Here is a 279499-nt window from a genome sequence, read left to right as displayed (position 1 = left end):
GTGCTAAGTAGCTATCTACGGCTTGGAAATCCCAGCCCTGAGCAATTTTTGATAATTTAATCATGGAAAAAATTCAGGGCTGGGAAATCGCAGCCCTGCCGTTTAAAAGGGCTGGGAAATCCAAGGCAAACTGGGCTTGAAAATCCCAGCCCCGGCATGGGATATCCCCGTCGTAGCCCTGACTGCCATTGCTACATATGTATGTATATATGAGGATTTGATTGGGTTGTAGGAGTAAATATCACTTTAATAGTAAAATCTGAGATAAATAAAAAATGGAGTTCAGAATTTACAAAATGTTTACAAATACTTACAAACAAGCAAAAAATTGTACCTAATAAATGTGAAAATATGAATTTTAATGTGAATAATATGATTATTGGTGTTTGAAATAGTTACGAAGGTGATTTCCAATTTGCATTTTTACATTTTTCGGGTAAAAGTATATTTTTTATTTAATATTTTGTAAAGTCCGAACTCCATTTTTTGTTTAGTGCAGATTTTACTTTTAAAGTGCTATTTACTCCCACAACCCAATCAAATCTGTAGCAGTGGGAAAAATTTTGAAACTCTGAACTTCGGTAAGGATGGGCATGGAACTTAGCCCTAGTTCACTTTTTCTTATCTCGTCGAGTACTATGACATATCCAAAGGCCATCAAAATCGGCCACTGACAACTTCCGACTTGCTACTCCTGAGTGAACCTGCGTGGGGTCACCCTTCCTACTCATCTTTTACGAAATTCTCTTTGCTCGACCTACAAGCACTTTCCCTACCGCGTAATTCATTAGATATTTATGTGACACTTCATGCTTATAAATATTAGAAATGCTTAATATTGACATTTTGCTAAAGCGGAAATTTGACGTCAAATCAATATAAATAAAGAGGCATATTGAGGATCAGGGGAATATATGAGCAAGATTTTTGTACCTTAAACCTTACTTAAGATCCTGCATATTAAGAATTTTGAGAAAACAAGTGATTTAAACAAAACTAATTTTAAAAAAAGGCGTACGCAGTTTGATAGATATCTGATACATGTAGGTATGCATTTTTTGCTATTCAATTTTATACCTCCACGTGTAGAAGTTATACATGCCGCTAGGTAAAAATGTCCTCCCGAAATATAGTGTCAAGCTACTAGTATCAAATACTACTTACTAATACCACTCCAGCATATGTAGTCATATATAAATACCACTTGGTATTATTTAAATACTGGATTTCTAAGAGTTTAGGCAAAATCAAGCGCGGGGTATGTTTGAATTGATATTCAACTCTAGTTGTTGAACATCAAAGTACTCCAAATGGCAGAAAAGCATTATTGGATTTTATCATTCCGGGTTACATAATATTCAGGGTAGTTTGAATTTATAGTTCCGACCTCTCTGAGGAAAAATTTGGTTGCAATGTCTACCGACATTGAAATGTGTGTTGATATATAAAAATCTGTTAACCCTATAAGGAGGATGATTAACTACAAGAAATTGCATTAATTCGGGCACATTAAAAGTGTGTTGTGGTCATGGTGCGGGAGGAGGAATTCGCCAGTTCTCACAAAACTCGAAAAAACTGAAAGATTCCAAATTTAACGCTGCGTAATATAGGGAACTTTCCACATTTTCGGCAAGAAAATGTTAAAATTTAACATTTGGTTGGAATAGGAGAAATCCTCAAAATGATGACCGATTTCACTCCGCGGAGGGAAAAATGTGAAAATCAATGACCTTGCAGGAACGACAATTGTCCTCCTCCCGCACCATGACCACAGTTATTCAGGACTACTTTTGTCCTCCTCCAGAATTAAAACATTTCCAAGAAAACGACAATTGTCCTCCATCCGAATTAAAGGGTTAAATACCTAGGTACAATTAAATACAATTTTTCTCAGAGCACAACATGGCTGCTTTCGCTTTGGCCGAACTGGTGGACAATTCTCTCTCCGCAACTGCTAACAACATCGAGCGAAGAATCATAGAAATTCGATTTTATGAAAACGGGCCAAATTCGTCCGTAGTCGTGCTGGACAATGGATGCGGCATGAGCTCTGAAGAACTTCGTACCAGCTTGAAACATAAAGCCCCAAAGGAAACACGATTGGCAGACGAATTACATCCGGCCTCTCAACAAGACGCTACTATCCCAGACGATGAAACTTACCCCATGTACTTAACTTCCAAGCTAAATAAATTCGGCGCCGGCATGAAAAATGCAATTTTTTCTTTGGGAGGTGATACCACCATTATGACGAAGAGGGCGGAAAGTCAGATTGTTTCTGAAGTTTCATTCTCCAAAAGTAGTTTGGAACAGAAAGAATCCCAAAACCAGGATCCGTGGAAAGCGGACATATTAACAGGCAAAGTGGGCAAATTAAGAAGCAACACAACCTCTGGTATAATTAAGAAAATCGTTCGTCAGGAAGCAACTAAGCCTAACTTTACCCACATTGTCATCCAAAATTTAATGCAAGATGGAGAGGAGTCCTTCCTTGATTTTTTACAAAGGGTTAAGCCCAATGATACCAGCCGGGATCTTGTCACCAATCACGCGACAACTATTGAGCAACAACTAGCTCATATTTATCACTATTACGTCCATGGACCCGATGGAAATGTTGAATTCAAAGAGGACATCCAATCAAACTCGATGGTTGACATTGTTATCTCCCGATTCAACGCGAAAGGAACCAAAACGTCGTCCATCAATCTTCGCAAAGTTTGCTCGGATTTGGAAACACGTTTCGTTCGGACGGCATCTCCCGACCCGTACCGCTTTACAATTCAGTCTCCCCAGTCACACAAAGTGACAGGAATTATACGCTATCACCCTTTCGAGTACGACCATGAAACCCTCCCCTCGATCAACACTAGGGTAGCTGATGCCAATCGAGAGGATATTTCCAGAGAAAAATTGTTCAGCCTGTGGTGGAATGGACGACTTATTCCACAAACATTTTTGCCTGCTTCGAACTGGTGCAGTCCTACAGACGGGATGAAACATAGTGACAAACTTTACAAATCATACGGACGAATATCTGGCTCCCTCTTTCTTAATGGGGATAACTGCGAAATAAACGATAATAAACTCAACCTAGTAACAACATCTGGGTTGAAGGACTTACTCAATGAGAGCAAAAATGTTTCAAATCAGGATATTATATTTAAACGGATAAAACTCGCTGAGAATCAATATCGCGCAAAGCGTATTTCTAACGGGATCAAGACAAGTTTCGAGGAATGGTTAACAAAAAGCCGAAAGTTTGACATGGAGGTCAAATACTCGAAATTAATAAATGGTAAGGTTCTGACTAGGGACACTACCGAGGTGCTGGTCGAACCCAGGGTTCCCACATATACCAAAATATTCTTTGGTGAACTGAAAGAATTTCCGTGTAAAACTTACTTTTCGTCAAGTTATGACGATATTTGTGACGAGCGGTTGACCATCGAGTGCAATGAGGAGAGATCGACGCCGCTCATTCTCTCCGTTTGTTTAAAGTGCCCTGCTGATGAAAACAATCCATCTTCATAACCAAAAATCAAAATTTTCAAAAATTTTCAAAAATTGCACATTATTTCAAAGTTTTGAAAATTTTGAAATTTTGAAAAAATTTTGAAATTTTGAAAAAATTTTGAAATTTTGAAAAAATTTTGATATTTTGAAAAAATTTTGATATTTTGAAAGAAATTTTGAAAAGATTTTGATATTTTGAAAAAATTTTGATATTTTGAAAGAAATTTTGAAATTTTGAAAAAATTTTGAAATTTTGAAAAAATTTTGAAATTTTGAAAAAATTTTGAAATTTTGAAAAAAATTTGAAATTTTGAAAAAATTTTGAAATTTTGAAAAAAATTTGAAATTTTGAAGAAATTTTGAAATTTTGAAGAAATTTTGAAATTTTGAAAAAATTTGAAATATTGAAAGAATTTTGAAATTTTGAAAGAAATTTGAAATTTTGAGAAAATTTTGAAAGTTCGAGAAAATTTTGAAATTTTTAAAAAATATTGAAATTTTTTAGAAAATCTGGTGAAAAAAAATCAGTTTTTGAAAAAAATATTGGTGGGATTTTGAGGATGGATTTTTTCATCAGCAGGGCAGTGTAAGCAAACCGAGAGGATGAGCGGAGTCGATCTCTTCCCATTGCACTCGATGGTCAACCGCTCTTCACAAACATCGTCACAACTTGACGAAAAGTTAGTTTTACACGGAAATTCTTCCAGTTCACCAAAGAAATCTTGCATTGTGCATATTTTGGTATAGGTGGGAACCCTGGGTTCGACCGGCACCTCGGTAGGGTCCCTAGTGAGATATATAAACTTTTTCATATACTACTGTATACATAGGCATTTATATAAGGTAGGAGATTCTGATTCCCCCTATGATTTTTACTTTATGGCCGACCGCCCCGCCCTATGCCCTGGAGGGCTCTGGGCAGGGCGGCTTCAAAAAGCCCCAACCGCCATATGCTTTCTAAACTAAAAACATAAAGCCACTACCAACATAAAACTAGTCTATTATGAAAACGTAAACTAAATTAAGGAGGAAATCTCGCTTAAAACCATTGCAAATATAGTTTTACAAAAGAATAGCCCAGTCTCTGCCTGTCAGTCTTTCGTCTGTCCCGACCGCCGAAAATGTCGGGATGTCTGGCTGGATGTTGGGATGTCTGGAAGGTCAAGAAAGGCCAGAATTTCCACAATGCACAAAAACACCAGAATTTAAATTATACCAGACCTCTTGCAGCCCCACTTTTATATAATACTTACACTTGATTTTAAAAGCAGTCAATATATGTAAGTATTATAAAAGCAGGACTGCAAGAGGTCTGGAGTAATTATAATTCTGGTCTTTCGGGGCCATAGATGCGCGGATACTCAGTGTCGGACATCGAGTGTCGGACATAGTGCCAGTGTCACTGGGTGCCACTGGACAAAGTGTAAGTGTCTATCCCAATCGCGCATGTATGTATCAGGCTGAATTTATCGGCCTTCTGGACATTCCGCACATTCTGGACATCCGGTTCATTCTGGAAGGTCAAAATTTTTGACCTTCCAGTCTGGTGATTTTTGACTCAAAAATCACCAGACTGTCCGGAATCTCCAAAATCACCGGGATGTCCAGTTTGGACATCCAGTTCCTCCATTTACAAAATGGATCCCGTGTTCTACACGGGCTATAGCCTAGTATGTAGTTTTATATTAGAATATATCTAAATACCCTACGTACCCAACACCGATTACTCAGGTGCCCGCCCTGCTCTTCGTCCTAAGAAAGTATGCCCTGCCCGCCCTACGCCCTATACTTTTCATTTTATTGCCCCCCGCCCTGTCATGTGCCGTATAGGGAAGTGCGGGCAGGACGTTTCTTAGGGCATGCCCTGGACTCCGCTCAGCTCTGTTCACTATGAACACTAGGCATGTGTGACTTGAACCCAGCAACACCGTTATGGACATTCGATACATTTTTCAATCTAAACCTGAAATGTAGCACAATTTCTGTGTAAAAATGACCTTTGGTCAAACTATGACGATTTTAGTGTCCAGCTGCTTTATTGCTGCGGGGCACGGATGGGAGGACGCTTCCTCTTCACCAACTAAACGACTCATTCCGTCACACTGCTATATATTTAATTTTATTTATTTCTGCATATCAAAATGCCCTCTGTTTTAAGTCAATTAAATATTAAACCCGGCTTACTATTAGTCACTCTTTAACTTGCGTCTAAATCCCGCCGCTCGTCATACTAGACACACATAATAAGTCAACATAGCCAGTCAGGTTTCCATCCACGCTATTCTCACTTTTCATGTACGTGTCTAATTTTTAGATCGATTCAGTCTTCCCAAAGCCGGACCCGAATTCTGCTACCAATATAAAGTTGCCGAGTGGGGTGGGGTTAGATTAACTGTTGGAGACGCTGTAAAATTGAGTAACCTTAACTCAAACCCACTCGATAGCCTCGGAAGGATAAAATCATTCCATGTCCCCCATTTGAGTTGCCACTGGTCTGCCGAAGATAAAGAATATACGAGTAAACCACAACAGTCCGTGTTTGCTCCTATATCTTATTTTTCAATCGAACGCCTTCCCACCGCGTTTTATGTGCATGAGGGACAGTCTCCAATTGAAGTCGAATCAATGGCATTAATCGACAAAAGTGTAGCTCCTTCGCGAGCCGCAGATCAAATTAAGGCCAAAAATGATGAACTCCACCTCGATTTAAAAACTGTTTGTGATTTCGAACCCAAGTTGGAAAATGATTTTGAGATCTCGGCAAATGCTCGCATCTTTGGCCCGGTTGGATTTGACGTTGTCAAAAAAAGCGACGACACCTCGGTGAGAGGTTACTTCCCTTTTTATCATCCGAGGGGGAAAAGGATCATCCTCATTTCAATGATCCATAGACTAGGTTTGTATTTATTTTATGTTCCCCAGCTCAAGTGAAACTTAGTTAGTAAAAAAAACATACTTTAATAGACGACCAGCGCAAACGCCACCTGGTTTACGAAGGAGGGGAAGTTTGCAAATACGTGGGAAAGCTAAGACCCAGTGGATACCACTTCAAAGAACTGGGTTAGTCAGATGTTTTTAATTAGTCAATGAAATGCAGTGAATTTGACGACACTGCTTCCTAATCTTTCGCATTGACATATCACCGACATCAGCGAAGAAATGTGAAAATTGAAAATTTGTGAATTTTAATCTAAGAAACATCTATTTGACGTTATATCGAATTCATAATGTTTGAGATACATATGTGAAATTCATACTCTAATTAATTAACTATTTAAAGTTCACTAAATCCATCGGAACCAAACTTTTCATGCTTGTCGCCTGTAACCAATTCATTGCAGCGCTTTGATCCTTTGCCCTGGAAGGTTGATAATGAGCTTCTTACAAGGAAAACTACCGATGGTGTCCAACGAGTTAAGGGTTGAGAACTATACGAAAATGTGCACAGTACATTACTTTTGTCGTTGATTGAAATAATTTCCGTTTAAAATTCACTTTTCGTTAAGCTGTGACGATATTTGTGCCGAGCGGATGACCATCGAGCACAATGAGTTTCCAGTGGGGGGAGTTGAACTCCGCTCGTCCTCTCCCTTTGTTTAAATTGACCTTGTCAATGAAAACTTCATCTCGAGAATCAGACAATATTTTGATATCGTTCTTTTTTTATTTTTCTAAAAAATGACATTGTTTTTTCAAGTTTATCGAAATCGCATTCATTTTCTTCAGTTTTCAATTTTACATCATTAAAAAAATTCAAAATTTCAAAAACTTTCAAAAATTTCAAAAAATGAATAAAATTTCAAAAAAAAATTCAAATTACAAAAATTCATCAAAATTTCAAATATTTCAAAAATTTTTCAAAGTTTAAATTTTTAAATTTTTCAAAGTTTTTAAAAGTTTCATAGAAATTTCAAAATATCAGAATTTTTTTAAACTAAAAATATCATGGTTTGGAGTTTTTCATCAGCAAGAAAGTCAACAAAGGGAGAGGATGAGCGGAGTGTGACTGCCCCATTGGGAACACATTGTGCTGAATGGTCATCCGGTCGTCACAAATATCGTTACAACAAGACGGAAAGTGAATTTTACACGGAAATTCTTTCACTTCACGATAGAAGTCAGGTATTGTCCACATTTTGATATAGGTGTCGAGCCTTAACTCGTTGGACACCTCGGTAGGATTCCTTGTTAGTAGTTTAAGAATTATACAGGCCAACACAGAAGGCCCATATTTCAGAAAAAGTACCCAGGGAATTTATGCCAAAACCTACCAAGGGACGTTCCCGTGTGCCCTGTCCCTTCCCAAGTAGTGTTTGTATTACAATGCGAGTTTCCAATCTTTATGGGGTAGCATTACTACTCATTCTGAAAAAAAATTGTTCGGAAAAAAATTCCACGCAGGAATAATTGATCAGAAACTGCGCGCTGACGGGCGTTTTTTATTGTTTTTTTTCAGAATTTAATGCCACACAGTGTAAGTAAAAAATATGATAAGCAGATTTTTAACTGTTCACACAGCATAATGAAAAATGTTTCAGTCAGAATTCATATTTTTTTACTTATACAAACTCGCTGACCGTTCACAAGGAACCGCGATATCATGTAAACTTATGATATCACGGAATTCCTTGATATGAACATGTTCATACTAAAACTGTCTGATGAAGGAGTTTCAGTCTCGTCTATGCATTTCCGTCAGGGTTGCAGAAATCTCATCTCATTGAAAAAAAGCGAGATTTATGAGAAATATGAGATTCTTGAGAAATATTCTAACGCCATCTAGCGTAGTCGAAGAGAACATGAAATTTGCTCAATGGATGAAAGAACAAGCATCCGTCGTTTTTTAAGGTGGGAGCTGTGAGTAGGTCATCTCTATAAAAGAATCGGATGGAAAACTTTGTGTGTGTGTGTGTGTGCTTTTTTGAACCTGCCACACTCCTGTCTCACTTGCCCCAAATCAATGCTCTTCTTGAATGACGGGCTTAAACATTCTAGGGCCAATAATTGGCCCTTAAAGCCTAGTTTCTAATAAAGTTATCACGGGCACGGGATTTATTTATTAGCTTTTACAAGAAGTACAAAAATTACATCCTTCCCACTGTAAAATTCACTCTCACTCAATTGCTTAACTTAATCAGCTGCAGTATAACGACAGATAACTCCATCTTACTGATTAGATCCGAAATTTAGTAGAATCAAATACAGCGAGTTGAAGACAGGAAATTAAGTTATTTATAAAGTAAGAAATTTTTTTATTTTGTAATCTTGATATTTTTTTTTATTTCGCGCGTGTTTTCTTATTAAATTACAATATTTCTCATTTATCTCATATTTCCCATCTCAGACCTAATTGAGATGATTGATGTATAACTTTTTGTAACACATGGAAATTTTCCATATGTCGCAAAACCTTTTGTATGGGAGTCTCATATTGATACATATATTGGATATGTGGTGTTGCATTCCACATGGATGTCTACATACACCGACTTAAAAGTGGAACAAATTTGTCATGTATACGGCATAATAAGATTTCAATAATTAAAATATGATATCACGGTTTCAGTGTGACCAGATCGAATTTGTTTTTATTTTAAAATTTGCTTATTCTATTGTTTTTTCTGAGTCTCTCGTATTATAATATTTCAAAACATACTTGACAAAATTTTATCTGTTCAAAACATACCACGCTATTGGCAGACATACGAACAAATCGATGGTACTTATTAAGTATGCTGGGGGCTATTTTACTTAATCATTGTATATCTCTTTAGACGCCAAGTATGGGAAATGTGACCAAATTGGGAAATATATTCTCAGCTTTCGGTCTTACATTGTAACTTCCACCGGAACTTTGCCTACAACATCCACAGGCCTACGGAGAGCGTCCACGCCAGCGGCTGATTCCCCCTACGAAATTGAATGGGAGCAGCCACTGGATTCTAGGGGCAGAAAGATACTCAACGTTGATGGTGGGCAAATACGGATGCCATATTTAGAGTTCAATTTTTCCGTTATTGCCGGGCCGCCAGACAAGTTCGAGATGTACCAACTTAGTACGTCGTTTCAGATAGATTTGTGGTTGCAAAAGTTATCACGTTATTATAACAATATATTTAAATGAGACACCATGTATGTACCAGATAGTTTATACATCTAGTTATAACGTTTATACGTATGTATGTAGGTACCGAACACCTTACAATCGGGGTTAGATTCAAAATTAGTTTTACCTGTAAGGATGCCGGCGGAAATTGCATTACTGGAGAAAACCTGGAGGCTGCAGCAGCATTGTTGAAACCGAATATTACTTTCTTGATCAAGTAAAAATTGCATTTGTCTAAATTGACGTACTTGATAATCTAATCATTACATTTTATCGGGAACAAGTTGATTCTGAACTTCCTTTCACGTTTGGGGGGTTGTGTGTCGACGGAGATAAACTAGTTATTAAAGACGTAATCACGAAAGGACACCTTAACAACAACGAATTCAAGGTGATTACACTCGAGTATTTCACATAAATGGGCTTCATTAACTTGAGCCTATTATGGTACGTCTTGTGGATACTTGCTTGATTTTATATTGCTGATCTCCAAATGACCCAAGTTGAATCAATAAGCTCGGGTACTGAGAATTTGCTGAACTGTCGACATCATATGTTTGTAGGTACATGAATACAGACATGTATTGCCATCAGCAGACCCGAAGGGGTTCCCCTTAAATTTCTTGGATTGTGTGTACTTAATAAGTTCATAACCCATGTTATAATGTCTATGTATGTACCATATAGGGATTTATTTATGGGGAATAATGTGTGTGGTCTTAAGTGTGTTTTGACTATTTCCAAAATGTCTCATTCCCGCATTCCGTACGCTTACCCTACTATATTACTTATTTTTCTTCTGATCTATTTCTAGAATGGCAAACTTCAAATTAAATTTGCAATGGACACAGGTCACTCGAAATTTTGCTCACATAAAGTTCGTATCTATCCTGGGGTCCCCGTAAGAATTGAGTCTCTTCAACAATCTGTCCAAGTGGAGAACGGATCCAAGCCCAGTTTAATCTGCCGTGTCCTAGATTGTGGTAATAATATCATCTACGGCGACAAGAATAAACCAGTCTTGCTGGACTGTGACATTACTAGTATTAGTGGAGAACCCATTCTAAAGAGCAAAGTCCTCGCGACACAAGAGCATCCTCAGAAAATGGAGGACGGAATTTGTTTGCCGGAACTAAGAAATTCTTCCCCCGGATATTGGATTGAATTGAAGTGCCAAATTTCATACAGTACTCTAGACCCTGCCACTGTAACAATTCAAATGATACCAAGCACTGGCCCACAAGTCATTCACCTTTACTGGACAAGGGAACATAAGTCCGTTGAAGAACCAACAATAGAAATATATGACAAATCGTCAAGGGATGCAAAAATTGGGGAGCAACTAACATTCAGTTACAAAATATTCAATGGAATCGGAGAAGAAGTTAAATTCAATGCTGCAATACACAAAATGAAAGTTAGTTGGGCGAAGGACCTGGTTATTGACGAGAACATGCCGAAATACAAGGTCCCCGACCAGGTGATTCACGAGAAAGAATTTGTAACAGAATTGACACTTCTTAGCGACAAATATGGAGAAAAAATTAGGCATTCTTTTACCTTGACATCCCTTCCTGGGGAGCCTTCCAACCTGCATGTAAAGGTTGATGGAGCCCGTCCACGTGAAATCACGAAGGTCAAAATAGGTGAAAAACTACCGAACTTAATTGGTAAGATCACAGATGGCAACGGCAACATGATCAAAGCACTAAATATGGATCAACTAGAACGCGACTTGGACATTTCCGTCAATGAATTAAAAGTCATCTCGGACATTGCGTGCTTAAACAATACGGAAGGCTCGTTCGTAATAAGAAATGCAGTTATTCAGTCATATGAAAAGGATGCACGAGCTCATCCAAAACTTGGGAATATCGAATTGACTGTTACTTATAAAGAAGAATTTTCTTGTACGATTAAGCTAAACATCGTCCCTGGGCCCCCCGTGGGACTAGTTTTCATTCTAAATGGGCAGCAGCAAGATCAGAGGGGAACCTTCAGCACCCCAAATGGATCACAAATTATTACCTGCGCCCGATTGGTGGACGTGTTTGGGAATTTCACCAAACCTGAAACTCCTGTCAAAGTAAAATTAGATTTCTTACCAACGAATGGTTGGGTTGACCAAGGGCGGACATCTAATACCTTCATAATATCAGAGGATAACGACGGCAGAGCAGATTTCCACACAATTACAGCTGGGGTAAAACCACACATTAAGCCAAGACTGGATGGTAGCTGTAAGCTCAAGGATTGCACCGGAAAATGTTACGGGAGACCCCTAACTCTTAAGCTTGAAGCTGATTTTGATGGTAATCCGTTATCAGATATTTGCAAATTACACCTCACCTGTCGCTCAGATATACCGAGCCTATTGGTCCCAGATGATGTTGGAGGTCAGGGATCTTTTATCTATCAAAGTGGCTCAAATTTCGATCACTTAACGGTATCTTTGCAAGCAGAAGATGGTAGTATGTACAAGCAAGCGGAAGTAAATGCACTAACCCTATACCTAACTCCGGAGGGCGAAAACAGTCTAGAACAACGTGAGGTCATTGACATACCAGCTGCCAACGTGCATGAAGGCATCTACACTTTTGGCCAAGTCCCAACCAAGGCTGGACTTTATACCATAAAATTTATTTACCGCTGTGGAAGTGCAGAAATTACAGCAATATTTAAACAATTGCACGTCACCCCTGGTCCGGCTCATTCGCTCCTGCCACATTCCCCCTTGTCCAACTTGTCGGCATCAAACCATCCAGAAAATTGTGACCATCGAGTAATCTTTGGGAATCTGAAACTCGTAGTAAGAGATCAATATTGCAATCCTGTTTGGACAAACGAACATAACCACTCTGATGGAGGTGACGTCAGAATGGAATTTAGGGGCGCTTTACAACTAGAACATCTTGAAAACCATGTAAATTTTGTGTCCGGCTTACCAATCAAGAATGGATGCATACTTATTCCAAGATTATCACTTCTACCAAGCCTAACACTACCGAACGGGTCTCAGCAAACAATACACTTCATTGCAAGACTGATGGACCAGTCAGAATTTATTTTTCCCTTGGAGTTTACATTCTATAACGATGCCCATGGACTGCAAGCTGGGCGAAAATTGGCGAACGAAATTACTGTTTTGGACGAGCAGATAACAAGTAAGGAGGGAAAAGTTCAAGATTTGCAAAGACAGCTAACTGCAATTGCTAAAAATATAACGCCACTCGACGACGCAAAAAAAACCTTAGTTAAGCGTTTAAAGGTCCACGCACCGACTACAGATAGTTATTTTAAAGCATTGGAAACATCCCAAGGCATAACTCGACTTATAGCCAATGATTCAAGGAGGGAAAAGGATCTTGAAAGTAACAGAAAAAAGTGCAACATCCCATCAGGTCCTGCAAGTGATGAACCAGGAGTTTTAGGACCGATTGGGTTATTGGCGGAAATAAAACCCCAAAAGTTGGGTAAGGCATGTATACGTACTTATCCAGCATAACCGTGATTGCCTACTTCCAAGATAAAACTAGTCCATTCTCTGTGTTTCTGTGTGTCTGTTTGTCCACAGGTAACACATCCCTTGAATGTATTACAGAGCGAATGCATTCAAGGGTAGCACAAGCGAAAGAGTGTGGACTCCGCATCAACCAGTAATTTTTGTAATTTTCAAGATTTTCAAGTTTTTGATAACTTTCAAAATTTCCGATTTTTGCCAATAAAAATGAAATGTTTGAAATCCCAAAATTCATGACAAACCTCGAATTTGTTTGTAATATTGACAGTAATTTAACAAAATCTATGAATGATTTGTGAAAGCAGCGATCGCTTGTTAGGTAGAAGAATCGTAGGGTTTGTTTTTATCACGCTAAAAATGTTTGCTTATGTACATATTTGCGCTTGTATCTTTCTTCAAACTCAATTTGAAGATAATTGTCATGGTAAAAACTATATTTAGTTTAGCTCCGTTGATAGCAATCCGGAAGGATTTGAAACTTAACACTCGAAAAAGTCTAAGGTAGTCTAGTTTTACTTATTTATTTGCCACCGTGGGGCAACGAGAATATCTAGTGTAATGATACGTAGACCATCCATTGCACGTACCAATGATATCAAAACTGCGACGGAATATATGCGGTTATGTAACGCCGCACGAGGGCCTGCATGTCCCACCATCCTCACCCGGGATGGGCGACGTCTCTGTGGAGACGGAATAATTGGGGGTAAGTCGACCCAGGCACCTCCTCAAAATCGCTATACGTTCGGATTAGCCCCGACCAGTGAACTTATTCAGATTCGAGAACGGTTGAAAATCCTGCCTTCATTGAAGAAAGCGATGGAGGCTCTAGAGAATGCCGAAAGGGACGATACGCCACAGAAGCTGGCTCTAAACGAAGACCTGCTCAAACTGGAAACTGAGAATAAGGACCTCGAGAAAAAACGGGATGACTTGAAAAATGAGTTGGAACATTTGAAGGCTTATGGTAGTAGGGCGTTATCAACACAGCATGGGCCGACCATCTCGTCCAACCTGGTAACGAGATCAAGCCCAAGGAACGCAGGTGTGAGGAATGGGCAACCCCAGGCAAAAAGATTGAAGTACCAGTAACATGTAATTACTTGTACAAAATTAATTTTCATTATGTACAATTCTTTCACGAAGAGATACAGAGCTGTCTGTTAAATGCAGGAAAATATGAGAATGAAACTCATTGAATTTAGAATTGCCAATTGAACCAAGTACAGAAAAAAGTGATTTGTGGGCTGACCGGAATCGAACCGGCAACTTTTCGTTCACCAGACTACCGAGTTACCACTTTCCCCACAACGCCCTTAGAATAGCATTGCATCTTTTTCCTTTACTTGGGTGATGCATATTTTTAAACATGAATATCCCTCCTGTTTTTAAAAATATGCATCACCCAAGTACAGGAAAAAGATGCAATGCTATTCTAAGGGCGCTGTGGGGAAAGTGGTAACTCGGTAGTCTGGTGAACGAAAAGTTGCCGGTTCGATTCCGGTCAGCCAACAAATCACTTTTTTCGGTACTTGGTACAATTGGCAATTCTAAATTCAATGAGTTTCATTCTCATATTTTCCTATATTAATTCACTCATTACCGCAATTTTCAAATATCAATGTTTATATAAACACCAGCGGTTCCTCTTGTTAAATTTCGATACGATGCATAAAGGCAGGGTGAAGAGGATGAATATCCCTCCTGTTTTTAAAAATATGCATCACCCAAGTACAGGAAAAAGATGCAATGCTATTCTAAGGGCGTTGTGGGGAAAGTGGTAACTCGGTAGTCTGGTGAACGAAAAGTTGCCGGTTCGATTCCGGTCAGCCAACAAATCACTTTTTTCTGTACTTGGTTCAATTGGCAATTCTAAATTCAATGAGTTTCATTCTCATATTTTCCTATATTAATTCGCTCATTACCGCAATTTTCAAATGTCTGTTAAATGCATACATTTTAAGGTACTAGCTACGTTTGTGAGGCCATTCTCACCTTAACTTTCTGCAAGAATGCATTAGGCGAAAGATTGTACATATTGTAACCCGTCCCACTTGTGCATGATCAACACAAGTGAGACGGGTTCTCAACAACATTCCGGGATTTTCTCCTTTTTCTGCCATCTCTGGCATAATAATTGTACATTTTTCTCTCTTTTTTGGTGAACGTGGCCCATGCCTCGCTCTCCTTAAAAGATTCAGTCTAATCTCTCTATGGAGCAACATCTCCAATTTTCTAACTCTTAGGAAATATTATATTTTGTGGGTGAATATTATTTAATTGATTAAATAAATAATTTATAAAGATAACCCCCACACCAAGTGTTGCTCCACATAATTTGCACTAGCTGTTATCAACCGAAAAGAAAGGGATAATCATTTAAATCCAGGGATAGTGAGGATAAGGGAGTGATATTTGAACACTCTCATCATAAAATCTCCTCATATTACTGAGGCTGAGTTGAGTTTAGAGGCACTCCCCTTAATCTCAGTGTAGGTTTCGAAGGACGCGTCGATGAATATTTTTAGTATTTTGTACGTGTTCCTCATCGTTTTCTGATAAGGAATAATGCCATCAACTCAATGATTCAAATATTGTAAGGCCCTTTTCAAGGCCTGCGTTCCACCATGCACCATTTACAATTTTGCAAAGTCCAGTTAATGCCCTTAATCTTTGCGTAAAACGGTGCACTGGAGTGTTCCAAATTTTTTAAATTCCAAACCAGTGGCATCAGAAGACTCTACAAGGGTCCCTTGTGTAAGAAAAATTGCGGTTTTAAATTTTGGATTTTTCTCGACTGAGTACTAATTGGTTAATTCTGAGGTCTAAGATGACAAAGCATTATCATGAAAAAATAGTTTCGATGTGTCCTCACCAATTAGCATTAGCAATAAAACCCCCAGTGGTAGCTGCAAATAATGCTCAATACAGTACCTTAGATTCATCATTACCTTTGGATAGGTTTATCTCAAAAGTGAACTTACACCACAGCTCATAATGCCAACCACCATAACCATTACGGCAAACTTTCACTTTTCTCAATCGTGATTTTCTCCATGTGATTTCCTAACTTTGAATAGTAAATCATTCGGGTTTGTGGTTATTTTTGAGTGAGGAATATTTTCTTGTTCAGTTTAGTCACAGATTCATATTTTTAGTGTTACACGTGATCGCGATACAGCTTGAAGGATATGGACTTACTGATTGAGCTGTGACATTGTTTTTGCACTCAAATTATCGTCGGTTTTTACGTTTATGATTTAAAATCTTGATGAGAGTTATTTTTATTTTAAGGATGGATACATGATGCTTGTTTGCCCCTACGATTTGGGATGATAAGTTTTTATTTGTTATGCCACGGTTAACTGTTCGGGCGGACATCGGTTTTCGCAATTTTCGGGGGTTGTCGTTTTTTGTTGGTGGGAGGCCCAGTCCATTTGTTATATTCCTTTTTCCAATGGAATTATGTATTTTATGGACAGATGGAATAAAAATTATGATTCTACCACATTTTAATAACTGCAAAATTTTGTAGGGGGCATTTTAGCTTTGCAAACTACTTTTACCGCATGGAACACTTTGGGGTCAATTTTGTAACCCATGATCACATTGTTTTTAAATAAAAAATATGTCGACTACGTGGTCGAGTCCGGGCTTGTAAACAGTATCTAAATTTTCCGGAATCAATGATGGGTTATTGAGATACTGAGGCTGAGTTGAGTTTAGAGGCACTCCCATTTATCTCAGTGTAGGTTTCGAAGGACGCATCGACGAATATGTTTAGTATTTTTTACGTGTTCCCTATCGATTTCTGATAAGGAATAATGCCACCAACTCAATGATTAAAATATTTTAGGGCCCTTTCCATGGCCTGCTTTCCAGCAATCCTTACTCACAAGTTTGCAAAGTCCATTTTACGCGCTAACTCTTTTTTAACAAACGTCTACCGAGGTGTTCCAAATCCTTAAAAATTCTAACCAAGTTCATCAGGGAACTTAGCGAGGGTCTCTTGTGTAAGAATAATTGTGTTAAAGAATACTTTATTTGTTTCGGCTGAGTACTGACTCGTCAAACTTGTGGTCTAAGATGACGCAGCGTCATCATGAAAAAATAGTTTCGACGTGTCCTCACAAATTAACTTTAGCAATCATACCCCCATTTGTAGCTGCAAATACTTCTCAATAAAGTACTTTACATTTAACTTTAGCTTTCGTGGGATTCTTATAAATGGTCAACTTCCACGACAGCTCATAATGCCAACCACCATAATCCTTACAGTAAACTTTCACTTTTTGCAATCGCGAATTTCTCCATGCGATTTCCTGACTTTGAATAGTAAATTATTCGGGTTTGTGGCTACTTTTTAATGAGGAATATTTTCTGATTCTGTTTAGTCACAGATTCATATTTTTAGTGTTACGCGTGATCGCGTTACAGCTTGAAGGATATGGCCTTACTGATTGAGCTGTGACATGGTTTTTGCACCTAAATTATCGTCGGTTTTAAGGTCTATGATTTAAAATCTTGATGAGTAGTTATTTTTATTTTAAAGATGGATACATGATGCTTGTTTGCCCATACGATTTGGGTTGATAGGTTTTTATTTGTTATGCCACGGGTAACTGTTCGGGCGAACGTCGGTTTTCTCGATTTTCGGGGGTTGTCGTTTTTTGTTGGTGGGAGGCCCAGTTCATTTGTCATATTCCTTTTTCGAATGGAATTATGTATTTTAAGGACAGATGGAATAAAAATTGTGACTCCATCACATTTTAATTGCTGCAACATTTTGTTAGGGGACATTTTAGCCTTGCAAAGTGCTTTTACAGCATGGAACAGTTAGGGGACAATTTTGTAGCCCATGATCAATTTTTTTGTATGTAAAAAATATGTCAACTTGGTGGTCGAGTTCGGGCTTGTAAACGGTATCTAAATTTCCCAGAATCAATTATGGGTTATTGAGATATGTTGAAAAACATATCGTGCCTGTAAACTCAACTCAGCCTGTATGTCGAAAAACATATCGTGCCTCTAAACTAAACTCAGCCTGTACAACATAAAATTTAAACACTACCGTTACAATACCCATGTATATAAGTTACATTTTTTTCAGAGGTTGTACACTCTTAATAAAATCAATACCATTTTAATACCACGGCCGTATTATATGGTGACTCTACCGTTTTGGTATTGATATAATACCCTGCGGTATTATTATGAGTAATACTGCCGCGGTATTACTTTATTAATTTATAGTATTAAACAATGAACTTTCAGTATAAATCGTCTTGTAACTCTCGGTATTGATTATTAAATGTACAGTATTAAAACGTTAAAGCATGATAATACTGCCCGGTATTATAAATAATACTATAATTTGATGCCTTTATAATGAAAAATAATACTGCACGGTATTAAATCATTAATTGATGGTATAAAATGCATTGTACATAATCATATTTTATTTTCAATAAATTACAACTTTTAACAAATTTAAAATAAAAGTTACTGCTATAATAAATAAATAAAATTATTTATAACTATTACTACTTTACAGGACAAAGTTTCATGAAATATATATATATATATAACTTACAATTAAATATTACTACAAAAAATGTCTAGAAATTACAAATAATCCTGACAAATTACAATTTTGTTTAATCTCCATCGCATCATGTGTTACTAGATCTTTTACATTTATTACTCTGTACAAATTTTCAGTTACTCTAACCTTATAAGCAAATAAATGGCGATAAAAAAACTCAGTTTCCAGAACTTTGAGAATAAGCAGACATGAATTATCATTTTGAATCAGAAATTCAGAAATTATTCCAAACTTTGGAAATATTGTTCCCATTTCGAAACAAACCACAAAGTTGTGTTTATAATTGTAGCCATTGAACCAAATCTGATTTGTTGTCATCATTTCAGTTTTAATACAGATATCATGATCGTTTAAATAGTTTTTTAATGATTCTGCAATATCGAAGGAATCATCAAACTCAGACATAGTAGCTTTACAAATTTTGTCAGTCTTAATTCCATGATGGAAATCTAAATTTTTGAAAACATGCGAACTATATTGCTGATGCCTCATGGCAAGTGAAAAACAAATATTTTTAAAGTTTCTATTGTTATGGGCCAATTGAGCAAAATAATTGTGTTTTCCTTCAAACCGCATTGTCCATAGAGAAATTAAAGGGCCAGACATTTTAATTATAAATGGATAATGACACATAAAATGGTGTTTGGGTAGCAAATTTTGATCTGGAAATAGAAATTTAAAGAGCGAATGGTGTTTAATTATAAGCGATTTCAAGGTTAAAATTGATGACTCATTAAAAGATCGAAAAAATATAAAGCTCATGCATTCTAATAATTGCAAAATTAAATCCCAATATTTTAAATGGACTTCATCGACAATTAAATCTCCCAAAATCATTGGTAAAAACCTGATTAAACACCAAGCTTGCGCAGCTTTTTGACCGATTCTATTTCCAGTTCCATCTAATTTTATTGGACTTGGTTTATTTTTCGATTCTAAATATCCAAAATCAAAAGCGGAGATTCTGTTGTTGACTGTTTCAAGATTAAAACATCCCAAACTAATTAATTTTTTGAAAACTAATTTAATTTCATATGGCACGACTCCCTCCAAGAGATCATGCATTATGTCAGCTGTTGGAGAATCTAGAAAATGGTAAAATTGAAGCGAATTTAATTCACTCCAAAAGTTTCTGAATTTAAATGTAAACTATAATTGGTCAAATTTCGTATCGGCATATAATTATGGTCAAATTCATTTTGGATTTCAGCCTTTGAAATATAACAAATTCGACAGAAAAAATTAGAATTAAATGATTCTGTTAAACCAAGTAACGAATTTCCACCCAAATTATCGTGAACGACAGAACAAACTGTGCCTCGAAAAATATTTCCCCCAATTGAAATTCCTGTCGTTTCTAAAATCTTAATGTCAGGTAAAACATGTTTTAAAATTGACCCATAACCATATTTTTTTGCGTCTTCACTATAAAACAAAGCTAACAAATGAATTTGCGAAAGTTGAGAATTTATATAATCGGGCAAATTACGTAAAATAAAATAAAGCGCCCCAAGTTTGTGGATCCCTTTTTTAGATCCCAAAGGATTAACTGTTTCAAAGTCATCATAGAATAATTGTAACTGGATTGATTGTGGATATTTAGAAAAGAGTTTGTTATTTTTAAATGACTCAGAGTCACAGAATTTAAAAATTTGTCCATTGGGTTTTGAAATAGATTCGAAATATTGGTATAATTGTGGAATTTGGATTATTTTTTCAAGTGTTTTCAGCAGAGGTACGTACATAAACGTATCTTCCACGACTACTTGTTGTCTTTTTGCATCTTTAATTTTAGAGTCTATTCTGCTCCCTAAACTTATCTCAGTTGGTAAAATTAAATTATTTCTGCTCTGGTACAAGTTTTGCCTCTGATAGCTGGACTTAACTTTAACAAAACCAGATACTAATGAGCGTATTTGTATAGCAACCATGTCAAATTGTTCACCTAAAGTTTGTTTCCCTAATTTAGTAACTAAGTTAATAATTTCTACAAATACATATTCCATTTCTTTTACAATTACATCCATTACAGAGTTATTAACACCACTTGCAATTATAGAGGAACAGAAATTACCTAAAATTTCTGAAACTATTTTTATACCAGTATCAACGGAGATATTTTCAAAAGTTTTGGGATCCTCAAAGTCAATATTAATCTCTTGTTGAGCTTCACTAAAATTGGAACTATTTAAAGTTGGCTCAAAAAATAGATTTGGTATCTGGGAGCCTATTTCTAGAAACTTATCGTGTGACTTTACATGACGTAAAAATCCACTCCATGTCCCTAACGTTATATTACATGAACTAAAAGGGCAAATTAATTGAGGAAAATTACTGTGTCCATAATTATGTACAAATTTTAAATGAGTTTGAAACTCACTCGCCCTTAAAACTAATATCTGACAGACTGGGCAAGTAAACATTTTTTTAAATGAGATTATTAAAAATATTACTTAATTGAGTAAAAACACTTTTCACCTTTCCCGAAAGATCAGTACTGTCCACGTCAACCTTATAAATATAAACTTGAAGAAATTTCCATAGGCCTTGCAAGTTCTTGTCGTATTCTGCTCCGAAGACGTAGTGTGATTTGAAGAGGAGGTCAATTGCTTGTGCAGAATTCTTAGCGTCAATTGGCAGCAGTACTTTATCTACAACGAGATAAAAGGAAGAAAGTGTTTTCTTGTTTTCTCCAAGACACAAAAGGTTTGGTTGTCTCTTATCCTCGCTCCAAGTATCCAGGATGGATGGTAGAGGAGTTGCAGTCTGGAAAAAAAATGTTATTAAATTCATAACAACAATTTGAATAATTAAAATAGTTAGAATACATTTTAATTTAAAAGTCATTATGTACCTTATAAAATGAGATCAGCAAATTCTTTGCTTCATCAATTGTACACCGACTCCCTTTTCCTCTCCCTTGGGCAGCTGGGGGGATTAAATAAAGAAGAACGAAGAGTGCTGCTACTTCAGAGTCCCAATTATCTTTAAAATAAAACGAATTTTGATAAATTTCAAGGAAAACTTTGTTTTAAATAAACCAAATTTTTAAAAAATAGTATTTTGCAAACCAGACTCCTCTGTTAGAAATTTACATAAAGACGGGGATTGCTTTAAGTCTTTCACTTTCTCCAGCAGCTGTGAGGAAAATGACGGCCAAATTCTTGTAAAGTTTTCTTGTGATTCTCCTTGAAGAAGAGAAAATTCCAAGCGGATCTAACATAAATAAAAATTAATGTTTAACTCAAATAATTAAAAATACTGACAAATAATATTGATTTAATCGGATTATACTAAAAAGTCGCAGTCCGCAAATTTTGTATAAACCAGCAGGATTGATTGTGGATTGACTCGTCGTAAGTAATTTCTGTGCTCGAGGGTGTCTTGCGCCAGTTTAATTATTTCTGCGGATCCCGATTTTGCACTGCTGCCATTTAAACTCCTAACTAACTCGTCATATTGTCCGTTGTCAACGTTGTCATCCAGTTTTGCAGTTTTAGGTTTAGGTCCGCCAGTTCCAAGCTGTGTCTTCTTTGCCCTTAATTCCTTCTTTTTTTCAGTGGTTTTCAGTTTTTGGTGAATTGTCCTCAATCTCCGTTGGATTAGTCCTGACCGTCCAATTTCATCAAAAAGTATATCCTGCAATGCAATAAAAATTATTTAATTACGAAAATTAAATATGAATTAATTATTTATAAAAGTTATATGGTTTACCAAGCCTTCAGTTGACCCAGCGTATCGCCAACATGGAATATATTGAATAATTGCTGACGCCAAATTCTTTTGGTCAGAAGAACTTGGAGATTCACTAAAATTACAAAAAATACAAAAATCAAGTTTAAATATTTTATGGAGGAATTTTAAATACAAATAAATACTTCTTACCCTTTTAGCTCCACAAGTTTTGAAACAAATTCTTGCACAAGAATCACAGCTGACTTGTCATCGACAAACCCTTTTGTGTTGCAATCTGCTACAACTCTGCTAATTTCTTGATTATCATTAATTGAATTACCCAGCACCTAAAATAAATAATAAATAATAATATTTTAACTGTGGGTAACTAATAATTTTATTTTTACCTGATTAAAACCATCCTGTTGCAGCCGTTGAATTTTGTATGATGGTGAATGGGTGACTGAAAAGTAAATAAATATTTATGTACTTATATATTTAGACATTTAAGAATATAAATATACGATTAAAAAGCTCACACATTAACTCGGTACTTGAAGAGCTGTTCCTGTCGTCAGGATTCAAATTAATTGTTATCTGATGAGATTCTTCTCCACCCAACTTAAAGACTATATTTGGAATGTTTTCAATTTCTAATAAAATATGAAAAACATCCGAGTCAACCTCTGCCCCCTGATCATCTTCAAGTCGGATAATTACTTCGTTCCCTAAATCGAATTTCGTTCGCACTAGAAAAAATAATTAAGATTGTTGGTTAAAATATTGTTAAATATATGTAATATAAGTTATTAACATAAGTAAATCGTGTGTAAATTTAAAATTTTCTTTGAAGTAACAAAATCCTCAAAATTTCCGTCACTTGGAATTAATTTTTTTGATGTAAAAGAATTTGATACTCGAACTAATTTTGTGGAGCTCATGTTGACGAATTGCTGAGTTGAATGTGCCGGGTACGCGTGGGGTAACGGACAAACTTGAGTCATTAAAAACATGGTATAATTTCAATACTGGAAAAGTATTGATCAATACTTTACAGTATTAAATAAGTTTTAAACTCTACTGGTATTAATTTTTTAAATATCAGTATTATTTTAAAACTGCACATTAGTACTATAATAGTAATAACTGTTAATACTATTTGCTGGTATTGATATTTTTTAAGAATCAATACCCAGCTTCTTAGAGTGTAATAAATATCTATGTACCTATATATTACATATATTGTGAGAATGATCACATAATAACACAATATTTTAACAAAATATGTCAACCTACCCTAATATCTGTCCCTAATATTCCATATTGTCCGTAATATTGAAACATGAAAACTCTTATTAAGTGTGTCGTTAACAATTCTTATTAGAAAGCAAGTTTCAGATACCATACGCAATTAATAATCGCGTATGCTGTAATGCTCCTGAAAATTACATAATTAGTAATTATGTACACGCATACCTGCGTGTAATCGTGCTTTTGCAGCAGAGGGGAAAACACATTTTTCTCACATCTGGAAACATATTTACATGCATGGCTGACACGCAGGGTTGATAGAGAAAAAGGGGGGAAGGGGGGTAAGGGGGTTAGGTAGGGGGGGATATGGGGATCAGGAAAGGTAGCCCTTCCTTTCGTTGGCAGGCTGACTATATGATACGCTATGGGGGTCAGGAAGGCAAAAAGAAACGCTGTCTTTCCTATTGTTTTCCTTTTATCGCTAATTTCATTTTCAAAATTTTTTTGCAACAAAACAATGCATCAGTTTACAGCACTTGAAGTTCCTACGACATTTTCACATTGTATTAGTGAAAAGTATCGGTTCTCCAAATTTGGATTTAAAAGGATCTGATTTTATATCTCATGTGGGAAATGTACCGGGAGCCACGGGAACTACAAGAACGCCTAGTTTGTATAAGAATAGCCCAGTCTGTCTGGATGTCTGTCCGTCTATCTGGAATGCATGCCTTCAATGTATAAGCAAATTAGTGCATTGAAGGATGGCAGCAAGGGTTGTCGGGGCAAGTGTACGAAGCCATGCCAACCATGCTTTTCTTGAGGGTGGGCCTGAACGGTATGGTTGATCTGCAAACATCCTTCAACTCTGAAATAAATACTTACTGTGGTGTCTGGATATTTTCTTCTTCAAACCTGCTTTTACAACTCAAATATCATTTATATTAGGTAAAATATTAAAAACCGCAACATATATCAAGGAATTCGAAAAATGTTTAAGTTCGTTTTGCAGTTTCAACATGTCACGTGGTTTCAAGGGGTTAGGAAATGTCTTTGGGGCATACCCACATTATTTTCCAGTCATTTTCTACCAGTCTCACATTGACCCATCTCACTTCCACCCATATCGACACGTCACCCGCTTAATTTGAACGCCCTCGATTACATCTTTCGAACGACACCACATATGACCGAATTCATTGTTTGAATTTTGACCTACACATAAGGTTACCGGAAGGTCAGAGGTAAAAAATATTAAAGCCATTGAATTCCTGGTTAAATATCCCATTAAAATTATACCCCACATGACGAATAACCGCAAAAAACAGGTCGTGACCTCTTTGTGACCTTTGTACTCCATCTTTGAAATTGACCTGCCTTTTGACTTTAGGAACGTGTGGTAAAAATTTCAGGTTTAAATTCACAACCGTTCGGAAGTTATTGTTCTGAAGTTATTGCATACAAACGGACGGTCGGACAAGGAATTTGCATAAAGAGGTTTCACCCCTTAATAATCATGTACACAAATGTCAAGTAATGATATAATCCTCAAAATCCACCTAGGCATCAGTAAACGAAGCCACCCAGAGCCGAATTTTTAAATATGACGAAATTCCATCGAAAGTCGAGATGACGTCCTTTGGAATCGTGGTGCTAACCACACTTGTAACTCGAGGTTCACGAGCCGAGCCAGTTGGCTCCAAAATGTCGCGAGCCGAGCCACGAGCCGAGCCAGTTGGCTCCAAAATGTCGCGAGCCGAGCCACGAGCCGAGCCAATTGGCTCCAAAATGTCGCGAGCCGAGCCACGAGCCGAGCCAGTTGGCTCCAAAATGTCGCGAGCCGAGCCACGAGCCGAGCCAGTTGGCTCCAAAATGTCGCGAGCCGAGCCACGAGCCGAGCCAGTTGGCTCCAAAATGTCGCGAGCCGAGCCACGAGCCGAGCCAATTGGCTCCAAAATGTCGCGAGCCGAGCCACGAGCCGAGCCAGTTGGCTCCAAAATGTCGCGAGCCGAGCCACGAGCCGAGCCAGTTGGCTCCAAAATGTCGCGAGCCGAGCCACGAGCCGAGCCAGTTGGCTCCAAAATGTCGCGAGCCGAGCCAGGAGCCGAGCCATAAAACTCCAAAGTATCGCGAGCCACGAGCCGAGCCATAAAACCCCGAAGTATCGCGAGCCACGAGCCGAGCCAACAGACCCCAAAGTATCGCGAGCCACAAACCGATCCAACTCCAAATTGTGACGATACGAGGTGTCGGTCGCTGCGCGGTTCGTAGTCGCGATACATAGAATTTTTATGACCTCACAAATGTCGTAAAGCCTCCTTGAGTTAATTCAACCAATAAATATGTTGTCTTACGCGGAGCGGAAGTGTAAAAAATGTTTTACGTAAAAATACAAATTCATACTCCTGAGATCGTTCCTTATACAACCATTACCATTACCAAGTATAATTTATTCCAAAAATCAATGTTTCACACATTTATCAGATATATATTCTATTATATTCTATTATAGATAAACTTATTAATTATAATTTGCAATTAATAAATGTTCAAAATGAATAATAAAAAATTCAAGTATAAGTGAATAACGACCTAGGTCGTTGTTCACTTATGCGTAATAATAATAATTAATACGTTAATAATAATTAATACATAGATTGAAATGTTGTAGTGTAGGCCGAATAGGATATGATAATGGCATAACTTGTTATTTTTGGCTGTCTTGGCAGAAGCGTTGCGACGCTTGTTGATTTGTCGTCGGTGGTTCTGTCTCCTTCTTGCTTCGTCGTCTTCTCTGAGATTTTCTTTCGTACTTTGGGTGGACCATGGATCTGGACAACCCCATGCCGCGTGCCCCTTAACTTCTCTACAGTTGTGACATTTTATTTGCATGATTTTATCATAATATGCCTGGCCTTGAACGATTATCTTGAAAAGTGTGTCCCTCCAAGTCTCGATCGATTCTGGAACGCGCTTTCCCAGACGACCCCTTGACACGCTGACTCGAGCATCAATTTCCTGGGCGCTGGCTGGAGGGTTTTCTAATAATCCTTTTATCATTATTTCCGTGAACATACTTCGTGGAGCCTCATCAATTAGGGAGGCGTGGTGATTCCTCCAGTCATAAACGGTAGCAAATAGGTCACGATGAGCTCCACTGATGGATATTGCCTCCTTTCTGCTCAGATATTGAAGCCCTGTTTGATCGACTCTCTTGGCGTACTTCGAGTTTAGTTTCGACTTGGTAGCGTCAAATGCGGTGTTCAACATTGAACTTTCCATTGCTCCTCCCAGCTGCAAAGTATTGTACTTAATTAATTAACAGGTTTACTATATACATACATAGATATGTACATATACATGCACACATATATTGGTAGATTTGAATAACGACCTAGGTCGTTATTCAAATTCAATAAGCAGGGGAAGTTGAGTAAATGAGAAATTGAATACATGACTTTTGATGATGATGACGATTCTAAGAAGGATATGCACATCGTCCCTTGCATATCTTAGTAGCTTTTTGTACCCGACGTCATGGTCTGATCTAGGCCTGAAGTCCGCCACTTGTGCATCCTTATCGATGTCTACTTCAGGGTAAAATAAGTTGCATAATTTTTCAAAAGTCATTGGTTGACTTCCGGCAGCTTTTTCCCATTGGTGCTGCTCATCAGCAGTAGTAAACTTTGATCTGCTTCCGATGTAATTGTGGTACCATCTCTTTCTATTTTCGAATGGTACCGATCTTGTAACGGTGTCAAACAAAGAATTTTGAAGGACTAGCTGGAACAGGATCTGCACATCCAAGACATTTACAATGTTGATAAAGAAATCCCTCTTGAGCCAAATTATATCGTTATCTCCACCAAAAAGATATTTGACGGCGCTCGTATCTTCTAAATAATCTTTAAGCGAAGACTTTATCAACTCCACAACAGGAAACACGTCAATAATGTAGTCCACATCTTTTGTCCCAATTTGTATGATGACAGTCATCCCTACAGATGTTAGGCAGCATGTTAAAATATGACCAACAACCTAGGTTGTTGGTCATATTTTTAATGCTAAAAGTGATCTGCATTGCAGAATATTAAACTTAATGTTTGATACTTGATACATACCCAAAAAAGAGTGGTCATCGTTCCCTTCTAAATCAATGCTTATTTGAGTCTGCATACATAAGTGTGTCATCATTGACTGGAATGATGTATCATCATTGACTATTTTCATGTCATTTAAGTAAAGGGGAGGATAAACAGGTTCTGGGAAATTCCCTAACAAGTTTTCCGGAAATTTAGACTCTCTTATTTGTGCTGCTTTCGAGTTAGACGCCCACATGTCATCCTTCGAGCCTGGATAAATATTGTTTTCATTTCATAATCATAAATGGAATTGATTTATAAAGATGAATGGGTGTAGAGATAGAGAAATTATAAATTACTGGAAACCTAGGTTGTTGTTTCCAGTAATTTATTTATTGGTGTCATTATTGTTACCATTGTTGAGTTGTCGACGGTGCAGTAAAAAATAGCGATAAGATTCCTGTGGCCCTACATCTGCTTCTCCATATTTTTCGAACGCCTTCCTCTTCTTCTCCCAAAATGTAAGTTTCTGGAAGCGGTAGAATTGCACACATTTAAATATAGAATCAAATTTTAGTCAGCCTTTCTTAAATGTTATTAATTTAAAAAAAACCTTCTCGTTAGATGATTCTGCTGGCTGATGTTGAGATTGATGAGCGTTGAACGTCTCGAAGATGACATCCGTTAACTGCGATTGTGGAGGATTATTGGCCGATGCGAGCGTCCTAAGTTTTCTGTTTGCCCGTTGCCTTTGCCCTTTGCTCATGTTTACCTTACGCTTTAAATTAAATATTTTCAAGATTTTATTAATGTATTATTAATCATTATTACTACTCAGAAAATTAAATTTATTATAAAAAATCAAGAACAACAACCTAGGTTGTTGGTCTTGTAATTTTGTCTACTGAAAATTCTATTGTTTATTAAAAATTATATACAAATGATTTACTTACGTTAAATCCAAAATCGAAGGTGTCATACAAATCAACTTGACCATCACTTTCGTCATCATGATAACCGGCTGGGAGGAGTTGAGACATTTAAAGTCACAAAGTTAACGAACTTATTTGGGTGTGGTGGTATTGAATATTTTATCTGATGAGGTGATATAAACTACTTATCATCACAATACTGGTGTGGTACGTATGAGTGTATGTCAGTGAGAGGAGCGAGAGAAATGTTGTTGACAACTTGAAAATCAGCAGCCGACTGCGGCCGTAATACGCACACATACCGTACATATGTAATTCACATTGGAGAAAAAGCTGGAGTGTCTTGGAACTACTTGGATGTTCCAAGTTGGAATTGAGAAAAAAAAGGATTTCTCGGAAACGATATTTAATTTTAGAAATCCAACCACAAAACTCACTATGCAATGAATGAACGTGAGAGTTTAAAAGAATAATTAAGCATGTAGAAGTAGCAACTAGTAAGAAAAACTGTTTATTTATGTCCTATGTGAGTTATAAAAATAAGCGATGGTCATAAATAAATTCAATCCGAAAAAAAGTGTAAGCCAATAATGCATTCGACCAACAGCCTAGGCTGTTGGTCAAATAATAAAATGCGTACCAAACGATCGAGTCTATTTAACATTCAAAAATTCTCTATGAAGCAATAAATTTGCCAAATTTTTTACTGAAATTCTTGCTCTTCTGGCCCGAGCTATTGCACCAGCAATGGAATATATTCTTTCCATCCCAGCAGAGCTTGCAGGGAAGGCCAAGTGTTTTTTTGCAAGTTTAGCTAATATCGGAAAACGCCATTCGTTGTCCCTCCAATAATTAAGTGGATTTTGTGATGCTGGCGAATTAGATTCGTGAAGATAGATTTGGAGTTCGCTAATCTCAACTGGGGTTGATGCAGGAACCTCTCGTAAAACATCAAATAGTGACGTTTTGTCCTTGTCGCGTGAAGAAGACACTGCATCATCTACGTTGGAGTTGGTCGTCTGGTCTCCCGATTTTTCAGGGCCATCCTTTTTAACAGCATTAGTATAATTAATCTCTTCAACCTCAAAAAACAGGCTAATGACGTCCGTAGCAGTTTGTAACGATGGAACCTTCAATTGAGGGGTACCATTGTCGCCATCCGCCCCCGAGTTTGTCGACACTGTTAATATATTGTTATATAAATATTTAAATACTTATCAGCACAAATAATAACAACGACCTAGGTCATTGTTATAAAGGATTGCAATTTACTAACGTTTAAAGACGTTGAGCTTGATTCGAGGATCCAGAATAGAGGCAACAAGAACCTCGGATTTTTGAATGATTGGATTCATTCGATTTTGTAGCTGCTCAATCAATTGAATTTGCAAGGCTTTAAAATAAGTGACGGAAAGGTTTTGTAGTCCTGTAAAAATCACAATTAAAATAAATAATTAGTAGTGCATAATGTAAAATTTTGTAAAAATATTACTTCGATAGGCTTGCGTGGTAACAAGAACTACCAAATTCGCAGTTACTGAGCTCGAGTGCATTTCATCTGTAGCGTCTCCCATCGGTCTAAGTATAGTATACAACTCCTCAGCTTTCTTCAGATCTTCCATTGTGGGAGCCAATGGTGGAACCTTCTTCTTGTTTACAGTTGTGATTTTGGAAGGTCGAAATTCTACCGTGGCACGGTCAAGCACATTTCGTATTGCTTTGAAGAACTTATCCTTAAATAAATTAATAAGATTCTATGTACCCGCGGTTAGAAGTTGAGGAACGACGACCTAGGGCGTCGTTCATCCCGAAATATATCCGCAAAAACACTAATATTTATGTATGCATTTTTGTCCGTACCTGCTTGAAACGTTGAACCATATCCAAAGTCGCATTCCATCTCGTCTTGGCTGGAAATACAACATCAAGTTTAGTTTCAGTCCTCAGGTCATCGCTCCATCTTGTTGAGTTTTTGAAGAAAACCATCACACTTTTAATGTATGAAATGAAAGTTTTTGAATTCTCGTCGGTTTTTAAAGCACTGATGACGCCAAGCTGTAATGTATGGGCAATGCACCCCATATGATCCACAAACTCGGGTTTTGCTGGTTCCCCGAAGTCCTCGTCTGAGTTTAACAGCGAAATATCTTCGTCATCAACATCTTCATCATCCCCTATCTCTTCGTCGTCACTATCGTCTGTGGTGACTTCAAGGTCCTCTTCCTGCTGTTCAGAAACTTGTTCGTCAAGTTCATCTTCATCATACTCGTCCGTCATTTCGAAACATTTAATCATGTTTGATGCGTTATCAGTTACCACATATCCCCCCTACTCAAACAGATGTATTGAAATTAAACGGTTGAATTAGTGATGAATTGTTTCAACAACTTTCAACAAAAATTAAACAACAACCTAGGTTGTTGTTCACAATAATGACTCACCCATGCATTAGGAACTTTCAGCGACCTTAGACATTCCATAAATTCTTCTCGAATATATTCGGCCGTATGACGTTCTTTCAAAATTCGGAAGCCAATCAAACAACTTTTGTATTCCCAGTTGGCATTGATATAGTGAGCACAAATGCCCAAAACTCCTTCTCTTCGACGAGTTGACCATATATCCAGTGAAAAGTGACATGATCGTGGTTCAACTTTGGAGAGATTAGACTTAATAGCTGGAGATACCCTCAAAGAAATTATGTTTTGAAGTCGTTTTACGTATCCTTGCCTTGATTTAATACTTATCTTCGGATCCAGATTTTTAACGCATTTCTTAAATCCAATGCCATTTACAAAGTTCAGTGGTAATATGTCAAGTGACATCATGGTCAGCACGTTGTCATCAAACTCTTTCTGTTTTGGATGATCATTGGCGTAAGGCTCCTTCGAAGATACAAATTCTTGGAGAGACTGTTGAGTTTCCTTTTGTTTTTTGTGCACTGTTTCGTCGATGACCAAACCATGTTTTCGCTTGTAATATAATAAAGATTGTGATTATCAGCGTCGTTTTATACAATTATAATAGTACCCAATAACCCAATAACAACCTAGGTTGTTATTGGGTTTTCAGCTCTACATAGTAATTTCGCACATGCCAAGATTTCATGTTTAAATTTATAATTTTATTTTACCTTTAGATGCTTTCCCAAATTTGCGTAGGAGTTTAGCTGAAGATTCAACACTGTGCCACAAACTGTGCTTCCATCTATTAACTTAAATTCACATTGGACTTGAGTTTTTCCAATTCCTTTATTTGAGCTTGAATTTGATGTCTGAGAGTTAGCGTTGGTGTCTGACGCATCAGTATGGACAATTTCGGTCCTGTCTTCTTCGATGTTATCCTCTAAATTTAATAGTGTATGTGGAAGTAGCTTGAAGTATTTTCCAAACTTGCTTTTATTCAAAGGATCCGACGACGACGGGATTAGGCGACTTCGACTGCCTGCCTTAGTCATAAGTACTTCGAACGCTGATGTCGAACTCGCCGAAGAACTCCGTAGTTTTTGGTTATCCTTACTACTGATGTCTCTGTTATCCTCCATTTCTAACAGTGGTTTGTTAACTAATCTATCTTTAACTCAGTCTAACTGACAGGAGGATGGACTCGGATGGAGGGTAGAATGTAGAAATGAAATCAGTCGAAGGAGAGCAGACACTTCAACATTTGTCTCCAGCGCAATACTTAATTAAAATTGGGTGATGTGAGAATATTGGAGCAAGAGGGGGAATAAACTTGAAACAACAACCTAGGTTGTTGTTTTTGCATAAATTGCCTTGCTGTGCAGCTGAGCTGAAGTAACTCACACCAACTCATCATTTCAACAACAATTTTACCAATTATCTTATCCCCGCTGCAAACATCGCCAACCCAGGTTTGTCACAACAGAGACATACGATTACCAATTTTTCCAGTTACCTCCCAGGTAAAATTTTCCATCAACCATTCACTTTATTTATATTGTTCTGGTTTACTTGAACTAAACTACTTATTATTTTAATTCCAATATGTAACTAAAGTCGACTTTATTTTTCAGCCCATCAACTAAAAAGTTACAAATGGATTTCTCTGATTTCTACGATAATGCATTTGACGAAGACTGCCCCTTCCTACATAATATACGAAGGAACTTTATTTTACTAATGAAGGATGAATCCAACGTAAATCCACAAGAATACATTGCAGTATTGCACAGATTCAGGAGATTTGTAACGATGCTTATCGGATCTCGTACAGATTTACCAACAATCATTAAAGAAAACTATGTTATCGCATTGCATGAAGTAGTAATGTTCCTGCAAAGATTATCAACTAAATTCGAAAACTACAAATCTGCAGGGAACGAGGAATAAATTTACAGATTATAAACTTCAACGATTAACTACCTAGGTAGTTAATCGTTTCTCCCTGGTGTATTGCATGCATCCCACGATTTCTACGAACACATAATTACTTTGTTATCTTGTGAATGTAGAGTATTACTTACTAAATTTATTTATTTATCCAATCAATAAACATCTTTAACTTGTACGTAGTACTTAGTAGTGTAGTTCAATGAATTGACTAAGTGAATCAACTTGTATTTTATTTATATTATTAACAATATTAACAAGTCAATTGAGAATCCAATAAGAATTTGACAACAGTAATAAAATACGGAAAATTCCGCAATTGTACCAGGAGATATATATGTAGAGATGTAATGCGTAAAACTTGTACAAGTTATACAAATAATATATATTAAGATTCTTTCAATTCAACTGACCCGCAAGCGTAGCCGAGCCACGAGCCACGAGCCGAGCCACGAGCCGAGCCACGAGCCGAGCCACGAGCCGAGCCACGAGCCGAGCCACGAGCCACGAGCCGAGCCACGAGCCACGAGCCGAGCCACGAGCCACGAGCCGAGCCACGAGCCACGAGCCGAGCCACGAGCCGATTCAACATTCTCAAAAGTATCGCGAGCCGATCCACGAGCCGATCCAACATTCTCAAAACTATCGCGAGCCGATCCACGAGCCGATCCAACATTCTCAAAACTATCGCGAGCCGATCCACGAGCCGATCCAACATTCTCAAAACTATCGCGAGCCGATCCACGAGCCGATCCAACATTCTCAAAACTATCGCGAGCCGATCCACGAGCCGATCCAACATTCTCAAAACTATCACGAGCCGAGCCACGAGCCGATCCAAGGGCTGAATCGGCTCGGCTCGGCTCGATTTTTGCGATCCATTTTGGATCGCGATCCACAAAGTTACAAGTGTGGTGCTAACCAGGATTTTGGGAAACTGGGCGAGGCAAAAGTATCATTGATTCGTAGGACTGGTCCTGGCATCATTTTTTGGGCTTTTGCGATTTTTTATTAGGGAATAAATGTTTGTGCATGGCCCTGGTGGACATTTGCACTTTGAATCTATTGTAATTCAAGCTGAGGGAACTAATTGGACACTTCCATCTGATATAAATTGTACGACTCGGTACATATGTAACTACGTTAAATTTTTATATACGTTGAGATATTTTGCTTTTTGAAAATATAAATTGGATAAACTTCCGTATCAGAGGAAGGCGAGGGAACGACTAAGCTGGCGATGATGATACGGAGCAAAAATATCATCCGTGTATTCCGCTGCACAAGTTCCCTATGAAAACCCAATGGTAATATGAGACTACTTATCTCCAACGGGATTTGAGATCTGTAACCCAGAAATCTCTCGGAGATTATATTAGCCGATTTTACAGTCAGGTGTTTTGACAATATTAGTGCCGTTTAAATGGTATTATTCCAAAGTTTTTTATTCCAGTGAATTTTGTTCATATTATTGTCGATTTATGTACTGTCTTAAATATTTAGTTAAATCCAATTGTGCCCTGAGAATTAATTGGAATTTTATACTCTATCTTCCCATTCTAAAAATTTCCCACAGCGTTTACAGCCTGCCCAGCTAAATCCCAGAATTTCTACAGACTTCGTTCTTCCTGGGACCTGACATACTACCCTGTCTTTTAACCCCTCTCACACCAAAAGTTTAAAGTTATAGCAGCATTTTTTTCTCGTAAAACAATTCTAATTTTGTAAACTGTTTTTTAGTACTTACCCGCACCTGATCCTGTGTGGGATTATAGAGATACAGCGATCCTACGTTATCATTATGGAAAATCCAGCTGGAAAATAATCTTCTCACCGTCCGCTGCCCTCACATTTTCAAATAGGTTTCAAGTATTTTGGTCTATTGTCCTCGTCCGATGAAAGTATAGCGAAATACTGCTTTGTAACGTGAAGTATGTAAGCATGCGGTACAAATTCATAAATCATGTATAATAACTAATTTACTTGCATATTTTCAAATAGGGTTCAATATTGAGAATATAAAAAATAAATATGTTTATATTTATAAGGGTAAGTACTTGAAGAACATAAAAAGGCTATTAAAATTTCTTGGTTTTGAAAAAACCATAAGTCAACTAATTTTTACATTTATTAAATTATTGTAAAGCGGTTTATGAAATCGATGACTACTTTCAGTCACTTAGTGAATTAGTTAATTCTTAGCCCTACCCAACGCTTATGTATCCGTGATGTATGTCTGTTTGTCTCTCTGTTTATCCGACTTGCGATAACTCTCGTATAACTTATCTGATCGACTTGAAATTTTTATCACATTCAATTCTACACATTTTTTGCCTACTTTGCGAATATTTTTTTTTATTTGAAATTTTTGAAAGTTTTAAAATTAGCAAATTTTTTGAAATTAACGAAATTTGGAAATTAAACAAAATTAGGAAATTTTTGACAATTTGCAAAATCTGCCGAAATCTTATGAAAATTACTAAAATTTGCAACAATGTTTCATAAACAGAAAATGTTGTCTCAGATTTTGATAAAGACAGAAGAAACTTTTTCATTCCTTATTCACACATTACCTCACAATACATTCATACATACATAATATGTACATACAAAGGCATGTGGTATGCAATGGTACATATGTGGTATTTCAGGGATAAATATATTTAACAAAGTATCCTCCCCAGTAAATAATATTATAGAAGGCACACGTAATTAACATCTATACATACATATATACAACAACAATAAATTAAATTATTTCGATATTTTCACTCTAAATAAAATCAAGTAAAATTTACACCGATCCGAGTAAAAAAGGGAGCGACACAACGGTTGGAGTAAAATTCACTCAACTTAGAAAATCTGCCCAAGGTTGAGTGAAGTTTCTGCAAATTTGGGTGAATTTTACTCCAACTGTTGTGTGATCCTCTTTTTTACTCAACTTTATTTAGCGTGTTCCATTTTATTTTATTCTAACTCGCGTACCGTGTTTTCTCATTAATTAGCAAAAGTCCTTCTTAAATTAATATGAACACTACATGTTAGCACATGCATGTCACCATTGAACCTAATTGTCTAACGGTATCGTACTTTTGCTCTCATCTCTGACGCATATCTCAACACCGTCGTGCGTTACATGTGTGTGTATGTACTTATGTATTTACTTTTTTGCATGGTTTCCCTCTCTGCAAAATCCCAACAGGATCATGGTGGACATGGGGTTTTTTGTCAAATTGATAAATTAACTACTTTCCACTTCATACAAAGGCTTTCTATTATTGTTGACATCTTCACATGATAATGTCGTATTTTCTATAGAAAATAATACAATGTGCCAAAATATTTATGAATACAGTGGAACACATAATGGTGTAGGAATGGGGAGGAATCTGTGTCACTTTTCATTTCACACAATTTATTCACTATCCATCCACTCATCGGAAGAAAACGCCTAAAATAATCCATCTTGTTTAAAAGATCTTGTTTTCGTGGTGCTGTGAAGGTTATTTGTGTAGAAATCCAGTTTATTAAACATCGACACAAATGTGTGATCTGTTTGATAATATTAACGAATAATTTACCAACAATACGCAACATACAAGTAATACCGGAACAGGTATGGATTGTAAGATTGTATTAAATAGTTTTGAAAAACCAGAAGCTGCCCAACCGTGGGGACATGTCCTCGATTAATTTTAAATTCTACTATCCCTAAAATCGTGTAAACACCTCCGTGTCATATTTATCTTGCCATGTTATTGTCTCCAAAATGTCCCCAGAGTTAATTTCGCAGCGCATGGATTGGTTTGCAAATATCATGAACTTTCTGGGCATGACATATGTACCTATTTAATTTTGACAGATTTTGGTAACATTTATTTACAAAATTAGTTTTCACTTGGTGGACGTGGACGGAAGCATGGATTCGTCCGTGCAACATCTCATTTCCGGATTATACCTCGACATGAAAACATGGCGTGGGGGCAACGCCACAGAACTATATCCGCCCTGGATGAATCCCCACGTGGTATCCAGAGGTCAACAATTTGCTTTGGAACATGTGACAGGAGTTGTTTTATCGGCATTTTACGGATTAACTATGCTCTTCGCATTTCCCCAGATAAGCGATATTCTCATCTTTACAGGTAAATGAAATACTAATTACTAAGGATTTCACAATAAATAAATTGTAATTTAAAGTTAGAACAAAATATGTAACGGAAACTTAAAAAAAATCAAGTTGAAAAAAAAAGTTTTTACATTTTTTTTCGCAGAAAATTCTGACACCCGTCCGCGCGCCGGGCGTCTTTATGCTGCCACCATGTTACAAGTATTTCTCTGGATGCGACGCGGATTTCAAATGTATCCAGCCTGGACGCTGAAAAGTTTGTTGAACGTGCACCTAATCCATGGCAGAGTGGCGGAGAACGTGGCGGCAGCTTTGGCACAAGGAACTTTTCGTCACAGGGTTGAATCTATTGTTCAAAATGGCAAGATTAATTCCGGTTTATGGGCAGCCTTTCAGACGGACTTGGACCAATCTGGGATCCCTCAAATTATGCGAATTATTCCGAAGGAATTGCAAAGTATGTATGTTTTGGGATACGTTTGCTAATTTACATTTTAATATTTTAAGAAACTGTTGTTATTATTAAATAGTTGAATTCGAAACATGAAGGTAAATAGGTTTCCAAAACCTTTGTATGTAGGGTCGGGGCGTATTAGTGTGGACACTTTTTTGAAAACTAAAATTACTCAATACAACAGAAGCAGTTGTTTGTCAAAAATAATTATTTTGAGAATTCTGTAGGATGAATTAACTATTTTACATTATTTCGTGAAAAGAAAATTTTGGAAAATATCATTGGAAATAATGGATATTAATTTTTTTAAATATAAAAACAGGTGTCCACACCAACCTCGCCATGTGAGGTTAGTGTGGACACTCCAACCTGATAACATAGCGATTCCACTCCCCACACTAACCCATTTTCAAAAAATCAGTTTTGAATTTAATAAATTTCCAAGAATTTATTTGGGATGAAAGCGATTTTTGTATTTTTTCAAATTCAAAAGTCACAACAAGAAGGAGTTGAACTATGATGTGAATTTTTTTTATTTTGAAAAAATATGATATATTCCCATCGAAAACGTCACTCTCCACAATTACCTCATGTCCACACTAATACGCTCCTACCCTATTTTAAATTAAAATACAAATTTTGCAAAATAGTTTTGCACAACTATTATTTTAATATTTTGCGTATTAAAATTTGTTTTTAACATTTTCCAAACTTTTTATTTCCAAAATATTTCGAAAAATTTTACTTGAAAAGTTTACAAAATTAATGCACAAACTATGTATGTATACATTCTTATACCTTAGGAGGGAACCATGTCCACGTTCCAATGAACCAATTCGTCCACGCCATGACACAGTGGGCCTTTTTCGCCGTGCTTGCCACAAATCCGGAGAAAACTTTGGTATTTAACTCCAAAAGGGAAGGACTTTTGGACTTTGTACATTTATGGGCCGTCCTAGGTCACGCTATGGGGTTGGAGGATGACTTCAATATAGCCCTCCTGCCCCACACCCAGTACCCCCGACGGTTCCAGCTGGAAAGAATGCAGAGTTATTTAAGTGAAATAAAATCCACTTACTTTATTCCGATGCTGTTTAATTTGCAAAAGGAGAACAAAATTTTAATGGAGGCATTTATCCAGGTACCCAAATAAATAGTCAATTTGCCAGAAAAATTAATCATTTTTTTAAAAATTTTGACCAAGGAAAATCTTTTGTGTATGTAGCAGAAATATTTCTAAAGTCTTAAAAATTCCGCAAAATTATTTCCATACTTTCAATTTGCGGAATCTTAAAATAATTCTCGAAATAATTTTGATAATCTAAAATCTTAAAATTTATAAAGAAATTAAGATTTTTTTTAAAAATTCTCCATTTTCTCCTTATCCAGGCAACTTCAGATATTTTAGGAAATCCAGAATTCCTAACAGATCCGGAATTTTTACTGAGAGGAATTCTCCGTGACGTGGTGGGCATTCCAATTCCTAATTTAGAAGCAAGACGACGCTTCCGTCCGGTCTCATCGTACAGTTTGGACTGGTTGGTACAGGTCGGTTCGAGACTGCCACATATTCTATTTTCCAACTGGAACAAAATCTTTTCACCGTTCGCTGCCCGTACACATTTTCAAATAGGTTTCAAGTATTTTGGACTCTTGTACTCGTCCGATGAAAGTATAGCGAAATACTGCTTTGTAACGTGAAATCAAGTATGTAAAGATGCGGGACAAATTCATAAATCATGTATAATTATTACTTATTTACTTTTATGAACTCAAAATATTCGGGTGGAAAATTGTTGCCACGACGACTATTAGACTGTACAATGGGGTTTGTGAGAATTTGTTTGGTAATAATAAAAGTAAAGAAGTATTATATTGTTGAACGGCTTCCTGGATAAAAACGGAATTTATGTGGAATTAAACACTCTCCGAAATGTGGTATTGAATTGTTTGGGATCGTTACCGCTCGGAGTATCTATGTGACTCTACCGGGCATCGTAATATAATAACCATCATTACTGATCAGTAATTAAAAATTTACCACTCATAAAGAAATCATTACTGGTCCCGTATTAAATCATTGCCAGTTTAATACCAACACGGAGTATCTATGTGACTCTACCAGACTTTTAACAGTGTATTTTTAATTTATAAATGTACCTACATACATATTTACATACCTAGATTGACCCTGGTGTTCTGCCCGGTTGCAGGATTGTATCGGTGGACAGCGTTCCTTCCGATGTCGACGTAGTACAGGTCTCCAGTAGAAGCTCGCCAATGGGGGCCTTCTCCTAGAATGTTAGTATTAACGGTTTGAACGTATGGAGTACTCATTTTTATGATGATGATTATCCCAGATGTGAATTGCAACAGTGATTATGTAGATATGTAGTGTCTCTCTTACCGGCTTTGCATCCCCTTTATATAAGGTTTGGTTTCAATGTTAATATCCCATGTGGATGTATTCACGAAGGCTGACACGTTAAAATTTTAGCTGTAATTTTAATTTACAATGCACTGCAAATATACAGACATATTTATATTTCCATTTCCCCTCTTTATCTGGCGTAGATTTAATAGGTTCGTAAGTAAAAAATAATACGGAAGTTTGGATGGATCATAGATATATTTATGTATTGTGCACACACATGATTTAATACGTCCGACTTAACGTGGTCTTGCATACAATGTGTAGCATATTAACTTGGTGAGAAGCATATGTCATTGTGTTGTATTTGTACATACTAGGTACACTTTGGCACAATCGTGTAAATGACGCCCACCTTATTTACTTGTGGGCCACAAGTAAATGGCATTTACTGTCTGGCTGGTTCAATGGCACAACATACATATTTGTTTATCTGTACCGTTAACCTGTTTGCTAATCGTAAGTTGCAGATGATATTTAACACTTACGCATATTTATTCAGGTTGTCCTAATGTGTCCGCAGTTCAAAAAGGTCTTAGGCTCGTCTATTTACCTATGTAAGGTTACACCCATTGTTGGACTATAAAATTGCAATGGGTGGAAAACGTTAGATTTCCAACCACTGGATGGATTTTGGGATGACGAAATCCATCCACTCGCTTTAATTTTTTGGTTTATTTGTACAACTGCTTATCTGTTTTCCTGTCACGAAACTGATTACTGATAAGTGCAGCCGTTTATCTTCTGTAATCCCACCCGTGTCGGCTGTTACGTAAACGTTGCAATAATTTTTTTATTAGGACCGCAAACACAAATTTTCGAATTTTGAAACTTTCGATGACATCACAAGGTTTGTATTCATAGGGAAATTCAAGTGTCAAATTGAGATTGGGGTCTAATTTTGTGCACGAGGCCTTTTTCATGTTTTGAAAAATTCTTCCCCAAATGTACATATACAGGGGGAGTGTTTTATTATAATTCAAAAGTAGCCATGCCATCGGAATCATTTCCTCAAAACATGAATTTATATTTTTTAAGATAAATTTGGTGAAATCGATGCGACGTGAATTTTTACATTTTCCCCGGTTTTGCACCTGGTCTTAAGATAAGATTTTCTGGATTTTAAACTTTTCGACAGGGCGAAGAACACAATAAAAGTGAAATATGTATGTAAGTTACATCCACGACTTGCGTTTAGTTTTCGCGACTTGATTTAGGAAAAAGTGTGAGCTCGATACGCAGAATTAAATACGCTAATAGTATTCTATACGGTCAGACCCCTTGATACATGATTTCGTTATAAGAAGGTCAAACGGTCATTGCGCCACGGTCAGAGGTCGATTATGTCGAATTTTAGGATCTGACCGATTTACACGATATGTCAGGAATTATCATCATTTTGAAATGCTCACCCAAAATACACACTGTAAAACGGTCAGAACCTAAAATTCGACATGTTCAACCTTTGACCGTGGCGCAGTGACCGTTTGACCTTCTTATAACGAAATCATGTATCAAGGGGTCTGACCGCTTAAAAAACAATCTGAAATATTTATATTTTCATAAATAATACACTCTAAAGAAGATTGAGCTCAACCGGTTGAGTAAAACTATGTTGATCAAATTTTCCACAATTTCGAATTAAAGCAAAACTTCGAGAGTGCAATTTTTACACGGTTGAGTTGATTAATTTTCAGTTTACTCAATATTGGATAAAATTTGACTTCAGGTTGAGTAAAATAGAGTTTAATCAATTCTGGGTAGAAACCAGACCAAACTAGATTAAACATTGTCAATAAATGGTGTAAACTTTGCTCTATCGGCGGAGTTAAATTTTAGTCAACTTTTTGGTGTAATAGTCACACTTCAGGTGCACAAAGTCAACTCTCCCCACTGTACGTCTCCATCTTCCGCGTGGCTCAAATGCCACAGTTGCTGTCTACCAGCAAAAGGAGAAACAATGAAAATAAATTATTTCTTTTTTTGAAAGTTTTTCGACGTGTCCAATAATGGAGCAAATTCTTCGAGATACTGGCCTGGAACAATATACGGATAAATTGAAAGGTAAATTGTAAATTCTTTTGATTAATTCATAGATTTGTATGTTTATAATTAAACTACATATACATAATTTTTTTTATAACTAATTATTTTTTGTGTAATTAATTATTTTTCAATAGAGAACGACGTTGACGATCTATTATTCTTTAAATTATTGGACGGTGCCGCTGGATCAACGGAGGAACGTTTGTTTGCCGAAATTATTCCATCAGTCGGTCACAGATTAAAAATAATAACTGCTGCTAGAGAGGTTAGTAGGTCAGGGTCAAACTTTGAGCAGATTACCCTTAATTTTAATTGTAGTATTTGTGCATTTAAGTTTAGTTCGTTCAAAGAGTATTGGCAGCATATTAAGGAATTCCATGAGATTAGAAAAGGAAAAGTTAGATTAAATTGTCCGTTGTGTTCAATGATTTTTACTGAATTAGACAATCTTCAAAAACATATTCACAGAAATGTTTGCTCAGTACATAGAAATGTTTCAGGATATTTTAATAATTCTGACACTCTAGAAAATAATACTAAACATAATGATAAGTGCAGTAGTGAAGAATTTTTTCCCCCAAATGTCATCTATGAAATTAATTTAGATTATAAATTAGCTTTTATAAAATCTTTGCAAATGTCTGGTGGAATTTCATTACTTAAATCAAATGAAATTTTATCTAATGCAAATTCTTTAGTCAACAGCATCATTGAAGTTGCAAAAGATTTTTCAAAAACTAGTTCTAATTCAGCTCAAATTTTAGTTAATTTAAATACGTTAAGGGACCCTTTTCCAAATAGTTCTTCCTCACAATATGAATTGGAGAAAATTTTAAAACAAAAATCTCTTTTAGTCGAACCAAAAGAAATAAAATTGGGTTCTCACTTTAAATTTGATAAAAATAAAGGACTGATGCAAGAAAAAGGAGACAACCTATATCTTTTTGAATTATCTAAAACATTGCCAATCATTCTTAAAAAGTATTCCAAAATCGCCGATAGTGTCAATGTAGGAATAAATCCGGAAATTTTGGAAAATTTTAAGTCAGGTGATCTGTTTAAAACTTTTAAAAATAATCCATTATGCTTACAAATTTATTATGATGATGTGGAAATTTGTAACCCGTTGGGAACAAAAGCAAAAATCCACAAACTGGCCTTATTTTATTTTGTAATTGCTAATTTTCCACCTCAATTAAATGCAAAGCTTGAAAATATTTTTCCGCTTGTGGTAGTCAAATCCAAATTTGTCAAAGAATATGGAATGAATTTAATTCTTGGACCATTAGTTGATGAATTAAATTCATTGCATGAAAGTTCACAAAAGATAGCTGTCCTTGCAAATAGCCAATTTAGTCACGTTCAAGTACTCCAGTTTTGTGGCGATAATCTTGGTTTGCATACTATGTTAGGATTTGTGGAAAGTTTTAACGCAAATTTTCGCTGTCGTTTTTGCAAAATGGAGAAGGAAAATACATACATATCTGTAGTAGCATCAATCCATAAGAGGCGCATTTTATCCCTATATGAAAATGATTTAGGCTTGGAAAATGTTAGTTTGACGGGGATTAGGGAAAGTTCAATTGTTAATGACATTAAGGGATTTCATGTCACTAATAATTTTGCTCCTGATATCATGCATGATATTTTAGAAGGAATCTGCATCACCGAACTGAAATTATTTTTGAAACATGTCATTAATAATGGTAGTTTATCTATAAGGCAGATTAATCACAGGCTCTCATCTTCATTTAAAAAGAATAGTCATGCAGTATCAAAATTGCCTGAAATCGATTCCAGTTTTGTTGACGGCGACAAAAAATCCTGCTTTTCTGCTTCCGAAATGAACCATTTTTTCTTAATATTTCCTGCAGTATTTGGTGATAAGTTTAGTAGGAATGATAAGCACTGGGATTTAATTATCATGCTTCGCCGCATTATACGTATTTTAATGGCACCAAGAATAAATAGGGTTGGGGTTTCTTTGTTAAATAATTTAATTGCTGAGCATCACAGTGCATTTCTCAAACTGTCTCAATCTAAGTTAACCCCAAAGTTTCATCACTTATTGCATTATGCACAAGCTATAAGACAATTAGGGCCACTTAAGAATTATTGGTGTATGCGGTTTGAAGCCAAACACCGTCTTGCAAAAACAATTGGCAAGAATTGCTATAATTTCAGAAATATTGCAAAAACTGTTTCAAGAAGAATGGCACTGAATTTGGCATTTTCAATTGGATGCGAATTAGTTGGAGAAATAACTTATGGATCTGGTTCCAAAATTGCATTTAAAGATCTGAGAATATCGTTTGATTTTTCAAAACTTTCATTAAATGCATGTGACGAAATATTTTGCATGGACTCGGTCACAATTTGTGGTACGAAAATAAAACCTGAAAATTATTTTATTTTAAAAAATGAATCAACAAGTGTACAGTTTGTTCAAATTAGTCTGTGTTTTTTTCATAATGAGAGAACACATTTAGTAGTCAGGCAGGTGAAGTACGAGGAAAAGTTTAGGAATTCATATTTGTTCAAAATAGTTAGCTTTGAAAATCCTGTACTTATTGACCCTGAAAAAATTTATTTAGAGAGTCCCTTAGTCGTTGTTAATTGCTTGGACGATCCTCAGGGCCACGGTCTTATCTGCTGTCCAATAGAATTTGTGTAATTTGATTTTTTATGTAATTGTAGAAATATGTGTGTTCAGATGAGTTTGCGTATATTTTTAATTTAATTAGAATAACATTTATGTAAATATTTAGCTAGGCAAACAAACTTCCGAAACTTGCCAGCGTGCACCAAATGGTAACATGAATATTATGCTGGTAAAATTTTGGTTTTATTTAAATATGGTTTCATTTATATCCATTTAAATGAAATAAGCTGTTTAAATTACAATTATATTTTCAGGGGGATGACAATTCCGTAAATTGCGGTCAGGAACCAGATAAAGAGGAGCACGTAGAAATTACTTTTGTCACGTTCAATCCGCTTTTTGTAAGAGCTAAAATTATATAAGTATTTTATTTGGAAGATTAATTTAAGACTTTTTTCTAAAGATCAATTCCTGACATTCTAATGTATGTGATTTTAGGATATTAAACAAATCATTTTAAATTCTGATGAAGACAAAGGAACTGCAAATGGAATGAACGTGCTTGAAGAAATATCGCGATCCAGCCTCCTCACCTCCGACACAAAAACTCTCATAAAGCGTCGTATTGTTAACTTTCTGGTGAAGAACTATTCATATCAGTAAGTTATACCTACATATAAACCGATAATTTGGAAGTAATAATTGATTTGTTGTGTTTTGTTTCTTTCAGTCCTTCAAAAGAAGTTAAAGAGAACTTGGCGAAATGTGTTGCAATGCAGCTATTTCAAAATCTTAATTGTGAGCAGCAAAAAAACATTGAGGTAAGAAATATTTATGCACTTTTATTATCAATGCCGAAATCTATTCTTTGGTTTTAGAATATGTTTTACCGAAAATCTGAGGTGAAAGAAAAAACGAAGAAAAAAAATTCGGCGTCAGGGCTCATTGAAGACAGGTTGAAACATTTGCGGAGAAAACGTAACGTCACTAAGCCTCGGAAACCTGAATCGTGTCTGGAGATTACTAGTATGTGAAATGTATATATTAAATGTACTTACTTATACTTACGTCATTTTATATTATTATTAAAAAATGATTTAATTTTTAAATTCAGAGCCATCAGAAGATGAAGAAGACAAGAAATCGTGGTTGCGTTATACTTCATCTCCACTAAATCAAGTTGCAGAATACATGGCGCAGACTTTTCGATTGAGATCAGAAGAGTTAAAGACAAATGATCTGTTGACTACCTTAAATGAATGGCCGCGACTAATTGATACTACTGGGATGGTAATTTTTCCAAAATAATTTAATTAACACGGACTTGCACATAATTACTTCCCTTAATAATAATACCTCCATTTTTAATTGTGTGTCAGATTGACCTAGATTTTTCCATTCGATATCCTGACAAAGGCGATATGATGCTGCACAAATGGACTTGTATTTCAAATCAAATTTGGAAATATGCAGTAAAAACGAGGGCGAATATTCATGGGGAAATTGGGATTTCCAAGAACGTAGAGGAATGGTCGAAGGGTATTAATTATTTTATCAATGACGTTTAATTAAACTAAGCGGTATTTTATAAATATTAATTATTATTAATTTACTTGTTCTTATAGACGAAATAAATTCCGGATCTTTACTATTGCTTCCGTATTTGTTTTCAAAATCTGCTTATACTCAAGATGGCAAAAAGAGACGAAGAATTACCGGAGCCCATTCTTCTGAATTCTTCGTACAGTTTTTTCAAGTCAGTTCCTTCTTTAAATTAATTTAAAAAATAAAATTATTTTTTCATAATAATATTAATTACTTTGTGTTTATTATAGAGAAATGAAGATCTTGAAGAATTTCGTTTAGCAGAATCCGTGAGAACGCAGCCATTTGTTATTTGTATAGGAAACTTGAAGTTTCTTGACATCCAACAAGCTTTCGTCATGGTGGAACGGCGCCTCATTGCTGCAGAGTCTTTCGTAAAAGCTGTGGATCTCTGTTTCAAGATCTTTTACGTCCTAGAACTTAAATTTCCCGAAGAGTGTAAGAGTGTTTGGGAGTTTTTCGACTGCACAGTTTTCCAAACTAACAAAGTTAGGTCGTCATCGTCTTCAGTCTTGTCGCTTTCGTCACAAATCACCATGGACGAAGGATTAAATGAAGATTGATTATTTAATTTTACTAATTAAAATAAGACGTACGGGTATTATGTACGGGTATTATTTTTATTTATTGTCAGTATTGTTAATACGCTTAATAAGTACAGTAATATAAGTAATATATTATTAATATCACTGTCATTATAAATTATAAATGTACTAGCTCTAGTAAACAACATAATAAATAATTATAAATTAAAGAGCATTCAATGATAAAGCAAAGAGCAAATTTTAGTAAGCATATGGAATAAACAATAATCATCAAAAGGTCAAAATTCGATCATACAAAAGTGCAATTATCATTCCTGAATGTGATAAAATTTGATTGGAACAAAGAGTAAATATTTAACAACTACTTTAGCAAAATTCGTCTATTTGATGGTGTAACTTTTGTGCTTTTATCGTAACAAAAATTCAACGACTTGAAGAGCACGCTTTGTCCAAAAGTTGAGTAAAACTTTTACTCAGCCTAGAGAAGTAAAATTTAACCGAAAGGTGAGTCATCCCCTTTTTTAACCCGATGTTGTGTTAAGTTTGATCAAATTTGCGCAATACTTACTCAATTTTGTTTAGAGTGTATACATAATGCTAGGGTAGGAAATACTTTTTGCAAAAATTGACTTGCAAAAAATTGAAAACCCTCTTCTAAAAAAATATGTAGCTGTGTATTTCTAAATATTTGTGGGAAAGTCGGCAAAATTATTTTGGCTTTACTCTCCTCAATCATTGAGGCTCAATGTAAAAAAAATAATAGAGGGAATTTTTATCAGGAAATTAATTATTTTTTGCTAATTTGTTTGTTTGCCAATTTGTGGAGACACAAAATTGCGGGGAAAATTCCTATTTTTTAAACAGTAAATCTGTATTTTATATTTCCTACTAGTTTGGAAGAATTTTGATTAGGTTTTGGCGTAGTTATGTAACATATGAAGATATTTGAAAATTGCGGTAATGAGCGAATTAATATAGGAAAATATGAGAATGAAACTCATTGAATTTAGAATTGCCAATTGAACCAAGTACAGAAAAAAGTGATTTGTGGGCTGACCGGAATCGAACCGGCAACTTTTCGTTCACCAGACTACCGAGTTACCACTTTCCCCACAACGCCCTTAGAATAGCATTGCATGTTTTTCCTGTACTTGGGTGATGCATATTTTAAAAGCAGGAGGGATATTCATCCTCTTCACCCTGCCTTTATGCATCGTATAAAGGCAGGGCAGGGCAGGGTCTTGGTTCAATTGGCAATTCTAAATTCAATGAGTTTCATTCTCATATTTTCCTATAACATATGAAGATACTCGATCCTACGAAGGTTTTTGACAGACAAAAAAAAGTTTAGTGAACTACTGTATCGTATTGTTGGTGTATGAAAATTATGATTAGTTTAAAGATATGAGTATTTTGACAGGTTATCTGGATTTGGTACATACTATGTATGTAGTAACAATATAATATTTGAATTGTCGGCCATCTAACCTGTAAGAAAAGCTTGGAGGGAATTTAGACCAAAAGGAATGTATGTAGGGTGCGACCCAAAATGATAAGACCACCCAAGTTTTTTTGAATATCTCAATCCATGATAGTTCAATTATAGTGATATTTTGCATGTTCATGAAGGTACTCATGATACGTTTTGGTACCAACATTGGATGGATGGCTTTGGGAACTCGTGGAGATACGGAGAAATTACTGAAAAATGGGTGATCCAAGATGATAAGACCACTTTAGATTTTTGTGTCTTATTAATTTCCTGTCGGGTTTAGGCAGTAAAACTAATTTTTTTCCAACATGGTAGAAGGTATTAGTCTCGTAAATACTGATATCGCTCAGGTCCATACTCCTCACGAGCAGAGCAACTGCCAAAGATTGATTTTAAATCATGACCCCATTTATAAAATTGCCATCCAGCATTTTTTTGCACAACTACCAAGTTATTGTACCAGGGAATGCTTCGCTCGTTCAAAAATGACCTCCGAATGAAATTTGGATATTGCTTGTTTCGTCGGATGCATAGAATTTGAGTATCTTATCTACCTAGAAGGATGAATGATATGGAGTGAGACTGAAATTTTCATGTGCGGCACTCTGGCAACAACCAGGAACTACCATGACACAAGATGCGCAAGGTGGCGTGTGGTGTGTAGTTGTGGTTCAGATATAGCAGCCAGGGGGCTGTTCAAGAATGATAAGTATCAAATTGGACGGTTTATTTATGTTTCTTTATCTAATTATTTTTATTTATTGTGTGAAGCATCTAATTAAAAAAAATGCAATTTTAGGCCATACATTCGAATAAATTTAGAAATCTTGGCACAAAAAATATATATATTTCGGGTTCACAGTCCCGGAAACGGCTCGCCGTCCGGAAATGTCCATTAATTGGTAGAAAATGTACGTCTGCGAGATGGTGAGAATATGTAAATTGTTCCTCATCGGTGTGTAGAACCTGTAAAATCAAATAATGTTTAGCCCAAGGATAAAACTGTAGTCACAAATTTCTTACATACTGTGATATTCAAAAAATGCGACGGTGGAGTTATTTAAAGCTGATACGCTGCTATTTACATACTGCTCGGGGTGAGGGGCGATCATCTTCCTAAAATAAAAGCAAAATAAAACAATTAGCTCAAACTATGAATCAGGTTAAAATTGTAGTAACAGTTATTAGTTAAACCGGTAGCAATAAATACAATTAGTTGAATATTAAATTCGTTATTTTGAGCTTACAATCAGTCCCCATTGAATAGAATGAGTTTATTAAGTCCGTGTCTGCTAGATATTCCCAGGGAAACTCTATAATCTTTGCCGGCATGGAACATTCTTGTTCGGATATATTTCTTAACAATTTTCTTAATTATCAGAGTACTATGAAACTCCTTCTCCTTCATATCGTAAAACACATTGTGTGCCCCAAACGTGGGGAAAAGGTTCATACCCGTGGATGCTTCCAAAACACTTGTCAAAATTTTCCGGTCAAGATTCGCAGTTGATGGGGAATACTTGATTTTCTCATGACGTTATAGTAAAATGTGTCCGCCTTCTCAATAACTTTAAACACACTTTGACTTGGGCACACGAGGCCACCGTTGTCTTTGATCTTTATGAGTTTTTGTACTGATGCACCTAAAGGGTCATCCATAGATGACACAAGAGCTTCTAAACATATTGCGCAGCACTTTTCATTTTGAATACTGGAGACGACAAATCCAGCTATATACGCCAAGGAATTCAAGTAAAACTGAGAGTACTCAACATCCTCAATCATATCAATTAAAGGGAACTCTAAGTCCGGTTGGACAATACGCTTTTTAGGTTGCAAAGGGAGAAGACCTCCAGGGATGCACACATCTTGAACTTGTTGAATGCAGTTTCCGGTACTTGTCGACTTTAGAAGATTTTCCTGCCAAAGGTTCTTGATAATATTTGTGAATTCAATTGTATTTGGGTTATTATTCCTCCCTAACTTTCCACGGATTTTATTAAATAAAAGTTCAAGCAGGTCTTGCGAAAATCTGTAGATCATGACATATTTCAACGGAGATTCTCTTCTATACAAGAGCTGGAAAGAGATGTGCAGGATTGACTTGATGCTAACAACAATCCCGAGGACACATCTATGCCTGGCACTTCGGCAGATCACTTTTCGTTTAAAACTAAAGTTGTTTTTAATTTTCCTTTTTTCCAACATGGTGAACTTCAAAACCCTTCTGGCGAAGTATTCCAGAAAGGCTGCTCCAGAAAGGACATACTTCTGGTAGTCCAGACTGCCTTATATCCTGATGCATTTGGATTGCTCGAGTTCAGATAATCAAAGGCCCTGTCCAACTCACGAATGAATTTAGCCGTTGCTTTTGAACTCCGAAATTCTTCCAGCCCTAGATCTGCTCTGCAGAAGTCCAATGCATCTGCCACTGATGAACTAAGCACTTGTGCAGCTAAACTGACTTTCATCTTGTGTTTTTCATCTTGGTTATGTCGTAGCTTATTTCCCGCTCTAACTCCTTCTTGCTGTTGAAGTTTGTGCAGAATATCTACGAACTTCCAGTCAATCGTGTCTCAAACGTCATCTTGAATCCCTTCACATTGAGCCAACAGATTTCTGAACAACTTTAGAACGTGACATACATCGAAAATTGCTCCAAAGTTTCTTGCTGGGTTGACAGGATTGTCTAATACTGCGTGAATATCTTCGTAATGGATATCAATCATATCAAGATTTCTACTTCCTTTGATTTCAGGTTTCTCCTTTAGCCCAAATTTTTCAAACATTTTGCAATTAGCTGAATATCCATCTGAAATTAATGCGTGCACTATAAACCCGTTTTCCTCCAACATCTTCATGGCGTGATGGGTCACGTTGTACATGGTTGTTTCGTCGACTTTTTTGGTGAAAACGAATCCGAAGGGATCTCCCAACCACCGCAAACGCCTGCCAGAAGCACAACTAATGCGGAAGTTGCTAGTTCTTCGGTTCCGTCACATTCCAATATCCCTCCAATTCCAATCGGCGTGACAAACCCTTCGTATTTGTGAAGATGGTTGCACCAGGGTGTATCCTTCCGAATCGCCATTTCATCAACTTGAAGGACCACGTCAGTCATGAAATTTGTATTATCATTTTGTCTAGCTTCTGAGAGCCTTGCCATCACATCCTTGCTGAAGCCGGGGCTGCAATCCACAGAACTGGTCCATGAAGATAAAGTTGATTCATGTGGTAAAGTGATATGTTTTTGAAGAAATGAATAGGCCTTAGGTGACATAAAATGCAGGGTTTTTGCAAACTTTTTGACTTCGTTATTGTAGCGTACTCTGGTTTTCCCTTTGCTGCTGTGAGCTTGAAGTTGCTGGTCCAGAACTTGATTTAGAAGGGCAGGAAACTTTTTTCTTAGTGCGTCGAATTGATTAGCGCCAAGTTTCTTGCACTCTCTCAACTTGTCTGAAAGGTTTGCTTTAATTTTCTTTATGGATCTTCGCCTACGAAGCAACGACAGCTTGGCATTCCGTAAGCGCTTCTTAAGGGACTCTTGACGGGCGTAAGCGATTTTAATGTCAACAGGTGGGGAATTCGCGTAGTTATGCTCTTCTTGAGCTCGATGCAAAGAGAAAGGAGTTAAGATTTCGAACCTGCAGATCGAGGGTGTCGACTCGGTGCCACCGGGTGAAGTAGAACGGGGTAGCATGTCACACTGAAATGTCATTGAACTGTCATGTCAAATTTCCCATCTGTAATACAATTAGAATATAAGTATACGGAGAGCACCTACGACATAAAAAATACCTTGGTTAACACTGCATAATGGTGAGGCATATATGTCGTCCTTGTCGCAGCCATCCAGGAAAATCCGACATGTGATTTCTATGTGCACTCCAGTTTTTCCAATTTGGTCACCTAAACCATGAAACATAGTAATATTTCAGAAATGTTGGCCAGATAAGACCCCAAAATAGAGAAGTTACCTTTTACAAATCCCTCCACAGATATGCTTGGTTGATTGTCACAGTATGAGTCATGATGGAAAATGAGTGATACGTACAAATATTTTTCGCATCGATCTCAACGATTTCCATAAAAATTATTACAAATTTAATTTTCGGTGGAAGGGTTCACGTAGTATAGGGATTTAAGAACTGCATGTAACCACACCCCCTTTAAAAATTGGGACAAGAAACTGGGAAAAAGAAACTGAGAAAGCTAGTATACACTCGGTACAACAAGAATTAGGCCACAACTTGCATTTGACATTCGAATTCCCCCCTGAATAAGAACATTTTGATGCATCAAAAATTTCAAAATTCGAATATTCGCGGTTTTTTTACATACACTGCAAATAAACTGGTGTCAATTCCGCGCGGTGTAGTCACATATAGACACCACGCGGTGTTAATACGGGCAATTAACACCGCGTGGTGTCTATATGTGACTACACCGCGCGGAATTGACACCAGTTTATTTGCAGTGTACACATAAATCGTTAAAAAAGTCATGGTTCCGGTCATTTCACTTCTGACAACCTGATGCCAGATTTGTCTACGTCAAAAGAGCCATATTCTCAGCTTTTGTTGTCCGAAGTGAAATGACCGGAACCATGACGTTTTTGAGGTCAGAGTTTCCGTGGGGCCATCTTGTATGGCAAAGGCCGTAACAATGCAATGTGAAATGTTTGTCAGAGAGAGACGAAGACTGGTGATTTCCATACGCTCCTACTGCGAGCGGGTAGTGACACCTGCGAGAATCAGCCCGAATCTCTGTCTCTCTCTGAAAAATGGAATTAAGAAGAGTTGTACACTTCCAGTGGAATTCATCTCATGTAGGTGCAGAGTGGGAATTGCCGTTGGTAGAAGATCCGATCGTCTTATTTCCCTCAAAGAAAAATCTGAATGCTGGAAGTGACGGGAACACACTTCATGCTTCGGTTGATCAAAGTCGAAAGTCGCCGGAAGAATTGGACGAAGAGCTTGAACCCACCGTCGACATACGTTGGCATGAGCTCTACTGGTTGGAAATCTATGTATGAAAACACTATTTTAGTGGCCTTGAAAACATTTGATGAACTCATAGCTAACCTGTGATATGATAGTAAAGGCTCATTCTTCCTTCTATCCGCTGTGCAACACGGAACTATACAGTTTCGTTTGGATTTGCGGACCATCTATGCAATTTATTAAGTAGCGGAAGCGCTACTTTATGTGATTGCTCTGTCCGTCCGTCTGTCTGTCTGTCTGTCCGCATATGGATCTCAGCAACCACTTAACCGATTTCCATGATCTTGGTGTCGAAATGACCCTTGAGTCAAGTGGGGTTGCAGGTTTATCTTTTTGACCCCGGGACCACACCCCCTGACCTTGAAATTAAGGTCAAAAGGTCAAAGCCATGAATATGGCATGTGATATATCGATTGACAACTATTTTTCAAGACGATTTCAATGGATAGAATGATTTCGACATCCAATGACCTTTTGACCTCACTGTTGACCTTTTTAGGTCACGGTGAAGGTCAAAAGGTCACAAAAACTTTTTCCATGATTTTTGACGGGGAATCCGAATATGGACACCAATTTGCATTTTGACCTGATTGTTGACCTTTTTAGGTCACGGTCAAGGTCAAAAGGTCACGAAAAAGTTTTAATGGATTTTAAGCAAATCTCCTGTTAATTAAGTTTGAATATTAAATATTTGTGTGGCTGGAAATTATCCGACAGCCCCTCCCCCCTGACTCGGGCTATATCAACTTGTACTGAGAGGTTTTGACCATGACAACAACCTTAAATGGTCGCTATTAAGGTAATAAAAGACTTTAGGTCATAAAGTTATTCTTGATGCGAATTCTGAATATGAATATCATTTTTGTTTTTGACCTTATGACCTAGCCACATGTATTTTTAAATATTCCAAGTTTCACACATTAACCCTTAACATTTTCAACATTGTTTTCAACGTTGTCAATTTCACCAACACCAAAGTACTGCTTCCGCTACTTAAATACACCGTACTTGCCGATGGTTTATTAATAATATTTTCAATTAAAATCAGCATAATATAAATGTTGCAAGATAATATAATGATTTAAAAAAACCCATTTATCTCCGCCTAAAAATTTTCAAATTCTTAACCAACAACCCAATTTTCGAAAAATTTGATGTAACTCGTTTAAATTCCCAGAATTTCAATATTGGTTTACCATATTATCAAAATTTTCAGTATGTATTTTGTGACTTAATAATAAGTAAAACAAAATAAACTGGTAGAATTTGGAGGAGACCAGACGCGCGTAGCAACCTCATTAAAAAATGCCATGTTGCTAAAAATAATGGAGTCATTAGTTTATGCGTAAGAGGAGGCAATAATATATTATAAAATTAAACTGCTTTATAATGTAAGCGTCAGGTAACATCCGGTGCACAATTATAATTAATAAATTCGAGCTAAATAATTATATATTTACAGGTTTGTGTCCTGATTTTATAAATCCATTTGGAATTTTAGTAGAGCTTCAAAAAATTATGACTGAATATTACATCGACAAAAATTATATAAAGGTAAAAGTTTATAATATTTCTGAGTAATATCACAATAAAAATTCTATTTTAGGTCACGAGTGGGACAGAGAACGAAATATTGTTTGCAGAAAAATTATTTGATTCACACCTGCTGAATTTACAGAAATTTGTGTTTGAAGAAGACGATTTGCTTGATTTAAGAGGTAAATTATTTGATCAAATTATTGGGTACTTTTGAACTAATGCATGATAATTTGTGATTATTGTATAGATATGTCAAGTTCCTTCTCGGACGAAAATGTCGATCCTGAAGATGAAAATTCGCAATTTTATGCATCCGATAGTGACGAAGAATTTGTATTGGATTATCCCGAAAAGAAGCCTCGCTGTGAAATTTAAAATGCAAGAAAGATCCAGATTATTAGATTATGGGACCTAAATCCAAAATGGAACTGGGAAACTTTAAGACGTAAAGGAGCAAAAGAAATTCCAAACAAGTCAACAGCGTACACATGGAGTTCTCAAGCACATCTTGGGGATAACAAGATTCAGAAATACAAAAAAATCAACGATCTTGTGTATGCCGAACTTATGGAAGCAAGGCAATCCCACAAAATAAAAGTTTTATTTCTCCTGTTTTCATAATTAACACAAGAGATTAAATTACGCTACAAATTCGTAGGGGATGGGTTGGAGGAGTTGGGGAGCGTTGCCTTTTGTGCTGACAAAATGGGCTAATCTTGGCTGTTTAGGCTGTCGCTTGCAAACGACACTGATTCCTTTCGTCCTCGCATCCCTCTTCAATTTCTCGTTCTCTTGAACTCGGTCCAAGAAGTCGGTACGACACTTGGAATGAGTGACATGCTCAACTCGGACGTTAATCCTCTTGGCCAAAATCTTGCCACGGATCTTCTTATTGACAATAACGCCAAGAGCCCTCTTCGTCACATTATAAACGCGCCCCGTCTTTCCATGATAGTACCTGTAAGGCATACCGCTTTGTACGGCACCATTGTCGGAAATTCCATTCGGAATTTAATATCTTAAATCGTCGGAAAATCGGGGAATCGTCGGAAACGTTTTTGTATGTTTGCAGGAAGCTGGTGGGAAACTTGGACCACATGTTAAGAAAGATGTAGAGTCATACCTCCCTACGAACATTACATTGACATGCAGCACATCGGGAAAATTATCCACCTCGTTGAATGAATATTTTCTTGAAAAACAAGTTGTTCCTGCAGTGACAAAAGATTTTCTTTGGATTCTGGACAGCTGGACCGGTCAAACTAATCTACAATCCTATAATAAGTTTTTCGGAGAAAACAATGGAATGCCAGAAATCACGGTCAAGATAATTCCTGAGAAATGTACACCACTTGCGCAGCCACTTGACACTACCTTTCACCGTCAGTTAAAATATCTTGCTCGAGAAATTTTACAGGCCTCGAAGTTCTCATAAACGTTAATGGAATCAGCCAGGAGGATAATTGGACAACAAGAAAAGGAGTTTTGAAGTTGCAATCACTTCTTCATTTTCTTATTTCCGCCCCTATATTCAAACCAATGATAAAATATTCTTGGTACTCAAGTGGGTTGTCTGACGTTAAAGAGCCATTTTTAAACGCAAATGAGGTGTGCTTTACTTTTTTAGATGGTGACTCCAGAAAGTGCCAAATGATAGACTGTGAAATGCAAAGATTTATTAAATGTTCATGGTGTCGTAAAGTTATCTGTATTCATGAGTAATGGATTACTAATCATTTCAACTTTTGCGAAAATTCCCCATTTTAGATTATTTGTTATAAAATTTATTTCAGCACTGTGAATTATATATGTAATTTAATTAATTATTAATGTACATTAAAAATTTATGATGCTCTTCTTAACATAAATATGTGTGTGAAAATTGAGATATGTGCTAGATCACTTCTTTAAATATTAAATTAATATTGCACGTGGTAACAATAATAGTTATTTTATGTTTAAATTAATTAAGGGCAAAAAAATCCAAGCAAAAAGATAGAGCGCTGCCAGGGTTCGAACTCGAATACATCTGCTGCAAAACCAAACCCACAAGCCATTGCGCCACCGCGTCGATATGCCGGGGCAATGTGACAAGTTTTTCCCTTGAATTTACATGTGCACAGCGTTTAATATTGGGTTACCCAAAATTAGTACAATGGCGTATGTAAGGAACTTTCTCCTTGTTTAAGGCAGCCAACAAATTAAATAGTAGGACATCAGGACTTGCGTAGTTTTTCAGATTATCCATAAACACTCTTTGGCTTCATGGATAATGGCCTCAGTCTCGTACAGAGTGGCTGGAAGGAATAAAAATTAAGCACAAAATCTCACCTGAAAATAGGCGTACAAAGAATATGCACACATTCTAATTTGTGCTTCCAAGTTGATTCCTTGCTCAATTTGGTTTCTGGATTCCTTCACCATTTTAACAAATTTTCTCACCTGGGCCAATCGAAAGGACAAGGGATGAGGTTTTCCTTAATTGAATTCATTTCTTGCCACTGTGATGATAAATTTTAATTAATTGTGAATGGTTGGAGGTGTAAAAATGATATATGAAAAGTTGCAGCTTCAACGTAACTTCCTTTTTGCATGACATTTATTCAAATCTGAGCTACCGGTTTCGCATGTTATTGTGGCATCATCAGGCTAAATACACGTAAATAATGAAAATCCTTAAGTACCATATAATTTAAAAAATCCTTAAGTACCATATAATTTAAAAAAATAATTATTATTAATTATCATAAGACCAAATACCAATAATCAAACTCACCTCAATTTGAGTTCAATAAAATTAATATAAAATTAATTACATTCAGGTCCTTTTCGTAATTGTATTTATAGTGGGAAATCTATAATTCACCAGACTGATGTATATTTTTTGTTACAATTGCAATTTTCTGTGTGGTAAATTACCTGTAATATTTATTTTACTTCTCTTAAATTAGTAAATAAAAATAAAAATAAAACTAAAAATACGTATATCAGGGAAGAAAAGAAAGGAAAAAATTACAAGTATTCATATTATTATTACATAGATGGCATCAAGACTATCTACATTCGTTGTGCGTTTCTTGTTATTTTTTCTAGAGAATTTGGAATTGAAAACCCCATTTTAATATTAATATGATTTTTCAAATTTTTGCCGTTAAAATAATTACTTAATTTGCTATAAAAGTACCTTAAAATTAAGTATTTCATATCTGGAATTTTATAGAACGGAAATATAATGAACGTGTCGTTTGCAACAGAGACAGGCATAATATTATTTGTAGTACAGTTATTATATCTTAACAGAATCTCAGGATTATGTACACTCAGATAATTGATTAATAATTTACTTTTGGGTTTTAGCAGTTGTAATCTATCAATTTTAGATAACCTTAGATAATGAGAATTAAGTAATTTCAAAGGATAGCCTCTCATGGAAAAAGTATGAAATAATTTCATAATGTCTGATTTTGCTACGTTTAAGCTATGTTTAAATTCTTCAATGCAAAAGTGAATATGACTATGAGTTTTATAACTTTTTCGAAACAGGCGTCCAGCGACGTGGTGCTTTTTGATGAAACCTGCTTGATACTGCTGTGTGTATGAATGTACTTAGAAAAATATGAACTCAAATTAGAGACGATCGTCTCACCAAAGACGGGAATACGAATGAGAAAACTGTCCATTAAAAGATGAACTGTTTTCACTACTGGAAGAAAAAATGTTGTACTCGAGCGTTACATGAGTACATACATAAATGCATATACATACACATACATATTTCACTCTTACAGGGTGCCAGATTTTTTCATCTCACGTACTCATGTAGTGTACAAGAAAATCTATCAGAATTTGTGAAAATAAACGATACATGAATGAATATCACCACTTAAAAATTATATCGTCATGTTTATATGTTAAATAAAGGGTGAATCAGGCTACTAATTAAATTGCAAACATTAGGATGGTCCTAACTTTAACCTGTATGCGAACCATGGATCTTTCTGCAAGATTAGTATATTGCATTTATGTATGCATATTGGGTATACATAAGGTACACATGTCCTAGTACACACATTTATGCACATAAAGCACATAAATTGTTGTCATACTTATCAAACAAGCTCTCTATAATTTCCTCCTCAAAAAAGAACTTGGGAGTATTAATAAAAGGGTGGACATCTCTTAAATACACATTTCTAAGTCGTTTCGTATTTGTGGTGTAACTATCCACATTGGCGAGAGGTAAACGTGTTTGGCTAAATTGACGTACATTGTGGTATATATGAATAAGCAAAATGGTGATTCGCTAAAAACTTATTTAGTAACTTTTGAGGGACACTGCCTTAAACGCCTAACTAACGGTTCACGTTTTGTAGAACCTTTTTCGGGAATTCGGACCGTTTTTCTTTCGGTTTGTCAATGAATTACTTGATTTTTTCCTAGTACATCGTCTCACCCTTCTATTCCGTTCTACATAATCTGGATGGTGGTAGTCATGGTGTGAGGAACTGTAGCTGCTGATATCGATTGATTCATCATCATCATATGCTGAGCTGTCCGAGTCAGATAAGTCCTGCCATTCAGAGTCGGAATTGTTTGCTTTTTCTAGATAAACGCGTCCAGGCACCGGCCCTCTTATTTGTCTCTCGTAGTAATCCACATCATTTTGTTCCTTGTCAATCTCGTCATCACTGTAATTACGACAAAACAAAGCAAAACGGATGCGTTTAATTTAATGGTGCTAATATACATACATACGCATCAATTCAACACAGCCAGGAATTAATTTATTAATTTTTAATATGGATTAAATATCATGCACTGTATACTTACGAACATAATACGACATGGTAGATGACGAGATATTTTATGATTATATATTATATGATTTTTTAATTGTGTCTCTGAAGAGAAACAACGCCCCAGGCAGATGCAACATTGATATTTTCTGACCGTCCTTGGCGTGTCAATTATTTGTACGCCGGGGGTGATTTGTGTAATCCATTACTTCTTTAATTTCATTTGGCTGAGGTGGGGTTTCTGACGAAGACTTGTTTGTGTAGGGGAAAGTATCCGACAGCATTTCATGACTTTGATGGAGCCATACGTTCGAGTAGTCGTCTACTTTCGTACTTGAGCACATTGTAACAATATCTTCCAAGCCAGCAAGAGGCAAACCCCAGTTTGATTCGGCCATTTGGAGCAGGTCATTCACTGAACAAAAGCCACTAGAATCTCCACAAGGTAAGTCACTGAAAACGTCGCTAAAATTTCCTAAAATTGAACTATTCAGGGAATTATTTTCAGAATTAACTTCCTTTGACCCAGATTGGTTTGTGTTGAAGGCGAGAATGTTAAACGATGGAAAAATCTTTTCATAGTCTTCTTCAAATGATGTACTCATTTGTGGAGGGTAATTTTCCTGGATGACAATATGTTCGCGAGAATGGGGCAATTCTCCGGTTGAGGATTTCGTGTCATTGACGGAATAGTAATTTTCACCTTCCGAACCGATAGCATGGTCATGGATGTCATCTCCCAGCAACATATTAGAAATATTAGTTGTAGCATTATCAACCGCTTCCCCAAAACTAATGCCAGGCTCATCACTTTCAGCCTGATTAGGTTCTTGCAACTCGCTTTGGGCAGTGTCCATATCACAGAATGAGTTGTCCCCCGTTGAGTTGGTAAGCTCTTTAGTGGTGGCTCCATTCTGATTCGAATTGGTTCTTGGACTTTTGCCTTCTTGTTGCGATTCGAACGAATTATTGGCAGTAAGCTCGTCTTTTAATGTTGTAGGAGATTGTTCTTGGTATTCAGGAAATTCAAACCTCTTGTTTGTGTACATTGTAGCCGTTGGACGGAAGCAGGTGACCTCATCTTCCTCGTCAACGCGAGGAGGCAACGATGAGGCAGAATTGATATGAGGAATTGATCAACGACTTCTTTGTTCGCTCCCACACTCTTTTACGAGGTGACTTTTGTAAAGTTGGTCTTTACTTTCAAACATTGAGCTGGTGTTGCGTGGTTGAAAATTTATTGCTTTATACGTATGCGATGGAATATTGAAGGTGCTACGAACTATAATTTTTTCGAAGATCATTTCGTCGTCTTCTTCTTCTATACAGTTTGCGCCACCATCTCCCCCCACCCTATGGTCGCAATCCGTTTGAACTTCTGCCATGGTAAGTCCACGTAAGTTTATCTTCTTCTCTTACAAGTTCTGCAACACCAGAATAGAATTATATTAATTAAACTGTAAACCAATTATAGCTCCACCTTATACAATTTTACACTAATTGTAATTATTAAAATATTACAATTCTACTTTGACAAGAAGCGTTCGACTTTCCCAAACATCACCGTCGGAGAAAAAATCCCATCCAATATTACATAAAATAGTCCTGCAAATTATCAAAGCCATTGTACACCCTTCATTTCAAGAATATACCAAAACCTTGTAATAACAATAGGCAGCTTGCATAAATACTCCTGTAAACTATTTTCGTAGCAACGTGATCATGTTTTCACGTTGCGGAGGGTGATAGTTTTCAAAAAAACAATAAACGTGACCCGTAGCCAGGCATTCGTAATTTTTCACGTTTTTACGTAATTTCCTCCATCGTTACATTCAAAAACGGACGTAGAAATTTACTTTTCACGGACCAACTGTTCCAAAAATAAAATAGTTTGAGAGTTTAACAAGGTACAAATTGTCGTTTTTTCCTTACCCAAATTAACTTGGATCGCGACCCTGATAACGACTCCAGTCAAATGAAACGAGATGATCCAAACACAGTATATTTACTAAAGGGTCGTTGTATTCGTATTACACATTGCTATTATCAAACCCAAGTCGTAAGGGTGCAGGCTAAAAATATTATTCCTGGAATTTGATTTTAGAATGCATGCGAGCGTACTAGCTTTTCCAATGTTGCTACTACTCATTTACTCAGTTGCATACACTCGCATGAATTCTAAAGGTCAAATTCCAGGAATAATATTTTTAGCCTGCTCCCTTAAGCTTGGGTTTTATACTAGCACTGCAGTCAAAGAAGCTTTCGTAGTTGGAGTTTCCATTCCACTCTGTGTTACATTTTGCCGTTCACTTATTATTGCACTTCGAGTGAAGGAAACCCATATCGCTCGCTCATATTCCCCCTTTTCCTTTTTAACAATAAACCCAATTTATTTATATCAGTTACAATTCACCACGTTTACCAAGTGGTCCACTGGTTTTGCTGTGATGTGACGAAGTGGTGACTCGACCATTTTTCTACTTAACCCAACACAAATAATAAGTACTCGTCATCATCTCGGCACTTCGCGCCTTTAAACCACCGGACGGTACATATTCCAGGGCCTTTCGCGCCTTAAAGCTTCCTCTCCCCACCAACTTGGCGATAGTTATTCCACCCCCTCTTTTTATTTATGACTCACTATTCACTTACTAACAATGCGAAGGAAAACTGTGTTCAGAAACATATTTATATGACGTTCTTCTTACTTCATAAGAAAAAAAAATGACACGTACAACAAAATTTATTATGTATTTATGTATGTATTTTAAGACCAACGAGACTTTTGTATATACAAAATTTATGAATACATAGAGTATAAATTAAGCTTATTCATGAATATGTAGATTATCGATGTAATTGTCGCTGATTTATTAGATGCATACATTTCTGTTTATGTAAACGTACAACTGTGTTTGACAAAGAAAAAAAACAGTTTGTAGGCATTAGCTGTGACTTCATTTTGCATCGTTCTCCTGAATGAAAGCACCAGCAAGATCGTTCAAATTCTCAGATTCTGACATCCAAAGAACAATTTTGTAAGGATCAGAGGCACTCAAAATAATCCTATCGACCTGAAAGAAATAGACAAGCACATGATAAGCAAAACTTATTTAGTATGAAAACAAATAAACTTAGTAAAATAAAAGGGATATGAATTATGTAGGTTGGTTCATACCATTTGCAATTGCAGTGGGCTGAACAGCGCTTTCTCTAACTATAAGTCCTTGTCAGGTTTGATGTGAGAAATCAACGTGGGAGTAGCGTCAAGAATGACACGAGCACTGTAGATCGGGTCCTAAGTGAAAATAAAGGCATAATTTGTTTTACAAATCGAAGACAAGTGAAACCATATTTCGACCGGCAACAATAATTTTTACATTGTGATAAATAATTAAAAATTACTTCATGAGAAATTCATTCACATTCAACATATCTGTGTAAGGAATATCGCGACTGTCCCCATAGTCCACAAAGTACACAGTAAATAGCTCGCCCATTACTTTGAGAACACGTCTTCTGTAAAATTGACCGTCGGCATAATTGCCCAATACCATTTGATATAGACCCCCAACTATTGGGGGTCCCGTCAATGGTTCGGTCTTCACAGAATATATCTTATCCATGTAGTTATTTAGGTCCGCTTCGTCTTCCTCAGCAACGATTTGGATCAAATTGACATTCCAAACATAGCAGACCTTAACCATAGCGCTGTCGATCAAGTTCTTTGAGTATTTGCAAGATTGCCACATGAACCCCTTTTCTTTTTCAAGAGCAGGCGCGGAGGAGGGTTCAGTTTTTTGTGGTTTCTGCACAAGTTGAGGTTCTGGAGCAATTTCGCAGTCAGAGTGCTTCGATTCTGGGGCAGTCATTGATTGTTTTATATTCTTGACCTCTTCTATTGTCTCGATGGCCTCAGGCTTTTTTTCGAGATCAACACATTTAGTGACTTTGAATGGATTGATCATCATTGGGGTCCAGAGTTTTGATGCATCAGAAGCCACTTTCAAATTGGATTTCGAAATATTCAACTTGTTATCAGTCAGTTTGATCTCAGCGTCTTCTACCACACTAGTGGATTCACAACATCGTACGAGTTAGCTTCCAATTTAATATTGTTGACAGCAGGAGGGGAATCTTTGACTTCGTTGTAGTCCTCGTTATCAGTGGTATTTACAACGGAAAACCATGTAATGCCATCAAATTGTATAATTATAATAATAAATAAAAAAAATCGCGGAAAAAAGTGACTGTTATTTACATTGGTATAATTTTCCTTGCAGGCGCTCTTTTATCTTCCTTACTACAACCTCCAGTGCAGAAAACAATTCCAGTGATACGATGTTGAAATCCAACCAACTGGTTGCAACATTTGCATTCAAGAGCTCTGAATTCCCGGAAATACATATGAAATCACCTCCTAGTATGTAGAGGGATTTAATAAATAAATACACCAGGCCGCGTCAGAGGTCATACATATATATAAAAAGTGCGTTAGTAAAAAAAATATCACTTACAGGAGGCGGTAGTAGTAAAGGCATAGCAATAGCAGCCGACTCCATTCTTGGAGACTCCATTTGATCTCGCAAACCAACTTTTGATTTTCACCTGCTTTCCCTAAAGCTGGTAAAAAATTGGACTTTGGAAAAAGCAATTATAAATTTATGACAAATTGATTGTACTTAATTATTATGGCTTATTAGTAGCTAAACAAGGCGACGTTTTGGATACGAATCTTCGTATAGACACGTCGGTTTTTGTAAGAAAACACGGCATTGGTTACAAAATCCGTGCAACATTTGCCACAAATTCGGTTACAATAGTCGGTTTGCGGCCCTCCAGTGGTTTTTAACATACAGGCCAAAATGTGCCAATTTTAGCCAATTTTGTAGCATTCAATTTGTGATCAAAACTTAGCCAAATCTGGACAAATTGGGCTTCAAATAATTCATAAAATTAGTTTTGGTTAAAATGTTCCAACTTTACCCAATTTGGGCAGCAGTGTCCAAAATTAGCCAAATTTGCTAAATTACGCTGCTATTTATGCGGTATTAGTTACAGAATTATGCTTCCTTAATTACTCAACCTAAACACTGACCTAATTCCGCGCGAAAATAGTGTTGGGTATTTATGTATGTTTTTTGTGAAATTGGAGTTGTCAGAGGTCTATAAAACAATGTCGAAAAAATTGGTCGAAAAATGACGAAGATATGGCCCCCGAAGTCGACCGTCTCAATAAGCACTTTTCCGGAGGAAGATCGTCACACACAAAAATTTTTGACAAGTTTAAATTATCCGGATATCGTGTTTCTCGAAGAGCAGTGTCTACTGTACTTAGTTCCGTTGGAATTACGAGAAAATCTTAATTAGCAGGACTCCCATCGCCAAAAGAGTTTGAGCCCCCAAAATTGGTGTCGCTTACCGTTTTTCGAAGAATTGACGCCCTGACAAGGAAGCAAAACCTTTCGACCAAAACCAAATTAAAAAAGTCGTGAAAATATCTCAGTCACACGTTATTACGGCCATTAAGAACAAATGACACACAACAAGGACACAGGATGTAGCCGAATAGAAACAAAAGTTTGGGACTTCTATTTTTCCTAACTCCGAGATACCTATGAAGAGTCCTGATGTCAGTCCTTTTGATTTTTATGGCTTTGGAACGTTCAAACAGAAGCTTCATTCCACACGAGTTACAACTTTTGATGACTTTGGAAAAAAGTGGTGAGTGGATGAAGATTACCCTCGAAAATATAGGAAATCTAATTAATTCGTGGAAACGGCGATGTAGGCAAGTTAGCTAGAGGCCTTGGGAACACGTTGAACAAACGAAACAAATTTATTGACGTCGACTACACTTCTAAGGTCAGTGTTTAGGTTGAGTAATTAAGGAAGCAGAATTCTCGGTAAGTCACGATTGTCTTGTCCGACTTATTATAACCTTTTGAGTAAATCACGAAATCATGCGTTTAAGTTTTCGCTGGATAACTACACGTGCAGTAATATATGTGTACATACCACAGAAAATTGATTTACGCAATCTAATAATTTACGAAATTTATTGCACATGAGTAGTCATTAATATTATTTTCGGTCGTTTAACCTCTAGCCGAAGTATTGCCTAAATTTTAGCTTTGTTTTCCAATTAAAAAAAATTTTGATCATTAAATAAGACTCTTTAAAATGCAGCAAACCGAGTATTGTAACCGAATTTGTGACAAATGTTGCACGGATTTTGTAACCAATGCCGTGTTTTTTAAGCAACAATTTGAGAATAACACATTCAGAGTTGCGGTGATTAGGTAATGGGCTATCAAGAATTACAAAATTTAACTCACATTTTATATAGATTGCGATTCCACCACCTTTATTATCTGAATGGTCTTCTCTGATTAAATTATATCCGTCAATTTGGAACATAGAAGATAAGTCACGTGTCGAATCTAAATTAGACTCAGTTAACGCATAAATGTCTAATTTACAATCTACCAATAGGCTAATAATATCATCAAACTTATTTCTTACACTGTTGATGTTCTGGTGAGCGATTTTCAGGCCAGCTGTATTTCTTAATTTGACTTGAAGTGACGAGAGAGGAGGAGACCTTGGATTGTCGGTAGTTGGAGAAAGTTGTGTGAGCTCGGCGAGAGTCGTTTTTTTACTGATGGGTGACGAGTTAAGTGGTTAAGGAGGCAGCGGCAACAGATCAGCTTGAGTTGAGAAGGGCGAATTAGAAGATGGCAAGTTGTGCAAATTGGGTCTGACATCATAAAACCGTTGTAAGTATATCGTTGTAAGTATATAGGTCGCAGTTGAGACATATCTGAGCATAAAACGGTAGCAAGAGTGTATTTATGGCAAATTAAAATCCAATGGTAAAAAATTAGCTGGAAGTTTCTCGCCTCGAGTAGGCACTTAAAGTGCGTGAGAGCCGCCAGCCCCGCAACAACCGGTCACTCATACTCCGTGCCGGACTCTGAGGGCGTAGAGACGAACCCCCTACACCAGCTGAGTGGTGGGTATCCTTTGTGCCGTGGATGACCCTCAAAAATTGGCAGATGTCTGTATATGTGTAACCAGGAGCGGCTTATTTTGGGGTAGAGCGTAGTTTTTATATATGGAGCAGAGTGAAATAATATTACTTATTTTGGACAAATTAATTCGCATTTCAAAACACTTTGGGAAAAACTTTATCTATCAAATTTATGATAAAACGAGCAGGAGAGAACAGGCTTTCAGATGATATCACAAAGAAAGCTGTGCGATAAATTTGTAATTAATTATCGTAGAAAACAATTTATTAAACAAGGAAGAGGCAGTTTAGCTACTGCCAACAGAGAACTCCCGTAGTGATGATGGCGGCGACGTTGCTGACGTTGACATTACTTTACAGTTTGACATGGAATTGCATTATACAGTTTATTTAGAGTTGTTGTCTGGCGATGAAATGGAACCGGCTACCGATTAACTGCTAAGAACTGTGTGTGTATTTAGCGACTTTTTATTGTTGAGCGATATCATTGCATCAAGGAGAGAAGACACGGGAGTCTGCGGAGTTGTTTGTTTTGTGGTTGACGAACAAATGTATCATTGTAACTTTTACATTGAGTAAAACCCAGTAAAACCCCGGGATAGTGGTTTTTAAGGTAAAACCCCGGGGTAGTGGTTATTAAGGTAAAACCCCGGGTTCTTCCTAACCCTGGTACAAAGCTGAGGGAACCTTTAACCATGTTTCAATTGGCTTTATGTATTTTGTCGCAAATTTTGAATTTTTTGCCCAGTTACTTCTGTTTTCATAGACAAAGCCTTAAAATTTTAAAGTAAATTGCTGGAGGCGATTTCAAGACAAGTAATAAACCTGAATTACATAATTTATCGGATCTGTATTTCTGAAAAAAATGTTGTGCTATCCATAAATTTAATCTTGTTTGGGTTAGCATTGTAATCGAAACATTTAGAAATACTTACTCATTAAAACCCAGTATTCATAAGACCAGGTACATTGCTTTTTCCAGATAAGTACAGGATTTTACCCTACTGAACTACGTTTAACAATAAATCCCATAAATTACTAAAAAATACTCGTGGTATAAAATTGCTTCCGACAAAATATAAAAGCTTATCTTCTAGGCATATTTATGGAACCTTGTGCTTTGTAAAGGAATTTGTTAAACAATATATAATCTATTAATTAAAAGTAAATCAGTACATCACTCTAAAAATTTTTTCACAATTTATGCAGACTCAATTTGTTAAACTGTCTCGCACGATGTCAGACCTGAAAATCACTTAGTGTTATAAGCCTAATTAATCCCCTCATCAAACTAAATCATTTAGGAGGGACACGTGCGACTTTTAGACTCACACATCTTAATGTCCTTATGTTAGTAAAATATCAATTAGCGCATCCACACAAAACTGCCAAATAACACAGGACGTCAATCTATCAAAAACCGTGCCATCTCCCACTTGGATTTTTAATCGAGGACACGATCGTACGAAACGCTTCAACCAAGCAGGGTTTCCCCGTCGAGCGTATAATTTCACTTTATCAATCAGCCTGCTTGATGATACGTAAGGCCAACACAGAATGCGAAAAACGACGTGAATCATGACAAAGAAATCCAACCCTCCAATAACAAATAACACGAGCACCGGCAACGGCAATATAGTTCTGGAAGTAGTCAGAACGTAAAGAGCCATAGTTTCCGTTGTAGTGATGAATACCACTAAAATTGGCATTTGAGGGTTCCTCCAAAAATTATTGTTTAGCTTTTCAACGACTTGGGCTACTCGGTATGACCTAATTATGTTCATCTTCCTGCAAAAACATTTCAATATAGAAATTCTATTTTATGTACATCCACACATGTCATGTATCTCCAATATATATGCATGAGTTCAGCAAAAATGTAGACTCTAAGCTGTGGATTTTAGTTTCGCTACATACAACGCCATGTAAACGTACATAAAATGCATTGCTGCTTCAAATTCTCGACAATTAGAAACTCATACACTCAAGGTTCTTAATCCTTCAACTTGTACGTATCTCTTAATTTTTCGGAACCTTTGTGGCAACAATGCATCAAGAATTCTGAAATTAACACGAATAGCCATTCTGGGCACTTTCCTTACGATGGAATACCATTATTGTCACAAACCATAATGTGTTCTAATTTATAGAAAAACTTCACACCTTTCCAAAATTAGAACCAATAGTCGCATCATCTCGGCCGGATGGATGAGTTAGTCTGCCAGCAAGATGACCAGTACACACGTTACGGTCCACCACGTATACGCCTGCCAAACTCCGATAACGATTAACTGAACCAACGACATGTCCACGCTCTTGCTAAACCCATTGTCGCCGGAATTTGAATAATATTATTTAACAAGTTTTATGTAACGAATTTATCATATATGTATTTGTGTGATTAACATTTGAGATTGTGTAGTTGCATAACTGAGACTATTACAGAGCAGTAATATACAGCGCGAGCTACAGTTGGTTCGCTCAGCAGGAGCAATGCACTCATGAAAGGAGATGCGTATTCTGCGGAGACACATCCCATCACGGCCGGGAATGCAAGAAATTCACCGACGCCACAGTTGACCAGCGATGGAACATGGTCAAAGAAAAGAGAGCTTGCTACGGATGTCTCAACTTAGGACACCGTTTCAACGAATGCAGAAATAAACGAGTCTGCAGTAAAAGCGAGTGTGAAGCAATGCATCATCACCTCTACATCAAGAAAAGAAAGCAAGAATTCCAAAACCACGCGAAACGAACGAATCAGAGGAGGAAGAGAAGGAAGAAGAAATTCAGAAAATCGAACAAATCCAATCCTCATATAATGGAGGAAGAATTGGTTACTTGGTCTGCCCCGTCGTAATAGAATCGGCCAAAGGACCGGTGGATGGCTTCGTCGTGTTGGATAGCCTCTCGTCAATAACCACCATGTCAGACGCGACCGCCGAACAGTTAGGGCTGAAGGGTCCAGCCGAACCATTATCCGTTAAAGGGATTAACTCCACAGCCAAGTACCCCATGTCGCAGAAGTTTAAGCTTCACATTCACCATAAGGAGGATAATGCAAGTTTCCCTCTGCAAGTGAAAACCATGCCCAAACTCGATCTTCCCAGCCAATCTCTTCCGCAGTCTGTCCTTTCAAAGTACAAACACTTGCAAGGACTTGGAATTCAGCCGTATGATGATGTCCGTCCTACGCTCATAATTGGTATGGACCACCCACACCTTCATGTGCATTTGGAACACAGGATGGGAAGAAGCCCCAACGCTCCCATTGCAGTTCGAACCAAGCTTGGCTGGATGGTGATTGGGAATCTCAACCCTTACAACAAACAACACTATTCTTTCCTCATGCGCGAAGAAGACGATTTGCACCACATTGTTAAGGATTTTATGTCAAATGAATCCTTTGGAACACTTCCAAGCAACAGCAAGCCAAGAAATAAAGAAGATGTACGAGCTCAATCCATCCTCGACTCAACCCTGCGACGAGTTCAAGACGGGTGGGAGGTTGGATTACTTTGGAGAGAGGATGATGTCACACTTCCAGACTCCAAACCGCTAGCACTCCATCGACTGATGCAAATGGAACGCAAAATGGATCGCGATGCCACATTTGCGAACCAATATGTAACCCGAATAGAAGAATATGTGGGAAAAGGATTCGCACGCAAGTTATCCCCAGAAGAAACTACACAAGTTACTCCGAAGACAAATTACCTCCCACATTTCATGGCCTACAATCCGAAAAAGCCAAAGAAACGCTTTGTGTTCGATGCCGCAGCCAAGGTGAGAGGAAAAAGTCTGAATGACCTCCTCCAAGGACCAGACAAGATGGCATCACTACCAGGAATATTGCTAAAATTCCGTCAACGACCCATTGGAATCACGGCGGACATCGAAGACATGTTCCACCGGGTCAGGGTTCGAAAAGAAGATACGCAGGCTCAACGCTTTCTCTGGCGTGCCCTTGATCGGACCAGAGAACCCGACGAATACGAGATGGGCGTCCTCATATTTGGTGCTACATGCTCGCCTGCATGTGCACAAGAAGCAAAGGACAGGAATGCTGCCGAATTTCAGCATCAACTTCCCCAGGCGTATGATGCTATTGTGAAGAAGCACTACGTTGACGCCCTTTTGGATTCCACTAACACGGTGGAAGAAGCAATCCAACTTCAGCAACAAACTTGTGAAGTTCAGTTAAAGGGAGGATTCAAACTGAGGAACTGGTTATCGAACTCCGTCGAGGTAATGGCTTCCATCCCAGAGGACCTCAGAGCCAGTTCCATGAAGAATTTGGATATGAGTGATGTCCAAATTGAGAGAATTTTGGGAATGTTTTGGAAACCGGACGAAGATACATTTACTTTCTCCATGAACTTTCTCAAAGCCCACCAATCTGTACTACAGGGAGAGAAGATCCCTACAAAACGTGAAGTCCTCGCCCTTGTCATGTCACTTTATGACCCGTTAGGCTTTCTGTCGCTATTCACAGTCAAAGCAAAACTAATCATTCAGCGAGCGCGGAAGAACAATATTGGATGGGATGATCCAATTCCAGTCTCAGCCCAGGAACATTGGAACTCGTGGCTGACCGAACTCAAAAGTATATCAAATTTTATAATCCCACGCTGTTATTCCCCAATTCTGACCACATCAAAACAAGTCCAACTCCACATTTTCGGAGACGCTGGCGAAGAAGCTTATGGAGCTGTCGCTTATCTTCGAATTTCAGGAGAAGATGAGGTGACCACAACTCTCGTCATGGCCAAATCAAAGGTTGCCCCCTTGAAGCAACTCTCCATCCCTCGACTCGAGCTACAAGCAGCAGTGATAGGCGCTCGCATCGCAAAATTCATCACTGAAGAATTAGAAGTACCACTATCCAAAACAATTTATTGGAGTGATAGCAGTACAGTACTTCATTGGATCAGAGCAGAAGGCCGCAGATATCAACAATTTGTTGGCCACCGAGTCGGAGAAATTCACGAGTTGACCAGCACGCAGCAGTGGAGATGGATTCCAACCCACGAAAATGTGGCAGACGAGATGACCCGCATCTCCAAGAAATCCGAATGGGGATAAGAAAGCCGGTGGATAAATGGACCACCTTTCTTGCAACAAGACGAAGCATTTTGGCCGCAGGAGCCAAATCAACCCGAACCGGAAGAGGCGAAAGTGGAGCTCAAAAAAGATCAAATGCTGTCTATTCAAGAGCTGCCACCCGTTATCGATGTGTCAAGATTCTCACAATGGAGAAGACTCATCAGAAGCACGGCGTATGCTCTCAAATTCATACGTATCGTCAAAAAGGAAGAAATCAGAGGGCCAGGTATGTCGGTGCATGACATATCAAAAGCAGAAGAGTGGTGGCGGAAGAAAGTCCAAGCAGACTCGTACTCGAGAGAAGTTGAACTCGTGAAAGCCAACCATGTCCCACCAAAGTCGTCACGACTCCACAAAATTGACCTCTACATCGACCCCGACGGTGTCATGCGAGTGAGAGGCAGATTAGAGAACGCCACCATTCCCATCAATGTGAAACAGCCAGTAGTGTTGGATGCTAAACACCCATATGTACGTCTGCTCATCCTTCACTACCACAACATTTGCGGCCATCACGGTCACGAGAGAATTGGAAATGAAATCAGACAGCAACATTTCATCCCAAGTCTGCGCGCAGCAGTCAGAAGCGCCCAGAATCATTGCCAAGTTTGCCGATTAAGAAGAACTAAGCCACAAGCACCGATCATGGGACAATTACCAAAATTCAGAGTGGAAGGAATTCATCCATTCAACCAGACCGGCCTCGATTACTTTGGCCCGATTGAAGTCATCGTAAAGCGTGGCAGAGAGAAGAGATACGGTGCGCTATTTACTTGTCTCTCTACCAGAGCGATTCACCTGGAAATAGCCGGTTCCCTAAGTACGGATTCATGTATTATGGCCCGGAGAAGATTCGTTGCACGCCGAGGGTGCCCAGCAGTGATCCATTCGGACAATGGAACCAATTTTCATGGCACCAACAATGAGCTCAAGAAAGCCATACTTGAGCTGGACCAGTCCAAGATCGAGGAGGAGTGTCAATCCAGATCAGTTAAGTGGATCTTCCTGCCTCCAGCATCGCCACATTTTGGAGGAAGTTGGGAGAGAATGGTGCGCTCTGTCAAGATCGCATTAGGTGACACCCTTACCCAGAAAATCCTTAACGAAGAAGTTCTCCATACCGTTCTAGTGGAGGCGGAACATACCGTGAACAGTCACCCGCTGACCCATGTTCCAGACGACCCGAGTGACCCAGAAGCTCTCACCCCTAACCACTTCCTGATGGGGCGAACGAGTAATCTTCAGCCGCTTGGCCACTTCTCCAGAGATGACCTGTTTGGTAGGCGTCACTGGCGAATGGTACAGCATTTGGCTAATCATTTTTGGAAGAGATGGGTACGCGAATACCTGCCTACGCTGCTACAACGCGATAAGTGGCAGCAGATAACCCGACCAGTCAAAGAAGGAGATATCGTATTGGAAATCAACCCCAATCTCCCAAGAAATTCATGGCCGAAAGGACGGGTCATCAAAACCTTTCCTGGCAAAGACGGTATCATCAGAGTTGTGGATATCCGTCTCGCAAATGGACACATCTACAAACGCCCTGTCGCCAAGCTTTGTGTCCTCGATGTGCAAAACAGCGACGAAGAAAAGAAGACGTCGCAAACTCCGGCTCCGATTAGTTGTAAATAATTATTTAGGATGGGAGTATGTCGCCGGAATTTGAATAATATTATTTAACAAGTTTTATGTAACGAATTTATCATATATGTATTTGTGTGATTAACATTTGAGATTGTGTAGTTGCATAACTGAGACTATTACAGAGCAGTAATATGCAGCGCGAGCTACAGTTGGTTCGCTCAGCAGGAGCAATGCACTCATTTTCTTGAAATGTTAATATTATTTTTGCCTATCGATTTGTAAGATTTTTGTCAGTTCAAGTAGGAATAATTCTCGGTATTTTATTTGTGTATTTTATGAGTTGTGGGCTTCTACTTAAAAGTGATTGTGATTTGTGAACTCAGTGAACGACATTGAACCTGTGTGAGTGACCTGTGAGCGTCACCCGACTTTATAAAAGGACTTGCCTCAGCCCACAACCTTCAGAACAGATTCAGCCTTTAGCCATAGTCCACGTCAGTTCGTTTGTTAAAACTTATGATTTCTCGTGATAATTGGCCTGTTCTCAATAAAACCTTACATATTCCTTGTTTCTATTAATCCACCGTAGTTTTCGTGAATCATTACCAGCCGGCACTTTTTACGTAGTTTGCGGGGGTAATTTCACACCGGAAATATAGTTCAGGGAAGGGTTAGCTTGGGGGTGAAGGAGAGATTACGCTACGACGATTGCGTGAGCTGTGACGTGTCCACCGAAACGCCAGGGGTCCAACATTATTGAAAAAGGCGACCCTCGTTTTCACCCATTTTTGCATTCTTGCATCACTAGCGATGTAAAGTTTGGAGGCGTGCAGGGCTTAATTAGGCTCAAAACTAATGCAGCAGCCGGGATTAAAATTATGGACAATTTACCGAGTTCACCACACCACAAAACTATTCTTTTCACGTAATTTTTCGCATCTACGCTTAAAACAAGCCGTAACAGTAAATTAATTCCATAAGAAAAAATTGACAAAATTGTGCATAATCTTACCGTGATTTTTTCTACAAACTTTCTCTATAGCTGGGGATTTCCTTAGTAACGTGATGCACTCCGATCTCCTCGATGTTATTAAAATTTGGAATATGTGTGAAATAATTGCCGCATTTCCGAAATATAGGAACACAACTTGTTTCCAAATTGGCAACGTGGTTTCAGTCGAGAATAAAATATTTGTGCAAATATATGCTAAAAACGTGGCAGAATGCAAAGTCATGTTAAGCACAGAGAATAAATTTAGCGCGTATTGAAACAAAGTTTGAATCGGGTATATTTCACCCGATTTTCGACACGCGATTGGAATCGGGAAAGATATGGTGGACCAAACGCGTAGAGTGGAAATTATTTCAAGATACGACGCCGTGTGGGTCGGTTGCACTAGCTGTTTGATGTATTGTTTAAATTGAATTCCTGCGAATTTGATTTTATTCCACATATTTCGAAATTTCTGCATGAAGTAAATTATTACTTCAAATTAAAGGTATTTTATACTTATGTAAAAGCAATAAGCAGTGTACCGCTGTTGGACTGAAGTTTCCAGCGGGAGAAAAGCAAGGAAATTTTGTAGTCTAAAACAACAAAATTTGGATGAAATTAGTCTGGAATTTAAAGAAGTATGTAACAATACCCTGTGAAAAACTTAGTGACTGCGCTAAACAAAGTCGACTTAGCACATCGGTTGGCCCACTTAATTAAAATAACTAAAATTCCGGTCGAACTCTAATGTCTTAATGGGTATGTTAGTCCAGGATTTTGACTACTTCCACAGTTGTTTAATTATACGGTTTGCTAAATCGTCCTCGATCGAGTCCGTGCAGTTTGTGTGATGACAAGTTGTTGCTTAGTCCTTGCATGATTTTCTACATGGCTTAATTTGGTTAACCCAGTTGGCGGGGTCGTCTAGTTCTTTAAGACGTTACTTCATGCAGTGTGACACGAAACTTCGACCCGATGCAGAGCTCCACGCCGATACATAGTTCGGCGGCGGCGGCGTGAGGAGTAAAAATCCACGGCGGCGGCGGCGCGCCGTTGGGCTAGTCGGCGGCGGCGCGCCGATCACTTTCTGCTTCGGAAATTTTTCAGACCCTTAATCCTGACGTAAACACACGTTTTTTTTCACGTTTCATGTCATTATAAAATATTATTTTTGCTAAATCCAAATTTTTTTATGGAAGGTATTTGCTAATCAGTACCTAGGTTTGTATCGTTGTATATGCTTGAAAATTGTTTGTAAAACTTCTTGGATCACACCATATTTGAACAAAATTATACAAATTACTTGATCTTAAGCTGTTCTAGTTTTTATGATCTCCAACATAGTTTTACCCAAAGTGCGATACGGCGGTCGAAGTGTTTTATATAATTGTATTGTAAGTAATTGTGCGATAGTAAAATTTCCAACTTGGCAGGATCGGGTCTGGTCGTTCGTCTTGTTAAGGTTATACAATTCTGTTCATATAAATACACAAGAAGCCAAAAGTTCTCAACATTTGTAGGCTAACCTTGGAATTCCGAATACAAATTTTTCACCGTGAGTGGGATGTGAGTGGCCAATCCACCGTTAGTCAATGGACCACTTACATTCTCTACTTCAGAATACGAAACAGAGTTGTAACCCATACTCAGGGTCAAAAATTCGTATTCAGAATTCCATCGTAAGATGCAGTTGTGAGTGAGAACACGCCGACCGATCCATTATTAACTAAGTCATCAGAATGAGGTACCCCCTAGCCGTCCAGCCGTCCATCGCACCCCTTAGCCGTCCAGCCGTCCAGCCGTCCAGCTGTCCATCGCACCCCTTAGCCGTCTCACGTCACCCCAAAAAATTTCTCAGGTTACCCCAAAAAATATCTCAGGTCACCCCAAAATTGTCCCAATGTTCCCCAAAAAATATCTCAGGTCAACCCAATAATTGTCCCAATGTTCCCCAAAATTTTCCCAATGTTCCCCAAAATTGTCCCCATGTTCCCCAAAAAATATCTCAGGTCACCCCAAAATTGTCCCAATGTTCCCCAAAATTGTCCCAATGTTCCACAAAATTGTCCCAATGTTCCCCAAAATTGTCCCAATGTTCCCCAAAATTGTCCCAATGTTCCCCAAAATTGTCCCAATGTTCCCCAAAATTGTCACAATGTTCCTTAAAAAATATCTCAGGTCACCCCAAAATTGTCCCAATGTTCCCCAAAAATTTCTCATCTCACCCCAAAATCGACCAGTCCAGCCGTCCAGCGCCATCTTAGCCGTCCAGCTTACCCCCTAGCTGTCCCGCCGTCCAGCCGTCACAAAAATTTCAAACCACTCCATATTCAAGAAATTTCAAATTACCTCAATTTATAAAAATTTCATTTTGCCTCTAGGTTTGGCTTGGGTTCAATGGACACAAATTTCCAAAGTTTTTTCCCAGTCTTAAAAATGGGAAAGAAGTGAAAGGACGGTATCTGGTATAGTGATAGTTTTGGGCTAAATTTTCCATTAATTTGCAGTCAATAATTCACTCAATTTAGAATAAGTATTGAACCTTACAATTAATCACCACAACGCTGGCCAGGATTAGTAGTATTACACGTGGCATGGTTCGTATCTCGTGAATTATTCACTATCGAACTAATTTAGTTACTTCAACTCTGTTCCACAACTATTTGGGCAATGAGCGTAAGTTTTACTTTAAACTTTGATTTCCAATAGTTATGTTGTACACATTAATTCGACGAGAGGCATACATTATTACAACTTTCCCACACATAAGTGATTTCAAAATTAGCACATCACATCGTGTTGTGGTAATATTGCTTTGTTTTGGTTACAATGATAAGAGAAAGGGAAAAGCATATGTAGTTTCCGGGCGAGAGTTATTCACACGGCAAATAAAAAATATGCATTCACATGAAGCAGGGACACGAAAGCAATTCCCATGTAAGGCATATCTTAATTTAGAAAAATACTAACAATAATGATGCAAGCATGTTCAACCTAGATATTTTACAACGCCTATTGTAATTACAAAAAATAAAAAATAAATTCCCACTACGTAGTGTGTTTCAAGTTATTCATCTGACTGTTTATCAAGAAATAGAATACGAATATGAAATATGTCAGATTCTTTCACAAGTCACTGTGAAGCACAAAAATAAGTTGCAACTGATTTAGCAATTTTTTAAAACCAAAGGTGCTTGAGAAGACATGTTTCTTAAGAAAACAAATTTTTAATTTAATTTAATATTAATTGGGAGAAAAGTATTTTCCTGCAAATTGTGCATAAACATTGCACATGTGTTTCAGGAGAAAATTATCATTGTCGTGTCACTGTTGGCTTATTTCATCATGAATTATAATTTCAATCCCATTCAGTACTAAGAACATTTTCGTTTGTGAATTTTAAAAAAATCGGATCTTTATTGCATATTTATTCTTTAAGGACAAACGTATAATAAAATTGATGTAAACCTAAATTTGTTGGGTAGACTTAATTAATTAGATTAGAGTAATAGAAAATTTTCTCAGGCTGACAAGTGGACGTGAAATTAATGCAAGCAATTTAATAATTATGACGAAGTCCTGTATTTACAGATGTCATACAAATTTGTGGTAAACGATATTTAACGGACGGCGTCAGGCAGGTTATTCGCGATATAAACAGAGAGACGGAACGGGATAAAGGTATAAATGTCGTTACACGGAAATCATTTTATTATGTCCACATATGTAAACATTGTTTAATTTTCGTAAGCAAAACCATGGTTAAGGATTCAAACAAACAGACTACCAAAAGTTGGGCCAAATTATTCCAAATCTCCTTTCTCATATTTCGTAATACTGGAAAGCTGCAGAGCTGGAGTTAGGTTACCTGAATATATGACGAAGCACATCCACCCGTGTGATAAACAGATTTGGGAATACGATGATGAGGATGAACAAGACGAAGATCAAGAGATAAATCCCCATTACCAACCGGCGATGCTGACATACTTAATTGAACACGTGTTTTTACTACAACCAATGTTTGACCATTCAGTAATGGTCTTAAATGGATTGTCAGGTCGGTTGAAATAATTTCCTATACCTAATGTGCGAAATAATTGTACATTTTATATCGTGTAGTGGAAGAGGATACAAACTCGGTTGTGGAAAATTGGAACAAAATCATCAAGAAAGATGAACATGCCAATCGACCTATAAAAATCTCGCGTTTCATACATGAACAGGCGAAAGTAATTAATGGTGTTATTAAAATTATTACCAAGTTATACTAAATTTTTTCAACACCCCTTAGCGAATTACATATGTTGTACATATGTGTATTACATTTAGACCGGATTACCCAATTCGACTTTCTCCTTGCGAAACATGAAACAGCCAAGCAAGGAGGAATGAACAAAGACAAAGCTTCATCTCAACGGGACAACAACCAGACAACGCGGAAGGGGAACAAACAAACAGCAAGAAAGAGTACAGGTAAATCAGAAAGCGGATGGAAATATTAAAAATCTCCTTCGCATATTTGCAAAATCATGTGCAAAATTAATTTATGGGCGTCCCAACAAATTCAAACAAAACCCGGAAGCAAGGGGGCGGTAAATTACCCAATACTGAACCTGAACGCGGACACGAAAATTGAAGGCCACGTAGTCCTCCTAATATCTCTACTGGTTTCACTGTTCTGCATGGACTACCAAGAATTCGTTATGGTGGTAGCATTGAAATTAACAACAACAGTTACGCAATGGTTAACACTTGTAACATCGATAACGTTTTGCGGGTAATTATTATTTTATACCTCGATTTCGAGTCTAACAGTAATAGTATTGGGTTGCTACAGATACTTTTTGTCATGCATTCTATCGACCGTCGAGTCAGAAGTCATATCAAGAGATTTAATGTTTTGGAAACCCCCAAAGGAATACACTTAATGAGAATTTTGTCACATATCGAGAAGGAAGAATTCAAAGAAGCAAGGAAAATAACTTTGGTAAACTTAATGGAATTAAACTTATCAAGTTTGCAGAATGGAGACTTGTTTAATTCAGAAGAAAAATTCCTCGAATCAATACACTTTTTGGTGGAATTCGAACAAACATATATGTGTCCTAACAATTGCCACTTGAGCCGAACTGTTGTAGCTAGTCCAATGGATCTTTCCATTAGGTCTCCTAACCTGTTTGCACTGATGTTAACCACAGAGAAAGAGTCTGGGTGCGACAATTGCAGTAACCCTGATCGACGGGAAGATGGCCCAATGGCAAAGACGACATTTTCCTGGTCTGATTCTGGACCTCCTCCCTTCCTCTGCTATGCGGTGGCATATGGGGGAAATGATTACCCTCCAACTGAATTCGAAGTCCCACTTGCAGAAATCATTCTTGGTGTAAAATACAAATTATTTTCATATACAGTATGATACAATAGTCATTATACGGCTGTCTTCTGTTATAAACGTAAGTTCTATAATTATGACGGACTAAAGCCAGAGAAACTGATTAATTATCGATTGGGAGACGCTCCGGAAGGTCACCGAATCAGTACCGTGTGGATGATTAGGGACTGATTGCTTTCATCAATTCGAAATAGTATTCAAGACTTCGGACTTTTACGCATGAAGTTTTTAAGAAGACAACTGACGATTGGGATTGTGTAAATATAATAGTGTAATAACAGTAGAAGAAGTAATTGAATAAATGTACAGAAAAGTAGCCTCTAATAATTAATAATAGAATAATCCTAAAATAAATATACATTGATGTGTCACGATAAGCCTAGAGTTGTACGCCATTTCTTTTCAAATCTTCATATTTGTTCAAAAATCTTCAAATTCAACTACACAACTAATTTGTTTCAAATTTGCTTTATATTCGAAAACTTTCACATGCATTGGGACAATTTTGGGGAACATTGGGACAATTTTGGGGTGACCTGAGATAGTTTTTGGGGAACATTGGGACAATTTTGGGGAACATTGGGACAATTTTGGGGAACATTGGGACAATTTTGGGGTGACCTGAGATATTTTTTGGGGTAACCTGAGAAATTTTTTGGGGTGACGTGAGACGGCTAAGGGGTGCGATGGACGGCTGGACGGCTGGACGGCTGGACGGCTAAGGGGTGCGATGGACGGCTGGACGGCCAGGGGTGGCCGGCTGGATGGCTAGGGGGTACCTCATGTCATCAGAAGTGAGAGAGGAAGGTTGAGCACCCTTCCTCACCTCCGATTTGCACGAATGGACTCGCTCTAGTCCAGCAGTGCAGGGCCGGCGCATTTATTAACATTCGTTTGACATGGATTTAGTCAGTATTAAAAAAATAAGAAGTTGGTGAATTTTCCACAGTCAACCAACCTCTTAGTTTTTTAAATATTGAATAAATCCATGTCACGCATATACATAAATTAAAGCCAAATAATAATAGAAAAACTTCACTTTGGCTCGAAATTCTTAAATTGCGGTGGGTCCGTTTCATGAACGGATGGAAGACTCTTGCTCCCTTTTTAGTTTAATTAAAAATACCACCACCCCCACCAACTACGGAAATTAAAAAGAAGGATAGGAAAAGTGAGTAAAGTGAAAGAAGAATGAGAAAGTGAAGTGCAAAAAAGTGCAAGGAATTGAAAGACCAAGAAGACAGATAAGCCGGATTCATTCATTTAATCCCAATCACACATTCTAATCACACTTGCTAAATTGTGGTTCGGCGTACTTTTGGTGCGGAAAAATACCGTACCCTACCCGTACCCCGTACCGTATTTTGTACGGCACGGGTACGGTGCGGGATTTCTTAACAATTTTTTTTTGTACGGCACGGGTACGGTGCGGGATTTCTTAACAATTTTTTTTGTACGGCACGGGTACGGTGCGGGATTTCTTAACAATTTTTTTTTGTACGGCACGGGTACGGTGCGGGATTTCTTAACAATTTTTTTGTACGGCACGGGTACGGTACGGGATTTCTTAACAATTTTTCGGTACGGTACGGGTACGGTACGGGAATTGCAATTTATTGCTTCTGAGTCTGGTTTTGTTGCCGTGGAAAATGAGGCATTGAACAACAACCTTGGTTGTTGGTCTGGGGCAACGAAACTCCTCGGCGCTTGCAATAAAAGAACGAGATAAAATCCATGTGGCTTCAACTTCAACATTGCACTGTTCTGTAGTTTCTTATAATTTGACAATAAAATGAAATCTAAAAATCAATCAATAATAATTCCCGTACATCCTACCCCGATGCAGCCACGACTGGTCTTGCAAAGTACCGAGCAAAGTGCCTTAAAAACCTACAAAATTTAAAAAATCGGCCTATAGCAAATATTTTGTTGAACTTGGTTTGGAACAAACTGGGAAAGTTCAATGTATAGTCAACGTTCCAAACTCACGACCAACAAAAGGAAAAACAAAACTCAACTGCTACCCGTGCAAAAAAATTCAAACCTAATTAAATTGTAATATTACTTCTCTACAATTAGTCGGTGTTAACTCTAGTGAAAGAACAACAACCTAGGTTGTTCTTCATAACTTCTTAACTACAACTGTTAATCTGTAGCTGAGTTCTTGTTAAATATTTTTAATAAAAGCATTGAGACAAATATAAGTTGAGTAAAATTATATCCAATTTGACAACATAAAACACCATAGAACGAGGTATTTTTTGGTACGGTGCGGGATTTTTTTATTTTTGGCACGGTACGGGTACGGTACGGGATTTTTTGGATTTTTTGGCACGGTACGGGTACGGTACGGGATTTTTAAAGATTTTTTTTTGGCACGGTACGGGTACGTTACGGGATTTATTGGAATTTTTTTTGGTACGGTGCGGGTACGGTACGGGATTTTTTACAATTTTTTTGTACGGTACGGGAGTTTGTAGAATTTTTTTGGTACGGTGCGGGTGCGGTACGGGATTTGCTGCAATTTTTTTTTGGTACGGTACGGGATTATTGGTTTTTTTTTGTACGGTGCGGGTACGGTATGGCACTGCAATTTAGCAAGTGTGATTCTAATTAAGCACATTCATACATATTTTTTAATTAACAATTTGCATACATACAAAAATATTTTTTTAATTAAGAATTTGCATACATTTTTCATTTAACTTCTTACATACATGCTTACATTTTTTAATCATTTAGAAATTCATTCAAATCATTTATTTTTAATCATACAATAAAAAAGTAAGCAATTCATTTATTCGCTTCAAAAAATATCTCCATTTAGCCATTTATAAATATATTTGTTCAAAAATCTATTCATAGTTTTTAAACATTCATAAAAAATTTCATGCATTAAAAAATTCATTTAGTCCTTTTAATTATGGCATGCAAAGTGGGAGAACATTTGCGGTCATTTCTTGGTGAAGTGAAATGTTCCCCAATTCCTTCGTCCGTCATTGAGTCAAAAATCGAAAAATTATTCATCAAGACATTGTCATTGCAGCAGTCATTGCAGCAGACTATTCCCAACTTGGAAATGGATGACATCTCCCAGGTATGCGACAAATGCATTAAATCTTGTGGACGAAGACGACTCAACCAGTGCCAGAATACACAACATCCAGGGAAGCGGGGCAGACACGAGAAAAAACTTCATTTCGTCACAGCTGAAGAATACTTATCAACTCACAAGTGCCTTGGACTACTCCGAAACGACGGAATATGTCGAAATCCCATCTGTAATCCGCTTTGACTCCTTACAATTCAAAATATGTATATATAAATATAGGAAAACACGAGTGCTTTCTTGAAGTCACTAAATATCTAAGAGTCCAATAAAATCTGAAACACCCTTAACAACGCATCCCGTCCAATCAAAATATTAAAATAAACCTTTTAAACAAATTTTACATATCACAAGTCACAACAAATTCATATGTGTCCAAGCATGTTCCATGGTATGCCTTCTTCCACAGTGGATAACTCTGTAAAAGTGACAAACTTCTTGGCACAAAAGTAACATTCATACTTTCCAATATCATGCCGTCTCTGATGCGAGGCAAAATTTCCTTTTGAGTAGGTCTGATACCCACATGTAGCACATAATTGAAGTTCCTTCTTGTCCGCGGGGTGTATCGTCTCCATGTGACGCTTGAGATGATCTGACCTCGTGAATTTCTTATTGCAAAGGGAGCAGCCATAATTCCTCCGATTTTCATGACTAATTCGGATGTGCTGTTTTAAGCCGTGTGGCGATAGGAAGGTCGACGGACAAAGGTGGCATTGGTAAATAACCCGAGCAGATATTTCCTTATGCGTCATCTGTAAAATATATGCAAAATATGTTATCTGCAAAATTATGTCAGGAAAAGAGTGTAACGCGTATTTTAACATCGAGGATTTTTATACATATAAATAATGCATATATTTATGTCTAGAGGTTCAAAAAACCACTTGTCGCAGTGATATTGTCACGATTTTCAATTGTCCCGATTTGGCTCTTCAACATCGATCGATATTATGTACTCTTTCTTTTTTCCGTTATTTTTACAAAAAAACCTTTACCTCGTGGATTTTCAATTTCCCCACTTTCGCGAAACTCTTCCCACATGTGGAACAGTGGAAGGGTTTTTCCTTTATGTAGATTGGATCCTCGGAATGTGCAGTCCTCACGTGAACCCAAAGATCAGACTTGTTTAGATAGGATTTCACACAGCCGAGTAATTCGCAAGAAAATCGAGGCCGTTCCACCGAGTTGTGCACGGTACGGATATGTCTTCGTAGATTGGTAGGTTTGCAAAATACCCGGTGACAAATGTTACAAGGGAGGCTTTTCCGGCTGGTGCGACATCTCTTGACGGCGACTTGGTTTTTCGGACTTTTTCCATAATTCTGTACAAGATAATACATAAATAAGTGTAAAACACGAGGTAAATAGTTTTAAAAATGTCGTTTTTCTTAATTGTAAACACTCTAAATCACCAGTAGAACAAAATGTGACTGTACCGTGACGTTACAGTTGTTGACTTAAGAGTTTGTGGATAAGAGTTTGTTAATAATGGTTAAAATTTTTAACTAATATTGCGAAAATCCATAACCTCCAGTAATAAAATCTTCACCAGTTTGTAAGTTATAATTTTGTTTAAAGTATATATACAAATAAGTATGTATCGTATAAATTGTAAATTTGACTTACAAACAAGCTCACCTCACTTTTCACCTGCGCATCTGGGTCCGGTTTGACTTCAACCTTAGTGTGAAACGTTCCTGGCCAAGTGGGCTTGGAATCCATCTGTAGTTTAAACAACTTCCTAAAAATAACGCTGTATCAGTTTTTAAGGCGGAAATTACCATTTGGAAATCAAGCTCCTCCTCCGCCGTAACCGGAATCTAAATGACGACCATTATGTATATTTTACCAACAATGTTTATCATTTAAATCCTAAATAACTCTGAAAATTACCATGATCCAACTTAGCGCTTTGCCCAGTAATCCCACCATAGAATCCGCTGCCCTCAAGCTCCCCATCTTCTGAGAACAACTCTTCCTTCACTTCAACTCTAACTTCTGGAGAATCCGAATCGTCGTCGTCGTCAATTAAAAGAGGGTCAGTTATCCACTCCTGGGCTGGAACAGGAAAGAGGTCGCTAATTGGGAAGGATTCCTCCTCCTCTGCCACCTCCGTCTTGAGATCGGCCTCCATGGCGCCCGGCGAATTGTTGCGTGCCAATTTGGAAATTCAATTTATTCCCTGAAATATACTTTTTTTACTTGAGAAAATTCATATTTATATAAACGACTTTAAATTGGCGTAATCAGCACAACGTCGCATGTGGCATAGAAACCAATTTAACAAATTTACCAAACTCTAAAATATTTCTGTCGTGAAGGGATTTGCGAATTAAGTTGTCGCATATTTCGCAAATAGGTACCAAGCTTTGCGAAATGAACACATTTCCGTTTCCTCTTAAACGTTTCGAGCAAATGTATTGCAAAATCTCGAAAACTGGTACTCATTTTACGAAATATACAAACTTTAACGTGAGTACGCCTACGATTCTTCAAATACACAAATCAATTTCTTGCTGAGTAATTGTCGATCTTGTCTGGTAATATTGTATTTATTGAGAATTCAAGTATAAATTATTAAAATCTTACTGAAAATTCACCCTCCGAAAAAAGACGGATCTATTTGTATCCAAACACGTGGAATTGAAGCCTTTGACAGCTCTGGTCTTTATATATGACTCAAAATGAACACTTTAACGAAACGTGATGAACAATGGAATTAAACTATTATTGATAGCCGTGTGATTTTGTAGATGCTGAGAATTATTATGCCTCAAACAGCTGAGGGAAATCCGTTTATTCGTGTCCTCTGATCGGACTCCGGCCGTATTTATATGTTGCTGTATACGCTAAAATTCAGCCACCACCATTGAGACTGGTCGTTGTTTAATATGTGTGAGCATCATTTCCATGAAAATGCAATCATCACGAGTTTGCATGAAAGTACACTCAAAATCACGTTGTAATAAATCCTCAATGGAGAATTCTATGCTTTTTGTGGGTATTTAATAAAGTCTGTAAATCTCTACTAACGTTATTTTTAAATTTCAATTTTAAAAAAGTTTTGGGCATGCTTATATTCGTCCAATATCTTAAATATTCAGCATTGTTGCATTGTACATAACCAGTTAAATTATTTTTGTGCATTTTTAACAGTGTTTCTTTTTGTGCATGCATAGTGCATCAAATGCACAAAAATGCATTAAAATCAGTGTACTCCCAAGCAAAAAAGCACAGCATTTTGCTTTTTTCGTGAAAACAGTAGCTTTTTTGCTTATAAATAATTCTTGCTTTTTTGCTGTTTTCTTAAGATGGGGAGAAGTGAGACGTGTTATTAGTATGTGACAGTATAACAGCAAAAAAGCAGACAGCAAAAAAGCAAACCAGCAAAAAGCAGGAATTTTTTGCTGCTGTTTGCCTTTTGGAGTACACTGATTAAAATGTATTAAAATGCACAAAAATAAATATCGAGGCAGAATGCCGCTAATTTCATATTTCACTTTTATAAACGCTCAACAATAATTAAACATTGCCATTTTCTAACAATCAAAATTTTATTAAGTCGGAAATTACCAAAAATATTTTTAAATTTCAAATATTAGAAAATGGTTTGAAATTGTGTTGAAAAACATCGGAACTTAGCTTAGCATTCGACCAATATCTTAAATATTCACCGTTATTGCATTGTAATCAGTTAAATTATTTTTGTGCATTTTTGTGCATTTTGTGCACTTATCCAGATTTTTGGTGGGTGTTATTCAACGCATAAAAACATTTTTATCCACTAATTTTGTCCAGGTGTCTTTAAACAGCAGAAACACTGATTTTTGTGAATCTTGTGCACTTTTCCGGTTTTTGGTGGCTGTTGCAGAGTGTTGTCTTTATTTAGGCATAGCAAAATTATCCCAACCTGTAACCCTGTAGCTAACTTGCGAAATTGATACCAATTCTTAAATCCCAACTTAACAAATACCTTGACATATTTTTTCGGTTTTTTAAATTTTCATTTTGTGCACCAAAATGGACCGCACAATGTTCATGCAGTCAAAGCACTTTGCAAAGTTAAAAAGACCCACAAAACCAGGTTATAGAAATAAGATTGTAAACCCAACGAGAGAAAGTTTCTAGTTAGAGTTTCTAATCGAACTCAGCCTGGAATACTTAACTCCGTCAGAAAAGTTACATGGGATGGAACTGGATCCCTAGAACCAACAACCCCCAAAAATCAGAAAAACCGACTTTGATCAGAAATCTTTCCCGTGACGAAAAGGTAGTTAACTAACTCAAAATTACCTGAAAAAGATCTTAAATTTAAAACTCTCAGAATGACGATAGTAGTACTGACTGAAATATAATTATGTTTAATACTTATTTTTGTATTATTATTTGCATATAAATACAATGTGATCGACAGCGTTTGATAATTATTGTATTGATGATAAAAGATAGAAATGGTGAGAGTCAGATTGTAATTTATTTCAGGACAGAATCCGTATTTCAGACGCCGACATACATGCATACATTTCTACATAGTGATAAGCTTTAATGACTTCCAAGTTGCAAATACGTATTGGTTTTATTCCATACAACTCACCACTCTGTGAACATAAACGTATTGTGCAGTTAAATATTTATAATTGAATAACACGGTCTTGTATGCAAAGCGGTACACTACATATGTATTTAGTTGATAATAAAATGAGATGGTTTTCCAGTGTAAGCCAATAATGCGCGTTTATTTACAGCAGGAGCTCATTATAGATATACAGGAGGAAATAAACCAAAAGGCATAAATATGTATTTATGTACATACATACATATAGCAATGAACCACAAGATCAAACACGTACAATACACAATCCGAGCTGAATGTGTAGGCATCATTGAATTCAATTATCAGTAAGGGGACGTACACAAACGTGAGAGGGGAGTGAGGGGGTCTAAGGCTCAAATGACATCGTCCCTATGTGACACATGTTAAAGGAGGAAGGGGGTCTGAAAAAAGCGGATATTTGCTTCACATAATTTATGCACTAACCCTACATACATAATTCCATTTGAATGCAAAACAAGGTTTGTTAAATTGTATAATATTAATTTACGCAATCTCAACATTCTCAAAGTCTGACACGTGCTGGAGTGGACAATATTCCAGAATCATTTGTAAATATCATCCACGTAATTATAACTCTAAAACCATTATACATAATGATAATGAAATTTTTGAATGCATTCTATTTTTTTTAATTTGTTAAAGTAGATTGTTATTTTATGTATTTAAGACGTGAACGTCTTCCGTTATTTATTGGAATTTGTCAGTGACGGAAGTGAAAGGAATGAACGTAGAAAATTTATTTTTGAAGAGTTTATTTGTCATACTAATTTGGTCGTAGGAAACTGTGTGTTTAACATGGCTTGCTTTCGCATTGTTACGGATTAAGTTTTTCCACACTGTTTGACTTCAGAGCATGCACCGCATACGCGACAGGTTTAAAGGAATCATTCCAATGCCACACGTTCAGTAGAGGATTATAAAAACATCCTCGGACTTCTCTTATCTCGCAGTTATCTAGAAAAAAAAGCAAATATCATTTTTCATTGATCTTACACCTACCCAAACACAAATTAGTTTCCTCACTTTCTCTAAACATTCTCAGCGTGTCTTTCAAGTCCACTAGTTTCTCGTAGTGATGCGTTCCAACGGGAAATATTTGTAGGACGTGTTCCATCAGTAGAATTAAAGTCATCCAAGAAAACACCGATTTCCCAGGAGTTGACAAATAGATTGATCCGCCCGACTAAAAACGAAAAAATTTAACAAAAAATTCAACCCATCATAAAAAAAATTGAATTTATTACAATTTTTATAAACACCTTTGCCGCACTGATGGCATATTTTAGAAATTCTTGCGGATTATCGACATGTTCAATCACTTCAGACATGACGACCGTGTCAAAATTTGGGTTTGAATTTTGCGTCACGTAATTTTCAATAGTGTCCACTAAATAGGTGACTTTCCCCTCGAGATGTTTGGGTAGATGGGCCCTCGCAATTTGTACCAAATTAGAGTTTGGCTCCAATCCGACAATTTCTATGGCGTCATCGCTCCATCCTAAGGTGTGAAAATGTTCGGCCAACCCCTCAGAAAGAAACCCACCGCCACACCCAATGTCCAGGATTCTTCGTTTCTTTCCGTCCCTTGAAGAATCTAAGGTGCTGGCGATATACGGAACTCTATTTATTCGAAGGAAATATGTTTCAATGATTGGTTGTTGATTTCAAACAATAGTAAATTTGTCAATAAAATACAGGCAGACAAAATAAATAAATCTGTGTAAAATATAATCTAAAATTTTTTTGGTCATGAATTTGCCACATTTTTCCTCAAAATTATTTAAATGTTTACCTAATTGAATTCATGGCATGCAATGATCTCAACGGGCTCGACGGACTCCACCATTCTGCTGATAATTTTCCAAATTTTTCAACTTCATCCAAATTTAAAGTGTTTTTTGATGTTTCCATAATTTCAGTATTTTCCGTGTGTTTGGTTGCTACTCAAATTTTTTAAACTTTATGATAAGCACAAGGTCCGTTTTATTTACGTTGGATAAATTATTTTGTAAATTTACACTTATTTACCAGATGAGAAACATCTGCTTGAAATTATTTGCAGAAAGACCAACCCCACTGAAATCTTCATGATTCACAGGTTTTTATATTTACACAATTTTGTAAAATAATAACATGAATGAGAAATTCGTTTCCAGATGTGTAAAATTAACTGAGATTCACAAAAATCAAGATGAGATATATGAGGCACATGAATTTATTGTCGTCTAAAAACTTACTGCAAGCAACTTCGTCTGGCCTTTTAAGACGGTTTGAATGAGATATTAGGCAGGTTGAGAAAATGAACTTGTAGGTTTTAACCTCAACCTGTAACCCCTGTAACGTCGCAGCTTGATTCTGATTGGTCAATTGAAACCAACTCGTGGCAACCAACCAATCAGAATCAAGCTGCGACGTTACAGGGGTTACAGGTTGAGGTTAAAACCTACAAGTTCATTTTCTCAACCTGCCTATTAACAATAATGACATTACAGAGATGGGTAATTACTGCATTATAATATTGAGTTTGTGAAAATAACTAAAAAATATTTCCAAGGGGAAACACACATTTTTGTGTCATGGTGATGGCATATTTTTCATGACAGCCACCCTCATCGGATGCGAATTTCATACCGATGCCACTCTGGAGTATTCGTGAAATATATATAAAAATATAGGGGAAGAGTTTTAAGATTATTTAAAATAGTTTTCACAACTTGTTCATGCTCAAATCGTGCACTCAGACATACATACAGCCAAACAAAAAGTCAATTCTATAAGGTCATCTTAAAAGGTATAAAACTGTGATTATTTACAAAGATTGCCTTAAGCTTATTGTAAACAAATCGTTCATAAAAAGTGTCTGACAACTTTGTTTGCCAGCCACAGTTTTAGCAGGCTAGTATCAAGGTGATATTAGAACGCAAAAATACCAGACATCTTGTTGACTGGTATTTAGAAGTAAATATGTATTCGCAAAAACTATATGATAGAAAACTCATCAATGTTGAATTAACACTCTTTTCAACTAAACAAAGTAGTGATGACACGAACAATTCACACTAACGCATCCAGCTGATTAAAGTGATTTTTTACTTCAATTTTTTATTGCAATAATTTCCGTATTGACACATTCAACACTTTGCGTAAAGACAAATATGCAACGACAGAATAACGTCCTTGGATTGGAAATTATTTTTACCTATTGTTTAAAATCATGACAACATTTCTTAAATGGATTCTCCAGCATAATTAATTAAATCACAAAAGAAAAATATGTATATTCTTATTTGCTTCTTAAGAAAAGTAATATTTTATTCCGATAATAAAAGCTCTTGTAATTAATTAGTTGTTTTATTCCAAGGTTTTTAAGTAGAATAAATTCCAATAGGGTAATACAAATCTGAATACAAAGTGTTGTCGATAATCGAAATTGAATTTTAAGTGAATTTGTGTTAATTGCAACTGATTTTCTAACCCTGTACATAATAGATAATTATAGTATACGTTGTCATGTACATAAATACATAAACAATAATCACACATACTGAGCCATACCGGCGTCTGGATAAAAGGAGCAAAGCTGTCACAATGGTTTCAGACTTACATATGTACATACGTGAGGAAGATCATGAAAAGTGGTAAAGGAAGAGAAAGAACGCGGCTAGGAGACATTCTGAATGTAAAATTTTTGTAAAATTGCAGAAAATCTAGGCACAAATTAAGCTCCCACGTTGTTTTGTAAATAGAGTATTTACAAAACATAAACAACCTGCAGTGCAGACTCCATATAGCCCGAGTCAGGGTTTGTACATAATAAATATGAATATGTGTATTATGCTATATTGTACTAAATTACAAAGTTTCACAAATTCAAGATTGTATTAGAATCCATTAGAAATCTCCATGTGAAATTTTAGCTTGATTTAAGCGATTTTTAGAAATCGCTATGGATAGCCCCTTAGGGTTCCTCCTCCTGAACTTTCTTCCAATTTAACTTCGTATTATTTCATTAGAAGGCATTACCAACCTCTATGCTAAAATTCAGCTTAATTGAGTGATTTTACAAAATCAGCATGGGTCACCCCACAGGGTACCTCCGAGTCAAAATTTTCAAAATTGTACATCATAAACTCCCATTATAAGCTGTTATCAACTTCCATACCAAATTTCAGCTTAATTGGACGATTTTGAAAAATCAGTTTGGGTGACCCCATAGGGTCCCTCCAAATAAAAATTTTCGCAAAATTCACTTCATATCTTTTCATTAGAAGCCATTAGTTGCCTGTTGAATGTACCAAATTTCTATCAGCTTTCTACGACTATTTTGAAAATTTGATGCATAGTAACAACACCACCTACATGACCCCCACCGGTCGACCACTGGACAGATTTAAACGAAGTGATAATCTCAAATAAATGTCCTGAGAACTTTATTAATGAAGAGTTAATTGATCATTTACTATATACAAGTTCATTATGCAAATTAAAAGTGTATCATTAAAAACATACATAAATAATGTTTAAACTACGTCAAAATTAATTACTTAGTTATTAAAATGTTCTAATTGAACGGATTTGAATTAAATAGTGATTTGATGGTAAACGAAAAACCAAAATATTAACACCTTATGCATTTTAAATAATTTGAATGAAATTCTCATTTAAATTGTTGTTATGCATAGCGAGTTGGACGTTATGCGTCAATATTACTTTAGATAAATTTGTACCTATACAAAATTTCGCTTGATACAAAGTGCATGGGGTTTTTAGATTATTTTTACTCAAGGTAATAATCAAAAGGTTCAGGGGTGACTTGTTGTTCGTCATGCCTTTAAGAATAAGATTATTTTGCACAGGTATGCAAAGTATATTAATTTACATTAGATTAATTTATTTTATTTATAGTAATTAACTGTTTACGCTCTAAGACACCACATTTAGGAGGAGAGACCCTCATATGTCACAACTAAATCGCGTCCCAACTTTGGCCCATAGTAGATTTAGGTTTTTAAAAAATACGTTATGAAGGATTTGACTCCATGGCCCCATTTGAGCCCGCCACACCCACTCAAAGTGGCCCAAAACGCCTGTTTTTGTTCTTTCAAACCTTCACCAAAAATCCAATTTTGATCGGATTTGGATAATTTTTGCATTTTCGTGATCCCAGATAGTTGCTTTATGATATTTCATACAAAACTCAACTTTTTTGAAATTTTGATCTTTTCGAAGAAAAAATTCCCCTCGTCAGGAAATTTTCAAAAATATAAAAATTTTCAGAAAAGTTGAGTTTGGCATCGAATATCATAAGGCAACTATCTGGGATCACGAAAATGCAAAAATTATCCAAATCCGATCAAAATTGGATTTTTGGTGAAGGTTTGAAAGAACAAAAACAGGCGTTTTGGGCCACTTTGAGTGGGTGTGGCGGGCTCAAATGGGGCTATGGAGTCAAATCCTTCAAAACGTATTTTTTAAAAACCTAAATCTACTATGGACCCAAGTTTGGACGCGATTTAGTTGTGACATATGAGGGTCTCTCCTCCTGAGTTATACGTATCCATGCACGCAGATAAGCATACATATATTGATTCTCGCAGCTGCATATGCATGTATGATTTGTATATAGCTTATCCAAAATTTGTTTCAACATTGTTCAACTAATACAATAAAGAGACGAATGTTTTCTTTAATTAGTAAACAATTAGTGTTTTTACAATTTAAAAAGTTTTACAATTCTTACCCTTCTGGTAACAAGTTTGAATTTCTCTGAATTTATTGTCACCCAGATGGTGATAAATCGTAACCAACGCGGTTGAGCCGTATAGTGACTCCGCACGGTGATGATTGATGTAAATTTTATTTTGAGTGTACAGACAACACATTATAACATTTAACAATCTGACTCACACAAGACTCATGTATACTAACATAAATTATTATCAATAGTCATTAAATATTGCATCATTCTATTCTTTGACTGAGTCAAATCAACATCATATTACATCATCACATTGCATCAGGCTCTTTAGTATTGCATATGCAAGTCTGTATAACTGTTCATTTCATTTAAACATCGCATTAAGTCCCATAAAGAACTTCCTCGTGATGTGACTAAATTACTAACTGGAACTAGTAGTGTTATATTCCCGTAAAATTTACTGTCGCATTGAACATTCTCAATTCTTGGAGATTTAGCACTTCAGAAGCATTTCAAATGAATATTAGTACAAACAAAGTAGACCGGTTCCAAGTTATCGAGTCAAGAAATTATTCAACTATCTTGCAGATTTTGAGGGATAGGCTTCCAATATCAGGAGCAGTAAGTTAAATAAAACAAGATCTATTAGGGAGGTTCAGCAAGAGTCAAATTTTGTGATTGTACTGTAAATTTGATTGTAGAGGTACAGGACGTCCTATCTCTACAATCAAAATTACAGTCCCAATCACAAAATTTGACTCTTGCTCAACCTCCCTATTATAAGCCATCACGCCGATATTACTATTGTTTTATGTAATAGATTTATAATGTGGCTGTTACAATTTGCAAAGATAATACAAAGAAAATGGAATGCTATTCATTGGACGGAGAGCTAACTGAGGAAAAGGCAGTAATTTTGATCAATTATATAACAGAGGTTTTATTTTGCTATTATCATACATACATAAATTAATTGTGCACATATTAAAATAATATTAAACTCTTAATTGATAAGGATGTCGGTCAGAACATAAATATTTCGCTGCCATCCAACTTCATAACAATAACTCAAGATTTCAAGGAAGCCCTTCTTTCTACTTGTGCAATCAATTGGACAGGGTCTCACATGTTTGTCGGTATTGAAAGAATCCTAAGTCCTCTTATTGTAGAGATTAGCGCCTTCACTATGGGAAATAGTGTCGACGTAACGCCCACCTTGTCGTATTGGATTTCCCCACAAAAAATTGACGAACTGACAATGCAGTAGGTTTCTTCTTTGCCTTAATTTAAGCAAAACGCAAAATTTATTTATTTTTATTAAATATTTTTTAAGAAAACAAGGGAATATCCAAACAAAACAGTTGGACGTTGGTCATGGTGTCGAATTCTTTATGAAAAACACACCCAACGCTAAATCAGAAGAACGCATACGATCCATGATTACCAATAGTGTATCGATTGGTGCCTATAAAGAGGGGGGAATCGTAGTGGCTGCTGCATTACTGTCTCATCGAGGACAGGTCGGCCCGTTGCTAACTGCACAGGATCACAGACGAAATGGTTACGGGTTAACTTGCATGATTGAGCTGCTGAAGGAAATGAAGAACCAGGGATTCCAAGGGGCAAGTTCGGTTGTCAAGGATAACGTCAAGTCGATAAGACTACATGAAAAGTTGGGAATGACGATGACACATGAGTCGGATTGGATTTCTCATACTAGGGCGGAATAAATAGTTGCTTCTGGTATAGGGGGTTCTGTAAATTGGTTAATTATGGATATGACCATTCCTTACGCTTTACCTATCCTAGTTAGACTTGAATTTTTATTGGTTTACGATAATAATCAGTATGCGAATTAAAAAAGCCCCAAAATAAAATTTTAGTTTGCAAGGAAAAATAATTTGTAAGGAAGATGTATGTAAATACGCTGGAACTATCTAAGCAATAAAATTCGTAATGTTTTATGTGCTCGTATGAATGAGGAAGCTTTTATTTAAACAGGAAGAATTTCCTTGGGGATTGTTGTGTAACAAATAAGGTTGTTAATGTGTCATTTGTCATGACATGTCGACATGTCATAAATGTCGTAAATGTCCAATATGTCAGACATTTACAATATCGTGTCAATGTCAGTATTTGTCAATACGTCAATTTGTAAAATCTCATGACATGTCATGACACATTGGCATTGACATTTTCGACATTTACGACATTTACTCAAATTTTCGGTCTTGGAATTGGGTATCAAGATGTTTTTTTACATTATTTGTCAATGTGTCAAGGACATGCCATGACATGTCATTGAAAACGTCAAGACATGTCATGACATATCGTCAAATGTCATGTATTTTTAGATCATGACATTTATGACATTTACGGACATTTATGACATGACATGTCATGGCGCGACGTGTCATGACATTTACGGCTTGACATGACATATTAACAACCCTAGTAACAAATAAACACATTGAACCAACATAGAAATAATACTTCAAAATTCTTGGTCAGGTCATTTAGAGTATAAATGGCAAATACTATATCATTTATTTTGATCGCCAAAGGCAAGATTGTTTATCAATTGTTCGAACAATAATGTTTAGAAATCATAACTTATTTTTCAAGATGTAGTCCACGGGCTTGTGCACATGAATTAAGTTGTGACGGACACTGATCGTTCGCGGTACGCACGGTTTTCATGGCAAACGCGACCAAATCATTAGTCAGTATGATCTCAGGTCTTTCATACTTATGTGAGATTTAGAATAGACTTGTATCTATAATTTTAACAACCGGTCATTATTTTGGGGATTAAGGTTCGCAGATGATGAAGACCGTCCTTTCGATGAAAAAAGTCAGGAAAATTCATCCAAAGCCACTTTTTGGGCAATTTTGCACCGTACGCAGGAGTAGAGCCTTAGTTGTTTCTTCAAAGGATTGGTCGGAAGACATTTTTTTAAATTTTTTTCTTATTATATCTTTATTACGAGCTTTCGAAATCTACTCTGATTTCTTCTTCAGGTAAAGAGAAAAATATAAAATTAACAAATTTCAAGTACTTCCAAATAATGGTATCATTTGGTAAAATAATAGTGTTGTCAAGGTGTATTGAGATTATCACTGGATTGGGGTCACGGTGGCTTGATAGTTGGGAGGAGAAGTGTGGTCCAGATGGGATTTATGGTCATGCCTTTATCACTGTTCATTAAATTTTGGCATTTTTGTATGTATAAACCTTCTTTAAAAATTCGATGGAAATATCGTGGTTCGAAATCAATGAGACTTGCTGAGTCATATTTGATGTCATGATGTGGGTTTTTTATTTTGTGGGTGGCGACGGCTGATTTTTCATTCTTGTTCTTGACATCACGTTTGTGTTCTCTTATTCGGGTGGTGATTTCTCTGCCTGTTTGACCGATATAGTTTGAAGAGCAGGAACGTGGAATTTTGTAGATTCCGATTGGATTTGGATCCCGTTTATCCTTTTGGTTGCAAAGAATTTGACCAATTTTCTTACCCGGAATGTAGCCAAAATCACATTCTAGAGAACGTCTTAGGAAAATAGTTAGTCTGTTGGTTAATTTGCCCATGTAAGGAAGGATAATGCGGGGCTTAGGGTCTTCCTCGTCGTTAGTTTTATTTTCTAATTTTAATTTCATTTTTTCATAGTAGAGTAGAGCCTTGTTGAAAGGTGCAATGTTAATTTTTACAAGGGTTCAGGGATTCAACTATTGGCTCCAGGACACTTCGAAAATATTTCTTGGCTCGAACCTTTACTGCACCGCTCAAGCAGTGCTCTGCATCCAATTTCTCTAAACTTCGTTTGCTTGTTGGTAATCATGTGACAGGTCTCTCGCCGCATTGCCCTGAGTCCAGGGTCATCCGTCAGTGCCACTTTGTTGGCAGATCTTGATACATTCAATAATAGGGCCAGCTTCTTCTGACAACGGCGTGGATTTGGCCATATTCTGGATTTTTGTGCTTTAACCATGGCTGGTGTCCAAACGGATCGAGATCCACAAGATCTTTTCCTGTCAATTTTACTACCTGCATACTTGTATCGTTTTATTATGTCATCAACAATCCGGTGTTTTGTTCTAGAGTTTTTTGGAATTTTAAAAATCTCACATTTTTTTGTTTCGCTGAGATGAAATTGCAAAATTTTAACCCTCCGCATCATTTTGTTCGCCATTTCACCAAAGTTAATTATTTTAAAAAAATTCCTACCGTTTTGTTAAGCAGGGCCGGGACGATTAGCTGCGTAAAAAGGTTTGAATTCTGCATGATCTCGCGGGAGAACGTACAGCGCCAACTCTGTGCGGGAATGTCTGAACCACGACCTTGTGAGGTTTAACAAAAGATATAAACAACTCATCAACATTATTTCTAATTAATTTAGTACACTCAACATATTGCTTTAAAACTTTAACAGGGCACAAATCAGAGTCTTGGTAGGGTGGAAGTATTAATACTGGATTATTTTTTAGAACTGATGTTGTTTACATTCTACCTGTAATAATGATCTGTACAGATTCTCCCCATTTGACATTACTCAACTTAATATTACATAATGTTTGAACACTTTTTTACCCGTGCATAATGCTAATAATCATACTAACCTAAACGTTAAATTTTTAAGAGAACAATTTTCAGTTACAATAGATTTCAAATGAAATAAGACCTTATCTGGATCCCATGTAATATTGTATCGAGGTGTTGGTGGTCTCAACCGACTAATTCCCTTCATTAAATCTATTACTAATTTATGCTCTCCAATAATAATTCCATCCACTTTACCAAAAACGGCCGAAAGAGTAGAACGAGCAGTGTTAACTGTGGAATAGCTAAATCCTATCTCATACAAATTTGATAAAAATTCCAAGTAATGTACAATATTTCTTTCGGTTGGTGACCACTTCTTATTGGCACAAAATTTAAACCATTTTTCTAATGAGGATTTATATTGCATCCATGTTCCGTTTGATTTTGACGCTTGAAGAATTTTGATGACCGAGTCCGATAAATTTAATGCTGTCCAGATTTTCCCGATAAAATTGCTACCATCAAACTGAGCTTGTTGTTCGGACTGAAGTGGCACTTTCTGTACGGATCAAATAAAAGACACTTGTTAGGCCCCAATAACATAATCTCGGATATTGCTAATTTTTTATATATTGGAAACCAAGGCTGAGTTTTCCAAAACGGGGCCACAAGTAAATCTGACACTGATCTTGCTCAATTTTGCGCAATGTTTTTAGCAACATATTAAAAGGTGGAAATGCATATGCACCATCTTGCCATGGAAAGGAAAATGCATCAACTCCTAAACTAAACGGATCTGGTTTATAAGAATAAAAACTTTGACATTGCGTGGTCTCATGCGTTGCAAATAAATCTAAAGTAGATGACCAAAATTTAGCACAAATTTTTTGATAATATTTTGGAGTGAGCATAAAATCGGAGGAATCAACTTTTTCTCTAGACAATCTATCCGCAACAACATTATCCTTGGTATTTATATAGCTGGCTGTTAAACCGATATTTTGTTTTATGGCCCATCGCCAAATACTTTTCGAAACTTTGTGAAGATCCGCCTTGCAACCTCCATACCTATTTATATATGACAATGTTGTCGTATTATCAACTCGCAATAATATTTGAATATTCTGAGCCTTAATTAACGCCTTTAACCCGTACATAACTGCATATAATTCTAAAACGTTAATATGAATAGGATGGAAATTAGCAGGCCAATTTCCTCTTGCTTTTTGCCCAGCGCATTCTGCACCCCATCCACTTAGAGATGCGTCTGTAAACATGACAAGATCAAATTTCAAGTTTTTGTACAGTGATTGGTTACTCTTAGGTAAATTCTGTATGCACCATATCAAATCCTGCTTTCCTAACTCAGAAATTTCCATCTTTCCTTCATAATTTCCATTATTATGTTCCAATGCCCTAGTTTTATCCATTTCTAATTGGCGAGTAAACAATAACCCATGTTTCACAGCCGGAACCGCTGCTATTAGCGAGCCAACTAATTCTGCAACACTTCTAATCGATAAGTCGGTGTTACCAATGCCTACTTTACATTTTTGTATTAATCTCAGCTTTTTCTCTTCGGGTAATGTTAAACTCATTTCTACTGAATTAATTATAAATCCGAGGTATTTGACAGTAGTACAGGGAATTAGCTGAGATTTATCATAATTTATTGTGAAACCTAGTCTTTGTAAAAGTGTCATCACGATATTTAAGTGGTCCTGGCACTCCTTGTGATCTCTACCTATAATTAGAATATCATCTAGATAAACAGCCAAAATTATTCCTTGTTCTCGCAACTTTGCAATAATTGGTTTGGTTAATTTTGTGAATAAATACGGAGCCAGGCTCAAACCAAACGGAAGACATGTGTATGTATAAAGTTTCCCTCGCCAAATAAATTTGAGATATTTCTGACTATGTTTATCAATTGGAATTGCATGATAAGCATCCCTAAGATCAATTACTGCCATGTAACAATTTAAAGATATCAGCTGTGAAGCTGTTTTGATAGTTTCCATTTTAAAGTGTGGATTCTCAATAAACAACTTTAAATTTTTAAGATTTAGGATAGGTCGCCTTGTACCATCTGGTTTAGGAACAGTAAATATTGTTGAAATAAACTGACCCAGCTCAGTATCTGACCTAACTATTGCGCCTGTTTTTAGTAATTTGGTAACACTCTCATCGATTAATTTTTCATCTATTTCGGAGTATTTTGGAGTGTTTGGCTCTCTACTTTGATATGGCACGGATTTAAAAGGTATATTATAGCCTTGAATAATTTCTAAAATTTTAGTATCAGTTGTAAGATTTTTCCAATCACTAAAACGTTTAACTAATTTGCCCGAGTTTACACATACCGAAGGTGACACTAATCTTTCCTTTGAAACTGGTTTGGTTTCCATGCTGGAAACGGATTCCGGTTCTGGCGAGCGTTGAAGTTTCGAAACTGCCCGTTCCCTCGTTGATGACGAAACGGGCGATTGAAGTTTAAAGGGGTGAAGTTTGGACGAATGTTTTGTCTCTGGTAAGGATGAAACCTGTTTCCCCGAGCCGCCGTATTTCTAATTAAATTTGATGTGGCGTTTGAACTCTTTAAATTTTCACTAAGGTCTTTTCCAAATAGCCATTCTGAGTGCTCAACCTATTATTAATTTTGTAATTTAGACAACGGTTACGATTTTCATCACATCTTCCATAATTTAAACTAAATTTTACCTGAGATGAACAAATTCCTCCATATTCAGGGTTCAAATACTTTTTCAAATCAAATCGACGGGTTGAATTTAATTGTTGGGCTTGATCTCCCACAATGTTCCCTGTATCGATTGCTAATCGAACCACCGTACTCACAACTTCCTTGGGAATCTCAGACTTTCTAGACAAAACTTGGTCTGTGATAACTGCCAAAGCTGATAACCCGGATGCGAAAGCCTGCTGGATTTGCTGCTGTTTGACATCGGCCAGTCGAGCATTCGATGGAATAATACGCCAAATTTCATTATTTATTTTTGGTGGGACGAACTCCTTGCAATTTGACCGAGTTTTGATATTTTCACGCAATTTCGATTTTGACTCTTTGGATAATGGACGAGTTACAGTTTTTATGAAGCTCGCCGCAACATTTTGCGAAACTTCCGGTCCCAGATCTGATCCCATCTCAATGTCGTTCAACAATTCTTCAACCTCTTTTTCATGTGGGTCTGTCAATTATTAACGAATAGTAAATATAAGTTTATTACTAAATACCTTCTTGAAAATAAAAATATCTGAGGTGGCAACTCACCATCATCTTCTGACTGTACATTGCCTAACAAATTGTCAGCATCCTTTTCAAAATCTTGTTGATCCTCCTCATCCGAAAGACCAAGTGACCAGGTTGACTTCATTTCAGGCTTATCAATCTTGCCTTGACCAATTAAACTTGCCAGCATAGTCGGCACATCTTTTAAAGCTTCAAGAGCTGCTTCTTGCTTTTTCAGCCTCTCTTCTATCCCATCGGGAACCTTCTCTTCATTCATATTCAAATCTTAAAGAAACAATTATTACTTGAATTATTACTTGATCACGATTGATCAGTTTGCCGTTATCCTCATCGAGGGAACGTTGGCATTATTTAAAATATATTTTTTAAATTCAATTAAATTTTTAGCTATCATTTTAGTTAGCCGTATGCCTATTCAAGGCAGCAGTTGGCCGTTTCTTTCATATTTCTTCAAATTTAAAATTCACCGACCCCCCAAAAAATGATAAATGCTTACCTGAGGCTGAGTGACTCCTTATCGTACGTGGGATAGAAAGGTTCTCGTCAATTCACAAGATGTAGAGTGGAATTAAAGTTAATAATTTTGCAGCAACGTGTCTCCCCAAATGCCAAAATTCAACTGTGATGAGGCATGGGCAGGACCGGCGTGAGTTGGATGCACCGGGATTTTTGAATCTTTGTTCTATGAATGGGGCAAAGAGTTGCTGTCTCCCTGATACCTGGTTCAGCAACTACCAACTGTCTCTCCGTGATGTCGACGGAGAGGAAGGTGAAATAAAATTTAGAAAATGATTCAACCAACTTTTTTACATGTTCAAAATTTTTGAAAATTTGTTAGGCTTTGTCCACCCAATTTGCATCTGAGATTTTCACAAATAAAAAATTTGCCCTTTTCTCAAGATTTTTCTTGAGAGTCTATTCTTATCTCATCACTTGCACGTTTACAAATTATTTATTGCACAAAATTAAAGGTGTATTATTAAAGAATGCACTTTCTCCCCTTTCGCCACATGATGAATTTCGCACAAATAATACTAGAATGAAGAATCCGGGTAAAAACCGGGCAGTCTGTTGTTTAGCGTGGTCGCGTGCGGAGGTCTCCTCCTCGTTTCTGTCTTATGTGAAAGATTTTCGAAATTCTGTCACTTAAAAAGCGATCCCAGACCGGATGCCGCTGTTTCTCGGAAGATTTCAGACCTAATTAAATAAATTGTGAACATACAGCATGATTTAGTTAATTTTAGTGACAATTTCAAAGTGTGAAAAATAATTAGGTGAATTACAGAAAGTGCTTATAAATTATTACGTGTTGCATGTCAAAATAAAATCGTAAAAGTAAAAAAAAAACTAGATACTGTTCATATTCTTAAAAAATTCACACACATTTCTTGTGTTAAAGTTCTGTAAATTAAAATTTACATAATGACGAAGAAACGTAATGGTAAGAAAATTAAACCTTGTTAGATTAACAGCATATTTTAATTTTACTTGTTAGGTATAGGAGACCATACCCAACGCATTATGTAGCATATTACAGCCACAAATCCTTACGTGTCTCAATCTGCCTCAAAACCGTATTGATTAAGTAACGCATATAATTTTCATGTAAAAATGTAACAAATCCATAATTTGTCTCAATTTGCCTCAAATTCTGCCCTTCCGGGTATTTTATCGAATCTAATTTTGCTGTAATGTAATTAAACGACATAACAAAATTAGCAAGAAATCGATGACAAGACAAACAAACGCGTGCTTCCGGTTTACATGATTCATGACAAGAACGTGACAACCACTGACAAATAATACTTATATTTTCCCATCTTCCTAATACCGAAAATAAATCTGGATACAGAATCCAATAATTATGGGACATATCACATGACATGACCAGGACGAACAAACCGTCCATCTGTCCAAAAGTACATACGAGCACAAACAAATACGTATGGAGACACGTGAGAAAGGTGCGTCCAAAATGCTATTGCTACAATAAATCTTCGAATTTGTCTCGAGTCAACTTTCACTGCTTTTATTGAGACAGTTGCCATAAAATGTCTCAATTTGCCTCTACCCATATTCTCAACTCAACTACTGAATTCACATCTTAACAAGTTGTACGAAATTTCTACAGAAAAATGTAATTTCATCTCAAACTATTCCATTAATTTAACATTTCAATCATTTCCACAAAACCTTTGTCTTTCAAAGGTCAAAATCATAATCAAAATCATTATGACCTTTATTTCAAGACATGTTCTTCCAAAATAGAGAGATGCGCTGTTAAGTACCTGCTTAAAATAAAGTGGACTTTTGTCGTGCTACAAAATTCATTAAAAACTTACAACATTTATTAAACTTTGACAATTTCTCGCAGTAAAGTAAATATATAAATATTTAAATAGGTAAATATGTAAAGACACATGTAAATAAGTACATCTCACCAAGTGCAAAAAGAATTACACAATCTGAAAAGTGTTAAAACAGATTCATTTAACTTTTTGCTAGGCTTTATTACACTTATCGAAATCCGAGTTTTACACGTGTATATACCTAAAGCACCCTCAAGTTTTGGCTAAAACTGTCCCTCGTTCACAAGGGGAGATATCAGTTGATACGCTCTCAAGGTTTCATGTTGGGTTCGGAAATGCACAATGTAGTGCCTTTTGTCCCGCGAGTTTCTTCCCACGTTCAGAATCAAGGCGAAGGGGGCTTCAGTAACGTCCATATTTAGATGATGAATGATCATATTTTCAACATCATAGATTTCATAATTTATTGTGCGATCCCCCCTCGTATGTTTAAACGAAACTTTCCCATGCGGTTCACACTGTACTCGAAGGATTATTCGACCACCGCCTGGTTTAATGAATCTGGAAGTTCCGTCGGAACGTGTCACAATGACGCATTGAATGCAAATATCTTCTGACGCTGTAAGCGGTTGACCACTTGGGTCAGCAATTCCTGGCGAAGTTAATCCTGCCCCTTGAAATTGGCAAGATGTAAGCTGTAAATTAATAAAATTACTCGGTTAAAAAAAGAATTTTCTAGACCACACGCACCTAAAATGCAATATTTTTAACCCCAACCGCCCTCATTTTAAGCTAGCATAACACTTTCTCAAACCCCCTTTCCTCTTGTAAAGTAAACGAAAATTTAAATTTAAAAAAATGATTTACAGTTTGGTCTAAAAATTAAGAAAAGTTCAAATTTTTGTATTTATTTGAAATTTGTACCCTAAATTTCTTTAAAAAGGTAAAAATTCAATTTTGCCCAGGTTGGTGAATATTTATAGGGAATTTTTTACAGAAAACTCATCCGCCACACTAGTTTTGTGAGGTACCGACAATAATTAAGGAGTGAAAACCCTGTATGGTGGTAAACTAAGGATAACTTAAAACGTGCCCATTTTAACTAACCAGGTCTGTTTCGACTTCCGACTTGAATAAGGCGATCGCTGACCCTGTGGGTCTGGTGTACTCCCCTACTTCCTGTTTAACCTGCAGTGGGTGCGACATGATGGTGGCCATTTTCTGGCTCTAACTTCACCTGTTGTGATGGTGGTGTGGTGAACACGAAGACAATTTGCGGGTTTACGTAGTGATGGTTAAAGGGTCAGTAGCAGACTGAACATGAAAATTACGAGTTCTTTATTGGAAGGGTTGCATGAAGGGAAGGGTTGATTAGTCGAAAAATTGTTTCAAATTTTTCATCCGCCCAACTTATTTCATTTCTCCACTAATAATGGAAGTCTCTCAACGTATGCTCACAGGTTTTAAGCAAATTAGTCTCAATCGATAACAAATTTAATTAGTATGAAATTTGAAAAAATACATTCTCCCAATGGGTGCGTTTGGCCGAGATATTTGAATCCGAAGAAGCAGTGAAGAAAACGTGCAGTAAATTTGGAAAGTGTAAAATTTGTCGACTTTCAGAGTGCGTTTTCTTCTCCTCGGATGCAAATATCTCTGCCATACGTGCCCATTGGGAGATCGTATCCTGTAGATTGAGACTAGTTTGACCTTAGTCAGAGAGCAATCTCTGGGAGACCTCCATTTTAAGCTTCAATACGCAGGACCCCTATTTCTCGCTTTATAAATAAATATGCATGTATTTATAAGCCGAGTTCTGGCCGTTGTCCGAGGGAGGTAAGGATTTAAAAAAAGGTCTAATATTTACGACCCTTTTCATCCAGTTTCTCATTATAGTAAGCTATTGTATTTTTACGTTTCTAAATATACAAACCAAACTAAATTTACTAAATATTAATACTCTACTATTTAGAAACATATCTATACTTACCTACTAGGACAAAATATATGTATACTTTCTGCTAGAGTCGCATATGTACTCCGCACTGGTATTGATTTGGTAATAATTTCATACCAGATTTGTATAGTAGTTTCTTTCCGAGTTGTAGATTTGTCATTACCACAACTTTACTAACCGGTAATGCTTCTTATTACCGTGCCGGTAGAGTCATAGATGTACTCTGATAAGTAATTAAAGAAATGATGTAATACCTGCTTTCTAACAGTACAATACACTCACAGGTTAGTAAATTTGGCAGACACTATTTGCAAATCGCATCCTACAGATACATACGCGGTTATTGCACATCCGACAATTTCGTGACCAAATTATTTAGAGCGAGGAAATACATGTGAACCACATCTGTGGTTGCTGAAGATTTCACCTTTTTCTAGCCCATTTTTGAAGAAAATCTCTTCACACAAAAACCTGCAGGTGGCGAAGCCAAGGATATGTAGCTTGTACAAGAAGAAGGGAAAGTTATTAAGCGACAAACTTTCCTCATGCAGAAATGTCTTTCTTTTATTCTGTGTAAATGCAAAAGTCTTCTATTACATTCTCTCGTATATACGAATTTCATTAACTTTCTCCTCCCCGTTTTCTCCGGACAAAGGCAACTTTCTCCAACGTGGACTAATTTTTTACATGCTAGTTTCATGGAGAAAGGCAATCTGTTGCTAATTATTATATGTAACCTTGAAGAATATCACATTATTAAATGGCAAATTAAATTAAATTCTCAAAATCTCCAAAACAGACAATTAGACAGCATCGTTCGGTGATAATGTTTCACTTAATGGTGATAAAATTAATACCATTTGTCACCATGGGGTGAAAAAGATTACCTCTATTTAGTGAAGTTACTAAAATATGTACATCGTTCGGTGACGATTAACACCAGGTTTTTAAGAGTATACTTTGTAAAATGAATTTGTACTCGTTATTAATCCAGGAAACTCACTATGGAGGTCTCCCAGCGTATGCTCTACGATTTTGAGCAAATTAGTGTCAATCGATCACAAATTTAATTAGTATGACATTTTCAAAAGACACGATCTCCCAGTGGACACGTTTGGCATTTGCATCCAAAGAGGAGAAAACGCGCAGTAAATTTGGAAAGTGTAAAATTTGTCAACTTTAAGCCCGTTTTCTCCTCTGACTTTAAAAACTAAAAAATGGGATTTATTAACGTCGCAAACAACATTTTCTGAATTATTTAATTAGGAGAATCATGTTAAAGATAATAATGCGCAGTAAATTTGGAAAGCGTAAAATTTGTCAACTTTGGGTGCGTTTTCTCCTCTTCGGATGCAAATATCTCTGCCAAACGTGCCCATTGGGAGATCGTGTCTTTTCTAAACTTCTAACTAATTAAAATTATAATTGATTTACACTAGGTTAGCCAAAATCGGAGACCATGCGCTGGGAATTCTCCATTGTCATTTCTCAACAATTATCATCGAATAAATTTACAAGATAATATATGCATCTCTTTATTTTACAAATGTTTGGTTTGGTTTGCAAAATAATGTTGCAAAACTTGAAGAAGTGAATTGACTCAAAATAACATTTTAAAAGTCTGCAATGAAAATGGTGCATTTTTGTAAAAAAAATGTTCGGGTTTGACGATATTTGGTAAAATTAGAAAATTAAATTATTTTACGGAGTGATTCAAGGTGTTGAGAATGTGACAATCAAATGAATGAAAATTATAGTTGAGGCTATTCACGAAAATAAAGTTGCACTATTTTGTAAAATTACGAAATAAAAATATGCCCATCAGACGTTTGTAAATTTTAGAATAGAAATTCAATTCAAACTTATCACTACTCAATAAACAAAATATTTTTCGTTTCCATAAAAATGTATTAAAATTGAGACATGATAAGCACATAACATTCTCATTGTGCCTTCCACATGTAAAAAAATTACTCCTACGCACATTGTCCCAAACGAGAATGTCAAACTTGGAATAAATCAATCCACTCAAATTTTCTATGTCTCCCGTCCTCCATTCTTCTCTTTCTTTCCTATTCAAATAAGTCCCAAGTTCTTGACTTTCACCGCAACTTGAGAATAGATCGATTCATTCATTTATCTCGGATAAAATAAAATAAACCGTCGCAAACGCGCATACGGAAGTAGCTTCAGATTCACTCCACCCCTACGACAGCGGGGGAACACTTAATTTCAGTGTATTTCATCCATGTTTTTTAATTTCACTGAAAATCTCATTTTGCCCCAACAACACCCCCTGGCGCACAGGGGGTGTGGTACAACTCGGGAACACTTAATTTCACTCTATTTCAGCTATAGATTCAATTTTTGTAAAAATCTCATTTAGCCCCGACCACACCCCCTGACGCCCAGGGGGTGTGGCACATCAGGGATACACAAAATTTCACTCCAGTTCATCCATAGAATCAATTGCACTAAAAATCTCATTTTGCCCCGACCACACCCCCTGGCGCCCGGGGGGTGTGGCACATAAGGGATACACAAAATTTCACTCTAGTTCATCCATAGATTCGATTGCACTAAAAATCTCATTTTGCCCCGACCACACCCCCTGGCGCCAGGGGGTGTGGTCCGGTTGCACCCAAAGGTTGATAGGATCCTCCCCCTGGGGTCTTATGTATGATGGCGAAAACCGATTTCGATTATCTTTATCCGTTCTCCCGTTATCCTGCTGACAGACGGACAGACAGACAGACAGACAGACAGACAGACAAAGTCTTCACATAAAGTAGCTGAAGCTACTTAATAAATACATGTGTACAAGCAATGCACTTATGTTTAATGGATTTGTTTAACCCACCCACGCAACTGTGCACTGTTATAAATCTGGTAGAGTCAGATACACACTCCGGTCCATACTAGTCTTGATTTGGTAGTAACTTTCTACCGGATTGGTACTAGTTTGTTTCCAAGTGGTAGATTTTTCATTACCACGACATTACTAAAACGGTAATGTCCGTTATTACCGTGCCGGTACGCTCTTAGAAATAGGGTTACGATTATAACCAAAAAGTAAACGTATGTGACTCTACCGCCGTGCTTATAAATTTGTCATCGAGTGGATACAATTGTCACCGGCTAATTATAAAGTTGTTTCACCGACTTGGTATTAAATTGTCACCAGAGCTGATAAATTTGTAACCAGTTGGTGACAAACTCATAACCATAGCGGTTGAGTCATGTACGTTTACATTTTGGTAGTAATCGTAACCCTATTTCTGAGAGTGCATACCTGTACTCCGGTCAGTAATGATTTAATACCACTATTCTAAGAGTGTACACACACAATTTCTTGGAAGAGAAGAAGGATAAAAGAAAGCTGAAAAAATCCAATAATGTCAAAAACATACAGAGAAACCAAAAGGTGATATTTTTTAGCAAAGAAAAAATAAGGCAGAATTCATGTACCAGTTTGACTTTGACATGCCACACGACTCCAGCACCACACTTTCTCCATCCGAATAAGAAGCAAATGTGTGACAAATTGCTTTCACTTCTTCTTTTGTGCCCCTGTTTTGTATGCCGATTGGGAAAACATGAAGAGAATTAATGTACATCTATTTATACACACGATAAGAAATATTGGGTGAAAGTGAATGTCCTCCCCTCGTGTTAATAGTGCCGCATTCTGGTTCTAACCTAACTAGATAACTGTTCATACTAACGTGCTTATCATATAGTAACCAAGGCTAAAATGTATGTACATATGTGTGAATGTTAGCATTACACACATATCAGGATCTGGACACCAATCTGGATTTCTCAGTCACAAAATTTCTGTAAACTAAAAATTCTAGAAAATTCTAAACCCAATTTCTAAAAATACGCTTTTTGTCACATCCATACTCGTGCTAAAAATAATTAATGTATATTTCATACAACCCAAAAATTTTAAGAATTTTAATTATTTTATTATTTTATTCCATCGACGGAGATCTGCTTTCGTGATAAAAAGATATGTACGAATTGCAGAAAAATCTCAACTTGAGGGATTTGCAAGTCGATTTAAGAATTTAAACATATTGAAGTATTTATAAGTAATTAAAGATTTTTCCAATGATTACCAAAAATCAATAATGCAAAAGTAATTGAGGAATTTATTTAAGTACATATTTCACACAATAAGTTATTCCAGGAAAACACACTTTTAGAAATCCAGTTGTAGCTCGATGCTCGATATTAAAGTTTTATCATGTGGGTAGCAAAATTTTACGGACCGGTATAGAAAATTTTAACACCAAGTAGTACCAACTTTAATACCGAGAATTCAATACTACGTACGTGACTATACCACATATCTAAACAGGATTAAAGTAAGTTGTGTTATGACTGCATACGAGTAACGAATTACGAAATTCTAGTCACACATGTGACAAAAAAAGCCCTACGAGGATTTCCTGTTTCAAATATGTTTAGAAACTCCAGACGAGTTTCTTCCCTGTAACGTGTGCCGTATCGATTTTAAAGATTGAAATTATGAAATATTCTTTAAAACGTATGTACATGAGACGTGTGCAGAATCAGAATTGTGTAGAAAGTTGGTCAGGGTTGTAAATAGTAAAATTTTCTGAATTACTTTCCGAGCCTTGGGAAATTTTTGCTTTTTTTGTACGGGCTTCGGATTTGACAGTTACTCCCAGAAATTATCTCGGTTATTATTACGGAAGAACCTCGTTAACTAGTCGAGTATTTTAAAATCACTGTCAAACATAAAATGGATGTTACCATCGCAACTGTATATCCACTGCTAAAAATTCGACACATATCCCATACTGCTGCTGATTTGGTAGTAATTTCCTATCAGATTGGTAGTTATTTGTTTCTGAGTGGTAAATTTTTCATCACCACAACATTTTTAAATGGTGATGCCGGTAGGGTCATATAAATCTACCTAAATATAATATACCTACCTTATTGATAAATATACATATATAAATGTACCTACTCCAAAATGCATTTCGGAGCCGAGGATCGTACACTAATCTTCAAAAGTTTACGTGGGTACCGAATTACGAGAGTTGACGTGAATAAAATTATCTCAATAAAAAAAGCAAATTCAGCAAACTATAACGCCACAAGAATTTTATTTACGTCGTGAATTTTAAGTTTGAAGTAAATAGGTCTTTCGAACACGTTTCCAGGTGGCCAAGTGTTATCAAAGTAAATCAAAATCGTTAATGTGTTTTCTAATTTTAGGATTCACAAATTGAAGATTCGAATTACAGACATTTCTCGTCGAGATAAATTCCGCATTTTTTGACGAAACCGAATTGAAGCAAGTCAGATTTTATAAGTTTTTTTTTAATTCCGCCTTCATAATATCCGATTTGCCGATCTACTAAATAGAATGAAGAAATTTGCGCCAAAATTCAATTTTTCGTAGTGGAAAGGATAAGCAAATCTTCGCTAACACGACACACGTCAAGGTACACAGGTAAGCCCTCATCCACCAAATGGCGTAGTTATCATTACCAATAATCTTAAACATGTCGGAGTGGTCACATTAACAACAATCATGACCATTCGGATGTCACATTTACGTCACATTTACCCCAATTTTATGACGTTTTGTATCTTTATGGGAATAACAAGCGAGACATGCTTTCTCTTTTTTTAAGAAGAGAAAGCTACCCGTTTTTTGGCTGATTTTCTTTGTTGCGATAATAAAACTATGTAGGCATGTGGACCAAAAGTAATGTTAAGATTTTTCCTAATTCTGAGTTTCACTCACTCGCATCTAGTTTGTGACGGAGCAGGAAAAAGTATATCTTTATTATGAGCTCATATTTTTGTCTCGCAAACATTTTACGTATTTCTTGCACTTTGACGTCAGGCCACGTTCCATGCAGACCATGACATAACTTTTAATTGCGGAATTATTCCAAGAACTAGGTATTTTCCGCAAAACAATTAATTGTTTATTTGTTCAGGTGAAAAAATATCATGCGTTCTATATCTGCATTAGCAGGTATTACGATATATGTTACTTGGAATAGTTTAATAATTAATAAAAATTTTGGAAAAAACAACAATTTTAAGAACTTTCTTACAACTTTCTTCTCCATATTAGAGGTAAACTAAATCGGAGAGCACACCCTGGGAGACCTCCATTGTTAGTGTAACCAATAATTTAATATATTTAATGTATTTAGTTAATTAACCCAAATGGTACAACGAACCTGTAAAATATTTACTGATCTTAATACTTACAATAAAACCACTTTATGGCGTGATTGATATTCAATTATAATTTAATTAATTAATATAATTAATTAATTAATATGCACATATTAATTATTTTAATTGACTAATATCCGGTGCATCATACAATTAGTTTATCAGCTCAGCTCAAAACTGATGATTTAGAACAAATTAGAAACTAGATACTTCGAATTTTAGTTTTTAATATCTATGTAACAGTCACGATGGTTAACATTTTAAACAATGAAATTTACAATTACTATTTTGTTACCACCAACTAACCTAGAAAAATGCATGTGGTAATAAATGTAATTTTTATAAATATTATTTTCGACTTTCTTTGGCGATTTTTTAGGGAATTTAAAAAATTTGTTTAAAATGGTTTCAATATTGCAATTAGTTTGTCAAAATCTTTTTCCTGTAACGAAATTCGTTTACAATTTTGATGGTAAATTTTAAAAGTATTTTTTTGCGAAATTTGTTTCTAGTCTGAAGTCCTTGAAAAATTATTTTAATTATTTATTAAAATTTTACAAATATTCCTAAAGAAATTAGTCTAAAAATTTGTTTAAATTTACACAGATCAAGGACGTTTTTTTTATTTTGTAAAAGTTTGTAAAAATACTTTACAAAACGCACGTATTTTATAAAGTTATGAAGGACTGCGTGAATTGCCTTAACGTAAAAAATAAGGTAAGGTAAAAAATTAAGGTAAAAAATTGTGGGAAAATAACATTAAATAGTTTAATTATGTAGATTTTCAATTTCATATTATTCAAACAATTATTGAGGCAACATTGTAAATTCTGTGTAAACTTACAAACTTTTACAAAATTTAACAAATGTTTTGTACGAAAATTAGCTTGTAAATTTTTGTAAATTTAGAAATTTGATCTCGGGCGTATCTATATTTCGTAAAAATTTGTAAAATTATTTTACTAAACGCATGGATTTTACAAAGTTACAAATGACTATGTGAATTGCCTCGTATTTTTTTATTGAAATTTTATGCAAACTTTTGACACAAAAGGAAAAGAATCTATTGATAATAATAAAGTATCTTAAATTGACTAAAATACGAAACTGGACGTTTAAGACAACCAATTTTGTATACATTCAACATTATGAAAATTTAATTGATTAAAAAAAATTGAAATTAGTGACGATGAATTTTATTTACTCTTTCACATTGTTGATCGTACAAGAAATTATACATAAATATTCAAATATTCCTTTTTCAATAAATATGTCACTACAAAATTGCAACCAAGACAAAATCCACCTACTCGTCTAAATCAGTATATACAATTTTAGGCAAACATGTTACAGTCGCTTTACTTTGATAAATAGGCACAAATACTATACAAATAATTTACAAACAAATAAATAAATACGAAATACAAATATTTAATATACACAAATTATTTAATACTAAGGAATCCTAAGCAAAATAAGTTTGTTGGGTAAAAAAACAGGTATCATGAAAATTGTTAGTAAGCCATAAAAAATCTTTGAAATTCCATAAATACTAAAATTCCCTTATTAAAGTTCATAATTGGTCCGTGTCTCAGAAAAAAAATATTTGACCCCACTCAGGACTGGGGTCAAAAAGGGCTATTTCTTTCTTTTCCAAGCTCATTTCGTTCCATAAATTGGGTTAAAAGTGACCCATCGTCGAAATTGAGTTTCCTCGTAGTTCTCCCATGTCTGGGGGAACATTATAATTTAAGGCTTACCCTCAAGCTCGGAGGAGTGAGTTGGGTTTGGGGCAATATCCCAGTTTCAACCTTCTCTCTCGCTTTGCGTAATGCCTTGTAGTGCCTATCTCGAAACTTCGCATCGACCGTGTGGGGGGGAGGAGTCGACCTCAGGGTTCTTAATAGTGGAATATGTTGCACTCGTCTTTCTGCGTCTGATGGTATTTTTTTCAAATTTTTTGGACTCGCGCGACGGGCTGCAAATGGTTTACCAGTCTACATAAGATTACATTACTTGATGGTAAACCATTTGCAGCCCTTCGCGCGAGTCCAAAAAATTTGAAAAAAATACCATCAGACGCAGAAAGACAAGTGCAACATATTCCACTATTATGAACCCTGAGGTCGACTCCTCCCCCCCACACGGTCGATGCGAAGTTTCGAGATAGGCACTACAAGGCATTACGCAAAGCGAGAGAGAAGGTTGAAACTGGGATATTGCCCCAAACCCAACTCACTCCTCCGAGCTTGAGGGTAAGCCTTAATTGTTTCTCCTAGAAAACAAAATACACAAAAAAAAACCCGATTTAAGTATTTTCCCCCGTTTTCCGAGTTTTTTGCCCAATTTTACTTTTGCTTCTGCTAAATCATCACCAAATCCGGTTGGAAGCAATGTAATAAAAAGCTAAACAAATTACCAGTTCACATGGCTGACAAAACCTCCTAGTTCATGGAATTCGATAATTCTTAGCGTGCATAAAAATTAGATCTCAAATATTCTAACTAAACGATGCAAAGTTCCGCTAAATATTTTTTTGGACTGTTTAATACCAAATCAGAAAAATTAAACTTTTTGCAATCATCTATACACAATTTACAAAATTAAATATAAACACCAACTGTGTCATGTTAAAAGAAAAATACATTCTTCATTTCATCACTCGGTAAAAAAACGTGTATGAAAATTGAGTCGAAAAATCAACCTCTTCCATACATAATTGAGCAACTCGGTTAGTTTGACATTTAAGAATCTGCACAATGACGCATGCATGACGGTATCAATATGTACATACGTTTTTATATATAGCTGAATTTAATTCAATTTGCATAAGTCACCCTGAGTAAGCACATGTCTCCAAAAGTGGCTATATCACATCAAGCTTTTTATGGCTTGGTTACGATACACGTGCAATCAGGAAATGGAAGTGGTCTTAAAAAGAGAGAAAGTTATAGGGAAAACATTTCCGTTTGATTAGTTGGCTTCTCTGTATGCCGGGTATTTCGGATTATCGTCAGGAACAGAATATACACTTTTGGGAATTCGGTATTAAAATAATACCAAGCGGTATTCATATATAACTCTATTAAAGTGGTATTGATACGTAATACTTTGTAATAATCATAGCTCCATATATAAATTTTACTATATCGGTGGCAAGCTTTACGGACCGGTATAATTTTAATACCAAGCGGTAGCAGCTTAAATTCTGAGAAATCAATACATAATACATGTACTATACTAGATTTCCAGCCGTGAATTCATGGACAAAGTGTTCGCAAATAAATTTAAGACTTATTGTGTGTCGTCGTCGTCGTTAAAAAAGATTGAAATCAATCTGGAAATATATAACATGTAATAATTTTGTTAAAATTGAAATAATTTGACGCCGTTTACATTACAGTTGTTTTTATATTTGAAGAAAAATTAGATATGTCATTTGAGGGCCCGGTATATTAACAATGCTAATTTAGCATAGTCAGCCAATTCACACAGTTCTTCGTAACTTGTAAAATCCGTACATTCTGTAAACTTATAAACTTTTACAAATATTTACAAATATTTCGAAGGAAAATTAGCTTCCAAATTTTTGTAAATTTGCTCAGATCAAGGGCGTCTCTTTATTTTGGAAAAGTTTCTAAAGTTATTTTACAAACTTTACCAAATTACAAATGACTGCGTGAATTGCATCGTTGTATTTTCATTGTAACTTGATTTGCACAAAGTATCTGCAAATAAACCGTAGTAACGTTAGAAGTAGCTCACCCTGTCATAATGATTTAGGCAGAACTTTGCACCGAAGGTGCGGAATAAGCCAACAAAATAGATCACAACTCTTATATATTCATTATTTATATGCCGTTGGTTATAGCTTGCCCCAAAGGTGCAGAAAAATGCAACAAAATAGATACATAATTATTTGCAATTATGCACCAAAGGTGCAGAAAAATCCAACAAAGTGGATCAATAATTTTTATGCAATGTTGCACCAATGGTGCAGAAAAATTAAACAAAATAGATCAATAATTATTATGCATCGAGAAGAGTCCAAAAATTGTGCATCACTGGTGCAGAATTATCTACCAAGGTTCAACGATAATTTTTAAAAATTTATGTCAAAATTGTATGATCATTTCTCCCGGATATTCTGCATTATTGGTGCGTTTTGCGTCCCTGCCTCCAATTATTTCGCATCATTTTGTCTTCCCGATTGTTAGATATCAATGGTCCTATTAACTTGTTAAAAAATTTGATTCGGTTTGTTTACTACCAATGGTGCGCCTAACGTATCCAATAATGGTCAAGGGGCTGTTTAATTAGCATCAATTGATGCAAAAAGGTCGTTAACAGACAGACGGACGGACGGACGGACGGACATGAGGAATTCAATAGCTCTCATGCTACGCAGGGTGAGCTAATAATGCTTAGGATATAGTTTTGCACCAAGGGTTCAAAATAAGCGGACAAAACGGATGCATAATTTTCACATAATTTTGCACCAATGGTACAAAATAAACGGGGAATAACAGAAATTTGATATAATGTTGCACCAATGGTGCAGCCGAAATGGTTAAAATTGGGACTAAATTTTGACACGATTTCAGGGTTAAGATATGTCAGCCAAGGCTGCCTAGAACTTTCAGTCAATCCTAACCATTTGTGCGGAATACATCGATTCCTTCAATTATTTCGCACCATTTTGCGTTAACGATTGTTTGATACGAATTGTGCTTCAAATTAGGGTTAAAATGGTCGTGGGACTTATTAATTAGCATCAATTGATGCAAAAAACTCGTGAACAGACAGACAGACAGACAGACGTACAAGAGGAATTCAATAGCTCTCATGCTACGCAGGGTGAGCTAATAATAACATGATCTACCAGGTTTTATAGTATTCAAACACTTATGAATCTTTTTAAACGGCGTCATACGATTTCATTTACCCAATTTAATTCTCTTAATCCGAAAAGATTTTTCAAAACCATAGTAAACCGCAGATTCAGACGTAAATAGTTTATTCAAAAGACGCGTAGAAAGTCGTTGGGGTTACAAAGTTGAAAGTGGTTAATTGTTAGTGCATTTTTTTGCAAAATGTGCCAAAATTCAGTTTAATGGCGTTTATAATGCTATATAATATATCTTATGGAATTTTTGCATCAATTTGTACCCTTTCTAATAGTCTTGTGCTTAAATTTGTCAAGGTTTTAGTCAGTGGTTAGTTAGTAGTTATTTAACATTTTTTGACATGAACTCCTCCAATGATAAACGCATCATTCTGTACACTCCTCGACATCAGATTATACAAACGTTTGCATGGAAAAACGCAAAAGTTTGGAAGCTAATTTTCCTGCGAAATGTTTATAAATTTTTTTAAGCGCATTTCTTAACAGAATTTTTCGGATTTTGCAACGTTATCAAAGAGTACTAAATTTTTGTTAAATTTTGCAAGTCTTTCAACTCGTGAAATCACTTTTTACATATACGTATATGGAGCTAAGTCACCTAAAGATTCCTTATTAAATGTTATAATATCAAAATATTTTTAATTTTTAATGGCGTAAAGTTGTACAATTTAAAAAACCTTTTTAAAAAATTTATAAGTTTACGGAATTTACGGATTTTACAATTCTATCAAAGACTGAGCGAATTATAAACAATTAATATATTACAATGTCACGAGGTTCTTAATAAGTTCAGCAATGCAGCTGAATCATAAAGCCATTTCTCACATAATAAATTCTGAAATTAACGTTGCAATACACATTTTCCATTTCTTTAAAATTTCAGGAACGCAGTGAACACTGTGTCGATAAACAAGGGAAGATTTTCCTCATCACAAATGATATGGAGAAGTCCTCCTAAGATGACAAGTTTCCTATGATGAACTACAAAAAACATTCATAAATAAATCCTTCCAGTGTCCCGTGTACTCTAATATTTAACAAAATGTTATGTTTTGTTGGTATCATAATTATAGTAGAAAATAGTAGAATTTGTCAAGTTGTTCGTAACGAGACGATAGCGATGGCGTAAGTGGAAACACGATGAACACGTGGTCGGACGGCGTGGTGGGTATCGTTCCAAACAGGACACGTGTCATCATCATCTACCCCACAGGTATGTACATAAATAAGCCCTCTTTCCACCAATTTCTTCCAAATATCAGGTAGTTATCAAAAATCTTGAATATGTCGGCGTGCCCATATTAACTTCGATGACTTATTACCAAAATCATCATCAAAATTAATACGTTTTTAATCATTTCTCCACTCTGGGAATTTATTTTAAAATTCTGGACAACAAATTTGTAGCCAGTGAGTTGATTAATTGAATTAGTTTAATTAATTAAGTTTTTTAAGCCAGTTTCGATGAGTTCCAATTTTTCTGAAGGCTTCCTAAACTTGGGATCTCCTTCAAAACGTGTCAAAATCTGGAGTGTACATATATTTTTTACAAAATTTGCAACACCCTGCTCTACCAATTCGTTGGCCAGAATGTTAAAATGAATTCCTAGAGCGGAAAAATGTGCTGATTTTGGCGATGCGTCTTACGTTAACATCAATCATCACTACAATCTGGAACTGTCACGTTAACATTACTCGTTATAATTACCACATTTTTATTATGTCTTGTATTTTTTGTATTCGTCATGCTTCGACTCTCTGGTCGAGAGGATCTTGCTGTATTTCTTTTTTTTTCTGCAATAAGAATACATACGTGGTTGAGAGTAATCTTACAACTTTCCTCGCTACTCATAAATAGTTCGTGGTTGAGGAGAAAGTAGTCTAGTTATTTTATGAGACCATTCTTGTCTCGTAAAAAAAAACTTTCTTATTTTCCCCACTTTTATGTCTCAATGTTTCCGGTTCATGATTTCCATCCATGTAACATTTGGCACGGGCATAACTCGAAATTGTTGTTGTTACAATTGGTGTATTAAGTATTATACAAGCTTTCTTAAGACTTCATTATAGGGCAATTTCCAACAATTACAATAATCAATTTCCATAATTACATAATGTAACAATCAGCATTCGAGGGGCTTACTGTTTCGCGAACTGAATTTCCGATTCCAATTTCCAAACTGAACGAGTGAAAGGATTCAATCATTCCAATACTGTCCATTAAATTAATTATAGTTTGTTATACTTCGAATTCTACCCATTTCTCTGAATGTCTTCTAATTTTCTTCGTTGCACACAGAAGCAATCAAATGCTTAAGTATGGCAAGTAAATTATGCATTCGAAAATTGATTTGCCCTTCCAATGACATAAATAATACAACATACAAGAGTTGTTACATGCAACTTAGGTACAACTTATATTTACTAATTACTCATACAAATAGTGAAATAAATTATACACAAAAGTACAGAATATTTTATGGGGAACTCAGGATGCTTTTATCAGAAAGAAATATCGCATTTATAAAAAATAAAGGTGAGAGGGCACATGCTAAACTGAAAATATGTCCATTTATTGAGGGCTAATTAGGAGAAAATTTGAATTTGACATCGCTCTGCTCTTAGAAATGGGGTTACGATTATAACCAAAAAGTAAACATATGTGACTCTACCCCCGTGGTTATAAATTTGCCATCGAGTGGTTACAATTGTCACCGGCTAATTATAAAGTTTCACCGACTTGGTATTAAATTGTCACCAGAGCTAATAAATTTATAACCAGTTGGTGACAAATTCATAACCACGGCGGTAGAGTCACATACGTTTACTTTTTGGTTATACATAATAGTAACCCCATTTCTAAGAATGTAATTCGGCTAATCTACTCCATGTGATGAACTCACGAAATGTGAAATTGATTTTACCCTTGACATCTTAGGTTTAATTATAATATTTTCTGTCTCAAATTATTATTCCAGGCATCAAAACCTTACAAATATTTATATTGGTATTTTATTTTCCCTAACGTTATAAAACGGTAATGCCCGTTATTTCCAGTATCATGTACATATGTACTCCGACCAGTAATATTTTAATACAAGTTTTCTAACAATAATTTTTGTAAGAGTATGAAACTAATAAAATCGAACAAAAATTGAATCTAATCCCGATACGAATGTTAAGATTGGTTACGCGAATTTGAATAGAAACCGAAAATATAATAATGTGACCCCTCATTTTCTACCCAATTCTCAAGTGAAAATCAAATGCTAAAATACACTAATATGGGTCCCATTGTGAAATATAAGCCAAACTTTCAATCCAATTTGTCCCTTTCACTGCTGACCAATGACTTTCTCTTTCTCCGATGAGCCAGGATTATTAAATCGAAATGGAACAGATGCGATCGTCATGGCCAATTAATTTTGTACAAATGCAGAAAAGCTGGGTTTATGCATGTATATATATTTAGCATTTTCCAATTTTCTAGATCATACACTCTTAGAAAACTGGTATTAAATCATTACTGACCGGAGTCCATAGGTGACTCTACCGGCACTGGTAATTTGCACTACCTTTTAGTAATGTTGTGGTAATGTAAAGTTTACCACTCAGAAACAAACTACTGCCAGTCCGGTAAGAAGTTATTACCAAGTCAATACCAGTACAGAGTAGTGTGACTACCGGTACTTGTAATAACGTACATCACTGTTCAGTAATGTTGCAGTAATCAAAAATTTACCACTAAGAAACAAACTACTAAAAAAATTGTATTGCTTTATTTCAGCACTCATTCAGGCCAACCGGCCCATAGAGCACGACAAAAATTTTTACATCATTTAACAGTAAAACTGGTTACAAATCAAATTCCAATTTTTCAAAAACAACAGATATTAAGAATTTCGATTCATGAATTAACTAACCAATTTGACAGGTTTTAACATTCTGTTCAAGTTACATAGCAAGATGATTACCATTACAGTTTACATGACAAATTTCCTACAGTTACAGATCTTAATATGTTATAACATTACAACGTAATATCTAACATCGTAACCGGAGACGTGTGCTTTAAAATACCAAAAGTGCAATTCATATTCTCAGCAAATTTTTGTCGTGGTGCGAAGTTGCTCATAATGTCAGTACAAATCACGTTTTGCAAAAATACATAATCAAGTAAAGTAAGTATCCAGTTGTGGGCATCATCCACAAGTCGCACTCGGCATATCCCAATACAGGCTAAATACATACAATGCTTAATTCTCAAAACGAGAGCAGTTCGGTCGTTTGTAATTCGTTGTACGAGTACAATGAGCAAAAATGCAGACGGTGTCAGGTTTAACATTCCAGGCATGGTGAGGTCAGAATCCCAATATAGTAATCATGGTAATGGACCACCCCCAGCAACCGAAAGAAATGATGGATGTCAGGTTCCATGGGTGCGACCGGGCGTCCCCAGAGACCCGATGGTTCCCAACGGATGACCCTTTGAGCGTCCCCTCTAGGTCGAGGTGCGGAAGGCAAGGCGTCCCTATCCCCGCCACACCCTAAAATTCACTGCAGTTTGGTTGAGTGGCAGCCAGGGAAGATTGACATAATACAACGTACAATAATACTTCGTCACAATGCAACAATTATAACAATGACGTTCTATTACAATTACAAAGATTCATGTAAAAATACTCAACGCAGCTTTTCATGGGATACATTTCTCACCAAAATATAAGTTTCGTGTCCAATATTTTGTAACAAAGTTGTTTAACAATTTCACATGTCACTATTTAGTAGTATATGATCGACAAGATAACATTTCTAAAATTCCAAAATAGTAATTCTTTTCGTAATTAATTAAATAAATTAACTAAATACGCCCACTTCTGTAGTCAAGTAAGAGAGTCGGAGAGAGAGCAACCTCACACCACCACGTCTCGCACACGTCTAGAAACAAACTACTACCAATCCGGTAAGAAGCTACTACCGGATCAATACCAATACAGAATATACACTCTTAAAAATCCAGTATTAAAATAATACCAAGCCGTATTCATATATGACTCGACCAAAGTGGTATTGCTACGTATATTTAATACCGAATATGTACACTGTAAAGCATCCGGTAGAGTCACATATGTACTCGGTACTGGTATTAATTTGGTAATAATTCAATACCGGATTGGTTATAGTTTAATTCTGAGCTGTAGCGATTTCATTACCACAACATTACTACCCCGTAACAATCGATATTACCGATGCTGGTAGAGTCATATATGTACTCCGTCCGGTAATGAATCGCAATGATTCAATACCAGATGCCTAAGAGTGTAGTAGCTCGATATTACAGGTTTACCATATCGGTAGCAAATTTTTACAGACCGGTATACATAATTTTAATACCAAGCGGTACCAACTTTAATACAGAAAAATCAATACCTGCCTGACTAAACCCGATTTATAAGAGTGTAACCAGACCTGGGTTCGACATAGAATTATCGACTGTCACTTCAATTTGAATAATGAAGTATTTATAAGCCGGGTGAAAATAAAGTCAACGTTGCCACCGAAATCCGAATAAATATGTGATTTAAAGTCAGCAGGACACTGCTTTCACTCGGATCATAAACAAACCGGCGTGGGTGTCGTGTGTCGTGAACAGAAGTTTGCTTGCCAAATAAAGTGTGCACATTTGTCTTGTCATCCTTCCATTTGTGCAGATCTGCATTTCATAACGGAATGCACGACCAGACACCGGCGAGACAAACACAGCAGGAGGGGTATTTGGCATGAGATGGATTACGTAACCAAAAACTCATGTATTATGCAAATTTATGGCATGCATGTCAATGACAACTAAATATTTAGATTTAGTTCCAAATGAGATTGTGTTTTTCATAAATTCATCTGTTTGTAGGTAAAACTTACGTAGGATTCGATGAATCATGCCCAAAATAATTAAGTCTTGTGCAGTGAGCGTATAAAAATCGGTGTCGAAGTTTTAGGAAATTTTAAAGATTGTAACATTGTAAAATTCGTAAATTCTGTAAAATCATTTTACAAAATTTTAGTCACATTTCCAAGAAAAATTAGGATACAAATTTTTGTAAGCTTACTCAGGTCATGGGATTTCTTCTTGTTAGTGACTGCCTAATACCGGAGCAACTGCCTAATACCGGAAAAAATTACGAAGAAAAATTACGAAAAATTATATCCTTAATTTTGTTTTATTCTTGAAAAAATAATTATTAACGTGAGGATTTGACGCCGTTACTAGTTTTGTCGTTATTTGTGATTGAAAAAATTAATTAATTGAGGAGTGAATGAATTTGTAGTATGTAAATGAGTTTGTGAGTAAATGAGTTTACTATGAACTCATTTAAATACTCACAGATTCATTCATTGATAAGTCCATTCACAAATCCTTTTATAATAGTAAACTCATTTACGCACAAACTCATTTAAATAATACGAATTCATTCATTCAATAAGTTGAATTATTCATTCATAAATAATAATAAAACCGCTAACGGCGTCAAATCCCCACAGTTCTAATGATTATTTTTTTCCGAAATAAGACAAAATCAAGGAAATTTTCATTATCAAAAATTTATCAAAAATTATCTTTCAAAAATATTTTTCATATAAGGAGAAAGAATTCTGCAATCTAATTTTGTATATACAGGTATGATTGATGACTACCTCACTAAGATTTGTGCAATATTTTACAAAATTTACGGATTTTACAATATTACCAAGGGCTTCGTGTATTGCCACATTTGTATATTTGTACTCGCACTAATTCCCACGGGTGAATTGTTATAATCATTTTTTTTTGTATTTTCAGTTGATCCCCAGATCGTGGTCGTGCCGATAATTTCGTCCATCGTAATATTTCCAATTGTCGCGTTCCTTGTAATTTGTTGCCTCAGAAAGATGGCGGCCAGACGAAGACAATTAGCCAGGCTTGCTCAAAGGTAAGTAAATATTTTATAAAAAGTTGGTAACAAAAATGTCACTGTCAACAGTTATGATTTACCACCGAGCGGTTGCATAAATTTACACGAAACTTTTCGCACTCTCCAGGAGAGTCTCCTGTTGAGTTTAACGGAAATTGTTTTTCGGTAATAAGTCGTTACCGAAACTTGACAGGCGTAGAGCGTCATAATGGCAATTTTGTTACCAGGGTATATACACATTTATAGTGATTCGCAAACTTACAAACTTTTACGAAGTGTTACTCATAATTCGAAGGAAAATTAGCTTATAAATTTTTGAAAACTTTGAAAAGTTTGGAAAATGATTTTTTAACTTGCCGATTTTACGAAGTTATCAATGACTGCGTGAATCGCCTCAGTGTGAATTTTAATTTGCAATTAATTATTTGTTTGTCTATTTAATTTAAAGCGATGAGATCTGGAATGAGCGAAGCTGTGCCTCCATCGTGCAACGGAGTCCTACCTATAGTTTCAGTGCAGGTGAAAAATTACAATAAATTGAAATAATTTGTGTGAAATTTTGCGATTTTGTGTTGTATACATATTTTCCTAAATATATTTCGTAAATTTTTACAAGTAAATAATTAATTTAATTAATTAATTATTTTATATATTAATTGTACAATATACAATTCACATTTTACTTTGTAACTTTGTATGAATTTTGTCAAGTTAGAAGAACACTTAAAATATAAAATCTGGTTTAAAATAACCTGTCAAAATTTGAAATTTTTTGAAATTTGCCATACTTTATACATTTATTTTAGATTACACAAGTTACAAATTGATGCAAATGGCTTGAATTCTTTCAATCGCTTCATTTTCAATATTTTATGGGAATTCATACCCAAAATTAAATTGATATACAATTTAAATTTAATTTTTAATCAATTTTTTTCATGAAAAAAATTATCCATCTTGACCGAGAGAATAAAAACTAATGAGATGTCACATATTTTGGGCTGAACGTTATTAGTGTATCCGTTCCAGGAGACAAGTTTGGTGAAGGTACAACCACCGTGGACCTGATGACCCCTGACCCCCCAGATTATACCGTCATCATTAACGACCACACCCAGTTTAACATCCCTCCAACAGGGACGAATTATTATACACACATTTAGCACACTTTATACCATTGTTTCCTACCAAATGATAAATGATAAGTGATGATGTTAAGTTGATATTGTTAACATCTTATCAAACACGGTAATAAGTAATCAAATTGTACGCTAAGTTTTTTTTCTAAATGATTAGTTATGATGATAACATCTTATCAAATACAATAATAAGTGTAATAAAATTGTGTATTAATTAAATAAGGTTTTGCGATTTTTACATAATTTTCAGTGATATGTTCAAAATTAAAAAATAAATTAGTGATAAACCAATCTGAGAAATTATATATATTAAGAAAAATTATTTTATGCAAAATTTCGGATGTGAATATTTTATGTTCATGACGAATAAAAAAATTGAAATTATTGTGCATTTTGTATGTTTATAACGTTATTTAATTATTTTTTACGAATATTATAAACATTTAAAATTACTACAACCAATCCGGTATGAAGTTATTACCAAATCAATACCGGTACGACTCTACCAGATTTTTTGCAGTATAACTATCTGTTAAATATGTAGGTTTGACCCAAATTTGAGTGAAATTAATAGACTTACTTAACTTGATAAATAACTTTTCTAAATTTAACACCGCATTTTTACAGACTGATGGTTGAATCTGTCCTACACGTCGTTACATTTTGCAATTGACGGAAAAGTACACGTGCTAGAAATTACATCAAACAGTAATCCTTCTGCACAGTTTTGTTCGTATGGGGTCCCATTAACGCATACATAATATTTCCTACAGTCAGCTAAAAAATAATATTATGTACAAACATGCATAATATATTGAAATTCATATTAGACACCTTTCGAAATAGCAACTTTTACTATGATTCTAACTCTCAACTTTTGCATACCATAAGATTTTGAAACATAGAACTTGAATATTCCTCAGTTCGAAGAATTAGTCGGGGTGGAAAAAAATGTTATAGATTCACGAAACCTGAATTTCGATCGACTTTCGCCACGTTTTTCGGCTGACAATTAGAATCAGAGTAAAAATCACTATTGTGAACTGTGTCAATGAGGTAATTCACGCTAGGCTTCGTAACTCTGTGACCACTTAAGTTTTGAAGATTAGTTTACGAACGAAAAACATGCCCTTCATCACCACCGTAAGGGTTTATAACTTCGTAAGAAAAAATTAGCTTCAAGACGTTCCTATAAGTTTCGTCAAAAGTTCGTAAATTTCGGAAGTTTACGTGGTTACGAAGTCTAAAGTGAATTACCTCAGTATTTACATGAAACCTACATACTTTCATGTGGTATATTCCAAACACCTTCCGCCGGACATTCCACAACGCTACCACCAGTACTGCTGCTGATTACCATCGTTGTCGTCTCTGCTGTCGTGGTCGATGTTACGAGGCAGGTCGCCAACTCTGGGAAAGTGCAAGTTAGCGTGATTGAATCAAAATGCAGGGAATCAGCACAATCACGTTCTATCCCCTCGTTTCCCACGCAGATTAAATATTTGGAGCAGTCGTCTACATACGAGCAAAAATAACTTATTTATTTTCCCTTTAATTTGTGAATGACAATCAGCATTCCGGTTTTTATTCTTACATGGATGCGGGACATAGGTATAGTCTGCTTCACCTTGACATGGGTTACTCGAGCTGGTCGAGGTCAATACAGTGGTCGTAGTGGATGGAGTAGTCGTAATAGCTGTTCAAAAAAATGTCTTCATTCAAAATTCATTAAATCTAAAAATTCGAAAATATTAGTTTTTTTCAAAAATTTCGAACAAATTATTCATTACTTTATTGAATCATAAATGAACAACTGTTCAAAATATGTTCCTTCATTCAAAATTCATTCAATTTAAAAATTGGGAAAAATTCATTCAAAAATTTTGAAGAAATTATTCACTCATTATTCATAACTTTACTGAATAATAAATTAACAATTTATTAATTCGCTATTGAATGAATGAATGTGAACAGGTATAGAAGTTGTGGTCTTACTCGTCGTAGTTTGTGGCGTCGTAGGAGCACTTGTTAGTGGCGTCGTAGGCGAACTTGTTAATGACGTTGTTTGCGTGCTTGTTTGTGGCGTCGTTTCATCCGACGTTTGTTCCATGACATCCTCCGTAGTTTCATCCGTGGGTTCTATTGTTGTCGGCGTGGTTGTGGTCACAGCCTCCTTTGCCTCGCCCGGGTGAAAGAAATACTCATTCGCATTAAACCATCCAGTATGTTCCCAATGGTTGCAAGTATCATTATCATAGAACAAGAACGCAGTACAATCGATGTTATCCGTGCACGAGTCACAACATGCTTCCCAGGTTTGAACGTCTTCAACGCTGTTGAGAAAACGGCCAACAGGTATTTGGCCGAGACCCATATGGTCACAGGAAAAGACGAGAGGCGTTGTCACGAAGACGAGAAATACAAAAAAGCAAGGGTTGATTTTCACCATGATTATGGACTTGATAATTGTGAAAGATTCTGGAGTGTCAAAATCTGGATAAGGACTGCTCAACCGAATCGATAGTATACGTGTATTTATATTTTATCTATGTTTATCAGATTCAGTATCAATTAAACGAGTTATCTGGAACGTAATTTGTATCTAGCTTGATTTAGATTAAATGTATATAATAACTGTCGATAGCAACTACTTACAATGGAGACGCAAACCATGTTCAACCCGGATTTTTTAGCCATGTTAGTTCGTAAGAGGGACTCATTAGAAATAAAATTTAGTGTGGCAGATGCGAAAATTCAGCAAGTTTTGGGCGCCGCACGTTCGCGAAAACTAGGTTTTCGAACGGAATCTGTACGGAAGCAGTTGCCCGTTTTATCAAACTTGCGGAGCCCAAAACTTACTGAATTTTTCGAATCTGCGCAAATCCCAGGCTAAATTTTGTTTCTAAAGAGTTTCTCCTTCAAACTCAAAACATAAGCTGGGTTGAACATGAATGGATTGGATTGGATCCCCATTGTCAGTAAATAAACCGTTAAACGCATGTAACGAAGGGGTGAAACCGAGAACTTTATAACATTTGTGAGGTGACATATGTATCAAATTTAACATATGGTGTCAGTTAACAGTTAACAAAGAGTCATTTAACAAATTCTTGTTCTTTGAGGTCAAAATGAATGTCACCATTGAATTCGGGGTTAAACTTCAGTTCAGATTGACATATGTATCAGATATAACGTTTAGTGACCTTTCAGTGACCTTTGAGGTCAAAACAGAGGTCAACATTGAATTCGGGGTTAAATTTCAGTTCAGATTGACATATGTATCAGATATAACGTTTAGTGACCTTTCAGTGACCTCTAAGTGACCTTTAGATGACCTCTGAGGTCAAAATGGATGTGACCATTGAATTCGGGGTTAAATTTCCTGTCAAATTGATATACATATATGCGATTTGACTTTTAAATGACATTTCGTGACCTTTTGACCTTGAAGGGAGTGACCTTCAGGGTCCATCTTCGAACTTGACCTTTGTTTTTATATGAAGTATTTATGTTCAAAATTTCAAGTCAATACGTTAAACCGTTCTTGAGTTATCGCACGGACAGACGGACAGACAGACGGACAGACGGACGGACATATCGATCTTATAAAGGGGTTTCACCCCTTAATAATGTGGGTATTAACTCGTAACTGTGGATTTGCAAAAAATATTCGTAAATTTATAGTCTTAATAATTTTGCGTATATTTTGTGTATATTTCGGTTAATCTTGCGTATATTTTGGAAGCTTTGTAATCATCGAATTTTCGTAAATCCCGTAAATTTATGCTGTGTGCCGAATCTGCTTATGATGCCTACCACAGTTACGAAGGTGACGTGAATAGTGAAAACCCGTGCAACATACATATTTGTATGCACAACATACATACATACATGCACATATATATTTTCAAAATAGTTACTATTTTGTGCAAATATGAAAAAACTCGATAATCATAATAAATAAATTGAATGTCAAGAATTATTGGCATTCTATTTCTTTTAATTAAGTCATTAAAGGCCCAATTACAAGTTTTTATGAAATGATATATTGTCGATGTTTCCCCACTAGACCATTGTCACGATTAGCTGGACCAATTATATTTCCCAATCGACGCACAATTTCCTAAATATAAAAAAAACATTATTTAATGCAAATTATAAATTATTCAAGTCATTAATTATGTAATTATCAAAGAGCGGATATGCATTTATGAAAAACCGCCGAAGTATATATTATATTTAGGAAAAACGCCGAAATATTTGCGCCGAAATAGGTATATGTACGAAAAAACATTAAAAATTTATATTTTCAAACATATTGCTCTGGGGTTCTCATAGTAAAATTACTCCGAGGAAAAAATCGTCTCGTATCGTTGAAATATTTATATAAAACTACATTTAAAAAACAGCATTCTTCGGTGAGGGTGCGACTAAAAACTTTAAAACAAGAGTATTGAGCTAATTTTAAAATTTAATATTTGCCAAATTTTGCCTCACCGTGGGCCCAAATTGATTTTGTATTTAAATAATGCCCACGGTGAGGCAAAAGTTGGCAAATATTAAATTTTAAAATTAGCTCAATACTCTTGTTTTAAAGTTTTTAGTCGCACCCTCACCGAAGAATGCTGTTTTTTAAATGTAGTTTTATTTTCTGGTTTTTGCGTGGGAATTTTTTCGTTGGTCACCAATAGCAACCAGATAGGTGCAGTTATGAATAGTCTTTTAAGCAGCGTAAATGGCTTCAGATACCACCATCAAAAGTTTCTCATTTTCCAACCGATTTTTCTCGAACGTATCTCAAATGATGCGTGGTCAGCGCCCGGACAATAAAATCAATGTCGGGCATGATCATTGTATGGCAAAATTGAATTTCCGGTTCATTTTAAAGTTTCAAAGGTCCTAAAATTCTTGCAATATTAGACTTTCGTAACGAGAAAGATGAAAAGACACTAGATTTCATAATTGTCTGATTTTTTTGTTTCAACAATTTTTCAATAAATGCAACCGTTCGAGCTGTGGCCGTGGCGGAAGTTTTAGGACCCTGTCTTGAAAGCATACCTTGGCTTCGCCGTAACCATGTGCTTTTCTGTCGTGAGGGTAGCCCTTGGTTACTTTTCTCACCTCAGAAAAATGTACATATTTTTTGAAAAACAAGATCCTAGAAAAATTTGCGCATTTTTCAAATAATAGCCGTAATATTTATAAGTATTCATGTCTGAAAACTTAGAAATAATATATATTAACACATACACATTTTTACATTTTTACGATGCATAAGATTTATGCGTGGGTTCGATTTGGGTGCAAATGTGCAAAAGCGTTTGCGGGGAAAGCGAGGAAAGATTCCGGGAATTTTCGAGCATTTTCAAGGTTCGTTTTTTACAGGCATGGAGAGTTTTCCAGGGAATTTTTAAGGAATTTTCGATAATTGTTAGGAAATTTTAAGGCATTTTAAGGCCCGTGCATGTTTTCCAGGATTTTCTTTCCCCCCGTTTCCCGGGAATAAATAAAAAATCTAACCCACCGAGTTATGCAACAAACCCACCAAGTTTTCCAAACTGTCGTCATGAAACGAAACAGTCACCAGTCGGAAATAAATACATATCCGCCCTCTAATTATTAATTACCTTTAGCAAAATTGCCTCAACTCGTGTCACACATTCCACCAAACTTTCCGACCTAATCAACCCGTTCATTTTACTTAACACTGTTTTCAAGCAGTACAAATGGCCACTCCATCGCATCTCGTCGCTTATCAGTTCCAAAAATCTTGTCTCATACTCGAAAAATATTGTTTCCACTTTATCCCTGCATTTTCTCGCGAATCCGATCTCATAAAAGTAGTTGTATTCCGCACCATACTCATAACTCGTTTCTGATCTTATCGTTTCTGCAACGTTTTGAAGTTTTGCCTTGATTTCCACCCCATTTTTCAAGGCACACAGGTCAGGAAACTTATTACTCGGATCGTTTCCATACTTCATAAACTGCTCCAATAATTGGGGCGACTGCGGATATGCCTGAGTTACGTCAAATTCCACAAGTCGGATTGGTGAAACGACCGCGTCCCCGTCTCCCATGACCCCCTTAACATGTAGAACTCATTAAAATCAAATAATTTGTAATCATTTCTCGCATATGGAAATTGCAATTATTTTAAAATTCTGGACGACAAATTTGTAGAGCAGGGAGTTGCCTCTTTTTTTAAAAATATACACTTAAGATTATGACAGTTTTTGGAGGAGTAGATCTCGAGTTTAAGAAGCCTTCATAAAAATTGGAACTAATCGAAAATAAGTTAAAACATTCACCGCTAACTATCAATATCAGTATATCAATCAACTTACTCCCTGCAAATTTGTCGTTCAAAATTTAAAATAAATTTCCATAGAAAAAATGATTATAAAATACGAATTTTAACGATGACTCGTCAAGCCCTACCTTAAACTCTTGGACCACCATTTCCGCGAATTTTAACGTATCCAAGGATCTATCCCACTGCGGGAGTAACTTTTTATACACCATTTCAAATTCCTCCGTAATACCGCGTAGTTGCTTAATCTCGACGGATTTGAGTAATCTGTACAACCGAGAGAATTGCACCTTGGTCAACATGGCGACGTATTTTGTGTAATTATCCTTCGAAAATTTGTCATGCTTCGCGGAGAATGTGGTCCACTCTCTGGCTGCAGATAAACAGAAACTGCACGGACTCCCTTCCTTGTGAGCAATAGGCTTGCAAGCGTTCAAATTTCCCGCCGCGAGGATGTGCCCTTTGATGGTTTCTAACGTGTCGCTGTAATTACTACGAACTGTAGGATGTCTTTCTGCCAGATATTTCCGACAGTCAAGAGCATGTTGGATGGACGCGATTTCCAAGGAAGTTCTCACCCTGTCAAAATCTATCAACGTTTCGGACGCGTATAACAAGTAGGAAGACACGTCGGCATGGGAAATCAGGGGCGTTGGTGGGTATATTAAAGATGTCCAACATGTCTGTAATTTTGTCAGGGCTGAGGTCAAAGTTTGCAACTTGTTACAGTTCGATGCTGCAATTTCTTTACTTGTCTTGATAACTTCTTCGTAAAGGATTTGGACATCTTGGGGGTCAAATGTTTCCGAAATGGTTTCTGCGACAGGAAATATTGCTCTATTTTCTTCAAATCTTGTTAAGATTTTAGCTATCGAACCGTCCTTCCGCCTCCCGAGGAGAAATCTGTTATCTTGCACGGCTTTCTCAAACGTGGTGAACCGCTGTGAAGTTTTTACCAGGTCAAGGTCACCATGTGAAGAAGCAAGTATTACATCGGTCATTGCTTTATCCTGACCGGAAGTAGACCAAGAGTGGCAAAGGGCTGACTCCATTTCGATTAATATTTCGTCTCTGATCTTATACGAGTAGAAAACTGTGAGGTCGGCGACGTCGAGAAGGACCGACGTCATAATTCGCTCATGTTCAGGAGTAACTTCGGTTAGAAACATGTCGTCTATCTCGATAATTAAGAAGGCGTCATACCAAGATGAATTGTTCATTTCGTGTGGCGGGAGTCTCCACAAGGTTAAGGTTGCGTGGTCACTTAAGGGATAGCTATTTTCATGTCGAGCACCAGATGGAGGAAGTAGACCATTTTTTAGGGCATTCTTACCCCCATCGCCAGCAATGCCAAGTACAAAAACTTTCAAATCCCCTATATTCGATTGACTTATGATGTCCATGAGGACGTGATTTACGTGACGACGATACCTGTCGACAAATTCGAGACTGTAGCCGTTCCCAAATTCTGATACTAGTTTGTTAAGACTACTTTGGAGAGGGCCCCCTTCTAATTCTGCGGAGACATGGGAAATTTCAGTCAAAATGTAATATTATGAGCTCCTTTGTACTCAGGGTTTTCCTTTCTGTGCTGTTACACCCACAAGAGGACGAAAATCTGAATTGTAAATATTGTTGTCAAAGCAAATCGTTTTCACGAATTGAAAAATAAAAGTATTTTGACGGATAAAAAATGAATTTCTTCACAAAACCTACATTTTCGTTTGACTGCTGTCTTCTAAACCTAGACTTTTGTTTTTTTTGTGGGTGTTACAATTCCGGAAATGCAAGCCCGGAGTAAAACGAGGTCCAATTTTCATAATTATTTTACCCACCTCTTGTAATTTCCGGAATTTTGAATATTTCCCTATAGAAATGTTTGCCTAGGAGGGCACGTTTTCCAATAAGGCTTCGAATTTCTCTTATTTGTTTCCTCATCTCATCCTTACTCTCATCCAGTGTTACCATTTTCTTCCACAACATCTTGACGCGTTGAATTAGGTGGTTGCATTCCTCTTCCACCAATTGAAGTAATAATTCGTCAAGATGTCCATAAATTGCGGTAGAAGTAGTTTCAACTTCTTTGTCGGTCAAGGATAGAAATGCTGTCATAATTTTCTTGTACTCTTTGTTACCCTTCCATACAGCGTTCCATTGGAGGTTACTGAAATTCCGTCTCTTTTGAAGGTGACACGTCGCCACGTGGGCAGATTGGAGTGTCATGAATTCGACCAAGGCGATCAATTCCAAATTTTGGTCAATGGGCCCAATTGGTATTGGTTTGACTAAAAGATCTTCTTCATCCTGCACAGATTTCATTATTTGTAGCACCGCTTTCCTCGCCAGTTTCAAATCCCAAGGCTCTTTGAACCATTGGTTCCCCGTGTCCCAATAAAATAAGGTGCCCGCCTTCCTAAAACCGTCATATATTTCTTCCTTCGTTCTTAAATTCCTCCTCAACAGCTGCATCAATTCGACAGAGGGAAACTCAATGGGAAGCGCGACCGCGATCTGTAACACGCTCAGCGCATCCTCTATAGTACTCCATTCCTTCGGGTGGAGTGGATCGGTCGGTATTGCCGTCTCATTTTCCCCCTCCTCCTCCGGTGGGTCCAAGAGTGACCTCAATTTTTTCTCGATCGGGACCGGAATATATTTTGGGATTGAGCCGTCGTCCCGGATAAGGACAGTTTTCGCACCTTCTAGAAAAGTGGGGTTGTCTAAGCCATCATAAACCCAAGATGCAAACACCTCGTTCTGCCAAACACTGGCATACTGGTCGTCCGACCATGCCTTCATGTCCAGCTGGTTTAGAATGGCGCCCAAGGTACCATAATCCGTGCTACTTTCCATTCCATAGAAGAGTTCGTGTGCTTCATTCCACCATTCGCGATACTGGAGATGAGACAATCTTTCGAAAACCTTTGGGATAAGTTTGTCCCTCATGTGTTGCTCGATTTCCTGTCGTTGCCCCGACGTCCACGGGAGGAGGAGGACGTGTCGAGTCACAATTTCTAGGGTGACATCCTCCTCAGTAACTCTTTTCTCGTCTTCATCTGCGGAGGGTCACCAAAAATATATTACGTCATCAAAAAGTGGCGTCCGGTGTCCGGACGGAATACTCGCACTTTTCTGGGACCGGGCATTCTAAAGTACTTGGTTTACGCAGCCAGCTAATAATGTACTTTTGCAATTTTATTTTTTGAAATTATTGGAAGCAATGAGTACACACTTGGCCTAATCATATGCGGAAATTATTGTACAAATTTCTAAATTGCTTTGCCAAGTGAGTGGTCTAAAAAGCCGTTTTTAACAACATAATATACGCACGTTCCCTCACCTTCATATTCATCCGACTCTTCTTCAAAGACTAACTGCCCCATCAGAGTTAGAACATCTTGCAAAATCCTAACCATTTCATGTTCCCCACGAACTTTTTCTTTGAATAGGAGCTCCTCCCTGATAATTCTTACACTCTCGGTCCACCTCTCCAACGCTGTTTGGTCATCCTTATGCTTGAGTTTTGCTTTCAAAGTTCTCCCAATTTCGGGATCGATCTCATTTACGTAACCCAACGAACCAGCACTTATCATGTCTACGATTATGTTATGGCACGTAAAATGAAGGTCAGCGTCCGACTCTAAATCCTCGACACAACTTTGGACCGTGTTCATCAGGGCGGAAATCTGTATCAAATTAGGCGACAGGTGCAGGAGGAGCGTTTCGAAGGTGTGGATTAATCCGTCCGTTAACTCTTTGGTAAGGGGTGGATCATTTATAAACCTGGATTCCGCCAAGGACCAACCGGCATCCTCCAGCGGGGCCAGGATCGGGGGATACTGGAAAACATGAATTAAGTTTAACTTAAAAACTTAAAACATTTAATAAAGTAAAGCAATTTACTACCATTAATTTTCATAAATCGTAACTTTTTTAAAAAATTAAAGAGGACGGGTGGGTACTGTAAAATTAAACTGAATTTAAAACCTTAAAACATTTAATCAAAAAAATTAAAAATAAATTTACTATCATAAGTTTTCATAAATCGTAACTTTTTTAAAAATTAAAAGAGGACTGGTGGGTTGGGTACTGTAAAAACATGAATTAAATTGAATTTAAGAACTTAAAAGATTTAATAAATAAAAAATAAAAAATAAATTTACTATCATAAATTTCCTTAAATCGTAACCTTTTAAAAGAATTAAAAGATGAAAATAGGTTTGCAAAGTTTATAAATTTTCAATAAAACTTCTGAACGGCATGTAAAAATAAATTTCGAAATTTTCTCATCTTCGAAGAAAAACGGGAAGAACCTAAATATTACTTTTGTGAAGCCAGACATTTCGAAATGCTCACAAATGACGTTTAACGGATACATTTTACATATAAAATTTAAATTGTTTAATATAATAGTTTACTAGTACTTAATTAATAAACAAAATAAAATAATAACTATCATAAGTCTTCATAAATCGTAACTTTTTTAAGAAATTAGGCGGATTACAACAATTACCTGGACGATGAACATGCCAAATATGGCACTCAAGACGGAAATAATTCTATCTTCCGGTTGCATAAAGGCGGAACAAAGTGATACCGCATTTTCTATCCGAGTCAATATATCTTCATCAATGTGTAACTCTTTCCTCTCTTTTGCATTCTGATTGACCTGCTGAAAATTAACGTAGGACTCGATGACTCATCGCGAAAATCATTTCTCATTACTCCCGTCGGGGAATTTATTTTACAATTTTGGACGACAAATTTGTAGAGCAGATCGATGTAAATATGTAAACTCCAGATTTATGCAATTTTTGAAGGAGGAGATCTCAAGTTTAAGAAACTTTCAGAAAAATTTGAACTCGTCGAAACTGGCTTAAAAACCTCACCGCATTATATTAATCAACTCACTGCAAATTTATGACCCAGAATTTTAAAGTAAGTTCCCAGTGAAACGATTAAAAATATATTATGTTGATTTGTTGAGCTTAAGGGTCAGATCAAAGCAATTATTTGCAATAAAAAATATAAATAAGCTGAGGTTAGCAACAACTTAATTTTTAGCCCAAGTCGGAACTTTTGTGCCCCGTTTAATTTATTTTACCTACATAACAACCAAGAGGTTTAGCCAATTGGGGCTGCTCAATGCACCCCCGGTATGACTAATTTATACTTTCAGATATGTTTGTTAGGTACTTGGGGGTTATGACTATCGCGAGTAATCACTGGAATAATTGGAATATGCAGCATTTTCCTTCAAATGCATTTTAAAACTTAAAAATACATTTAAATTCGAATAATTTTGACATTTTCTTGGTTAGTGAGTGTATCACGAGTAATTTACTACACTCATAATGTGTCTAATAAAATTTATACAAATTTTAAAAAGTGTTACATGAGCGTAGGTTGAAGCGCCCAGTAAGACAAGATTTTATGCAGAAAATGCATTGATATTTTGTATGTTTTTTGTTGTTAAGAATGCCCTGATCTGACCCTTAAAAAGATTAATGTAAGCGAGTTTCAATGAGTTCCAATTTTTTCTGAAGGATTCATCAACTACAAATCTACTCCTTCAAAAACTGCCAAAATTAAGAGTGCATATTTTTTTAATTGGCAACTTCCTGCTCTACAATTTTTTGTCCAGAATTTGAAATAAATTACCAGAGCGGAGAAATAATTAAAAATATATACTGATTTGGTCTTGCGTCATGAACTCCTACCTTAAAAATTATGTCCACCTCGTTCATATAGGGTGCTCGTCTCCCACGAAAATTGCTGAATTCTACCCAATTCGACAAATCTATTTGCGTAACTTCTGGTCCAAATGCAGCTTCAAGTTCGAGCAGGTCTAAATAATCGTAACACTGCCCGATTGCTTTCCCATCCAGGAAAACGATTAAGAACGGAGCGTCACTGAGCAAAAAGTCGAAATCCGCCACGATCCAGACATTTGATACTCCGAGGTTATTACGCATCCTCAACATTTTTATGACTTCTTTCCCCTGCGGGGTTCCCAGGGGGGCGTTGGTTGGGAAGCAGAAAACGTACTTTCCCTTGACATCACCAGGTAAAATTAAGTGCACCGTCCAGAAGGTTGTAATTAGAAAAAATTTTCCAAAAAACATAACAACTACTCTATATCTGTCAGTACAACTGCTTAATAAATTACGAATTTTTCAAAATTGTCAAACTCGCGTTAAACCTAAGCTAGGATTTTTTTAAAATTTCATCTTAACAAAAAACATAAAATTGTTAAATGTTGTTAAATAATTTTTCAAACTTTAAAAAAATACAAATATTCGGAGGGAAATTGGCTTACAAAATTGTATAACTTACTCAAATCAAAGGCGGGATTTTATTAAGTAGCTTCAGCTACTTTATGTGAAGACTTTGTCTGTCTGTCTGTCTGTCTGTCAGCAGGATATCAGGAGAACGGATCGAGATAATCGAAATCGGTTTTCGCCATCATACATAATACCCCAGGGGGAGGATCCTATCAACTTTTGGGGGCAACCGGACCACACCCCCTTTGGCGACAGGGGGTGTGGTCGGGGCAAAATGAGATTTTTAGTGCAATTTAATCTATAGGTGAAATAGAGTAAAATTATGTGTTCCGGAGTTGTGCCACACCCCCTCGGCGCCAGGGGGTGTGGTTGGGGCAAAATGAGATTTTTAGTGCAATTTAATCTATGGGTAAAATTAGGTGAAATTGAGTGAAATTAAATGAAATTAAGTGAAATTAAGTGAAATTAAGTGCTTCCCCGATTGTGCCACACCCCCTCGGCCCCAGGGGGTGTGGTTGGGGCAAAATGAGATTTTTAGTGCAATTTATTATATGGGTAAAATTAAGTGAAATTGAGTGAAATTAAATGAAATTAAGTGAAATTAAGTGAAATTGAGTGTTTCCCCGATTTTGCCGCACCCCTTCGGCGCCAGCGGGTGTGGTTGGGGCAAAATGAGATTTTTAGTGCAATTTAATCTATAGGTGAAATAGAGTAAAATTATGTGTTCCGGAGTTGTGCCACACCCCCTCGTCGCCAGGGGGTGTGGTCGGGGCAAAATGAGATTTTTACAAAAAATTAATCTATAGGTGAAATAGAGTGAAATTAAGTGTTCCCGAGTTGTGGTGGGACCGTTTGGGGTGAAGTACGTCTGAAGCTACTTCCGTATGCGCGTTTGCGACGGTTTATTTTGTCAAAATTTGTAAATGTAAACAATTTACGGATTTTACAATGTTACCAAGGCCAGCGTGAATATCATCTCTATATGTTTTTTTAGTAAGACGATTCACTCATTCAGATTTTGTTAACTGTGTAAGTCTTGCAAAACCATTTGTTAAATCATTAAAAAATTATTATGGAACAGGACTACAATCTAATTGACACTTTTTAGATTTTCATGCACTGTTAAAAATCTGCGTTACCCAGAAATAGTTAGATTCTAGATTACTCTGTCCGAAGTAAAACTAGTATCGTACAGAACTAAGTAGTTAACCCGTAGTAAGGTAACGGCAATAAATGCCACATATATGAAATTACATCTGATCGGTGTTTAATATGTCCCACTCAGGGTTGACATTACCCTAAGTGGAGTTAAAAATAATGGGCGGGCAAGGTTCTTTGTGTTACTTGGCTTTTCAACCGGCAACACATCATTCCCTCTTGAGCGAACTGTGTTCAGTTCAGTTTTTTAAGTCCATTATTTTAATTATTTAACTTTGATTAAACAAAATTTCAACAAAATTTTTTAATTTTTAAAAGCTTAATTAAAATAAGTTTCATGGAAGTCGAGCGTTTGCTGCAACAGTTCGAGCTGCATAAATATGTCGACAAATTTAAAGGTGAGTATAACATGAATCATCATAATACTTGTAAAAAGATATAATTAAAAATTAAACTTTTTAGATAATTATATCGATTATGAAGAACTGCTGTTGCTGCAGAAAGATGACCTCATCCCCTTAATTCCTAGTGTAAGACACCGAGCAAAATTATGGAAGGTCATCAGCAAGATTAGTTCCAGCCAGGTTAATCTGTGCTTCCTATGTCGTTCTATTTTTACCATGATATTTCAGATATATTTCTCATGCTATTTTTAATTCAACATGTTTTAACATGTTTTGTTTTAATTTGTTTTATTCCATTGTTTAAATGATGTGTAATGAATAAAAATAAATAAATAAAATGTCAATTAATTGAATTTATGAAATGCGGATAATTGATTACAACTACGGCAAGGGTTGATCTAACCCATATACCAATAAAGTAGTAACCCGGTAGCGGGGATAAGTTTACCCAATGTAGAGTTGAACTCAACCCTACTCAGGGTTGAACACTACCCAGCTCAGGCATGCATCTAGTACATGCATCTGGTACGGGTCTACCCCTGTACCTTATACAGGCGAACTTGGTTACCTTTTATCACTTTTAGTCGATATTCCCTGCTCAGAGCAGGATCACTTTTAGTTCCTGCTCGTGCAAGGTTTTACACTGGCTAGGGTAAATGTTTTTTAGAGTGTGTTTCCCGAAATTTTTCATCTGGCGTTAAAATTACTCAAATTTCATTTATGTAATATATCTCGACATTTTTTTAATAATGAGATGAAACTACTTAATATCGAAGTAGGTATGTATTTATGAAGTAAAGGTTATTAGGTATGTTTAATGGATAAATAATTCAACGAATTATTCAGGCGATTCGCCGAGATTTGTAAAGTGTGTACGTCAACAAAATAGAGATCGTATTCACGTCAACTTTTGCATATCTCGAAACTTGACCGTAGCAACAACTTGCGAAATCTGCGAGATTTAGCAAAAATTTTGCTGGAAACCATCAGACTTGTTTCGCAAATTTACCCAGCAAATTGGGCATATTTTCGTAAAATTCTTTCGCAAATCCATTCTCACCATCACCAGCGAGAGAAATTATAGAAATTCATGAAAACAATATCAAAGTAGGCGTTCATCAGTAGATTTACGAAGTCATGTTTTGCGAATCTCCTCATGTCACAAATATTTTGAACTTCGCAAGTTTTCTAAATGAGTTACTAATTTACTATGCGAAATATGACCTTGTCGTGAGTACGCCCATTGCGATCATAAAAAGTAGGTGTCATTTGTTTGGAAAATTTTGGCAAATTACACCCTGGAAGGTTGGTGGGGTGTATGCCAAAGCCGGTTTATTTTACCTGGACTTCATCCCCTTGAAGGAAGTCTTTCACCGCGATAAAGTTCTCAAACAGGGTCACGTAATTCCAATTGCTCCACACGTGATCGATTAAGGATTTCACGTCGACAATGTTATCTTTCGCGAGAGGAAGTGCGACCGGTTTGGCCATCTGGGAAGCGAGACGGCTATACCAGAAAAATGCGGAATTTCCTCCACCCACATTCACGCCAAATGCGGCCGATAGTATTTCTATAACTCTGGGAATATCGTCCAGCTGATACGGCGGATTGGATGTCTTTCCCCAAGAAACCCTGAAAAAAAGTCTCATTGTCAAAAACAGCACATTTTTAATCATTTATCAGCTCTAGGGAATTTATTTTAAAATTCTGGCTGACACGTTTGTAGAGCTAGGAGTTGCCAATTTAAAAAATATATACACTCCAGATTTTGACGCTATTTGAAGGACGAGATCCCAAATTTAAAAACCTTCAGAAAAATCGAGACTCATCAAAATGGCTTAAAAAACTTACTACAAATTAGTTGTTCAGAATTTTAAATTTTAAAATTCTCTAAAATTTAATTTAAAAGCTTTGAGTTTTTTAACCCAGTTCCAATTTTTCTGAAGACTTCTTATCCTTGAGATCTCCTCTTTCAAAAAGTAGCAAAATCTCGGCATTTATAAAACCACCCCCACCCCCACCCAAATCCACCCCACCCCCACGTAAATCCACCCCCACCCCCATCAAATCCACCCCCACCCCCACCCAAATCCACCCCCACCCCCACCTAAATCCACCCCCACCCCCATCCAATCCACCAAATGAGGAGTAAATTAAATAAAACTTGTATCACTGGTTGGTTGAATTTTTCATATATTGTTAAAAATCTGGTAGAGTCACATATCTATTTATGTATGTATACTCCACCGGTATTAATTTTGTAATAGCTTGTTACCGCACTGGTAATAGTTTGTTTCTGAGTGATAGAGAGCCCGTACTATATAGTGGCGATGGGAAACTTTCACCTGCAAATGGTCATAACATGATTCTAAAAGTCTCAAATTTTGGTATAATATGTTAAATACATCTGATACTGCACCCCAAAAATTTCATAAGTTTTCATTGAAAGAAAAATTTCGTACGCCATTTCAAAGCGACGAACTCGCGAAACGAGTTTTTTGTAAGTACCAGAATTTGGTTTACAAAGACTCGTGGAAAGCTCGACTACATTTCAACAGTCAAGGGCGTGGGCGTGCAAAAATTAAGACATACATAAAAAATTGTGTAGAATCCGAAAATGTCAACTTCAAAAACGCACCATGAGGAAAAACCATCATAATGACCCCTTAAAAGTTAAAAACGATTGAATTCATTTTTGGGAAATGTTGCTCCACGTCCATGCCTGATACGGCCGAAGTGTTAAAGATAAATCCAAACTACTTTTATCATGTTAAGGCCCATTAATTGTGGGTCAAATTGTGTGCAAAAATATCTGCACAAAAACATACGGAAGGTCGAGAACAAATGGTAAACACAAGACCTCCCAAACTTAAAAATAAAATTTTACCAAACAAATTGGTCAATGACGACGAGTCCTACGTCCTTAAAACCGTGCCAGAAACTCCGGGAAGGGATTTTTTCATGGCAAATATATCTCTCAAGTGAAAACCTAAGAGAAATTAAAATGTTGTTAAAAATTTCTCACGAAATTTCCGATTTGACTGGCGTCAAAATGCATGGTGATTTGATGGCAGTTTGACTTTTCAAAAATGGAAACCTTCCAAATGTCCCTTATCTTCGCCCCCTCGATACATTTTGGACTCTATGTAAGCAGTAATACTCCATGCTTTGTGAAACAGTCGACATTTTAAAAAAATTTCGGTTCCGGTGGGAAAAAATTAGCAATGAAGTTGCAAAGTCCTCCGGACGGCTAAATTGGCGGACGTGACTAAAAAGACTAAATACAAAGTGGATAACGGATTAAAGTCTCCTTTGTTTGCGGATATATTACGTCAGATGTATTTAACATATTATACCAAAATTTGAGACTTTTAGATTCATTTTTTGACCGTTTTTTGGTCAAAGTTCCCCATCGCCACTATATAGTACGGGCAGTCTAAGTTTAAACTTATCACTCAATGAGAACGAGAATGAGAATTCTCATTACTGCAGATGCACGGTAATGCCCGTTATTACCCCATGCACAATTGCACGTGGAGTCATGCACATAAGTTCTAAATACGTTGAAGATTTTCAAAATTAAAATTGTAAGCTTTTTTTTGAACTCCCAGAAATTTAGAGTATAAATTCCAATGAAATAAAAAAAATTAAAAGTATCATTTTTTGGCCGACTCAACGGGTCGGCAAGTCATCTGCAACACTATTTATGTAAGTACCTCTGGGAATAGGGGTCTTCCAAAATGAGCTTAAATCTTGGATCCGCATGCATAATCCTTTTCCTAATGTATTCCCCAGATTTGTAATCGTTTAGCGTTTCTATCATTTGGAAGAGCGGTTGGAGAAGGTGGTTCCCAATTATGCGGTACGTTAGCACCTCCAGGGTCAACCTTGCTTCGTGGAAGAATTGCGAAATTGGGACGCAGAAATATTTCACCGGCTTGCCTTCAGCAATTCCATTTTTAATAAATGCAAAAACCTCGTCGACACTTTCGAATTTCTTTGACCCAGGAAAATGTGACGATTCCGCGTTGATTTGAATGTCCACCTTGTCCGGGGGCGATTTACATAGGGTCGACAGCCCCGCCTCTACGGCACTACTTATTGGCCCAATTACCAACGAACCCAGGCCAGATGCTGTCCTGTTGTTGAGCTTGGTAGATTTGGAGGTCTCGATGGTGATGTCGGCGACAAAATGGGCTCCCAAAGTGACCTCTGTGACGACGTGGGTCGCACTTGCGGACCGATTTTGACCTGTGCAAGCATGTTTAGAATTTAGTACTTAAAAAGCTTTAGTTGAAAATAGTTGAAATACACCCTCTAACAAATAATAGAGGTCTCCCAGCATATGTTCTCAGATTTTGAGCATACTAGAGTCAATCGATGACAAATATAATTAGTATGAAATTTACAAACGGCACGATCTCCCACTGGGCACGTTGGGCAGAGATATTTGCATCGGAAGTGGAGAAAACGCGCAGTAAATTTGGAAAGTGTAAAATTTATCGGCTTTTGGGGGTGCGTTTTCTCCTCTTCGGATGCAAATATCTATGCCAAACGTGTTTATTGGGAGATCGTGTCTTTTGCAAATTTCATTTTATTTAATTCGGCATTTAATTTAATTGACACTAGTTTGGTCAAAATCTGAGAGCAAACGCTGGGGGACCTCCATTATAAAATTGTGTAAACTATATTTCCGGTTGAGTAAAATCGAGGATATGAAATTTCGCGCTATACAATCCTCTATTTTGAGTATATTTTATACAATTTAATAATTTGCGTATGTACATATGTATAAATTAAGAAAGTCAAAGTTGTCACATGCCTTCATCCCAAATCTCGCTATATGTCTGCCTTGCTTCCTCCGTGAGCAAAATCCTCTTAACGTTGTCCTCCCGGTAGTAGTAAATTTGCAAATGTTCCTTCACCAGCTCCGTCTGGTGTTCCGTCTTATACTGCGCTTTCCCCACGTTGATCACCAAACCGAAAAATGTCTTCATCTCGAGGCCAAGTCCGACCGAGAGCGTCATCCTCTTCGTCGTCGTGTCCTTTATGTGTTTCAGTTCGTAGTCTAACGTTTGCACGGGAAAGTTCTGCTCAACGGTGGGAATTTTGTCAAAATTTCCGAGCACTTCTGGCAAAACCACGGCCACCGATGATCGACAGTCCCAACCGGAAAGGAGGCTGAAATTGGGTGAAGCTTCGTCATCTAGGGCGGGCACGACTACCGGAAGTTCTTCCACGAAGGGCATTTTTTCTGGGTTAATAAGTTGACGAAATTCGCAAATTATGTAGATTAGTCGTCCTACTCGAATGATTGTTTGTGTAAGAGTGAAATACAGGCTGGAGTTGGGATGAGTTTTATCAGCTTTTGTTACCAGGTGTAGGTGCGGAAGAATTCTTCATAATTTTATTTTTTTGCATATTGTGGTTTGTACTGGGTAAAAATTTCAAAATTTCAATTGGTGGGGATTAGATTTATGTATGTACAAATATGTATGAATAGCATACCAATTGGTATGTGTGTGCATGTGAATTTTCTCCATACAGATCACTAGAGGGAGGATATGCATGCGAAAAATGGATGAAATGTATTTGATTTAAAAAAAAACAGTAAAATATTAAATGTACAGAAAATCATAAAAATATGAATTTTCCCAAAATGTTTATTGTTTGTGGTTATGAAATATAAAATACTTATTTTGTAAAAAAAAATATATAAAAGATTTACGTATTTTCAACATAGCAAGTCTGCAAATCTACAAATACATATATAAAAAAATATTTTTGAAATTTTTATGATCTATTTATAAGGACACGCACACAAAGCTGTCGTCATTAAACAAAAAGTTGAAAATAAATACATCCATATCTGTCTATTCCTTACAAGTTGCGTTTCTTAACACAATTTCAAAGCATAGATGTATCATAAAAATTTAAAATTTTCAATTCGTCCGTTGAACATAATTTTCAAATTGCATCAAACAAACCTATGGAATGGAACATATTACATAAAAGTACATGTTCCCCCAGCTGAAAAAAAAATTCCCCAAGTTCACATTGGACATTAAACCTCATCAAAGAGCAAGGCCACATCCTTGAATTAGACCATTGTTTACTGTTTACGTAAGCACGTAAATACACAACATTCGCCGCGTGTCAAGTGCATATTGCTTAATTGTATCTAAAATTACCAGAAATAAGCTCGGGTGACATTTACACGACAAATTTGCATGTTTATGTCCACAAGTGTTTCATGTACTTGACAAATTATGTGAATCCGAAGATAAGTGATTGATTAATTAATTATTTCAGACTCCTCATCCGAGTATGTAAACAAAAATTAGTATTCATTACGAGTTCGTATTCCAAAAATATTTTGCGAACTGGAAGTCCACAAGTTTTTGTGAATTTCCGACCTCGTTTTTTGCTAATGATGCGAACGCGTAATGAATACCTTTAATATTGTTCAAAATTTGCTTTAGCTTGAAAATTCATTTCCGAATTTGTCTACCTCGAAGGCTAGAGGGACTTCAAAATTATATCTAGAATATGCGGACTCGTAATGAACACCTCTAAAATTCGCAAAAAACTTTTTTATGAAAATTTATTTGCGAACTTGCGCTCATTTCGTTCGCAAAACAAATTCAAAAATAATGTTGGAAGTGCGAGCTCGAAATGAATACCCCCTTCATATTTTTAGGCGACTGCAGGAAATACTTTCTCTGTAAAGACGGGACATACTGGGGCGAACGACAATGCGGATCTGGGATTTTATTCGACTTTTTCGACAAACAATGTAAACCTGCCCCGGAAGCGATATGTGCGCCAGGTGCGACCACACCCACCACAGCGCCACTCACGTCAACAACCCCACAACCTGCGCCTTGTCCGCCGACGGGAGACGTCAAAATTCCTCATCAATGTAAATGACCATAAATACACGTAATTAATTAAATATATACACCGTTAGAAATCTGGTATAATCAGACAGGTGTTGATTAAGTTGCTACCACTTGGTATTAAACATTACCGGTCAGAAAAAATTTGCTACCAAAATGGTGAAACTTTAATACCGTAGTACTTATCAATACCACTTTGAAAGCGTCATATATGAATACCGCTTGGTATTATTTTAATGCCGGATTTGTAAGCGTGTAGAAATCTGGTACGGTCACGCAGGTATTGATTTCTCGGTATTAAAATTGCCACCGCTTGGTATTGAAATTTACTACCGATATACTTAAAATTTTAAACAGTAAAACTTTAATCCCGAGCTATTACTACACGGTATTACTTATCAACACCACTTTGGTAGAGTCGTATATGAATACCGCTTGGTATCATTTTAATACTGGATTTCTAACAGTGTATCTGTAATTTGGGAATATTAACCCAAGTTTATCATTTAAATATATTTTAGCGGATTGTCGCAAATTTTACTACTGCGTTAACGGAAACGGATACGAAACCCGGTGTGAGGAGGGCACGCTTTTCGATTTTTTTGAAAGATTATGCCTCCCCACGGAAATGGCGAGATGTTCCCAGGGAGCCACGACGCCACTTCCGGTAACCTGCTTACCGGATGGAACTACATATTATGAACCTCATCCAAGTAAGGGAAAACTGTACAAATATATGTAATGCGAGTATTCCCGTCAACCTTGTAAACACCGGAAAGCTCTCTTTGCAACAAATATTCGCAATGTTTGCGAATTATGTCGTCAACTATTTTTCGCAAAAACGTCATTTTATTCCTATTCATTTTTGTATTTTCATTTAAAGTAATTCCTTCTTGATACTGCTTTCGCAAACGCCACAAAGTTGCAAAGATGTGCTGCGAAGCGGTGTTTTTGGGTACCCACAATAATCATTTCCAAAAATTACAAATCTTCACATTGAAACTTAAATTGACGTTGTCGTTCCTTTAGGCGACTGTCGAAGATACATAATGTGCATTAATGGACAAATTGACGACCGTCTTTGTCCAAACAATTACTTGTTCGACCACGTGGACAAGACGTGCAAACCAGGACCGGAAGCTCGATGTGCTCCTGGAGCCACGACACCTTCCCCGATCCAACCAACCACACCCAACCCGATCTCGTGTCCGCCACAGGGAGTATTTAAGTTGCCTCACCCATGTGAGATACACTTATCTCATAATCACTTGTCTTATCTTTCCACTCACACTGCAGGTCTCCCAGCGTATGCTATCTGATTTTGAGCAAATTAATGTCAATCGATGACAAATTTAATTCGTATGAAATTTGCGAAAGACACGATCTCCCAATGGGCACGTTAGGCAGAGATATTTGTATCCAAAGAGGAGAAAATGCGCCCCCAAAAGCCGATAAATTTTTCTAAAATTACTCTTTGGATGCAGATATCTCTGCCAAACGTACCCATTGGGAGATCGTGTCTTTTGCAAATTTCGTTCTAATTAAATTTGTGTTCGAGTAACACTAATTTGCTCAAAATCTTAGAGCATTCGCTGGGAGACCTCTTTTGTAAGCAATTTCACCACGCGTAATCTAATCTTCTTCATAACTTTTTTAGATGACTGTCGCAAATTCTATTACTGTCTTGAGGGGTCCTCGTTTCTAGAGACTTGCAGCACGGGATTTTTATTCGATAGAATATTACTAAACTGTGTCTCTGCAGAAAATGCAATTTGTTTCCCCAGCGCTACAACGGAAACCACCACACCCACAACGACGGAGCCCACGACACCCACAACGACGGAGCCCACGACAACGACACCCACAACGACAGAGGCAACGACTACAAGCCCCACCACAACAACGCTTCGTCCCACGACGACGACGTTTTCTCCTCCGGAAATCGTTTGTCCGGAAGAAGGGCGATCTCTTTTCCCTCATCCATGTATGCAAATATTTTACTTCAGGATGGGCAAAATACTGTATCAAAATATTTACTAAATTTTGAGCTCCGTTCTTCACGCCCCAAAAAATACGAGAATCTACGAGGAGAATAGCACAGTCATGCAAAAATACAGGTTTTGTGAAGAAAAAACTTTTTATCGCTGTCAAAATGTCACGATTTTTTACATAGAAAGTATTTTGACAGTCATAAGAAATTTCTTCACAAAACCTGTATTTTTTGCATGCATTCTCCACGTAGATTCTCGTCTTTTTGTTGGTGCAAGGGAAGAACGGAGCTCAAAATCCTGTATTTTGACAAAGTATTTTGACTATATATTCCATGATATTTTCATGTTTTAATTAATAATCTAATCTCATTTCGCAGATGATTGTACGCAATATTATGAATGTCTCAACGGCGTATCAATACTTAAGAAGTGCGTATATTATAATGAAATTTTTGACTACATTTCTCTTCAGTGTGTACTCAAACAAGGTTCTGGGGCTGGGTTTTGTTATCCGGGGGCAACAATGCCTCCTCCACCTTTTGGGGGTGGGACCAAGACTATAATTAGTGTACATGTTATGTTAACCGTTATTATTTTAGGTATAGTTTTGGCAAATTAAAAATATCGTTTGTTATAATCTCAATATTTAATATCTAATAAATCAAGTTTATTTCACTACTTAACCTATTAATGCTACCAAATTACACACATTTGTGTAGAAAAAAATTATCCTATAAATGCTGTACAATTTTTAGGAATATAACTTTTCGCACCAATTGCATATTTACGTAATGAGTAATAATAATAACAATATTCAACATCCGTCTATTTTTTAGTGCAAAAGTTATAATGTATTTCCCCACTTCCAAATACCTAAATCTCAAAAGGTGTGCTTTGCTCGGACTTTCATAAAACAGAAGCCTTTTCGATTACATGTTTTATTACGATTCGATTTACAAAATTGCCTTCACAATATTACAAGCATTACCATTACTTATGTTAAAATAGAACACATACGTAATCTGCAATATATGTAAATATGTAAATATTGTATCCTTTTTACTGAATATTTCGAAATACGATTAAATCTACCTGATCTAGACGCCGACTATTTATTTCAGAAGGCTTGTCTCAAGGACAAGTTTGACACGTTCTCAGAGCAATTTTATTGACCACATGCATTAAAATAGGTATCACAGAAGCCTCGCAATTTTAAATTATCCAAAACGGTTATCGAGTTTTTTAGGCACACCATTTTTACACATAAACGCCATTGAAATGCATGGTTAATTACTTGACAATTAAAATTAATATATACATATGTACTTAACTATCGCATAATAAAATATAATTGATTGAACGTTGAACATCTACTAACGAACATGCATATTGTATATGTGTAAGTACGTATATTTACTTGGATATGCGCCATACACACGTTTGTTCATGACTACATATCTGTATCTCTACTGTGCTGGCGTACTTGTAGCTGGGTCGTGTCATTGAGATGAATTATGTAATTTGTAAATTGGTTGGATAAAATTAGTAGCGATAGTTCAGAGTCGACCATTCCAGCAGCAGCAGAGCAGGGGAAGACATAAGCCCCCCCAGAAATAATTAAGCTCATAAAACGGTAAATCCACTATGTACATTATTTCAATTTATTTTTAGTTGAACCTCTCTGCAACAATACTACATCTTGTTAACCAAGATTATTTGACACTACTTAAATACTTAGTTTAAAGCAAAACTACTTAAATACTTATCAAGCATTCGTGCTTATTATCTATTCACCTTCCACTCTTCACCACACAACTCTACATATTTCTCTTTTTGAGATATATGTAAACTAATTGACTTAAGTTGTGCACACAAGATTCACAATTGGGTCAAAAAGGTGCACTTCTAAAAATCTGGTGGAATCATATAATATGTGACTCCACGACGGAGTACATACTACATATGTACTCCGTATCCGTACTGGTATTAATTTAGTAATAACTCCTTACCAGATTGGTAGTAGTTTGTCTCCGAGTAGTAAATTTTTCATTACCACGACATTAATAAATGCTAATTCTCGTTATTACCAATACCGGTAGAGTCATATGTACTCCAGTCACTAATTAATTATTTAATACCAATTTTCTAAAAATATACAAACTAAGCTATAATCACGACAAAATATGTCGTCCTCTCTTCCAGTTACTTCCTGATCAAGATGTATCTTCGGGGCAGCTCGGAGAGATGCCTCTTGAACGATATCGACACAGAAAAACAGCTCCAAGAATTACTGCCTTTGCTACAAAAGAGCATTAAAGAAATAAAAAATGCAAACGCTCCTCCTACGACCACCGCCACCACTTCAGGACAAGGACTTTTGCTGACTTCTCTCGGAAATGGACCACCAATCTGCATTCTTCCATCCGGTGTTGGGCTTATTGATACTAAACAATCCAACCCCACAACCAGCGTGGTGACGGATTTCGTTCAAATTCAAAATTTCAATTCGGTTTTCGATAACTGGCTCAAAATTCGTGACAAGCGTGCTAAAAATGTAGCTGACACATTGGCTGGACTTCAGGCCGTCAAGGATGGTGATATTTATTATATAATAATGGGGGTATTCATTACATTTTCGGCTCCCAACATAATTTAGGACAAAAATTGCCAACAAATTACTAGCTTTAATTGGAGATGGGGAAGTTCGTAAATGAAATTTTGAGCTAAAATATTTTACAAATTTCCGAACTTTATTTTTTTTATTTTTGCTAGAAACACGAACTCGTAATGAATACCCCCACTGTTTTTTATAACGTTACTATACCAAGGCGAACTCGTAATGAATACCCCGAATGAGATTTTGTGGTTAATGGTTTTTTTGTTACAGCCAGCAATATTGGAAGAAAATCCGGGATGTCGGATATCAGTTCGATAAACTACGGCATTGCGTGCACTCTCTTACCCGGAATTTCGAGTACGAAAGCGGGAAATTTTACAAAACTGTACAACACCCTTTCCAAAAAGGATAAGGATAATGTCCAACTAAGAAAGTCGATTTCGAGCTATGTAAAATATGTTGAAGGATGTCTTACCACGGAAAAGCAAAAACAAAATAGCTGGATGTCCGATTTAAAAAAATTGGGTTCCAGTGCTTCCAAAGAGGTTGGCAGAGCTGTGGCGCTGGTCACAACGAAAGTTAAATCCACCACGCCAAGTCCCCCAGGATGGAAGGAACATCCCGTCATGAAGGCGATTCCTCAAATGACGAAGGACCTCGCCTTCCAGATTCAAGTACAACAAGAATTCCTCACATTCTTTCAAACTGCCGAAAATTTGGAGACATCCAGATTTTATTTCGATGCAGAATATTTTCCTGACTTGGAACCCGTACTGCGACCTCCAAACAGTGACAAGTTCCTGTTTGACTGTCTACTAACATGCGCACCAGAATGGGATAGTTTGGTTGAATCGGTGGAGAAGAATTTGGATTTCAAACATTTAAAAGCCGCAGCAACTACAGATATTAATAAAACTAAAGCAGTCCTTAAACGCGCTGCGGTACAGGCGAGTCTTAAACACGGTACTGAAAAAAGTAAGCTACTAGATTTAGAATGTCTAAATAATTTGAAAGTAAAATATAATAATCTAAATTGAGTATGTTACGCTTATTAAGAACTGAAACTGAATGAGATTAGGGAAGGATTAAACTTCATAATAAACAATGCAAAGGACCGGAAAAATCCTGGCAGAGGGCATCACGTCATAAATAACGATGTGATGACAGGACATTTTATTGGAATATATAAAGAACCGTACAGCGCTACGAATTGATACATTGGAACATATCTATTCTAAAGATCTAGTAGCTGATGACGTAAAAATGCAAAATATTATCAAAAATATGGTGATGAATTTCGAAGAAGGACAGGACTATAACAGTGAAGTTTATGGTTTGTAAGTCGCCATTACTAATTAATTATAAGTGTGTAAAAACCTCTCGATATAGACTTTGACTCATTCTTACCATGCAGGTCTATAAAATGTTAAACTCAGATTATAAATTTATTATGTTCACTACAAAAATACACGTACCAATATTTTTGAGCACGAGACACGAACTTTAAACTGTTTTCCCGCCAAAATTTGGGATTTTCAAAATCTTGGAACTTTATGAATTAAAAAATTCGAAAATGTTTCCCATCCGAAAGACTTATATGACTTAGTAAAAATTCAAATGTCACGAAATTTTAATTCCAGAAGTTTTTTTTCGTTTTTGAAATCCATGCAGGTAATAAAAACAAACCTGTAAATTTTTGCGTTTTTATTAATAGGGCAAAACAACAGCTACTCCTGGGATCGAGAGAGTTCATGGGAAAGGAAAACAGTGGAACAAGGTCAAAGCTATTTGCTCTATGCGGGATTTTTGTAAATCTAGGCAAATTAGTAGACCACCCGGCATACCTTGATCCAGGTGCTTACGAGAAGTGGGTTAAGGCTCATGGTGATGCTAAAGTTGAACATGATCGCAACGTGACAAAGAAGGCCTATTGCCAAACTTGTGAGGCGCACGTGGCTAAATATTTCGGAAGATGTGACAAAAATAATACGGGAGATCACTCCTACACCCTGAGAGACAATACCGTTTTCACAAACCGGCTGACCAAATGGAAAAAACAATTGGACGATATTGAGCGTCAAGCACCTGGTGGAAAGTTGAAGGGTTTCTGGGGTACTATGAATTCAAAAAAGAATGAAATATCCATGTGCAATTTCCCCGATCGATTTTATTTTAATCTGTTTCTTACTAATTAGCTATTAATTGTATATTTAATTCCTTTCTTATCAAAGTTATACAGCTTAGTCCAAATTAAAAAATAATTTGCTATTTAGTTCAAGTCGATTTGTACGAAATTCCCAGAAACTTGGACCATCATGTGCTTGTTCTAAATACGTTGAGTAAGTAAATTTTATGAAAATTTATTTAGTCTGCTGCATCACGAATAAAAAGTCAGACTGGTATTGATTTTTCAAAAGGGATTGTATGCACACCTAATTTTAGTATTTACATACTTAACATGAGTTGAGAGGTATGTAAGTATTTAATAAGATAATTTTACATATGTAAAGCTGACAATGCGCAAGTTTAACTTGAACCCCATTTATTTAAGCATTTTAATATTGAATATTAAATTTAAACTAAAATTATTACAATCATACAGACTAAAGTTATCCACATCAGAGGTCGACGCCGACAAATTTTCGGCGGCGGCGGCGCCAGTTTTTGGTGATTTTTCGGCGGCGTCGGCGGCGCGGCGCGGCGTCGCAATGTTAAAGGAATAGGAAATCAAATTTTTCGGCGGCGGCGGCGCGGAAAAATCATCGGCGTATGGCGGCGCGGCGGCGTCAGATCGGCGGCGTCGACCTCTGATCCACATGTATATAGGGGAAACTAATAAATATGTTTAATATGTCTGTATATATTTAATTGACAAAAGTTAGTATGTAAAATATTTGCATAATGTAATACAATGTGCATTATGTATTTTTAAGATTTTATGATTATGATTATCAATATTATGTAACCATTCATGATGTGCAAAGGCTGTTGGCTATGATGCAATAAATCAATTATTATATAATACAATGTGCATATGGAGTGCTTTCTGAATCTGAATTTGCCATCATTTTTTAATCCATAAATTTCCTTGTCTGTCTGACTTCCTTGATATGTCGATACTTACCAGTAAAGTTAATCGTGAGGCTGAACCATTTCGTAAAAACTGTGACTAGACTCTCAGATAATTAAAATTCCATGAAAATCGGCACGTTACATGTTTGTTCAGATAAATTAAATATTATTCAAACCTGAAATGTGAAAACGTTTCCTTTTTTTACGTATGTACAGTAAAATCCTACGCTAAAAAAATCAAGAAAAAAATGATGCCAAAAATGCCAGTAAATTTTTGCTGAATGTAAATAGGTACTCAAATTCATGATCATTTCACAATTTTCCGTATTTCTCTAAGATTTTGAAAACCAGAAGAATTATGAAATTTTAAAGGAGTCGAATTTTAATGGGGAATGGAACAAGTAAAAGTTTCCTAAAGAAATGTGTGAAAAAATTGCAAAAAAGTCATGCTATTTATATTGCTATTTAAATGCTGCAACGTAATAATTTAATCAGGAAATATTTTACTTGACGGTGACAAAGAGTTCGATTTATTATACTAAACTAACATTTCATCCAATGTATGTACACATGTAAGTATTTTATATTACTTGAAATTATACATTGAAATTAATTAATTAATATGTAATTGATCCACAATTAACCAGCATATTTTCGATACCGTTTTACCCACAATTTCCTCTAAGATACTGTCTAAAATTTATATATACTAATCCTAATTCTAATTCTATATAAACTCTAAAAAACTATACACTTTTTGAACAAAAGTCAAATTATGAGATTCAAATTTTTCTACATTTCGTAATTATTAAAATATTCATTAATTAATTTAATTATAATCTATTTTAATTAATTACATTGAATACTGATGATGTAATTTATGGTGTGTCGGATTATCCTTTAAAGGATCATACTTCCTTACACAAGTTTTAAATATTTTACGTTTTTTTACTCGATAAGAGATAATTTAGCATAATTGAGCTACTTGATCAGATACATAAATGCATTCTAAAATGCATTACGTTGATACATAAGTAATTTAACGAACTAATACATTTTAAATGTATGAGCGATACGTCCGTTTAATTAAATTTAAATATTTTAATACACAATTACATTTATTTAATTAAGCATGACATATATTCTGATAGTTTGTGGGCTTAAATTTCAATATTCTAGTGAAGAAGTAAAGTAATTGGAAGAAAGATAGATAATTATTTAAGATTCTGAAGAAATTTGTGGCAGGAAACTTATGATTGAAATTGATTCAAATTACTTATTGCTGGATTGTTAAAGATTTAAAGGGATATAATGCTTTGTAACCGTGTAAATTTGAACCTCGACAACTTGCGGAAATAGGGTCCATTATTTTTTTCCTAATTTTGTAAAGTTTGTCTTCCCTGGTGTGTAAATTGTGCAAATTTAGAGTATTATTTTATGTACAAGAGTGAGTGGCACCATTAGGACATCGTTTTCCAGGGAATTTTCATTCCAGGAATTTATATAGTTTTACACAATTAATTTTCCAATATTTTTCAGAATTTTATCAGGATTTTTGTGACTTCAACGCATTCTATTACTTAAATAAGTTTAAATTTAACATTCCAGACAAATTTTATTATGTACAGATTTCTTTGCTAAAGCCCAGACTTTTAGTTTGTTTCAAGGATAGTTTTTTTAGCACCGATTTTCTAAGTTATTTGGCTAATTATGTTTTATAATTTATGTTTTAATTATGCGGGGGTTAAATGTAATTAATTAATATGCTAATTAGTTGGGGCTTAGTAGAGTTGGAGGAGGACGATGATGTGCGTCGTGACAATGGAGACGAAGGTGAGAACGGTTCCTTTCTGCATGAGGTAAAAGCCACCAGAGTCGAAGGCCAGCTTTCGGCAACTTTCCAATTTGTGCATGTAGAACTCGTACGCGTACTTTCCTCGAGGAATGTGTCGAAGGCCTGCGGGGAAAGTTAGGTGGAAAAATAGTTAGAAATTTTCAATATTTTTTGTGTGAAGAACCGCTATTGAGGCAATTCACGCAGGGCTTGGCAACTTTGTAAAATCCGTAAACTTACAAACTTTTACCAAATTTTGCAAATATTTCGGAGGCCAAATTAGCTTAAATCTTTTTGTAACTTTACTCAGATCTCTTTATTTTGGAAAAGCTTACAAAATTATTTTACAGAACGCACGGATTTTACAAAGTTACCAATTGTTGCATGAATTGTCTCATTGTTTATTTATGAATTGCAGATTCAGGATATTTGTTAACTGCAAAGTTTTGAAAAATTATTGTGCGAAGCATGTGTAAAAAGTGTGATTTCTGAATAAAACTAGGTTTGTGTAAGTTTACGATAAATTTGTAAACTCTTTTTTTCTTTGTAATGTTGCTAAATATATTTTGTGAAAATATTTGTAGTTTAATAGATTTTATAGAATTCATCTGCGACTGTCTGCGAGACACTTCACGCAACCTGGTGTGACCTGTAAAATAATTTTACAAACTTTTACAAAATAAAAAACGCCCTTGATCAGAATAATGTTACAAAAATGTGTAAGCTACTTTTCCCTCAGAAATATTTCTAAAATTTTGTAAAAGCTTGTAAGTTTACGGATTTTACAATGTTACCAAGGCCTGCATGATTTGCCTCTCTGTAAGTTTATGCCACACTGATTTTCTTTGTAACCTTTACAAATTGAACTTCTCCAAGCAACTCTGTAAGAGTATATCTAGAGTTTATGTACTTGGTGACAAGAATCGAAGTGAATTGTTTCGATCAACGATAGTATTTAATAAACTTAGCACAGAAAAAATTGCAAAGTTTACAAAAATTATGTATCCTACCTTCCATCCATGATTCGACGAAGGTGTGGCTTTGCGCATTGAGTCGTCCCATCGCAGGGAAGAAGACGAAGAGCCGGATGCAATAGTAGAGCGCAATTATGGCGAAAAGAGTGGACCCTTCGACAGGGAGGATTTTCAAGTGGCGAATCGGAGTGTAGAACAAAGTGCACCTAAAGGGGAAAAATTGAATAAATTTCCTAATTTTACAGCAAAAATTCTGAAACACATTTTTGTGCATTTGATCAAATGCAAATTATGAACAACGTTTGGTAATCCCTGGCAGAAATTCTATACATAGCGCAATTCACGGAGTCTTTAGTAACTTTGTAAAATCCGCAAATTTTGTAAAAAAAACTGTTCCAAAATAAAGAGACGCCCTTGATCTGAGTAAACTTACACAAATTTTGGAAGCTAATTTTCCCTTGAAATATTTGTAAAATTCGACAAAAATTTGCAATTTTACGGACTTTATAAAATTACAAAGGGCTGCGCGAACTGAAAAACTTTTACTAAATAAAAAAAACGCCCATGATCTGAGGATCAGTAAAGTTACACAATTTGTAAGCTAATTTACTTTGCAATATTTGTAGAAGCTTGTACATAAGTTTACGGATTTTACAACGTTACAATAGCCTACGTGAATTGCTTCATAAATTGTTACAGGCCGTTAAAAATTGGTACAAATCCAAAAATGTTCACTATTTTAGATCCAATATAAATTCGCATTACTTTATGTCTGCAAAATTTGCATAAACGTTCTTTCCATACTTTCTCCCCCTGAGAAACTTCCTGAATTACAAAGTTTACAAGGTTTTCCCCCTCCCATCAAAAAAATAACCAACAAACTCACATCAACATCATGTAGATACTCTGGTGGGCAAAGACCATCTTGGAGAAAGCATTATTGAGCGAGTCCACCACCGCTTCGACGTCCTTGTACCGATCAAGCGCGTACTGAATGTCAACCACATTCTGCACCACGGACGCAAGATACATGGAATCCTCATCGTACCCGCCTTTCCCGCCACCAGCGTCCGCTTTCGCGCGAGATTCAGTATTCATCGCGCTCAACACTTTCTCCTGCGCTTTGTCCGTGTGACCCGTGTTGAACTGCGGCTTGCTCGGGGGTCCCGATCCAGTCATGCCTTTCCCCTCGAAGGCGGTCTGTTTAAATTTTTAAGAAAAGCGGGACGATATCGCGTATCATGTTAAGGTTCGCGAGACCATGTAAGCATACTTTAAGCGGACAAGGGGTACACATAATTTCTATGTTTTAAACAACGATGGAAATGTGAGCGATTTATACCCAGTTCTTGATGAGCACCTCGTTTAGATGTGGCACGTCACATTGTCCATTCGCCATTACGACGGCGCCACGATAACTCAGCGTTTCGAGACAGTGGACCAATGAGCCGGAGGCGACGACCATGATGACTTCGGTGGCGAAGATGTTAATCCAGATTAGGATGACCATCCAGAGTTGGAAGGCTAAGGGGAGAAAAATTAGGGTTTTTTAGGAAATTTTTTTAAATTAGCGCCAAGCTAAAGGTGCATTTAGATCTAACTGGGTAACGTAGGACTAAATGACTCAACCTTAAAATAAGATCAACATATTTTTAATCAATTCGCCGCTCTGGGAATTTATTTTAAAATTCTGAACGACGAATTTGCAGTCCGTGCGTTGATTAATAGTTTTTTTAGCAAGTTTTGACGAGTTATAGTTTTTCTGAAGGTTTCCTAAACTTGAGATGTCCTCCTTTCTAAAAGTGTCAAAATCTGGAGTGCATATTTTTTAAAAATTGGCAACGACTTGCCCTATAAATTAGTCGTCCAGAATTTTTAAATAAATTCGCAAGGCCGAGAAATGATTAGAAATGTGCTGATTGTGATCAAATGTGGGTCAAAATTTCCTTAGTCATCTAAGGAAATTTTGTCTTATTTGACATTGAATTCACCTCCACACAGATATTTGATCGTTACGTCTTCCCCTTCAATGATTTGGTACAGATATGCCGGAAACTTTGGCATGAACCAGTAGTGCATCGCCATTCCGATGAAGCCAGTAATTCCCATGAGTATGTAGATGGCGGAAGTTCGCTTGCATAGCCTACAAATTTATAGAGTTACATTTTAGAAATTGGGAAAAAAACTAAATCAAAATTTTTATATATTATTCGAAATCATTTAATTACCGATTTTGTGCCGCATGACACGCAGACATTGTCGGTAGAGGGCCGCTCGGCATATTACCGAGACCACGGAGACTAGAACCTGCATAATAAAATATCGATTAGTTTCACAATACCCTAAGAAATTTTAGAATATACAAAAAATTCGTTCAAAAAAATTTGGACAAAAATCCTTAAATTTGTCTAAGTTCAAATTTTGTTTTTGCACTATTAAACAAACTTTGCCAGATAACCTCTCAGATTTTTTTGCCTCCATTTTTTTTCTTAGCCAACAATAGCCTTACCGATCACGGTCCGTTCCAGTTGACACCAGACGTCGACACTGTTCGCAATCTTGTCCTCATTTCTGAGCGAGTAGACCTGATTGGCGAATGGGATTCCCATTGCGAACATCCAGCAGAGTTGGGCGATGACGTTGATGGGGTCGGGCTCGTACTGGATGGTCAACGCTAGCTGGACGGCTTGAAAGGCGGCGCCGAACGAGGTCCCGATGTAGTTGATGTAGTACAACCACTTCCACAAACCGTCCCTGTAGTGACCGACCTATGGGAGCGAAAGGGTTATCTTACAGGGTTTTCATGATAACATGACATTTGGTGGTTGAATTTTCGACATTTTGCTTATCGATCGGGAGAAATTTTTGATAAGCATTTCACGAAAATATTTGTGGATAGCTGCGTAAATCGCGTAATTTTTGGCCAGCTGTACAAGTTTCTAAGACTAATTCGCGTCACAGGTTTTGCATGGTAATATTTGTGACTTGAATTTTCAACATGATTTCATCTGAATTCTGCTTATCGATCAAGAGAAATTGATCAAAAGTATTTCGCTAAAATATTTGTAACTGCGTAAACCTTACAATTTTGATAATGTATAGAAATTCCTAAGACTAATTCGCATTATTTACAAAATGTGCAGACTTTTGAAACCGTTTAACAATCATTTTGTGAAAATGCTTTACTCTCAATCAAGCAACAGCATCTCGAATGTTTCTAAGTTGGCGGTAATTTTATAGCGTTACGAACATCGCAGTGAATCATATTCTCTTTGCTAACTTGGCATCGGTACTTGTACACATTACACAATAATTTCCAATAATTTTCCTATTGTATTTCTTCTTAATTTAATTACCTTCTGCGCATTTCCTTCCACTCGGTACGGAAACGCTCCAAAGGTCCTCAACAATTTGAAATAGTATTTATAAATCCCAAACCCAGAATCGTCCATGGCACCGAGATCTCTTATCACTCCTATACACGATGATTACTTATCAGCAGATAACTCCTTATCGTCCCGAGTCACGACTGGAATTATACATTTTCAAAAACTTAATCAATTTCAAAATTTCCAACAATTCCTTCCCCCCGATGCGTTAGTTCCGGTCCAAGGTTCCCGTTATACTGACGTGTCTCGTCCGAATTTCGTCCCTGCTCCGAATTTCACATATTTGCTTACCTAATATTCAAATGGCGTCGTCGTGGTCGTCGTCATAACGGGAGCAGCAAAAGGCGGGCCGACCTCTGAATATTTGATAAGTTTGGCTTTAATATCATCCATGGGTAAGGGAGAAATCGACGCAAAATAAAAAGCAAACCCGTGGCGGATGAATGTCAAATGTGAGTCAAACAATAAGCGAAAGCCGATAAATCAATGAATAACTGGCTGGGATGAAATCAACCATTTATTCCCTAATTTCAAGGCTGCCACGTTATTTTCTTGGTTTGATTGACTTTCATTAAATGGAGAAATGGGGGGAGCAAAAGCGTCTTTAAGTATGATGAATATGAATACGAATACAAACAGGGGTGGTTTAGGTGGACAGGACACAACACAACACAATACCCGGGTATTACCCGGGAGTGGACTAGAGCGGAGGTATGTATGGTATGCATATTTGATACGCCCGGGTTTAATTAGGCTGTATTATTCGGGTTTTATGTATAGGTACGTGGGAGAGAGGAAAGGGTGAAATTATTGATGGATTGAATTTATTGAAAGAAAGTAGCGATAAATTCGGATTTTCTTCGGAATTCGGTTTTGAGTAGGTAAATTTTTATGAGAATTTGTTTTGGTCGGGGACATAACAATTTTTTTAAATTAAAAAACTGAGACGAAGTGCATTCGAATTTTGAACACATTTCATCACAGTTTTTTTAAGTGGTCAAAAAAATTCGGATTTTGGTCGGTTTTCGGGTTTCTTTAAATTTTCAGGAGAATTGGTCATGGTCGTGGACATACAAACATCAATATTTTTTAATGCATTGCGTCACAGCTTTTTTTAATTTGCGAAAAAAAAATCGGATTTTTTTCGGTTTTCAGTAGTAGTTAAATTTTTACGAGAGTTTGTCGTGGTCGTGGTCGTATAGACATGAATATATTTTTTTATGGGTTGCATCACAGCTTTTTGTCCTTTCATTGATTAATTTTCGGATTTTAGTCGGTTTTCTGTTTTCAATATTGAATTTTTACGAGAATTTGTCGTGGTCGCGGACATAAATATATTTTTTATTGGCTTTCATTACATGCTTTTTTATGCTTTCATTGATTAATTTTGGGGTGAAGAAGATGTCACAATTTGTGTTTCAGTCAGAAGAAGAAAGAAATTATTGAATGTTATTATGCGTTTTTTTAGGCAATGTGAAGTTAATAAGGTGGACAATTTTGGGTGCTATTCTACCGGAGTAAATGAACTGATACCCGGGTATTCTTGCAATGCAGAGTAAAATGCCAGTCTGTTTGAATATTCATTTAATTGCTTGGGTGGTTGAAGAGTGGATCAATTAATTGACTTTTGGCAGGAATGGGGTTCATAACATTTTAGCGTGGTGGGTATGCAAATTAGGCGGTGTAATAATAACGAATGTGCATATAGCTTCAGTGAAAGCAAGCAAGTATTGCCATAATTTCACAAAATATCTACAATACGAGCCAAATACCATAATTTCTGCAAAAGCGAGAACTATTTTCATCCTTCGACTGAATTGTCTGACCTGTTTTATGTACTTGTTGTTTTTGCAAAATTGCTGGTGTCGTTTAGGTAAAATTCATTTCATTTGGTTGGTAGTTCTGATGTGCATACGTATTATTTTTATACGAAAACAGTGGCCGCGGATGCCGTGGGGACATTTGGGGACATTAACATTGTAGGATAGGGGAGGGGGCGGGGGTTAATATAACATGGGGACATCGGACAACCGTGGGGACATTATTGTCCCTCTGTCCCCACCCACGCTTCCGCAGCCACTGGATGTATGTACCCAAGCAAATTGGAAACTATGAGGTTTGACATTAAACAACAAAAATGGTTACGGCTATTGTTTTGTTGAATTATTCAGGGGTGAAAGTATGTATGTCCACGTCGGCTTAAAACTGTTCCAAGAATTATTTTCTGGCGAGATGTTTGTTCCCGATAAATAAATAAATTGGATGTAAAATATAGGTAAAATATTGGTAAACAGGAATTATATGTATGAAAATATTGGTAAATCGGAATTACATGAATTGTTTTTGTAAATATGTAAGTAGATTTCAAGATCAAAGAGGCAGAAGAAAAAGTAGCTGAATTTATGAATATTTGTTTTTCGACGTGGGCTGGGTAATAAGGATCAAGATTCATTGATTGATTAATTGATTAAATAATTAATTAATATGATGTTGGGGGAATATTAAAATTTCGGTTTGGCAGGGAGAGGATCAGGTACCTTACTTAATAATGTAATCGATCGACCTTACGTTGTGACGAGTATCAAATCAACGGTGCCAAAAAGTGATCGGATTAGCTTCAATCAGTTCACAGGTTGATGAACACGATAAAATCGGATTAGATTGGATTCATTAAGATTGATAAATGACGATGAATTGATAAGCTACGGTGTCGATATGAAAGTTAGCAATTGATTGATTTTCGTAATTTTATTATGCACAAAGTCAGACAGGGCAAAGGATGCATGATTTGCTTGCATGCACATTTCGCGATAAATACAAGAGCAAGTTGAGTTACGAAATTTATGATGGAATAGACAATTTCAGATGTCTATAAAAAATGAAATAAAAATTGGTAAAATAAACAATATATGAATTAATAATATTTAAATTAATAATACATAAAATCATGATTTTATTTATTAAATAAAAATATGGCATAGGACATTGGGAATTGATTTTTATTTTCTTTTTCGCACTTTTATCCACATTTTTGCATGCAGATTTTTAATATTTACATAGCTTGAAGCTGGATAGTTTGTTAACAATGTCGCCTCTTGAATGAGTGAGTGATGTTCCAAATAAATGTCAAATGTGTGTAAAGAATTTGATGCTACTCAATAAATTATAAAACTGACCAGTTATGTAAATGACGCCAATGTAATAAATATACTTGACCTTTTTATTTCATTAAATAGTGTAAGTGACGTATGCATAATATAAGCACAGATATACAAATGTTTCAAAATTTCATGACGTAGGTAGCTGGGCATGTACGTATATACGTTGTATTTATATAGTGATTGTTTTATTAAAATAGTGATGACCTGCACCGACTATTCATTAATTACTGGTTATTTAGAATAATGCATACATTATTCTCCAAAGGACTTATGTAAATTACATACTTTTAACATCCCAAGTAAAATATAAACGTCACTATTGTACGTAGGCACCTGTTTTTGTACGTATTTTTTCTTTAAAACTCACGATAGTGCTCGCATGCCACAAAAAATGACACAGTTCCTGTCTGACTACTTTACAAGTTCCGTGGATGAACTAATTAAGGACATAAATAGGTTGACTAACCAAAAACTTAATAATAATGTGCGAAAATATATACCCATCATAGTTAAAAAGTCAGCGAAACTATAATTAAGTTAAAACCGACTCGATCATTATCATGTATAGTTGCACTAGTTAGTTACTTAATAAAATAATAATCTCTCGTTAATCATCCCTTAAATAAATAATTACTTATCCGTAATTAGTAAAAAAAGCAGTAATTAATAATTAATTAAATCCGAGTTAACGTATGTACGTAGCTGCTGCGATTCAGTTATTTATGTATCAGGGTCCAGATCCAGTCCGAAAACGTAACCATTATTATTCAACTCGTATCCAGACGAGGTTTGATTTCATTAAAAAACGGTGGGGTTCTTAGAGTCCAATTTCTAATTTCCTTTTCTTACTTAAGTCCCAAACTGTGGATAAGTTGTTCATAAAGGGTCCATGACATTGCTGCGATCAACGTTCTTCTTATCATCCTGGGCATGATTCCTTTAAAATATCCTTGGATTCCGTACCTCTGTCGAGACAAAATTAAAAACGGGTTAGATTTTGAAACCGGAAATATGCAAAACTGAATAAATTATTCACTTCCTGTTTTACACATACCTGGAATACGTACGGAACCACATGCCTCACCGAAGTAAACTTGTCCGGGTAGAGTTGCATCTTTGTCTTGATAACGTCGAAGGGTTGCGTGACCAGCGAAGCACCCACGCCAGCCACGATCCCAGCGGAAAAGCGGACATACGGACCAAACGTGGGGTCGGACATCCACTCGGGACCGATAGCCTGTCATGAATAATCTTAATTAGTGTCCATATAATCCAAACCGGAAGTGCTCTTTAATATGCATGACATACCTTCTTGGTGGAAGTGTACATCATGAGATAAAGCCCGGAGAAGGGAGCGTCCCTCAAAAGCGTCGGGACCAGACCACACGTAAGTCCGCGGACCCCTTCTTGCGCATAAATGCACCTCCAGGCTTCTCGAATACTAGAATATTGGTAGACTTTACTCTGCAAGGAAATCAACAAAGATACCATTAATTTGGTCAATTTACGTCATGTCTTTATGTCAACGACGAAGAAAAGTGACACAACTTGACAACAACCAAATTCCAGTGAATAAAATATGACTGCTCTGCAATAAATCGTGGTTTATCTTTCAGCTTGCCGTTACTTAATCAATGGTCATTTGACTCGACTCGATACCACATTTTATTTTACGAGGGGGTGGGGTGACATCATAAAAATTTGCATAATGGCAGCTCAGTCGTGCCAGGTCCCATGTAGGAATCGTGATCTCTGTTCATTTACATCCTTAGTTTGGGACATGAATTGGCGAGTGAGAGATAAAGCCACCACCAAACATCTGTCTGTTCTGTGCAGCTAGCTAACTGCATGGGTCAGAAAGGGCACGAGTCATATTTATCAGGGTTGCGAATCATGTCCAAATAAAAGCAATGTTTCAGCTCGGACCAAGTAAGTCAAACAGAGGAATTGTTAACGTAAGTAAAAGAAATGGAAATAATTAATTATTTCGTTCGTGTTCGACTTAATTTTTTTTGTGCTAATTTACACAAGTAACAAATTCTACGTAGGACGTTTCGTTTCGTAACTCATGCTCTGATCTCACCTCGAACCTCGTTTTGATCACGGTGAACGGGATCATCAACACGCCGCTGAAGGAGCGTCCCGTCATCCCCAAAAGGAGTGACTCCATGGCTGTAGGCTCGCCCGTAATGTTAAAGGCGCCCTTAAGACCGTGAATCGTGGCGAAGTATAGTCCCACTCCGGGCACGCATCTGGTCAGCGACTAAGGAAAATAATTATGAAATTAGTTAATGAAATGCAAAGTTAGTTGATAGATGGATAGTTATTAAAATATGTCAAAAGCTGCATATGTCAAATGCTTACCGGAGTCATGCCACGCCACAGCGAGAAGAGATTCTCATTCCGGAGGATTTGTGAGACTATTGAGACCATCGAGATGGGTGTGGTCGCGGCCGAAAAGGGGACCGTCGGACTATATACAAAGTAGTAAATATACAATTCAAGATGAAGTTTGCAATTATTTGAGTAAATTTTTGGCCAACTTTCATTGGAAATGAGTGAGCTACATACGTAAACTTTGTAATTTTCGTAGAAAATGAGTAATTTATGCTAAAAAATCTCAATTACCTGAAAGATCTGAGTTGTGCTGGGCTGGGCGCTTGCTGAAGTCGCGTCTTTAGCAGATCCAACGGTTGGAAAAGAACGGTCGAACATGTTCCTGATACGGACCCGATGAGAAAAGATTTAAAGATGGGATGCTGTCAAAATCATTTTCAAAAATTAGTACATAAAATTATGTATCAATCAAAAGTATATATAAATATGTCACCAAACTCACAAGAGTGTGCAAGTCCATAAATGAGCCTGACTTTTGTTCGGAGCTTATCGTACTTTGCCCCGTTTCCGCTTGAGAAGAAGACGACGTGGATTTGGATTCCGTGGCTCGACTTGTGTCTGAATATGCGTCGATATTTAAAAATTTAGAATCGCTCGGGTCCGAAGAGAAGAAAGAGTGGTCACTCTTTTTATTAGCTACAGTGGGGGCGCTACAATTAATATCACGATTTTTGCTATCACTCTTGTCACTACTTTGACTATTTGACACTTTCTGAGACGATGACACTTCTTTCTGCTTTGCCGTGAGGAGGATGCTGCTTATCGTGGACGTTGCTGCGGGAGGAGAGGACGACGTAGACTGAGCCGTTTCTTGCAGCATCACCTTCTTTTATTGCGTTCTTTTTTCAGTTAAGTTTTACTAAGTTGAGTAGTAAGTAGCCGTAGCGTAGTAGTTAGTTACGAGTATGGTGGTCATCATCATAATTATCCATCCATCATAAACATCATTTAGCAGCCTGAAATATGGATACACATAAATTTTAGTATGATTTAATTTACTGCATCATAAAATATTATTTATCGTCAACATTTACATTTCTTCCCCATGTTTTCTTATCGGTATTTTGTTATGATTTTATTTTCTATTGATTGTTAATTTACCCTCAGCATCATCAAAGAAGGGACAAATATGCCAAACAAGGAAAGGGCATTCAATCCAGAAATCCATGCATGCAACAGTTACTAATTTACATGCATAGCATTCATTTGCCTTGTTTTGGGTAAGGTTCAACCCTTCCATAAAAATAACACGAGCATATTTATTTACACCCAGAAATTTTTTACTACGTCAAAGAAAGCGACTTTCTGAGCCAAAAAGCAAAAGGATATGAAAAAAGTCGTAAAATGTGCGACCTCTCTGAAAAAAGGTTGAGTTAGATATTTATCTAATGGGAAATGATATGCTCTTCACTAATCCTAAGGGCATGGACTTTAACTTTAGCTTAACAGGACATACATAGACTAACAAAATTATTTTTAAAAAAAGGTTCCATTTCGTGCTGGGGGGACGAGTAAATAGAGTTCTTTACACTTAATGACGATAAATATTATTAAATGCGTTGCAAAGTCCAAGAAAAATGAATGGAAATTTGAAAAAGAAACTGGCTCAAGGTGGTTTCCATTATTTAACCAAGAAAGAACATAAAGTCGACAGTTTTGCGGAGGGGGTTTCTGTATGTGTAAAGTAATTAATTATCATGCTGCTGCTCTGCTGTGGGACATTCTTCAACTGGGCCTAGCCTGTTGCTAACTAACTAATAAATAACTTTGAGGGTGGAAGTGCATCCCATGACATCCCACCCAAACTAACATCATCATCATTAAATGATTGATTGATAACACGACACGAAATCATATGAGAAGGATTACATCATCATCATCATCAGCAGAGGACATAACTTGGTGACAATTTATGATGATGGTCCCATTAAGTAAAAATTAATCGTCGTGTCGCTTCTGACAGTAGTGCGACTGAGACTCTTCTCTTCATCATATCGTCGTCGTGACTGTTGTGTGATAGTGGCCTTGTTTGGGGTTAAAAGGGCACGAGTAAAAAGTAAACTGAAATTTAGGGGTATCCCTCTCATACGAAAGTACGAAAGCAGCACGACAAATAAATAATGTGGCACATCGTACCATTTTTTAAAAATTGTGATTAATATTCTTCTCGTCCGGGTGTTCTTCTTATCTGGAGGGCGATATTGATATTTCACAAGGTGGACGATAGGTTAAAATAGGCTGTAAAATGGAAAAATTTACATAACTTACATAATTTACATAACAAAGGTTAAATAATGCTTAATTTTGATAAATATGTTTCTCTCATACTGTAGAAGTTGTTGTATTGTTGTCAGTTTTTTCATGGTTGTCTGTCCTGCCCCCGTTTTCGGATGGGGTCCCAGATCCGGGGGGTGACGATTGATTGCTATGCAAAAACTGCAGTAGTTCGTGACCTGTTCGAAGTGGACGAGTCGCGGATGGAATCTGACTGAACAGATAAAAATGAATTACATTAAATGAGATAAGATTCATTCCAGTTAAACTAGTCGTTCGTTGTTAGTTTCACTTTCTTTCACAATTTGGCATGATTAATTAGTTTGATCAAGTCGTGCGGTTAGTGAACTGCATTAAATTATCAAGTCAAATTTATGACTGACTTTACCACTTTGCATAAATAAGAATAAATTGCAATTTCAAAAAAACAAGTGAAGTAACGGACGAGAATGACCGGCCTGTCAGATTGGCATATTTTATCGTAAACACGAATCAATCAATTAATTTCGATCCATCCATCCATGCATAATAAAATAAATTAGCATATTTACATACAATCAGGCGAAGGAAGTGCAGAGTTGGAACAGGGGTCGAAAGGTCATCGGGACAAGAAACAAGTGGGCTACAAATGACGAAGAGATGTCGTCGTCGGAGAGATGGTGAATTGGCAGACAACCTGGAGCCAGAAACAAGACGAGAAAATATTTAGTTAAAGAAATAACAGCGTAAAAACATATTTTGTTAAAAGATTACCTTATCGTTGGTTAAATGTTGGGACAAATGTTGCGACAGGTAAATTAAACAAACTAAATACGCTGTAAAAATCAGTCAGGGCTCGAATTTGACACAATTGTCTGATAAGGCGAAAAATATGGAGACACGAATGACGAAATTTTCCGATTTCAAAATTTCCAGCGAGATTTGACTATTTAATGACTATTATATCGTGCAAATACTTAAAGCAAGATTTTCTTTAATATTTAGCACCAATTGACTAAAAATTTCAAAGTTTAACCAAAGTTGGAAGAAATTACGTCGAAAAAATGATGAGTACCGTGCAAATTGCAAACCTGCGGAGATTCGGTTACAATGTTATTGTTGTCCAAGTGCTGAACTGAAACACACTGTGTCTACTGTAAGTTGAGTTCAACACTTGGACAATGTTATTGTGCATTCTGCTCTTGTGCGAATTTCAGTGGTCGTGGTTTTTTGGCATTGGGTGAGACGGGATTCTCGTAATGTATGAATTCGCTTATGTACGTACATACGCATTTAAGAATCGGGCAGACTGGCACGTATGCAAAAGTTCAAGTTATTTTTTAAGGTTCACCTTGAACATCAATATTATGCATTAACTAACTAACTGACTTGTAGTTAGTTACACATGTGATGCCGCTCAGCGTATGTATGAATACAACAACTCGTACAAAAATGTGACATAATTCTGTTGAGCAAGGTTTTCATGAGGTCCATAATTATGCAAATGAGAATGGATAAGTTCTTCTGTGCGTGGATATGTAAGAATCGACTAGAATTTATTATGATTAAAATCCTGAATTACTTATACATTACCTTAAAAATAATTATGTAATGTGGAGAAAGAAATGCTGAGTTATCTTATAAGTAGCTTATCTTGCATGATATAAATATTTAGGGCTATCCACCTACTGTTGACACGTTTTCGTCGCCAGTTTAACGATTTAACTACTATTTGAGCTCTTTCGGCGTGTCTGTTTTGTCACTGAGTTGATCTCCTTTTGTAGGTTTCGTATCGCCGAGCTGGTCTGTGGCGTCGACTCGTTCTCTTCGTGAGGCGACGTGCTCCTCCAGTTCGTCCACGATGGCCAGGTTTTGTGCGAGATTGATGGCGGAGGGTGAGTCGGGGGGATGATGGGCGTGAGGCCAGTTGGGAAACACGGTCTCGCTCTCGGTCCAAATCCCCATTTGTCGCAGGTTTGGGAGGTGCACGTCAGGACCGTGTGTTCCTCCGGAGGAGACGGAAAATGGGGGTGGTTCAGAGGTCGAAGGGAAGGAGGAGGAGGATGATAGCTCTTTGAGACGGTCGGCTTCCTGGAAAGTGAAATAATAATTATTTAACAATCCGAACAGGAAGAAATATTGCGAAACTGATAAAATATTGGATTTCTTAGTTTTAGAAACTTTGATTCTTCGAGGTCATAATTTTACAAACTTGCAGTTAAAAATTGTGATTTTGAGATCATATATTTTTGGTAATAATGTTTTTGAAATTTTGCGATTATTCTGTTGTGTTCATTCCATGCCAAAGGATATGAAAATATTTAACAAACTCAAATCGAAAAACTTATTGCAAAATTTTTAGAATAATTTTGGACATTGTGAGTGATACATATCATCGTTGAATATGCAATTGTCTAAAAGATGACTAACTGGAAAGGCAGGTATGTCTAAGGCGTCCGTCGGTCCGATGGGGGACGTGAGAGTGAAGAGGACTGGGATATCTGAAGCTAGTCGGGGGTTGGTCCGCTCAAGGAAACGAATCCATGAAAGGAGCGAGTCCCGTGACGACGTCCCTGTCGCCACTACGCCCAAAATTATACCATCCTCCTGCTCGTGCACCGAAGGGATCGTTTCCATCATGTAATTTGAATACGAATCGCTGAAGAGCGGCGGCAGCTGGGAAACATCTACATAAACACAAATGCATGTCATAAATATTCCAAACTCGTTACGAGGTCATGTCATGTCAGGTCGGGGTTGCATTTTGTTTGATCTAAGGACGAACTAAATCCTGTATGTTTACAATTTGGAAAAATCCATGCATATATTTCATCTCAAGATTGACCAACATGTTTATTATGACGATTTCTTCTTCTTCACAACAACAACCTCAAAATGTGTCACACCAATTCCATTTATCTTGAATGAATAGGAGGCGTGTCACCACCATTTTTCTTCTGGATTGTGACATCGACACCAACAACATGACTGACATGTGACACTCATTTGCATCATTTATCAGATATCAGCTTAGTTTAATTACCGTCTGGGTCAGTCTTTTTTGGTTCCGGTTTCGGCTTCGGTTCCGCTCTGAGGATAAAGTAATTTATGCAGGTGCGCTGCAGCCAAACTCGGAAGGCCCCTTCGACGTAGATCGGGGTGTGCGCGGGGTGGGCGGCGATAAGGTCACACTGCTCTTGACTTTGTCCGGACACAATCCATGTCAAATCGGTCGCATCGTCCAGCTCGCTCGCCTGCGGAGAATAATTAATCAAAATTTGACCACAGACAAATAGAAATGCCCACAAACATGCACTATTTTCAAATAAACTGAAAACTTTTGCAAGTTTTTAGAATAATTAAATTTCGAAATTTGCCCAGACACAATTCGCATTAGTGAAAAGTCATAATTTTGTCTCTTCAGACCTCATGAACATCAATCTTTGTGGACAGATCGACCGATGTTATTCGTTTAATGGCGATGATGGCAAGATCTTTAGCGTGGTCAGGCAACGGGTCCGGAAGCAGCCAGGGGGACAAATTCTTAAACTTTGGCATCCAGTACAACATGCGGCCCGACTTTCTCATGGGGAAGGATTGCGAGCCAAAGATGTTTATCAGCATTTGCTGCACCTCAGAGTCCGGGATGACGCCTAAAAAACAACAATAATTAATCAATCGATAATATTCCGTATTGATAAAACCATAAAAATACAAATATGAAGATTAAATAATTTGTTGGTTTATCAAGCTTAAAAGTATGTCAAGGTCCAGAGCGTAATTAACGATAAATTACCATGTGACGTGACCATGATGTCGTCATTACATATTCAAACCTTGCCACACGACAATTCATTATAATTAGTGTACATATTTTGCTATAAATAGCGACAAGGGTGTGGAGGTGGTAATAATGATGTCGCCTTCAAGTCTGCCACACGAGTTCCTTGTATTTCTTGTACGGAGTGAAGAGTAGCGAGTGAGGGTCAGAGGTCAGGGACACATCATCATCTTATACATACATTGGAGTTTACTCTTCTGATTGATAATCGATTAATTAAATCTATAAAAAAATTAACACGTTCTGTTATTGATTTCGAGCTGAATAGTGTTCGATGAAAGGATTCTTTTCATGAGAATTTTAGTTCGCAGTGGAATTTGTGCGGTGGGTGCGGTGTCGTACATAGTTCAAATTGATGGAATCGTGACAAAAAATGGTCTAATATTGCGCACTAAATAGGAGTGTGAATTAATTGGTTAGTTAGTCTGTTAGTCATCATCATCATAATTAAAAAGTAATTTACTAATTGGCCTCTTCGAAATATTGACCAACGAGTCTGACCCCTGCCATGACTCGACAACAAACAAGACTACTGTGGAAGTCTATTTTGTCTGCTAACTAAAAGTATAAAAAAAACATGGTCCGGAATTAAATAATATTATTGAGCATCAGATGTTCTGCATTTTCTGCAATGCTGTTGGATAAGCTGAATGAGTGAGTATCTGTACTTCTTATTTTCTAACGATTTCGCATACCTTACCAGACCACCACTGACCTAGGGAAAGACCTCAAATGTGCAAATTGCATCTTATCACGAAAACTACATGGACGAAGAAGGTGATGGAAAGTTTTATAAACTAAGATGACCGACCAAACCCTGACCACGCCACGCCACCAACACGACGATTAACTAAATTTCATCAATCAATTTTAGATTAAAGGTTGTAGTGGAACGGGGGCACGAGCAAAAATTTAGCAAATAATAAACACACAAAATAACAACTTGATTGATTTCTGCTGATTCTGAAAATGAATGATGACTGCTAATTGATTGGGTACATAGTTGCTTGCAATTTGTTTGTGAAGGTACTTTTCCGTGGTGGTGGTGGTGGCGTAATCGTGTCGTAAATAATAAACCTGACTTATGAAATAATTTAGATACTTATCTGTCTACTAACTAATAATTTTGACGATGATATCAACGACGACATTAACGAGTTAAAGAGATCCAGCATTATTTTTCCAGCTTGAAGTCAAGTTATGCAGTTCACAATACCGCTTGTGCTATGTACATAATTTTCCCAAAAAAAGTATACAATTAATTTACACATCTCTTCTCCTCCTGCTCACCGTAATGTTCCATTTGTTCCAAAATATCAATCCCACACTGCTGTTGTTTTGGATAATGCATAAATTCAACTTGGAACATGTTGGACGCAATCATTTTCCCTTTTGGAAATATATCAATGATCTTCTTGTAAGTGTCCTGCCCCACAAAGCAAAAATATGCACATATTAATATGTCAGCAGGACCAATATTTATGTAAACAATAACAATTACGCCAACTCACGAGGTCACGATGCACGCCAAACTTGATCATCTGGTTGAGACAAGCATAAATAAATTCGACGTGACCTCTCAGATGGATATCACGTTGGGAGAAAATCTGAAAATAGGGCACAATTTTAATTTGCATACTTCAGAGCATATTGAAGAAAATTGATGTATAAATGGATACTTCTATGGCCGCATGAAAACTGTCTTTCGTCTTATCGTCAATCTTTTCAAATAGGTCGGTTCGGATCAGATTTTTGTTGACGGAACGAAGCGGTTTGCTCTTCCAGTGCTTGTGACGTTCCTCCTCCACGGGGGGAAGGTCACGCTCGTAACGTTTGACCTGTTTTGCTTCGTCTAAAGGGGAAGGAGTCGTGGCGGGTGTGGTGTCGCGGCGGTGGTCACGGTGAACAACATTTTTTGGCGACGACGACGAGTCTGGAAATGTACAACAGAAAGTTACTTATCTAATAGCATTTTCAGCACTTTAAATGAATGAAATTTCGACAAATTTACCCTCTTTTGATTGTGGCGACGTTTCCTCTCCATCCTCCTCCGACTTTGAACTTGTCACCGTTTTCTTTTGCAGTTTTGACGACGAAGATAACCCCCTCGTCGTAAGATGAGGAGTAAAACTGAATCTGCTGGCGACGGGAACTTTCCTCTTGCTACAGTAACTTGTCGCAGTAACTGAGCGACAATTATGTAACTGCTGGATTAAAATTCGTCGCGAGAGGAGTGTCACGAATAAATTTTCCATTATTGAAATTTTAAAAACAAAACCGGAAACAATTACTGAACCAATTAACGCATTTTATAACAAATTGAATAATATATGAAACAAGGTGACAATTTTATAATAACTCTGCATTTAATGACAATTAAATTGCCGGAATTTCTGAATTTGTAATTTTATGAACTTTTTTCAAAAAGCAGGTGACGAAAAGTGTGGATCATTTGGCTCGCGGTTCTGAATCGATGATGATGATGACTTGGTTTCGCAGAAAGACGAAGAAGGTGAGACGACGAGGAGGAATAAATGACAATTAATTAAAATTTAATATTAACTATTTCCGGTCCGACAAGTTAACAAATAATTAATTTAATTTATATACATTTTAACGACCCAACGAATTTAATTACAAATATGTAATTAATAACGGCGTGAGAGCAAATCTTTTTTAACCAATTAATCCCATTATTTCATATTTATCAAGTTTGACTTTAAAGTTTTACTATAAACTGACATTTAACCGATAAACGCTTATTTGACTGTGTAGTTATCAATTTTTTATTACACTCACCCTACAGCAAAACGGGGAAGATTTTAACTCCGACTTCTTCACAAAGAGGCGACGAATAGTTTTGAAAATGGCGACACAAAACCAACAATTGGCGATAACGTCCCATTCGATGGATGCCCTCGATAATAAATCAGCCCTCAAATTTCGACGTCGCTGCAAAGACGTTCTCCGCGTTCTTGATCCCAAAATAGATTCTCAGCCCAAGAAAAAATCAAACCGAACACCTTTTCAGCCCAAGAGGACTAAATTCTCGAAACTCAACATCCCTTTTGGTGACGACAAGGATGTCGAAAGTTTTGATGAAAAAACCCCCAGTCTCAGTCGTCTCGCCGCGGTGAGCGACAATCTCCACGCGCTGAGCTTACGATTGAACGGAATTTTACTAACGATGGATCCTAAGCCGCCAACTAGTCAAGAATTTTGGAGAGTAACGGTCGAAAATGTGGAACGTAAGGCGTTCTTGCATGATAAAAGATAATGTTGATAAGTAGTTATTTCATATGCTTTGTCTTATCTTTTATCAGCCTTCTTGGGGGACAAGCATTGTCCCGGACATATCCAGTGTCGCTGCAAAAAGATGAATCATTACGGATTTGGACCGTTGCTCTCGGCCGTGGCGAATTCGCGTAAGACTGCGCCCAATGCATCGCTCAAGTTGCAAATGACGAAGGACAATTTGTTGAACAAAATCGACATTCCAACCATGACACGGGAAATGGAAGCACGGAATGTGGAACTCTCGATGAAAAATAATATTATTCGGTTGAAAAATGAAATGCTCATGACGATGGTGAGTGAAATCGAAATTGTAGCTTCCGGTTTCTCTGCTAAATTTGTAGCAATTCTTGGCCCCTCATCGTCATTAATTTTGAATTTTTTGCAGATATCTAAACAACGTGAAGAGTACAAAAAGATGCGTGAAGGAATAACAAAGTTACAAAAGCGGCTGGAGGGTCATATTGAAGACCACTATGACGCCGAGCCAAAGTGCTGCAAGGACAAGGACAAACCACGCAATCGAAAACCCAGGAGGTTGTCAAATTCGTCCACCGACTCGAACTGGGATGAACCAGTTGAGGTCAAAACTGGGAAAAATGGTGAAAGGAATAACGGCGTCAGCCCGAAATGAACCTCTCGTCGTATTATTTTAACAAATTCTAAGAAATTCGGAGCGTCAAAGTTTCAAAATGACACTTATCGGACCGGAAATTGTCGCCAATTTTATTTATAAAGTGACCAAAACAATTTTAACCATAAAAAGTGACTCGACATTTTAATACATAAAATATTGGTTTATCATGACTCAAAATATGTCCAAAATTATACTATGCATGCATGAAATGATGGTAAAAACGATATTGTTTGATAAGCAGGACGCAGTGATTGTTTTATTTTTGATAGATTTTAACTAGTTATTTATTGCACAGAAATATTTTAATATTTTATACTATTTTAATATGTAGAGTTGTTTTTATTTTTTATACTTATTTTACTTATGAGATATCATGGAGAAGCAAGCATAAGAAAATTTATATTTTTAATAAGATGTCCTTTATTTTGCCTAAATTACAACTATAGTTTCTTTATTTGTTTCGACTTCTTTTTAGCATTACTCTTTCTTCTAGTAAGGGTCCGACTTTGTCGTTTTTTCGACGTGTCAGTTTCGACCAGGTCTACATCGAGGCGTTGGAATTCGTCGGCGTTGGAATTCGTCGGCGTCGGATGAGCCGGAATCTGGAGATTCAGCGGCGAAATTTTTATTAATTTTCTTGGCACGGCTTTTCCGTCTCCGTTTCGGATTGGGTGGTTCCAGAATAACGGCGATGGATGGTTTCTCCTGATAATTAATTAAGAAATTACAGAGTTGCTTGTAATTAACATGGTTTGAAGTAAAATAATTAATTACTGAAGTGGGTCCAAGTTTCCACTGTGACTCCAAACCCGGTTTTCCCTCGATCCGAAGCATCGCCAGCGTGGTTGACAAATCCTCTTTCACGGTCAGTTTAGACATGACGGATTCTACATCGTCCTTGTCGAAAGGCCTTATCGTAGCAGTGATGATAGATTTAACGTCGTCATCCTCCTCTGGCAGTGACTTCACCTTTTTTGGCGTCTCACCCTCCCAGTTGTCTTCCGGATAGACGGGAGAAGTATTTTTTAAACAGCACCCGAGAAATGATACTCCACAAAATGTAGCGATTGCGATAATGACGAGGAGCTGTAGAAAACCAAATGGAAATTAAAAGATATACAACAATTTCAAACAATGGAAGTCTCATAGGGTATGCTCCAATTTTGAGCAAAATATTGTCAATCGACAAATTTGACTAGTATGGAATTTTTGATGAAAGATAGATGGGACCTCCCAATTGGCACGTTTGGCAGAGAAATTTGCATCCGAAGAGGAGAAAACGCACAGTAAATTTGAAAAGCGTAAGATTTGCTAACTTTTGGGAACTTGGGGTTCAAATATCTCTGTCAAATCAAACATGCACATTTGCAGATCGTGGATTTTGCAAATCTCATACTAATTAAATTTACGATCGATTGACACTAAAATTGGAGAGCATACGCTGGGAGATCTCCATTTTAATTCATGACCCCACCTACCGCCGCCCAGCCCCTCGTTCGAAGATAGGGACAGAACCCTAAAGCTTGTAGATGATGGAACGTGTAGCTTATCTCACTTCCGGTGAAAGTGAGTGGGGTCGTTTGCCACACGTTGTTCCTATCAAGTACACAAAATAACTTATTACTACAAACTCGATAAGATGTTACCTGGTCCAATAAGCAATTTTACCTCTCCCTCACTTTGGCGTTCAACTGTTTCGCTGATCCGACCCGGGTGAGACCTCCCTCACTATGGAGAATGCACTTTAACGCGATGATATGCCACACCTCCGCCGATAAGCAGAGTAACTTATCAGCATCTGTCTAATTTGTATAATTAAACTTTGCCAAATATGTAGAGGATTAACGTGCTAATTAATTACGCTAGTCTCATTGTTCTTGGTGGTGCTACAAGTCGGAGCAGGGAGGATGTTTCCACTCGTAGTCGTGTTGAACTCGGCGTCAAGATGGTTAACCGCGTCGACGACGCGGTCCTGCGCCTCGCTCAGGGCGAACAAGATCACGAGCGGGATGACGAGGGAGGACAGACCGAGGACTCCGAAGGACAACTCCAGCTAAATATTTATTTATGGAGATAAGAACAAGGTTTTGCCAAATTTTAGACGGAATTTGATGGAGGTATCCCAGCGTATGCTCACCGATTTTGAGCAAATTAGTGTCACTTGATCACAAATTTAATTAGTATGAAATTTGCAAAGGACACGATCTCCCAATGGGCACGCTTGGCAGAGATATTTGCATCCGAAGAGGAGAAAACGTGCCCAAAAGTTGACAAATGTTCCATTTTCCAAATTTACTGCACATTTTTTCCTCTTTTGATGCAAATATCTCTGCCAAACGTGCCCATCGGGAGATCGTGTCTTTTGTAAATTTCATACTAATTTTTGCGATCGATTGACACTGGTTTGCTCAAAATCACAACCACTTATCCACTTACCACCATGACATAATGCCCTTCCCGATATTTTGCCTGCATTGCTGGCCCCACATATAATCCGACCCCCACGATGAGCACGACAAGAATTAAAAAGGGGGCAATATCCAGGTCTCCACTTCTCTCGAGGTGCTCCACATACGTCGCTACGACTTTGGCGTGGTGACGATCACTTGGAGGCGGAGGGTGACAAGAAATCAACCTCCCAGCAAATATGGGATCCTTCCTTCCCTTATCTGGTTCTGGGTAATCGGGCTGAACCGGAAATGGCGTGCGACATGATAGCACCGACTTCCAGGCAGAGTTCGGAACGAAACCGTGGGTCAAATCGAGGTAAAAGGAAACAGAGAGTAAAATCTGAAACAATTTCAACATATTCATTCACTTTCTCGTAATTGCTAATTTATCTAATCAGAAAATTAATTGATAATTAATTTGTAATTAATTACATACCATTCCAATCCAAACTATGACAGCAACAAACCAAAATCTTCGCCTGATCGGATTACCCATGAAAAACTAAGCATCATTATTAAATGACAAATCTGGATATTTACTTATCAAGATTTTAGTTAACTTGTTAGCAAATAATCAAACATAAAAAATTACAACGTCTGCAACACAAAATAATAACAATTTTAAATAGTTATTTATTTGTTACTATGATTCATGGAAACAAGATAATTTTGATAAGAATTTTGCAAGAATTTTACAATCTTTTGACCCCCCTTACTCAAACCAGTACGCCAAGGTGCCCCCCTTTTTAGGAGGAGGCGGTTGAATTGGTGGAACATCACCACCACTCGTCGTCAATCCACGTGATGATGACGCCGCGGACGGCGAAACGATCACAAGTCTCGAACTGCTCATTGCCCCCACTTTCTCATTTGGGTCGCCGTACGTGTTGAAAATGTCGCCGAGTTGAGCATCCTCTTCTCCCTTTCCAGTTTCAGTCCGACTCTGCAGTGAAGACGATGACGAAATAAATTTCATTGTGTTCCGAAGCCAAAATGCGGTGACACATCCAATAACGAAGCAAAAGAGGGACGCCAATATGCCGAAAGTCTAAAGAAATTAAGAAACTTATGACATTAATTCAACCGGAAACGCTACCAAAATTAATTACCTACTTACCACTCCAACCACTTTGTACCCCTCTTCTTGACAGAACCTCAATTCGGTCAAACTTTCCGAGTCGTACACCATCCCATCAATGAGGGTGACATTGTCCAACAGCGGAATTGGAAATGGGGATGATTTGTCTTCCAAGAAGAAATAGTGGAGCGAACTCTTTACACAAATTCCGATGATGTCCATCATAAAAAGCGTCTCGTCCAACGTGGCGAATGGCGTTGTTGCGTAATTCTGCCACGGAATAAATAATACCTTTTATATGCAAATTAGTTACGAGGCACTTCATGCTTTGTATTGTTACCTGTTTTTTCGGAAAATCGTGATCCTTCGCATCGCGTTGGAGTCGGGAATAAAATGTCGAGATCAGAGCGACATAATTCTTCGAGTTTTCAGCCGTTGTCCATCCCTCGTATCCAAAACAGGTCAGGAGCACGAGGAAAATGCAAAAATATAAGGTCGCCGTCTAAATGAGATTATAAAGTCAAGTCATAAATTAGCGAAAGTGAAGAAACCGATAAGTGTTTCGAGTGCAAGTAAGTAACCACTTGCAAAAAATAACGGCAAGAAAGTGGTTTCTTGCAGATAAATATTTTGACCTGCAAGAAATGACCCATATTTCTTGCACTATCTCCTAGTTTTTTGCACCTTACATTTCTTGCGTGGCTTGCTTTGCAATGCAAAAAATGTAGCAAAAAATGTCTGAAGCCGACATTTAATTTAATTTTGACAACAATTAATTTGAAACATACCGAAACGAGGTGATGAATCGACTTGATTCTCTTATTCGGCTCATTCTTCTTATACGAAAAGAATGTCATGATTAACATGTGGCTAACCATGACGCACGCTGTGACGATGGCAAACACGAAGGAGATCGTGGAAGGGGCGAGAGGTCGGCGGAGGAGGTCTTTTTCCGCAAGAAACTCATTATGGTCGAGGTCGAGCGACTTGTTGGCGAAAAATCCGCTCGATTGCGCAGGAAATTTCGTTTCACCTTCTAAAATTCGGTCCCACTCGCGATCCGCGGAAAGCGCGAGACCATTAAAAACAGTGGAGATGAGGATGGAGGTGAGACCAGCGAGAAGGAGTGTCGCCGAGGTGGAGGTGCGTGTCGCAAACGGGTGGCGTATGTAGAATGTCAGAGGGGAAGAAAGAAAACGGTGGAGGCACCATCGAAAGCAGCACATTTTGAACAAAAACTTTTGAAAACTATTTTCCGTTTTGGGTAGAATAGACTTTTAATTTTTAGGCAAATTAGAATTTTTGGGTTGATTGATTTCTAGAAAAACGAAAACGGTATAAAATTGTATTTATAAAATAACGTGGATTTTCCTTAGTTACATACAGGTGAAAGCCGATTAGATAATTATTGTTGAGGCGTTCATTTTTCTAGGAACTCCACGAGTAGATAACCTTCTCCCCACGAGCACGCGCCTTCACATTTTCTTCCTTCAGGAACTCCTCGTGGCGTCTGAAATTATGATAAGTTTGGTTTCGTTTTATGTAAATTAAATTAACTTGCTTATGTATGACTTCTTCTTACCTCAATACTTCCGGAATATCGTTGAAATCGATACGTCCAAGATCGTTAAAGGTGGGGAGAGTTCGTTTTAAGCTGCCAAATAAGACGAGAAAATTAGGATTTGTCGTCCAGAATTTTAAAATAAATTCCTAGAGCCGAGAAATGTACTGATTTTGACGATTTTGGTGATAAGTAAACGTTAACATAAATAGTTATCATTTCCTCACTGATTTATTTCACTTATCAGTGAAGGTGGGTCCAGCTCGTCAATATCGTCCTCAAAATGAGGGGGATTTACGTGGGGACGATCTTCTGGACGCATATCCACTGCTTCCCGTGCAATATTACGGATCTTTTCTCTACAAAAACGAAACAAAATATTGATTAATTTTCATCTTGAGCCGATGGATTAAAATTAAAAATGTAATCATTACGTACACAGTTTCGACATATTTCGGACAGGCATTCTTCTTATCTTTAACCATATGCTCGGCCCGTTCCTTTTCGGACCGAAAGGTTGCTTGACAGCGATAGCAGGAAAATTCCTTTCCCTGTTTCTCCAATTGAGCACTGGAAATTTAAAATTAAAAAAAATTAGTAACATATGTACTAAACAAACCCTGGACAAAAATGTGCAAGCAATAGCTGATTATAAAGTCGACATAATTACGATAAAATTACATTTTAATGTTGAGAATTGAAATTGAAATTTGAAATTACACAAAATAAAAATAATGAAAATACTTACGCTGTCCAACCTTGTGGTTTGTCTCTTGATGAATGTGGGGCAGCCTGCATTTTGAGTTCGAAAATATGTCGACGTTTGCGACTTCGAATTTCTGATTTTTAACCGACGTTAAAAAATAATTTGAAATAAAAATCTCGGATGACTTTTCGATTTTATTTTTGTTGGAAGAATAACGACACGAATTTACTTGTTTGCCGCTCGTAATGTGTTTCGCAGTTTATTGTGAAAACCATCTCTGCATAAATTTGGCAAGAAAATTTATTTGCAGGCAGAAATGCGAAAAAGAAGTCATGGTGAGAACATAGATATTTATGAAAAATCAAATTACGAAAATAATTGTGAATATTACAGAATAAGCCGTCATGATAAGTAAATATTTATGAAAAATAAAATACACAAACCTTTATAAGTACTTATAAAGGTTCCAAATTAGTTTAGCATTTTATCCAAACCCATCATTTCACGGAAACTTGTACATTTTGACAAGAATTTTCATGAAATTACATACGATACTAAAACTGATACCAAAACCCAACATCTTATCATCCCTACTCGGATATCAACACGTGATAACCCAGAATTCGCCCCAAATCCGGCCCCAGTGCCCTTATTACAAAAGTCCCCCTGACACCCGCACGCCTCCACAGTTCCCCCCAATCTGACCGTGTTGACCTGCAGTGACCCGTGCAAGGTATCCGCTCCGGATTTATTTTTCGCCTCGTGGTCGCCACAGTCGACATGCGGCCCCGACCTGGCCAGCGCGGCGTCATTCTTCATCACCATTTCGCCTTGTTTGAAACAACTCCGAAATTCGCCATCCGCCACGACGACCACTTTCGTGGTTTCCACCTTGCTTTCATCCGACTGCGCATGCGTCATGTGAATTCGGTACTTGACATCGGAAATCTGGCCGTATGCACAACCTGAAAAAGAGCATGATTCGCAAATGTGTAAAAAATAAATAAAAATATTATGATCAAAGGGGAATTTACGAAAAATCGCTGAAATATGTATTTAATTTTAATATTTACTATTTACTTAGGAAAAAATCGTCAAAATATTTACGAAAAATGTAAAATTAAGAATTTTTATAGAATCTATAAAAAATCGCAAATTTTTGCAAAACCGAAAAAAATAAGGTTTTTTTGTGATCCAATTTATCTGAGCAAACCAATTTCGTCTCACATCATTGAAATAGGTAATCTTTGGGAAAATATCGAAAATATTTACGCATTTTTCAAATAATACTTAGCAGAAATATTTAAAGTTTTAAAATACAGATAAATCCATATATGAAATATGAGTAAAAAATGTGTAAAAAAATAACCTTCCAAGCATTGTTGCGTAAACTTGCTATTTTTCCGTATTTCTGACCCGGAAGATGACGATGCTGCCTCCTCCATGTCGACACAGGTCCCTTTGTCTTTCGTGTATGACGACAACTCGGCGTCGAGGAGATCTTCAAACGAGATTGTGCCGTCTTGTAGTGGAACGAAGGTCATAATTGGGTTGCAGACGAAGCAATTATCGCCTGTATTTAGAAAAGAATGTATTTAGGATTACAATTTCTGGATAAGTGGTTATCGATATTAATATTGATGGACAACCTTGGACCTGATGAGGATAGCGGAGAAAGAATGTTAGGGAAAGAAGGATAAAATTTGTGGCAATGTTCATCATTGTTTTACAGGTTTATGGCGTGACTACTTATCTGTGGAGAAAGTACTTATCCTAAAATGCACTTATCTTTAGTTATTATCTACACAATTTGAAATTGTACAGTTTTTCCTTATTGTCTGTCTTTTTATGTTAAAAATGACACAAAATAATGAAATATGCTAAAGAAAGAATTTTGCACATCATTATTTATTTTATAAATTTCCATTCAAATGTCCGTAGCGTAACAACATACATATATACATATTTTCCTCTAAAAATGTATTAGCGCACGATTGCTTGACATTTAGTGCCTAGTTACCCTTAACGGTTGCGACAAATGGTCGAGTTATAAATAAAATATTCATTTTTAAAATTATTTTAAAATTGGTTTTTCTCCCATGGACGAAAAACCAATTCTCCAGCCAAAATATTAAAAAAATAAACTGTAACCCACGACAATTTAAAAATGAAAATTCATTTGTAACTCGGGCATTTGTCGTAACCTTATACATTGATAAAGTGTCAAATAATCTTGGTATTAGCGTGTTTTATAGTGCCATGCAATTACATAATTATTTGCCAACAAGCGTATGTTATTTCAGAATTTATAATATGCATAAACAATTTTTTGTTCGTGTTACCCTTTCACGTCCGGCTGGTCCTAATAGAGATCCCAGTATTGGTACAACATTTCATGCTTATCGTTTGAAGCAAAAGTATAAAAAAAGAGTAACACTGATATTGCTCTTATCCTTAGGATCAGTTTTCTAAAAATAACCCTAAACTCGTCACAAAACTTTGCCATCAAGTTAACCATATGTATGTAGATGGACGTAACTGCATGCATATGCGCATTTTTGAACACCTTGAGTGATCTAAAAATCCATTCTAATTAATTTTAATCAATCAAAAATTGCACAGTCTCACAAACTTATCTTTTCCATCAGTTAGTTATACGTTGATAAATAATTTCCCATTAGTGGTTTTACAACTTAACAATTTAATGCACAAAAATTGCTGAAAAATTGGCACAAGCTTTTTTCTGAATCAAGGAGTTGAGAAATTCAAAATTTCCAGATCCCTATTACCACCCACGTACTATTTGCGTAATTAATCATGGCCCTCTTCTGCGGTCCTAAATTATCCCTTTGCTGTCTCCTTCTCAGCGTTTGGGGGGTTATTCAGCTCGTAAGAAGAAAGCTGAAATTCTAATTTATTTATTTTTAATCGCAATTCTCAATCAAAATTAAGGCCCCCTTTTCTTTTTCAGAGTTTGATGGGCGTATTTTTTTACATGAGGAGCGTCGCCCTTTTCGAAGACCTCCAGGTCGGCGAGGAATACGGTCCTAACGACCTGGTAGAATTTTTCACGGACGTGGATCAAGCTTACACTCAGGGCGCGTACAACTCCTGGATCGCGGCTTGTCTGTACGTGATCACTTTTCTGGTGTCCGCGCAGCAATTTTACTCCAATTATAAGAGCAGCTCGTCCCCCATGGCGTTCTAAGGAGAACAATGGCCGCGGAAGCGTGGGTGGAGACAGAGGGACAATGTCCCCAGGTTATTCGATGTCTGCATCATCTCCCCATGTTATATAAACCCCTCCATTTTCCCTATTCTACAATGTTAATGTCCCTACATGTCCCCACGACTTCCGCGGCCACTGGTCAAGCCAGAAATTAGTGACATGTCATGTGACATGACTTATGTCACGTGCATGATTATTTTCCGTGTCACTCTTTGTGTCACGTTGATCTGATCATGACGAATTTATTTATTGATTATCGATTAATACCTGAATTAATTTGATGTGAATATTTCCTGATTACTGAGACGTTCGTCACCCACCCGTCGTTTGCGACGAGGTGTCGTCATTTACGAAAGATACTGTGTGGGCATGGGGGAGGAAATATTGTCAACTTTCGGATTAGAAATAGGGAAAAATGACAAATTTACTTAACAAGTTGGATCGTGATATTTGTATTTTTACATATTTTCGGCTTATATAACACGATTTCAGGTTGTGCATATTTATGGTAGGTTTTCAAAAAATGACATTGTTAAGTCAAGTTTTTCTTCCGGTTATATTTCTTGCATTCCAATATAAGCTTATTTGCATATAAATAATCGTCTCGTATAAAACTACCTAATTTAAATTTCTTTTAATTTTGAACTTAGAATAGAGTAATTGAAGCTGTCGATAAATGTACAGTAAATGGTCAATTTAGTCATTAAATATAATAAATTAATTTATAATCTATAAATCTATAATAATTAATAATTATCACTTTGTAAATACATAATATTTTGTTTCGTCAATTATAGTAATTTTAAAATCGCAATTTTGCTAGTATGAAATTCGTTTGACAATTGAAAATTACCTGGTTTTGAACAACTTATCTTTTCCAGTAAGTACAATGATTATTTCTCAAAATTTCTCTTTAGTGGTTTTACAACTTTACGAAACGATACATGATGCACGAAAATAGTTTCTCTCGATTCAGACAATTTAATAATTCACTTAATATTTTATTTCGTTATTGTACTACATAATTTTAAAATCATAATTTTGCTAATATGAAAACTGTTCGAAAATTTAAAATTAAATTGTCCTAAAAACTCACCTTATCTTTACAAAATCAAGTTGCACAAATTTTTTGAAAAAAATCGTCAGGTTTCTTTTTGAATGTAACAATTTAATTGTATTTACACGAGTTAAAGTTGTACAATTAATTAAATATTGTAGAAACGCACTTATATTTTGATAATAAATTAAAAAATTGGGATTTAAATTTTCAAATCACAATTTTGCAAATATGACAAGTGTTCGATAATAAAGAATTCCTGAATACGCTAAATTCATCTTTTCGATCAATTAATTTAGTTGATATCAAAATTTCCATTTAATGGTTTTACAACTTTACATGATGCATAAAAATTGTTGAAGAAGTCGTACCAGGGCCCTATTTCACCAGCTCTCCGCACTCCGTACTCCACACAAAAAATTGTGGATTTGTGGAGTGGAGCGTTTCACAAAAGTAGTATTTTGTGAAGTGCGGAGTGTAGATTGTGGAGTCAAATTTTGGGGAGTGCGGAGTGAAATTTGACCTTCCCCGTTTCACCAAATTTTACTCCGCGAAAGGTCATCGCTCGAAACTCCGCACTCTACATATTTTTTTGCAAAGTGCTCGGACACTCTGCAATTGGCTTTTTAGCCCGAGTCAGGGCTTATGTACGCGTCATGTCCGTCTGTCTGCCTTGCGATAACTGTCGTAGAATAATCCGATCGACTCGAAATTTTGCACAAATGTAGAAAAGGGGCAAATGAAGAGTCAGGTTCGTAGATGGGCGAAATCGGTCAAGTGGTTGACTGGTGGGGGTCATCTGGGTGGTGGGGTATTATGCACCAAAATTTCAAAATTATTGTAGAAAGCTGAAATTTGGCATAGAGATTGACAATGGTGTGTAATGAAAGAATATAAAGTAAAATTTTAGTCTACAGGGACCCTAGGGGGTGATTCATACCGATTTTTAAAACTCATTCAATCGAGCTGAAATTTGGTGTTTGGATTTCTACTGACAACTAATGGAAAAGTATGAATTGAAATGGGACCTATTTTCATCTGGACGGACCCTACGGGGTGACCCATAACAATTTTTCAAATTCGTCAAATCGAGCTGAAATTTGGTAGAAAAGTTGGTAATGGATGCTAATGAAACAATATGAATTAAAATAGGAAAAATTCTCATCTGGAGGACTCGATTAGGTGACCCATACCGATTTTTTTAAATCGTAGTATCAGGCTGAAATTTGTCACATAGGCTGCTAATTGGTACTCATGGAAGAATATGAATTTAAATTTGAAAAATCAATTTAAATTTTTTGATTTTTTGATACACATTTCAGATAAAATTTCATGCAAAAAAGTCGGATTGAGTGATAACTCTTGGCATGACTCGGGCTATGTCAAGTCTGCACTGTTGGTTTTTTGTATTTCTCTTTATGATTTTTGATCAACCATAAGTGAAGTGAAATATATTATCTACAATCCAATATTTTTGTAATTAAATTAACTGATTATATTATCACTTGATTGGACGATCACGGGTATAGAACAATAAATTTATGAAGGTGTCAGTCGTGTGAGAAGAAGAGGATGAAACAACATTGAGAAAATTAAAAAGTTCTGAAATTTGAGTGAATGAACTCCGCATTTTCACTCCGCAAACCTTAATTTTTGTGGAGCGGAAGTTCGCGGAGTAGGTCGCCACTATGAAACGCTCCCACTCTGCACTCTACAAATTTTGTAAAGTGCGGAGTGCGGAATCTGGAGTGCAGAGTAGAGTGTGGTGAAATGGGGCCCAGGTTTCTGTATGATTCAGTCAATTTAATTATTTATCGTCACCTTGTACATAACATTTTATTTCGTCAATTATAATAATTTTCACATCACAATTCTGTTAATATGATAACTTTTCGAGAATCGAAAAATACCCTGGTTCACTAAAATTAAACTTTTCCAACAATTAACTTGATTCATTATAATAATTTTCTTTTAATGGTTTTACAACTTTACGAAAGATGCATGATGCATAAAAAATTTCAATTTTGAAAAAATTCGTATATGTTTCGGATTTTGAAAATTTATTTATTTAAACGAGCTAGAATTTCACAATTAATTAAATATTATGTAAATAGATTTATATATTTTAACAATAAATAAATTAAAAAAGTATGTTCGTCATCTTAAATCGAGAGCAAAATTTAGATTTCAGTGTCTGAATTTTCACCAAACCTTGCGTGTCTTTCAATTCTGAGAAATCTGTCTTCTTCCGGAAATCTAAAATTTATTTGTAAAAAATTACTTATCAGAAATTATCTGAAATTTCATGAAATTTCAAAACTTTTTTTGTGTGCTTACTCATCTTCATCCGCGATGTCCATGAAATCCCGGTTATTTCCATTGTTGAAATTGAAACCGTACGGGACGCTTTCATCCCCGTCGATCCCGCTGTCCTCGTGATATCCACGATTGTCATATTCAAAAGCCACGTTTTGTTCTTGGAAGAGCACGTTGGATTTGGTTTTCGGAGACTAAATTGAAAAATCGTAAGAAATAAAATTGTGATGTTTTAAAAATTTTGGAAAAAAATTGTTAACAATTTTCGTCTAGAGTAATGTGTTTGATGCGAAATTCAATTATTTTTAGATTTTAGGAAAATATTATGCCTGGTTTTTCGAACACTGAAGTTTTACTCCAAAGTTAATCTTCTGCTAATTTTTACATCCTTAAATTCTAAAATTTTTCTGTATGGCGTTAAATCTAAAGAAATTAAGATTTTTAGAAGAAAAAGTTGGTTTCTGTAAACCAGTAGCAGGTAAAGTAGTGTTTTGCAAAATTTTGCCTTTGCAAAATATGTTTCAGCAAAAATTCAATGAATACAACTTATTTCAAAAAAGTTAATTTTTTATAAAAATCGTTCTCAAAATTTCTTACCAAAATTTTCTTCTCAAACCAACATATTTAAATATTTACCTTGTACGGTGGAGGATCGCTCATATTGTTGGAATTTGTGTCAGAATTGCTGACTTCTAAATACTTATTGTCTTCACTTTGTCGCTTCAATTTCGCCAAAATCGGTCGAATAGGATTCGACAAGTCGCGCCACGGATTTTTCGTCAAAGTTTCCGTTTCCTTCTTCTCCATCTCGTCTGGGTCGACGTTACTGAAAAATTTAAATTGTTTTTTTCATAAAATTTTCAAAAATGAAAATTTTTTTAAGATAGAACAAAATTAGCATAACATTTAACAAGTAAGTTGTGCAATTTGGAATTAAGTACGAATTAATTAATTAGTAAATTAATTAATTGCATTTCAAATACTGAAAAGCTGTGGACATATCTATATTTTTAAATTACGCTTGTTATGCTTGTATCGATTTTTTCTAAAAATGGTCGTTCAACTTTTACATATTTTTTATGAAAATTACTTTTTTTGGCAAATTATTAAATTTTCCCCCAAACATTTTTGGGAGAAATTTATTGCATAAATCATCCCCTCTTTCTCCCAAATACGTGAATATCGTGTCCAACAAAGTTGCAAACATATTTAAAAATATACATGTTTTTTCCGACAATTTTTACCAACCTTTGCAAACGTGCCGTATTACAGACTTCATTCATGAATGGTGTAGAACAAGTACATGGGGGCATTTTTCATAAAATTTTGCAAAATGAAAATTTAACGCATAAAAAAAAGATTAATATAAAATTTAACAATAATTACTAATTAATTGCAATTGGATGAAGACGTGAATAGTATCTAAGATTATTCTTACTATTTGGTTTACACCAAAATGTTTAAAATCGTCGTTCAACGTCAACCTTTACAGTTTTTTTGAAAGTATAACTTTTTGCCCATTTATGACTTTTTTTACAAATTCCATTCCATTTTTTCAGAAACGATTGATTTACATACAGAAACCATCACCCTCTTTCCGTCAAGAAAATCTTTGCTCAACAAACTTGCAAAAAAATGTATGCTTGCTTTTCCCCAGAAAATTTTGCAAGCCCAATTATCAAATTCCGTAAAATACTTCTTTTTGCACAATTATGACTAATTTGCAAATGCAATTTTTTCAGAAACAATAGATTTACATTAACCATCACCCTCTTTCTCACAAGCAAATTTGTGCCCAATGACCTTGCCAAAAAATGCATGCTTTTCTCCCTAAAATTTTGCAAACTAAACAATTTCCACTAACCTTGGTACATGTTTCGTAGTACTGACTTCATGGATGATGCAGAACAAGCACATGGGGATCATCAGGAAGAGCATGATTCCTAAAAAGGACGCCATCCAGATCCACGTGTCCATATTTTTCAAAGATTTCGGATGATTGTCGTACGGCGTGAAACCAAAGTCGACAAGACGATGGCCAAATTTCACCCACATGTCGTCGAGGCGCCACTTTGGCATGATGTAGCCTCCAACGTCTTCCTCCCGCGTGATCGCAAACGTCACCTCGACACAATTTTCGAACGTGTCCCAACTAATGTCGCACATGTGGAGGCCACGATCCGTCGGAATGTTGACGTCGGATGAGCTGGAAATTTTAAATATAATTCTAAGATTAAATTTCCTGCAAAAATTTCGGATTCAAAAATTTCGTAATTCTGAGGTAGGTTGTGGTAAATTTTTAAGTAGATAAACTTGAAGTTCGAGTGCAAATTTGTAAAAAATAGGTGATAAATTCGCGTAAAATTATAAATTCTACTCACATGAGATTACATTTCATTAAAAAAATTTGGAATTCTGTTAAGTTAATTCGGTTTTAGTTATTAATCAGAACTCTTGTTAAAGTGTGAGTTTGCAAAAAAACAGAGATAAATTAGCCTAAAATTGCAAATTCTACTCGCGTGAGATTAAATTCTGTGGAGAAATTTGTAGTTTTGATAAGTTAGTTCGTTTTTGAGAAGGTTTTGGTTTTTAAGTAAAATACTTCTTATAGTTTAAAAATTTGCAAAAAAATACGTGACAAACTCGCAAATTATACAGCATGATGATGGAATCTTGATTATTCTTGATATATAATTCTACGCAAAATGTCATGAAAAGGTTTCGTACTTTCTCCAAAAATATTTGCACATACATTTTTCCTAAAGTGAAATGCATTAGTACAAATTTGGCAAAAAAATAACAGAATTTAGAAATTCTGCTCATGTTCTCATGTACGAAAATAATTCTGGTAATAATTTTGGTCATAAAATTACGTGAAATTCTCTGTCAAGAGATCTCCACACGCCGGATCTGCGGTACAATATTCCGTCCCGATTTCTGCAATGGCTTCTTTAAAGGCTTCCTTTTTATCTTTGAACTGTAATAAAAAATATCATAAAGTGAAAAAAAAATTCCTCAGAAACATATTTTAAATACTACAAAATTCTACTTGAAATGGTGGATACAGAAGAAATTTGGACGTATAAATTTCAACATCCGGTGCTGGTGGGGCTTTCGTCCCTTCCGTTGTTGTTGTGGAGGGAGGAAGTCGAGCTTCGTCTGAAAAAATTTGTAATTTTTGTAGAAAATTTCAATTTCGAAATAAATCTTAAAATAATTTGGTAACTTTAAAAAAAAATGTCAAATTTTGAGGTCGATTTATAAATTTGCTTAAAATATTGCGATTATTTTTTCATTATTTTAGATTTCACGTTTTTTGCGTATGTGTAGATTTTTTTTTGTTTCTGAGAAATTTTCCTCAACATTTTTTTAACAATTTGTTTCCAGTATTTTTTATTATAAAAAAATGTTCTCAAGATTGTCTTTTTTTACAATTTTTCCCAACATTTTTTTAACATTTTTTTTCTCAATTTTAGGCTAACATTTTTCGTTTTTTGAACAATTTTTGCCCAGCATTTTTCATTTTTTGGACAATTTCCCTCAAAATTTTTTCGTTTTTTCCCAATTTTGTTCAAAATCTTATTTCGGAAACGTACCCAAATTTGTGACCGTGATGTTGAAGCCTTTATACTCAAATGACCCCCTGGAAGGAACGCTTCCCTCGGCATGAAAGTAAACAAAGGTTCCGTATTTGCTCAAAATTTGAAATTTTGAGCCTGGCTGAAGTTCCCAGGAGAGGAGCAGCCCTTGCGAGGTAACGATCGAGTGTGGCAGCAAATCCGTCGGCATGTCGTCAGTGCCGCTGTACTCGTCGAAATAGTCCTCAAACGTAAGAGGAAGGTCCGAAATGAGGAGAAAGTCGCCACTTTGACCGTCCATTTGTAACTCGTTGATTTCTAATTGGATACTAAAATGGAAAAAGAGAATTGTAAGAAAATGTGCAAAAACTTGAACGAGAAATATGAAAATTTTCAAATATACCAAATGTGCAAAGAAAATTAAGCAGAAATATGATAAAAATTTCGGAAATGTTAAACATTTAAAAATTCCAGAAATTTTAGAATTCAAAATTGCCGATTTACTAAATGTATCTAAATTGGGAATTATATGATAAAATTATAGAATTGTAAAAAATGTCAAAATTGCAAATTTAATAAATGTGCCAAAATTGCAAAAATATACGTTTATACGATTCATTAATTCCACTTTATGAAAGTGGCTGACCCACAAATTCTTAAACTTTGCAAAAAATCAATTTCGAATTTTTCGAATATAATTTAAAACAATAAAAATTCAAAACATTCCCACAAATTTTAAGACATATAATACATCTACAAATTCCATACGAAAATATTTCTCTGCAAAAATTGGCAATTTATTTTCCGCAAATTTTCTACATATCTCACTCACCTATGTCTAAATCGCCAAATTACATCGATCCCCTCAAATTCCGAATAATTCCATCCTCTCGACGTAATTTCTTTTTGATTTGGTTCCGGCAAGTAAAATTTAGCATGACTGACAAACACGGAACAATTTAGGACAAGGCAAAACACCAAAATTAGTGCAAAACTTTTCATTTTTTCAGAACTCGTTTCACTTTAATTAAAGTCAACTAAATAAATTATGTAAAACAGGTTTGGAATATTTAAAATGACAAATCTAACAGGTTTCCATTCGTATTTTTTTTGTGTAATTAAGATCGTTGATGACATAAAGTGAAAAATATTCGCGAAAAATATATAGTGCAAATACGTCAATGCATATTTTGCACAGCGATTCCAACCCCAAGTGACGAACTTGCTGCGGTGATTATCAATAATAATTTATCAATATCGCGAATTATCTCATCCCAACGAAATTGCAATCTTATCGATTTTCGTAATTCTGCGAACCAACCAACCATCAGCACGGGAATGATAAGGAAGTAATGATTACCGCCTGTGCGTACCTTCCTTCATAATAATCTGTATTGATTGATAAGGCATTTTGTGGCATAGATAATTAACACGGGCGGATTAACTATGGTTATGTATGTATCGATTTCAGAGAAAATGATGGAATGAACAAAGGTGATAATTGGCCAAATAAATGCATCAAGTATGCAAATAATTTAGTGCATGCTGATGCAAAAATGGCAAAAATGCAAAAAAAATCACAATCTAAATAAACATACAATCGTGCGACAAAATGCCGATACAAAAACGACAAAAAATGGCACAAATAAAAAAAATACAAAATCTAAATACACACACTCTCGATGCCGAAAAATGCCGATGCAAAAAGGACAAAAATTTCAAAATCTAAATAATAAACATACAATCGTGCGAAAAAATGCCAATGCAAAAATTCAAGATAAGTCATATACCTAATTAATAATTATATTTCCAATTCTGCAAAAATTGCATTCGACAACGCACTTAAAAATTTGTAAAATTTTATTATGTAAAACTGGAATGAAATATTCCCGCACCATATCTTCACAAGCACTATTTTTGTATTCTTTCCACTCTTTCGTAACAACTTTTAATGATACCGTTTACAAAATAATCGATACAAAAAAATACCTCAAAAATACTTGTAGTTTCTGATATTTTGTTTGTATTTCAAAACCTGTTTCGAAATTTTTTGCAAGGAAATTACCAAACATCATGTTTTGGTAATTTTTAATTTGATTTTAAATATATTTGGAGTGGAACTATTATTAAAATTATTCGGGGAACACCTCGCTCATCTTAATTTTTGTTGAATTATCTTAACATCACTTCCAAAGTTCAATCTGGCGTACAAACTGCACAATTTAATTTATTTTGTACGCACAATTTGGAGTTATCCTTCTTTCTTGGAGTATCTCTACGCTGAATCTGGTAATAAACATTACCAAAAAGCACAAGTATATGACTCTACCAAAGTGGTAATGATAAGTTGCACCGTGTGGTAATGGCTTGGTAATAAAGTTTTACCATCATGGTGAAGAATTTTTACTACCTGGTAAAATATTATTACTTAATTTATTACCGAGAAATCATTACCTGCGTGACTTTACCGGATTATTAAGAGTGTATAATTGTGCAAAGATTTGACTTGTAACTAGTATAAAATAGAAATGTTGCCAGTAAGAAAAATCATGGAAAAAAAATATTTCGGAAATATTAAATTCATAAATAATTCTGCAATAGGTATATTTTTCATGGTATAATTACATATACTTCTAGCTGATCTACAGGAAAACTTTCCATGACATAACTAGTGTTTCTGGGTTTGCCACATTTCTTGCACTGCAAAGCAAGAAACGGGAGCAATTCGAAGTGCAAGAAACTGGGAGAAAGTGCAAGAAGTATGGCCATCTAGACAGGCGCCGTATGAAGTATAGCGTAATTTCTTGCAGGTCAAAATAGCTGCAAAAACCACTTTGTTCCCGTTATTTCTTGCAAGTGGTAACTTACACCCAAAACACGGATGATAAGCTGGATTTATTTGGTACGGACTGTGTTTCATGAATGAAAACAATGCATAAAATGGCGTAGTTCTATTTATGCATGCAGTTACGTATTTATTTCATAGTTCATCGAATATAAATTTTGTTTCTGAAAGGAATTTTAGCATCAATTTTATAAATTTTAAAAGTTTAAGTGGATAAAAGTGAATTGGTCGTGATCAGGATTGACACAAGTGGGAAAACATTTACTCGCACTGGCAGCCAGATTTGCAGGCACAGTTGTCCTCTGTTCGGCGACGTTTGCAAGGGGATGAACTGACCCCACAGCCGCAATTTCCTCCCCCAGACTTTCCGCAATTACAGACGCAATTTCCAGATTTTCCGCAGTTGCAATTGACCCCACACCCACAATTTCCTCCCCCGGACTTTCCGCAGTTGCAATTGACCCCACAGCCGCAGTTTCCAGATTTTCCGCAGTTACAGTTGACGCCACAGCCGCAATTTCCCCCATCATACTTTCCACATTTGCAGCTTTTTCCACACCCACAGAAGCCTACTCCAGATTTGTTTCCACACTTGCAGTTCGCCCCACAAGCGCAGTATCCTTGGACAGATTTCTTGCTGCAGGTACACTTACTTCCGCAGGCACAGAAACCAACGCTTGATTTGTTTCCGCACCCGCAGTTTCCCCCGCCAGATTTTCCGCAGTTGCAGGTCGCTCCACAGCCGCAATTTCCTCCCCCAGATTTTCCGCAGTTACAGTTGACCCCGCACCCGCAATTTCCAGATTTTCCGCAGTTACAATTGGCGCCACAGCCGCAATTTCCTCCCCCAGACTTCCCGCAGTTACAGTTGACCCCACAGCCGCAATTTCCCCCGCCAGATTTTCCGCAGTTACAGTTGACGCCACACCCGCAATTTCCTCCTCCAGACTTTCCGCAATTGCAAGATGCTCGAATAGCTGCAAAAAAATTACCAAAAATAAATGACACACCACAAACTCTGCTAAATCCAACTGAATATGTAAATTTTTACATGTAAATTTTTGCATGCAAATTTTTACATGCAGCTTCATACTTACCAACAGTATTATTTGACCACATGATTATATACTTCTCGCACTTCTCCACTCGAAAATATTGGCTTTTTTTATGAATCTCTCAATTTCGTATCTGACTTTATTCTTAACGTTGTTTTTAGTTGATCTCCACTTAATGATGGATACACCAAAGCTTTGCTCTGTTTTAGTATGAAAGTGAGATTAGGTTCGTGTGCAAACCGTGGTATATTGTCCACCTGAAATTAAAGTGCCGTGTGCAGAGTCCGGGCGAAATTGAAAATTTGCACACGGTTCTGCAATCCTGGACCAATCAGGAGTTTCCAATTTGCAAAACAGTGTGGAAAGCAGAGGACTCATTTGCATCATTGAAATCTGTACATACGTTACACAGTTAGATACGTTACACTTCGTAAAAAAAGTGCAGATACAATCCTAACAGATTTAAAGGGAGATGTTTCTAGTAATTCGTACCCTGCAATGTTGGTGCGATTTACATATGGATTTCATGGTTAATTTCATGATTTATTATTTAAATGGCCACTTCAGAAATTTAAAATTCATAAAAAACAGTACAAATAATTCCTAAAAATAGTAAACCTCTTCCAGTCGTTTCGTTTTTAATGTCCAGAACTACTTTTTGGCTTGACTCTACAATATAATTGACGTTATTTCAACAAATTAAATCCCTTATTCTGCATGATACAATAATACTGATATGAATTTCCCGATGTACATATCTGGCTTGCGAATTAGGTTTGACATGTACACATTTAAAAGTAAATGGCATGCAACATTTATTGCGGCTGGATACATCGCAAAATTGATAATGTACATGCATTATCTACCTAAATTCGATGGAGAACTTAATAGTTCACAGTATATATTTTACAAGATACGTACATATTTCTTTGCTATGTGAATATGCATGCAAATTCTCAAAACTTTATGAATATGTATACACCGTTAAAAATCTGGTAGAGTCACATATATACTATAGTCTATAGTATATATGTGACTCTTAAATCAATACCAGTACGTATACGTACTGGTATTGATTTGGTAATAACTTCCTACCGAATTTGTTCATCAGTGATAAATTTTTCATTACTAACGGTAATTCACGTTATTATTTTAATACCAGGATGATAGATTCATATGTACATATAAGTACTCCGCCCAGTAATACATAATTTAATACCAGTTTTCAAAGGGTGTAGTCGAGAATCTCGACTCGAGATAACGATCAAAGTTAAAGGCATACAATTTTATATATAGCTTTCTTAATCTCTAAATTCAGTGAAGAAAGATTGTCGTTCCTTCTCTACTAAAAGTTAACCATGAAACGTATCTTCCAGTAATGCATGGATCTGCATATTTACTTAAATATGCATAAATACTGGACAGTAGATATGAGCAACTTAAGCATTAACCACGTTAATAGTTCGTCCATATATGTATTTCTTGTCAAACCCGGAGATAGATTTGTTACAGAAAGTGAAGAATTATTCACATTGTCACATTTCTCTTACAGCAAACCGCCCAGTAGCCTTTTGGATCAGGTCGAAGAAACTTTGTGGAATTTGTAGATTTCCAGAGTGCGAGTCATAAAAGTGGTAAGAAGCCACAAGATTAGTATTAAAATACACTTTAATTTAGAATTTTAAATAAAAATGTGAAAAATTTAGTCAAGGTTGAGACAACATAAAGGTCATGAATTTAAAACATAAGGATTGGAAATGTGTAGGTAGGAGAGCGAGACAGAATGGGGAGAGATTATGCAGGATGATGCCTCATGCCACGATTTGGTGCCTGGTTCCGAATACGTAGTGCTTCTATAGTATTTGGTGCTTGTGTCCGATTACTTAGAGCTTTCTGTAGAATTTGGTGCCTTTGTCCGAATATTTAGTGCTTAAAAAGAATTTAGGAATATTCAAATGTGCTGAGGGGTTGGAAATAAGTACTGTGAATTTGTACAAGGTTTATTTCAAGTTTAGGGTAACCAAAAGCAACATAAATTCAATGCTTGACAGAACTATCACTTTTAACAATAAACATTAATACATTTCACGAATATCACTTTCTTTCACTATCAAAAAAAAGTTCAAAGTTCAGTTGAGTGACTTTCCAGGTGATCTTGTCAGGTAGGGGTAACTACAAGTGATATATTTGAAACTAAGGAGGAGAGATTCACCACCTGCCCTTCTCAAATGTTGATGTCCTTTGCATATGTGGTGGGGTCCTATGTGTGTACTAAAACCCTGAAGTGGTTTGACTCCATGGTCACATTTGCGACCGCCACACCCACTCAAAGAGATGAAAACCACAAAAGTTACCAACTTCAAAAATCCACCAAAAATCCAATTTTGCTCGGATTTTGATAAAATTTGTATTTTTGTGATCCCAGATACTTCCATATATACTATATATCACTAGTGTGATAATATCCAATAGCAATCTCAACTTTTTTGAAATTTTCGAAATTTTCGAACTTTCTGCTGATGAATTATTCAAAAAATTAAAAATTTCAAAAAGTTGAGATATCTACTAGATATGATCATACACCCTTAGCACAACGGTATTGAATCATCACCAAACGGGGAGTCCACATGACTTAACCAAATTGTGATAATATTTACCCCACATTGTGAAATCTTCCCCACAATGTGTAAACGTAACACTGGATAGTGAGGATTTAACACATTGTGGGGAAGATTTATCACAATGTGGGGTAAATATTATCACAATTTGGTTAAGTCATGTGGGCTCCCCGTTTGGTGATGATTCATTCTGATTCAATACCGTTTTGCTAAAAGTGTAGAAGTATCTGGGATCACAAAAATTTCATAAAAATCCGAGCAAAAATTGGATTTTTGGTGACATTTGAAACACATGAAAACAGCATTTTTAGTAAAATGATTAACCTATCATTCTTTGTTGCAGAATGCCCCATTTTTTGCATTTTTGGCCACTTTTGGCCACTTTTGACCATTTTTGACCATTTACCACCTATTTTTGTAAGTTATCAAAAGCCACTTTTGTCCGTTTTTGACCGGCGGTCTGGTCAATCTGGTTTTTGCCAAGCGAAACACTGATTCTCAAAAACAGGGGTCCAGGCACCAAGTCGTGCAACACAAAGCCCTAACTTTGCTGAAATCTCCTTTACAGTGCTAGATGGAAGCAGATGCACAGTCTGTCTCTCGTGAACTCCTGGCTTATATATAAGTTGGCCAATCCTGTGTAATACATATTCATGATAAAGGTGGACAGATTTTACACAACGTTGGACAAATTTTACCAAATTGTTGCCTCATTTCACTCAAGCTTAACTAAATTTTACTCATTTTTATTTACATACAGTGAACAATACACACTATTCGTCGACACGGAATTAAGTATGTCATCCAACCAAACTGGGGGCGCCGGTAGCAGCAGCGGGCAGCAGTGTCCAAACGAGTGCGGATATGACCCGTCCAATCAAAAACACAACGAGCAGAATTGGCAAGGCTTGAATGATCCCAGAGACCGGCCGTCCGGTGAGTTTTATTTTTAACAAATATAAAATAATTGTACTTGATAACGATACGCAAAGATTTTCTCAGTGTTTCATCGGGTGCACTTGCAATAAATAGCGGCAAGAAAGAGGTTTCTTGCAGGTACTTAAATATTTTGACCTGCACAAGAAATGCAAGGCGCAAGAAACGACGCCCCACCGCTATACTTCATACAGCGCGTGGCTAGATGGTGCTTATTTCTTGCACTTCTTCCTTTACAGTGCAAGAAATGTACCAAATTTGGCCTCGTTTTCTCCCGAATTTTGATCGTTTTGCGGGTACAAGTAACCACTTGCAAGAAAGTGGTTTCTTGCCCTTAATATTTTGACCTGCAAGAAATGCAAGGTGGCGTATGGCTAGATGGCATATATTTTTTGCACTTTCTCCCAGTTTCTTGTACCTCGCATTTCTTGCGTGGCTAGCTTTGCAGTGCAGGAAATATACCAAACCTGCAAGAAACGAAACAATGGTTTTGTTTTCTTAAATTGTACCCTTTACATATTTGTATGTATGTATGTAGAGGACATGCGGTTCAATACCCACTATTACAACGCGATTGATCGTCAGATCGCAGAAAATTATCACACTGGGTGTTTGGGTACGTATATCCGTGTAATAAATTATTTAATGTTGATGACTCATCCACAAAATCACCACATTTTTTATCATTTCTGAACTCTGCGAATTTACCTCAAAATTCTGGACGACAAACTCGTAGGTCTTTTTCAAAATAATAGATTTTTTTGATACGTTTTGAAGGAAGAGATCTCAATTTTAAGAAGGCTACAGAAAAATTGGAACGCTCACCACCATTCCTTTAATCCACTGACAGAGTACACATTTGTCGTTCAGGATTTTAAAATAAATTCCCAGAGCCGAAAAATGATTAAAAATGTGATGATTTTCACGATTTTAGTAACAGTCATCGAGTCTACGTATTTATGATGTTATTTATCAGTGTTGGGATTTTTTTAAATTATAGGCCAGCCTGGAAACACGCAATACGCCAAAAAGTAAAGGACTTGTCGGATGTTTACCATGTCTGGATGGATTTCTGCCTAAATTTACTTACATATTTATTTGCATATCGTTGCCCACAAGATAAATTAACTTGTGTGTTTATAATTAGAGAATTTCTGAATAACTTGTAATGCAAAATCTAATATATAAACTTCCTAAAATTGCAACATTCCAATAAAATTCGTAATTCAAATTAGACCAGATCTAGTTCACAAGTTCAATTTCCATCGAATTTTTACAATTTGTGCATATGTATTTGGCGAAATATCTGCAACTGAATTCTATTCATTTCGTACTTATTTTGGTCATCAATTTGCAACAAATTTGTCCTTTTTTCAAAATTAAAAAAAAAACTTTGCATTTAGTTTCATTTACATACAGATTAAAATATTAAAATCCATTCCGTGAAGTTGACGGGAACATGAAGCATATGAAAAGTGGGAATAGTCCAAAAAATATTCAGTTAAAATAAATATTCAGTTAAAGTTAGCGTTAAAATATGCAAATGAGGTGACAGAGCCGAGTACGAGGACAGTACATGCAATGCTAACAGATTTAAAGGGAGACGTTTCTAGTAATTCCTCGTACCCTGGAATATTCATCCGATTTACATAATTATGCATTTTATTGTTAATTAATTAGCTGACTTTATTTTTTGCTGTTTAAATAGCCATTTGGAAAATATAAAATTAAATAGTAAAAAACGATACAAATTCCTAAGAATAAGTCCTTCAATTGGTTTGGTTTGGTTACTAAATTGAAGCGGAATAATGGAATGCTTAATTTATTTATGTATCTCTGAGATATTTCAGTGCATGCAAAAAAAGTCAGACGGACAGAAACCTAACACTTTGTTAAAGCTCCAGGGTGGAATTTTATTCCCATAAATGGACTGACCTAGCAGTTTATGGATTGCTACAAAATATTATGGTATTAAAATAATTTAATTATTTCAACAAATGAAATTCACTTATTTATTCTACTCTACACGATACAAATGATACGAATTTCTCTATGTACATACGTAAAATTTGGTTTGACATTTTGACATCGTGTACATGTTTATATTTAAAACTAAATGGTGACATTTTTTTCCGGCATTGCAAAGTTGGGAAGAATATTAGGTCATATATAAGTGTCAGTTTGTAATCTAGTAACGTATTGTAATGTAAAAATGTAAACTTTACGAATATGTACATACTTATGTATATATGTAAATGTATGTTATGCATGTAGAATTCAGCTAAGGATCAAAGTTTAAGACATAAAATTTTATAGCTTTCTCAGTCTCCCTATTGCGAAGAAAGATTGTCAAAAGTAGGTTGTGATACATACGTACCTCCAAGTAATGCTTAGACCTGCATATTTACTGGACAAGAAATAAGCAACTATAAGCATTATAACCACATTCATATCTTGTCAAACCTTGAGACACATTTGTTACAGAAAGTAAAGAACTATTCACATTTCTTTTACAGGAAGCCAGGCCAGTAGCGTTCTGCCACAGGTCGAAGCAACTTTGTGGAATTTGCCAAAGTACGATAAAGAGGTAAGTAAATCTACCGGACTAATCTTAAAATACAATTTAATTTAGAATGCTAAATGGACAAAAATATGTAAAATTTACTCCATTAACTGGGAGAAAGTGCAAGAAATGCACTGCTACAAAAACCACTTTCTCCCCGTTATTTCTTACAAGTGGTTGGTTACTTGCACCCGAAACACTGCTTGCTGTGCCATCCTCTACGTTTTTTACTCAACCCTGACTAAACTATGTTCAAGTATTTTTAATTAGTTTACAGTGAACAATTCAAACTATTCTTCGAAAAAGGACGGAATTATGTCATCCAAACAAACCGGGGGCGCCGGAAGTAGCAGGGGGCAGCCGTGTCAAAACGAGTGCGGATATGACCCGTCTAATCGAAAACACAACGAGGAGCATTGGCAAGGCTCGAATGACCCTCGCGGGACAAGCCGTGGAGTAAGTTTTTATCCGGATTTGAAAGTCCACTACACTGTTAAAAAGCTGGTATTTTTGTATGTCTATGACTCTACCGGCTCTGGTAATAACGGGCATTACCGTTTAGTAATAGTAATGTTGTGGTACTGAAAAGTTACCAGTCAGAAACAAACTACTACCTATCCGGTTGGAATCCGATTCCCGGTAAGAAATAATTATTACCGAACTGGTAAAGTCATATGCGTATATACTCCGTTCAGTAATGATTTAATATCAGTTTTTCTAAAATTGTCTCAAATTAAACACTTTAAATGTATGGATTTATTTGTAGGTCACATGAAATTCAATTCACACTACTACAACGTGATTGATCGTCAGATTGCTGAAAATCATCACACTCGGTGTTTGGGTATGCATGTCTTTTATAATAAATTAACTATTCTATGTAACTTCATCTTTGTCTTAAATTATTTAGGCCAGCCTGGAAACACGCAATACGCCAAAACGTACCCAAAGTAAGGACTCCTCGGATGCCTGGATGGAATTCTGTCCAAATTTACTTACTTTTTATTTGCATAGCGTTGCCCACAAGATAAATTAACTTGTGCATTTATAATTAATTTTAGAATAATTTGTAATGCAAAAAACCTTATATATGAATTTCCTAAAATTGCAACGTTCCAATAAAATTTGGCGACATATCTACCCGTCCAATTTCCATCAAATTTGCACAATTTTTTTCAATGTTTTTAAGAAACTTTAAATTCATATTCCTTAACTTTACATATCAAAAATATTAAAGTCCATTGCTCCAAATCGACGGGCACATGTCGGGTACGAAAAGTGGGAGGAATCAAAAAAAATATTCGGTCCATGTTTTTATTTCGAAGTCAGGTAACTCTTTAAAATCCGGATACTTGCAAACTTTTACAAAATTTTACAAATAAAATTTCGAAGGGAAATTACATAGTTCCCAAATTTTTGCAAACTTGCTCAGATCAAGGGTGTCTCTCTATTTTTTAAATGTTTATAAAATTATGCTACAAACCACACCGATTTTGCAAGTTGCAAAAATACTGCGTGAACTGCCCACCGAAAAATCTCAATTTGCTTTATTTTTTATTACGGACATCGTCATTCATTGCATTCTGTCAAAATATTTAGCTTCAAGAAAAGAAACCACTTTCTTGCCGTAATTTTTTGCAGGTGGTTACTTGCATCCAAAAAAATTATGATTCTTTTTATTAAATTACGAAATTTGCATCGTCATTCAGTAGGCACCCTTGGATTTTATCGGACAATACGCATCGTGTCATAACACCGTAGAAAGAAATTTTCCATTGTGCATAAAAAACAATTAGGTATTGAGTAACTTTTAAAAAACAGAGTAATCTTCACCTGAAAACAATGACTCGTTAAAAAAATGCAAATATGACGCTGGGGAAAACAGCTTATAAATAGATGTGCAAAAAAAAAGTTTGATATACTATTAAAATCAGTTGAGGTTGCCTTTCAGAAAAAAAATTGGTGGATTAAAATGGGTCTCAAAATCGTCGCATTTTTCGTAATCCTCGCAATAACGAGGGTCAAAAGCGTCATCAAACCGGACGGGTCGTTCGAGAGCAAGCCAGAGACGAAAGCCGTGGTGGATAAGATTCTCAAAAATTCACCAATTATCGATGGGTAATTTTTTGAGGGAAAATAAATTCACGTCAAGCTTTGTTAACTTGGTTTTGCGAAAATTTGCAAAATTGATGTATGTCAAAGTAAAGCGACGTAAAATAATATTTAGTATGATACAATTATTAAAATTTTAATTTTAGATCGTTTGTTTTATAAATGATTTTCATGCACGTAAGCCTTCGTAAAGTTTAGTTTAATTTTGCGAAATTTTACAAAATTTGTACAGTTTACAAAGCGACTAAAAAATTGTTTAATTCAAATGCTTAAATCTTTTTTGGCTTAATTTCTCCAAGAAACTTAATACTTGTAAACTTTGTGGCATATCTATTTGCTAAAATTTGCACAGTTTACAAAGTAAAATCCAGCAACTTAATCCGGTTTAAATCTCTCTTTTAGACATAACGATTTGGCCACGAATTTTCGCGTCCTGGCGCAAAATGACTTGTCCAAGGTTGATTTCTCCTCCGACTTGACGAAGCACCCGTGGTGGTACACGCATGAGAATGCCGAGACCCACACGGACCTTGTGCGAATGAAGGCGTCCGGCTATGGGGGACAGGTGAGGGCAAAATTTATATTCCAAATATTTCCTAACTTTGTATAAACTCTTAAAAATCCGGTGTTAATCGTCACCGAACGGTGTCAGATGTCGGTGAAGAAACCGATCCGTTTTTCGGATAAAAAAAATATCCGATCCGATCGTTTTTGGGTGAAACAAATATCCAATCCGATCCGTTTTTCGGATTTAAAAATATCCGATCTGATCGTTTTTGGGTAGAAAAAATATCCGATTCGATCCGTTTTTTTAGAAGATATCGAAATTTCGAAGGAGTTGGACACCGTTTTAGTAATTATAAACTAGTTTATGTATCAAATGAATTTGTAGATGTATGTCCAAGGTAATGATAGAAATGTTTTTTGAGAAATATGACACAAATATTTTATTTTTTTGATAAAACTACATTTTTTGAAAAAAATTGGTTTTACTCTTATTACTATTTATGAGGTTAAATTAGTTTAAATGCGTTCTCTGTTGTAGGATTAATGTAATGGATTTATTAACAGAAAAAAATTAGTTTTTAACGAATAACAAATTTATTTTTTGATTTTTCGAAACATTTTTGATAAAGATGTACCAAGGACTGCGTGAACAGCCTCAATGTATTAACGAATACAGAACATATATCAAAATGTTTTGCAAAATTCAGTAATTTGACAATCTTACCTACAAATTCGACGCTCACCGCATCGATACTAGTTACAAATTATTTTAGGAATGATTTCCAATATTTGACCAATTATCGGCGATTTCTCAAAATTTGCAAAAAAAAGTCATACATTTTCGCGTGTAGCACAGAAAATGACGAATTACTTCGCACATATTAATTTATGAAGTAAAAATTACTCAAATTTTATGCCGTAATACATAAGAATTTTTAGAGTGCAAAAAACACTACTTTATTGTATTCTATAGATATACATACACCTCTGTATTAAGTCACGTGGTCAATAATTCACTAATATAATACTGTATTGTTATCTCCATTTCGCAGTTTTGGGCAGTTTTCACGGAATGCACGACCCAGATGAAGGATTCCGTGGAACAAACTTTGGAAACGATCGACTTTTTGAAGCGACTCGTACGAAAGTATCCCGAACATTTGCACTGGGCGACGAGCTCAAAGGGTAATTTTTTACGAAAAATTGGGCCAAATTTCATGCAATTTTTTGCATTTTGTTACTGAAAGCAAAAAGGATGCTAAGCAATCTTAGTGGAAATCATGCAAATTGCAAACTTTAATTTCATAAAATTAAAACTTATTTATAAAGCGACAGAGGTTACAAGGTTCTAGATAAGAATACACAGCATGTGCCAAAATATTACATAAACAGGAAAAAAACAATGCAATACTAAATATATTTGGTGAAATTTAATAATTTGATCGAGTTTGCAAATTGTGTCTAGTTCGACGTCGCAAACATTATTTTTTTAGAAATTGTTTGTAGTATTATAGAATTAGATTTTTTAAACCCTGAACTAAAATATTGCAAGCATATTTTGCAAATATTTTGCAAATATTTTGCAAATACAATATTTGCCTGCATTATTGATATATTTCCCAATTACCTAAACCATACTGAAAAACTTATTGATTTACAAAATTGCAAAGCTTGTCGTGATCTATCTTATACTTATTTGTATAGAAGACTTATCACATTTGTCGCCATTTTTTAAAATTTACGTACTTATCCTTAGATATCGAGGAGGCTCTAAAACTTGGCAAAATCGCCAGTTTAATGGGCGTCGAGGGAGGCCACTCGATCCAATCGAATTACGGAATTTTGCGCATGCTCTACGAACTGGGAGCGAGATATTTGACGCTCACGCATACCTGCAACACTCCATGGTAAGCTTGCCAATTTTGTGCAAAATTAAATCGATTTCTAACTATAAATAGAGGTCTTCCATGTATGTATGCTCGCAGATTTTGGTAAAACTAATACCAATCAATCAATCAAAAAACTGAATTAATATGAAATTTGCAAAAGTCAGAATTCGCACGTTGGACAGACATAAAGAGGAGAAGATGTCGACAAATTTTACACTTTTCTGCCAAAATGTGTGTCTTTTGCAAATTTAAAAACAATTAAATTTGTGTTTGATTGACACTAGTTTGCTCAAAATCGGAGAGCATACGCTGGGAGTATCAAATTTGCACACCTCAAAATTAGGTGCAGTTAATTTATTTTTTAATTCCCAAAAAAAATTGGCAAATTCAGGGCTGACGGTTCCCCGTCGGATCAAGATAACCCTTCATCGCCAAATTTCTTGCTACGCGAACACAACGGCCTGACCACTTGGGGACTCGTAATTAATTAATTATTTACTTTCCTAAGCAAATTCGTGAAAACTTACGTATTTTTTGGGATAACTAAAATCTAGGGGCTTATCGACGAACTTAACCGAATCGGAATGATGGTGGATTTGTCGCACACGTCAGAAAAAACGATGCTGCAAGCCATCAAGAGGTCAAAAGCGCCCATAATTTTCTCCCATTCGGGCGCCAGAGCGGTCTACGGGCATCATAGGAATGTTCCCGATGACGTCCTAGAATTAGTGGTGGGTCATTAAGTCACGCAGATGTTTGAAATCTCATAAAATTGCAAAATTTTAGCAAGGAAAGATTATTAAGATTTCTATTATGTATTTTATGAAATAATTTTACAAAATTTTTGCAAATTTTACAAACACCGAGTCGAACTTGGATCATAAAAGTTGAAAAATTTCTTTGCAATTCAAGCAGATAGTTGTAATATCACAAACTTGCAAAACTTTCGGAAGGAAGCTTAATTACAATCTTTCTACACACATATTTTATGAAACGATTTTTCAAAATTTTTACAAAGTTGAAAAACATTGGTCAAAACTTTGAGAAATTTCTCCAACTCATGCGAATGGTTGTAATCTGGTAAACTTGTGCAACTTTAGGAAGTCAAGTTATCTAGGTTGACTTGAATCTCTACCATATTTTATGAAACAGTTTTTACAAAATTTTACGAATTTTACAAGCATCCACTCTAACTCATAGTAAGAGCGGACCAAAAAGTTACGAAATTTCGGCAGATTTCTATAATCTCTTGAACGTGCAAACTTTTAGGAAGGAAAATTAAGTCGTATTTCCATATTAAAAACTCTGTATTTTATATATGAAACGATATTACAAACTTTTACATAGTTTACAAACATCCACCTGAATTACATGCTAGATGTAAATTTTGAAATTCTTCGCTCAGAAATCCACCGGATCTATCGTCATGCTGAACTATTATTCTGCATATCTCAAGAAGGATCATAACAATACAACTATCGCGGATGTCATAGGTAAAATTTGTAATAATTATTTACATAATTTGCACATGGCGCCACACTTATTTAATTAATTAAATTAATTATTAAATTTAATTGATTAATTAATTAATTTTCCTTATCAAGCACATGCCGAGCATATTAAAAAAATTGCTGGAGTGGACTGTATGGGACTCGGGGGAGACTTTGATGGCGTTGAAATGTAAGAAAGATAAAGTATCTATGCAATTTTGCAAAATCGGTTGACAAACGAGGTGCAAAAAAAATTGGCGATTTATTTGTCCCCATTTTTTGCAACCTTTCCAATTACAAATTTAAGTAAATATTTTGTTAAGGTAAAAGTTAAACGCCATTTATTAAAACATTTGGAAATCCACTCCACTTTATGCTTATGCAGATTAGACATGTGTTACATAAATTTCGAGAACTTATGGAAGGAATAATTAGACTCCCATTGAAACTTTGCAAAAATTTCAGATTTTTTCCAGAAAATTTTGAAAATTAGAAGATAAATAATTAGATTGGAAGAGTTGCTTTGTATATTTGCAAAACGTTTGCAAAATGTTACCTCTCTCTTTACACAAGTTTAATTTACAAACAGTAAATTTAACGCTGAGCTTAACGCAGGACTTGATAACTCAGCACCAAAATATCAGCAAAATTCAGTATATTTTTAATCGTTTCTCCCCTCTGGGAATTTATTTTACAATTCTGGACGACAAATTTGTAGAGTAGGTCGTTGTCAATTTTTTGAAAATATACACTCCAGAATTTGAAATTTTTTGAAGGAGGAAATCTCAAGTTTGAGAAGCCTTCAGAAAAATTTGAAGTCTTCGAAACTGGCTAAAAAAAATCAACGCCATTCTATCAATCAACTCACTGACTACAAATTCGTCATCCAGAATTTTAAAATAAGTTCCCAGAGCCGAGAAATGATTAAAAATGTGTGGAGATTTTGACGATTTTGGTGATTAAGTCCTACGTTGAAATATTCCGTACCGAATCTAGATTGCCCAAGGATTTAGAACATCCCGGAAAAGTACGAAACTTACTTGAAGCCTTGTACGAAACGGGAACTTGGACTGAAGAAGATTTGGAAAAACTTACGTCAAAAAATATTCGCAGAGTGTTCGCCAAAGTGGAAGAGGTTTGCAAAAATTATAAAATTTGCCAAACTATTTAATTGCATTTATAATTTAATTTGCGATCATCTATTTCACAGGTGAGGGACTCGTTGAAGGGAGAGGAGCCAAAACAGGACGCCCTGCCCGTTCCACAGTATTGGAATTCTAACACAATTACGCAAAATTTCTTTTAATTCAAAAATTTACTTATGGACCAAAAAAATTAAATATAGTACGATTTTTCAAAATTTTCTATACAAATTACACTTTTTTGTAGAAATTAAAAATCTGTAAATATTACACGGCAGAAAGCTTTATAAATATTTTTGCATATATTTTTGCACGGATGTCGTCTAGTTTCTTTATCCAAGCATTGGCATAGACAATTGTAAAACATTAGAAACATGGACGAAATAAATTTTGTGAAAATTTTGCTGGAATTTTGTGAAAATTTTGTGCAAAATTAATTAAATAATGTCCCCTTTTAAGAGCCACAAAAATCTATTATTAATCACGCAGAAACCATTTCTATATAAATTTGGAGTTGAGCTTTATCAAACAGTCATAAAATTTTTGCGGACTCATTTTCCTCGCAAATTAAAAATTAAGGCATGAATCGTATGATACGCCATGTCCCACAAAAAGAAAATTCGCAAATGGCCATGACCACGACCAACTGAATTCGCCTTACAGACTGATGTCTGAGAAATTTGGTAGTTCTGATAACTACTTATCATCACCGATATAAAACTAACAACTAATCAGCAAGGTCAAAATTGGAATACTTATGCATGCCTCTGTTTATTTGACCAGATTATGTCTTATCCATTCATGATGTTACACACACGTTAAAAAAATTCTGTTCATGACCTCCACTTTTGATACCACTTACATAAGCACCTTATCTACATTTACATTTGAAATATCGTACTTTAAACGGCAGTCAAATGTGTAAGTAAAATTAGCCACCGGTCTGATAACCGCTTTGCTAACATGTTATACAGACCGTTCTTCATAAGCTGTTATGGTTGCGTGTGTGACACGTATCATAAAATCTTCAGAGTGAAATTCATGACCTATAAATGGGTATAAAAAGATGAGTCCTGGACACACTGGACATCAAATCGAGAAGAAATATCTCCTCAGAATTTAATCCAGATTCATTCGAAATTGTTGCAATTCTAAAATTTTGTAAGCCAAAATATTTACAATGTTCTATGTCAATTTTTTGCATGGTAAACAGGCAATGGAAGTCTCCCAGCGTAAGCTGTCCGATTTTGAGCAAACTAGTATCAATCGATGGCAAATTTAATTAGGATGAAATTTGCGAAAGACACGATCTCCCAAGGGGTACGTTTGGCAGAGATATTTGCATCCCAAGAGGAGAAAACGCGCAGTAAATTTGGAAAGTGTAAAATTTTTCAACTTTAGATCGTGTTTTCTCCTCTTCGGATGCAAATATCTCTGCCAAACGTATTACCCATTAGGAGATCGTGTCTTTCGCAAATTTCATACTAATTAAATTTGTCATCGATTGACACTAATTTGCTCAAAATCAAAAAGCATACGCTGGGAGACCTAAATTCTGCATCGTCAAATTTTAATTCCGTTTTATGTCACATACTTATAAATAGATACGCTGACACTGACAGAATTACAGACAAAATCGTCACAATGGTCACCGAAAATCTTCAGCTTGGCTGCAAGGGGTCCGTCGTCCGAGGAGGAACGTCCCCCCAGGTGAACACTACGACGGGAAGAAGTGGGGTGTGGCCTTCCTGGGGTTCCGATGGGACGAGCAGCTTGCCACCGCAATGCGCAAAATGTGGATCGACCCGAGATTGCTCGTGTTCTTAAATAGAAATTAAACAGACGAATACAAAATATTATTTTCTCTCCATTTTTATGATAAATTATTAATAAATTAAAGCTAAATATGAACGTTAGATGTACATATTTTCGTTTCGCAATAAAAAGATAACACCGTTAATATTTCTTCATGGTTTGATTTCAGAGTAAAATTTCCATCTTAAAAAATATGCATAGTTAACAAAAGTTTTAGCACTTTGAAAATTCAACTTTGAAATTTGTATAGTTTAAACGCCGATTTGAAATTTTGAATATGTTCAATAATTTAATTGCTTACTAGATCCAGTCTCGCTTGACATGTAAGGATAAGTAATGAGGAAATTCACGTCAATCTTCGTAACTCTGTAACCCGTAAACTTACGAACTTTTGACGAAGCTAAGGAACATCTCGAATGCAATTTTGGCTTACAAAGTTAGAAAACCTTACGAAGATGAAAAGCATGTTCTTGATTCGTAAGTTGATCTTCTTCAACTTACGTGGTTATGGACTTACGAAGATTGACGTGAATTTCCTCATTGGTTAAGTGATAAATAATCTGAAGGAATTATTTTTTAAATACAATTTTGCTCGAAATGTATTAATCAAAATGCAGTTCAGCATGCAAATTTGACATGATTTATATATCCAGTCGCATATTGGGAATAAATGCATGCAAATTATAGATTTCTATGACTTAAATGCTGTTTTGGGATTTTTTAATGATTTAACATTTCTTTGATTTGGTTATTAGACTAAATTCTCTTTGGGTGTTTTTTTTTACACAGCAAAAATTTCTGTGATTTATCCTTAGTTTGATTTCTGAGAAAAATCTTCATCTCAAATAATATGACCAGCATAGTTAGCAAAACTTTGACACATTTTTAAAATTCAGCCTTCAAATTTGCATGGTTTAACGCCGATTTCATATATTTTTTAATTTGTTCGATCATTAGATTACCGAATAGATTGCTGCTTCAACTCAAGTGATAATCGACTTGAAGAAATTATTTTTTAAAATTGCAATTTTTATCGGGATATATTCGTAAAAATGTGGTATCAGTGTGCAAAATTTCTTGAATATTCTCATATTTTGTTAGTTTTCTTAAGCATTGTCAATAAATGCAGGCAAGTTATAGATTATTATGGCTTAAACGCCGGTTTGAGATTTTTTTTTACTGATTAAAAGGACATGGTAACTTTTTGGGTCTTGGTGGGCCATTCGATCTTTTGCACTTGAATGAGACTCTTCAGTCAGAAATCGGGATGATTGACTTTTAAATGAAAACTAAACTTTTGAACAGATATTGTTGTAACTTGGAAATTTCCGGTGCAGTTTCGTATGCATGCATGCATGTATGTATGACGGTTGACGGTACAGGATTCACTTTTCAAAATAATACTAACAATGGAGGCGCAAACCATGTTCAGCCCAGATAATTTTTTGACCTTATTAGTTGGAAGGAGCAAGTCTTTACAAACAACATTTGGTTCAGCACTTGGGCAGATGCGCAAATTTCAGCACGTTATGGGCGCCGCAAGTTCGCAAATAAAATTTTGTTCCTATTTGCCGGTCGAGCTTGAGCTAGACAAGCTTCCGAAGTTTTTATGGGTAGAGCTTGAGTGAACCGAGCTTTTTGCTAGCCGAGCTTTTGGCTAACCGACCGGGAAAGAACCTAGTTTTTTGCGATTCGAGCTTGAGCTAGCCGAGCTTTTGGCTAACCGACCTGGAAAGAACCTAGTTTTTTGCGATTCGAGCTTGAGCTAGCCGAGCTTTTGGCTAACCGACCTGGAAAGAACCTAGTTTTTTGCGATTCGAGCTTTTGGCTAGCCAAGCTTTTGGCTAGCCGAGCTTTTGGCTAACCGACCTGGGAGCTCATGCTCGAACGCGTCGTTAGCTTAGCGACGTCGTAAAAATTAGCGACACATGCTCAAAATAATTTTTAGCGATGTCGGTATTGCTAAAGGACACCTTTGAGCATGTGTCCTTAGCACTTGTCGTTAGTAGCGACACCGACGTATGCTCAAAACTTTGATTGTCGGTAAGACCTTGGAATTTGTCGTAAAAGTTTTCGACGCCTTAATAGCTATCGAAACGAGATAAATTTGTCGTAATTTGCTGTTAATTAGGATCCGTTCATATATTATGTAAACATTTTATGGGGGGAGGGGGTCAAGAAGCTATTGACGATTGTTGACGAGGGATTGGGTATGTTGGTTTGCATATGTTGATGCCAACTTTGTTTCGGGCAAATTGAGTCGCTGGATTGCGAAATTCTTAATGAGTTTCCGCAACTCAGCTCAAACTCATTATTGTTCAAATCACTCATTTTGAAACGAGTCGTTTGAAATGAATTGAATGAATGAAATGAATTGACTCAAACTCAATTCAACTCATCCTCAGCAACTCATGAGTCAAATGCGTTGACTCGAACAGTTCGAGTCGAACTCATTGGCAGTCCTAATCGAGAGAGATTGAAGGAAAAAAATATAATTATGCGGCGGTTACGTGCTTATCAAAAATGAGATTTATGAATTTTTAGATAATTCGCAATTTTTTCGCAATTCGCAATTTTTCACAGTAAATTTGCTTAAAAATTAATTGGAAAATTTTTTCAAAACGATTTGTTTATAGTATAAAAATTTAGCCTTAGATTAAAATATCAAAGTTGCATTTACCCTAAAATTAATTATAGACTAATTTTAAATTTTGTACACTCAATATTAAGAGGACCCGTATTTTTGCATTTTTCTGAATACCCGTTTTAGTCCGTAACGGAATTTTCAAACAAATTTTAAGCTAAAATCTTGATTTTGTAAATTCTATAACTTTTTAAATTATGACATAATTTTAAAAACTCGAAAACATGTCTGCTCACAATGACTTCCCCATTTTACTTGAGAATTTTCTTGGATAGTTTGACAAGTTATTATAAGTGGGTTGAAATTTTATCCCACTCCTACACCTAAAATAAAGTGGTAGTAAACGTAAGAACATAACTCCTCAGTTACCAAGATCGTTGTGAACCACTCCCTTAATCGGAAATAGATTACAAATTTTAACGATTTTTTTTTCGACAATGTCGTTAAACTCATAACGACAACATTTTCCGACGCCTTGACGACAAATGATGAGCATACGTCGTTATAATTTGTCGTTATTAAGGCGTCGTTAATTTACGACGTCGGTAAGTTAAGGACGCGTTCGAGCATGAGCTCCCAGGGAGCTCATGCTCTTTTTCCCTAGATACTCGATGCTGCGCTGCGATTCACTTTTGTATTTCTTGGTGCCGTGCCCCGTCAAAGAAAAGCATTCGAGATTAGAAATTGTTTTATTCGGCACTATTTCAAGGTTGCTTGACAACTTTAGTAATTATAGATCCATGTCATACAGGGTATTTTCACTGTTTCTTTGGAGGATTTCTCTAGATAGGGTCATGTCAGTTCAAAAATTCTCCAATTTTTTTTTACAGATTAATTACAATTAACTGTAAATTGCAAATTAAACTGTAATTTTTTTTACAGTTTGGGAATATGCTATTTTTCCTGGGAGAGTTTGATTATCAAGAAAAATAAAATACTCTATAAAACGTCATAAATTCACGCGAAAAATTTGTAAATACCGTTTTTGGTACCGATCCTAGTTCAATATACCGGGTATAATTTTTTGAAAAATTTCTTTTAAAAGAAATTTCATAATTTAAACGTCAATTTCGGATTTTTAATTTATTCAAATATTTTAAGCGCATATTAGATATTTGCTAAATCGCCTTTCAAGTGATAAGATAATAGGTATGTCAAAAAGTTAATTTTAAAATTACTATTTTGCTCTTACGTAAAATTTGTCGGGAAGCATTCTTAAATCTTTTATGCAAATAAAAGCAGGCAAATTATAGATTATATTGTAGACTTAAACGTCGGTTGGCGATTTTTAATGATTCAAATTCTTACAAATTTACATTAGATATGATTTTCTTTCCACTAAAGTTATCACAAAAACGTGTAATATATTTAATTACCTTAAAATCTAAATTAAGAGTATATATAGATAACCCTATTTAATTTATAATGATGGCATAACAAGCCTTAGACATTCTGATTTTACCCGATTAACACATATCTACTTGTTGAAATGTTGAAAATAATATCGATCATGACATCATTTAATCATAATTTAATCGCAATTAATTTAATTGAAGAAAATCAAAATTTAAGAAAATGGTGACCTGTAACCTACATTGCCCACTTTCTAATCAGGGATGATCCTTTACCTTAAAAAGCTAGGTTTCAAGTCTGCATGTCACAACGTTAACTAATTATCGATGAGTCATTTCGTTACATGTTTTTTATTGGGTATGTCCCCTAATTTTTCACATCTTTTTACACACAAAAACGATAGCAATACATGAGACTGATTAGTAATAGGATTAGTTTTCTTATCACTTAAATTGCCTTCTGAAGACGAGTTGACATTGTTTTTTGTCACAAATTTCGTGGGGTCGATTTTCGCAGGACGTGAGACGTGTCAGCAATTGTACGCCTTGCGGACATCGTTTTCAGGCCCCTCGTGCGTACAGGACATGAATCCGAGCCCCTTCTTCCGCGGAGAATAGTTCAACATGAAAGTGCAGATGGTGACGGTGCAAGCCAGCGCCACGACGATGTACGCGATCAGCAAGTAAATCCGGGCGAAACGACCCTACATAAACGTGAAATTTCAATAATTTCAAAATTTCCAAAATTTTGAGACAGATTCAATTTAAATTTTCATATTTATTCGTCTCACAGGCGCATCGAATCGTTCCCTCTCTTCCAAAACGGGAATCGGCGAAAAGAGGATGAGTCGACGGTGAGTAAGTTTCATTTGTGCGTCACTGCAACGTTGCAGAAGCTGTAATTTAAAAAAATATATGAGGATCGATAACCAAACCACCATTTCAAAAAATCGATAATCTAGATTTTTAAAAAATAAGAGGATCGATAACCATCATTTCAAATTAAATCGATAACCTAGAATTTAAAAGAATATGGCAATCGATAACCACCATTTAAAAAAAATCGATAACCTAGATTTTTAAAAAACATGAGGATCGATAACCATCATGTCAAATAAATCGATAACCTAGAATTTAAAAAAATATAACTGTCGATAACCACCATTTAAAAAAATCGATAACCTAGATTTTAAAAAACATGAGGATCGATAACCATCATTTCAAAATAAATTGATAACCTAGAGTTTAAAAAAATATGTGGATCGATAACCATCATTTCAAAACAAAAAGATAACCTAAATATTCACCATTTCATGACATACCGTCATCACGACGTGCATCGCAATATCGAACATGATCCAGGAAATCACAACGACAAAGACGGCCTCCTTCGTCAGATCAGCTCCGAAAAAATGAAGGACCGCAATATCTTGGTAAGCCGCGGGTGAGCCGGGGATCGCGTTGGCCGTTATCATGCACGCCACTACGGATTCAGAGGTCACAAAACCTTAACTCGATGATTCTGAGTCAATATTCCCGATATAGATCGATTACAATCAGCACATTTTTAATCATCTCTCTCCTCTGGGAATTTATTTCAAAATTCTGAACCACAAATTTGTAGAGCAGGTCGTTCCCATTTTTTTCAAAAATATACACTCCAAATTTTGACACTTTTTGAAGGAGGAGATCTCAAGTTCAAGAAGCCTTCAGAAAAATTGGATCTCCTAGTCGAAACTGGTTTAAAAACTCATCGCCCTTCAACTCACCGACTACAAATTTGGCGTCCAGAATTTTAAAATAAATTTCCAGAGGCGAGAAACGGTGAAAAGTGTGTAGATTTTGACGATTTTACTTACGACCCATCCAGTAAAACAAGAACCCCATGACGCCATGCAGAATAATTGTGACTGCCCGAAATTGTCTCTTCATTGGTCGAAATCCCCCCAGGAAAAAGAGCAGGACCGAAATTACGACAGAAATCCAACCCATGACGCGATGCGCGGTGGCGGCGCGGCTCAAACTGACGCCGAGCATCGCCTTGCTTCCAACTTGTCGGATCAATCCCACCATGAAGAGAAGTACGGTGATGAAAGAGAGGGAAAGGTGGACCTGTAGGTAGATAAGGCATATTTGATAAGTATTTAGCGGGATTTTCAAATTAGTCGTCTAAACCACGTGCGAAATCAAAAGATTTACAAAATAGAGTTGGACCCCGACTGAAATTTAATTTCGAAGTGTCGTGGATCAGAAATTCTCGCTTAATTATGTAAAACTCAATGACTCATCATCAGAATTGTCAAAATCACCACATTTTTAATCATTTCACTCCTCTTGGGAACTTATTTTAAAATTCTGAACGACAAATTTATAGTCGGTGAGTTGATTGATGGAATAGCGGCGAGTTTTTTAAGCCAGTTTCGACGAGTTCCAATTTTTATGAGGGCTTCTTAACCTTGAGATATCCTCCTTCAAAAAGTGTCAAAATCTGGAGTGCATATTTTTTTAAAAATTTATAACTCCCCACTCTACAAATTTGTCGGGCTGAATTTTAAAATAAGTTCCCAACGTGGAGAAATTGTTAAAAATGCGCAGATTTTGTCGGTGAGTAATCTAGTCCCAGTAATCTAGTTAAATTTGTCACTCACAAAGTACCAGACGTGATGGAGGAAGATCCGATTGTTCATAAAGGTCTCTTTGAAATACCGCGTCATGAAGAAGCTCACCGGCGTCACGAACATGACAATGATGGTCATAAAAATCCCATGAATTAGCCGCGAGTCCTGTCGTCATAATTAAGCAATTAACATGAAAAATTAGCATACACACAATTAACCGGAAATCATAAAGTGGTATGTAATGCTCACCCAGATGAAAAGCGTGAACGGATCTTCCGCCGCCAACATGCCCCTTTTGTACGCATTCGTCAGTTTGTAACGCGCTTTTCGATCGGCTTTAAGTTTTTCCGCAAGAATGGACTCGTTAGCTGGAAAAGAAATGAGGAACAATTACTTCGGGGATGGTAAAAATTTAGCGTGGGTTTGATTTTTTTTTTTTTTTTCGGGAAACAAATCCCGGAGTAAAAAAATTGACCCTAATTCTGGATTTATTAAGTAGCTCCTTTACGAGAAGATTGTGTCCGTCTGTCCGTCTGCAGGATAACGGAATTGAGATAATCGAAATCGCGTTTAAACATCCTACGTATTACCCCAGGGGGAGGATCCTATCAACTTTTGGGGTAAGTCAGACCTCTAATCCCCCTCAAAGGAAGGGGGTGTGGTCTAGGGAAAATGAGATTTCTACCGAAATTCCTCCACAAAATTAAGTGTAGATTTCTCACATCCGGGGACATAAGTTGGTTCGAAGGTGTACGGTCTCGGGACGAGGAGAGGACACTCGAAATTTCCCTCGCGCATTTTCTCCACCAATTCGCACACGAGCTCGTTCCTCGCACTGTTGTCGGCCAGTCTTTCATCCACCGTTTTCCGGGAGCTTGTGGTCCTTTGGCGCTCCACGGTTTTCACGACTTTTCCCAGGGCAGGATCTGAAAAGAATTATTTATGCAAGTTAGATCGAAAATTAGTCACGCCAAACAAATTACTGGTCACGTTTGGCGGATATTTTTCCGAGGAGGAGAAAACGTAAAGTAAATTTAGAAAAATGGTCGGTCTTTTGGATGAAAATATGTCATAAATGTCATATTTGTCAGTTTTCCCAATTCCAGACTATGTGTCACAAAATTCCAATGTGACCGACATTTATTTATGACAAATATGTTGTACATACGTATGACGGAAAAAATTGGACATTTATGCCAATTTGACCTGTCATATTTGCCACAGATTTTAAATGTCTGACAAATCAAACCTGTTCAAAAATTTAGTTTCCATTCAAAAGTAAATCATTTCGATTTCTGACTCAAGACTTTCATTCACATTGAGTCAATTTCGTTCAAATTGGTTTCACTTCACTTCATCGGACTTCATTTCTAACCATAGGTTAAGCATAGGGTGAACATGAAATGAGTGAAGAATCCTTTTTATTCATTTGAAATGACAGAATCCTTCAGTCATTTTCGTTCAAATAACGGGAAGAAATTCATTTTTTTTATTCACAATCATAATCAATAAAATGAATGAAGGTGAACAGGTACATATGTGACAAAGATGACATCTATGACATATCAATGACACGTCATTCATGACGGGACATCTCCCATTCTTCAATTTCACTCACCCAAATAATTTTTACTCTCATACTCATCAAAAAACGCGTCACACTTGGGCGGACCAAATTTCGGGCTGCCGACGCCATCCGTGCCAAAAAGGGAGGGGAGACACCTCCCCATGACGGGGAGGAAGGCTCCATGGTTCCTCCCTGATACGAAAGTGCACTCCTCTTTTTCATCCAGCTTAGTCACGAAGGGTAGCCGGTATTCGGCCGGGGTCGAGGTATCCACCTTTGTCGAGTCCTCGAAATGCTGCGCGTCTATCCCGACGCAGGTCGCGTCATAATAATAATGCGGGTAGTCCCGGGCGTACCGAGAATCGTACAGGACACAGCGTTCCCCCGGAATCCAGGGTTTTCCCGCTGGGTAGTCGGGATTATCGTTCGCCTAATAAGAGAAGGAGATACTATAAAAAAATATGGCAGGTTTTAGCCTCCTTTTTATTCATCGCACTGGGATTTGGTGCCCATGATACTACTGATCACCTATTCTGAGAAGTTAAAAAAAAACATATTGTGAAATATCTGCCAGGAAACCTTTCAGATTTTTTTCAGACTATTAATACTGGCTGAACAGTATGTATTTGAGCTAAAACCTTGTCATACAAGGCCACATTCCTTTATTCAATACGTATTGATTGAGAATGTCGAATTTGGTGATAAAAAATAACGAGTTTCAAGCATGGAGCATCAAATCCAATTAACGGCAATCCTAGTCACCCACGCTGGTTTTAGTCTCCTTATCCATCATTTAAATTCAAACCAACATGGTAAAAAAATAAATTGTTTGCTGCATCCCCAGTAAAAGTACATCCCTCCACCTAAATATCCAATTCTGTGGGGTATTCTGATGTGATACATACGTGGGCGCGCCAAGTCTCCCAGTTGAACTCGTTGAGGACCCGCTGCACGGCGGCGGTGAAGTGACCCTGGGGTCGATACGTGGGTTCGCGGGGGTACTCATAATAGACGTCCATCCCGAATTCTCTCTGTTATAAACAGTCGCATCATTAAGGTAGGGTCCATCTTGAAACGTCCATGTTCTCCGGGCGGCAAACCGTTTCCGGATTTCGTCCGCCTCAATGCTGTACGGTTTTCCGGAGTCGTTGTACCAGGGCGGGTGCAGGCGGTAGAGGTCTTCTCGCGTGGGCACGGCGTGGATGAACCTGTTCAAAAATTCAGTTTTCATTCAAAACTCGATTTCTGCCTGAAGATTTTCATTCACATTCATTTCACTTCATTTCAATTTCACTTTATCGGAATTAATTTCTTACCATACGTTAAGGATAGGGTGAAAATGAAAAATGAAATGAGTGAAGAATCCTTTCATTCACAGTTATTCATCCGAAATGAAAGAATCCTTCACTCATTTTAATTCAAGTAACGGGAAGAAATTCATTTTTTTCATTCACAATCATGAATATAATCAATAAAATGAATGAAAGTGAACAGGTACATATGTGACATCTGATGCGTGAAATTAATTTTCATTCACTATTATATTCAGTAAAATGAAGGAAAATGAACAAATATAGTGGAAAACAAACTTGATGGCCCCGCCGAAAGTCGAATCTGCCGTGGCGTCCGGGTTGTGGACCAAGTCCGCCCCGGCCGTGATGGAGGCGCGGTGCAGGGTTTTGTCGCCGGGCCACCCGAACGAGGGAGGGGCTGGGTTCATAATCCATTCCCCGTGCAGGGGAGCAGAGCACGTGACACTTTCCACCCCACGGGGGATGGGGTCCGCGTTTTCGTAGTAGGTCGGCCCATGCATGGCATGCGAGGAGGTGAACACAATCCGGGTCGAGACGGAACGTTGAACGACTAAAATGGAGATTATCGTTACAATTATTACAACCTTATCGGCATGAACGATGGTGGTGGCGGTGAACGATGACCAATTTTCGGCGACGCAAATTTGGCGATTTTTCGGCGCCTAGGTATGGTAGGAAGCTAATTTAGGCGGCGCGTAAAATGCACCGGTGGAGCGCAAAATGCTACCCGGGCCATACCTGTTCAAAAATTTAGTACTCATTCAAAAGTCAGTCATCCCGATTTCTGACTGAAGATTTTCATTCACATTCAGAGTCCTTTCATTCAGAGTCATTCATCTGAAGTGACGGAATCTTTCACTCATTTTCATTCAAGTCACAGGCATTCATTTCCCTTCACCATCATTCTCTATCATAATCAGTCACATGAATGAAAGTGAACCGGTATGTCTGTATACGCCACGAATCTTACACTGTTGACGGCCGCAGACAAAATTTAATTCCCTATTCCTTCCCCGTTTGGGCGTCGCTCTGCCGAAAAATCACCAAAATTTGGCCCCAAATTCGTCTGCGTTGCAAACTTACCATAAATTATTTTTGCAGAATTCTCTGGAAATTTTGGATAGGACGGATTGTTCCACAAATCAACCCTGGTAACGATCCCGTTCGCCCTGTAAAGTTACGTTACGATAAGTACTTATCTTGTTTATTCATATTTTTTTTTTCACTCACACAAAGTCCAGCTCGTAATATTTATTAGAGAGTGAGTTATCCAACTTGAAATTGAGATGAATTTCCGTAAAATTATTATTTTCCGGATTCCGCTGGGTTTTGCCGTACTTGGTTTGGGCGTCATTCTTTGTCTTCGTGTAGTAGAAATTATTTCCATACTGGGAATGATAACATACATACTTATTAAAAAGGACAGATCTCGAACAGTGTTTCGAATGCAAGGCAAGCACGTGGCTTTATTTCCTTGCAGTTTCATGCTTCATTTGCAGTGCAAGAAATGTAGCAAAATCGAAACGAAACACTGATCTTAACCGAAAATGGGAACAGAGGCCGCGGAAGTGTGGGGACAGAGGGGGACGGTTCGCGTCATCCCCCCATGTTATACAGATCCCCCACCCTCCACATGTTAATGTGCCCACTAGGGTGACCATAATTGTACTGACTAAAACCGGGACATTTTAGACGAAAAAATTTGCCAATAACATCTAATGCTTGGCAAAAAATTTGCCAATAATATCTAGCGCTTGGCGAAAAATTTGCAGAAAAGCGAATTAAGCATATCTCACAGAATTAGAGGAGTAATACTATATTACCTAGAAGCAGTAATGGGCTACGTGAGACTATCACTCTGATGTAGCCCTCCTCCCATCAGCGGAGGAAAAGAACAGCTTCCAACTCCGTGAAACTGGGAAGGTGGCAGCTGTGTAGCAGGCATGTAGTGGTGCTGAGAGGGGTGTTGCGAGACTCGTATTCTCACATTTTAAAAGTTTGGTGCTCTCACCCGATTGGCTGAAATGTTGCACACTTTGGACGAAAGTGTCGCTCACATTGGCATGATTTTGAGCGTACTCTAATATAGCCATACCTGCCCTTTGGCATATCTCACCTGCACGACACTGGTATTTATGTGCTAAAATCTACTTTTTATACAATATTTTGGCGAAAAATGTGAGATAATTTAATTTGTGCCTAAGATTTTAAAAACCGGGACGTTTTCGGGACAGGTTTTGAAAACCCGGACGTCTGGTGACCCTAGTCCCCACACATCCCCATGACTTCCTCGGCCACTGAATGGAAACCATACTCACCACGGCCTCCCCGTCCTGCACCGCTCCACACGGCATGAACTGCTGGGTCACGTATTTCTGATTATACCCGGGTTCCTTACACTTCGGGAAGTCCTGGACAAATTCGCCAATCCCGCCGACCCAGGCGCGTCGCGGGTACCCGGGGACTAATTACGGAGGGGAAAAATTAATTAATAAACTTGATTAATTGATGGCAGGTTCCGAATAATTTTGACACTTTTTTTGAAGGAGGAGATCTCAAGGTTAAAAAGCCTTCAGAAAAATTGGAACGAGTCAAAACTGGTTAAAAAAACCCGGCGTCATTCCACTAATTGACGGCAATTTTTCGTCCAGAATTTTAAAATAAATTCCCAGAGGGGAGGAATGATTAAAAATATAATTAATTTCTACTATTTTTAATCATACTCGATGACTCATCGCCAAAATCGTCAAAAACCAACACAGTTTAAATCATTTCTCGTCGCCTCTGGGGAATTTATTTTAAAATTCTGGACAACAAATTTGCCGTCAGTGAATTGATTAATGGAATGGCGTTGAGTTTTTTAAGTCAGTTTCGATGAGTTCCAATTTTTCTAAAGGCTTCCTCCTTCAAAAACTGTGAAAATCTGGAGGGTGTACTTTTTTAATTGGCAACGACCTGCTGTATAAATATTTACCTTTGACGCCACGTGGTAGCCCAGTGGTGACAATCCTACCACGCGCGGTAACGACCAACTTGTCCACGGCAGCGAGTTTCCGGATGGCAGTCACCTTTTCCTCCGTTATGACGGGCACGGGGTTCTCGTACGACTCCGGGATAATATTGTGATCAATCTCGAGCGTGATTTTAAGATGGAACCAGCCTGTTCAAGAGGAAAAATAGGACCGTTTTTTTTTACTAACGAAGATCTCACAGCGTATGAGGTCCGGTTTTTAAGAAATTAGTGTCAATCGATGGCAAATTTAATTAGTATGAAATTTGCAAATGGCACGTTTCGCAGAGGAGAAAACGCGCAGTAAATTCGGAAATTGTGGTCAACTTTGTGGAGCGTTTTCTCCTCTTCGGATGCAAATATCTCGGCCAGACGTGCAAATATCTCTCTCAAATACGCAGGTTGACAGGAATTTAATTAGGATGAAATTCGCGAAATAAATTTGATTATTTAATATTAAGTTTGCCAAACTTTGAGAGATCGTGTCTTTCGAAAATTTCATCCTAATTAAATTTGTTCTCGATTAACACTAATTTTCTGAAAATCGGACCTCATACGCTTCGAGACCTCCACTGCTGAACAGTGGCCGCGGAATAGGCGGTGGGGACAATGTCCCCACGGTTATTCGTTATCCCCATCCCCCCTTATCTTACAAAGTTAACGTCCCCACATGTCCCCACGGCTTCCTCGGCCACTGACTGCAATTGCTAAAAAAATTGTCCCATACCTTTCAGAATCCTCCCTCTGCTTTGAATCCCGGTAACTTCCACGCGAAAAATATACCCGGTTTCCTGGTTGCGTTTGCCCCGTTGGTAAAGGTAGGCCCGATATATGCCCGACTTTGACCAGCGAGGAAACCAGTACCACGAGGTCGGCTCGTTCAACCAGAACATCGAGTGCGGCGTGTGGTATCCAGCCGTCCTGGAAATTTGATCCGGTCGAATGGTCGGCGGGACTAGGTGGGAAAAAAATGCACTTTTTTAAAAACCCGGTGTTCTTAAGGTGGCAGAGTATCCGGGTTTTGAGTTTGAACTGCTGTGTCTCAACTTTCCCTGCTTCCATATATTCAAATGGCGATTTTGAAACCTGTTCATCTCCGTGAGTTTTTTATAATATGAAGATTTTAATGCACCCAAAAATCGATAATTTAAAGGTTTACGAAGTTAGGAAGGTGTGATTTTAATTGTTTTCTTCCATAAGGAAATATTTAAGTTTTACTGACTATTTTTCGTCTATTTTATATTTATTTTCTCATTTTCTCACAATTCAAACCCAAAACCCGCATACTATACCACCTTAATCGTCGGCACGTGGTGATAATGGTGATACCACTTAATGGTGATAAAATTAACACCAGCCAGTGACAATTTGTCACCATTTTTAAGGAAGTCACACCGCACGGTGACGATAATTAACACGGTAATTAACCGAATTTTTAAAATGGAATAATTATTATGGCTTTGAACTCGTAAAATTTTGTATAAAATGACACCCGAGAAATATTTATACGTCTAGCCGCGCGCTCTATGGCGGGAAATAGTTTCTTGCGCCTTGCCAGTAAAAAAATGTGCAACAAACGGCAACAAATATATGCGCGATCTATCCGCATTTTTTGTGTATTTATTATTATTCGTCTATGTTTTGAACTATGCACTTACGCGGATCTCCTTCCGCCTGAAGTCGCGGATTGGGAACGGCTGCGCAAAAATAGTGTGGGTTGAAACTCGCGTGTTTATTGTTTCGGAAAAAGTCCCACTGTTCGGTCAGGTCATATCGGCGGGTAAATTTCTCCAAGGGCCCCCTACGAAATGAAATCTTTGTGAGACATGGACACATTGAGGCAGGGTTTTCTAATTAATTAGTAACTCTAATCTAATTATCTAATTAAATAGCATATTTAAACTAATTATTAATTGCTAATTAACCTTAACTAGTACTACCGAGCCTAATTTTAATTACTAATTAATTAGGAAATCACTAAAAATCACCAATTAATTGGTCAATGTTCTAATTAATTAGCTAATTAATTGGCGTAATTAGCAACCTGAATTTAATTACTAATAATTACTAATTAATTAGACAAAATATTTTCCTTTTAATTATCAATTACTAATTAATTAGAACTGTGGCTAATTAAAAGGCTCTGGTCTACTTACTTCGGTACTGTGGAGAGGCACGTGACATATTTGATGTGCATAATGTTCAGCGTTAAGTTATCCGTCAGCCGGCCATGAATATTGTCGGGGTCCACGTTGTACAAGGGGAGGTCCCAGATCTTGGCAATGTCTTCAAGATAAGTGTACAGTTGGGGGGAGACCTTATCGATGGCGATAAGGAGGAGGAGCAACGTCGCCACGATGGAGGAAGACGGAAGACGACGACATGATCGGGATGTGGAGGGCGTCATAAATATACTCGGGCTGAAATTGGAAATTTCGAAATTATGTTTTTTTTCAGAAACTCTCTGAAAATAATATGCTCGAGAGAATAAGGTCAAACTTTTTGTCCGGATTTCCACTAAATATTTGCACCTGCTGGGTGTTAATAAATAAAATTTAAAGCTTTCCAATTTTGCCGATAGTTTGAAAGTTTCCTGAATTTTTTTTTGCAAAAAAATTCGTGATTTTGGATACCCAGTAAAATTGACACTTTTTTTGCAGTTGTTTGGCAACTTTGAAATAAAATACTTCGCAGGTGTAATTTATGCAATATTTTACTAAAAATACGGCGGGGGACACTTTGTTTTTTGGGAAGCATAACAGGGAAAACGTCTACCTTGAGGTGATAAGGGCTTATCGATCCCCGAAAAAAACCTGCAAGTCCCCAGGACTCACTAATCCATAATGTCATATTATTCGTATCCTCCTCCACCAAATTATCCGGGACAAGGAGGAGCCTCGTACCCCCCTCCAGCAGCACCTTATCAGGGGCAGGGACCTTCTTACCCTCCAGCAGCACCTTATCCGGGACAAGGCGCCACGTACCCCCCACAAGCACCTTATCAGGGACAAGGACCCTCGTACCCCCCACCAGCACCTTATCAGGGAGTAAATGACGCCACTTATCCTCCAGCTGGAACTTATCCGGGAGTTAACGATACCACATACCCTCCAGTAACACCTTATCCGGGGGTTAACGACGCCTCGTACCCTTCCCCAACAACCTATCCAGGCCAAGAAGGTGCCCCTGTCGAAGGTCAAACCCAACCCGGAAACCAACCAAACGTTTATCCACCAACGAGCAATATGGGTTTTGGACAAAGTAATTATTTACTTAAAAAAAATATTTGGAAATTAAAAAAAAATATATTTAGCTAACCTAGAACTCGATGACTTATCGCCGAAATCACCACATTTTTAATCATTACTCCCCTCTGGGAATTTATTTTAAAATTCTGCACGACAAATTTGTAGAGCAGGGAGTGGCCAATTAAAAAAATATACACTCCAGAGTTGTCATTTTTTAAAAAAGATTCACTCCAGAATTGTAAAATACTTACATAAATTCCCAGAGAGAGTGAAGAAGAGATCATTAAAAACGTGCTGAATCCTACATTCATTAATTATCCCCCCCCCCGATAGGTCCCCAATATTACGACGGAGCACAAGGCTACATGGTCGCACCGTACGCCAACGCACCTTACGTCAATTCCGGTGGGAGCAGTGGGAGAAACACGTGCCTCAGCGTGGTCATCGCGGTCGTATGCATTTTCGCTATACTAGGTTTCATCATCCTCGCCGTCTCTGTAAGAGGTGGAGGAGGTGGAGGTTATCATTCTGGTGGAGGTTATCATTCTGGTGGAGGTTATCATTCTAGTGGAGGTTATCGTTCTGGAGGAACAATTTTCCGTACGAAGACATACAGATCCTCCGGGTCCTGTTGTGGTGGTCGCCGCCGATTTGGAAGGTGAAAAGGAACCCAACGGAGAACAATCTAGAGGTCAGTGGGTGAAGTGACCTGTGGTGAATGAGTCGTTAATATTTCTGACCAGAATAATATCGTTGCTGTTGGTGCACAAGTTGTCGGGTGAGAAACTAGTTGGAAACGGAAGGTGTCAGATCCAGTTTTGGAGACGTGTGTTTTGCGTGCAAAAGTGACCACTTACAAGAAATATGGGCAAGAAAGTGGTTTCTTGCAGGGATATATTTTGCCCTGGAAGAAATGCACGGCGAAAGAAAGTATGCGCCGGCGTTATAAATACTTCATACGGCGCGTGGTTAAATATTTCTTGTACTTTGTCCCAGTTTCTTTGAGTCTCGCATTTTTTGCGTGGCTTGCTTTGCAGTTCAAGAAATTCGGAAAGAAACGAAACCCTGCTGGTGTCACATTTTTCCCGGATTTTCATATGAAAACTTCAGTTTCCGACTGGTTTTAAAGACGACAACCTTTCCACGAATAGCGACGATATGAAAAAATAATCGAGGGGAATGGCATCCAGATAACTTATCCTTAATGTTGTCAGAATGTTTCAAAGTGAATAAAGTGGTGGTTGAAACGGAAGTGATGATGAATGACTTTGCCAATAAAATTCATAATTTTTAAGCTGTTTAATTGTCTACATATACCTTTAATAAAGAGTTAAAAATAAGTATTTTATAAATATGTGTAACTCAACCATTTATCGCAGTCGGAACCCAGCAGGCGTCTCATGTGACCAAAGTGTTACCAAGATACTCAAAATCAAGCAATTGCTTATCTCAGATTTTTGTAAACATACATTTTTTTAGCAAAAACACTTTCATAAAATTACTTATTACGTAGTTTTGTTAATTAATTATTTACTAGAGTTATCATTGATAACTTATCAAGCAACCTTGAAAATCCAGCTGATCCGTATCCGGCCCCCGAAAATTACAGTCTTAAAAGTCCATCCCCCAGGACTCCTCAATCCACAATGTCATATTATTCGTACCCTCCTCCAACAACTTATCCGGGCCAAGAAGCCGCAGTTAACGACTCATCAAACCCTCCAGCAGCACCTTATCCGGCAGTTATGGAAGGCTCGTACTCGTACCCTCCAGCAAGCTATCCCGGCCAAAATGTCGCAGGGGGCCAAGTCCCCATCCAACCCGGATTCCAACAGGGCGTCTACCCAGCAACCAGCAACATGGGTTTTGGACAATGTATGTAATAATTTAATTACTTCAAATAATTCAGGGTTCTCTAATTATTTAGCTAATTAAATAGGATGTTTGAACTAATTATTAATTACTAATTAGCCTCAATTAGTACCACCGTTGCTAATTCTAGTTCATAATTAAGTAGAAAATCATTTAAAATCACAACTTAATTGGTGAATTTTCTGATTAATTAACTAATTAATTTGGTGCCTTAATTAGTACAACTGTGGCTAATTCTAATTCCCAAATTTGGTATCCTAATTAATTATAGAATCATTTAAAATCACCACTTAATTACTGAATAATTAGACAATATGTTTCCTTCTAATTATCACTTTAAGAGACAAAATATTCTCTTAATTACCAATTTCTAATATATTCTCCTTTTAATTACTAATTATTTTAACCTTTAATTACCCCCAAAAGGTCCCCCAGTCGGAGGCTACGTGAATGCCCCCCACATCCGGGGACCATACGTCAATGCCGTCGGAAATCCAAATTACTCGGGACAAAAAATCTGCCTCAACGTGGCCCTTGTCATTATCTTCATCTCCATAATAGTTGGTGTCATCATCGGCATCGGTGGAGGGGGTGGTACTAGACACAGCTCTACTGTTATTCATACGCGCCACTACCGACTTAGAGGGTGAGAAGGAGCGCAACATTTAGTCAGCGAAAGCCGCCCTTAGTATTTCTAATGCCGACCAGAATATGAAAACAAAAATCGAGGAAAGAAACCCAGCAAAATTCATGTCTTCAGAATGTTTTTTGAAAAAAGAGTGATGGTCAATAAAACTCGTGCTTTTTAGATAAAATGTAAAATTGCCGATATCGGTTTAGAATTTTAGATTCTATATGACTGAGAGTTTCCAAGAAACGGAATGGCTAGAAATCGAGAGTATCACCTTATTTAAATTTTTGTAGACATACATTTTATTAAGACAAGCACATTTATAAAACTGTTTTACATAGTTAGTTAGTTAATTAGCTAGAGTTAATATCCTGCTAATTAGCATATTATTTGACCCGTGAATATTACGGTTTTAAATCCATCCATCCCCATCCCCCGGGACCCTTCGACCCAAAATGTCATATTACTCGTATCCTCCTCCAACAAACTATCCCGTCCAAGATGTCGCAGGTGGTCAAGTTCCCATCCAATCCGGTACCCAAGCAGCGGTCTATCCAGCAACGAGCAACATGGGTTTTGGACAAAGTAATTCAAATATTTGATCAAATTGTTGGAATTTTTAAAAAACAATTTGTCCTCATTCGTGTAAAAGTTGTCGTCTTCAAAACCAGTTGGAAACTTATCAATTTTTGGGGGATACGAGACTTTTTTTCCGAATTTTCATCCGACAACTGATGTTTCCGACTGGTTTTGAGGAGGACAACGTTTCCACGAACAGCAATACTTTTAGTTCACTTATCTAAGACTCCATGACTTATCACCAAAAACGTTCAAAATCCCCACATTTTTAATTATTTCTCCACTCTGGGAATTTATTTTAAAATTCTGTCCGACAAATTTGTAGAGCAGGTCGTTCCCAATTTTTCAAAAATATGCAGTCCAGATTTTGACCGTTTTTGAAGTAGGAGATCTCAAGTTTAGGAAGCCTTCAGAGAAATTGGAACTCTGGCTTAAAAACTCACCACAATTCCATCAATCAACTCACTGACTACAAATTTGTCATCCAGAATTTTAAAATAAGTTCCCAGAGGGGAGAAGTGATTAAAATTGGCATATTTTCACATCATTTTACCCCCACAGGTCCCCCCAATTATGCCGCTGGAAGCTACAATCCATGTCCGTACGGCTACGATTACGTGGAAGTAGCCCCACCCCCTGTGTACTTTGACCATTCAGACCGCGCGGGAAGGTCAATCTGCCTCAATGTTTTCGTCACGGTTGTGGTCGTCCTGCTTATCGGAGTGGTTATCGTCTTCATCGTCCTTGCAGCTCGTGGAGGCCCGATAAGTTGTGGTGGTGGAAGTGGTTATCATACGATTGGAAGTGGAACAGGCTATAGATACAGATATTATTCATCATACAAATCGCCAACTCGATATTACACGTGTTGCAAAAAAGGATGACCGCTGCAACGGCAAGATTTAGATACCTAATTGTGGTCAGTCGAACAATCTATAACCATTTTTGGAAGAAAGAATGTTCCCAAATTTTTAAAAATTCTTTTAAAATGTGTCTTCAGAAATTTGCTTTCTTATAGTGGAGATCTCCCAGCTTCTGCTCTCCGATTTTGAGCAAACTAGTCTAAATCGATGACAAATTTAATTAGGATGAAATTTGCGAAAGACACGATCTTCCAATGGGCACGTTTGGCAGAGATATTTGCATCCAAACAGGAGAAAACGCGTCCTAAAGCTTAAACATTTTACACTTTTAAAAACTGCGCGTTTTCTCCTATTCGGATGCAAATATCTCGGCCAAACGTGCCAATTGGGAGATCGTGTCTCTTGCAAATTTAATTCTAACTAAATTTACCATTGATCGAGATTAATTTGCTCAAAATCGTAAAGCATACGCTGGGAGACAACCATTGTCCGTGACCTTCCGGAATATTTCTAATGCAGACTGACCAGAATATGAAAAAATCGAGAGGAATGGGACTCAGAAACATCATTTCAATTAATTTCACGTACATATTTCAAAGAAAGTGATGACTTCTTGCTAATAAAAATCATGATTTAGAACAAATGTATTGTTATGAAATAATTGTCATGAATTGTCATGATCATCATGATCAAATCAACAAGCAATTGGTGATAAGTAGTTATCATTTCAGCAGAACGTACTTAGCTATATAGGTATATCTTATCAGCTTATCCCGCATGAATACATAATCTGCATACAAACTCCACGATTTTGGGATGAATGATAACCTGACTCACTCGGCGTCATGAACGCATTTCAACCCACTTTGTTCAGAAATTCATGAACTTCATAAACACCAAATCATGACCAAAATCTGCAGATGTGAAGATGTCGAAATTTGCGCACTATAAAAATGGAAGCTGTGAACGGCCAAGATTCACAAGCTTCCCGTCCGACCCGGAGACAAGTACATAGAAAAGTTGACCAACAAACATATATAAAATTGCAAAATCAGATTTGCAACAATTGCAAAAAATCTAGATCAGGTTGGTTTAATTTTTCGTAATCATTTACTACATAACTTTTTACGTAATCTTTGTCTTATTTTTGACAATTAGCTGAGCACCGATCACCACAAAACTTGACGATGGCGTTTATTCATCACGGAGTGACGACCGGATCCTCGTCCCGAATTTCGACCTGGGGGACGTGGACGTGGCCAAGTTGGGGGTCCGATGATGACAGCAGTCCTGCCACGCAATGCTCCACCTGTGGCGCTTATGTTCATGGGAGTCACACCTGCTCAAAGTAGCTTCGAAATTTCAAATGCAAATTTTGTCCACCAATTTTTTATACTTAATCGCAACAAATGTGATACATTCATACATATGTATGTATTTATTTAGAAAATTTAAATAAATAATAATAATTAATCATTCGATGTGAAATTTGGAACAAAATTTGGAAATCTCTGGGTAAAGATTCCAATGTCATTTTGAGGCTTACTTTTTCACGCCGAGCATGTAAACCGGTAAGTCCACACTCGTTTTCAAAAAGAATGGCTTGACCGTGTCAAATCTGTCAAATCGTGAAATTTATGGCAAAATTTCCTTGTCAACAAGCTGACGATTCAACAACAAATTGCAATTTAGAAAAAAAAGTTGGGTGAGAAAAGTGCCAAAATAATTCTCCCTCTAATCGACTGCACTTCGTTTTTTCTCTGCTGTTTCAAACCACCGCGACGCTATTTCTCCCCGGAATGGGAACGTCGAAGAAGATGACGTTCTCAAACTCAAACCTGCTCCTCGTTACTGTCGCTATCGCCGTCGTGATGACCTTGGACCACGTCCCTGCCGCTGAAGGTTTAGTGCAGATATTAAAATTCAGTGTTTTGTTACTTGTGGGTTTGCTAATTCCTTGCACTGCAAGGCAAGCCACGCAAGAAATGGGAGGATGCGAGAAATGTGCGCCATAGTCACGCGCCGCATGAAGTACATCGGCGGGGCGTAATTTCTTGCGCCGTGCATTTCTTGCAGGTCAAAATACCTGCAAGAAACAACTTCTTCCCGTTATTCTACTCGTACTTATCTATTAAAATTTGCATCTGTTCCTTATTTTCCGCTCTAGGCTTGAAGTGCTACATATGCACCGGAAGTTTAAATACTTCGATAAGTAACGGAGGGAAACAGTACCAGCAGCCGTCCGACGAAGAACTGAAGAACATTCGACGGGCTGAACAGGCTTACAAAGAGAAAATGGACAGAGCCATGCCCTGCAAGGACTTCACCGCCACGACCCAAAAAGAAGACAGGGCCCAGATAGAATGTCTATCCTTTTGGCCAAGTATGTATCTATTTTTTTTAATACCAAGCAAGTATTAAGGTGGCATCGTATGCGGGTTTTGAATTTAAAATCTGTCTCAACTTTCCCTCAAATTTGCGATTTTGAAAGCTGATCATATTCGTGCGTTTTTTTTTGCAAAATGAAGATTTTATTGCATTTACAATCGATAATTTATAGGTGGGGAAAGTTGAGACATAAAAATTCAAGTTCAAAAACCGCATACAATGCCACCTTAATTTATGAAATCTCTTCTAATCCGGCTGTTTCCGTGTTCTAGATCAAATTTGTATGACCCACAAAACCCAAGGAAGAGGATGTTCCGTTGACTTTCCAGAACCACCAGACCAGCCGGATACTGTATTCGCGCCCATAAATACTTGCCCTCCGGACGCGAAAGGGTGCAAATGCAACAGGAATTTGTGCAACGGCGTGGTGTTCGGTGCCAGCAGCAAGGCGGACGACATGAATGATTCGTCGAAACGCGGCGTCGTCTCCCTGATCGGCATCAGTTTCTTCGTCGGAGGAAACTACTTTGGGAGCGGTGGAGGCTTCTTTTGAATCGGGGGCCAAATAACCACAAGATTCCAACCCATACCCAACTCATGATGATGCCGACAAACAAAAAAAAAGTATTTATGAATATTCGTACCTCGAAATGTTGTAGGAGACGATTTATCACTGTTTAGAACCAATGCAAAATTTGTATTGTACACAAATTCATAAAGTTGTTGGGTAAATGGGGAGCGAATAAAGTATAACTAACCGCTTAGGTGAACTGGACACGACGCGTGACCATACCTGTTCAAAAAATCTTTTTTCATTCAAAGTTCCGTCATCCCGATTTCTGACTGAAGATTTTTATTCACACTCAGTCATTTTCTTTCAAATTCATTTCATTTCACATCATCGGACTTCATTTCTTACTTCGCCCAATGTATGAAGCATAAAGGAGTAAAAAATCCTTTCATTCACAGTCATTCATCTGAAGTGATTGAATCTTTCACTCATTTTCATTCAAATCACAGGAAATTCATTTTCATTCACCATCATTCTCTTGGATAATCAGTCACATGAATGAAAGTGAACAGGTATGCGCGACGATATCAGAAGATGACGCCGCCCAATTTTGCGGCTGTGTCGGCGGCACGACGTGGCGTCATAATATGGAAGGAATAGGAATTCAGATTTATCGACAGTGGTAACCAATTTGTGGCGCCGACTACTTGAAATACATTCAGGTTACGGAACGAGTTTCCAATTCGTCTTGTAGTCTCATCACTGGTGATCTCTGACCTCTGAATTTTTACATGAATGATTCAGCATTGCGCTTTTCATTGGAGGCACTGGAACTGGCAATGAATCTGAATTTATTTCATGAAGCTGATGCAATGTGTATCATGATCATGATGGAGGAACGGAAAGAGGACGACAGACAGACACATGTACATAGGTATGCTTATCAAGCTTATCCCGCAGTGTGCATAAATAATACGAATGCTACTAAACTCCACGATTTTGGGATGAATGATACCCTGACTCACTCGAGGTCATGAATGCATCTCAATCAAAACAATACATAGTTTCACTTTGTTCACGAATTCATGAAGTTCATAAACTAAAATCATGACCAAAAATTGCATAATGTCGAAATTTGCACACTATAAAAAGGAAACTATGATCGGCCAAGATTCACAAGCTCCAAGTCCGACCCGGAGACAAGTACATAGAAAACCTGATCAACATCAGATTTGCAACCATTGCAAAAATCTAAATCAGGTTGGTTTAATTTTTCGCGATCATTTACATACATAACTTTTTACGTAATCTCACAGAATATAGATTCTGTGACGTAATCTTTGTCTTATTTTTGACAATTAGCTAAGCACCGATCACCACAAAACTTGACGATGGCATTTATTAATCACGGAGTGACCACCGGATCCTCGTCCCGAATTTCGACCTGGTGGACGTGGAAGTGGCCAAGCTGGGGGTCGGATGATGACAGCGGTCCTGCCACGCAATGTTCATCCTGTGGCGCTTATATTCATGGGGGTCACACTTGCTCAAAGTGACGCTTAAATTTCCAATGAAAATTATTTGCACCAATTTTTTATACTTAATCGCAACAAATGTGATACATTAATATACATATACGCACTTATTTAGAAAATATTAATAAATAGTTTAAAAAAGAAACAAGTTATCATCACCATTCGAAGTACATCTTGGCACAAAATTGGAAATCCATCGCAGAGATTCCGATGTCAATTAAAGGCATACTTTTTCCACGCGGAACACGGTAAGGTAACCCCCAGAGAAAGTGGGCAAGTCTCCCTACATGGGTAACCCCATACTTGTTTTCGAAAAAATTGACTGCCTACATATGTAAAATAAAATCTGGACAATTCTCGAAATTTCCCTGTCAACAATGCCAACAACCGGATCCTAATCAACAACAACTCACCATTTAGAAAAAAAAGTTGTGGAAAAGCGTCAAGAAATTTCACGGATGCACTTTTTTTTAACTCCGCGACCCACCGCGACGCTGTTTCGAACCGGAATGGGAACGTCGAAGAAGATGACGTCCTCCAAATCAAACCTGCTCCTCGTCGCTGTCGCCATCGCCGTCGTGATGACCTTGGACCACGTCCCTTCCGCTGAAGGTTTGTCCAGATCAAAGAGATATACGTCTTATGGTCCAGATATTAAAATTCAGTGCTTAATGAAATGCGAGGTGCACGAAAGTGCGGGAAATATGCGTCATCTAGCTACGCACGCGCCGTATGAAGTATTTATAGCGGCGGGGCGTAGTTTCTTGCGCCATGCCAGTTCTTGTGGGTCAAGATACCTAAAAAAAACACTTTCCAGCAGTTATTTCTTCCAAGGGGTTACTTATTCCACCCGAAACACTGATACAATTAAACCGGCCAACATGCAGATTCACTGCTCGTACATATTTATTAAAATTTACATCTTTTTCTTAGGTGAAGCTATGGTGATCTAATGATTAATAAACCTACTCCAAGCAACTTTGCGGGGCCTTTTAAGATGGCATTAATACCATCTTGGTAGTTAATGGCAACACATTTGGGTGGAAAAGACCCCCACTGGCCAACCACTTGGCCGATCAGGCCCATCCGAACTCATCCTTACTTTTGACCCGAAGATGAAGTGTGCAAAATTTCAAGTCGATAGCATGTGTTTAAAGAGAGTTATCGCGCGCACAGACGGACGCACAGACGGACGGACAGACAGACATCTTGGTAAATCTATAAGGCCATCTTAAAAGGCCTAATAAAAGGCCTAAAACACCTAAAGGTGCGTTTATGCTTCACGTCACCGTCACGTCCTCCTCCAAATCCGATTTTTTGATTGGTTAAAATTTTTAATTGTCGTAGTGATAATTTCGTTCAGCCAATCAAAAAATCGGATTTGAAGGAGGACGTGACGATGACGTGAAGCATAAACACCACTTAAGTATGCAGTTACTACAACGTTCAAAAGTGACAAAACCACATTACTTTACCATTTCTTAACCGATTTTTATGAAATAAGTGCCGAGAGTTAATTACGATGGTCTACTTTTGGATTCCAACTCTGGTCGGTTGTGAGCCTACCCATTCCTGAGATATTCTCAAAAAACACCCTCCAAAAAGTGACATTGCTTTATACGAAAAAATTGAGGACCTAAATCAAAAATGTACTCCGAAAAAAAGTTTCTAAATATTTTTAGCTTTCAATTAACCTTGAGATAATCAAAATCGGATAAGAAATGGCCACAATATTCATAAATGCAAGTACCACTGCTCACGTGGTGGTATTGCTATGATTCGTTGCTAAATATTGCAAGTATTTTAATCGCACTTCCCTTCGCTTCACCTAAGCCGCCCGTTTTAGGGATCTATCTTGTCATTACCTCCCCCCATCCATAGGTGACTTGATGTGCTATCTGTGCCACGGAGATACAAATACTTCTACAAGCGGCGAAGGGAAACAGGACGAGCTGTCCGACGACAACCCATCACCTGGACAATTGGAAATGCAGGCTTATCGCGAGAAGGTGGGCAAAGCCATGCCCTGCAAGGACTTGACCGCCACGACTCAAAAGGAAGACAGGGCCCAGATTAGATGTCCATTTTTTTGGGAAGGTACACATATTTTTTGATACCAAGCAAACAATTGTGTGCAGGTTTTGAATATGAATATTGTGTCTACTGCTCATCCAGTATTATTAGTCGAAAAAAAATCTGAAAGGTTACCTGGCAGGTAAAATAAATTTTCGTGAACAGAAATTTATACATCATCCTCGCCGTTTCTTTTTTAATTTTAAAATTAATTTAATTAATTTAAAAATTCAAATTCAAAACCTGCATACAATGCCACCTTAATTTATGAAATCTCTTCTAACCCTGCTCTTTCCGTGGTTTTTAGATGCACATTGTACCACCATCAAGACTGAAGGGAGAGGATGTAGGACTAACAAAGTATTCGTACAGCCAGGGTCAACAGTAAAGCCGGATCCAAAATTCGCACCCATGAATACTTGCCCCAAGGATGCGGAAGCGTGCAAATGCAACCGTGACTTTTGCAACGGCTTGTCCTTTGGTGTAAACAAGGCCGACAGGATGAATGATTCGGTCAAACGCGTCGTCGTCGGCACCCTGCTCGGCGTCAGTTTCTTCGTCCGAGGCTACTTAATTTGCGGCGGTGGAGACTTTTGAATCTTGCCGCCAACTCGTTATAATTATGCCGCCACAAAAGAAATATTTATATTGCGGTCTGGAAATGTTTTGTGGGAGACGTTTTATTAACTTTTTATTGTACAAAATTGATAAATTTATTATGTAAATAGGGAGTGAATAAAGTATAAATAAATAAAATCGTTAAATTAAGCTTAATCTTAATTAAGAGGCTCAGTTAACTAACAATGGGGACGCAAAACATGTTAAGCCCAGATTATTTTTTGCCCACGTTGATTTGTAAGACCAACTCTTTAGAAACAATATTTAGTGCGGCACTTACTTACATATGTGCAAAATTCAGTAAGTTTTGGGCGCCGCAGCTCGCGAAAACCTCAACTGCAAGCGAAAAGAACAGATTTCGAAGACTTTTCGCGAACTTTCGGCTCCTAAACTTTCTGATTTTTTTCTGAAGTTTCGCACTAAATGTTGTTTCTGAAGAGTTGCAGATTTTTAGCAGGTTGCGAAGTTACTTTATCCAAGAAAAAACAAAGTATTTTTGGGAATCATTTCTCATTTTTATTCTTTTACCATCTACGTGACCAAATCCATGAGACTCCGGTCGCCCCATTATTTCACTATAAGTCAAAACATCACTCTGTTTTCGTTCTCGCGTTGGATGAACATTTCTCAAACTTTTAATTTGATTGCACAAAATTGTTTCCACTGACCGAAATAACCAATGGACGAATTATCCATACCTGTTGATGGTGTGCTTGAGTTCAAGCAAGGAAATTCACAGGATTGTAATCTGCGCTCGGCTATCCTGCCTTATCGGGAGCGTGAAAAGGTAAGTTTTATTATTATTTATTTTTGCTACATGCTATCGTACATGTTCACATTCATTCATTTAATGATGAATGAGTAAATTATTCATTCAATATTCAACATTTTGAATGAATATTGAATGAATATTTTATTCTGATTTTTGAATACATGAATATTGAGTGAACATCTATTCAATTCGTGTGGATGAATAAATAATGAATATTTTTTTCATCATTCATTTTTAACTCAATGATTAATACATAGGGAAAGTTGAGAAATTCATCTAATCCTGTGAATTTTGAATAACACGAATAATGAAGGAATTGTGAATAATGAATAAATGTTGAATAATTAATGAATATTTTTTTTGACAAATTATGAATAAGGAGTGAATTTTTTTTCAAGGCTTTGAATGAATGAACTTTGAATGAATAAATATTTTTTGAGCATAAATTCATGCTATTGAATGTCACATGTTGCAAATTAATTTGTTATTGTTACACAGTACACCATTGGCGATAAGTTCGCCTCGTGGGAGGCACAAGGCCAATTAATCTTTATAAGTGTGCGGGGACATCCTAATTGGAACTTCGTTCCCACATCGCTCGTCGAAATTTCGTGCGAGTTTGACCATTTCTGGGTCAAACCTGTCGAGGTAAGAGAGAAAACTTAATAAATTAAAATGGTTTATTACTTTCCTCAATACAAACGGATCCTAATTTTATTACTGACTAAATAATTTGAATCTTTAGGGAAACTTGGTTTTAAAAAATGGACTAAATCTTGACGACAAGGTCAGGACACGGCTGAACTTTGGGGATGAATTGGCCTTCACTAAGCACCGTAACAAGATTGACCAGGGCCTTGCCATATTCACTTTTAAGGTACATATTATCCGTAAAATAATACAATGATTGAGTGATCTGATGACTAGTTTGTGCTTATTTTAGCAGCGAACGTACGTTAGTAATTGGGACAGACGCGATAAGACTTCGATTAAGGTGCCAGAGGATGTGGCTAACTTGGATTTAGATTTCGCACCAGATCGGAATCAATTGGTACTAGTAGTCTCAACGGTCCGGTTCTTAGACCGAACCGGTAAGGAACTGAGAACCAAGCCGAACTTTTTTAACTGGAACCGGAACTGAACCAATCCGAACCAGCGGTTCCGCCCAGTATTGTTATGATAAAATGGAATATCTGCCTTAAAAACAATACTACTTGACGTATTTTTGCTGAAATAGTGTTTGTCTTATGTACAAGTTTATAAACAAATCCGCAAACTGAGTTAAAAAGTTCGGTTCACCCAGTTCGGTCCGGTTCTGGAACCGAACCAAACAGGTAATAAAAGTTCGGTTCGGTTCGGCTCCGATTCCGATTCGATTCTCTGTACAGAAAGAACCGGCCGGTTCCGGTTCCGTGAACCGAGAACCGTTGAGATCACTAATTGGAACGCATATTTAAAACTGTGGAATGTCTACACTACGGGACAAAAATGAATAGATTGGATGCATGAACTGATTGTGTCTTCGAAATCTCCGAAACTGCGTGACCGAATCGATTAATTCTTTTTGCATGTTATGCACAATTTAATAGGCTACTTAAACAGCCAACTTAAATACGAAGGGTCTAAAACCTGCGCTTTGATTATGCGCATAATTAAAAAAAGTAAAATTTCAGACGGACAGAATTGAGTAGATTTTTAAAACATTCCAGCAGGACTTGACCAGGTAAGATGTTTTTGTTTCAAAATCGACATTTTCATGTCTGGATAAGTCATTTACATAATATTCATCAATTAATTAGGATGTCGAAGGTCAGGACCGAGACCACAATCCAGCAAAGGGCGCTCATTATCCAAGCATGGGAGGGAGATGAAAATGGGTCCAAAACTCCCAAGGAAATATCAGATTTTTTCAAACTCAATTATAAAACTGTTTGGAGGATCATTGACCGCTACAGAAAAACCAAAACAATTTGCAATACACCTGGACGAGGACGAAAATCAATTTTCAACACCCGAGAGAAGCGCTCAATTCTCAAAACCGTTAAGGTGAATCCTAGAGCCAGGCGGTGGATATTGCAAATTCCGCTGAAATTGATCTTGGCAAGAAGGCAAGTCCTAAAACCATCCGGAGAATATTAAATGAAGATGGATTGAAAAACTTTCGGGCAAAGAAGAAGCCCTTCATTTCCAAGAGGAACATCAAGAAGCGGATGGACTTCGCAAAGGAACACATCCACAAGGATCAATCGTTCTGGAACAAAGTTTTGTGGTCCGACGAGAGCAAATTTAATGTCTTTGGGTCTGATGGTAGGATTAGAGTATGGAGGAAGACAAATGAAGCCCTGAAAATGAAGAATTTAAACCCAACCGTAAAGCACGGGGGCGGCAGCGTCATGGTGTGGGGTTGTTTCAGCTCTGCAGGTCCGGGGAATATGGAGTTTGTTGAAACTACAATGAACCAGCGTATTTACCAGGATATATTGAATGGGAATGTCAAAAGTTCGGCAGCAAAACTTGCCTTAGGACGACGATACATCTTCCAGCAAGATAACGATCCTAAGCATACTGCGAAATCGACGTGGGCGTTCTTCAAAAAAAACAAGATGACTGTATTGGATTGGCCCGCTCAGAGTCCTGATCTCAACCCAATTGAACACTTATGGGATCACATTGAAAGGGAGATCCGAAAGACGCCGATTCCCAACAAAACGGAACTCCAAAAGCGGATAATCGAGGCGTGGAATGCTACATCTCCGGAAGTCACTGGACATCTTGTAGACTCCATGAACAGACGATGCACTGCCGTGCTTGAAGCCAAAGGAGGCCCTACTAGATATTAAATGTCGAAATATTTGAAATTGATTTTTTTATTTTAAATAATAAATCAAAAACTGAAAAATCTACTCAATTTTGTCCAAGCGGTTTCATACATACGACGGAAATATGTAATTCTTGTTATTCATCTTAGTTTCAAATCTGTGATAAATGCAGAAATTTTAGAGGATTAAATGCTGCATAATGTGCAAAAAAATTAATCGATTCGGCCACGCAGTTTCGGAGATTTCGAAGAAACAATCAGTTCATGCATCCAATCTATTCCTTTTTGTCCCGTAGTGTATATTATGCATTTGACACTAAAAATTCCCCTCCACTCTTCCAGGTATTCTCCCACATTCTATCCTATCTCCCCGTCAGCACCCTGAAAAACGCTCGACTTGTTTGTACCCACTGGGACGAACAAGTGTTTCCAATCCTGCGAATGAAATCCGCCATAGGTTTCGAAACTCGATTCCATCGTGACGACATGACCACTCCATCCCACCAGTTTTTGCGATACGTTCATGTAATGAGGAATGTCTCACCGTGGCCAAACTGGAAGATTTGGTATCCCCAATTACCAACCGGATACGAATGGTACGACGTCCAGAGGAAACATACCTGTTCACTTTCATTCATGTGACTGATTATGATAGTGAATGAAAATGAATTTCCTGTGATTTGAATGAAAATGAATTTCCTGTGATTTGAATGAAAATGATTGAAGCATTCCGTCATTTTAGATGAGTGACTGTGAATGAAAGGATTTCTCACTCATTTCATTTTTCATCCTGTGCTTAATACATGGGGCGAAGTAAGAAATGAAGTCAGATGAAGTGAAATGAAATGAGTTTGAAAGAAAATGACTGAATTTGAATGTGTCAGAAATCGGGATGATTGAACTTTGAATGAAAAAAAGTTTTTTTTTTGAACAGGTATGAGAGGAAATGGACCGTAAAATACATCCAAGACTTGAATTGGTTTCTTCACCCCAGTAGAGGACACCACGTCAAGAGTTTATCGTTGCATTCATTCCTTAATTCCAACCGGGATTACTGGTTATTTCTCAAACCCATTACTCAATTGAAGGACACATTGGAAGAATTGCGACTCGACATCGAAATCAAAATCTTGGACCAGTATGGCAACGAGACTAAATATCACTTGGATGATCCTATTATATTCAAAATTCTGAAGAAATTTTCACTAAGCCTCACTCCCCGTGAATTTCCACGTGTCCTCAATAATCTAGAATTGGCTGCCCCTTGGATGAAAAATTGGGCGGATGCGATCCAGCGCGTCGAATCCATCTCTACACGCGGGTGTGCTTTTCTAGGGTCACGATTTGCCCAGGAGTTACAAAACAATGCGGAGTCTTATCAAAATTTGAAGGATATCCGGTTAACATGCGAGCCATCGCTTGCATTAAATTTTCTCGCTGAGTTGACCACCCAAACCGTGACGAATTTGACGCTCACCATACCCCTGGAAGTACGAGACCTTCCAGACTTTGAGAATTTGCTCAAGAAATTCGCCCCATCCTTGGAATTACTGTGTTTTTTAGTCTCCACGAAACGCTTTGGAGCAATCGTCCTCAATCTTCCGTGTCTCCCAAGACTGAAAAAGTTGGATTTTTATTTTGCCCTCTTTCGAGACATCCGTACTTCCGAAATCGGTGAAAATCAGTTTCATACAATCAACCACGTGGCCCGATTCCGGCTCTCGTTCCCTCCTCCTCGTTTTGGTGGGGATGACCTCAGCATCGAGTATGAACGGCACCTTCCCTCGATTCGGGGTATCGTCGTGAAACCAAAATTTTACGTGGGTCCGGCCGAATTTTGGGACACGTATAGCGACCTGTTTGACAGTCTGCTACCAAAAGAAGAAGGACAAACTTGTCAAACTCTGCAATGCTTGGAAATTCCGACGTGGGATGGTAAAATTGGTGGAGTATTTCTTCAAGCTGGCCGGGATGGGAAGATTGGTTGGCCGACCTGGAATTGGCATGGATATCATCAAGCTGGCCGATTACCGAAAGTCTTTCCAAATGTGAGGAACGAATGGATGAACGAGTTACTAGAGATGGGAACGATTTAAGAACTTGATACAAAGTAGGTAAATGTACATTCATTCATGAATTCATATGTACCAGTGTGGAAGTGAAGATGATGAATAGGACATTATCAATAAAATACATGAATTGATTTGTGAACTTTCGACTTGTGTACTTAAAAAATTATTTTAAATTTGGAAAATATCCTTCGGAGCGAGGGAGAAATATGGCTCGCCGACAGAAAGCTTATATCGAAAGCGCATGGAATGCTCCAAATTGCATTTGACAGAAATCGGGTCACGCATTCTGACCGAATTCGGGTTACGGATTCGGAGCGAAGGTTTTTTTGCGGCAAGATCCCACATGTGGGCCGAAATCGCTAATTGAATTTGGAAATCCATCTCGGATCAGGCCAAAGGTCTGACCAAAGGTCCATATTACATATATAAAATTTCCCTGTCAACGACGATGCCAAAAACCGGATAAAACCAATAGAAAACAAAGTTCTTGAAAAAGTGCCAACAAATTCCTCAACTGCACTTCTTCCTCTGTTCTCCGAACCACGACCTGTTTCTCCTTTGGAATGACAACGTCACAGAAGATGCCATTCTCCAAATCAAACCTGTCCCTCATCGCTGTCGCCATCGCGGTCGTGATGACCTTGGACCACGTCCCTTCCGCTGAAGGCGAGTGCATCAGATATTAAAATTCAGTGCTTTGTTATTTGCGAATTTGCTTTATTTTTTGCATAGCAAAGCAAAAAACGCAAGAAATGGGAGGTGCAAGAAACTGGGAGAAAGTGCAAGAAACATGCGCCAACCAACCACGCGGCGTATGAAGTATTTATACCGCTGGGGCGTCGTTTCTTGAACCGTGCATTTCTTGCAGGTCAAAATATTTACCTGCAAGAAACCATACTTTCTTGCCGTTATTGCTTCCAAGTGGTTAATCGCACCCGATCCAATTAAACCACCCGACATGCAGATTACCTGTACTTATCTATTAAAATTTGCATCTTTTTCTTACTTTCCGCTATAGGCTTGAAGTGCTACATATGCACCGGAAGAATAAATTCTTCGATAAGTAGCGAAGGGAAACAGTACCAGTACCAGAAGCCGGCCGACACCCAGCTGGATAAAATTCGACGGTCTGACCAGGTTTACATAGAGAAAATGGACAGAGCCATGCCTTGCAAGGACTTCACTTCCACGACTCAAAAAGAAGATAGGGCCCAGGTCGAATGTCCATTATTTATGTCAAGTACATGTATTTTTTGATACCAAGCAAACATTTTGAGTTTGAATTTATGAGGCTCGACTTTCCCTTCTACCAAGTGGCGATTGGAAACCTGTTCATATCCGTGCGTTTTTTGTGCAAAATGAAGATTTTATTGCAAACAAAAATCCATAATTTTTACGTTTTCAAAGTTAAGAGGTTAGACTTTTGATTTTTTCTCCAATGTGAAAATATTTAATGTTTACTAATCACCTATTATCTGTTTTAACATACAAGAAAAAATCAAGGTTACAACCTCCTAACTTTACAAAGCTAAAAATTATCGATCTTAAGACACAATAAAATCTTCATTTTTATAAAATGCAGGGGGATGAACAGCTTTCAAAATCGCTATTTGAGCAGATGAAACAAGGGAAAGTTGAGACACAAAAATTCCAATTCAAAAACCGGAAATACAATGCCACCTTAATTTATGAAATTTCTTCTAATCCGGCTGTTTCATCCTTGTTCCAGATTCAATTTGTGTCACCAGCAAGACTCATTGCAGAGAATGTTCCTTTAACTATCCAGTCGAGATGGGTCCCAAATTCGCACCCATGAATACCTGCCCAGAGGGGGCGTTAGACTGCAAATGCAACAGGAATTTGTGTAATGGCGTGGTGTTTGGTGCCAGCAAGGCAGGAAATATGAATGACTCGTCGAAACGCGGCGTCGTCGCCCTGCTCGGTGTCAGTTTTTTCGTACGAGGCTACTTTGGCGGCGGTGGTGAAGGCTTCTTTTGAATCCTGGCGCCAATTACTACTCATGCCAAAAAATATTTATATACATATATTCATTCATAGCTTGAAATGTTGTCGGACTCGATTTATTACTTTTTGGAACCAATGCACAAGTCCATTTGTACACAAATTCATAAATTTATTGGGTAAATGGGGAGCGAATAAAGTATAACTAAAATCTTTAAATTAAGCTTAATCTTAATTTTAAGGCCTATGCGTTGGCTTCGTGTCCTTGCCTATCTCCACTGCCAATGAAATAACCTTGGGGATAATCAGCTATGGGGGTATCCAATTTGTGCAGTTTAACCCAATTTTCTTGCAAATTCTTCAAATTCTTCAAATTTACAAATTCTTCAATTTGCAATTTTCTCTACCACAACAAGAACGGGATCAACACTTGACTCAATCAAAACTTAATCCCATTTTAGTCACCGCTTGTGGATTAAAATTGATTGAGTGAAAGTTGGAGTAGTGATTAAAATTCTAAAATTAGGGATTAAACGATTCACATTAAAGCATAAGGCTTAATTAATCACTAATCATAATCTCAAGGTTGTAATCCAGCCTTGACCAAAGTCTCAATATATGTACTAGACATGTATCAGAGTATAGAGGTGTTAACCTTATCAAGCTGTGGAGCTTATCTTAATACCCATAACAAGTACTACTTATTTCGGGATGATGAAGCCTTATGAACAGTTAATTCGACGTCATGAAGGCATACCAATCACTTGAACATAGAATTTCGTAATGTACAATTCGGGTATATTATATAAATTGGAAAATATGTTGTACAAACACTCATAAGTCTGCCGTCGGGCCTGCAAGTAGAAAGCTTGGGCAGCAAGAATACATAAAATTGCAAAATCATATTTGCAACCATTGCAAATATCTAAATCAGGTTGGTTTAATCTTCTGTAATCATTAACATATTAACTTTTTTACGTAATCTTTATCGTATTTTCGACAATTAGCTGAGTACCGATCATTGACCATGGATTTTCAACATCCATTTCACCACGGAGTGACCACCGGATCCTCGTCCCGAATTTCGACCTGGTGGACGTGGACGTGGCCAAGCTGGGGGTCCGATGATGACAGCGGTCCTGCCACGCAATGCTCCTCCTGTGGCGCTTATATTTACGGGAGTCACACCTGCTCAACTTAACGCTTACATTTCAAACTCAAATTTTGTGTGCCAATTTTTATACTTAATCATAATGAATGTCATGTGAAATATTAATGTGAATAAAGACTGAAGAATTGACATTCATTTTTTACGAAACGAAGAAAGCGAGTTTTTCAAAATTTTGAAAAAAAAAAATATTTAATTTTTTTTTTACATTTTGAATAACAGAACTCAAATATAATTAAACTTAAAATTGTCACCGAATTCTGTCCCGATTTTGCTACAGATAATTTATTACATTTTATAAAAGTTACAATAAATACCCAATCAAAAATAAATGGCGATAAATTAACAATATTTATGTCACGACTCCTCACTCCTGCTTAGGACTAGCTCTTATATAAATATTCGCCACAGCACCTTCACACCAATTCATGCCAATATTACTAATTCGCAAATAGTCCAACTCGTCCCCTCCAACAGGATCCAGATCTTCCGGGGTTGTAGTATAGTTGTTGAAACGGTACGGAAATCCGATAAATTTTATGTGGTCAATTGTTGTCGACGGCATGTCGACGATGTTCTCGTCGTCGCAAATTGTGGCGTCAACCACGGAAATCGTTACGTTAATGGACACCTCGTCCGAGGTGAAACTCGTCGTGACTTCGAAGTGGATTTCGGCGGTGAGGGGGACAGATTTGCTCATTCCCGCATCCGCCAAGAGCGTCCCGACGCTTTTTTGGTTCGGAAGTAGGGTCACGATCAGAGTGTAATTACCATTCCGCGATTCCGTGATAGAACGGCCTTCCGGGTTTTGCTGGATAAAAAGGGGATAATTTTTCGTTAAATTTTAGGCTAAAACTTTTTTTTCGTATTTTAGGCCCAAATTTTCTTCAAATTTTATGCCAAAATTTGCTAATTTGTCAAAAAAAATTGTGTAATAGTTAGAAATATTGGAGAAAAAGTATTTAGTTTCGTGATTTGATTTTTTTCGTATTTTAGACCCAAATTTTCTTCAAATTTTACGCCAAAATTTTCTAATTTGTCAAAATTTTGTGTAATAGTTACGAAAATTGGGGAAAAAGTATATAGTTTCGTTGTTTGATTTGCACTTTGACTTAAAAAAAAATCAACTGTGGTTAGAGACATAAATTTCTCTGTGCATTTCAATAAGATCTTTTTGGAAGTAATTTTTCATATTAATTTTTTTATAATGATTGACGGAATTGAAGTTTTACAATTTATTTTTGTCTCATATTTCAATTGTAAATGCACTTTTTTCAAATTTTTAGGACAAAATTTACTAATTTATGAAATGTTTACAAAAAAACGGGGAAAAAGAATTAATATCGTGATAGAATTTGTAATTTGAATGTCTTCAAAATCGACAATAGTTTTATTTTAGGTTATAAATTTCTATAGGCAGATAAATAAAATCTGGGAGTTATTATCATATTTATTTTTACCTTAATTTCATTCATGGAATTTAAATTTAACAGTTTAGATATTTTGTATCTCGACATTTCATATTTAGGTAAATTTTATGCCTATTTTACAAGTTTTAGGCCAAAATTTAAGCATTTGTCAAAATTATCACAAGTTTTTTTTGTAATAGTTTAGAAAAACTGGAAAAAATAATTATTTTCGTGATTTAATTTGCAGTTTCATTTTTTTAGTGAACTGTAGTTTTTTTAGTTATTAAATTCACTTTACATTTTAAAATGATCTTTAATTTCAAAAAAATCAACTGTAGTATTCTTTAGGTTATAAGTTTCTGCTGGGAGTGTGATCGTATCTCGTAATTCTCCCTGCATTCATTTTTAGAATAATTTAATTCACGGAATTGAAATTTGACAATGTATTTAAATCCCGTAAATATTTCAATAGTAAATGCAATTTTTTCCAATTTTCAGGCCAAAATTAAATATTTGTCAAAAAATTGGTAATAGATACTTACGAAAAACGGGGAAAAAGTAATTATTTTCTTGATTTAATGTGTGCTTTGAAGTTCCTTAAGTCAATTGCAGTTTTTGGTTACAAATTTATGTTCAACTTTAACATTATCTGGGAGTTATTTTTATTATAATGATTTGTATGATAGTTATTCACGGAATTGAGGTTTGACAATTTATTCGGATCTAGTATTTCAAGTTTAAACGCATTTTTTTTTCAAAATTTAGGTCAAAATTAACTGATTTGTCAAAAATATTTTTAAAACATTTGAAGTTTTTTTAATTACCAAAACCGAGAAAACAAAAAATATTATAGTTATTCTTCATCTTCCTTCACTTCTTACATCACTGTGTAGTGGTCGAGATCATGTAGTGAGTGAGACGCGCATGCCTATGTTCAAAGTAGAAAAAAGAGGGTTTGGTGAGCTCCTGCTGGGCGCCGAGAGAACCATTGTCTTTTTCATAGCAGTGCAGTGTGGATGTGTGTGCCTGAGCTCCCGATTTTTCGTTCTTCAACGGATTTTTTCTCGCCGGATTTTCGAGTGGGTGTTTCCCGTCTTTCCCTCCTGAATCAACAAGGTAAGGTAACCATTTTTTACGAGGGTGGGCAGTTTTTCCACGTAAGAAGGATGTTTTTGCCACAAGAAAAATAACAGTAAAATAAAATCTCTGAGCAACCTTGAATAGGTACGGGAATTGGTGCCTATACGGCCCAAATAAAATCCCGAGGTGTTCCTATACGGCCCTCACCTAGATTCTAATTAGAATTATTATGTCGCAGAATTATGACAACCCCAAGAGCATCCTGGGATCTTAATTTATCAGATGAATCTGATAATGAAGTTGAGAATACGGCAAATGTGAATTCTGAGGCGAATGCTTTTGCAAATTTGTTCAATGGATCAGGCGAGAAGGGTAAATTTTTGTGCTCACTAATCCTATCAATTGATATTCATTTGACCTGTTTATATTTACGAGCAAATGATTGTTATTAGGAATTGATAATGTGGCCCCTTTGGATAGTGAAATTCAAGATTTGTTAAGGGATGTGGAGAAATCAATTGAATTTGGGCCGGAGATAATGGCTGAAGTTGCTGAGGGCTTTAATAAAACAATGTGTCGTCCACTATCAAAAGAGACCTCAGACAATTTGAAAAATAATTTCAAGATCCCAATCAATTGTAAACCGTTTGTTATTCCAAAAATGAATCAAGAGATTTGGTCACACCTCCCAGGGCCGGCTCGTTTTATCGATTTAAATATGCAACAAAATCAATTCTCCCTTGGAATTGGACTCAATGCTTTGGCACAAATTGCAAATGAAGTTGCGAAAAATGCAAGCAATATACCAAAAGAGGTGAAGATTTCCATTCTTAAACTTGCAATTGACGGGGGAAATATTTTGGGTGACCAAATCCAATCAATTTCCAAAAAGAGACGACTTGAAGTAAAAAAGCACATTAACTCTGAATACCACGGGATATGTAACTCGCAGGTATTTTTTCTAGTAATAATTTTTTGTAAACAAAAAATTTGAGGGTGTGCTAAATGCAAAATTTTTGTGTAAAAGATTCCAGTCTCAGAATTTCTCTTCGGTTCCGATCTGAACGAAACCTTAAAAGCTTCCAAAACTGCATCCAATGTTATTCGCAAGTCATTTACTCGTCAAGGACAGAACCAACGTCCCCAGCCTTATTTTAATCCTCGCAGTTCTTTAAACTTGAATCGCCCAAGGCTCTTCACTCCCCAGAGGCAGCAGTTCGGGCAGCAACAGAGGGGAGGAATGTTTCCACGTCGACGTTGGCAAACAAAAAACTTTCTTCAACAATCAACTCCACATTATCAAAACCAGAGGAAGTAGCAAGTCATCAAGCTAATAAAAATCAGGCAGGTCAACTAAAATATTTTGTTAATGAGTGGCAAAAAATTACTAAGGATAGGTTTGTGTTAAGAACCATTCAGGGATATAAAATTCCATTCGAATCTGAGCCACAACAATTATCTGAGCCTAATAATCCACAGATGAGTGAAACAGAGTCCAAATTTATTAATGATGCGATTTCGGAATTAGTTATAAGTAGCGCAATCAAAATTTCTGAAGAAGAAGCTGGACAATTTATTTCACCAGTCTTCACAGTTGCCAAATCAGACGGGGGCCGTCGATTTGTTTTAAATTTAAAGAAACTTAATACTTTTATTTTTGCACCGCACTTTAAATTAGAAGATATTAGAATGGCAAAACAGTTAGTTAGTCCAGGGTGCTACATGACGGTGATTGATCAGAAAGATGCTTACTATATGATCCCAATAGCTCTCGAATCTCAAAAGTATTTAAAGTTTCGATGGAATGGCGTCCTGTACGCATACACTTGTCTTTGTTTTGGTTTGAATTTGGCCCCCTGGTTATTCACAAAAATTATGAAGCCAGTTCTAGCTTATTTACGATCAAGGGGATTTCAAAACGTGAGCTATTTAGACGATTTATTAACAATAGGAAGAACTTTAGAAGCTTGTCTTGTCAACCTTCAGTTCACAATTAAATTATTTGAAGAGCTAGGAATCAGAATAAATTTTAAAAAGTCTCAATTAATTCCTTCTCGTGAAGTTAAATTTTTAGGATTTGTAATTTGTTCAATTGATATGAACTTAACCCTTCCGATATCAAAGAAAAACAACCTTGTACAAAAAATAATTAAGTATTTGTCTTCCAATTGTAACACAATTCATAAGTTAGCTGAAATAATTGGTATTTTGATTTCTGTCTGTCCAGCTGTGAAGTATGGTCAGCTTTACACACGACAATTAGAGATTGAAAAAACTTTAGCACTGGAAAATTCAAATAATTCATTTTTGGCAAAAATGGTGCTGTCTAACGAAGCTATTAAAGACCTAAATTGGTGGTTATCACACGTACAGTCAGCTAAAAAGGGGTTAAGGAAAGATTCGTTTGACTTGAGGATAACAACTGGTGCATCACTCACAGGGTGGGGTGCAGAATGTAATGGTCAAACGACGAGAGGTTTTTGGTCAATATTAGAAAACAGGTACGATATCAATGAGTTAGAAATGATTGCACTATTTAATGGATTGAAATGTTTTTCTGGTGCCAATAAGGAAATTTTGTGCCGTACCGATAACACTACCACCATTTCATACATAAATAAGTATGGTGGATGCAAATCTATAAAACTTCACGCGATTGCCAAGTCAATTTGGCAGTGGTGCGAAGAAAGACAAATAACAATTTTTGCATCGTATATTAGCACAAAAGATAATTTTGTAGCCGACGCTTTATCTAGAGAAAGCGTTGACGAATTTGACTTCATGCTTAACAGTAGTAATTTCAACTTAATTAAAAACAAACTTGGTGATCCGAATATTGATTTGTTTGCGTCCAATTTAACCCGACAGTGAGACTGCTTCGTATCATGGAAGCCTTCTCCAGGTTGCGAATGGGTCGATGCATTTACACAACCTTGGACAACATGTTTTTACGCATTTCCTCCTTTTTCTCTTATTCCTCGAGTTTTAAATAAAATAAGAATAGAAAAGTGTGAAGGAATTGTCGTGGCTCCTTATTGGCCTACTCAGGCCTGGTTCCCACTATTCAATGATATGAGTATATCTCAAGTAATAATAATTCCAAAGAATAAAAATGAATTATTTTCTCCTTATTTGAATAGGGCACATCCCTTGAGTTACCAAGTGACATTGATGGCAGCTATATTATCAGGACAGCATTGAATAAATTAGAACTTCCAGATCAAGTTATAAATATTATTAGAAAATCATTATCACTAAGTACGTGGAAGCAGTACGAATCGTCACTTAAAAAATATGTAAAATTTTGTACTGAAAAGGGTTACGATGTTTGGAAAATCGATATCTCCCAATATTTAAATTTTTTATCATCTTTGGTTGAATCTGGTCTAGGTTACAATTCTATAAATACTGCTAGATCAGCATTGTCTACAGTTTTTGGAATGAATAGCGATATAAATATAGGAGAAAATAAATTAATATGTAAGTTTATGAAGGGGGTGTACAAATCCAAGCCCCCACTTTGTAAATATAATGTGACCTGGGATCCTTCTTCTATTTTAGAATTAATTTCCCAATGGGATAATAGTACTATAAATTTAGAACGGTTAAGTTTAAAACTTGTTGCTATTTTAGCCTTAATGACAGCACAAAGAGTTCAGACCTTAAAGTCCTTAAAGATTAGTAACATAATTTGGTCCAATCCTGTTCAGATAAAATTGACGGACGTACTCAAAACGACCACGATCCGTAATCAGAACCCATTAATAATTTTACCTCCCTACCATGATGTTAGAATTTGTCCCGTAGCTTGTCTTAAGATATACATAGATAAAACTAAAGAAATTAGGTTACAAAATTGTGATCAATTGTTAATTTCGTTTGTAAAGCCTCATGGTCAGGTAACTTCACAGACAATTAGTCGCTGGCTTTGTACTGTACTTAAATTAGCTGGTATTGATGTTAAAGAGTTTAGTGCACATAGTTATCGACATGCAGCGTCATCAACGGCTGCAAATAGGGGTGTAAATGTAGACGTAATTATGAAAAGTGTTGGCTGGTCTGCGACCTCAAAAACTTTTGCAACTTTTTATCACAAGCCAATTGTTACGAATAATATGTTAGCTGATGCCGTACTGGGTTGTAATTCATAAATATGATTTATAATAAATTTGTGCTGTTTGTAAGATAATCATATAATATTCTACCCGGTCTCTTCCTTATCAACATATGTACTTTAAACAACTACACAGTGATGTAAGAAGTGAAGGAAGATGAAGAATAATTGTGGATTTTGCGAGCGCTGCGTAGCAGCGTGAAGCAAAATCAAGATTATTAGAATCTTCCGGAACGGAAGACATCACTGCCCACCTGCCCACCCCCTTTTCTTTTTACACATATGTTGATTCGCATACTTTCAAAACAATGGTTCTCTCGGCGCCCAGCAGGAGCTCACCAAACCCTCTTTTTTCTACTTTGAACATAGGCATGCGCGTCTCACTCACTACATGATCTCGACCACTACACAGTGATGTCTTCCGTTCCGGAAGATTCTAATAATCTTGATTTTGCTTCACGCTGCTACGCAGCGCTCGCAAAATCCACAATTTTAGGTAATGAATATTAAAGTAAGAGGAAAATCTGGGAATTATTTTTATAAATCATCTTAATTTTTACTAAAATTTAATTCACGGAATTGAAGCTTGACAATTTATTTAGATTTCGTATCTCAAATTTAAATCCTGCTTTCCTGAAATTTTTTTTAAAATTCTGCCACTTCTTCAAATTCGAGGGATAATTTGTTATTAATTTGATTTCTTGGTGAAAAATATTTCAGATAAAATGACCAAATCTCCTCGTATTTTTCAAAATGTTTAAATACGGTATTGATATTTAAAAAAAAACTAGACGTATTATTTACTCGGAAAATTTACTATTCAATAATAAAATCTGGGAATTATTCCTATATTATTTTACTTATAATTTTCATAGAGTGTAAATTTGACGATTTATTTGGATCTCATTTTTCGAATTTTAAATTTTCAACTTTCTGGGAAACTTTGCGTATTTTAATGTTTTTGCGAAAAATGTTTTCAAAATATGATCAAGAAATATTTAAATATTCTTGAAAAACTGGTATTTTCTATTTTCTGGAACTTTTTAAGGCAACATTCTGTCACTTATTTACATTCAACCAACAGACAATTCTGATAAATTTTGATGTTTTGATTTCTGTGCGAAAAATGTTTAATAAATACTGATCAGATTTTCACATATTTTGCAAAATATTTAGAAAACATCATGTTTTAAAAAAACTGGAAATATTGAAAATTGAGAAAATAAAATCCTTACCAAAGTCGGTATGACATATCCACCTCTCAGAAACAGCGGAGTTTGAACTAAATAGCCGGTCACGGTCTTGAATCCGCCATTTCCGGTGTCATTCCACGCCATAAAACCGTCAGCATCGTACCAGATTCCGGGAGGGAAATACGATTCGCGATTCAGTTCTAAATTTCAATACGCTCATTTTAGATCAACCAGGTCACAAAGTTCGAAAATACGAATTGAGCATGGATTTGCAATGAAATGGAGCTTAGTTAAAAATTTATTAAGAAATTATCAAGAATTTACGAAATATTGGCTGCCAAAAAACCTCGAAATAGGAATCAGTTTTTGGCTAAATTATAATTGTATATTTTTTGTAGTTATACATAAAAAAATATTTAACACAAATTCGTTTAAAATCGTAAAAGTCGATATTTAAATTTACTGGAACGTAAGAACTTGAAAAAAAATTCTCAATAATTTACGAAATATTGGCCGCTAAAAAACTCAAAATATGAATCTGCATTTGAAAATATGCATTTTTAGGCTAATTGTAAGTTATTATTTTTCATTTTTTTTTAATTCTCATAAAATTACGTGTCCAATTTTTTACATTTTAATTTGATTCTAAAATAAAAACATTGTGTACTCCAATTTATGGTAACAATTTCTTCGTTTAAAAGTCAAAATTTTAACCGCACTAAAAATATGATCACTTTAAATACCTGGCTTCACAATGGGCGCGGCAAGAATGGCTTCTCCGATCATGAATTGGTCCACCAATTTGAAAACGGTGGCCCTCTCGACGCCAGAAACATTGTGGAACAAGTACGACATCGGCAAGATCATGGGGACGAAGGTTTTCTGATAATTGATGAGCAGCGTGTAGTAATACGGCGCGTACGTGTACCGCTGGCGAATCGCTTCCGAGAGGTAATTCTGATATCTATGTGATATAATTAAACCATTACTACACTGCATACCTGTTCACCTTCATTCATTTCATTTGACAGATTATGATAGTGAATGAAACTGAATTTCCTGCTATTTGCATAAAAATGACTGAATGATTCCGTCATTACTACAAGAAGTATGCGCTATCTACAGATAAATATCGGGATATTTATCTGCGCTTTCTGTACTCCATGGATTTCAGGTAATAATTTCTCTTGCTGGTGATGGTGAGGATGAAAACATGCTCCTTTGCTAGGTAAATTTGCGAAAAAAGTCCTATGGTCAGAGGGCGGATATGTATGTATTTCTAACTTTTTCATATCAAATCAGATCGTATTAAAACTTCGTATACTGACATCCCATCTAAGCACGATCTCAAAAATTCGAACATAGTTTTCCATATTTTACATATTTCAGGGTTTTCGTACATATACATATTTTCATACATATTTTGAGGTTTTTTCGTACCTTCACATATTTTCGTACATATTCGAGTCTTTTTCTAAATATAAATATTTTAATACATATTTCGAGGTTTTTTATGTAAAAATATTTTTCTTTGTTCAGAAGTTAAAGTTTTGTCAAAATTATATTTTCATGATAATGGTGTTCAATTCATGTGAACGAATAGTAAGTCGAGTTTGCCCCTATTTTCAAGCCAAAAAATACCCCTGAAAATCTATAATTATAACTAATGTCGCATTATGGGTCGTTAAATGAAGAATAAAAAGAAATATTTAATAATTCGTTGATAAGAGTGTTAAAAATGTGAAAGGTCTGGAAAATTACATATAAATACTGCAGAAAATTGCAATTGAAAAATATTTTTTATGTACATATTTTAGAGTTTTTTAAGCACATATTACATACATATTCTGCAGAATTTAAGTACATACCATACATATCCGCCCTATGCCTATGGTTTTCCAACTAAAGTTTTACGAAAACTTGCAAATTTCGCAAAATTCTGAAGTTATTGCTATGCTCAATTTGCGAGATATATGAATGTTGAGACGCTCATGATTTTATAATATGCATGCAATTTTAGAATTTCCTGAATTACTTAAACGCCAATAATGAAGTAGTTGGTAAACCATAGATATCAGTAATGTGCAGATTGCTCATGGTCAAGTCCGATGTAATAATACGGAACACCCACTATTAAAATTTGCAGTTTGCGCAGTGGAGTAGGAAAATGGTGAGTTTTCTTGAAGGTAAATTTCGGTCTGCCCAAAATATCAAAAATTCACAAAATTGTATTATTTTTTAATTAAAAAAAACTCGTTTCAATTGGAGGATTTTTAAGAAGTACCGTTTTCTCTTTATCCCTGCAAACTAAATTTTCAAAAACTGAAAATGTTTAAGTTTCAAAAGTTTTCTAGTTTCAAAACGGTTAAATGATTTTCTGAATTTATATTTTTTTTCACAAAAACTTTTTACTTCTTGAAGGATTTTTGTTGAAAACTTACAATTTTCTCAAAATTGGAGAAAAAAAACTTTCTAAACAATTTCTAATTATTTCATCCCATTGGTTCACCTTTGCGTATTAATGATTCATTATAATAATTGATAAAATTACGATTCTACTTAAATAACCGAATTAAAATGTCAAAGCTCGAAATTTTGAGTTACTTAAAAACCATTAGTAAATAAATTAAGTATTCAATGAAGCGAATACTAAAAATATTCATAGATTGATGCGCCATCGTCGTTTCATAAATCGATACAGGTGGGCAGAAAAAAATAGTATAGTTTGTGGAGAGAAATTTTGCAAAAATTTTGCAAAATTGTGCAGCCTTCTAACAGAGTCTACTGAAAAATCTGTACGTCAAGATTTATGAGACATGTTTCATTTCAATTTTTCTCTAATTTGCATAGCCTAAATAAAATAACACATCAAACTTATCCAAAAACTGAGGCCTTTTTAATACTCACCTCTTCGGAAAATCTAACGGTCCCCTCGAGTCGTTACCCTTTCTAAAATAATTACATCAATTTAAATACATTAACAGTTCCTTAAATAATTTAGAAAATTATAATGGAGGTCTCCCAGCGTACGCTCTCCGATTTTGAGCAAATTAGTGTCAATCGATGACAAATTTAGTTAGGATGAAATTTGCGAAAGACACGATCTTCCAATGGCAGAGATATTTGCATCCGAAGAAGAGAAAACACGCACTACATTTGGAAAGTGTAAAATTTGCCAACTTTTGGGCACCTTTTTCTCCTCTACAGATGCAAACATCTCGGTCAAGTGGGCCAATTGCGAAATCGTGTCTTCCGCAAATTGTATATTAATTAAATTTGTGATCGATTGATACTAGTTTGCTCAAAATCTGAGAGCATAAGCTGGGAAACCTCCCTTATAAGTAAGAATTATCCTTCAACATACGCATAATTATGGTACGCATGGGGCAACAGGAGTCCAAGTTGGTACCATCTCAGGCACAGATTATTGTCAAAGTCGGGCTTCTCATTGGGTAGAAAAGCGCCACAAATGGTCGTTCCTGTGACTGGTGAAAGGACAAAGTGTCGCACCACGTGGGCCAAACTTTCCCTGAGGGCGACCCACGTGAAATTTGCCTGCATCCCGTTGGTCGCTCCGTAATAGAGGGATTCCGTCCATGACGAAGACGTTGACAGGACGAGGTCACGCTTACTGAGGGCGTCGCCTTCCAGGGAGTGTAAAACTTGGCGAATTTTTTTCGAGGATTGTAAACCGTACCTGTTCAATAAATATTTGTTCATTCAAAAATTCCTTCAATTTTGAAAAATTTTGAAAAATATTATTCATTCATTATTAATTTATCCTAAATTTGAAGATAAGCATTCGTTTTTTCGCCTTATTCTACTGACTTCTCTACACACCCTATGTCTTCGCTGTGGGGTAAAAAATTATTAACGAATATCATTATTCATTCGTTCTTCATAAATATGAAATGAATAAATATTAGTTCATTCAAAAATTTTGAAAAATTGTTCACTCACTATTCGTGAAGTTATTGAATAATGAAGGAATAATTTATCCATTCTCTATTGAATGAATGAATGTGAACAGGGGGTTTATTTTTACGACACGTAAAACTGGACGGTTTCGGATTTTTTCGATTTTGGAAATTTTTCATCAAACCAGTTTTCGGTTTACTTCAAAACCGGTTTTACATCGAATTCTAAAGATTTTATAGATCCGATTTGGTAAAATGTAGATCAAACCGGGTTTGCAGTAAAATTGAAAACCAGTTTTCGGGTAAATTGAAAACCGGTTTTCGGTAAATTGAAAACTGGTTTTCGGGCAACTTGACAACCTGTTTTCGGGTAAATTGAAAACCGGTTTTGGATTCCCTATTAATGTTGCAAACCGTACGAATTGTGGAGTTCCAAATGAGTTTTCTCAACTCGACTGGTATTAATCTGTACGACGGTGTGACTAATCTGGGGACAGATTGAGCCCCAAGGGTTGATCTTTTTAAGGGCGTCATTGGGCTCGATTTGGATTGAGCGGTTCGTGGAGAGGAGCAGTTTTTGAAGGAAGGAGCCCGGTTTTTGGCAGGATGATGAATTCTCATTCCGCGGAAAATTGTCAGTCAGGATGAATCCAGAGACGGGGATGTCGCTAAAGTTGAAATTCCAGGGGGCCAGATCAGAGAAAATGGTGGGGTGGAAGACATCCTAACAAAAAAGGGGATACAATTAAGTATTTAAGTATGTGCAAGAATGAAATTCCCAATTTTTTGGAGGTTATTTATAATTTAGGTCGCAAAATGTCGCAATTTTTTGCAAAATCAACTTCTCTAAAAATTGCAAGGACAAAATTTTCTCCAGATGTTAAAATACACATTATAATTTCTGAGGTTTTTAAATTTTACTATTTCAATTCTGCTGTTGTCCAATTTCTTATTAAAAGAGTCGAAATGTTCGTTACACTTTGGAAATTTCTGTCCTTTTGTGAATCATGAAAGACGAATTTTATCAGAAATTTAAACTCATGGACAAGTATTTGGAAAATAAAAAGCTTGAAACCTCTAATCTTGAAATTTTTTCCTTGTCCAATTTTTGGTTAATTACGAGCGTAAAATAGTCGAAATATTGTCATTATTTTGGAAAAGATCTGCCACTTTGTGAACCACAGATAATGAATTTTATCAGAAATTTAAACCAAATATTTCCAAAATAAAAAACCCTGAAAATTTGCAATACTTTAATATCTCCTAATTAACAACCAATTACCGGATAAACCACCGTCCCATTATCAATCATCCCCACAAACGGGTGCGAAGACCCGTTCATCCTATTCATCACGAGAAACTCTCCAATTTCTGAAATATCCGTGACACCCTCGACAAACGGGATGGTAAAAGTTTGACTCAAAACGATCTTCTTTTCTGTCACATTCAACATTTCGACAATGTCGGCAAGTTCTTCAGACGAGAAAATTGTGCTGTTTTTGACCAAAAGATTTCTCAAATTTCCATGAATGCAGTCAGAATCGTACGGAATTTTGTTAAGGGTGGCGTTGTTGAGTTCGTCGATGTGCTCCCAAACGAGGGCAGTGTCCCACATGGAGCGGCACAGGTGCAGGCCGAGACCCCAATAGGGTGGGATGTAGGGGACAAGGGGGGCAATTTCGGGGGTGCTGGTGGTTTCGTTGCCGATTCGGGTAGAAAGCTGAATATTTAATGAAGGAATTAAAAGGAAGATTGATTCGTCAATTAATGAAAGTGAGTTTATGTAAATTTACGTAAGAATGAAGCTGGGTCAAGACTCCAGTTGTTGTGGGTCCGTTAAAGAAGTGTAAATTAATGTCGGCTTTGGGACCTTAATACGCGCAGTAAAATGTTTGCAAATTAAAATTTCACGTGAAAAAAGCAGTCAATTAGGAGATAAAACTTCTGCTTTTGCAAAAAAAAAATTGTTACAGAAAATTCAGTACTTCGTTTCTTGGGGGTTTGCTATATTTCCTGTACTGGGAAGTAAGAAATGTAAAAAAAATTCAATGTGCAAGAAATTGGGAGAAAGCGCAAGAAATATTTTTTCGTTTCTTGGGGGTTTGCTATATTTCTTGTACTGGGAAGGAAGGAATGTAAAAAATTAAATGTGCAAGAAATTGGGAGAAAGCGCAAGAAATATATAGCCACACGCCACATGAACTATCGTGGCGGGGCGTAGTTTCTAGGGCCGTGCATTTCTTGCAGGTCAAAATAGCTGCAAGAAACCACTTTCTCCCCGTTATTTCTTGCATCCGAAACACTGAAACGGTTATTTATTAAAATTCAGCAAAATTTCTGTTTTTGCGAAAGAAATTATTGGAGAAGATTCAACTTTTGCAAAATATTATATACCTTCGATGTGAAACCCGATTCCTGGCGCTTGCAGAACTTGTGTGACAAATGGAAGTGTGGTTTCTAATTTTGAGTAAAGAAATTAGCAATTAATTAATTACAATTAATCATTTTAATTATTTTGACTAATTTTTTTACTTAATATTCACCTAAAAGTATTCCATGCCATGAATTTGAGTTTTCAAGTGACATGTAAAACGGCGTTTCTGCATTTTCAAAGCCATTCATCACGCCGAAAGTTACCGTTGATTTGGATGCAATTCCTTCCCCACCTAAAAAACCGATTGTACAATTTGCAAAGTAAAATATTCAGTAAATACAAATGCGAAAATTTTTGCAAAAATGTGTATTTTTTTGGTACCTGTGAGTCCATAAAAGTATGGGGTTGACAGCGTCGTGGTGAAAGCCATGAAACCATTCCCACTGTTAATTGGACCTTGATGAAAATAATAATTATAAATAATTAGTTAATTAGATACGTTACAAAATTTTAAATCTTTTTTTCCAAATGACTTATTGCAAATTTTGCAAATTTTAAATGTTATTCATTTTGACATACGTTTTATGAAATGTCGATGACTTCGCCATATCTCTAGTATAACTTAATCAACTTATTAACTAAAATAATTTTTCCATAGGGGCATCGAATTTGACGTATTATTTTTTGATTTTGAATTTTGAGATTTGAGATTTTGAAATAATTTTTGAAAAAATTCTGGGCTTTTCTTAAAAATTCTTAACTCTAAGTTTAAATTTGAATGGAATTAAATTTTTAACTTCTATTTATTTTTTTAATAAGATTACCGAAAAATTTATAAAAATTTTCGTTTTTTTAAAAATCAAATTTCGGATCCCACACATTTTGAACTCGTTTCAATGCATTTTACTAGCGCAACCTGACAAAGCCCCAATCTTTAAGTGTGATCTTTAATACATAAATATGTTAATCAATTATTTAAATCGTTTCTCAACAGCGGCGTCAAACTTGACGCTGATTTCAGAATTTTGAAATTCTATTAAAGAAATAACGGCGTTGTTCGTAAAACAAAACTGGAACTAAATTTTGTTTGTCAGGTTAACTAAATTATGGGAAAATTTTAAAATTTCCATATTTTTATTTCTAAAATTTTGAATTTTACTACGTTTTGATAATCAAAAGTGTTTAATGTATTTTCTGGGCTATTGCAATCTAGCATATTCCTGAGCTTAAATCTGTTATACAAAAATGAGCAACAATAGCAAACTTGTTTCTCAACAGCAGTGTCGAATTTGACATCTTATTTCTGAATTTTGAAATTTTCTTTAAAAAATTACTAGCAAAGTTTGTTCCTAAAACAAAACCGGGACGAAATTTTCTTTGTAAGGCCAGGCTGGCTGAATTACCGGAAATTTTTGAAAATTTAAAAATTTTGAATCCTACATACACATTTCAATTCATTTTTTTGACTAGCACATTAATCAACCGAAAATACCACCGAATTTCAATCTTTGATAATAATTAAAATATTAACAGGTAATTAAATTATTTTACAACAGTGGTGTTTTAGTTTAGCATTTTTTTTTAAATTTTGGAAATTTTCTTCACATTAAAAAACATTGATCGTTTCAAAGGCTTAAAAAAGTTACTTAAGGCTGCAAACGAAACTTTTTGGCGAGATTTTAAATATGCAGATTATGCATGTGTACATATAAGTATTTCTATATGTTGGACGTGCTTTTACCGCTTTCACAGCACACCCGAAATGCAAAATATCTCAAAATTTTGTTTATGCACATAAATTTATTTACTCAGAGTTTAGCCGAAAAGTTCCACTTTCTAGTTGTATTTTTTCATAGTTCAATTGTAGATTTTGTCAAAAAAACGTACAAAACGCAATGTTTAAGTATTTGTCTAAAGAAGGCATTGAACTCAAAATTTATCAGGAATTTTGCTGTCAAATTTCTAAATTTCAAGCAACCAATAATTCGAACTCTTACCTAATCTGGTATCGAAAATTGTTTCATTTCGATTCCATCCATCTCCAACTCGTTCAATTTGAATGAAAAAGTAATCCCCCACATCCGGATAACTGATGATAAGCCCATCTTTCTCGATTGATCTCGGCCCACCCGGTAAAACATCGCCCAATCCGCTCGTTACCCGTTCCGGGTAAAGGGCTGGATTAAACATTTGCAAATTTAAGTGACCCTCGTCCAGCCAAGAGATCAAAATGGTCAGTCTAGTCATCCAGCCTTGATTTGGATCTGCCGTTATCTGCACCGCGTCACCATTTTCGGATAACTGTTTAATTTCCAGGACTCGATATTGATCTAAATTAATTCATAAAAATTTCATAAAAATTTCATAAAAATTTCATAAAAATTTCATAAAAATGTCATAAAAATTCCATAAAAATTTCATAAAAATGTCATAAAAATGTCATAAAAATTTCATAAAAATTTCACGGGCACGAAATCGTTGGCTAAATTAAGAAGACCATGTAGCTAATTAATCATTGTTTCTTGCGCCTTGCATTTCTTGCAGGTCAAAATACCTGCAAAAAACACTTTCTGCCCGTTATTTCTTGCGCGTGGTTATTTTCACACGAATCACTGGAAATATTTGTAGTATTTATGTGATGAAAAAAATTACACACACATTATTATTATTATTAAGTTTTATTATACTGTTTTATATGAACAAACGATACAGCAATGATGAGTAAAACTATAGAAGGTAACTCTAGTTCACACATTTAACCATTACAGTAAGCAGGATGCCATGTTTCGACAGTTTACAATTTCTCTAAGCCATTACTACGAAAGATATAAAATTAACTAACTATTTCATTACACTCAATTAGATTTAAAATGGTTTCAAGTTTAAGCCGTTTGAAGAAATTTTGAACAAATTTACGAAATCAAAAATTCATAAAAATTTTCGTTTTTGATCACTCTTTCCCAATTTGGAAATATTTGGGAATCCCAAATATTTTTCTTTAGTTTGGAGGGTTAGTAATTTTGTCTAACATCGCCGTAATATCTTTTTTTAAATAATTGAAATGTTGAAAAAGATGATTTTTATAATGTATCCACCAAACCAAATAATTTCGGTCGCCTTTTAAGCGCATCTATGTAAAAATTATTCACGAGTAAGCCACAATGAAACAAAAATCACTACCGGCTTTCGAGTATTACGGTATTAATAAACCCCAAAAAATTAGATTTAAGTACTTAGCTAGGTAAAAATTTATTCATTAATTGATGTTTATTTAGCAATTTTTAAGAAATTTTCGAAATTTCGAATTTTAAAAAATATGTACAAAAAAACTATTCATTTTTTGCCACTTTTTTTATCTAAATATTTCTTTAACGCTTACATAATTAGTTTGAAGTCAAGATATGTTTCTCAAAAATTGCCGAAACGTGTGCACATTTTCCATTGAGTATAATTAAATTATGTAAATTTTAATGTTGAAAAAAATTAAATTTCGAAAATATTGCGACAAATTATTATGGAACCTTTCCAATCTGCAAAAATTATTAAGCTATAAACAAAAGAAGAAAAATCTAATCCCGGCGTTCGAATATTACACAGATTAAACAATATTAATTATTTAATTAACATTTATTTTGAAATTTTTAAGAAATTTACGGGATTGAAAATTTCCAAAAAATGGAAAAAAACTATTGGTTTTCGACCACTTTATCATCTAATTATTTCTTTAATGCTTACATTCTTAGTTTGAAGTAGAAGTATCTTTGTTGAAAATAGCCTTAAAAATATATATTTTCTATTTGCGTGTATTTAAAAATAATTATCCCAATTGGAATTTTAATGTTGGAAACAATTAAATTTTCAAAATTTGGAACAAATAATTTTGAAAACGTTACAACCTATCTGCCAAAATAGTTACTCGATAGACAAAACTAAGAAAAATTAAAATTGGCGTTGGATTATTATATGTCAAGCATATTTCATGATATTTAACTACTTAAATATTTGTCGAATTATTAAAAAACTCAACTTTCAATTGCAATTTTAATGTTGAAAATAAATAAATTGTCAAAATTTTGTGAACAAACAATTTTGAAATCATTATTATTACCACGACCTTCAAATCTGCAAAGAAATTTAGGGTTAAAAAAATAAGAAAAATCAATGAAACTATGACTAAATATGACTAAATAAAAAAAATGGTATGTATGATAAATATTTAAATACTTAAATGTTTGACGAAATATTTTGAAACATTTATTTATATTAATGTAGAGAATTTTAAGAAATTTACGAAATTAAAAATCTATAAAAACTAAAAAAGAACTCCTGGATTTCCGCCACTTTTTCATCCAAATATTTATTTTTAGATTGAATTCAGTGGAAGTATTTTTGTCTAAAATCGTCATAAAAATTTCTACTTGCTTATTTAAATAAAAAATTAGCTCAATTGAAAGCTTAAAATCAAAACAAATTTTCAAAATGTTGAGAACAAATTATTTTTGGAAACGTTCCAGCGTGTTTTAAGATGTACACAAATTATTGGTTGAGGGAAAAAAATTACAAAAATCAAAATCCGGCGTTCGAGTATTACTAAATCAGGCAAATTTCCGTCGTATGATATTTCCTTGATTAAACATTTGTTGAACTATTAAAAACAACGAGGCAATTCACGCAGGCCTTGGTAACATTGTAAATCCGTAAATTCCGTAAACTTACAGGCTCTTACAAAATTTTACAACTATTTCGAAAGAAAAATAGCTTATAAAGCTTACTCAGATCAAGGGCGTCTCTTTATTTTGTAAAAGTTTGTGAAATTATTTTACTAAAAGCACGGATTTTGCTAAATTATCAAGGTCTTCGTGAATTCACTTAATAATTTATCGTCAACTACTCACCTGCCGTCGGAAATGAGTGATAACATTTAAACGGTAATTCATCATTTTCTTCCCAGCAGCAATTCGCGTCCACGCATTGTCGTCGGTTTGCTATCTCGGCGTTGTTTATTAAACACTGAAACCTGCATGGAAATTTTAAATGGAAAATGAAATTTTCTAAATTTTATGTAAAATTTTTTAAACGTAGGACTCGAAAATTCATCGCCAACATCCGTACATTTTTAATCATTTCTCCGCTCTGGAAATTTATTTGAAAATTTTGCACGGCGAATTTACAGCTCAAGTTTTTGCCAACTTTTTAGAAATTTACGCTCCAAAGGGAAGCAAAAATTTTATACATTTTTAGTAGAATTTTGGGCAGCAGTTGAGATAGCGTACAACAAAAATTCATAATTTGATGGAAATTTCTGCAAATTTTTTAAAATTTATCACATTTCTCTACGCATAAGGTAAGATTCTGGTTGGATAATTGTAAATTTTTCGTCTGTTCAATTAATAGCTTGGATCGTATTAATTATTTATAATTTCGTTAGAAGCTAACAGTAAATATTATTGTACCATGTAAAATTTTGAAATTTTGTGAATCACTTAAACGCGAGTAATAAATTAGTTCATAAACTGCATTTACAAATAAATTTAGATTCTTCATGCTCAAACGCATGTTACATCCACTTCTTGTATAATGTGTAGACTCTGGGAATTTATTTTAAATTTCTGGGCAACAAAATCGTTCAGCAGGTCGTTGTAAATTTATTTAAAATGCACACTCCAGATTTTGACACTTTTTAAGGAGGAGCTTTCAAGTTTAAGAAGTCGTCAGAAAAATTGGAACTCGTCGAAACTGGCTTAAAAACCTCACTGCCATTCCATCAATCAACTCACAGACTACAAATTTGTCGTCCGAAATTTTAAAATAAATACCCAGAGCGGAGAAATGCTTAAAAATGTGCTGATTTGAACGATTTTTGATAAGAGTAATCCAGTCTTACGATAAATACTTACCTTGCCTCCGTTTTAATTAAGCAACTCCCATAAATTGTAGAGTCCTCGTGGTCATATAGAAGTTGATGGATCGCTATTGGTACCCCGATTCCCAGAATTATCGCAATTATGATGGCGTACGCGATGCGGAAACGTAGGTCGAAAATTAATCGTTGATACCATGTGATTTTCTTCAGGTCATCGGTATCTGAATTTTAAAATTAATTTTAATTGTATTACTTGTGAATTAAAGAAACAGGGAGGCAATTCACGCAGGGCTTTGTAACTTTGTAAAACCCGTAAACTTGCAAACTTTTACAAGATTGTTTGCAAATATTTCAGAGGAAAGTTGGCTCACAAATTTTTGTAAATTTAGTCAGACCAAGGGGGTCTCTTTATTTTGCAAAAGTTTACAAAATGCGTGATGTTACAAGATTTACAGATTTTACCAAGATTGTCTTCATCATCTGTGATGTATTAACTAATTTGCAAGACATTACATACTTTTGCCGAGGTTATGCAGTTTACAAGCTTTGCACTGCAGACTTTACGCAATTTACAAACCTTGGAGACTTTACAATTTACAAATTGTACGGAGTTATCTGCACGTAACATAATTATTTTTAAACTTTAAACAATTAAAAAACCTTACTTCCTTATTACAAATCCAGCAATTTGCGCAGCTTACAAACTTTATAAATTGTACGCAATTTACAAATGACTATCTTACTTTGTAATCCAAATTCGTACGGACGGTTTTCTGTTTCCTCCGCATATTTCTGGATTTCTCGTTCGTCTTCGTTTACACTATTTCTGGATTTCAGTTTCGACACGATTTTTCCCATGGTGCACGAATTTTAGGTAAAAAAATCACAAATATTTTCGTTTATATTCAGTCACTTATAGTCACCTGCTCGTTAGTAATTAATTTGAAGCGAATGTCGAAAAATGCGAGTGCATCATCCTCACGGAACGTAAGCAGAGCGGAATCGATTAGATTGGACGTACACATTCCTATTTAGTATGGATTTCGTTTCGATATATCATCAATATCGAAGATAAGCCCTGCGTCAACAGGACTGATAAGTAATCAAGGTTACTTATCAGCGTAATACGTATGAAATTCATTTATTTGAGAATTCTCCGAATCTGATGGAATTAAAGGTATATATATTCAAATAAACTACATTTTTATATCGGATGTGCTAAAATTCGTCTGGTCAGAAGATTATGATTCTATGATTTATTGCAGAATCTAGTATAATTAAATAACTTCCATAAACAGATATAATAAACAGATTTCGAACCGTGTAAAATTATTCGATATCCGATTTGTGTAAAAAGATATGCGAGAAGGTGTTTAGTCATTAAAGATTATTATACAATATGATTCTTAAGTATGCAAAACACCTTTATGCAAATCCACCTACATGTGTAGAACCCAATAAACTTGCGTAAGTTGAAACGGAGTGCAACGGTCATGGGTTGGTCGGAGGTCAAAATTATTGACGGCGTTGAAATTGTGGTTCAATTTCCTTTAAAATGACACCCCACATGAAATTAGGTTAAATTTAATTTTGGACCACACCCCCTGGCGTTGTAGGGGGGTTGGATATTTACCCCATTTTCGAACTCGACTGAGAACTCAAAATTAGAGGAACAATTGCGAAAACGGAACTTGATTATGTTGAAGCGTTCTGGAGATATCCTGCACAGACGGACAGACAGACAGATGGACGGACGGACAAAATGATCACAATATGCAGCCGGCGATGCATAATAATGCGGAACAATTTTATGCTAAATCGATTACACTTAAATTCCGTTGCAATTTTTAACATATTTATTTCTTAACGCTTTTTATTAATTTCCCAGTAATTTAGCCTCTCTTTAATTGCGGACGCCAAAGGGTACGACACCCAGCTTTTGCACAGGTTACTGAAATCGTCATAGTCAATAAAGTCGATCGCAATTCCGCCCAGATTTTTTGTCCCAATGGCGAAATCAATCTAGATAAAGTAGGTCCATCAAAATTAATACAAAAATTTGGTTTTAAGTATTTACTTTTCTCGGAAATTTACCTTTTCTTTAACCGAAATCTCATTGTCGTAACCAATCCACATAATATCATTGCAAATGTAGGGGATCCGATAATCATGATCGTAACGGAACTGCCACGCGGATGTGCTCTTGTTCACTTCGTGACAAATCTAAAAGCGATAGAAATATTTATTTTTTTACGTATTTTGCAATTTTTCTCAACATTTGTAGGTTTTCTTAAATAGCAGTAAAAATATTGAATTAATTTTTAAAATAAAGTAAATTAAATTCGAAAATTTTAGAAATTCAAATTTAAGAAAATTAAAATATTTCTTAGATTTTTTTAAATTACACTAATTTTATCAATATTTTGTTATTTTTTAATTGCAGAGGTCGACGTCGCCGATCGTTCTCTGATTACTTGATTTCGTAGACGACGTTAAAAAGATTTTAGAGCAATTTTTTCTAAGCAAAAATAGAAATTTAATAATTTGGCCAAAAATGACTGAAAATTGATTATTTTTTTTACATTTTTTTGGGGGTAAATATTTCGTAAATATTTTTACGTTTTTTATGCATATTCAATTTTAAGGAAATTCACGCCAAACCCTATCAAATTTATGTACCACAAGGAAGTTACTTATTTGATATTCATTTTGGTTAAAGTTTCCTTAATAATTTCACAAGGGTAAAAAATTGGCATGATCGGTAGATTTAAAAAAATCTGCTACCTCGTAAAAAGAAAGGATTCCTTGTTGCCGAGTGAAACTTCCCGGCGGTCCTAAGCCCATTGTTGGTTGGCCGAAATTGTTATAGTCTGGTGCTCCCAGTTCGTAAGTTCGACCGTGTGCACTGATTCCTGGGATTTAATTTGAAATGCTCAAAAAACAAGGCCACACATTTGTGTCAGAAATTTGTTTAGAGACGATCGGCTACAACATTTTGTAAATTGAAATTTTCATAGAAAGCGATTTTTTCGACATTTCCGTAACATTTGGCGGATCGTCTACTAATTCTGAACAAAACATAGTTGAACCGTACCTAAAACTAGTTTCCGAGATACGGAAGTAGCATTCTTAGAAAGAAAATAGTCAACTCCGTAAGCCTGAAAAAAGTAAATACATTTTCAAATAAATCTAAATTCTGACATCGAATTTGTGATGAAACAAGAAGGCAAACACACTTAAAACGAGTTGGTAATAAGATCGTTCCCGCCTTTGGTGCCAAAGTGATCAAATTTATCACCGAATGGTAACAAAAATGTCTGTCTAATTCAAATTCGACACCATCCAATTAGAAATTGGTTAAAAAATCGTATCAATTTGGAATCCTCGACAAATTATTGCTAACTTCCGGTTAGAAATATTTACCAACTTGGTTGAGTCTGATATAACTCGCGGTGATATTTTTATTACCGACTACACAAAAGTATAATAGTTGAAATTTTTACTGCCGTCAACTGCTTATCAGGATCGGAATCGGATTCTTTATGAAAGAGTGGGCTGTGATGTGCAATATTGCTAGTGGAGTCTGTATACATCTTAAAGTCGAAGCAGAGCAGGTTCAGGAAGTCGACATACCTTTTTAGGAAATATATTGATAAATTTCCATCTTTTAAATTCCCTAGAATTGCACACTGTTAGAAATCTGGTAGACTCGCATATATACTCCGCACTGGTATTGATTTGGTAATTGGGAATTATTGTTGAATTCTCTTATCAAATTCAAAATTGCGTAACAATTTTCAACCCTGTCATTCGTACCTATCAATATTTCGAAACTCGAAATTATTTCAGTGCAAAAAACGGTGTCTAACTTGCACAGAAAAAATTATTTAATAAAAAAGAACGGCGACATTTTATTCAAATAAACGTTTGAAATAATTTATCCGTAAACGGTAATGCCCGTTATTATACCAGTGCGGGTAGAGTCACATATATACTCCGCATTAGTTTGGTAGTAACCTTCTACCGGGTTGGTAGTAGTTTGTTTCTGAGTGGTAAATTTTTTATTACCACAACAATACTAAACCTAAACGGTAATGCCCGTTATTACCAGTGCGGGTAGAGTCATAACTTTACTCTGATCAGTAATGTTTTTAAAACCAGTTTTCTAAGAGTGTACTTAAAAAAACAGTAAAACTCACTGGGCCAACCCGGTAACGTCATAGCCAGCGTCGATGACATTCTTGGTGCATCCAAGGGTCCCAGTTAATGTGTAATTTCGTCCTGTGAAAGTGGTCAAGTTCGTGAAAGCTGCCCTCAAATCCTAAAAAAAATTACGGTGAAATGTAGTCCAATTATATTATGGCAGCCAAGTTTTTGAAAGCGAGGTTTTCGATTTTTTTGATCTTGGCAAACTTTCATTATACCGGTTTCTAAATTTGTAAAGCCAGTTTTCGGTTACATATCTCCAAAACCGGTTTTGCACCAAATTTTATAAATTTTATAAATTTATCATTATGATCTACTAAAATTTAAAGCACAACAAACTTTAGGAATTAATTTGGAAAAAAATATTCCCGAACAACTAATTCTTACGTAGAAACCGTTAATCGTTAATATTTGAGTGGCTCCAAAATAATTAAAAAAATAGAAAACCGGTTTTGATAAAACTGTTATTTCTATAAACCGGTGTTTTGGAAAAAATTTAAAACTAGTTTTCGGGAAAATAAAAACTGGTTTTTTTTAGAAAACCGGAAAACCCGGTTTTGGATTTTTGTGGTAGGTTACCCTCATGACATAGACGAAGCTTTCGCCATCCTCCGGCCTTCCGTCCCCATTTCCGGGATACTTCCAATACAAATCGATTCCATCCAGTTCGTACAAATCCACATATTTTATCAAACTTCGAATGAACAGGGTTCGATTGGCCACGTGTCGCGCCATGTTGGAGAAACTCCTCGAGCTCTGCAGTGGACCACCGATGGACACCAAAACCTTCACGGCGGGGTTATCCTGCCTCAAAACAACCGTTTTTCGGATAAAGTCAAGCTCACCGATTGAATTGTCGGGATCATCCGGAAATGGCTCGGTTTCACCGGGACCTGTCGAATTTTTTAGGAAATTTTAGGTCACAATTGTTCATAATTGTTCGTAACGAGGGTTTTTGTGAAGGATAACTTTTATAAATTATTTTTCTGGCTGATTTTCCTTCAATTTTTTTTGTAACCGGTAAATTTTTTAATTAATTTTGTGACTGATTTGCATTCATAATATTTTCTAAAGTGGAAATTTTGTTAAATTATTTCTCTAGCTAATTTTCCTTCTGTAATTTTCTTTTTTTACGAAATTTACAAAGTTGACGTGCAGTTAGTGAAAACTTACCTAAATCTAGGCCTGGATTTCTCGAGTAAACGTTGTAAATTTCCGCCCCCATTCCTAAATACGAGTAAATCACGTGCGTACACAGGGTCGCATTGATATTGGCAGGCTCAAATGGTAGTTCTATAATAAGTATAAAATTTTATCAAAAAAATCACATGTAAATTGACCAATATGTATATTGAGATAAGTTGTTATCAGAGTATTAAATACACTGCTAGAAATCTGGTGTAGTCATGAAGGTATTGATTTCTCGGTGTTAAAGTTGCTACCGCTTGGTAGTAAAATTACTTATGTACCGGTCCGTAAAAATTTGCTACCGAGCTGGTAAGACTTTAATACAAAGCAACCACTAAACGATATTACTTATCAATCACAATTTGGTAGTCATACGTAAATATCGCTTGGTATTATTTTAATCCTGGAATTCTAAGAGTGCATTAAAGTTGCTACCGCTTTGGTATTAAAATTATTAACATACAAATTTGCTATTGAACTTTAATACCGAGGTATTACTGCACGGTACTACTTATCATTGATAAGTTATCAATACCGCTTGGTATTATTTTAATACTGGATTTGTAGGTACCTGGTCTATAGTACGATTCCGAGTTGTAGTAACACACCAAAACATTGGATTCTTGCGCTGGATGAAAATAATTAGTTTTTTTCTTACAAATTTTGAAATATGAAATATTTCAGAAAAATTAAGTTTCCAACTTTCACTCACCAGCCACATTTAAGGACAGAAATTGCAGTACAAAAACTCCCAGGAAATATAATCCGCCTCGACAAAACGACATTTTCTCCAAAATATTAAACAAAAATTGGATTCCAGTGAAAACTTGCAGATTAATTTATTGTAAATTAATTGCAAATCATCTGCTGTACAAATTACGACTTTAATATCTTAACTGAAACGATTTACGTATCATCATTTGATCCAGGGTGAATATGAATCTACGTCAATTATCGAGAATGCGATTATCTGTACACGATCGATACCGACATCCGTCACTCCGATAAGTAAGCTTGACGTTATCTCCGGTTCAGCATTATCCAATTTATGTATTTTATGTACACACATACATACATCAAATCCTTAATCATCATTGCTATAAAAAAATCCTGATAGAAATTTATCACAAAAATTTCATAATACAATTTTTTTTTCGACAAAACTTCAATTTTATTCGTGCTGAGAGATCAAACTACGTAATAAATAAGTTTATGGTCTGCATTAATTATGACCAATTTCCCAATGACACCACCGAATTTTGTACAGATACCTTTCACGACTATCTCAGCATCCTTATCGGAATAAAATAAACCGAAGGAAGGAAATGTATGTAGCAATCAATAAGGTGAAACCAGTAATTTCCCTAAAATATGTTACCTCGACCCCCAACCTCGAGTTGGTACGATCCTCCCCCTTGGGATCTTATGTTAATTAATTAAGTATATCAATATTATTATATTAATTAACTATTATAATTATTTAGCCTTAGATAAATAATTAAACACGTGTTTCAGGATTTTTCATAATGCTCACTTTAAACGAAATTATAATGGAATTTATTGCTAGAATTTAGTATTTTTCTCCCTCACGATAAGAATATCATGGTAAAAATGCAAATTCTCGCTCACTTTTTTTTAACATAATTTCGTTTAAACTGACAAGGGATACTCACGACCTGTCGTTTGAGTCCAGGGTACCCACTATGTTTTTTAGAATCTACTAGGACCCCTGATGAAGGATTCATTCATATTTCCGTGTAAAACTCATATTTGGCCCAATGGCGTGGCGCCAAACTTAAAAATTTACATTTTCGACCAATTTCAAACCCCCATAACTTTAGCAGTTTATGTCGGACTAGTCTCTTAAGCCCGCAGTGCGGGCTCTAAGCAAAACGATTTTATTATTTTATTACGACAAACGTTCACTCACGACCCCATGGGCGTGACCACGAAAAACGTTGTCACGACTCTAAAGGGTGTGACCACGGAAAAACGTGCCGTCACGACTCTAATTGGGTGTGTCCACGAAAAACGTTGTCACGACTGTAATTGAGTGTGACCACGAAAAACGTTTAGTCACGACTCTAAAGGGGGTGGCCACGAAAAACGTTCAGTCACGACTCTAAATGGGGGTGGCCACGAAAAACGTTCAGTCACAACTCTAAAGGGGGTGGCCACGAAAAACGTTCAGTCACGACTCTAAAGGAGGTGGCCACGAAAAACGTTCTTCACGACTCTAAAGGGGGTGGCCACGAAAAACGTTCAGTCACGACTCTAAAGGGGGTGGCCACGAAAAACGTTCAGTTACGACTCTAAAGAGGGTGGCCACGAAAAACGTTCAGTCACGACTCTAAAGGGGGTGGCCACGAAAAACGTTCAGTCACGACTCTAAAGGGGGTGGCCACGAAAAACGTTCAGTCACGACTCTATCGGTGTGACCACGAAATTCGTTTAGTTACGACTCTAAAGGGGGTGACCACGAAAAACGTCCGGTCATGACTCTATGAGTTCACCACGAAAAACGTTCAGTGACGACTCTATGGGTGTGACCACGAAATTCGTTTAGTTACGACTCTAAACGGGGTAACCACGAAAAACGTCCGGTCACGACTCTATGGGTTGACCACGAAAAACATTAGGTCACGACTCTAAAGGGGGTGGCCACGAAAAACGTTCTTCACGACTCTAAAGGGGGATGACCTCGAAAAACGTTAGGTCACGACTCTAAAGGGGGTGACCACGAAAAACGTTAGGTCACGACTCTAAAGGGGGTGACCACGACAAACGTTCAGTTACGATTCTAAAGGGGGTGTCCACGAAAAATGTTAGGTCACGACTCTAAAGGGGGTGACCTCGAAAAACGTTAGGTCACGACTCTAAAGGGGGTTACCACGAAAAACGTTAGGTCACAACTCTGAAGTATGGCATTGTTCTAACGTTTTAAGTACGTTTAGGCACTTAAACCAAAAGCCCGCCCTCTAGCCCTGAAAAACAGCCAACATCCGATAGGTGGCGCTGGTAGGTAATTAAAATTAGTAAGGCACAGGTCAAGTGTCAACTTTACCGTGGGGCACAGAGGTCACAGGTCAAGTATAGTGGATGTGCCCAGGTCACAGGTGAAATGTCAAATCTAGTGGGTGTGCCCAGGTCACAGGTGAAATGTCAAATCTAGTGGGTGTGCCCAGGTCACAGGTCAAGTGTAGCGGGTGTGCCGAGGTCACAGGTCAAGTGTAGCGGGTGTGCCCAGGTCACAGGTCAAGTGTAGTGGGTGTGCCCAGGTCAAAGGTCAAGTGTCAACTCTGTAAAGTGTCAACTTTATGGGTTGTACGCAGGTCGCAGGTCAAATGTCAAGTCCAGGGGTGTGTGCCAAGGTCACAGGTCAAATGTCAAATCTAGTGGGTGTGCCAAGGTCACAGGTCAAATGTCAAATCTAGTGGGTGTGCCAAGGTCACAGGTCAAATGTGAAGTCTGGTGGGTGTGCCCAGGTCACAGGTCAAATGTCAAGTTTGGGGGGTGTGCCCGATCATTTGATCAAGTCTCGGCAGATCTAAAGGGTGTGTTTCGTTGTTATCGTGTTCGTCAACGTTTTGGACACGTTTTGACACTTTCACGAAAAACGCCCTCTAGAAACGAAAAATGTAACATAGTGCCCCACCTGCCGCTAGGTGACATTAGCTTAGACAATGTGAGACACGTGTGTAATCAAGCGCCAAGTTCAACTGGTAACACACACCACTGCACAATTCTTGGTTCTGATTTTTAAAATTTTATGCTTAAAATGATCAGACAAGTCGAAATTTTAGAGAAAAAATAGAAATAAAAAAATTTTAATTTTTGAGATATTTTTAGCATTTTTTCGACGAACCCGAAATTTCGAAATTTTGCGAAAAGTTAAAAGCGATAATTTTGGAAAAAATTTCATAGAATACGAAAGTTGAACTCCTTGTCATGATTTTTGCCAAAAATTTTGAAAATCCGTCCAGGATTTCAAAAGTATGGCGGTTTTAAAATGAAAAACCATCAAATTTGGCAAATTTGGCGCCACGCCATGGCGCCAAATATGAGTTTTACACGGAAATATGAATGAATCCTTCATCTGGGGTCCTAGTAGATTCTAAAAAACATAGTGGGTACCCTGGACTCAAACGACAGGTCGTGAGTGTCCCTTGTGAGCATCATGAAAAATCCTGAAACACGTGTTTAAATAATTAAACACATTATCTAATGCTACATAATTATCGAGGTTTCATCAAAATCGGAGCGATACCGCTGGCGTCATGGCATTATTAGTATTTTCTTAAAAGAGGGAAAAGTGAGATTTTGGATATAATCCGAGGCCACGTGGGTTGAGTAATCTGTGTCAAACCAATATTAAGTTGACACCGTCTCTTCATTTAGTATCTAAATCCTTTGGTTCAATTCAATTCTAATTTTATTACTCCTTCTTTTCTACCCTTGGGGTCAAATTGTACCCCAAAAGAAAATACGTACACTTGGAGATGGAAAATTGAAAACAAGACTGATAAACAGGATGTTTATTTCGACAATATCACCAATCCTGTGACATATTTTCGATATGACCTGACTCGTTAAAAGTGTGCGGTCGACCTGAAATTCAAACCCTGAAGGTTCTGTCACCTAAAAATTTATTTCTATTACGTGCTGAAAAGTCGACAAGTTTTATGCTTTCCAAATTTGCTGGGAGTCTTCTCCTCTTCGAATGCAAATATCTCGGCCAAACGTATCGATTGAGGGATCGTACCTTTCGAAAATTTAATACTAATTAAATTTGTTATCGATTGACACAAGATTGCTCAAACTCGTAGAGCATGCGATGAGAGACGTCCAATGTCCCTTGTAAACGATGATATTTGCATACCTATAGATTACAAATAAGACGAACCGATAAGGTCAGGGAATCGCCAAGATCTGCGCACGAGGTCACCCAATATATGACGCAGGCGGCCGAATATTTCCGGAACATTGAGTCCAGCCATAATACATATTTCAGTCACACGTAGATTTTTATGCAGTTTTCAAACTTTTGGAGCTGTACCCAGTTGAATAACTGATATTATGGTTACTGGGGGAGGGTAATATAAAGCACCCAGGCTCGCAGAGAGATCGCGGGGCACGCTTACACATCAAGCGGGATAAAATTTCGAATATAAGGTACCATGAAAAGCATATTTCGAGTACCACCGCAAGTTTACATTGGGCGGGATAAACGAACTTTATAATTTTATGGTACGAGGGAAAGTGACATGAAGTACCCAACCGCGCACGGTGCTTTCTGCGCTCGCTTACACATCAAGCGGGACAAAATTTCTAGTAATAGGTACAAAGAAAACATATTTCGAGTACCGCCGCAATTATGCATTGAGCGGCATGAAGGAACTTTGTGAGTTTATGGTTGCTGATGGAGGGTGACATAAAGCACCCTGGCGCGCGGAGAGACCGGGGCGCTCGCTGACACATCAAGCGGGATAAAATTTCGTCGAAAGGATGGCGATTTCTGAAATTCCCGGCCAAAAATGCGGCTAAAACTGTGGCAACAAAAAATTCGACACGTTTGACCGTTTGTCTTGGCGCCATGACCTCATGATGCACAACGCCCATGTTCGAATTCATTTGTACTTTAAAAATTAGAAACACATTGACGAAAACCGCATGTCGAAATTCGAATCCGTATCATTGATAGTATGTATGTATGTATGTATTGGAGTTTATTAGAACCTTTTCGGGCATTGCACCCATAAAGTTATAATTAGTATAATTAATAAGTATAATTAGTTATTGTGTAGTTTTCACAATATCGAACTGGACAACCTGGCGTCGCTCAAAAATGCAAATCATTAAAATTTTTGCCACAATTACTTGATTTTCAATATTTCATAGCTCAGAGGAATTATGCAATCAACGGTGTAGGGCACCATTAAATATTGCCCTTAGGTCCACTCCCTTATTAACAGAAAAAGATCCGGCGGACCTCGCACAGGAAGGACAACTTTAAAGCCCCCAAATTAGCGTTTCCAAAAGTTCTGATTAAAATACATAACAAAAAGCGATCGTGCCGCAAGTTGTAGATCTATATTGATAATCTCGGCTCACAATTTTCTTACAGATGGAAATTTCTCGATGTAACTTCAGTTTCTTATTGTCATATAGATTGGGCATTCCATATATATGGAAGTCTGTAAATTTACCAGTTCGTCTCAGAGAAATTTAAAATAATTAAATTCTTGAAATTATTGAGCACACTGTGTATACCTACCTAAAATTGGCATCCATGCAAATGCCTAACATTGCTTAACTCGTGGATAGTATCCTCAGATTCGCACCGACGGATAGATAGACATACATTGCCAGTGTATTATGACAGCAGAAAGGAGGTTTTCTAGCTCTTTGTTTGGTTTTACATCATCCATGCGCCGTATAACTAGCAATTCCACACAGACACAAGGCATGTGTTTTATGTATTAAACTAGGCTGTAGTGTTCGTCTAGCGGGCACCTAGAATCGAATTGAAAACGTCCTAAATAATTATTGACACGATGTGTCCGTCTGCGAGAATAAGAATTTTATTGTTTTATAACAACGCCGTCGACATCCTTGCTCCCCGTTTACTCGACGCTCCGTTAAGTTCCACAAACCCCGATAACTTCCACAAACCCAGACAACTCCCGCAAACCCCGAAACTTCCACAAACCCCGATAACTTGCCAAACCCCTTTAAGTTCCACAATCCCAGTTAACACACACAATCTCGGTTAAGTTCCACAAACTCCGCTAACTATTACAATCCCCGCCAAACTATTCACCGGGTCGGATTAAGCGTCAAAAATACATTCGAGTTGATGTGCGACATCACGAATAGGCCGAGCTAAACCAGACCAAGCGTTCCACAAAAGCATTTTCCATATTTCGCAAGAGAAAGTGTTAAACTCGGGTCCTGGTGGGTATCCACCACCATAGCGCTGATTCGCGCGTCAGTGCCGTATCCGTCGCACTTTGGCACGCTCACTCAATCATGCGTCTTATTTAATTAACTATACTGGGTTACTTAAATGTTGGCTATCAAAATACAAAAAACTTAAATGTTGGTATACCATTAGCCCTAGTTTGTTACGGCACTTGCCGTATAAGCCACTCCCTCAGAAACTTTGACCCCAAATTACTCAAGGTACCAGCGTTTCCCTTCGGGCAACATAAGCTGAAAATAGAGCTCTTCCCAAGGAGAAAAATCTGGCATCAGGTTGTCCGAAGTAAATGGCTGGTACCATTCGTTTTTTTAATGATTTATGTGTAGGCCAAAAAACCGCCAAATTTCGAATTTTGAAACTCTTGATGCATTAAAAGGTTCGTATTCAAGGGGGAACTCAAATGTCAAATGCAAGTATAGGTCTAGCTCTTGTTCTAAAGGATGTACATTGACTGTTTCATTTTTCCAAATTTTCTTCCTATATTTTTATAGGGGGTGTGGTTGAACATAATTCAAAAGGTGCTATGCTATATTGATCCGTGAACCCACAATTCCATTTGTAATTTTTCTAATTAAATTTAATGAAATCGACGCGAAAAGGTATTTAACATATCGGTCACTTTCCCTCGGCCATATTTGCCCCTCACCGTCACGCCAAGGTCACAGAGGCCTCAGAGGTCAAAACTATTGACGGCGTCGGATTAAGCATCAAAAATACATTCGAGTTGATGTGCGACATCACGAATAAGCCATATTTGGCCCTCACCGTCACGCCAAGGTCACAGAGGTCAAAACTATTGACGGTGTTTGATTCAGCCAAAAAATACATTCGAATGGATGTGGGTGGAGTTTCTTAAATTAATAATCTAATTAATAGTGTTTACCAACATCACTTATCATGATAACCACCACCAGAGCTGGGATAATCCTGATTAAGGATTATGGATTTTAATCCCGGATTATGGATTATTAATCCATAATCCCTAATCCGGCAATGTGAGATTTTTGTAGATTAATCCCAATCCATAATCCCGATTTTTCTGGAATTAGAATTAATCCGGGAATAATCCCATTTGATTTCATTAATCCATAATCGTGATTACGGATTACTAATCCTGATTAATCCCAATCATGATTACTAATCATGATTACGTATTCATGATTAATTCTCAATCTGGATTACTCAGTTCAATTCCCATAGTTCCATTCATCCCACATAGGAGTGGCAATCCGTCGGATCGGATCGGATTATGACGCCATGGGATTGATCCGGTTCGGATTAAGCAGGTGTTCGGATCAAACAGTCAATCCGATCCGATTCGGATTGATCCGCGGATTTCGGATCGGATCGGATTGCCACTCCTAATCCCACAGTGTAGCTTGAAGTCTCAAGTTCTCATAATGTTGTTCTGTCAGCTACCATTTGAAGAATCAACATGTTCTCGCTGCCCTGTGCTACATACATATATCAATTGAAACTGGCGTCATTTTTATATAAAACCACGCAGTTAAAATTTTTTGCGCTAGATATAGTGAAAAATCATTAATCACCAAATTAATCCGGATTA

General features: G+C 36.5%; 36 protein-coding genes and 3 long non-coding RNA genes across 57 annotated transcripts in view; 16 read left to right on the top strand and 23 right to left on the bottom strand.

The window, feature by feature from the left end:
• The window catches only part of LOC110848345, a 14979-nt gene extending 4956 nt beyond the window's left edge, over window positions 1–10023 (top strand). The window contains exons 3-9 of one of the 2 annotated variants that reach the window (XM_035851159.1): window positions 1895–3298; window positions 5831–6412; window positions 6481–6576; window positions 7973–7990; window positions 9291–9572; window positions 9704–9839; window positions 9907–10023. In XM_035851159.1, the coding sequence (XP_035707052.1) occupies window positions 1895–3298; window positions 5831–6412; window positions 6481–6576; window positions 7973–7990; window positions 9291–9572; window positions 9704–9839; window positions 9907–9910 (2522 nt within the window). In that variant the 3' untranslated portion in view covers window positions 9911–10023. Of the gene's footprint in view, window positions 1–1894; window positions 3299–5830; window positions 6413–6480; window positions 6577–7972; window positions 7991–9290; window positions 9573–9703; window positions 9862–9906 lie in introns of those variants that run through there. The other variant, XM_022095539.2, reaches the window with a different exon arrangement.
• Window positions 10024–10436: 413 nt separating this feature from the next.
• LOC110848342 lies at window positions 10437–13305 on the top strand. Its single transcript, XM_035851160.1, has 2 exons — window positions 10437–13095; window positions 13197–13305. The coding sequence occupies exons 1-2, from the start codon at window positions 10464–10466 to the stop codon at window positions 13280–13282; spliced, it is 2718 nt and encodes a 905-aa protein (XP_035707053.1). The 5' UTR covers window positions 10437–10463; the 3' UTR covers window positions 13283–13305.
• Window positions 13306–21142: 7837 nt separating this feature from the next.
• LOC118435253 lies at window positions 21143–25820 on the bottom strand. Its single transcript, XM_035850966.1, has 9 exons — window positions 25334–25820; window positions 22962–23171; window positions 22830–22885; window positions 22633–22769; window positions 22462–22555; window positions 22042–22386; window positions 21819–21963; window positions 21602–21732; window positions 21143–21513 (listed from the first exon to the last, which is right to left on the bottom strand). The coding sequence occupies exons 1-9, from the start codon at window positions 25818–25820 to the stop codon at window positions 21175–21177; spliced, it is 1944 nt and encodes a 647-aa protein (XP_035706859.1). The 3' UTR covers window positions 21143–21174.
• A 326-nt stretch (window positions 25821–26146) lies between these two features.
• LOC118435416 (protein RRP6-like 2) lies at window positions 26147–28597 on the bottom strand. Its single transcript, XM_035851442.1, has 5 exons — window positions 28366–28597; window positions 28167–28281; window positions 27792–28022; window positions 27124–27668; window positions 26147–26964 (listed from the first exon to the last, which is right to left on the bottom strand). Exons 1-5 carry the CDS (start codon window positions 28516–28518, stop codon window positions 26275–26277), a joined length of 1734 nt encoding a protein of 577 aa, XP_035707335.1. The 5' UTR covers window positions 28519–28597; the 3' UTR covers window positions 26147–26274.
• Window positions 28598–28604: 7 nt separating this feature from the next.
• Window positions 28605–32248, bottom strand: LOC118435415 (kinesin-related protein 4-like). The gene is made up of 6 exons (XM_035851441.1): window positions 31818–32248; window positions 31126–31656; window positions 30545–31012; window positions 30177–30417; window positions 29961–30110; window positions 28605–29864 (listed from the first exon to the last, which is right to left on the bottom strand). Exons 1-6 carry the CDS (start codon window positions 32226–32228, stop codon window positions 29338–29340), a joined length of 2328 nt encoding a protein of 775 aa, XP_035707334.1. The 5' UTR covers window positions 32229–32248; the 3' UTR covers window positions 28605–29337.
• Window positions 32249–41641: 9393 nt separating this feature from the next.
• On the top strand, window positions 41642–47067 carry LOC110849386. 3 transcript variants are annotated; one of them, XM_035851579.1, is made up of 11 exons: window positions 41660–42114; window positions 42231–42361; window positions 44865–44927; window positions 45013–45099; window positions 45197–45357; window positions 45429–45519; window positions 45577–45724; window positions 45813–45988; window positions 46078–46237; window positions 46324–46454; window positions 46534–47067. In XM_035851579.1, exons 1-11 carry the CDS (start codon window positions 42060–42062, stop codon window positions 46864–46866), a joined length of 1536 nt encoding a protein of 511 aa, XP_035707472.1. In that variant the 5' UTR covers window positions 41660–42059; the 3' UTR covers window positions 46867–47067. The 3 variants fall into 3 exon arrangements, with proteins under 3 accessions (XP_035707471.1, XP_035707472.1, XP_035707473.1); XM_035851580.1 differs by lacking the exon at window positions 41660–42114 and having other exon boundaries at window positions 42235–44766; XM_035851578.1 differs by lacking the exons at window positions 45013–45099; window positions 45197–45357; window positions 45429–45519; ... (3 more) ...; window positions 46324–46454; window positions 46534–47067 and having other exon boundaries at window positions 41642–42114; window positions 42231–44910.
• Window positions 47068–49819: 2752 nt separating this feature from the next.
• On the bottom strand, window positions 49820–50548 carry LOC118432884. The gene has a single exon (XM_022095526.1). The coding sequence runs from the start codon at window positions 50546–50548 to the stop codon at window positions 49820–49822; it is 729 nt and encodes a 242-aa protein (XP_021951218.1).
• Window positions 50549–50916: 368 nt separating this feature from the next.
• On the bottom strand, window positions 50917–52058 carry LOC110848338 (DNA transposase THAP9). Its single transcript, XM_035850965.1, has 2 exons — window positions 51224–52058; window positions 50917–51152 (listed from the first exon to the last, which is right to left on the bottom strand). The coding sequence occupies exons 1-2, from the start codon at window positions 52056–52058 to the stop codon at window positions 50917–50919; spliced, it is 1071 nt and encodes a 356-aa protein (XP_035706858.1).
• A 3463-nt stretch (window positions 52059–55521) lies between these two features.
• LOC110848337 (60S ribosomal protein L21-like) lies at window positions 55522–55851 on the bottom strand. Its single transcript, XM_022095524.1, has one exon. The coding sequence runs from the start codon at window positions 55849–55851 to the stop codon at window positions 55522–55524; it is 330 nt and encodes a 109-aa protein (XP_021951216.1).
• A 6674-nt stretch (window positions 55852–62525) lies between these two features.
• Window positions 62526–63933, bottom strand: LOC118435288 (tudor domain-containing protein 6-like). The gene is made up of 3 exons (XM_035851068.1): window positions 63084–63933; window positions 62857–62976; window positions 62526–62752 (listed from the first exon to the last, which is right to left on the bottom strand). Exons 1-2 carry the CDS (start codon window positions 63647–63649, stop codon window positions 62928–62930), a joined length of 615 nt encoding a protein of 204 aa, XP_035706961.1. The 5' UTR covers window positions 63650–63933; the 3' UTR covers window positions 62526–62752; window positions 62857–62927.
• Window positions 63934–69304: 5371 nt separating this feature from the next.
• On the top strand, window positions 69305–71796 carry LOC110848334. The gene is made up of 2 exons (XM_022095523.1): window positions 69305–69386; window positions 69431–71796. Exons 1-2 carry the CDS (start codon window positions 69305–69307, stop codon window positions 71794–71796), a joined length of 2448 nt encoding a protein of 815 aa, XP_021951215.1.
• Window positions 71797–71910: 114 nt separating this feature from the next.
• Window positions 71911–73452, top strand: LOC118432883. Its single transcript, XM_022095522.1, has one exon. The coding sequence runs from the start codon at window positions 71911–71913 to the stop codon at window positions 73450–73452; it is 1542 nt and encodes a 513-aa protein (XP_021951214.1).
• Window positions 73453–77523: 4071 nt separating this feature from the next.
• LOC118435206 lies at window positions 77524–80170 on the top strand. Its single transcript, XR_004834602.1, has 2 exons — window positions 77524–79178; window positions 79239–80170. It is a non-coding gene; the product is annotated as an uncharacterized LOC118435206 (long non-coding RNA).
• Window positions 80171–81155: 985 nt separating this feature from the next.
• On the bottom strand, window positions 81156–87269 carry LOC110848332 (zinc finger protein 596). 3 transcript variants are annotated; one of them, XM_035850773.1, is made up of 8 exons: window positions 87199–87269; window positions 85495–87107; window positions 84799–85087; window positions 84687–84725; window positions 84532–84627; window positions 83901–84227; window positions 83429–83657; window positions 81410–83320 (listed from the first exon to the last, which is right to left on the bottom strand). In XM_035850773.1, coding segments are annotated over exons 3-8 (759 nt in total). In that variant the 5' UTR covers window positions 84865–85087; window positions 85495–87107; window positions 87199–87269; the 3' UTR covers window positions 81410–83318. The 3 variants fall into 3 exon arrangements, with proteins under 3 accessions (XP_035706665.1, XP_035706666.1, XP_035706664.1); XM_035850771.1 differs by having other exon boundaries at window positions 81410–83657; window positions 87199–87266; XM_035850772.1 differs by lacking the exon at window positions 87199–87269 and having other exon boundaries at window positions 81156–83657; window positions 84544–84627; window positions 85495–86447.
• A 351-nt stretch (window positions 87270–87620) lies between these two features.
• LOC110848728 (ubiquinone biosynthesis O-methyltransferase, mitochondrial) lies at window positions 87621–93417 on the bottom strand. Of its 5 annotated transcripts, none has more exons than XM_035850767.1 (6): window positions 93261–93405; window positions 89549–89777; window positions 89313–89460; window positions 88780–89140; window positions 88544–88703; window positions 87621–88474 (listed from the first exon to the last, which is right to left on the bottom strand). In XM_035850767.1, the coding sequence occupies exons 2-6, from the start codon at window positions 89607–89609 to the stop codon at window positions 88335–88337; spliced, it is 870 nt and encodes a 289-aa protein (XP_035706660.1). In that variant the 5' UTR covers window positions 89610–89777; window positions 93261–93405; the 3' UTR covers window positions 87621–88334. The 5 variants fall into 5 exon arrangements, with proteins under 5 accessions (XP_035706660.1, XP_035706663.1, XP_021951702.2 ...); XM_035850770.1 differs by having other exon boundaries at window positions 89549–89603; window positions 93261–93403; XM_022096010.2 differs by lacking the exon at window positions 89549–89777 and having other exon boundaries at window positions 93261–93417.
• A 148-nt stretch (window positions 93418–93565) lies between these two features.
• Window positions 93566–95182, top strand: LOC110848627. 2 transcript variants are annotated; one of them, XM_022095882.2, is made up of 4 exons: window positions 93566–93839; window positions 94039–94155; window positions 94234–94481; window positions 94552–95182. In XM_022095882.2, the coding sequence occupies exons 1-4, from the start codon at window positions 93735–93737 to the stop codon at window positions 94946–94948; spliced, it is 867 nt and encodes a 288-aa protein (XP_021951574.1). In that variant the 5' UTR covers window positions 93566–93734; the 3' UTR covers window positions 94949–95182. The 2 variants fall into 2 exon arrangements, with proteins under 2 accessions (XP_021951574.1, XP_021951575.1); XM_022095883.2 differs by having other exon boundaries at window positions 93568–93839; window positions 94070–94155.
• An 8309-nt stretch (window positions 95183–103491) lies between these two features.
• Window positions 103492–104779, bottom strand: LOC118435205. The gene is made up of 2 exons (XM_035850774.1): window positions 104445–104779; window positions 103492–104032 (listed from the first exon to the last, which is right to left on the bottom strand). Exons 1-2 carry the CDS (start codon window positions 104553–104555, stop codon window positions 103601–103603), a joined length of 543 nt encoding a protein of 180 aa, XP_035706667.1. The 5' UTR covers window positions 104556–104779; the 3' UTR covers window positions 103492–103600.
• Window positions 104780–125066: 20287 nt separating this feature from the next.
• LOC118435439 (probable endochitinase) lies at window positions 125067–127010 on the bottom strand. Its single transcript, XM_035851500.1, has 4 exons — window positions 126522–127010; window positions 126121–126222; window positions 125811–126041; window positions 125067–125303 (listed from the first exon to the last, which is right to left on the bottom strand). Exons 1-4 carry the CDS (start codon window positions 126973–126975, stop codon window positions 125173–125175), a joined length of 918 nt encoding a protein of 305 aa, XP_035707393.1. The 5' UTR covers window positions 126976–127010; the 3' UTR covers window positions 125067–125172.
• Window positions 127011–128544: 1534 nt separating this feature from the next.
• LOC118435252 lies at window positions 128545–143935 on the bottom strand. Its single transcript, XM_035850964.1, has 10 exons — window positions 143509–143935; window positions 142403–142937; window positions 140027–140318; window positions 136560–136892; window positions 135353–135508; window positions 134180–134678; window positions 132675–133895; window positions 130968–132355; window positions 130154–130612; window positions 128545–128649 (listed from the first exon to the last, which is right to left on the bottom strand). The coding sequence occupies exons 1-10, from the start codon at window positions 143933–143935 to the stop codon at window positions 128560–128562; spliced, it is 5400 nt and encodes a 1799-aa protein (XP_035706857.1). The 3' UTR covers window positions 128545–128559.
• A 1457-nt stretch (window positions 143936–145392) lies between these two features.
• On the top strand, window positions 145393–146853 carry LOC118435487. The gene is made up of 3 exons (XR_004834797.1): window positions 145393–145608; window positions 146107–146298; window positions 146615–146853. It is a non-coding gene; the product is annotated as an uncharacterized LOC118435487 (long non-coding RNA).
• A 2298-nt stretch (window positions 146854–149151) lies between these two features.
• LOC118435499 lies at window positions 149152–152909 on the top strand. The gene is made up of 5 exons (XM_035851661.1): window positions 149152–149209; window positions 149779–150170; window positions 150464–151168; window positions 151250–151530; window positions 151908–152909. The coding sequence occupies exons 2-4, from the start codon at window positions 149795–149797 to the stop codon at window positions 151405–151407; spliced, it is 1239 nt and encodes a 412-aa protein (XP_035707554.1). The 5' UTR covers window positions 149152–149209; window positions 149779–149794; the 3' UTR covers window positions 151408–151530; window positions 151908–152909.
• Window positions 152910–153764: 855 nt separating this feature from the next.
• On the bottom strand, window positions 153765–159680 carry LOC110848329. 2 transcript variants are annotated; one of them, XM_022095517.2, is made up of 8 exons: window positions 159430–159680; window positions 158583–158841; window positions 158302–158380; window positions 158065–158216; window positions 157416–157597; window positions 156960–157273; window positions 156110–156279; window positions 153765–155222 (listed from the first exon to the last, which is right to left on the bottom strand). In XM_022095517.2, exons 1-8 carry the CDS (start codon window positions 159523–159525, stop codon window positions 155047–155049), a joined length of 1428 nt encoding a protein of 475 aa, XP_021951209.2. In that variant the 5' UTR covers window positions 159526–159680; the 3' UTR covers window positions 153765–155046. The 2 variants fall into 2 exon arrangements, with proteins under 2 accessions (XP_021951209.2, XP_035707337.1); XM_035851444.1 differs by having other exon boundaries at window positions 157434–157597.
• A 2961-nt stretch (window positions 159681–162641) lies between these two features.
• Window positions 162642–168431, bottom strand: LOC110848824 (mitochondrial glycine transporter A). 2 transcript variants are annotated; one of them, XM_022096151.2, is made up of 11 exons: window positions 168048–168431; window positions 167850–167970; window positions 167349–167508; window positions 167157–167258; window positions 165463–165976; window positions 165252–165382; window positions 164988–165096; window positions 164707–164886; window positions 163932–164087; window positions 163678–163860; window positions 162642–163588 (listed from the first exon to the last, which is right to left on the bottom strand). In XM_022096151.2, exons 5-11 carry the CDS (start codon window positions 165838–165840, stop codon window positions 163469–163471), a joined length of 1257 nt encoding a protein of 418 aa, XP_021951843.1. In that variant the 5' UTR covers window positions 165841–165976; window positions 167157–167258; window positions 167349–167508; window positions 167850–167970; window positions 168048–168431; the 3' UTR covers window positions 162642–163468. The 2 variants fall into 2 exon arrangements, with proteins under 2 accessions (XP_021951843.1, XP_021951844.1); XM_022096152.2 differs by having other exon boundaries at window positions 167349–167504.
• Window positions 168432–168808: 377 nt separating this feature from the next.
• Window positions 168809–173589, bottom strand: LOC110848458 (evolutionarily conserved signaling intermediate in Toll pathway, mitochondrial). The gene is made up of 8 exons (XM_022095682.2): window positions 173126–173589; window positions 172794–173047; window positions 172626–172721; window positions 172405–172540; window positions 170700–170926; window positions 170317–170527; window positions 169704–169960; window positions 168809–169364 (listed from the first exon to the last, which is right to left on the bottom strand). Exons 1-8 carry the CDS (start codon window positions 173367–173369, stop codon window positions 169002–169004), a joined length of 1788 nt encoding a protein of 595 aa, XP_021951374.1. The 5' UTR covers window positions 173370–173589; the 3' UTR covers window positions 168809–169001.
• Window positions 173576–175479, top strand: LOC110848514. 2 transcript variants are annotated; one of them, XM_022095748.2, is made up of 4 exons: window positions 173576–173626; window positions 173921–174362; window positions 174438–174703; window positions 174797–175479. In XM_022095748.2, exons 1-4 carry the CDS (start codon window positions 173588–173590, stop codon window positions 175040–175042), a joined length of 993 nt encoding a protein of 330 aa, XP_021951440.1. In that variant the 5' UTR covers window positions 173576–173587; the 3' UTR covers window positions 175043–175479. The 2 variants fall into 2 exon arrangements, with proteins under 2 accessions (XP_021951440.1, XP_035706798.1); XM_035850905.1 differs by lacking the exon at window positions 173576–173626 and adding an exon at window positions 173714–173773.
• Window positions 175354–178072, bottom strand: LOC118435228. The gene is made up of 7 exons (XM_035850900.1): window positions 177932–178072; window positions 177482–177835; window positions 176907–177098; window positions 176714–176847; window positions 176524–176641; window positions 175820–176131; window positions 175354–175750 (listed from the first exon to the last, which is right to left on the bottom strand). The coding sequence occupies exons 1-7, from the start codon at window positions 177989–177991 to the stop codon at window positions 175571–175573; spliced, it is 1350 nt and encodes a 449-aa protein (XP_035706793.1). The 5' UTR covers window positions 177992–178072; the 3' UTR covers window positions 175354–175570.
• Window positions 178073–178108: 36 nt separating this feature from the next.
• Window positions 178109–183290, bottom strand: LOC110848688. Of its 4 annotated transcripts, none has more exons than XM_035850903.1 (11): window positions 183183–183290; window positions 182210–182413; window positions 180883–181805; window positions 180573–180704; window positions 180362–180493; window positions 180156–180283; window positions 179958–180083; window positions 179362–179891; window positions 178914–179075; window positions 178613–178843; window positions 178109–178543 (listed from the first exon to the last, which is right to left on the bottom strand). In XM_035850903.1, exons 8-11 carry the CDS (start codon window positions 179797–179799, stop codon window positions 178208–178210), a joined length of 1167 nt encoding a protein of 388 aa, XP_035706796.1. In that variant the 5' UTR covers window positions 179800–179891; window positions 179958–180083; window positions 180156–180283; window positions 180362–180493; window positions 180573–180704; window positions 180883–181805; window positions 182210–182413; window positions 183183–183290; the 3' UTR covers window positions 178109–178207. The 4 variants fall into 4 exon arrangements, with proteins under 4 accessions (XP_035706796.1, XP_021951649.1, XP_035706794.1 ...); XM_022095957.2 differs by having other exon boundaries at window positions 180156–180227; XM_035850901.1 differs by lacking the exon at window positions 183183–183290 and adding an exon at window positions 182490–182649 and having other exon boundaries at window positions 180156–180227.
• Window positions 183291–186928: 3638 nt separating this feature from the next.
• On the bottom strand, window positions 186929–192270 carry LOC110848680. Its single transcript, XM_022095948.2, has 8 exons — window positions 191853–192270; window positions 191039–191349; window positions 190492–190601; window positions 190316–190419; window positions 189307–189648; window positions 188079–188268; window positions 187464–187636; window positions 186929–187382 (listed from the first exon to the last, which is right to left on the bottom strand). The coding sequence occupies exons 1-8, from the start codon at window positions 192020–192022 to the stop codon at window positions 187307–187309; spliced, it is 1476 nt and encodes a 491-aa protein (XP_021951640.1). The 5' UTR covers window positions 192023–192270; the 3' UTR covers window positions 186929–187306.
• Window positions 192271–194014: 1744 nt separating this feature from the next.
• Window positions 194015–195157, bottom strand: LOC110848872 (chorion class high-cysteine HCB protein 13). The gene is made up of 2 exons (XM_022096210.2): window positions 194963–195157; window positions 194015–194842 (listed from the first exon to the last, which is right to left on the bottom strand). Exons 1-2 carry the CDS (start codon window positions 194982–194984, stop codon window positions 194127–194129), a joined length of 738 nt encoding a protein of 245 aa, XP_021951902.1. The 5' UTR covers window positions 194985–195157; the 3' UTR covers window positions 194015–194126.
• A 5665-nt stretch (window positions 195158–200822) lies between these two features.
• On the top strand, window positions 200823–202201 carry LOC110849437. 2 transcript variants are annotated; one of them, XR_002547819.2, is made up of 4 exons: window positions 200823–201061; window positions 201315–201493; window positions 201804–201881; window positions 201948–202201. It is a non-coding gene; the product is annotated as an uncharacterized LOC110849437 (long non-coding RNA). The 2 variants fall into 2 exon arrangements; XR_004834715.1 differs by having other exon boundaries at window positions 200832–201061; window positions 201308–201493.
• A 4754-nt stretch (window positions 202202–206955) lies between these two features.
• Window positions 206956–208449, top strand: LOC110848326 (putative dipeptidase MCYG_02918). Its single transcript, XM_035851629.1, has 4 exons — window positions 206956–207038; window positions 207150–207225; window positions 208032–208170; window positions 208246–208449. The coding sequence occupies exons 1-4, from the start codon at window positions 206972–206974 to the stop codon at window positions 208339–208341; spliced, it is 378 nt and encodes a 125-aa protein (XP_035707522.1). The 5' UTR covers window positions 206956–206971; the 3' UTR covers window positions 208342–208449.
• A 5602-nt stretch (window positions 208450–214051) lies between these two features.
• LOC118435458 lies at window positions 214052–215366 on the bottom strand. The gene is made up of 3 exons (XM_035851548.1): window positions 215311–215366; window positions 214780–214884; window positions 214052–214692 (listed from the first exon to the last, which is right to left on the bottom strand). Exons 1-3 carry the CDS (start codon window positions 215341–215343, stop codon window positions 214519–214521), a joined length of 312 nt encoding a protein of 103 aa, XP_035707441.1. The 5' UTR covers window positions 215344–215366; the 3' UTR covers window positions 214052–214518.
• A 473-nt stretch (window positions 215367–215839) lies between these two features.
• On the bottom strand, window positions 215840–217562 carry LOC118435251. The gene is made up of 4 exons (XM_035850963.1): window positions 217329–217562; window positions 216856–216974; window positions 216637–216771; window positions 215840–216100 (listed from the first exon to the last, which is right to left on the bottom strand). The coding sequence occupies exons 1-4, from the start codon at window positions 217402–217404 to the stop codon at window positions 215840–215842; spliced, it is 591 nt and encodes a 196-aa protein (XP_035706856.1). The 5' UTR covers window positions 217405–217562.
• Window positions 217563–225339: 7777 nt separating this feature from the next.
• LOC110848323 (calcium-binding protein P) lies at window positions 225340–226406 on the top strand. The gene is made up of 2 exons (XM_035850962.1): window positions 225340–225757; window positions 226078–226406. The coding sequence occupies exons 1-2, from the start codon at window positions 225340–225342 to the stop codon at window positions 226404–226406; spliced, it is 747 nt and encodes a 248-aa protein (XP_035706855.1).
• A 920-nt stretch (window positions 226407–227326) lies between these two features.
• Window positions 227327–228357, top strand: LOC118435479. Its single transcript, XM_035851617.1, has 2 exons — window positions 227327–227619; window positions 228043–228357. The coding sequence occupies exons 1-2, from the start codon at window positions 227391–227393 to the stop codon at window positions 228264–228266; spliced, it is 453 nt and encodes a 150-aa protein (XP_035707510.1). The 5' UTR covers window positions 227327–227390; the 3' UTR covers window positions 228267–228357.
• Window positions 228358–231506: 3149 nt separating this feature from the next.
• LOC110849500 lies at window positions 231507–232807 on the top strand. The gene is made up of 3 exons (XM_022096910.2): window positions 231507–231591; window positions 231857–232072; window positions 232350–232807. The coding sequence occupies exons 1-3, from the start codon at window positions 231507–231509 to the stop codon at window positions 232628–232630; spliced, it is 582 nt and encodes a 193-aa protein (XP_021952602.2). The 3' UTR covers window positions 232631–232807.
• Window positions 232808–245864: 13057 nt separating this feature from the next.
• Window positions 245865–266554, bottom strand: LOC110848322 (lysosomal alpha-glucosidase). The gene is made up of 15 exons (XM_022095507.2): window positions 266300–266554; window positions 265591–265777; window positions 264589–264710; window positions 261691–262023; window positions 260075–260149; window positions 259863–259985; window positions 259714–259776; window positions 259113–259189; window positions 258602–259039; window positions 257739–258043; window positions 256767–257099; window positions 256310–256351; window positions 254146–254366; window positions 253445–253602; window positions 245865–246417 (listed from the first exon to the last, which is right to left on the bottom strand). Exons 1-15 carry the CDS (start codon window positions 266412–266414, stop codon window positions 245974–245976), a joined length of 3036 nt encoding a protein of 1011 aa, XP_021951199.1. The 5' UTR covers window positions 266415–266554; the 3' UTR covers window positions 245865–245973.
• Window positions 247690–250370, top strand: LOC118435361. 2 transcript variants are annotated; one of them, XM_035851346.1, is made up of 4 exons: window positions 247690–248131; window positions 248334–248467; window positions 248548–249047; window positions 249123–250370. In XM_035851346.1, the coding sequence occupies exons 2-4, from the start codon at window positions 248338–248340 to the stop codon at window positions 249411–249413; spliced, it is 921 nt and encodes a 306-aa protein (XP_035707239.1). In that variant the 5' UTR covers window positions 247690–248131; window positions 248334–248337; the 3' UTR covers window positions 249414–250370. The 2 variants fall into 2 exon arrangements, with proteins under 2 accessions (XP_035707239.1, XP_035707238.1); XM_035851345.1 differs by having other exon boundaries at window positions 247690–248467.
• Window positions 266555–267389: 835 nt separating the features above from the next.
• LOC110848628 (chitinase-3-like protein 1) lies at window positions 267390–271855 on the bottom strand. The gene is made up of 10 exons (XM_022095884.2): window positions 271663–271855; window positions 271522–271578; window positions 270936–271055; window positions 270342–270655; window positions 269756–269877; window positions 269060–269189; window positions 268651–268714; window positions 268341–268468; window positions 267651–267779; window positions 267390–267578 (listed from the first exon to the last, which is right to left on the bottom strand). The coding sequence occupies exons 1-10, from the start codon at window positions 271733–271735 to the stop codon at window positions 267420–267422; spliced, it is 1296 nt and encodes a 431-aa protein (XP_021951576.1). The 5' UTR covers window positions 271736–271855; the 3' UTR covers window positions 267390–267419.
• Between the last annotated feature and the right edge of the window lie 7644 nt (window positions 271856–279499).

The sequence above is a fragment of the Folsomia candida genome, unplaced genomic scaffold (assembly GCF_002217175.1).
Source record: "Folsomia candida strain VU population unplaced genomic scaffold, ASM221717v1 Fcan01_Sc004, whole genome shotgun sequence".
Lineage (NCBI taxonomy): Eukaryota > Metazoa > Arthropoda > Collembola > Entomobryomorpha > Isotomidae > Folsomia > Folsomia candida.
This window is presented reverse-complemented; position numbering and strand designations above follow the sequence as displayed.

What these genes read in the sequence shown, in the direction of transcription:
- LOC110848342 (XM_035851160.1), top strand. Translation starts at nt 10,464, where the DNA reads ATGGACACAGGTCACTCGAAATTTTGCTCACATAAAGTTCGTATCTAT. An exon ending in AATAAAACCCCAAAAGTTGG is followed by an intron (nt 13,096 to 13,196) that starts GTAAGGCATGTA and finishes GTTTGTCCACAG; the next exon opens with GTAACACATCCCTTGAATGT.
- LOC118435253 (XM_035850966.1), bottom strand. Translation starts at nt 25,820, where the DNA reads ATGGCTCGGCTCGTGGCTCGCGATACTTTGGAGTTTTATGGCTCGGCT. An exon ending in CTGGGTCAACTGAAGGCTTG is followed by an intron (nt 22,387 to 22,461) that starts GTAAACCATATA and finishes ATTGCATTGCAG; the next exon opens with GATATACTTTTTGATGAAAT. An exon ending in TGCTGATCTCATTTTATAAG is followed by an intron (nt 21,514 to 21,601) that starts GTACATAATGAC and finishes TTTTTTTTCCAG; the next exon opens with ACTGCAACTCCTCTACCATC.
- LOC118435416 (XM_035851442.1), bottom strand. Translation starts at nt 28,518, where the DNA reads ATGAGCAAAGGGCAAAGGCAACGGGCAAACAGAAAACTTAGGACGCTC. An exon ending in CAGAATCATCTAACGAGAAG is followed by an intron (nt 28,282 to 28,365) that starts GTTTTTTTTAAA and finishes TACCGCTTCCAG; the next exon opens with AAACTTACATTTTGGGAGAA. An exon ending in TCATCATCATCAAAAGTCAT is followed by an intron (nt 26,965 to 27,123) that starts GTATTCAATTTC and finishes AATACTTTGCAG; the next exon opens with CTGGGAGGAGCAATGGAAAG.
- LOC118435415 (XM_035851441.1), bottom strand. Translation starts at nt 32,228, where the DNA reads ATGGAGGATAACAGAGACATCAGTAGTAAGGATAACCAAAAACTACGG. An exon ending in TGGTTCAACGTTTCAAGCAG is followed by an intron (nt 30,418 to 30,544) that starts GTACGGACAAAA and finishes AATTTATTTAAG; the next exon opens with GATAAGTTCTTCAAAGCAAT. An exon ending in TACCACGCAAGCCTATCGAA is followed by an intron (nt 30,111 to 30,176) that starts GTAATATTTTTA and finishes TGATTTTTACAG; the next exon opens with GACTACAAAACCTTTCCGTC.
- LOC110849386 (XM_035851578.1), top strand. Translation starts at nt 42,060, where the DNA reads ATGGAGCAAATTCTTCGAGATACTGGCCTGGAACAATATACGGATAAA. An exon ending in ATATACGGATAAATTGAAAG is followed by an intron (nt 42,115 to 42,230) that starts GTAAATTGTAAA and finishes ATTTTTCAATAG; the next exon opens with AGAACGACGTTGACGATCTA.
- LOC118432884 (XM_022095526.1), bottom strand. Translation starts at nt 50,548, where the DNA reads ATGTTGGAAAAAAGGAAAATTAAAAACAACTTTAGTTTTAAACGAAAA.
- LOC110848338 (XM_035850965.1), bottom strand. Translation starts at nt 52,058, where the DNA reads ATGACATTTCAGTGTGACATGCTACCCCGTTCTACTTCACCCGGTGGC. An exon ending in AAAGTCGACGAAACAACCAT is followed by an intron (nt 51,153 to 51,223) that starts GTACAACGTGAC and finishes CATTAATTTCAG; the next exon opens with ATGGATATTCAGCTAATTGC.
- LOC110848337 (XM_022095524.1), bottom strand. Translation starts at nt 55,851, where the DNA reads ATGCCTTACAGGTACTATCATGGAAAGACGGGGCGCGTTTATAATGTG.
- LOC118435288 (XM_035851068.1), bottom strand. Translation starts at nt 63,649, where the DNA reads ATGATGATCAATCCATTCAAAGTCACTAAATGTGTTGATCTCGAAAAA. An exon ending in GTGAATGAATTTCTCATGAA is followed by an intron (nt 62,977 to 63,083) that starts GTAATTTTTAAT and finishes ATTTTCACTTAG; the next exon opens with GACCCGATCTACAGTGCTCG.
- LOC110848334 (XM_022095523.1), top strand. Translation starts at nt 69,305, where the DNA reads ATGGTCAAAGAAAAGAGAGCTTGCTACGGATGTCTCAACTTAGGACAC. An exon ending in CAGAAATAAACGAGTCTGCA is followed by an intron (nt 69,387 to 69,430) that starts GTAAAAGCGAGT and finishes CTCTACATCAAG; the next exon opens with AAAAGAAAGCAAGAATTCCA.
- LOC118432883 (XM_022095522.1), top strand. Translation starts at nt 71,911, where the DNA reads ATGCTGTCTATTCAAGAGCTGCCACCCGTTATCGATGTGTCAAGATTC.
- LOC110848332 (XM_035850771.1), bottom strand. Translation starts at nt 84,864, where the DNA reads ATGGGGAGCTTGAGGGCAGCGGATTCTATGGTGGGATTACTGGGCAAA. An exon ending in AGGAGCTTGATTTCCAAATG is followed by an intron (nt 84,628 to 84,686) that starts GTAATTTCCGCC and finishes TTTAAACTACAG; the next exon opens with ATGGATTCCAAGCCCACTTG. An exon ending in GGAAATTGAAAATCCACGAG is followed by an intron (nt 83,658 to 83,900) that starts GTAAAGGTTTTT and finishes TATATTTTACAG; the next exon opens with ATGACGCATAAGGAAATATC.
- LOC110848728 (XM_022096010.2), bottom strand. Translation starts at nt 93,402, where the DNA reads ATGTGTTGTCTGTACACTCAAAATAAAATTTACATCAATCATCACCGT. An exon ending in CATGCCATGAATTCAATTAG is followed by an intron (nt 89,141 to 89,312) that starts GTAAACATTTAA and finishes TCGAATAAATAG; the next exon opens with AGTTCCGTATATCGCCAGCA. An exon ending in GCTGAGAATGTTTAGAGAAA is followed by an intron (nt 88,475 to 88,543) that starts GTGAGGAAACTA and finishes TTTTTTTTCTAG; the next exon opens with ATAACTGCGAGATAAGAGAA.
- LOC110848627 (XM_022095882.2), top strand. Translation starts at nt 93,735, where the DNA reads ATGAATATTAGTACAAACAAAGTAGACCGGTTCCAAGTTATCGAGTCA. An exon ending in GGCTTCCAATATCAGGAGCA is followed by an intron (nt 93,840 to 94,038) that starts GTAAGTTAAATA and finishes TTTATGTAATAG; the next exon opens with ATTTATAATGTGGCTGTTAC. An exon ending in TGATCAATTATATAACAGAG is followed by an intron (nt 94,156 to 94,233) that starts GTTTTATTTTGC and finishes TTAATTGATAAG; the next exon opens with GATGTCGGTCAGAACATAAA.
- LOC118435205 (XM_035850774.1), bottom strand. Translation starts at nt 104,555, where the DNA reads ATGGCCACCATCATGTCGCACCCACTGCAGGTTAAACAGGAAGTAGGG. An exon ending in CGGAAGTCGAAACAGACCTG is followed by an intron (nt 104,033 to 104,444) that starts GTTAGTTAAAAT and finishes ATTAATTTACAG; the next exon opens with CTTACATCTTGCCAATTTCA.
- LOC118435439 (XM_035851500.1), bottom strand. Translation starts at nt 126,975, where the DNA reads ATGGTGAAAATCAACCCTTGCTTTTTTGTATTTCTCGTCTTCGTGACA. An exon ending in GACGCCACAAACTACGACGA is followed by an intron (nt 126,223 to 126,521) that starts GTAAGACCACAA and finishes TTTTTTGAACAG; the next exon opens with CTATTACGACTACTCCATCC. An exon ending in TTGGAATATACCACATGAAA is followed by an intron (nt 125,304 to 125,810) that starts GTATGTAGGTTT and finishes ATTATTTTTTAG; the next exon opens with CTGACTGTAGGAAATATTAT.
- LOC118435252 (XM_035850964.1), bottom strand. Translation starts at nt 143,935, where the DNA reads ATGCCCTTCGTGGAAGAACTTCCGGTAGTCGTGCCCGCCCTAGATGAC. An exon ending in TTCAAGGGGATGAAGTCCAG is followed by an intron (nt 136,893 to 140,026) that starts GTAAAATAAACC and finishes GGTGATGTCAAG; the next exon opens with GGAAAGTACGTTTTCTGCTT. An exon ending in AGAGTCGGATGAATATGAAG is followed by an intron (nt 133,896 to 134,179) that starts GTGAGGGAACGT and finishes GACCCTCCGCAG; the next exon opens with ATGAAGACGAGAAAAGAGTT.
- LOC118435499 (XM_035851661.1), top strand. Translation starts at nt 149,795, where the DNA reads ATGTATCTTCGGGGCAGCTCGGAGAGATGCCTCTTGAACGATATCGAC. An exon ending in ACTTCAGGCCGTCAAGGATG is followed by an intron (nt 150,171 to 150,463) that starts GTGATATTTATT and finishes TTTTTGTTACAG; the next exon opens with CCAGCAATATTGGAAGAAAA. An exon ending in TAAACACGGTACTGAAAAAA is followed by an intron (nt 151,169 to 151,249) that starts GTAAGCTACTAG and finishes ACGCTTATTAAG; the next exon opens with AACTGAAACTGAATGAGATT.
- LOC110848329 (XM_022095517.2), bottom strand. Translation starts at nt 159,525, where the DNA reads ATGGACGATTCTGGGTTTGGGATTTATAAATACTATTTCAAATTGTTG. An exon ending in GATCAAATATCTGTGTGGAG is followed by an intron (nt 157,598 to 158,064) that starts GTGAATTCAATG and finishes TTCTCCCCTTAG; the next exon opens with CCTTCCAACTCTGGATGGTC. An exon ending in CGTCGAATCATGGATGGAAG is followed by an intron (nt 155,223 to 156,109) that starts GTAGGATACATA and finishes CTTTCCCCGCAG; the next exon opens with GCCTTCGACACATTCCTCGA.
- LOC110848824 (XM_022096151.2), bottom strand. Translation starts at nt 165,840, where the DNA reads ATGCTGCAAGAAACGGCTCAGTCTACGTCGTCCTCTCCTCCCGCAGCA. An exon ending in GCACAACTCAGATCTTTCAG is followed by an intron (nt 165,097 to 165,251) that starts GTAATTGAGATT and finishes CTTTGTATATAG; the next exon opens with TCCGACGGTCCCCTTTTCGG. An exon ending in TGTACACTTCCACCAAGAAG is followed by an intron (nt 163,861 to 163,931) that starts GTATGTCATGCA and finishes TATTCATGACAG; the next exon opens with GCTATCGGTCCCGAGTGGAT.
- LOC110848458 (XM_022095682.2), bottom strand. Translation starts at nt 173,369, where the DNA reads ATGGAAAATTTATTCGTGACACTCCTCTCGCGACGAATTTTAATCCAG. An exon ending in GTCGCCACAATCAAAAGAGG is followed by an intron (nt 173,048 to 173,125) that starts GTAAATTTGTCG and finishes GTACATTTCCAG; the next exon opens with ACTCGTCGTCGTCGCCAAAA. An exon ending in AAAAAAGACTGACCCAGACG is followed by an intron (nt 169,961 to 170,316) that starts GTAATTAAACTA and finishes GTGTTTATGTAG; the next exon opens with ATGTTTCCCAGCTGCCGCCG.
- LOC110848514 (XM_022095748.2), top strand. Translation starts at nt 173,588, where the DNA reads ATGATGATGATGACTTGGTTTCGCAGAAAGACGAAGAAG. An exon ending in AACGGTCGAAAATGTGGAAC is followed by an intron (nt 174,363 to 174,437) that starts GTAAGGCGTTCT and finishes ATCTTTTATCAG; the next exon opens with CCTTCTTGGGGGACAAGCAT. An exon ending in ATGAAATGCTCATGACGATG is followed by an intron (nt 174,704 to 174,796) that starts GTGAGTGAAATC and finishes AATTTTTTGCAG; the next exon opens with ATATCTAAACAACGTGAAGA.
- LOC118435228 (XM_035850900.1), bottom strand. Translation starts at nt 177,991, where the DNA reads ATGGGTAATCCGATCAGGCGAAGATTTTGGTTTGTTGCTGTCATAGTT. An exon ending in TCATAGTTTGGATTGGAATG is followed by an intron (nt 177,836 to 177,931) that starts GTATGTAATTAA and finishes AAATTGTTTCAG; the next exon opens with ATTTTACTCTCTGTTTCCTT. An exon ending in AACGCCAAAGTGAGGGAGAG is followed by an intron (nt 176,642 to 176,713) that starts GTAAAATTGCTT and finishes TGTACTTGATAG; the next exon opens with GAACAACGTGTGGCAAACGA.
- LOC110848688 (XM_035850903.1), bottom strand. Translation starts at nt 179,799, where the DNA reads ATGTGCTGCTTTCGATGGTGCCTCCACCGTTTTCTTTCTTCCCCTCTG. An exon ending in ACGATTTTCCGAAAAAACAG is followed by an intron (nt 178,844 to 178,913) that starts GTAACAATACAA and finishes ATTCCGTGGCAG; the next exon opens with AATTACGCAACAACGCCATT. An exon ending in GGTACAAAGTGGTTGGAGTG is followed by an intron (nt 178,544 to 178,612) that starts GTAAGTAGGTAA and finishes TAATTTCTTTAG; the next exon opens with ACTTTCGGCATATTGGCGTC.
- LOC110848680 (XM_022095948.2), bottom strand. Translation starts at nt 192,022, where the DNA reads ATGAAAAGTTTTGCACTAATTTTGGTGTTTTGCCTTGTCCTAAATTGT. An exon ending in CATCACGGTCACAAATTTGG is followed by an intron (nt 190,602 to 191,038) that starts GTACGTTTCCGA and finishes AAATTTTTTCAG; the next exon opens with ACGAAGCTCGACTTCCTCCC. An exon ending in CTCTTGACAGAGAATTTCAC is followed by an intron (nt 189,649 to 190,315) that starts GTAATTTTATGA and finishes TAAAATTTCCAG; the next exon opens with CTCATCCGACGTCAACATTC.
- LOC110848872 (XM_022096210.2), bottom strand. Translation starts at nt 194,984, where the DNA reads ATGTGGTCAAATAATACTGTTG. An exon ending in GTGGTCAAATAATACTGTTG is followed by an intron (nt 194,843 to 194,962) that starts GTAAGTATGAAG and finishes ATTTTTTTGCAG; the next exon opens with CTATTCGAGCATCTTGCAAT.
- LOC110848326 (XM_035851629.1), top strand. Translation starts at nt 206,972, where the DNA reads ATGCTGAACTATTATTCTGCATATCTCAAGAAGGATCATAACAATACA. An exon ending in AACTATCGCGGATGTCATAG is followed by an intron (nt 207,039 to 207,149) that starts GTAAAATTTGTA and finishes TTCCTTATCAAG; the next exon opens with CACATGCCGAGCATATTAAA. An exon ending in GACTTTGATGGCGTTGAAAT is followed by an intron (nt 207,226 to 208,031) that starts GTAAGAAAGATA and finishes TACCGAATCTAG; the next exon opens with ATTGCCCAAGGATTTAGAAC.
- LOC118435458 (XM_035851548.1), bottom strand. Translation starts at nt 215,343, where the DNA reads ATGTTCGATATTGCGATGCACGTCGTGATGACG. An exon ending in CGATGCACGTCGTGATGACG is followed by an intron (nt 214,885 to 215,310) that starts GTATGTCATGAA and finishes TTTAAATTACAG; the next exon opens with CTTCTGCAACGTTGCAGTGA. An exon ending in GGGAACGATTCGATGCGCCT is followed by an intron (nt 214,693 to 214,779) that starts GTGAGACGAATA and finishes ACGTTTATGTAG; the next exon opens with GGTCGTTTCGCCCGGATTTA.
- LOC118435251 (XM_035850963.1), bottom strand. Translation starts at nt 217,404, where the DNA reads ATGCGCGAGGGAAATTTCGAGTGTCCTCTCCTCGTCCCGAGACCGTAC. An exon ending in ACCAACTTATGTCCCCGGAT is followed by an intron (nt 216,975 to 217,328) that starts GTGAGAAATCTA and finishes TTTCTTTTCCAG; the next exon opens with CTAACGAGTCCATTCTTGCG. An exon ending in CGTTCACGCTTTTCATCTGG is followed by an intron (nt 216,772 to 216,855) that starts GTGAGCATTACA and finishes TTATGACGACAG; the next exon opens with GACTCGCGGCTAATTCATGG.
- LOC110848323 (XM_035850962.1), top strand. Translation starts at nt 225,340, where the DNA reads ATGTCATATTATTCGTATCCTCCTCCACCAAATTATCCGGGACAAGGA. An exon ending in CAATATGGGTTTTGGACAAA is followed by an intron (nt 225,758 to 226,077) that starts GTAATTATTTAC and finishes CCCCCCCGATAG; the next exon opens with GTCCCCAATATTACGACGGA.
- LOC118435479 (XM_035851617.1), top strand. Translation starts at nt 227,391, where the DNA reads ATGTCATATTATTCGTACCCTCCTCCAACAACTTATCCGGGCCAAGAA. An exon ending in CAACATGGGTTTTGGACAAT is followed by an intron (nt 227,620 to 228,042) that starts GTATGTAATAAT and finishes TACCCCCAAAAG; the next exon opens with GTCCCCCAGTCGGAGGCTAC.
- LOC110849500 (XM_022096910.2), top strand. Translation starts at nt 231,507, where the DNA reads ATGACGTTCTCAAACTCAAACCTGCTCCTCGTTACTGTCGCTATCGCC. An exon ending in CCACGTCCCTGCCGCTGAAG is followed by an intron (nt 231,592 to 231,856) that starts GTTTAGTGCAGA and finishes TTTCCGCTCTAG; the next exon opens with GCTTGAAGTGCTACATATGC. An exon ending in ATGTCTATCCTTTTGGCCAA is followed by an intron (nt 232,073 to 232,349) that starts GTATGTATCTAT and finishes TCCGTGTTCTAG; the next exon opens with ATCAAATTTGTATGACCCAC.
- LOC118435361 (XM_035851346.1), top strand. Translation starts at nt 248,338, where the DNA reads ATGACAACCCCAAGAGCATCCTGGGATCTTAATTTATCAGATGAATCT. An exon ending in CAATGGATCAGGCGAGAAGG is followed by an intron (nt 248,468 to 248,547) that starts GTAAATTTTTGT and finishes GATTGTTATTAG; the next exon opens with GAATTGATAATGTGGCCCCT. An exon ending in ACGGGATATGTAACTCGCAG is followed by an intron (nt 249,048 to 249,122) that starts GTATTTTTTCTA and finishes TTTGTGTAAAAG; the next exon opens with ATTCCAGTCTCAGAATTTCT.
- LOC110848322 (XM_022095507.2), bottom strand. Translation starts at nt 266,414, where the DNA reads ATGGGAAAAATCGTGTCGAAACTGAAATCCAGAAATAGTGTAAACGAA. An exon ending in ATACTTTTATGGACTCACAG is followed by an intron (nt 259,986 to 260,074) that starts GTACCAAAAAAA and finishes TCGGTTTTTTAG; the next exon opens with GTGGGGAAGGAATTGCATCC. An exon ending in ATGGGACGGTGGTTTATCCG is followed by an intron (nt 258,044 to 258,601) that starts GTAATTGGTTGT and finishes CTTTTTTGTTAG; the next exon opens with GATGTCTTCCACCCCACCAT.
- LOC110848628 (XM_022095884.2), bottom strand. Translation starts at nt 271,735, where the DNA reads ATGTCGTTTTGTCGAGGCGGATTATATTTCCTGGGAGTTTTTGTACTG. An exon ending in TCTGTCCTTAAATGTGGCTG is followed by an intron (nt 271,579 to 271,662) that starts GTGAGTGAAAGT and finishes ATTTTCATCCAG; the next exon opens with CGCAAGAATCCAATGTTTTG. An exon ending in GAATCCTTTCTTTTTACGAG is followed by an intron (nt 267,780 to 268,340) that starts GTAGCAGATTTT and finishes TATCGCTTTTAG; the next exon opens with ATTTGTCACGAAGTGAACAA.